Here is a 288,358-nt window from a genome sequence, read left to right on the forward strand (position 1 = left end):
GTCAACATCATAAATCAAGTCGACAATCTACTGCCAAATCCTTTTCAATCCTTGTCATATGAAGATAAATCATGAAGAGAAATGATAGATAGAATGTAGCGGTGCTCATCGGCCATTGGACATAAAATTTAATCCAATCAAATTTTATTGGTCACATACACATGGTTAGCAGATGTTAATGCGAGTGTAGCGAAATGCTTGTGCTTTTAGTTCCGACAGTGCAGTAATATCTAACAAGTAATCTAACAATTTCACAACAACTACCTAATACACACAAATCTAAATGGATGGAATAAGAATATGTACATATAAATATATAGATGAGCGATGACCAAGCGGCATAGGCAAGATGCAATTTATGGTATAAAATACAGTATATACATATGAGAATGTAAGATATGTAAACATTATTAAAGTGGCATTATTAACGTGACTAGTGATCCATTTATTAAAGTGGCCAATGATTTTGAGTCTGTATGTAGGCAGCAGCCTCTCTGTGTTAGTGATGGCTGTTTAACAGTCTGATGGCCTTGAGAGAGAAGCTATTTTTAAGTCTCTCAGTCCCAGCTTTGATGCACCTGTACTGACCTCGACTTCTGGAAGGTAACAGGGTGAACAGGCAGTGGCTCGGGTGGTTGTTGTCCTTGATTATTTTTTTGGCCTTCCTGTGACATCGGGTGCTGTAGGTGTCCTGGAGGGCAGGTAGTTTGCCCCCGGTGATGCGTTGGGCAGACCGCACCACCCTCTGGAGAGCCTTGTGGTTAAGGGCGGTGCAGTTGCCGTACCAGGCTGTGATACAGCCCGACAGGATGCTCTCAATTGTGCATCTGTAAAAGTTTGAGGGTTTTAGGTGACAAGCCAAATTTCTTCAGCCTCCTGAGGTTGAAGAGGCGCTGTTGCGCCTTCTTCACCACACTGTCTGTGCGGGTGGACTATTTCAGTTTGTCCGTGATGTGTACGCCGAGGAACTTAAAACTTTCCACCTTCTCCATTGCTCTCCCTTCGATGTGGGTAGGGGCGTGCTCCCTCTGCTGTTTCCTGAAGTCCATGATCCTCTCCTTTTGTTTTGTTGACGTTGAGGGAGAGGTTGTTTTCCTGACACCACACTCTGAGTGCCCTCACTTCCTCTCTGTAGGCTGTCTTGTCATTGTTGGTAATCAAGCCCACTACTGTTGCGTCATCTGCAAACTTGATGATTGAGTTGGAGGCGTGCATGGCCACGCAGTCATGGGTGAACAGGGAGTGTCAAGTGTATTACCCCCGTGAGTACTACAATCAATATGCTGATAGAATTTAGGTAGCGTTGTTCTCAAATTTGCTTTGTTAAAATCCCCAGTCTTCCCTGTGGCTCAGTTGGTAGAGCATGGTGTGTGCAACGCCAGGGTTGTGGGTTCGATTCCCACGGGAGGCCAGTACAAAAAAAAAAAAAAAAAAATGAAATGTATGAAATGTATGCATTCACTACTGTAAGTCGCTCTGGATAAGAGCGTCTGCTAAATGACTAAAATGTAAATGTAAAATGAGTACAGGAGGGGGCTGAGCACGCACCCTTGTGGGGCCCCAGTGCTGAGGGTTAGGGTTAGGCAATGTGGAGATGTTGTTTCCTACCTTCACCACCTGGGACGGCCTTTCAGAATGTCCAGGACCCAATTGCACAGGGCGGGGTTGAGACCCAGGGCCTCAAGCTTAATGATGAGCTTAGAGGGTACTATGGTGTTGAATGCTGAGCTGTAGTCAATGAACAGCATTCTTACATAGGTATTCCTGTTGTCCAGATTGGATAGGGCAGTGTGATGGTGATTGCATCGTCTGTGGACCTAATGGGGCGGTATGCAAATTGAAGGGGTCTAGGGTGGCAGATAAGGTGGAGGTGATATGATCCTTGCCTTGTCTCTCAAAGCACTTCATGATGACAGAAGTGAGTGCTACGGGGTGATAGTAATTTAGTTATTTTGCCTTCTTTGTCTTCTTGGGTACAGGGACAATGGTGGCCATCTTGAAGCATGTGGGGACAGCAGACTAGGATAGGGAGCAATTGAATATGTCCGTAAACACATCAGCCAGCTGGTCTGCGCATGCTCTGAGGATGTGGCTAGGGATGCCATCTGGGCCAGCAGCCTTGCGAGGGTTAACATGTTTAAATGTTTTACAGAGAAGGAGGGGGGAGGGGCGGCGCGACGGTGGCACTTTATTATCCTCAAAGTGGGGTAAGAAGGTGTTTAGTTTGTCTGGAAGTGTGACGGCGGTGTCCATGACGTGGCTGGTTTTCTTTTTGTAGTCCGTGATTTCCCGTAGACCCTGCCACGTACGTCTCGTGTCTGAGCCCTTTACCGGCATTTTGCTTGTTTGATTGCCTTGCGGAGGGAATAACTACACTGTTTATTTTCAGCCATATTCCCAGACCTCTTTCCATTGTTAAATTCGGTGGTTCGCGCTTTCAGTTTTGCGCGAATGCCGCCATCCATCCACGGTTTCTGGTTAGGGTAGGTTTTAATAGTCACAGTGGGTACAACATCCCCAATGCACTTCCTAATAAACTCACTCACTGAGTCAGTGTATAGGTCAATGTTGTTCTCTGAGGCTGACTGGAACATTTCCCATTCCGCGTGATCAAAACAATCTTGAACGTTGATTCCGATTGGTCAGACCAGTGTTGAATGGTTCTGGTACATCCTGTTTGAGTTTCTGCCTATAAGACAGTAGGAGCGAGATGCCGTCGTGGTCATATTTGCCAAAGGGAGGGCGGGGGAGGGCTTTGTATTCATTGCGGAAGTTAGAGTAGCAGTGATCAAGTGTATTACCCCCGTGAGTACTACAATCAATATGCTGATAGAATTTAGGTAGCGTTGTTCTCAAATTTGCTTTGTTAAAATCCCCAGCTACAATAAATGCAGCTTCAGGATATATGGTTTCCAGTTTACATAGAGTCCAGTGAAGTTCCTTGAGGGCCGTCGTCGTGTCTGCTTGAGGGGGAATGTACACAGCTGTGATGATAACTGACGAGAATTCTCTTGGGAGGTAATATGGCCGGCATTTCATTGTAAGGAATTCTAGGTTGGGTGAGCAGAATATCCTGAGAGAGCAATGTTTCCATGAAACAGAGGATGTTACAATCTCTGATGTCTCTCTGGAAGGCAAACCTTGCTCGAATTTTGCCTACCTTGTTGTCAAGAGACTGGACATTGGTGAGTAGTATACTCTGGAGCGGTGGGGCAATGTGCACATCTATGGAGCCTGACCAGGAGGTCGCTCCATCTGCCCCTTTTGCGGCGCCGTTGTTTTGGGTCGGCTTCTGGGATTAGATCCATTGTTCTGGTTGGTGGTCCAAACAGAGGATCCGCTTCGGGAAAGTCGTATTCCTGGTCGTAATGTTGGTAAGTTGACGTTGCTTTTATATCCAATAGTTCTTCCCGGCTGTATGTAATAACACTTAAGATTTCCTGGGGTAACAATATAAGAAATAATACATAAAAAAACGAAATACTGCATAGTTTCCTAAGGACTCGAAGCGAGGCGACCATCTCTGTCAGCGTCATCCTAGACATGTAAACGTCTGTGATTTATGATAAATGTACCTATGATCCCTCTCATGTAGGCTAGCCTAATGACTATGTGGCTTAAAATTAGTATTACATGACATTACCAGATTTTTATTTAGCCTAGCAAACAGTAGCCTAACCTACCAATAAGCTGATTCTAATGTCAAATCTTAGGCCTTAGCTGCATTCAAAAGGGGTTTACAGTGATCATTCAAATATACGTTTCCTTTTTGTTGTCCTAGAAGCAGATAATAAACACCTTATTTAAGACAGAGCTCCCTAATGCGTGGAGGATTACAGTGTTTCCCCTAAGGCTATTAACTCCTCAGCGTTCACATTGTCATGGTTAGAAGGGATCCAGCTTTTGCCAGAATTGACAATTCGTAGCAGGTTTAGGAGAAGTTATGCAGCAGGTTAGGAGAATAAACGTGGCAGGCTAGGAGAATTAGGTTAAGGTTAGGAAAAGGGTTAGGGTTAGCTAAAACGCAACAAAAAAATAAGATCACCTGTTGATGTAAAATTGACAAAAGCTGGATCCCATCTAGACATGACCCATTCACATGGTATTATATCCCTCTGGAGGAGATAGCCAGGACACATAATCTTATGAGAGACTGACACAGCAGGATGGGCTGCACTGCAGGCCGCTAGAAAGGCTAATGCTAGGCTACTACTCTGTATGAAGGAATGACAGCCAGATTGGGAATATAGCCTTGCGTGCCGGTCTTCTATAGGCTCAGAATACACAAACCTAGAGAATGGTGCTAAGAAAATAGTGGCAGACTGTCTATCACTGACCAGATCAAGAGCAACCAGAACATTTGGAGGAGCTCACACTACATGGAATCTCTTGTACTTCAGGTACTGTACTTGTGTCACTCTGTTTATATTGTCTCATGATAATAGCTAAGGCATAATCATTTATAGTGCTATCATTATCTACTATTGTCTAGTGCTTTACTCTCAAATTATACTGTCCTCAAACATTTTCTATTACTTTTGTTGTTTCCATCTTACTGTTTGTTGTTTTTGACAGATCCCCATGTTGAGTGGTTAGAAGGAGGTGTGATGCCCTCTCTCTTCCCCTGGGGTAGGAACTATGTTTGCAACTAACCGTTATAGAGCCAAAGTAGAGCTACATCATACCGAGCCACGCTGTGTCACCTCCCTGACAGGACAATAAGGACACAGACATACCTATACACTGCCCTCACTTGGACTCTAAAGCAGAGGCGACACTGGTGGTAGAGGGAAAGAGAGAGTGAGAGAGAGAGCAAGCAGACAGAGAGCTGGTCTGGTCTGGGCGGTGACGTGCAGCTTTGACAGGCTTTTTGAACTATGGAGAGGCCTTTATAAATGCTACATAACATGGGTTTGTGAGTCTACATAGGACACACAGACAGAGACTGCTGGCTGCTACCCCCCTGCAGCACTAGACAGCATCAGGCAGGATATGCATGTCACAGGTAAGAAGGGGAGAGGAGGGAGTGTATGTGTTGGGTAAATCACTGAAAGTGAAGTGTGGGGTTTTTATTTTGTAACTTTTGGTACGTGCACGGAAAAGTTTGAACTCACGTGATCAGTAGCCAACAACATGTTAATCAGTTGTTCTAATGTGTGGTTGTTTCCTCCCTTACAGAATCAATCATTAAACACAAAGAGCATTCTGTTCCCAGTGTTCTACTGAGCTGCTTTGCTTTGATAGAGTATGAAAAAATATAAACAGTGACTGTTTTGTTTCAAGGTTGGTGGTAGATGAAATGATTGATAAATGAAAACTGGAAAGTGGAGTGAAAAGTGGATCATAATACTGATATCAACTGTATTCCCTCTGAATGAGGCAAAGGAAAACCGTAGTATTCTATATCATAAATAAAATGTGAGAAATCCTGTTTATATGAATAACACAATATCAATGACATGTGGATTAGTTCGGTCTGTCACTGTCCAGAGTTTGTGTGTGTGTTTTTTATTTGATTTATTTATCCTTTATTTAACAAGTCAGTTAAGAACAAATTCTTATGCACAATGACTGTGTGTGTGTGTGTGTGTGTGTGCGTGTGCGTGTGTGTGTGTGTGTGTGCGCGTACATACGTCACTCACTGGCAGCAGTAGCATAGTATCAGGACTCTGATCTCATATGGCAGGTGTCCACACGTTAACCACTCTTCTCTTCTTCAGATAATAATTGTTTTATTACTTTATGCTCTATGACACAATCAACTTAGCTGTGACATTTAATAGTACTGGCATTAGTTAAAAACAAAGATAGTTGGTGTGGAAATGTGTGTTTTATTGTTCACTAAATCAACAGCCTTCTCCTCTCTACGCTCTTCAAATCAAAAGTAATTTTCCAAAGTGAGTTATAGAGGAAGGAGAGGGCAGGGAAAACAAAATGAAAGTGGGTTCCCAACACTTCTGACCTTTCTGCACCTCAGAAGCCCCTCCAAAAATAGCATATTGATACGAGTTCATCCTATGGTCATTTGAAATTAGGTCTAGAGTGAGGGAAAGCAATGTGTTCTGTAAGTGCTGTATGCAAATTATTGATCAAATGTGTTTGACGCAGCTTGTGACTAAATTCCAAATCTGTCTGTGAATGAACTTTTGTAAAGTTGAATATTCCAACTGCATGTTACATATTATCAGTGAGAAAATCTCTGAGCGCACTGAACAAAAATATAAACGCAACATGTAAGGTGTTGGTCTCTGGTTTCATCAGCTAAAAGATCCCAGAAACATTCCATACGCACAAAAAACGTATTTCTGTTCAATTTTTTCTGACATTCCTGTTAATGAGCATTTCTCCTTTGCCAAGATAATCCATCCACCTGACAGGTGTGGCTTATCAAGAAGCTGATTAAACAACATGATCAATAAAAGGCCACTCTAAAATGTGCAGGTTTGTCACACAACACAATGCCACAGATGTATCATTTTTGAGAGAGAGTGCAATTGGCATGATGACTGCAGGGATGTCCACCAGAGCTGTTGCCAGAGAATTTAATGTTCATTTCTCCAACAGCGTTTTAGAGAATTTGGCAATACATCCAACCGGCCTCACAACCACAGACCACAAGTATTTTTTTAAACATTTTATTACACCTTTATTTAACAAGGCAAGTCAGTTAAGAACAAATTCTTATTTACAATGACAGCTTAGGAACAGTGGGTTAACTGCCTTGTTCAGGGGCAGAACAACAGCTTTGTACCTTGTCAGCTCAGGCATTTGATCTAGCAACCTTTCAGTTACTGGCCAAACGCTCTAACCACTAGGCTACCTGCCGATAGGGGGGAAGTGAGACCTAAGAGGATTTTATAAATAAGTAACAACCAGTGGGTCTTGCGACATGTATACAGAGATGACCAGTTTACAGAAGAGTATAGAGTGCAGTGACGTGTCCTATAAGGAGTATTGGTGGCAAATATGCATCTGTTGGTCACAGATATCTTAAAAAGAAGATAGGGGCGTGGATCAGAAAACCAGTCAGTGACCACCATTTGCCTCATGCAGCGCGACACTTTTCCTTTGCATAGAGTTCATCAGGCTGCTGATTGTGGCCTGTGAAATGTTGTCCCACTCCTCTTCAATGGCTGTGCGAAGTTGCTGGATATTGTCGGGAACTGGAATACGCTGTCGTACACGTCGATCCAGAGCATCCCAAACATGCTCAATGGGTGACATGTCTGGTGAGCATGCAGCCTATGGAAGACCTGGGACATTTTCAGCTTCCAGGAATTGTGTACAGATCCTTGCGACATGGGGCCGTGCATTATGCTGAAACATGAGGTGATGGCGGCGGATAAATGGCACGACAATGGGCCTCAGGATCTCATCAGGGTATCTCTGTGCATTCAACTTGCCATAGATAAAATGCCCATACCATAACCCCACCGGCACCAACGTTGACATCAGCAAACCGCTCGCCCACACGACGCCTTTATCTTGTCCAGGTCGCAGTTGTAAATGAGAACTTGTTCTCAACTGGCCTACCTGGTTAAATAAAGGTTAAATAAAAATCTGAGATATCTACTGCAGCCTTCATCCTCCACATACAACACCCGTTCTGCCAGTCACATTCTGTTAAAGGTCCCTAAAGCACACACATCCCTGGGTCACTCGTCTTTTCAGTTCGCTGCAGCTAATGACTGGAACGAGCTGCAACAAACACTCAAACTGGACACTTTTATCTTAATCTCTTAATTCAAAGACTCAATCATGGACACTCTTACTGACACTTGTGGCTGCTTTGCGTGATGTATTGTTGTCTCTACCTTCTCGCCCTTTGTGCTGTTGTCTGTGCCCAATAATGTTTGTACCATGTTTTATGCTGCTACCATGTTGTGCTGCTGCCATGTTGTGTTGCTGCCATGTTGTTGTTATGTTGGGCTGCTACCATGTTGTGTTGTCATGTGTTGCTGCCATGCTATGTTGTTGTCTTAGATCTCTCTTTATGTAGTGTTGTGTTCTCTCTCTCGTCGTGATGTGTGTTGTGTCCTATATTTATATTTCATTTATTTGTATTTTGAACCCCAGCCCCTGTCCCCGCAGGAGGCCTTTTGCCTTTTGGTAGGCATTGTAAATAAGAATTTGTTCTTAACTGACTTGCCTCGTTAAATAAAGGTTCAATAAAAATATGTAATAAACATATCTGTGTTCCCAGTCATGTGAAATCCATAGATTAGGGCCTAATTTATTATTTCAATTCAGTGATTTCCTTATATGAACTGTAATTAAGTAAAATATTTTAAATTGTTCTATGTTATGTTTATATTTTTGTTCAGTATAAATCAAACAGTATGATTCAAATAAAACACATTTTATTGTACTTGGGGAAATGCAATATCTATTATGGGCCAGCTGAATGCATATTCCCATTAAATCATTTTAGTGTTTTTAAACACAAAATATATACAAGAGTTATAAAACAGTCTCTCATTTAGAAGTTAGTGGTTTGTCACATTCAACTGAGCTGGGTGTTGGTTTCTGTGAATGTTTAATCATGTGTGTTCTCCACAGGAGCAGCGGGACAGCCTCAGTCACAATCAAAGAGAGACTAGCTGCCTGAGCTCAGAGGACCACGCTCAACACGTGGAGCTGAACGAAGAACTTGTTAGTCACAGACTCAATGACACCAGGGACAGAACCCTCTGAAGAAGCATCTGTTGAAGAGCTCTAGAGAGCACATGGAAGACAAGCACTGAAGCCACTGAAGTCACTGTACAGAGCTCCATAGACGACACTGAAGACAGCGAAACCACAACACCTGAGCTCCAAAGGGACCACCACTGCAGGATGGCTTCAACACCGTGACTGACTCTAGACCCTCTGGAGTTCCAACAGCACAGCTGGGAACCAGAGCTAAAGACCAGAATATTAGGATACTAAACTCATGTCTCAAAGCCATTATTGTGTGGTTGTGCGTGTGTCTCTGTGTGTGTTGATTTGTGTGTGCTGTGTGTAGCGTTGTGTAGTTTTGTGTGTGCAGTTGTTCATTAGCGGATGTTCCAGACATGGCCAGCATGGCGGTCCAGCTGCTGGGCTTCTTCCTGGGTCTGCTGGGGCTTGTGGGTAGTGTAGTTGCTACAGTGCTCCCCCACTGGCGGCGGACGGCCTATGTGGGCTCTAACATAATCACAGCCACTGCCTACATGAAGGGGCTCTGGATGGAGTGTGTGTGGCACAGCACGGGCATCTACCAGTGTGAAGTACATCGCTCAATGCTGGCTCTGCCACCTGACCTGCAGGTAGGAATTATTGGTTGTTTGATTTGTTAATTGATTGATTGATTAGATTAATAAGGTGAATGCACCAATTTGTAAGTCGCTCTGGATAAGAGTGTCTGCTAAATGACGTAAATGTAAATGTAATTAATTTGAGCACACGGTAGCTTATTAAATAGGGGGTAGGGTGTAATTTGAGCAACAGCCATTATGATAGCAAACTCTTCTCCTTCCCTAGGCGGCACGGGCGTTGATGTTGCTGTCCTGCCTGACCTCCACCCTGGCAGCCCTCGTGTCCTCTGCAGGGATGAAGTGTACCCGCTGTGCCCGCGGCTCGTCCATCAAGCATGCCCTGGCCATCAGTGGAGGGGTCTGCTTCCTGTCTGCAGGCATGCTCTGCCTAATCACTGTCTGCTGGACAACCAATGATGTCATCCTCGACTTCTACAACCCCATCCTACCTGAAGGTACTATTCAATATATTTAATTCATCTTTTATTTTATAACTCTGATACTAGTTTTTTTTCACTTAAACATGTTTGCAGAAATAACAAAATAACAAGAAATGTTACTTTGTGTTACAGGTATGAAGTATGAGATTGGCATGGCGGTGTATTTGGGCTATGTCTCGGCCTGTCTTAGTCTGATGGGAGGAGCGGTGCTCTGTTGGAACTGTGAGGGGCGGCCCAGGAACCCCCTCCATCTACCTCGTCATCGCCACCCTTGTCCTCCCCTCGTCTTCAACACTATAAACAGCCCCAACACCCCAGCACCCCCCTACTATCCCCCTGCCGCCCTGAAAGGGAACTACGCCCCCTCACGCACCTCACTGTCCAGCAATGGCTACAGACTCAACGACTACGTCTGAGGGATGAAGTACACACTCAATGAATGCTTCTAGTGTGTAAGTGCAAACACTCAATGATTAAGTCTGAGTGTGGCAGATAATAGAGACTGATTGAGGGAAGTTGAAACTCAATGACTACAAAATAAAGACTCAAGTTACTTTTAAGTGAGCAAGTACACACTCATTGACTTTCCAGCAGACCTTCAGAGAGTCAGTGAGGATCAGTGTGGTTTACAGTGTTGATGTTGTTCAGGTTGTGTCCTTCTTCTCTAGGACTGCCCACAGCTAATCCTGTACTACTTATCCTGTACTACTTATCCTGTACTACTTATCCTGTTGACTTTGTATGTTTACTATAAGAGCCCAAAAAAACATTAACAGGACTTATTCCCTGATACAAAAATGAGCTTCCTTCATAAAGGCCTTTAGGAAAAAATGACAGCAGGTATGATAATGGTAAGTCAAGTTTTATTTCACATGTATTATTTGTTCCCGTTTCATTGCTCATAACTTAATGGATGTTGTGAAGCACTTCCTGTCTTTATAGTTTTATAGTCTCATATTTGTAAACTGCTTAATACTTATACTGCTATTTTAAAATACAAAGTCACCATGGTACAACAGACTACGTTTGAGCTTGAGTATGGTGGTCGGATGCTCGCTATGTGCATTAGCCTAACTGGACTAAAGCGCAGAAACCTCTGGGAAATGTGATCTGTGCCAGGCCTACGACGACCACACGGTGTCACCAACAGCCTGTCTAGAAGGTGAGTGGCGTTCACTGTTCAAGAAAGAAAGACTAGCCAATTGCTTGGCAGATATCAAACTTGTTCTTGGTTGAAGACAGGCAGCTTAGAAAACAGTTTCATTTAAACATAGTCAATGTTTAAAGGACACTGCTTTTCAAAAGGTTCCTATAATTTCCATGAATTATGTCCAATACCTAAATCAATATATCCAAGTCAAACTCCCTTTAAAATTGTATACGTCTTTTAAACATTTATTTTGACTGCCATTTTAAGTTAGCTAAAAGCTAGATTTGATCATTTACACGCAGTCTATATCGCAGTCCATGTCAATTCATTATTGTTGTCTCCTGTTGCAGTCCCCTACCTGCGCTATTAGCCACGGCAGGCGAGTGGACATGTTTATGAGTTGTTTGTGTATTCTGAAGCTATCCAATTAGATGTATCCTTTCTCTGGCAGACCGTCAACATAAAGCAAGGTAAATTAGATAGAGCTGTCAGAGGAACAGATAAGTCAGCTGTCTGGTAGACTATTTATTAAATTGGTCAACATGTTCAGTCTAAATATAGAAATGAAAAATGACTTTCCAATCTTCAATGCAAAAAGAGGTCCATTGCTCTTTGAAATTAGACAATGCCTATATGAAATGTGCACTGAAATGAGTAAATTGCGTGAACAGACTGAAAACCGATACACTCAAAAAAAGAGGGGTTCAACAAGGGTTCTTCTAAGATCCTCAAAGTTCTTCGAAGAACCTTAGGGTTCTTGGCACTGAAAATTGTACCCAAAAAGTTATTCCAAGAACCCCATAGAACCCCATAGGAGGTGGGGTTCATCGAGGAACCTCCTTAGTTGGTGGGGGTTCTTGCAGGAATCTAATTGCCCAACAGAAACATTTGGATTTGAATTTGAAAGGACAGCAGGTTCAGTCACTTAACTGAAACATTTAAAGATCTCCTCAATTTAAGGTAAATGTCTCTTGTATGATCTAAATTGATATTGTTATTTTCATATTTGTGCAACTCTTTCCCAAACAGAAAATTGACACAATTCAATGGATATCAACCAACAAAGAGGTAAGAATATGTATACTATAAGAATATGTTGAAGGCTAGCTGTATTGGGTGCAGATGACTGAACTGCTCACTTTTGTGTCTGTGTCTGCAGGTATACAGATGAGGAGGCATACAAAGATATGTCAGTTGGTATTGGTATGTTATGCAGATCACATTTAGCATCCTCCTCCCTTACCTCTTCAATTAATATCCCATAGGCCTCTACATTATGGACAATGTATGTGTATGAAGACCATTATCAAAACAGTTTTTTAAATTCACATTTACCACAAAAACTAGGGTATGAATACTGTTGTGTGCATGTTTTGTTAATCATCTGTATAATGACTATTTTTGGGATTCACACCCTCCCTACACCTCTGATGAATATAACAGGAAACCTGTTCGATCACCATCATTCTGGTTATGGACAGGAAGAACATCAACAGGACAGAGGATATGTCCATGTGACTTGGGGCTCTGCTGGGAGTTTACCTCATGTTTAGATGTTTTAATTCTGCTTTTCCACTGAAACCATAATAAACACTGATAACAAAAATATTGTGTTATTGTTATTGTTCTGCATATTATTAATAATAATAACAGGGGAGGGGGGGTAGTTCAGAAATGTACCCCAAAACGTTCTTCAAAAGGTTCTTTGAGGATCAATTAAAAGGGGTTATTCAAATAACTTCTAGGGTTCCCCCACAGTTTCAATTTGAAGAACCCCTAAAGGATACCCCAGGAATCTTTTCTTTTTACAGTGTAGATTGGATGGAAGTGGTTGTTTCCAAATTTCAGTACCGTGGACAGCAACAATCGGACAATTGCGACTTTATACTCCAAATCCCTGATTAGCTCTCTCCAAATACTTGACGCACACCACGCAGAGCTACTAAATGCACACTGAAAGTAGCACAATGTTGGTGTAGGTCAGGGATCATCAACTAGAGCGGATGGTCGGGGGCCTGAACATAATTCTAAATAATCTGTAGACTGCAAATTGACTGCAAAAAGCCCACACAAATATATTTGACTAAAACATAATCATTTGAAACCTTGCTTACATTTGTATATGATCACGTCTCTCTATAATCCGTGGGAATATTTGGTAACAGATTACCAAAATTAAAATCACGTGGAGATGATTTCCTGGTGTTTTCTTGTCTTTTTATGTCCAACAGTGAAAATCCCCCCAGTCCCCTCCCCGCGGATCGAATCGCCAGTTGGGTAACTGGTGTAGGTGTACATTTTTGGAATCTGACTGATTCTCGTTCCTATTGCCCTCGGCTGTAATGTTAGACACTATCCTGCATCAAATGGCCCATGTTTTACCAGATAAATAAATCATTTAAATGTTACTGGATGTAGCAAGATAAAGGCCATCCATCCAGCATTCTAACCGCCCACGATCTCAATATTCTCCCACGTAAAAAAGCACAGTGCTTTCATTTGCACTCTACAGGCGCCTGTGTGAACGTCAATCACGTCTAAATGTAACCTGGAGAGTTAACGGGGTCCATTCAAGCCGGACGTTTTAGAGGGCATCTCTCCCCTGGGTGTGCGTCATGCCATTCCCAATTAGTTTTTTTCCTGTCCTTTCCTGGAACACCTTCACTGTCTGCCTCTACACAACCTGTCACTCTTATTGATAAACCAAACCCACCACTCCCCTTCAGCTTCTCACGCCCATACCCCCACCCCCCTCTGACGAATATTCCTCTCATAAACCACACCGGGGAATTACACACTGGTGGCGTGGATTACGTTGAGTTCTAAGATTTTTCCTAACAGGATCTTACCCATTATTCTCTGGAAATCCAGTTGGTCGCACTTTTGCAACCACCGCCCGACGTCCATCTAAGAGCCAACCATAAAGGTAGGAGGAACACAGCTGAAATTACGTATAAGTGTGTGTGTGTGAGAGAGAGATCGGCGGGTCTTTGAAAGGAAGTCGATATTACTGCTTTAGCCGCTCCTGAAACCCTGCCGTCAGCAGGAATTAAACATGAAAAGTGCTTTGATTTTGGTGGTGTGGCACGAAAGACCCATCCAGTTAAAATGTCTCAGCACTTTATTTTCCTGGTAGGGCGCGCGCTCCGGGATGGGTAATGCGCCTTTTACGCACATGTGAAACCGCTGTAGAACATAGCCTTTTCTACATCTGATAAAACATGGTTACAATCACAACCCCTGTATAACTTTAAACATTATTGTTAAACCCATAATCATTCGTGGGTGTATTATGTAGCCTACATGATTTTGGTCAACATGTAAATCAAACCGTCCACAAAATCTTCAACAAAGGAGTGGAAAGAGAGAGAGCTCGGATTGTCAAATAATATTATAGCCAATACAAATTCAACTAATTATTATTCAGACAATTAAGTAATAAAACATTTACATCTGTTTGTCTTAAGAAAATACACGTTTGATTGTGCGTCTGATGACCACTTTACCGGGAGTGGCTGAGTGGCTTCTTCCTCTCCATCCCTGGCGCAGGTCTCAATGAAACGCCGTTCCTCGCGCAGAGACTGATCACGGCAGTGGAAGAGGATGGCCGTCCACGCCGAGGGGATCGTGGCTATAGTGATCTTCTACTTGCTTATTCTGGCCGTGGGGATATGGGCCGCGTGGAAGAACAAGAACTCTGGGGTGTCGGAGGGCCAGGACCGCAGTGAAACCATCATGGTCGGCGGGAGGGACATTGGGTTGTTCGTCGGTGGATTCACCATGACGGGTGAGTTGTGGAGACTTCGCGACTTGGAGAAAGATTGTGGCAGGGTTGGGTTGGCTTGGGACCAGGCCAGCTCAGTTTTGAAATCAGTGAAACAACATTTAATTCATGATTTGAAAACCTACCATTGTTTCCTATGAGGATGGTTTACATTTAAATGTAGACTTCTTCCTAAATTGACTGATTTGTTGGAGAGGAATTGCACCTTGCTTTTATTTCCAAATATTTCCTCTGTCAACTTTAGAGACAGTTTAGTGATGGGGAAATTTAAATCAATAATGTTCCTCATGACACAATGGAAACTGACGTAATAAGACAAATGTTTTTCCCGGACCTTTATCAACTGTTGCGATAGGCATCGCGAAAATCAATTACCTAAATTTCAACGACAGCTGTTGTATCGAGTTGGACAACACAGTGTATCGACAGGCTAATGTAAATGCACACCGTCTCATTATCAGAATTATTCCCTTGTTTTAGTGAGAACAACATTAATTGACGCCAGAGTTTATTAAAGACCCAGAGCATTTCCTAACTAATCTCTTTGATGCTATTTTAATAACAGACCCCGGAGGTGCAGGCTTTTATAGGAGCGAAAAGTCATCAATTATTTATTATCCACCAGTTACAGAAATGCTCATGAAAATAATAGTAGCCTAATTGATCTATGTGAACCGTTTCATAACTTAGCACTCCTGACATATTCATTAGCTTTATTAACTGGGAATAACAACTAGGTTATTAACGTTCTGGGATTTATTCGACTAAATATATCAGATTTGACATTGTTTTTATGATTGGATATTAGTTGTGTGATTGATTTAAAGGCTACAATGAGGCTCTAAAATTAAGTCTATGAAAAACATAAAACTATAAAGACATCTCAACAATTTGAAACATTTTTTTTAGACAAGCTTATTAATGTGTGTTAAATCTTTTTTGTATCTTAAACTATGTGATGAACCTCTCCTCCAGCTACATGGGTGGGCGGCGGCTACATCAACGGGACCGCGGAGTATGTCTACCTGCCTGACTACGGCCTGGCCTGGGCACAGGCTCCCTTTGGATACGCCCTTAGTCTCGTAGTAGGTAAGGACACTAACCAATTGTGTTGGGATTCATCATCATCAATGAAGGGTAGTACATAGTACTGTCGTTCCACAAATTAGGTGCCTTTAGAGTATAGTGTAACTTTGAGAGAAAAAAATACGTTTTATTTCACCAGATATTTACATTCTGTTCAACTTCATAAAAAATACTGTAGTAAGTGCCTATTAGCCTAAGTATCAAATATAGTGACAGGGTTGACTGTAACAGTGGTGATTTCATCTTATATCACCCATAAATCCCCTTGCTAAACAGGGAATGTCAGCTTGTTGTGTGCAACAGGGAGGGGCCATTGAATGCCAGCTTTACAAATCATTTAAATTGTGAGAATATTTCTAGCCTGGCTATCTATGGGTAACAGCGTTGACGTGTTATGCTCGACCCTCTCAGTTTTTCACCACAAACACCAGAAAATGGCCAAAAATAGTAGAACCAGCTCACCTGCTTTTACACTAGGATTTGACTATTAGATGTTCATTGTTTCTCACCATATTAAAACAAAATGAAGTGTTACTTCATGTAACAGGGTTGACATTAAAATGAGGCACAGGTTGTTGTTGTTTTTTAACCTTAAAATGAATCACTAATCATTTTGTGGGACAACCCAGTATATCAATGACGATAATTGTTAATGGTGTCTCTCTCGGGCTCCAGGTGGCCTGTTCTTTGCCAAGCCCATGCGCTCCAGGGGTTACGTCACCATGCTGGACCCGTTCCAGCAGATATATGGGAAGCGCATGGGGGGGCTGCTCTTCATTCCCGCACTCATGGGGGAGATCTTCTGGTCTGCCGCCATCTTGTCAGCCCTGGGTAGGCTTGGGAACCATACTATTTTAACTCCATTGTTCAAATGAAAAATCCTTATTGAAAAGGGAGAGATGGGGAAAATGAATACGTTATACATTCTTCAATAATCAGCTGTTAGACTGTAGCACCACATGTTTATTTATTTGACAAATCAGACCTGCCTTCATACCTGCTGCTGATCTGTGTGTGTCCCTGTGTTTTGTCTAGGAGCTACTCTGAGTGTGATCGTGGACATTGACATCAACATGTCGGTGGTGATCTCAGCCCTGATAGCTATCTTCTACACCCTGGTGGGAGGGCTGTACTCTGTGGCCTACACTGACGTGGTGCAGCTCTTCTGTATCTTCCTGGGACTGGTGAGTCCAACACAAAGTGTACTTCCTCCTTTGCCATAAAACTCCAGCAAAAAACGTGCTATGTAGAGCACTGCAGGATGATGTACTCTCCAGCGCTGATCATGGTGCTGAACCCCCCCCTCATCTCTCTTTCTCTCTCTCTCTCTCTCTCTCTCTCTCTCTCTCTCTCTCTCTCTCTCTCTCTCAGTGGGTCAGTGTGCCGTTTGCCCTGTCCAACCCAGCGGTGTCAAGCATCAGTGTGACAGCTAAAGAGGCTGTGTACCAGACACCCTGGCTGGGTAAGATAGACTCAGCAGACACCTGGATGTGGATCGACAACTTCTGTCTTCTGGTATGTCATCAGTCACCATAATCATCAGTCAATTATATTGACTATAATGTAATTATGGTTAGGTTTGGAGTATGTATTCATTATAAAGCTGTGTGTTGGTTTGTTATGTATCGTGTGTATTGACTGTGGTGTTTCTGTCCCTAGATGTTGGGGGGGATTCCGTGGCAGGTGTATTTTCAACGGGTTCTCTCTGCCTCTTCAGCTACGTACGCCCAGGTTCTGTCCTTCATCGCTGCCGCTGGTTGCCTGGTCATGGCTGTCCCTTCCGTCCTCATAGGAGCGATAGGGGCCTCCACAGGTAAACACACACGCACGCACACAGGCACGTGTAACCGATGTGAAATGGCTAGTTAGTTAGCGGTGGTGCGCGCTAATAGCATTTCAATCAATGACGTCACTCGCTCTGAGACTTGAAGTAGGGTTTCCCCTTGCGTTGCAAGGGCCGCGGCTTTTGTGGCGCGATGGGTAATGATGCTTCGTGGGGTGTCAGTTGTTGATGTGTGCAAGGGTCCCTGGTTCGAGCCCACGTTGGGGCGAAGAGAGGGACGGAACCTACACTGTTACACACGCACACACTCACATATACACAGGCACTCACATACACACACACAAACATTTGCCTCACACATATTTTCTCATTCATTACGTTGTTCATATCCATGAATCCACTCCCATTATTATTTACTAATGGGAAGTATGATCAAAAGCCCCATCTTTCTCTATCAGCTTGTTTCTTCAACGTAGCTCAGCTCAGATGTATACACCAGCAGGCAGGATACAGTGGGATGTAAACAACACCAGACGGGTCCTGTCATACAGCACGAAGAGGGATTCATTAGGAGATGTGATTTCTGTCAATATTACATCAGAAGGAAGACTAATTAATTAGGTTGATCTGAAGATTCTTCATCAAAGTCACCGTTAATCAACAGCTGTTTGTTAAAGTCCAGAAGTGAGAAGGAGAGCGAGACTGACTGACTAGGGGTATGACTGACACGGATGAGTGAGGAGAGGGGGAAGGGGGAAGTGGTAGAATGGAGGGGGAGATGAGGTACTCAGATGGCAGATATATGTTCTGATGTTGTGATGATTTATTCCTCTGTTGAGAAGCTGTATCTTGCCTGCTGAGAGACATGCAGTTCCTGTCATCACTGATGAAATGACAACGTTCAGAATAGTGTCGTAATATGGCTTCGAGACTAGAGATATTTTCTAACAGCCAGATTGAATCACATCTGTTGTATGTACGGATTTGATAAACCCTGCCCATATACAGTTGATAAACCCTGCCCATATACATTTGATAAACCCTGCCCATATACATTTGATAAACCCTGCCCATATACATTTGATAAACCCTGCCCATCCCATATACAGTTGATAAACCCTGCCCATATACATTTGATAAACCCTGCCCATATACATTTGATAAACCCTGCCCATCCCATATACAGTTGATAAACCCTGCCCATATACAGTTGATAAACCCTGCCCATTCCATATACAGTTGATAAACCCTGCCCATATACATTTGATAAACCCTGCCCATATACATTTGATAAACCCTGCCCATATACAGTTGATAAACCCTGCCCATTCCATATACAGTTGATAAACCCTGCCCATATACATTTGATAAACCCTGCCCATATACATTTGATAAACCCTGCCCATATACAGTTGATAAACCCTGCCCATATACATTTGATAAACCCTGCCCATATACATTTGATAAACCCTGCCCATATACATTTGATAAACCCTGCCCATATACAGTTGATAAACCCTGCCCATATACATTTGATAAACCCTGCCCATATACATTTGATAAACCCTGCCCATATACATTTGATAAACCCTGCCCATATACATTTGATAAACCCTGCCCATATACAGTTGATAAACCCTGCCCATATACATTTTGGAAAGAAAGTACGTAAACTACTGTGTCTGTTGTATTCCCCAGATTGGAACCAGACTACATACGGGGCAATTCCTCCCAAAGAGAAGGACCAATCAGATATGATCCTGCCCATCGTGCTGCAGCACCTGTGCCCACCCTGGATCTCCTTCTTCGGTCTGGGGGCGGTGTCTGCCGCTGTGATGTCATCAGCGGACTCCTCCATCCTTTCAGCCAGTTCAATGTTCGCCAGAAACATCTACCAGCTGGCCTTCAGACAGTCTGTGAGTACACATACACACGCGAACGCAGGCAGGCACGCACAGTAAACACGCAGGAAACACACAGTAAACACACAGTACACAAACGCACACAGATACAAACATTAAACACTAAAGTCCATATCTAAAGTTTCTGAATAACTTTTTGGCCAAAAACTTCTGGTCCAGTGCTGGGGCCTTCTGGGAATAAATCACTGCCAGATATTCAAATCTAAATATTCAATATGTAGGTTTGTGTCACAAATGAATATCTAACAGAAACTACAATGTTTTATTTATGTATTTAAATGTTCATATAGGTTATTTGCACATATTCAAATACATCAAACAGAAGATAAAGGAACTGAAACAGTCTTGTACCTCTTCCCCCTTTCCTTCTCCTCAACCCCCAAAGGCGACAGACCGTGAGATCGTGTGGGTGATGCGAATCACCATCTTTGTGTTCGGAGCTCTGGCCACCGCCATGGCGTTGCTCACAGGGACAGTATACGGACTGTGGTACCTGAGCTCCGACCTGGTCTATGTTATCATCTTCCCCCAGCTGCTCAGCGTGCTCTTCATCAAGGGAACCAACACGTACGGCTCCGTGGCCGGCTACGTCTTCGGGCTGCTGCTGCGTATCGGGGGAGGGGAACCCTACCTCAAACTACCCCCCTTTATCTACTACCCCGGCTGGGTGCAGCAGGAGAAGATCCACCACCTGACTGGAGACGTGGAGTACTTCATCCAGCAACGCTTCCCATTTAAAACGGTCTCCATGCTGGCCTCGTTCCTGGGTAACGTGGCCTTCTCCTACCTGCTCAAGTACCTGTTTGAGTCTGGCACTCTGTCTCATAAGTATGACTTCATGGATGCTGTGGTGTCCAAACACAGTAAGGAGATCATGGACAAGACCACGCTGGTCAGTAGTGACAACATCATCCTGTCGGAGATGGCGCCGGTCAAAACGCTCCTCAGCACCTCACTGGCCGGGACGTTTACGAACACAGAGGCTCTCAGTGACGACGAGGAGTCCAGCCCCGAGTCCTTAAACAACGACCAGGAGTAGAGACCAGGACCCAGAGACCAGCACCCAGAGCCCAGGACCCAGAGCCAGACCTAGACCCAGAACTGACTAGAACCAGCCCTCCTGGGGACCTACCTTCCTGCAGAATTTTGCTCCAGCCTTGCTCTAACATACCTGACGCTACTAATCAGCTGCTCATCAGGATCTTTAATAGCTCAACCAGGTGTGCTATAGTAGAGCTGGAGCAAAAGCCTGCATACCAATTGCTCTCCAGCAGAAGGGTTAGCCAGCCCTGATGTAGATCCTTGAACCCAGGCCCAGACCAGGTCTGTCCAGCCATCCAGCCCCGTCGTGTTCTCATCATATCAACCACTGACTGACTCTCTGTGAGTCAAACGCCACAGCCATTTTAGTTATCTGTTCTCAGTGCTGCTACAGTAAATGGAGTCATTATAAAGGTAAGGTAATCAAGGTATAAAATATAACTGTCTGTCTGTGTCAATAGGGAGCTCTGAGATGGATGCCAGCCCAGAGGGTGATGAGAATAATGCAATATTTAATTGTGTGTGTGTGTGTGTGTGTGTGTGTGTGTGTGTGTACGTGTGTGTGTGTGTGTGCGTGAACAAATTCATATCCATTAGTTATGTGTCTGAAATCAGCTTTAGATTATTTTATTTATTTATTTATATTATTTCCTAATTTGTTTAGAATGAATTTACTAATAGAGCAATACTGTTTTTAGGGTCCATGCTTTAAATATATATATATATGTCATTACAAATCATTACAAACTGTTGATTGTTTTTAGTCTGTTTTTATGTTGTGTGCTCATAATCTAATTTACACACAATAACCTGGTACAGTTCAGAATACTCAGTGTTAACAGTATTTTAATAGTAACTGGACTTGAACAGAGCTGAGAAGAGAAACTCAAATCCTATTCGATGTTGTCCATGTCCCAAAATCCTCCTCTCTGCAGGTATAGAGGTTCAGTACTGTGCTGTTGTGTTTGAGGGGAACACTTGCTATATTTCACAGTCTTACATCAGATTTTTACTGAGAAACTACCGTGTGTCAGCAATATAGGTGACAAGACATACAAATACTGTATTAATGGCTATACTGGTTGAAAGCGGACCTAGCTGTGGTTTTCATCCATCTGCATCAGAAATTACACCATATTCCCTATATAGTGCACTACTTTTGGCCAGAGCCACATAAGGTTAGGTAGTGTGCAATATAGGAAATAGGGTACCATTTGAGATGGGCCCTATAATCGTTTGTTACCTTCTCTAAACTGTTATTGACTGCAGGGCAGCAGCAGAGCGGCAGAGGGGTTTGGGGAGGCTGAGATTGCTCCTCCAAGGATCGTATCAATAACCCGTTTGCACGAACTATTCGATTCTGCTCCGTTCGTTCTGTCCGTCTGCCCCGAGAACATTTGATTGGTGTTCCAAGCTGGTTATGAGCTGAGACAGGAAAAGAACAGCACTGGTTGTTTTGGTATCGGTGGTTGTAATGATTGGAAGCCGAGCAGGTCCTATGCTGAGTGAATGAGCTACCTTTCTGTTATCACAGTTGTTACAGTTTGATAGGTGAACGCTGACAGGCCCCGGCTCTAGCCTTTTGGGGGGCCTATGTTTTATGTTTTAAACTTCATTTCCTGAAATTCTACACATTTTGCCATGGAGTGTAGAGAAAAGGTTCCAATTTATAACACATTTCATGCAATAGTACATTTTGCTGTGAGGCATATGTTCTGCAATTTTATCAATTTTGCCATGGGGTGGAAAGATATTTTTGCAGTTTTAAAGCAATTTTCCTGCAATTCTACACATTTTGTAATGACTTATGCCATGTTAATATGATATCTGACTGAGAATGCCAAACAAAATTAATGGGGGCCCGCAGGAGGTCAGACCCCCTGGGCATTCGGTATTCGGCCATGATTACTACAAGTTTGGATAGCTGACGAGTTTAACTACCACTCTAAAAATTGTTAGCTGACATGGCTAACTGAGTGGCTGTCAGTAGCTAGGTTTCCATTCAATTTCCATGCACATAATCTAAAATCTGCATAAAACAATATGCTTATTTTTCCACCAGAGATGTGTTTTCCATTAAATGTACTTTTTGCGGATAAAATGCTGTGTGTGACGTAATGCAGATAAAAATAACTTTTGTGGTTAAATTTCCATTTAACGGTACGAATGAAAAATAAAAGTTAGATGGGTTTCCTTCGCATTTTCAGCTCTACTGATGGTTTTGTCACAAAACCTTTTGAGTTATATAGCAAATGTGTCCACTTTGGTCTTGGCACGTGCGCTCTAGCCAACAGCTCGCAGATAGAGTGCAGGTAGGTTACCTATGTTATGAGATTATTATGGATAAGAGTGTGTTTTTCAAATGGCAGCCAGGAATCGATCATGTCACCAGAAGAAGAGCCTCAATATTTATTGGAAAGGAGCATCAAGTTCATCACTGTGCACTTTCACCACCCTGTGAAGTTCATCATAACTTATTTCAACTGCAGCCTAATAAACTGCATGATTTTCTGAGTCGTAGTGGGAGGACCACACAATATATCATTGCGTCACTCTATGTTTACTTCGATAGGATGGTTATTATACCAATATCTGCGCATAAAGGCGCTTCCACTGCCATTTCTCACATAATTCATTTTACAGACACAAAAAGATCACACCATGTCGAACAAACACCTTGTCTGTTGGCATTTATAAAATTGTATCGGTATTTCATGTTTCCATCAGCCCAGTCGTGACTTTTTTTATGCATCAGGTAATTCATGCTCATGAAATGGCTGGATGGAAACGTAGTCAGTGAACTGACATAAGAAGGAAAAACTGCTGACGCACAAGCAAATTTCAAAATTGCACCTGGTGTATTATACTACTCTAACTGTCAATAGTAAGTTGAGACCCTGACTGACTTCCTTTAAAAAAAAAACACATTTGTGGGGGGAGCCCCTAGCAGCCAGGGGCCCTAAGCTTATGTCTCTAATGCCTCAAACCAGCCCTAAACGCTGAGGAAGGTCTGTTGACCAACAGGTTGGTCAGAGAAAACATGTCAAAATGCAGATTTGAGATGATGATGGGAAATGTGGTTGTTGTTTCGATGTTGTTGAGTATTTCTGTTGTCTGCTTCACTCCTCTCAAAAAGTATTTGTTAGTAAACATTTGCTGGTCTTAATATATAGTTTGAATCTGTTTGAATCCGTTTGAATTATGGCCTTAATTTGGGTAGTATTGGGAGCTGCTCTGATGCTATGCAAAGTGTCAGAGTGGGCTTGGATGTCAGGAAGTCTGTTTAGAATGTAATGTGAATGTAAAGTTTCCTCTCCTTCAACCAGGAGACCGGCTTCATGCTGTCTTATGTTCTACAGTATCACTGGAAAATCAAATCAAAATGAAAGAATAAAAAACATAATCATTTGCTCAGCTGGCTATACTAAATGTGCTTCTATGTTGTCAATGGAAATGTATATTTTTGTGTGATACATGTATATACCAACAAAGTCAGTATATGAACAAATGTAATATACGTTTCAATGCAACATTATATATTATTTATCCGTTTAGTGAGGTGAAATTACAGCTACATAATTATTTATTTATTTATGCAGTGTCTATAAAATGATGGTGATTAATATGTGAGGTAAATAAATGACATTATTTAGCACATTGATCATTTGTCTTTCATTGTTTTTGTGTATGACATATAACCAGTGCAGTGTGAGAGCTGTAAACAGCTAGTATAAAGAGAGTGCTGACTGGCTGCTTCTATAGCTCTGGGTAACGCACCACGGTGAGCGAGACTGACTAACAACATGACGGGCCAAGGTCTTCCCTTTACTCTCTAAACAATCTATTCAGCTCCAGTATTTTGTTGGTATTTATGTGTAGCCCTTCCTCTGTGATCTCCAACCAGGGCATCAAACCCACTTTAGTGAACAGTGAAAAGACAGACTGATTTCTCTGCTGATATGCCAATATGGTGTGTGTGTGTGTGTGTGTGTGTGTGTGTGTGTGTGTGTGTGTGTGTGTGTGTGTGTGTGTGTGTGTGTGTGTGTGTGTGTGTGTGTGTGTGTGTGTGTGTGTGTGTGTGTGTGTGTGTGTGTGTGTGTGTGATTGGCAGCTCTGACAGCAGTGATGGTTATTATATTTTGTGGTAGTCTTTGATTGATGCCTTTCTCCAGAACCCCAGAACCCCGCTCTCCCCCAAAACAGACAGACACACACCCTGACGGTCTTCTGTAATGCCAAACAGACAGACACACACCCTGACGGCCTTCTGTAATGCCAAACAGACAGACACACACCCTGACGGTCTTCTGTAATGCCAAACAGACAGACACACACCCTGACGGCCTTCTGTAATGCCAAACAGACAGACACACACCCTGACGGCCTTCTGTAATGCCAAACAGACAGACACACCCTGACGGTCTTCTGTAATGCCAAACAGACAGACACACACCCTGACGGCCTTCTGTAATGCCAAACAGACAGACACACACCCTGACGGCCTTCTGTAATGCCAAACAGACAGACACACACCCTGACAGCCTTCTGTAATGCCAAACAGACAGACACACCCTGACGGCCTTCTGGAATGCCAAACAGACAGACACACCCTGACGGCCTTCTGTAATGCCAAACAGACAGACACACACCCTGACAGCCTTCTGTAATGCCAAACAGACAGACACACACCCTGACGGCCTTCTGTAATGCCAAACAGACAGACACACACCCTGACGGCCTTCTGTAATGCCAAACAGACAGACACACCCTGACGGCCTTCTGTAATGCCAAACAGACAGACACACCCTGACGGCCTTCTGTAATGCCAAACAGACAGACACACCCTGACGGCCTTCTGTAATGGCAAACAGACAGACAGACACACACCCTGACGGCCTTCTGTAATGCCAAACAGACAGACACACCCTGACGGCCTTCTGTAATGCCAAACAGACAGACACACCCTGACGGCTTTCTGTAATGCCAAACAGACAGACACACACCCTGACGGCCTTCTGTAATGCCAAACAGACACACACACCCTGACGGCCTTCTGTAATGCCAAACAGACAGACACACCCTGACGGCCTTCTGTAATGCCAAACAGACAGACACACCCTGACGGCCTTCTGTAATGCCAAACAGACAGACACACACCCTGACAGCCTTCTGTAATGCCAAACAGACAGACACACACCCTGACGGCCTTCTGTAATGCCAAACAGACAGACACACACCCTGACGGCCTTCTGTAATGCCAAACAGACAGACACACCCTGACGGCCTTCTGTAATGCCAAACAGACAGACACACCCTGACGGCCTTCTGTAATGCCAAACAGACAGACAGACACACACCCTGACGGCCTTCTGTAATGCCAAACAGACAGACAGACACCCTGACAGCCTTCTGTAATGCCAAACAGACAGACACACCCTGACGGCCTTCTGTAATGCCAAACAGACAGACACACCCGGACGGCTTTCTGTAATGCCAAACAGACAGACACACACCCTGACGGCCTTCTGTAATGCCAAACAGACACACACACCCTGACGGCCTTCTGTAATGCCAAACAGACAGACACACCCTGACGGCCTTCTGTAATGCCAAACAGACAGACACACACCCTGACGGCCTTCTGTAATGCCAAACAGACAGACACACACCCTGACGGCCTTCTGTAATGCCAAACAGACAGACAGATAAACACCCTGACGGCCTTCTGTAATGCCAAACAGACAGACACACACCCTGACGGCCTTCTGTAATGCCAAACAGACAGACACACCCTGACGGCCTTCTGTAATGCCAAACAGACAGACAAACACCCTGACGGCCTTCTGTAATGCCAAACAGACAGACACACCCTGACGGCCTTCTGTAATGCCAAACAGACAGACACACCCTGACGGCCTTCTGTAATGCCAAACAGACAGACACCCTGACGGCCTTCTGTAATGCCAAACAGACAGACAGACACACACCCTGACGGCCTTCTGTAATGCCAAACAGACAGACAGACACACCCTGACGGCCTTCTGTAATGCCAAACAGACAGACACACACCCTGACGGCCTTCTGTAATGCCAAACAGACAGACAGACACCCTGACGGCCTTCTATAATGCCAACCAGACAGACACACACCCTGACGGCCTTCTGTAATGCCAAACAGACAGACACACACCCTGACGGCCTTCTGTAATGCCAAACAGACAGACAGACACACACCCTGACGGCCTTCTGTAATGCCAAACAGACAGACAGACACACACCCTGACGGCCTTCTGTAATGCCAAACAGACAGACACACCCTGACGGCCTTCTGTAATGCCAAACAGACAGACACACACCCTGACGGCCTTCTGTAATGCCAAACAGACAGACAGACACACACCCTGACGGCCTTCTGTAATGCCAAACAGACAGACACACCCTGACGGCCTTCTGTAATGCCAAACAGACAGACACACACCCTGACGGCCTTCTGTAATGCCAAACAGACAGACAGACACCCTGACAGCCTTCTGTAATGCCAAACAGACAGACACACCCTGACGGCCTTCTGTAATGCCAAACAGACAGACACACACCCTGACGGCCTTCTGTAATGCCAAACAGACAGACAGACAACCTGACAGCCTTCTGTAATGCCAAACAGACAGACACACCCTGACAGTCTTCTGTAATGCCAAACAGACAGACACACCCTGACGGCCTTCTGTAATGCCAAACAGACAGACAGACACCCTGACGGCCTTCTGTAATGCCAAACAGACAGACACACACCCTGACGGCCTTCTGTAATGCCAAACAGACAGACACCCTGACGGCCTTCTGTAATGCCAAACAGACAGACACCCTGACGGCCTTCTGTAATGCCAAACAGACAGACACACACCCTGACAGCCTTCTGTAATGCCAAACAGACAGACAGACACCCTGACGGCCTTCTGTAATGCCAAACAGACAGACACACACCCTGACGGCCTTCTGTAATACCAAACAGACAGACACACACCCTGACGGCCTTCTGTAATGCCAAACAGACAGACAGACACACACCCTGACGGCCTTCTGTAATGCCAAACAGACAGACACACACCCTGACGGCCTTCTGTAATACCAAACAGACAGACACACACCCTGACGGCCTTCTGTAATGCCAAACAGACAGACAGACACCCTGACAGCCTTCTGTAATGCCAAACAGACAGACACACCCTGACGGCCTTCTGTAATGCCAAACAGACAGACACACCCTGACGGCCTTCTGTAATGCCAAACAGACAGACAGACACACACCCTGACGGCCTTCTGTAATGCCAAACAGACAGACACACCCTGACGGCCTTCTGTAATGCCAAACAGACAGACAGACACACACCCTGACGGCCTTCTGTAATGCCAAACAGACAGACAGACACCCTGACAGCCTTCTGTAATGCCAAACAGACAGACACACCCTGACGGCCTTCTGTAATGCCAAACAGACAGACACACCCTGACGGCCTTCTGTAATGCCAAACAGACAGACACACACCCTGACGGCCTTCTGTAATGCCAAACAGACAGACAGACACACACCCTGACGGCTTTCTGTAATGCCAAACAGACAGACACACCCTGACGGCCTTCTGTAATGCCAAACAGACAGACACACACCCTGACGGCCTTCTGTAATGCCAAACAGACAGACCCACCCTGACGGCCTTCTGTAATGCCAAACAGACAGACACACCCTGACGGCCTTCTGTAATGCCAAACAGACAGACACACCCTGACGGCCTTCTGTAATGCCAAACAGACAGACACACCCTGACAGCCTTCTGTAATGCCAAACAGACAGACACACCCTGACGGCCTTCTGTAATGCCAAACAGACACACACCCTGACGGCCTTCTGTAATGCCAAACAGACAGACAGACACACACCTTGACGGCCTTCTGTAATGCCAAACAGACAGACAGACACACCCTGACGGCCTTCTGTAATGCCAAACAGACAGACACACACCCTGACGGCCTTCTGTAATGCCAAACAGACAGACAGACACCCTGACGGCCTTCTATAATGCCAAACAGACAGACACACCCTGACGGCCTTCTGTAATGCCAAACAGACAGACACACACCCTGACAGCCTTCTGTAATGCCAAACAGACAGACAGACACCCTGACGGCCTTCTATAATGCCAAACAGACAGACACACATCCTGACGGCCTTCTGTAATGCCAAACAGACAGACACACACCCTGACGGCCTTCTGTAATGCCAAACAGACAGACAGACACCCTGACGGCCTTCTGTAATGCCAAACAGACAGACACACCCTGACGGCCTTCTGTAATGCCAAACAGACAGACACACACCCTGACGGCCTTCTGTAATGCCAAACAGACAGACAGACACCCTGACGGCCTTCTGTAATGCCAAACAGACAGACAGACACCCTGACAGCCTTCTGTAATGCCAAACAGACAGACACACCCTGACGGCCTTCTGTAATGCCAAACAGACAGACACACACCCTGACGGCCTTCTGTAATGCCAAACAGACAGACAGACACCCTGACAGCCTTCTGTAATGCCAAACAGACAGACACACCCTGACAGTCTTCTGTAAAGCCAAACAGACAGACACACCCTGACGGCCTTCTGTAATGCCAAACAGACAGACACACCCTGACAGCCTTCTGTAATGCCAAACAGACAGACACACCCTGACGGCCTTCTGTAATGCCAAACAGACAGACACACACCCTGACGGCCTTCTGTAATGCCAAACAGACAGACAGACACACACCCTGACGGCCTTCTGTAATGCCAAACAGACAGACACACACCCTGACGGCCTTCTGTAATACCAAACAGACAGACACACACCCTGACGGCCTTCTGTAATGCCAAACAGACAGACACACACCCTGACGGCCTTCTGTAATGCCAAACAGACAGACAGACACCCTGACAGCCTTCTGTAATGCCAAACAGACAGACACACCCTGACGGCCTTCTGTAATGCCAAACAGAAAGACACACACCCTGACGGCCTTCTGTAATGCCAAACAGACAGACACACACCCTGACGGCCTTCTGTAATGCCAAACAGACAGACACACCCTGACGGCCTTCTGTAATGCCAAACAGACAGACAGACACACACCCTGACGGCCTTCTGTAATGCCAAACAGACAGACAGACACCCTGACAGCCTTCTGTAATGCCAAACAGACAGACACACCCTGACGGCCTTCTGTAATGCCAAACAGACAGACACACCCTGACGGCCTTCTGTAATGCCAAACAGACAGACACACACCCTGACGGCCTTCTGTAATGCCAAACAGACAGACAGACACACACCCTGACGGCCTTCTGTAATGCCAAACAGACAGACACACCCTGACGGCCTTCTGTAATGCCAAACAGACAGACACACACCCTGACGGCCTTCTGTAATGCCAAACAGAAAGACACACCCTGACGGCCTTCTGTAATGCCAAACAGACAGACACACCCTGACGGCCTTCTGTAATGCCAAACAGACACACACCCTGACGGCCTTCTGTAATGCCAAACAGACAGACAGACACACACCTTGACGGCCTTCTGTAATGCCAAACAGACAGACAGACACACCCTGACGGCCTTCTGTAATGCCAAACAGACAGACACACACCCTGACGGCCTTCTGTAATGCCAAACAGACAGACAGACACCCTGACGGCCTTCTATAATGCCAAACAGACAGACACACCCTGACGGCCTTCTGTAATGCCAAACAGACAGACACACACCCTGACAGCCTTCTGTAATGCCAAACAGACAGACAGACACCCTGACAGCCTTCTGTAATGCCAAACAGACAGACACACCCTGACAGCCTTCTGTAATGCCAAACAGACAGACACACCCTGACGGCCTTCTATAATGCCAAACAGACAGACACACACCCTGACGGCCTTCTGTAATGCCAAACAGACAGACACACACCCTGACGGCCTTCTGTAATGCCAAACAGACAGACAGACACCCTGACGGCCTTCTGTAATGCCAAACAGACAGACACACCCTGACGGCCTTCTGTAATGCCAAACAGACAGACACACACCCTGACGGCCTTCTGTAATGCCAAACAGACAGACAGACACCCTGACAGCCTTCTGTAATGCTTAACAGACAGACACACCCTGACAGTCTTCTGTAAAGCCAAACAGACAGACACACCCTGACGGCCTTCTGTAATGCCAAACAGACAGACACACCCTGACAGCCTTCTGTAATGCCAAACAGACAGACACACCCTGACGGCCTTCTGTAATGCCAAACAGACAGACACACACCCTGACGGCCTTCTGTAATACCAAACAGACAGACACACACCCTGACGGCCTTCTGTAATGCCAAACAGACAGACAGACACACACCCTGACGGCCTTCTGTAATGCCAAACAGACAGACACACACCCTGACGGCCTTCTGTAATACCAAACAGACAGACACACACCCTGACGGCCTTCTGTAATGCCAAACAGACAGACACACACCCTGACGGCCTTCTGTAATGCCAAACAGACAGACAGACACCCTGACAGCCTTCTGTAATGCCAAACAGACAGACACACCCTGACGGCCTTCTGTAATGCCAAACAGACAGACACACACCCTGACGGCCTTCTGTAATGCCAAACAGACAGACAGACACACACCCTGACGGCCTTCTGTAATGCCAAACAGACAGACAGACACACACCCTGACGGCCTTCTGTAATGCCAAACAGACAGACAGACACCCTGACAGCCTTCTGTAATGCCAAACAGACAGACACACCCTGACGGCCTTCTGTAATGCCAAAAGGACAGACACACCCTGACGGCCTTCTGTAATGCCAAACAGACAGACACACACCCTGACGGCCTTCTGTAATGCCAAACAGACAGACACACCCTGACGGCCTTCTGTAATGCCAAACAGACAGACACACACCCTGACGGCCTTCTGTAATGCCAAACAGACAGACACACACACTGACGGCCTTCTGTAATGCCAAACAGACAGACACACACACGGACGGCCTTCTGTAATTCCAAACAGACAGACAGACACACACCCTGACGGCCTTCTGTAATGCCAAACAGACAGACACACCCTGACGGCCTTCTGTAATGCCAAACAGACAGACACACCCTGACGGCCTTCTGTAATGCCAAACAGACAGACACCCTGACGGCCTTCTGTAATGCCAAACAGACAGACAGACACACACCCTGACGGCCTTCTGTAATGCCAAACAGACAGACAGACACACACCCTGACGGCCTTCTGTAATGCCAAACAGACAGACACACACCCTGACGGCCTTCTGTAATGCCAAACAGACAGACACACCCTGACGGCCTTCTGTAATGCCAAACAGACAGACAGACACCCTGACAGCCTTCTGTAATGCCAAACAGACAGACAGACACCCTGACGGCCTTCTGTAATGCCAAACAGGCAGACAGACACCCTGACAGCCTTCTGTAATGCCAAACAGACAGACACACACCCTGACGGCCTTCTGTAATGCCAAACAGACAGACACACACCCTGACGGCCTTCTGTAATGCCAAACAGACAGACAGACACCCTGACAGCCTTCTGTAATTCCAAACAGACAGACACACCCTGCCGGCCTTCTGTAATGCCAAACAGACAGACACACACCCTGACGGCCTTCTGTAATGCCAAACAGACAGACAGACACCCTGACAGCCTTCTGTAATGCCAAACAGACAGACACACCCTGACGGTCTTCTGTAATGCCAAACAGACAGACACACCCTGACGGCCTTCTGTAATGCCAAACAGACAGAACGACACACACCCTGACGGCCTTCTGTAATGCCAAACAGACAGACACACACCCTGACGGCCTTCTGTAATGCCAAACAGACAGACAGACACACACCCTGACGGCCTTCTGTAATGCCAAACAGACAGACAGACACCCTGACGGCCTTCTGTAATGCCAAACAGACAGACAGACACCCTGACAGCCTTCTGTAATGCCAAACAGACAGACACACACCCTGACGGCCTTCTGTAATGCCAAACAGACAGACACACCCTGACGGCCTTCTGTAATGCCAAACAGACAGACACACACCCTGACGGCCTTCAGTAATGCCAAACAGACAGACACACACCCTGACGGCCTTCTGTAATACCAAACAGACAGACACACACCCTGACGGCCTTCTGTAATGCCAAACAGACAGACAGACACACACCCTGACGGCCTTCTGTAATGCCAAACAGACAGACACACACCCTGACGGCCTTCTGTAATACCAAACAGACAGACACACACCCTGACGGCCTTCTGTAATGCCAAACAGACAGACACACACCCTGACGGCCTTCTGTAATGCCAAACAGACAGACAGACACCCTGACAGCCTTCTGTAATGCCAAACAGACAGACACACCCTGACGGCCTTCTGTAATGCCAAACAGACAGACACACACCCTGACGGCCTTCTGTAATGCCAAACAGACAGACACACACCCTGACGGCCTTCTGTAATGCCAAACAGACAGACACACACCCTGACGGCCTTCTGTAATGCCAAACAGACAGACAGACACACACCCTGACGGCCTTCTGTAATGCCAAACAGACAGACAGACACCCCTGACGGCCTTCTGTAATGCCAAACAGACAGACAGACACCCTGACAGCCTTCTGTAATGCCAAACAGACAGACACACCCTGACGGCCTTCTGTAATGCCAAAAGGACAGACACACCCTGACGGCCTTCTGTAATGCCAAACAGACAGACACACACCCTGACGGCCTTCTGTAATGCCAAACAGACAGACACACCCTGACGGCCTTCTGTAATGCCAAACAGACAGACACACACCCTGACGGCCTTCTGTAATGCCAAACAGACAGACACACACCCTGACGGCCTTCTGTAATGCCAAACAGACAGACACACACCCTGACGGCCTTCTGTAATGCCAAACAGACAGACAGACACACACCCTGACGGCCTTCTGTAATGCCAAACAGACAGACACACCCTGACGGCCTTCTGTAATGCCAAACAGACAGACACACCCTGACGGCCTTCTGTAATGCCAAACAGACAGACACCCTGACGGCCTTCTGTAATGCCAAACAGACAGACAGACACACACCCTGACGGCCTTCTGTAATGCCAAACAGACAGACAGACACACACCCTGACGGCCTTCTGTAATGCCAAACAGACAGACACACACCCTGACGGCCTTCTGTAATGCCAAACAGACAGACACACCCTGACGGCCTTCTGTAATGCCAAACAGACAGACAGACACCCTGACAGCCTTCTGTAATGCCAAACAGACAGACAGACACCCTGACGGCCTTCTGTAATGCCAAACAGACAGACAGACACCCTGACAGCCTTCTGTAATGCCAAACAGACAGACACACCCTGACGGCCTTCTGTAATGCCAAACAGACAGACACACACCCTGACGGCCTTCTGTAATGCCAAACAGACAGACACACACCCTGACGGCCTTCTGTAATGCCAAACAGACAGACAGACACCCTGACAGCCTTCTGTAATGCCAAACAGACAGACACACCCTGCCGGCCTTCTGTAATGCCAAACAGACAGACACACACCCTGACGGCCTTCTGTAATGCCAAACAGACAGACAGACACCCTGACAGCCTTCTGTAATGCCAAACAGACAGACACACCCTGACGGCCTTCTGTAATGCCAAACAGACAGACACACCCTGACGGCCTTCTGTAATGCCAAACAGACAGACAGACAGACACACACCCTGACGGCCTTCTGTAATGCCAAACAGACAGACACACACCCTGACGGCCTTCTGTAATGCCAAACAGACAGACACACCCTGACGGCCTTCTGTAATGCCAAACAGACAGACAGACACACACCCTGACGGCCTTCTGTAATGCCAAACAGACAGACACACACCCTGACGGCCTTCTGTAATGCCAAACAGACAGACAGACACACACCCTGACGGCCTTCTGTAATGCCAAACAGACAGACACACCCTGACGGCCTTCTGTAATGCCAAACAGACAGACACACACCCTGACGGCCTTCTGTAATGCCAAACAGACAGACACACCCTGACGGCCTTCTGTAATGCCAAACAGACAGACACCCTGACGGCCTTCTGTAATGCCAAACAGACAGACAGACACACACCCTGACGGCCTTCTGTAATGCCAAACAGACAGACAGACACACACCCTGACGGCCTTCTGTAATGCCAAACAGACAGACACACACCCTGACGGCCTTCTGTAATGCCAAACAGACAGACACACCCTGACGGCCTTCTGTAATGCCAAACAGACAGACAGACACCCTGACAGCCTTCTGTAATGCCAAACAGACAGACAGACACCCTGACGGCCTTCTGTAATGCCAAACAGACAGACAGACAGACACCCTGACAGCCTTCTGTAATGCCAAACAGACAGACACACCCTGACGGCCTTCTGTAATGCCAAACAGACAGACACACCCTGCCGGCCTTCTGTAATGCCAAACAGACAGACACACACCCTGACGGCCTTCTGTAATGCCAAACAGACAGACACACACCCTGACGGCCTTCTGTAATGCCAAACAGACAGACACACCCTGACGGCCTTCTGTAATGCCAAACAGACAGACACACACCCTGACGGCCTTCTGTAATGCCAAACAGACAGACAGACACCCTGACAGCCTTCTGTAATGCCAAACAGACAGACACACCCTGCCAGCCTTCTGTAATGCCAAACAGACAGACACACACCCTGACAGCCTTCTGTAATGCCAAACAGACAGACACACCCTGACGGTCTTCTGTAATGCCAAACAGACAGACACACCCTGACGGCCTTCTGTAATGCCAAACAGACAGACAGACACACACCCTGACGGCCTTCTGTAATGCCAAACAGACAGACACACACCCTGACGGCCTTCTGTAATGCCAAACAGACAGACACACCCTGACGGCCTTCTGTAATGCCAAACAGACAGACAGACACACACCCTGACGGCCTTCTGTAATGCCAAACAGACAGACAGACACCCTGACGGCCTTCTGTAATGCCAAACAGACAGACACACACCCTGACGGCCTTCTGTAATGCCAAACAGACAGACACACACCCTGACAGCCTTCTGTAATGCCAAACAGACAGACACACCCTGACGGCCTTCTGTAATGCCAAACAGACAGACAGACACCCTGACGGCCTTCTGTAATGCCAAACAGACAGACACACCCTGACGGCCTTCTGTAATGCCAAACAGACAGACACACCCTGACGGCCTTCTGTAATGCCAAACAGACAGACACCCTTACGGCCTTCTGTAATGCCAAACAGACAGACACACACCCTGACGGCCTTCTGTAATGCCAAACAGACAGACACACACCCTGACGGCCTTCTGTAATGCCAAACAGACAGACACACACCCTGACGGTCTTCTGTAATGCCAAACAGACAGACACACCCTGACGGCCTTCTGTAATGCCAAACAGACAGACACACACCCTGACGGCCTTCTGTAATGCCAAACGGACAGACACACACCCTGACGGCCTTCTGTAATGCCAAACAGACAGACACCCTGACGGCCTTCTGTAATGCCAAACAGACAGACACACACCCTGACGGCCTTCTGTAATGCCAAACAGACAGACACACACCCTGACGGCCTTCTGTAATGCCAAACAGACAGACAGACACACACCCCGACGCCCTTCTGTAATGCCAAACAGACAGACACACACCCTGACGGCCTTCTGTAATGCCAAACAGACAGACAGACACCCTGACAGCCTTCTGTAATGCCAAACAGACAGACAGACACCCTGACGGCCTTCTGTAATGCCAAACAGACAGACAGACACCCTGACGGCCTTCTGTAATGCCAAACAGACAGACAGACACCCTGACGGCCTTCTGTAATGCCAAACAGACAGACAGACACCCTGACGGCCTTCTGTAATGCCAAATCAGACCACTGACACGCCTGACCTGATGCTTCACACTGACCTGAATACAAGGCCTCCTCCCATGCCCTGACCCCATCTGGCCCCTGATCCAGTTAGCTCATTCATTTCAACAACCTTGGTTGGGGTGTGAAGTAGCAACAGACAGGGTACTGTTTGTTCTCCCCTCGACCCCTGGGCCATGAACTCATCACAGAGTACTGGGAAAACCAAGGTCACTCCACTCCATCAGGATAATTAAACACAGACACAGTGGGTGGTGTGTCTGATGGTGGGAGTTTATGTGCATGCGTACAGATATAGGATTGCAGGACTGTTCTCCGGCAACAGGGTGATCAAATTATGATGCTACATTTGTACCTGTGGCTCAGTTGGTAGAGCATGGTGTTTGCAATGCCAGCATGGTGTGTGTGCAACGCCAGGGTTGTGCCAGGGTTGTGGGTTCGATTCCCACGGGGGGCCAGTACAACAACAAAAAAATGCGTGAAATGAAATATATGAAATGTATGCATTCACTACTGTAAGTCGCTCTGGATAAGAGCGTCTGCTAAATGACTAAAATGTAAATGTAAATGTACCTGTGTGTGTGAAGATCTCAATAGAATGCTGCTGTTGGCAGCCTTGATAGAAATCACTAGGTGAAATACTGGGGAACATTGGACTCCACTTCTGTTCACACCCCCTTCAGGCTAACATCACAGAGGTATAACTCATGCCCATGCACTTAACGGACTAACACAATTGAATGACATTGGCTATACTGTACAGTTCAAGGCTTTTCTTTATTTTTACTATTTTCTACATTGTAGAATAATAATGAAGACATCAACACTACGAAATAACACATATGGAATCATGTAGTAACCAAAAAAGTGTTAAACAAAGTAGCCACCCTTGGCCTTGATGACAACTTTGCACACTCTTGGTATTCTCTCAACCAGCTTCATGAGGTAGTCACCTGGAATGCATTTCAATTAACAGGTGTGCCTTGTTAAAAGTTAATTTGTGGAATTTCTTTCCTTCTTAATGCATTTGCCAATCAGCCAATCAGTTGTGTTATGACAAGGTAAAGGTGGTATACAGAAGTTAGCTTTATTTGGTAGTGAGGGCAGGTAGCAGTAATGGTAGTTGTAGTAGTAGTAGTAGTAATGGTAGTAGTAGTATTAATGGTAGTAGTAGTTGTAATGGTAGTAGTAGTAATGGTGGTGTGGTGGTAGTAGTAGTAATGGTAGTGGTAGTAGTAGTAGTAACGGTAGTAGTAATGGTGGTAGTAGTAGTAGTAATGGTGGTAGTAGAAGTAGTAGTAATGGTAGTAGTAGTAGTAATGGTAGTAGTAGTAGTAATGGTGGTAGTAGTAGTAGTAATGATAGTAGTAGTAGTAGTAGTAGTGGTAATGGTGGTAGTAGTAATGGTAGTAGTAGTAGTAGTAATGGTAGTAGTAGTAATGGTGGTAGTAGTAGTAGTAGTAGTAGTAGTAGTAGTAATGGTAGTCGTAGTAATGGTAATGGTAGTAATGTGTCACATCCTGACCAGTAAGGGGTCTATTTGTTATTGTAGTTTGGTCAGGACGTGGTAGAGGGTATTTGTTTTCATGGTTTTGTGTATGTGTTTAGATAGAGGGATATTTTGTGTAAAGTGTTTCTGGGGTTTATTGGTGTAAGTGTCGATGTAGAGGGGGTAGTTGATTTAGGTGGTTCGGGGTGTGTGTGTTTTGTAGAGGGGTATTTGATTTATGTGTTCCGGGGTGTTGGGTATGTTCTTGTGTTTGTATTTCTAAGGGGCTGTTCTAGTTTTGTATTTCTGTGTTGGCCTGGTATGGCTCTCAATCAGGAACAGCTGTACATCGTTGTTGCTGATTGAGAGTCATACTTGTCACTTTGTGGGAGGTTATTTCCGTGTTTAGCTTTATGCCTTACAGGACTGTCTATCGTCGTTGTGTTTTTGTATACGTGTTTGTTTTTGTGGTTTCCCTTCTTTATCCTAATAAAAGAAGATGAGTGTACATATACCCGCTGTGTTTTGGTCTCAACCCTACGACATCCGTGACATAATGGTAGTGGTAGTAATGGTAGTAGTAGTAGTAATGGTGGTAGTAGTAGTAGTGGTAGTAATGGTAGTAGTAGTTATGGTAATGGTAGTAATGGTAATAGTAGTAGTAATGGTGGTAGTAGTAGTAGTAGTAGTAATGGTAGTAATGGTAATGGTAGTAGTAGTAATGGTAGTAATAGTAATGGTAGTAGTAATTGTAGTAGTAGTAGTAGTAGTAATGGTAGTAGTAGTAGTAGTAGTAATAGTAGTAGTAGTAATGGTAATGGTAGTAGTACTAATGGTAGTAGTAGTAGTAATGGTGGTAGTAGGAATGGTAGTAGTAGTAATGTAATGGTAGTAGTAATGGTGGTAGTAGTAATGGTAGTAATGGTAATGGTAGTAGTAGTAATGGGTTAGGTATAGTGACCTGGGGTGGTAGTAGTAGTAATGGTAGTGGTAGTAATGGTAGTAGTAGTAGTAATGGTAGTAGTAGTAGTAATGGTGGTAGTAGTAGTAGTAGTAGTAATGGTAGTTTTAGTAATGGTAGTGGTAGTAATGGTAGTGGTAGTAATGGTAGTAGTAGTAGTAATGGTGGTAGTAGTAGTAGTAGTAGTAGTAATGGTAGTGGTAGTAATGGTAGTGGTAGTAATGGTAGTAGAAGTAGTAGTAGTAGTAGTAGTAGTATTAGTAGTAATGGTAGTAGTAGTAGTAATGGTGGTAGTAGGAATGGTAGTAGTAGTAATGTAATGGTAGTAGTAATGGTGGTAGTAGTAATGGTAGTAATGGTAATGGTAGTAGTAGTAATGGGTTAGGTATAGTGACCTGGGGTGGTAGTAGTAGTAATGGTAGTGGTAGTAATGGTAGTAGTAGTAGTAATGGTAGTAGTAGTAGTAATGGTGGTAGTAGTAGTAGTAGTAGTAATGGTAGTTTTAGTAATGGTAGTGGTAGTAATGGTAGTAATGGTAGTAGTAGTAGTAATGGTGGTGGTAGTAGTAGTAGTAGTAATGGTAGTGGTAGTAATGGTAGTGGTAGTAATGGTAGTGGTAGTAATGGTAGTAGTAGTAGTAGTAGTAGTAGTAGTAGTAATGGTAGTAGTAGTAATGGTAGTGGTAGTAGTAGTAGTAGTAGTAGTAATGGTAGTTGTAGTAATGGTAGTGGTAGTAATGGTAGTGGTAGTAATGGTAGTAGTAGTAGTAATGGTGGTAGTAGTAGTAGTGGTAGTAATGGTAGTGGTAGTAATGGTAGTGGTAGTAGTAGTAGTAGTAATGGTAGTAGTAGTAATGGGTTAGGTAGAGTGACCTGGGGTAGTAGTAGGTGTTGAGAGAGAGAGGGTATGCAGTTAAAGGGAAATCGCCCTGCGTAGGGTGCCGTCTTTCGGGTAGATGGGTAGTTAAATGGGTGTCCTTACTCTATGTGGTCACTAAAAATCCAATGGTACTTATCATGAGAGTAGGGGTGTTAACCCCGGTGTCCTGGCTAAATTCCCAACCTGGCCCCATTTTCATCATGGCCACCTAATCATCCCCTTTCATTATCAATTGGCATATATGACCCCTCACCTCTCCACCTGATAGTTGATGTGTGGTGAGCGTTCTGGCACACATGCTTGCCATGCATCATCCAAGAGGGTGCTACACATTGGGGGTGGATGAGGTGAGTTTTCCCCCCTCACAGCGCTTTGAGCATTTGGAAAGGTGCTATATAAATGCAATCAATGAATTATTAATGAATGAATTAAAGAGTGAGAGAAAGAGAGTAAGAGAATGATGTAATTTACAGCAATGCAGCTCCGTTGACGTAGTGCTTTTCCAGCCAAAGCAGTAAGGGTGAGGAGGTCTAGAATTAGCCAGCGGTATTTACATTACTCTAAGTGCTGAGCTCCTCTCCTCAACATGGAGGAATAGGGGGATGGAGGGAGGAAAGGAAAAGGGGCCAGACATTTATTGTGTCTCCATTAGCCGGTATGAGAAATGGGATGGACAGGGAGACTCCACCCACTAGCCGACGCCCTTCTCCTCCTCCTTCTGGATTGGTGTGTGTGCGTGTGTGTATGAGCACAATGTTGTTAGAGATGTACTGGGTTTTCCACAACAGAGGCATACAAATAAGAGGTTTTCTTTTTCAGAGAGATAAAAGCAGCGACAGGCTAGTGGCTACCATCTTCTTTTCAACACCGTGGCAACAGATTCATATAGAGACGATAAGACAGTGTGAGTAACAGGTGCTTTCATCTTGAATTAGGTATGGAGGATGTGGAATTGACTCAGCAGTATGGTTGGTGTCGATATAATCTATTTACATTGAAAGCCATTTGGCACTGTTACAAGTGCCTGTTGGGCTAACTGTTGCCTTGTGGTTGATTCCATTCGAGCTGCAGGTTAGTTACGGCGAGATAACACACACACACAAACAGACACGCACACACACAAACACAAACACACGCACGCACACCCCCACCTACCCCCCACACACACACACACACACACACACACACACACACACACACACACACACACACACACACACACACACACACACACACACACACACACACACACGAGCCTGCCTGCCTCCCTCAGGTGCAGACAGAGTTTATTAACGCCAGTGCTGTCAGACAGGAACATAAATACTAGTAGTTATTACAGCACAGCTATAGCAGGGAATAAACCTGAACTAACGCTTTAGACTGGACATCAATACACCAGTTAATACTGCCAGAAATGCAGTATACTGGAAGGAGAGGAATATGATACATTTATTACATAGACTAATATGATACATTTATTACATAGACTAATATGATACATGTATTTCATAGACTAGGTCTCAGTAGCAGACTCATTTCATCTCCTATCTCTGTGATAATGATGCTGTGCCGATTTTCTTATAATTGTTTTATTCAGTGAAAACCCATTGAGACCAGGATCTCATTCTCAAGGTTGCCCTGATCACGGTAATACAACAATCAATACAATGTGAAACAAAACAACAATCAATACAATGTGAAACAAAACAACAATCAATACAATGTGAAACAAAACAACAATCAATACAATGCAATAAAAATCTAAATACAGCACAACACAAAATATAAGAAAATCAGTTACATTCCTTGGCTACTAGGTCCTCAATCAACACTTTAAATTGCCCGAGCGGCACCAGAACATCCAATTGTAATGAGTTTTGTAAATTATTCCAGCAGTGAGTTGCATTAAAACTTAAAGCAGATTTACCTAATTCGGTGGAGACCCGAGGAACATTGAGTTAACCAACCTTGTGAGCGGGTTTGGTAACTCATGTTTTTATACTTCAACAACGAAGTTAGGTAAGTCGGAAGCTTGTGTAGTAGAGCTTTGTAAAGAAAAAGGGAATAGTGAAGTGATCTAAGGGATGCATGTTAACCCACTATCTCTGTCTAGATGAATAATGTTAATCCTGATTATGTGCAGACAAACACCTCTTGTTAGAATGAGGATGACCAGACCTCTACCTCTGAGCCCAAAGAAAGGAAAGCATTGGTTAAATGTATATGACCACTGGTCTACCTGGACAGGAGAGAGTAGAAGGTAAACAGACAAGACATCCATCCTCATCATGGATGTTACCCTTCAATCACTACAAGATCACTGGTTAAAACTGCCTAAAACACAGCCTCAGAAATGGTTGTACTTGGTTCGTTCGTTCAGTGTCATATTGGCAAGATGAAGCCTGAGGTGTAAAATCAGTTATATTAGCCAGCCAGTCACTGGAGAGCTGGTGTGTGCGTGCTGTGTGTGATGTATCGAAGGCTGTGTTTGTTTCTCCAGGCTGTCTCAGGCTGACAGCTCTCGTGCTAGACTTCAACCCTAAAGGCAGCCTGTCTGTCACAAAGTGAACCAGCCTTTTGTTTTACCATTCATCTGGAGAAAAACTCCATTTGTAAAATTCCCTCTACATTACTAATTTGAAGGCATCATGTCACCAGATATTATGACTTTATATCTTATCCACTACATTACCTTTTCTTACCCAGAACACCCTGTGTATCAGTCTGTCCACTTCCTGTTCGATGTGTCATGACATGTGAAGGCTCAAGGCTAACTGTTTAGCTGTTTGTATTTCCCTCTATGACACATTGATTGACAGTTGGCCTCTTGCCCACTGCACTAATATTAACCACTCATTGATTTCCTATCACTGACTCCCACACTGTGAGCTCCAGACCTGGAGGATGAGACTTACCAACACACACCATGGCAGAGAGAGGTTCTGATGTGTCTGTTTAGCTCAAAACAAATATTTTGGCAAAAGCAACTTCTGACTGCTGGCTTTATGTTGACTCTAAAGGACCTACTAATCATTTTGCATCAACATGTAGGGGGAAAGCTGAAACCTTTTTTTATATGTGATGTATAAGTTATAGTAACTGTAGCAAATTAATTTAAATCTGCCATTATCCACTTGAATGAAAAATGTACAGGTAGCCTAGTGGTTAGAGTGTTGGGCCAGTAACTGAAAGGTTGCTGGATCGAATCCCTGAGCTGACAAGGTACAAATCTGTTGTTCTGCCCCTGAACAAGGCAGTTAACCCACTGTTCCCAGGTAGGCTGTTATTGTAGATATGAATTTGTTCTTAACTGACTGGTTAAATAAAAAATAAAAATAATTGCCAAAATAGAGGAAACACCAACATAAAGTGGAGTGGCTAATAGGTGCCCTGTTTTGCTTAATTATCTGGGTGCTCTGCCATATGTGACAAGGACTTCAAATTAAAATCCCAAGTTCAACAACTTTGAGAAACTCTGGCACTCCAACATTTTTTACAAAAGGACGTCACCTCATTTCACCTTTTTATTTTGGGCCGGGCAGGCTGACGCGTCGGCAGTTACATCAGAGTATCAAGAGGTGTGCCAAAGCCGGTGTTTTTTATGCAAGTGTTTTGGTGATAGTTATAACTGCCCACACCTGTGTGAGGGCAGGGCCTAGTGGTAATACCAATATTTGTCACGGCTGTTTAAAGGATCGAACCAAGGCGCAGCGTGTTTGTAGTTCCACATCTTTATTAAACCGTGAAACTAAATGCAATACACCAAATACTTGAAATAACAAAAACAACAAACCGTGACGCAGAGAGAAAACACACTACTCAAAATTAACAACCCACAAAACCAAATGGCAAAACCCCCTACATAAGTATGATCTCCAATTAGAGACAACGAGAACCGGCTGAAATAGAAACCTAGAAAAACAACATAGAAACAGAAAACACGAAAACCACCCAAAAACACCCCCTGTCACGCCCTGACCACTCTACTATAGAAAATGACATCTTACAAGGGTCAGGACGTGACAATATTAGTCAATAGACAATTGTTACAATATATATACAAATACATAAACAAATATACAAACACCAACATAAAGGGTCTTAATAGGGTGTTGGGCCACCACAAGCCAGAACATCTTCAATGCACTTGGCATAGATTCTACTAGTGTCTGGAACTCAATGGAGGGATGTGACACCGTTCTTCCACGAGAAATTCCATAATTTGGTGTTTTGTTGTTGGTCGTGGAAAAGGCTGTCTCTGGCATAGCTCCAGAATCTCCCAGAAGTGTTAAATTGGGTTGAGATGTGGTGGCTGAGACACACACACTGAGTCACTGAGATCTCTCCAAAATAACGAGCAACTGGGCATCTTTATACGTGACCCCCAGGAACTCAGGAACTACACCTGCGTGGAAGCACCTGCTTCAATATACTTTGTATCCCTCATTTACTCAAGTGTTTCCTTGCAGTTAGCTGTATATGTTCTACTGAGTGTTCATCTGAGTGTCTTCCTAATGAATTCTTTACCGGTTTGTATTACCTTTATATGCATGGATTGTTTTAAGCAGTGGTGGTGTATTGAGCTGCGGTCGATGAGTAATGGACATGGTGTGTGTCCAGCCATGGTCCTACCATTGATCTCATCAACATTAAGTGGCCTGTGGCCTGTTTAGACCTGATAGGGAGAGGGGGAGCAGGGGAGAAGAGGAGAGGAGGGGAGAAAAAGAGGTCCTGCTTATTTCTGACCAAGCTGATTAAGCCCAATGTACTCCACAGCTGGTTGTGTTTAAGTGGGTATGCATGGATTAAAATAGCTCTGTGTGGGGACTAAATATAGAGTCGCCTGCATTGTTAGGCCCACTTAGAGCACCGGACTGGGGAGTACTGGACAGGACAAATGGGTGACGGTCGATGGTTTATAAGAGCCTGTTAGGGACTCAAGGACTCTTCTTCAATGGGTTGAGGTTCTATTTATAATGTAAAAAATAGTCATGTTTTAAACAGCCATTGTGTGTAGACTAATACAATGATACAATGAAAACTGATGTAAATAATTAGCTTTCCTTTCAGTATATTAAACTCCAGCATTGACTCGATAGCAGTGAATCACTGGTTGAAATAAACATCCCTACCCTGAATATTATCAGTCTCTGTTCCAATCTCTCTCTTTAATAGCATCCCGACAATTTAAACTTGTTCTGAAGCTTTCCTGCTTCTCTTCCTGGTTGGTGAGTTGACAGGTGCTGAATCGTCACAGCAACAACAGCAGCCAGCATAATGACTCGCCGCATCGCTGAATCCAGCTGACCTTCAACACACAAATGACATTACGCATGAGAGAGGAGGGGTGGCCATCTTTGAGAGTGATTTAGTTAATGCCCAGAAGGAGCTCCACTGCGAGGAGAGGGGGTAGGGTTTGGGGGAAAGGCATTGGGGCGATGCCTGGGACTTAGTGTTGGGAAGGAGCCTGTAGTAAAGCAGATCCCTCTTCCACCCCACTGGTTCTGAGAAAGCATATAGCTGTTCTGGCAGCAAGGGGAATCAACCTACTACCAGGGAAAAGTTTTCTAAAGAGGGTGTCCATTTCTTCTATCTAACACTACACTATCAACAACAATAACAACACACAGTTGAGTCTCTCACACAGTTGATGCGTCTCGCTACTCCCCTCTCTCTCTCTCTCTCTCTCTCTCTCTCTCTCTCTCTCTCTCCCCCTCCCCCTCTTTGCTCCCCTATACCCCCCCCTCTGTTTCTCTCTACAGTTGCAGGAGAGAACAGAGCACCTGTTGCCCAGATTGCTGTCTGTGTGTTTACCTGCATCTGTAACTGATATCGGCTTCCTGGTCGTTCTGTTCTGGGGAACAGCCTCATCCGTCACACTAACAAACCCCTGGCAACAGCGCATCTCTCTACGCCCGTAATGCTTTACGATGCTGTCATTTAAAGATGACACATGATAGGGCAGGATTTAGCCGGGCAATATCCCTCTACACACACACACACACACACACACACACACACACACACACACACACACACACACACACACACACACACACACACACACACACACACAGCTGGTGCTGTTGAGGAGGCAGAGGCAGGCAGAGATGGATGGGCAGCTGCTGTGTGTGTGTGTGTGTGTGTGTGTGTGTGTGTGTGTGTGTGTGTGTGTGTGTGTGTGTGTGTGTGTGTGTGTGTGTGTGTGTGTGTGTGTGTGTGTGTGTGTGTGTGTGTGTGTTTGTGTGGGTGGGGGGGTCTGGTCTGCTGACCACCACTGGTAATTTATTTGATTATTAACGTTGTCCATGAATCAGGAGGAGGGGCTGTGTGTGACAGCAGGGATGGGCCCTCCTCTCGGTCAGGACTCAGAGAGCGAGATGGAAGGAGAGACAGAGACAGAGACAGAGACATTAACCAGTCCATAGAACTGACAAGAGGTCTGTAAGTCTTTACTGTGCTACCAGAGAGGACATGTTGATTTTAACTAACAGGACATCTGCTCCTCCACCTCTCATCTACATATCTAACCATAAATAAGCTTAAAGAGACAGCAGAGTTACCAGCTGATATCAGCTCTGCTCTGGAGAGGAGGACTGGACTGTTTTCATCTGTCATTGTGGTGTCAGAGGAGACAACTAGGCAACTAGCTGGATTTATGTGGAACAGGAAGTCCCAAGTCAATCTCTGTTTGATGGCTAGGGGCTGTTGTCTAAGGTCCATTCAGGTCCACATACACACACACACACACACACACACACACACACACACACACACACACACACACACACACACACACACACACACACACACACACACACACATAAATATTTACCCCTCCCTCCCTAATATATACACACACACACACACACACACACACACACACACACACACACACACACACACACACACACAGCAGCTGCCCATCCATCTCTGCCTGCCTCTGCCTCCTCAACAGCACCAGCTGTGTGTGTGTGTGTGTGTGTGTGTGTGTGTGTGTGTGTGTGTGTGTGTGTGTGTGTGTGTGTGTGTGTGTGTGTGTGTGTGTGTGTGTGTGTGTGTGTGTGTGTGTGTGTGTATTAGGGAGGGAGGGGTAAATATTTCAGGTTTAGCTGCAGTGAAAGATCTGGTCCCTGAGCTGATCTCTAATTGATTAGATCATTAATTATGGATTAATTAATGAGAAGAAACAGAGTCCAGCAGCACAACACAGTAACACATACTCATTATAAAGCTCAGCTGGAGGGAGACACGCCTCCCTGTGGTATTTCAGACTAAGAGATGTAGATAGATAGATAGATAGATAGATAGATAGATAGATAGATAGATAGATAGATAGATAGATAGATTTTTAGCCTAAATCCAATGATGTTGAATTCACGTTAGTTGACAACTCAATCAAACTGACATCTGTGCCCAGTGGGGTGACAGTGTACTTGTACCATAAACACAGAGTATCTGGTTCAGATATGGTCTTCAAGCATGTTGGTGAAAGCTTTACATTAGCAAAGCTTTTCCAACCCAAATACTTGACCTCACTATAATAGGAAATAGAGTCATGCTACTGTCTTATATAAGGCCCAGTTAGCTTGTGGGTAGAGAGGAGCAGAGTAAGAGGACATTAGGAGTAGCAGTGCATTAATGCCGGCCTGATCTGCTCCACTCAGCCTCTTACTGCGACACTGCCAGGGGGACAGTTCCAGCTATCTAACTGTCCGGGACGGTTCCCCATGTGATGCTCTATTCTAGATCAGAGACCATACAGACTTTACAAACATCATATAGCCCTCTTCAGCCAAAGTTTCTCAATGGCATAACACACAGGGAGAGTGTATTTAAAGTGTTGCAGTAACCATCCATTTTATTACCTTTTCTGCCTGGTATAAAAGCATATTCTCATTCCGAGAAGCGGCCCACGCAGGGATAGAGAGAATATTTATGGTTTCCTTAAGTGATGTTTCCTATAATGTAATTGCATATCTAACACAAAGAGAGAGTGAGAGAGAGAGAGAGAGAGAGAGAGGGCAGAATAGAGAGACGGTGGGTGGGACAGAATAGATTGCACACTCATGCCTTCCACTTCTCTCCGTTCATCCCTCTCTGCTGCCGTTTGTGCCCATACAGGAAGCCATGGATGTTAATCTGATTGCTGGTTCTGAAGACGGAAAGATAATTCAATCTAACAGGAGCTAACCCAGTTACATGCACTGTTACGTATTGGGACAGCCTCTAGTCTGGCAGGTACACACACAAGTACACACACACGTACACTCACATACACACAGACAGACACTCACACAGAGGAATGGCCGTTGTGTGAGTGTGTGCCTGAGGCAAAGGGGAACACAGTAGGGGTGTGTCTATGAGAGAGAAAGAGACATGGAGGAGGGGGGCTGTATTTGGGAGTAGTTCCCTGCTGACATGAAGGGATGTGCTTGGCCCCTGAGGCCCCAAGCCAAGACATCACAGAGCACACACATCTCAGTGAAGTGTCTGGGATGGGTCTGCTCTAGATTTCTGCCCCTGCAAGACTATACTCTGAGTGTTTTTTGGCACACACATCAACCAAAGTAGTCGGTTCACGACTTGTCCAAGCCACACACACGCACACACATACAGTATGTGTTCACAGTCTCTATGGATAGTGTCCCTGATCTGAGAATAGCCCTATAGACCCAGGTAGTTATGACCTATTAAAAAGGACACTGACATCTTTACCCCTGAAACCCACCATATATCACTAGACAGACACATGTTGGACTGACAGGTCTGCTTCTAATAAACAGGTGTTACGATGTCAACAATAAATGTCTTCAAACACACAGAGAACAACTTTTACTGTCTCAAACCTTGTTATGCAAAGGAAGAAGTGGATTAAGCAAAAGGAAAAGGCGCTTGGTTTACAGAAACAGGCCCCTTTGTATCATTGTAGCCCAGGCCAAAGTAACAGACTGGGTTGTGTCACTGAAAACATCAGTATGACAATGATAGTTGACCTCACTCACTCACTCACTCACTCACTCACTCACTCACTCACTCACTCACTCACTCACTCACTCACTCACTCACTCACTCACTCCCTCCCTCCCTCTTTCACCATGCGAAATTAAATGAGTTCCTTGAGAGGCGAAAGGAGCAATTTGTCTCTTAGTCTAACACACACACACACACACACACACACACACACACACACACACACACACACACACACACACACACACACACACACAGGCTATTTATCTCTCAGTCTAAAGAGGCAGAGCAGAACTAGCAGATCAATACAGATATCTTTATGGCTGCTAAGCGGCCTTTAATATATTATGGATGGAGGTTCTCACTGGATTAGATTTGAGCACAGCAGTTTCTCTTGATCACAACACCCTGGGGAGACAGTTGGTTAGGGATACACTGATACAGGACGCCTTGTCTTATGACTCACATACAGCAGAGAGACAGATAGTTATTACAGGTTAGACTGAATGGCATGCCAAGATGATTTATTGCAGATATTATAGAAATACACATTGCGATGACGACTGATTTGTTGAATCGTTCAACGCGAGGGAGCAAGTAGCCTTCCATGAACACAACAGCTGCTCACAGTACAGTAGTGCCACATATGGGGAACTGTATACAACACATCCGCTTTCTATCATCATCTTTACCTGAGTGAAACAGAAGTAATAATTCTATTCAATAGGAGCACATAATGATGTTCCATTAGCCCAGGCAGAGGACAAACACCATACTGTCAGAAAGCAGCCACGTACAGTAAGAGTCTCAGTGAAGGGAGAGCTCTGTTCAGCTGCTGTTTATCGTTAGCTGCTGGCGCTAATTGCTGTTTCTGCTTGAGCACATTCAGACAAACACAATAAGGAGAGGGCATCATTATTTACCCCACGCTAAGGCTCTCTAACTGACATTCACTGGTGCTAAGCAAATTTTCCACATTATGTAATTTCTGGAATTTATCTGTCCAACTATAACAATGGTCACATTGGATTACACAATGAGTTTCCAGATAGACTGAGGATTTTTTTAAGGTGAAATGATTTTCACTCTCTCTCCCTCTACCCCTCCCTCCATCCATCTCTCCCTTCCTCTTTCTTTGTCTCTCTCATCCCTCCCTCTCTCTCTCCCTCCCTCTCCCTCTCGTTCTCTCTCCCTCTCTCTCTCCCTCCGTCTCTCTCAGGGTAATTTCACTAATGGAATGGTTTGTATTCAGGGCAGTTTCCTGCCAGCCAGAGTGAATGACGTTCCCTAAATGCTTAAAGGGATATTGAATCCTTCTCCTGCTGAGGGTAAGTATACAGCTGTAGCAAAGTGGTGCAAGACCTCACCATTACCACTACACCTCAGTGATACGAAAGTGTTACACCCCTGTACTTCTTCCTGGGGGTCATGAAGAGGTTGTGGTGTGTGTGAGAGAGGGAGAGAGAAAAAGAGAGGGAGAGAAAGAAAGAGAGAGAGAAAGAGAGAGATGGAGAGAGAGGGGGAGAAAGAGGGAGAGAGAGGGGGAGAAAGAGAGAGAAAGAGAAAGACAGAGAGAAAGAGAGAGCGAGAAAGAGAGAGAGGGTTCTGAGGAAAGCTGTATTTTACACACCCAGCTCAGGCCTGTCAGGGGCCAATCCAATACTGATGTGTTATCTTCACCCAGGGACCGCCTCCATCTGCAAATCTAATCTGTGTGTGTGTGTGCGTGTGTGTGCGTGTGTGTGTGTGTGTGTGTGTGTGTGTGTGTGTGTGTGTGTGTGTGTGTGTGTGTGTGTGTGTGTGTGTGTGTGTGTGTCAAATCACATTTTATTGGTCACATACACATACAGTGCATTCGGAAGTATTCAGACCCCTTGACTTTTTTCACATTTTGTTACAGCCTAATTCGAAAATGTATTCAATAAAAAATGCTCCTCATCAGTCTACACACAATACCCCATAATGACGAAGCGAAAACAGGTTTTCATTAAATAGTACCCACAAAACACCAGTCTCAACGTCAACAGTGAAGAGGCGACTCCAGGATGCTGGCCTTCTAGGCAGAGTTGCAAAGTAAAAGTCATATCTCAGACTGGCCAATAAAATGAAAAGATTAAGATGGGCAAAAGAACACAGAAGGCCAGCATCCCGGAGTCGCCTCTTCACTGTTGACGTTGAGACTGGTGTTTTGCTGTTACTATTTAATGAAGCTGCCAGTTGAGGACTTGTGAGGTGTCTGTTTCTCAAGCATGACACTCTAATGTACTTGTCCTCTTGCTCAGTTGGGCCTCCCACTCCTTCTATTCTGGTTAGAACCAGTTTGCGCTGTTCTGTGAAGGGAGAAGTACACAGTGTTGTACGAGATCTTCAGTTTCTCGGCAATTTCTTACATGGAATAGCCTTCTTTTCTCAGAACAATAATAGATTGACGAGTTTCAGAAGAATGTTTCTGGCCATTTTGAGCCTGTAATCGAACCCACAAATGCTGATACTCCAGATACTGATCTAGTCTAAAGAAGGCCAGTTTTATTGCTTCTTTAATCAGGACAACAGTTTATCTGTACTAACATAATTGCAAAAGGGTTTTCTAATGATCAATTAGCCTTTTAAAATGATAAACTTGGATTAGCTAACACAACGTGCCTTTGGAACACAGGAGTGATGGTTGCTGATAATGGGCCTCTGTATGCCTATGTAGATATTCCATAAAAAAGTAAAAAGAAGTCAGAAGTTTACATATACTTAGGTTGGCGTCATTAAAACTCGTTTTTCAACCACTCCACAAATGTCTTGTTAACAAACTGTAGTTTTGGCAAGTCGGTTAGGACATCTAATTTTTCCAACAATTGTTTACAGACAGATTATTTAACTTAAAATTCACTATATCACAATTCCAGTGGGTCAGAAGTTTACATAAGTTACACATACACAGTTGACTGTGCCTTTAAACAGCTTGGAAATTTCCAGAAATGATGTCATGGCTTTAGAAGCTTCTGTTAGGCTAATTGACATTATTTTGTCACGTTTGTTTGAAGGAGCGGACCAGAATGCAGCGTGTTTGTAGTTACACATATTTATTGGAATGTGAAACTGAATGCAATACACGTAAACACTTGAAAATACAAAAACAACAAACCGTGACGCAGAGAGGGAAACACACTACTCAAAAGATAATAACCCACAATGGGTTAAACCCCTACTTAAATATGATCTCTAATCAGAGGCAATGAGGATCAGCTGTCTCCAATTAGAGATCAACCCCAAACAATCCCAACATAGAAATAGACAAACTAGAACCTAAACATAGAAATAGAAAACATAGATAAACCAAAAACACCCCCTGTCACGCCCTGCCCTACACTACTATAGAAAATGACATCTTACTAGGGTCAGGACGTGACAGTACCCCCCCCCCACCCCCAAAAGTTGCAGACTCTGAATGCAAACAAAACCCCAACAAAACAACCACATAACACAAAGGGAGGGTAGGGTGGGTGACTAATGTCTATGGCGGCGGCTCTGGTTCCGGGCGTAGTTCCCCCACCGCCCGCTGATCCCCCAGCTTCTGTATGTCTGGAGGAACCAGACCATGGATCTTCGCCGGAGGCTTCGGACCGCCAACCGCCACTGAAGACTCTGGGCTAAAGGCCGCCGCTAAAGACCCTGGGCTGCAGACCGCCGCTGAAGGCTCTGGGTTGTAGACCACCGCTGAAGGCTCTGGGTTGCAGACCACCGCTGAAGGCTCTGGGTTGCAGACCACCGCTGAAGGCTCTGGGTTGCAGACCACCGCTGGAGGCTCTGGGTTGCTGAGCGTCGCTGGAGGCTCTGGGTTGCGGAGCGTCGCGGGAGGCTCTGGGTTGCGGAGCGTCGCTGGAGGCTCCGTGTTGCGGAGCGTCGCTGGAGGCTCCGGGTTGCGGAGAGTCGCTGGAGGCTCCGGGCTGAGGAGCGTTGCTGGAGGCTCCGGGCTGAGGAGCGTCGCTGGAGGCTCCGGGCTGAGGAGCGTCGCTGGAGGCTCAGGGCTGAGGAGCGTCGCTGGAGGATCCGGCCTAGGAGGTGCACTGGAGGGAGAGTGCGAGGAGCAGGAATCGGTCTCACCGGACTGGGGAGACGCACTAAGGGCCGAGTGCTCACAGCAGGCACTGGATGTACCGGGTTATGGCTGCGCACTGGAGGAATAGTGTGAGGAGCAGGAATCAGTCTCACCGGACTGGGGAGACGCACTAAGGGCCGAGTGCTCACAGCAGGCACTCGCTGTACCGGATTATGGATGCGCACTGGAGGGAGAGTGCGAGGAGCAGGAATCGGTCTCACCGGACTGGGGAGACGCACTAAGGGCCGAGTGCTCACAGCAGGCACTGGCTGTACCGGGTTATGGATGCGCTCTGGAGGAAGAGTGCGAGGAGCAGGAACAGGACACCCCGGACTGGGCAGGCGCACTGGAGGCCTGATGCGTGGGACTGGCATAGGAGACGCCAGACTAGTAATACACACCTCAGGGCGAGTGCGGGGAGCAGGAACAGGACATACTGGGCTATGGAGGTGCACTGGAGACCAGGAATGCTAGCCCGACAGCGATGAGGAGCTTGCAACGAGCGCAACGGGCTTTGAATGCGTATAGGCGATACACTGCGCATTTCCGCATAGCTCGGTGCTTTCCTCGTCACCCGCTCCCCACGGTAAGCACGGGGAGTTGGCTCAGGTCTCCATCCTGACTTAGCAAAACTCCCCGTGTGCCCCCCCAAAAAAATGTTTTTGGGGGCTGCCTCTCGCACTTGCCTATTGGTGGATGTAGCGCCTCGTAATATCGCCGGTCCGCTCTTGCTGCCTCGATCTCCTCCTTCGGTCGGCGATACTCCCCAGCCTGCCTCCAGGGTCCTTTCCCGTCTAATATCTCCTCCCAAGTCCACGACTCCAAGGACTTTTCCTGCTGCTCCCTTCCACGCTGCTTGGCCCTTCGGTGGTGGGTTATTCTGTCACGGTTGTTTGAAGGAGCGGACCAAAATGCAGTGTGTTTGTAGTTCCACATATTTATTAAAACGTGAAACTGAATGCAATACATGTAAACACTTGAAAATACAAAAACAACAAACCGTGACGCAGAGAGGGAAACACACTACTCAAAAGATAATAACGCACAACCCACAATGAGAAAAACCCCTACTTAAATAACCCCAAGCATACTTCCAAAGTTGTTGCAAAATGGCTTAAGGACAGGAGGAATGGGCCAAAATTCACCCAACTTATTGTGGAAAGCTTGTGGAAGGCTACCCGAAATGTTTGACCCAAGTTAAACCATTTTTAAAGGCAATGCTACCAAATACTAATTGAGTGAATGTAAACTTCTGGCCCACTGGGAATGTGATGAAAGAAATAAAAGCTGATGTAAATCATTCTTGTCACGACACCTACGGAAGGTGGCGCCCCTCCTCGCCCGGGCGGCGCTCGGCGGTCGTCGTCGCCGGCCTACTAGCTACCATCGATTTATGTTTCACGTTCTGTTAGTTAGGCCTAGGTTAGTTGCGCACCTGTTTTGCGTTAGTTGTTAGTGGAGAAGGGTATTTAGGCTAGCTAGTTAGGTTTGTTGCTTGTGCGGGATTGTTCGTTTGACAGGGTGTGTTTTTGTTATGAGGTTCTGTATTTTGCCTTTTGGAGTTACGCTATTCGTTTTGGGCTGCGTCCCTGGTTACGTTCTTTTAAGAGTGGTGTGTTTCTTTCTGCACACCTTGCACTCCATACCTTTGCTTATTTTCCGTGTGGATATTTTATTAAATTCATTCACGGAATCATTCTGTCTCCTGCGCCTGACTCTCCTGAATCCACAAGCCACCCATTGTGCCAATTCTATCTAATATTATTCTGACATTTCACATTCTTAAAATAAAGTGGTGATCCTAACTGACCTATGACAGGGAATTTTTACTAGGATTAAATGTCAGGAATTGTGAAAAACTGAGTTTAAATGTATTTGGCTAAGCTGTATGTAAACTTCCGACTTCAACTCTATGTACATAGGGCAGCAGCCTCTAAGGCGCTGTGTTGAGTAATCGGGTTTTAGCCGGCTTGTGACTTTGACTACGTTCAGGGCATGTTACTGGGTGGAGGCCGGCTAGTGATGGCTGTTAAACAGTCTGATGGCCTTGAGATAGAGGCTGTTTTTCAGTCTCTCTGTCCCAGCTTTGATGCACCTGTACTGACCTTGCCTTCTGGATGATAGTGGGGTGAACAGGCTGTGGCTCGGGTGGCTGAGGTCCTTGATGACCTTCTTGGCCTTCCTGTGACACCTGGTGCTGTAGATGTCCTGGAGGGCAGGCAGTGTGCCCCCAGTGATGCGTTGGGCAGACCACACCACCCTCTGGAAAGCCCTGCAGTTGCTGTACCAGGCAACTACCACACGTACCTGTGTGTGTGTGTGTGTGTGTGTGTGTGTGTGTGTGTGTGTGTGTGTGTGTGTGTGTGTGTGTGTGTGTGTGTGTGTGTGTGTGTGTGTGTGTGTGTCTGTGTGTGTGTGTGTCTGTGTGTGAGAGTGCGTGGGAGCACACTTGTGTGTAGTTTCAGGGTTCTATCACAGGAGTGACACGTTTATATGTTTACATTAGCATGGTGACTCCAGGGGACTAATGTGAAACATAGGGACATGTCAGGAATGATGAAATGCTGTAAAGGTTCAGGGCACTCCGCATATGAGAACCACAAATAGGAAAATCTATTTTCTATAATCGAATAAGAGGAGGTAAAGTAGGAGAGGAAGGGGGAGAGGAGGAGGAGGAGGAGGAGGAGGAGGAGGAGGAGGAGGGAGGGGGATAGCATTCAGGAAGCAGTAGAGTAATCATTCGTGGTTGTTAAAAACAGACAGAGGTTGTTCTACTGGTGGCTAATTAAGGTGTGTGTGAGTGAGTGAGTGAGTGAGTGAGTGAGTGAGTGAGTGAGTGAGTGAGTGAGTGAGTGAGTGAGTGAGTGAGTGAGAGAGAGAGAGGGAATGTGTGTTTAACACTACAGTAATGTCCTTATCTATTTTGTTTACAAAGGTGTCCTGCAAACCACATGTCACAGTCATGTCCAGCTTTGGCTATATACTGTATAGGTCTAGAGTTGATATAGCTGCTACCTCCCTTCTGGCAAATCGATGACTGCTTCGCGGGTGAAAAAGGGGGGTATTACAATGGTGGTGGATGAGGTTTTCGTCCCAGAGGCCTGAGATGGGGCGAAGGTCAACTCAACACTCAGATCAAAAGGTTAATATCTATTTGTATTTATTTTTTATGCATCAATAATGAGGGGGGCGACAGAGTGGACGTAGCTAAGGGCCAGACCACTGCTCTGGGGAAGGCCTCACCAGTGGTCACTCTTTCTCCCTCCCTCTCTCTCTCTCTTGCTCTCTCGCTCTCCCTCTCTCCCTCCCTCTCCCTCTGCTGACCTATTACTATGACTAAGTGAATGGATCTTCAGAATGAGGATCTATTAGCAGAGCAGAGATGAGAAGCAGATATTTCAGTAGATGATCTCCAGGGAGGGATATGGTGATCATTCATTACAGCAACATTCTCTAAGAGTGGCTATTACGGCACATAAACCGTCTGAGTGGTTCAATTCCCCAGAAATACATTCAAATGTCAGGACATATTGTTTATTAATGGTCCTGCCAGGCGCAGAAAGAAAAATGTCAAACTGAATAAATACAGAAGGCTTCAGAAAGAAAAGCAGACTGAATTGAAGGAAAGTTCAACGTTGTTATACTGGATAAAGGAGTGAAATATGTAGCCTGGTGCCCTTTCAGTCTCATTGACTATCAGTCTCATTTAGATAATGTTGCATTTTGACATGTAAATGACAGATAGGCCTGCTGGTACAATCAACTCAACAGCAACTCAATTAATCCCACTTCAAATTTCAATTAACCTAATTTCTCAAATTCAATTAGGCTAATTTCTTACTATCGTCATGAGAAAATGATATTTAATGTCAAGAATACTAATCTAAGAATATACCCCTGGTTGTCCAGGTTGGTACACACTGACTGATTAACACAACAATCCCAGGATTGTATGTGTTTGTGATTAAGCCCCCTGCTAAGAAGAGTTGTTCCAATCAAACATTGTGGGGTCTTCTTTACCCTCACAGTATGAGGGTGAGTGTGTGGGAGGGGGAGAGGTTATGGGAAGGGAAATGTCAAGCATCAGCCCATCCATAATTACTATAGTCCAGCAGGGGTCTGTTTGTTCTGGGGGGGAGGCCTCCATATGATTGCATTCTGAAACCGTTCGGAACAGGTAGTGCAAATATTAAGACAACATGTTGTGATGTTTTTGTTCCCTTTAGCAAGGGATTTTTCAGCTGTTCGCAGTTCTTAACCTCCTGCCAAATGGATGACTGTATTAGAGACACATATTTCCCTATTACATGACCCACAAAGTATTTGAAAACAAATCCAATTTTGATAAACCAGTGAAGAACAAGCAGTGAACAACAAGCACCATTGTAAATACAACCCATATTTCTGTAGACATAATCACAATATAACATTTCAAATGTCTCTATTCATTTGAAACTTGTGTGAGTGTAATGTTGTACTGTTAATTTCTCATTGTTTATTTCACTTTTGTTTATTATAGTATACAGTATACAGTTTTACTAGAGGTATGTTACTGTCTCAACTGTCAACAGTATAAAACACACTCCTTTACTACTCACAGCAGTGTACTCTCTGTACTGTCTGCCTAAAGGGCTGCTTCTTTATTTCTCAATCAGTCTGAGTCTCTCCACTCAGAGAGGAAGTGTAGCCTTGCTTACTGTGATGTTACACACATAGCTGATTGAAGATACTAAAGTGCATCTCCATCTCCACTACCAGTACTGCTGAGTGAGGAGCAGAGAGATGACTTCACCACTACCAGTACTGCTGAGTGAGGAGCAGAGAGATGACTTCACCACTACCAGTACTGCTGAGTGAGGAGCAGAGAGATGACTTCACCACTACCAGTACTGCTGAGTGAGGAGCAGAGAGATGACTTCACCACTACCAGTACTGCTGAGTGAGGAGCAGAGAGATGACTTCACCACTACCAGTACTGCTGAGTGAGGAGCAGAGAGATGACTTCACCACTACCAGTACTGCTGAGTGAGGAGCAGAGAGATGACTTCACCACTACCAGTACTGCTGAGTGAGGAGCAGAGAGATGACTTCGCCACTACCAGTACTGCTGAGTGAGGAGCAGAGAGATGACTTCACCACTACCAGTACTGCTGAGTGAGGAGCAGAGAGATGACTTCACCACTACCAGTACTGCTGAGTGAGGAGCAGAGAGATGACTTCACCACTACCAGTACTGCTGAGTGAGGAGCAGAGAGAAGCACGTAGAGTGTCTGCTGCTACGGCTCATAGACCCTGGCACTACAGGCAGGGCTATTCATTACACTTTAAAGACACACACTGTCACTTCTATTACAGCCAACCACGGCCTGACTGCCTGACTGAGTGGGGAGAGAAAAATGGCACCAAAACACTGAGTGTCCCCTGGAGATGGTGGAGAGGGGTGAGAGAGAGGGGGCTGTGATGGATGGCTGTGTGACCCAGGCAGACAGGGTGAGGAGGGGGAGGAGGGGTGAGGCAGCCGTGGGTTTTATAGATGAGAGCGTGTGTGTGTGTGTGTTGGGACTGTGGAGTTCCGTAGCCCAGCCGTGGCATGCACGTATGTAAGCAAGCGGGGACACAGACACACACACACACACACACACACACACACACACACACACACACACACACACACACACACACACACACACACACACACACACACACACACACACACACACACACACACACACACACACACACACACACACACACACACACACACACACACACACAGTACGACACCACCCCCTGACCCAACAACCAGAGTGGAGCGAGAATGAACACACACGCAGACAGACCGAGACCACGCAGCCCAGTCGTGTCAGGATGAGAGAGGCTTACTAAGGAGGTTCTGTCAGCAGTTCTTCGGTGTCAAAACAGACAGCCTCCATATTCAACAGATAAAGAAAGCTACCCACACCACGGGAATACACAAGCAGAGACAACCTGTCAATCTACATTAACCCAGCCCCAGCCTCAGCCACAGCCCCAGATATTCCCACCCAAATGCAAATGGAACAATGTTTATCACCTTGCAGCATCTTATTTGAGAAACAAATAGTTTGGCACACAAAAAAACCTTAATCAGCAGAGGGTGGGGGGACATAATCTTGATCTCTGCAGGACAAAAGGAATAAAAAAACAAAACCAATCATTGAAAGTGTCTGCAGTGTTTAATTAAGAAACAGTTTATAATGTAGACTGTTCAAAGCTATGCTTTGTTTCCATCATAAAAATGTATAGTTCCTGGAAGGTGTGGTGATTTATAAGTAAATAATCTGGACAGCACATTGTTCCTGCTGACCGAGTTTGCACTCCGAGCATAGAGATGTACAGAGGACTATAGTGGCGTTTTAGCATGGGCAGTGCCATTGAGGACTTTCACCTTTTTGAAGTAGTCAACTAGGTGGGACTTCCTAAGGATCACATAATTCCATTCAGGTCATCAGGAGTGAACAGCCAATGTATTATACTTGTGAGTAAACATTCCATAACTGCAGGTGGAAGTAAATTGCCAACCTTGGCTTTATACCTGTACAAACAACACACTTCAGGTGGCACTATTACATAATTACATAAAGGTGCCAGAGGGGATGGCTGCGGTTTTACGGCCTCTTAACCAACTGTGCTATTTTGTGTGTTTTTTATATTGTTTGTAACTTATTTTGTACATAATGTTGCTGCGACTGTCCCTTATGACTGAAAATACCTTCTGGATATCAGAACAGCGATTACACACCTCGAACTGGACTAATATTTTTTCTTTATTGAGTCCGACGTGAAGGAGAGAACGGATGCTGCTTCTCCGAGACCAGGCCTAAATCCCCGTCATTTGCGTGAAGAAAAGATGGAAGTACAGGGGATGGAGATCGAGGGGGCCTTGTGAGAATTCGTCGGCAAGTGGGTAACCCGCCTCTACCATCCGTTCTATTGGCCAACATGCAATCACTGGAAAATAAACTGGATGATCTCCTCTCGAGACTATCCTACCAACGGGACATTAAAAACTGTAATATCTTATGTTTCACCGAGTCGTGGCTGAACGACGACAAAGATAACATTCAGCTGGCTGGGTTGTCCATGCATCGGCAGGACAAAACAGCTATGTATGGTAAGACGAGGGGTGGGGTGTGTGTCTATTTGTCAATAACAGCTGGTGTGCGATGTCAAACATTAAGGAGGTCTCAAGGTATTATTCACCTGAGGTAGAGTACCTCATGAAAACTGTAGACCACACTATCTACCAAGAGAGTTTTCATCTATATTTTGCGCAGCCATCTATTTACCGCCAAAAACTGATGCTGGCACTAAGACCGCACTCAACGAGATGTATAAGTCCATAAGCAAAAAAGAAAATGCTCATCCAGAAGCGGCGCTCCTAGTGGCTGGGGACTTTAATGCAGGAAAACTTAAATCAGGTTTACCTAATTTCTACCAGCATGTCACATGTGCAACCAGAGGAAAAAAACTGTAGACCACCTTTACTCCACACACAGAGACACATACAAAGCTCTCCCTTGCCCTCCATTTGGCAAATCTGACCATAATTCTATCCTCCTGATTCCTAATTGCAAGAAAAAACTAAAGCAGGATGCACCATTGACTCGCTCAATATGGAAGTGGTCAATGACGCGACTGCTATGCTACAGGACTGTTTTCCTTGCACAGATGGAATATGTTCTGGGATTCATCCAATGGCATTGAGGAGTATTCCACCTCAGTCACCGGCTTCATCCTATAGGGAGGAGGTCAGAGATCTGTCAGTGTGGTGCCAGGATAACCTCCTCTCCCTCTATGTGAGCAAGACAAAGGAGATGATTGTGGACTACAGGAAAAGGAGGGCCAAACACACCCCGGGGCTGTAGCGGAGCGGGTCGAGTTTTAAGTTCCTTGGTGTCCACATCACCAACAAACAATCATGGTCTAAACACACCAAAACAGTCATGAAGAGGGTACGACAACACCTTTTCCTTCTCAGGAGTTCTACTGCTGCACCATCAAGAGAATCCTGACCGGTTGCTTCACTGCCTGGTATGGCAACTGCTCGGCATCTGACCGTAAGGTGCTACAGAGGTTAGTGGGTATGGCCCAGTACATTACATTTACATTTACGTCATTTAGCAGACTCTCTTATCCAGAGCGACTTACAAATTGGTGCATTCACCTTATGATATCCAGTGGAACAACCACTTTACAATAGTACATATATATATTTTTGGGGGGCGGGGGGAGGGGGTAGAAGGATTACTTTATCCTATCCCAGGTATTCCTTAAAGAGGTGGGGTTTCAGGTGTCTCCGGAAGGTGGTGATTGACTCCGCTGTCCTGGCGTCGTGAGGGAGCTTGTTCCACCATTGGGGTGCCAGAGCAGCAAACAGTTTTGACTGGACTGAGCGGGAACTGTGCCTCCGCAGAGGTAGGGAGGCGAGCAGGCCAGAGGTGGATGAACGCAGTGCCCTTCTTTGGGTGTAGGGCCTGATCAGAGCCTGAAGGTACGGAGGTGCCGTTCCCCTCACAGCTCCGTAGGCAAGCACCATGGTCTTGTAGCAGATGCGAGCTTCAACTGGAAGCCAGTGGAGTGTGCGGAGGAGCGGGGTGACGTGCGAGAACTTGGGAAGGTTGAACACCAGACGGGCTGCGGCGTTCTGGATGAGTTGTAAGGGTTTAATGGCACAGGCAGGGAGCCCCGCCAGCAGCGAGTTGCAGTAATCCAGACGGAGATGACAAGTGCCTGGATTAGGACCTGCGCCGCTTCCTGTGTAAGGCAGGGTTGTACTCTGCGAATGTTGTAGAGCATGAACCTACAGGATCGGGTCACCGCCTTGATGTTAGCTGAGAATGACAGGGTGTTGTCCAGGGTCATGCCATGGCTCTTAGCACTCTGGGAGGAGGACACAATGGAGTTGTCAACCGTACATCAGTACATCATACTAGGCAGTGTCAGAGGAAGGCCCAAAAAATTATCAAAGACTCCAGTTACCAAAGTCATAGACTGTTCTCTCTGCTACTGCACGGCAAGCGGGACTGGAGTGCCAAGTAGACTCCTTAAAACCTGTTAGGGCTAGGGGGCAGTATTGACACGGCTGGATAAAAAACATACCCGATTTAATCTGGTTACCACTCCTACCCAGTAACTAGAATATGCATATACTTATTACATATGCATAGAAAACACCCTAAATTTTCTAAAACTGTTTGAATGGTGTCTGTGAGTATAACAGAACTCAAATGGCAGGTCAAAACCTGAGAGATTCCTTTACAGGAAGTGGCCTGTCTGACCATTTCTTGAACTTCTTTTCCATCTCTATCATTTACTAAGGATCTCTGCTCTAACGTGACACTTCCCACGTCGTCCATAGGCGCTCAGAGCCCGGGAAAAAACAGAATGTCGTCATTCCAGCCCCAGGCTGAAACACATTATCGCCTTTCTCAAGTGGCCGATCAAGGGACACTGGGCTTATGCTCGTGACCCCGACCGCCCCCGCCTTTGGGATTTTTTCCTCTGTTTGCCGAAAAGGAGATTCCCTGTCGGAATATTATCGCTTTTCTTCGAGAAAAATGTCGTAAAAATTGATTTTAAACAGCGGTTGACATGCTTCGAAGTACGGTAATGGAATATTTAGAATTTTATTGTCACGAATTGCGCCATGCGCGCGACACTTCTTTACTATTTCGGATAGTGTCTGGAACGCATCGAACAAAACGCCGCTATTCGGATATAACGATGGATTATTTTGGACCAAACCAACATTTGTTATTGAAGTAGCAGTCCTGGGTGTGCATTCTGACGAAGACAACAAAAGGTAATGAAACTTTTATAATAGTAAATATGATTATGGTGAGTGCTAAACTTGCCGGGTGTCTAAATAGCGAACCCGTGATGCCTGGGCTATGTACTTAGAATATTGCAAAATGTGCTTTCACCAAAAAGCTATTTTAAAATCGGACATATCGAGTGCATAGAGGAGGTCTGTATCTATAATTCTTAAAATAATTGTTATGCTTTTTGTGAACGTTTATCGTGAGTAATTTAGTAAAATGTTAGCGAATTCCCCGGAAGTTTGCTAGTTCTGAACGTCACATGCTAATGTAAAAAGCTGGTTTTTGATATAAATATGAACTTGATTGAACAAAACATGCATGTATTGTATAACATAATGTCCTAGGGTTGTCATCTGATGAAGATCATCAAAGGTGAGTGCTGCATTTAGCTGTCTTCTGGGTTTTGGTGACATTATATGCTGGCTTGAAAAATGGGTGTCTGATTATTTCTGGCTTGGTACTCTGCTGACATAATCTAATGTTTTGCTTTCGTTGTAAAGCCTTTTTGAAATCGGACAGTGTGGTTAGATTAACGAGAGTCGTGTCTTTAAATGGCTGTAAAATAGTCATATGTTTGAGCAATTGAAGTAATAGGATTTTTAAGGTTTTGAAAATCGCGCCACAGGCTGGCAGTGGCTGTAACGTAGGTGGGACGCAAGCGTCCCACCTAGCCCATAGAGGTTAACAGCTTCTACCCCCAAGCCATAAGACTGCTGAACAGTTAATCAAATCAAATCAAACTATTTACATTGACACCCTCTCCCCCCTTTGTTTTTACACTGCTGCTACTCGCTGTTTATTATCTATGCGTAGTCACTTTACCCCTACTTACATGTACAAATTACCTCGACTAACCTGTAACCCCGCACATTGCTACCCATGGCCCGGCTAGCTGTCTGAATCGCCGTGACCACAACCGACCTCACTACTCACTGGACACTTTTGATCACTTGGCTAAGCATGCCTCTCCTTAATGTCAATATGCCTTGTCCATTGCTGTTCTGGTTAGTGTTTATTGGCTTATTTCACTGTAGAGCCTCTAGCCCTGCTGATTATACCTTATCCAACCTCTCAGTTCCACCACCCACACATGCGATGACATCACCTGGTTTCAATGATGTTTCTAGAGACAATATCTCTCTCATCATCACTCAATGCCTAGGTTTACCTCCACTGTATTCACATCCTACCATACCTTTGTCTGTACATTATACCTTGAAGCTATTTTATCGCCCCCAGAAACCTGCTCCTTTTACTCTCTGTTCCGCACGTCCTAGATGACCAATTCTCATAGCAGTACCCTTATCCTACTCCTCCTCTGTTCCTCTGGCGATGTAGAGGTGAATCCAGGCTCTGCAGTGCCTAGCTCCACTCCTATTCCCCAGGTGCTCTCTTCTGATGACGTCTGTAACCGTAATAGCCTTGGTTTCATGCATGTTAACATTAGAAGCCTCCTCCCTAAGTTTGTTTTATTCACTGCTTTAGCACACTCTGCCAACCCGGATGTCCTAGCCGTGTCTGAATCCTGGCTTAGGAAGACCACCAAAAACTCTGAAAGCTCCCCTAACTACAACATTTTCAGACAAGATAGAACGGCCAAAGGGGGTGGTGTTGCAATCTACTGCAGAGATAGCCTGCAGAGTTCTGTCCTACTATCCAGGTCTGTACCCAAACAATTTGAGCTTCTACTTTTAAAAATCCCCCTCTCTAAAAACAAGTCTCTCACCGTTGCCGCCTGCTATAGACCACCCTCTGCCCCCAGCGGTGCCCTGGACACCATATGTGAACTGATTGCCCCCCATCTATCTTCAGAGCTCATGCTGCTAGGTGACCTAAACTGGGACATGCTTAACACCCCAGCCATCCTACAATCTAAGCTTGATGCCCTCAATCTCACACAAATTATCAATGAACCTACCAGGTACCACCCCAATGCCATAAACACGGGCACCCTCATAGATATCATCCTAACCAACTTGCCCTCTAAATAGACCTCTGCTGTTTTCAACCAAGATCTCAGCGATCACTGCCTCATTGCCTGCATCCGTAATGTATCAGCAGTCAAACGACCTCCACTCATTACTGTCAAACGCTCCCTGAAACACTTCAGCGAGCAGGCCTTTCTAATCGACCTGGCCCGGGTATCCTGGAAGGATATTGACCTCATCCCTTCAGTAGAGGATGCCTAGTTATTTTTTTAAATGCCTTCCTCACCATCTTAAATAAGCATGCCCCATTCAAGAAATGTAGAACCAGGAACAGATATAGCCCTTGGTTCTCTCCAGACCTGACTGCCCTTAACCAACACAAAAACATCCTGTGGCATTCTGCATTAGCATCGAACAGCCCCCTTGATATGCAACTTTTCAGGGAAGTTAGAAACCGATATACACAGGCAGTTAGAAAAGCCAAGACTATCTTTTTCAAACAGAAATTTGCTTCCTGCAACACAAACTCAAAAACGTTCTGGGACACTGTAAAGTCCTTGGAGAATAAGAGCACCTCCTCCCAGCTGCCCACTGCACTTAGGATAGGAAACTCTGTCACCACCGATAAATCCACTATAATTGAGAATTTCAATAAGCCTTTTTCTACGGCTGGCCATGCTTTCCACCTGGCTACCTCTACCCCGGTCAACAGCACTGCACCCCCCACAGCAACTCGCCCAAGCCTTCTCCATTTCTCCTTCTCCCAAATCCAGTCAGCTGATGTTCTGAAAGAGCTGCAAAATCTGGACCCCTACAAATCAGCCGGGCTAGACAATCTGGACCCTTTCTTTCTAAAATGATCTGCCGAAATTGTTGCAACCCCTATTACTAGCCCGTTCAACCTCTCTTTCGTGTCGTCTGAGATTCCCAAAGATTGGAAAGCAGCTGCGGGACACTCAGGACCCAAACTGCTACAGACCTATATCTATCCCACCCTGCCTCTCTAAAGTCTTCAAAGCCAGGTCAACAAACAGATTACCGACCATTTTGAATCCCACCGCACCTTCTCCGCTATGCAATCTGGTTTCAGAGCTGGTCATGGATGCACCTCAGCCACGCTCAAGGTCCTAAACGATATCTTAACCGCCATCGATAAGAAACAATACTGTGCAGCCGTATTCATTGACCTGGCCAAGGCTTCTGACTCTGTCAATCACCACATCCTCATCGGCAGACTCAACAGCCTTGGTTTCTCAAATGATTGCCTCGCCTGGTTCACCAACTACTTCTCTGATAGAGTTCAGTGTGTCAAATCGGAGGGCCTGTTGTGGGCCTCTCTATGGGGGTGCCACAGGGTTCAATTCTTGGGCCGAGTCTTTTCTCTGTATACATCAATGACGTCGCTCTTGCTGCTGGTGAGTCTCTGATCCATCTCTACGCAGTCGACACCATTCTGTATACTTCTGGCCCTTCTTTGGACACTGTGTTAACTACCCTCCAGACGAGCTTCAATGCCATACAACTCTCCTTCCGTGGCCTCCAACTGCTCTTAAATACAAGTAAAACTAAATGCATGCTCTTCAACTGATCTCTGCCTGCACCTGCCCGCCCGTCCTGCATCACTACTCTGGACAGTTCTGACTTAGAATATGTGGACAACTACAAATACCTAGGTGTCTGGTTAGACTGTAAACTCTCCTTCCAGACTCACATCAAACATCTCCAATCCAAAGTTAAATCTAGAATCGGCTTCCTATATCGCAACAAAGCATCCTTCACTCATGCTGCCAAACATACCCTCGTAAAACTGACCATCCTACCGATCCTCGACTTCGGCGATGTTATTTACAAAATAGCCTCCAATACCCTACTCAATTAATTGGATGCAGTCTATCACAGTGCCATCCGTTTTGTCACCAAAGCCCCATATACTACCCACCACTGTGACCTGTATGCTCTCGTTTGCTGGTCCTCGCTTCATACTTGTCGCCAAACCCACTGGCTCCAGGTCATCTACAAGACCCTGCTAGGTAAAGTTCCCCCTTATCTCAGCTCGTTGGTCACCATAGCAGCACCCACCTGTAGCACATGCTCCAGCAGGTATATCTCTCTGGTCACCCCCAAAGCCAATTCCTCCTTTGGCCGCCTCTCCTTCCAGTTCTCTGCTGCCAATGACTGGAACGAACTACAAAAATCTCTAAAACTGGAAACACTTATCTCCCTCACTAGCTTTCACCAGCTGTCAGAGCAGCTCACAGATTACTGCACCTGTACATAGCCCATCTATAATTTAGCCCAAACAACTACCTCTTCTACTGTATTCATTTATTTATTTATTTTGCTCCTTTGCACCCCATTATTTCTATTTCTACTTTGCACTTTCTTCCACTGCAAATCTACCATTTCAGTATTTTACTTGCTATATTGTATTTACTTTGCCACCATGGCCTTTTTTGCCTTTACCTCCCTTATCTCACCTCATTTGCTCACTTTGTATATAGTCTTATTTTTCTACTATATTATTGACTGTATGTTTGTTTTACTCCATGTGGAACTCTGTGTTGTTGTATGTGTCAAACTGCTTGCTTTATCTTGGCCAGGTCGCAATTGTAAATGAGAACTTGTTCTCAACTTGCCTACCTGGTTAAATAAAGGTGAAATAAAATAAATAAATAAATAAACATTGACTCGTTACCGGTACCCCCTTTATATAGCCTGGGTATTGTTATTTTATTTTTTACTTAAGTTTATTTAGGAAATATTTTCTTAACTCTATTACTTGAATAGCATTGTTGGTTAAGGGCTTGTAAGTAAGCATTTCACGGTCAGGTCTACACCTGTTGTATTCGGCGCATGTGACAAATACAATTAGATTTGATTTGATTTGAGTATGCACCTTTTCAGTTTGTTTACCAACTCATAGAAGTAGAAATTGACTACTTCGAAATGGAGATGGCCTCAATGGTGCTGCCCATGCGCTTACAGACGCCATTATGGGACAGATACAACATTGCGATCTCTATACATCTCTGACTCTGAGTCATGGGTTGAGTTCCTGCCCGACTAGATGCGCAGACATTGCATTGCGTGCCACGTCATCGACTGTGCAGTCGGCCATCAGGTTGCTATATATTATGATATGGTTGGCAGACATGTTAAATACCTATCCAGGTGTTGAAAGATCTGGCTTCCGTCTGAAATGTAATCGGGCAGGCCCTCAATCTTTATCAGCTTGAAACCCCACCTCCATACTTGGACACCCGCCTCGGAAAGTTGTCTGACTCGTACAACAAAGATGAAGAAAGTCAGGCTGTAAGACTGTCAGGCTTAGAAGAATAGCCAGCGAAAACACCTGGAAGTAGTGAACACTTTCAAAACACCTGGAAGTAGTGAACACTTGCAAAACACCTGGAAGTAGTGAACACTTTTAAAACACCTGGAAGTAGTGAACACTTTCAAAACACCTGGAAGTAGTGAACACTTTCAAAACACCTGGAAGTAGTGAACACTTTCAAAACACCTGGAAGTAGTGAACACTTTCAAAACCATGAGCACATATGTTCTTTAGTTTGTTCATTCATTTGTCAACGCAGGTAAGAAGGTATATCTGTGTAATATTTGTATCAATTATTCCTTATCCCATACAGTAATTGTACAATAACACATTTCATATGCTATTAGCTATGCAGCCAAATCTATTGACTTTTTGCAATGAGGTAAAAAGAGGAGAGTGGGAATTAGGATGTGTTTAGTACCAAACCTTTTCAGGTCAGTCGTTTCAGACCACTGTGAAAATACTCACGGATACAGTCTCATCCCCTTTCAGGTTCAGGATCATATTCTCTGTGTGCTCTTGCAACATACATTGTAGGAGATAAGCCTTTCACTGTGTTTACTGCGGTGTTGATGCGGGACGATATTCAAGACGGTTACTACGATGAAGTTTGTTCACAGGGTACACAATGCCTCAGACAAAATAGAGATGGGGACAGTTCTGGACATTGCTTATGTGTTTGGAAAGGGAAAGGGGGATACCTAGTCAGTTGTACAACTGAATGCATTCAACTGAAATGTGCCTTCCACATTTAACCCAACCCCTCTGAATCAGAGAGGTGAGTGGGGGCTGCCTTAATCGACATCCACGTCTTCGGAGACATGTATTTCGGCATTCCAGCCATTACAATGAGCCTGTCCTCCAATTGCTCCTCCACTGAGTGATATCTATTCCGCTAAGCTTTGTTGTTTTTGTCAGAAAGAGGAGACACACTAGCTCTGAGACATTGTCGCAGCTTGCCAAAGTTGATGCCCAAGTGACTGAGCAAATTAGCCTATCTGCAGATTCTGGGACCTGATATATTTGCTGTTGCCATTAAATTAACTTTCCTCCTACTTGTCCTCATACATGGCCTACCAAACCCATGTCATTTACACAATCACACCTTCATTTTGATGTAACCACAGTCAGACCCTCTTTCTTTACGTACTTATTCTACAAGTGAATCATTTTGTATGCATGATTATAAAGCACATACTGTGTGATATGTATTAATGTTTCTGTATGTCTCTTACAGGTGTGTTCATGTCTGAGAGGAGTGTGTTATTGATATATGTATTGGCAGCCCTTCCTCTCTGCCAGTTTCTGGTCCCTTTTAATCTTCCTTAGTGCTTCATCTCTTCATGGAAACATTGAGGCATTTTTTTACATTTCCATGTATTCTGAAGAGTGGTGTGAGTAGTGTCCATAGTCATACAGGAGAGGCCCGTCTAGGCCATTTGCTCTGTTACACTTACAGTATAATTAACATTTAAATACGTTATTTTTTAAAGCTACCGATACTACTGCCACTGTTAGAATTGGGCCATAGTCCCAGTCGCCTTGCCATGGTTTAAATGCGTTGGTTTGCGCTTTCAGTTTTCCGCAAATGCTGCAATCTATCCACGGTTTCTGTTGGGCTCTCCATAAAGCCAGTTAGCCATAGAAACAGCCATAGAAACAGCCTTCCCTCTCGCTCCCAGACGTCCACATGGTCCTAAAGTCAATGCCACTAAACTGCATTTGCCTTTTAATCGGGATTGGAATGATTTTAACTTAACTACTTTACACCACTGCTGTTACGTTTACTCCTGCTCTCCTTCTACTGTTAGCTCCCGAGTGGCACAGCGGTCTAAGGCACTGCATCTCAGTGCTGGAGCTGTCACTACAGACACCCTGGTTTGAATCCAGGCTGTATCACAACCGGCTGTGATTGGGAGTCCCATAGGGCGGCCAAAATTGGCCCGGTGTAGGCTGTCATTGTAAATAAGAATTTGTTCTTAACTGACTTGCCTAGTAAAATAAAGGTTAAATAAAATTTTAAAAATACACTGTTGTCATGGAATGAGCCTACATTCCTCTCAATGTTACAGCATATATTCATAATTTGTTCTATATTAGTTGTTTTATCAGCAGTAAGATGACCATGGTGACCCTTATGACAGTACAACTTTACTCTAATGACCTTTGGCTATACTGTTAGGCAGTGGTGTAAAAAGTACACAATTGTCATACCCTCATAGATACCTTCATAGAAAATGACTCAAATAAAAGTGAAAGTCACCCAGTAAAATACTACTTCAGTAAAAGTATAAAAGTATTTGGTTTTAAATATACTTAAGTATCAAAAGTAAATGGAAGACCTCCACAAGGTCTACAATTTCCAACACCTGAAGATACCACCTAAACCAACACCTGAAGGTACTACATTCATCTGTACAAACAATAGTACGCAAGTATAAACACCATGGGACCACGCACCCATCATACTGCTCAGGATAGAGACATGTTCTGTCTCCTAGAGATGAACGTACTTTGGTGCGAAAAGTGCCAATCAATCACAGAACAACAGCAAAGGACCTTGGGAAGATGCTGGAGGAAACAGGTACAAAAGTATCTATATCCACAGTAAAACAAGTCCTATATCGACATAACCTGAAAGGCCGCTCAGCAAGGAAGAAGCCATTGCTCCAAAACTGCCATTAAAAAGCCAGACTACAGTTTGCAACTGCACATGTGGACAAAGATTGTACTTTTTGGAGAAATGTCTTCTGGTCTGATGAAACAAAAATAGAACTGTTTGGCCACTATGACCATCGTTATGTTTAGAGGAGGCTTGCAAGGGGGAGACTTGCAAGCCGAAGAACACCATCCCAACCGTGAAGCACGGGGGCAGCAGCATCATGTTGTGGGGGTGCTTTGCTGCAGGAGGGACTGGTGAACTTCACAAAATAGATGGCAACATGAAGCAGGAAAATTGTGTGGATATATTGAAGCAACATCTCTAGACATCAGTCAGGAAGTTAAAGCTTGGTCGCAAATGGGTCTTCCAAATGGACATGACCCCAAGCATACTTCCAAAGTTGTGGCAAAATGGCTTAAGGACAACAAAGTCAAGGTTTTGGAGTGGCCATCACAAAGCCCTGACCTCAATCCTATAAAGAATTTGTGGGCAGAACTGAAAAAGTGTGTGCGAGCAAGGAGGCCTACAAACCTGACTCAGTTACACCAACTCTGTCAGGAGGACTGGGCCAAAATTCACCCAACTTATTGTGGGAAGCTTATGGAAGGCTACCCGAAACGTTTGACCCAAGTTAAACAATTTAAAGGCAATGCTACCAAATACTAATTGAGTGTATGTAAACTTCTGACCCACTGGGAATGTGATGAAAGAAATAAAAGCTGAAATAAATTATTCTCTCTACTATAATTCTGACATTTCACATTCTTAAAATAAAGTGGTGATCCAAACTGACCTAAGACAGGGAATTTTTACTAGGATTAAATGTCAGGAATTGTGAAAAACTGAGTTTAAATGTATTTGGCTAAGGTGTATGTAAACTTCAGACTGTGCATAGACTTGGAATCACTGGCCACTTTAATAATGGAACACTTGTCACTTTAATAATATTTAAATAATGTTTACATACTGCTTTACTCATCTCATATGTATATACTGTATTCTATTCTACTGTATTTTAGTCAATGCCACTCCGACATTGCTCGATCTAATATTTATATATTTCTTTTTTCCATTCTTTTACATTTAGATTTGTGTATTGTTGTGAACTGTTAGATACCACTGCACTGTTGGAGCTAGGAACACGAGTATTTCGCTACAACCGCAATAACATCTGCTAATATATGTGTATGTGACCAATAAAATTTGATTTGACATCGATCAGCAGCAAGGGGGGTGGTTTGTTAGAAGTTAGCAGAGCTCTTTTAAATTTTTTATTTTTTTTGTAGTACAGGATTTGGTAGAAGGGTTTAGATTCTCTCAATGTTGGTTTCTTTATCCATTTAGTCTGTAAACTTTGATTGACTACACACTACTGTAGGTGGCAGCATGCACCTCTAACATTTGTTTGCGGACCACCATAGTATTATAGAAAAAGAAAGCTTGGCTAAGTAACTGCTGTTTGACTTGACATTAAACTAAACTAGAGTTTTAATCCTGGTGCTGAGCTAGTGTGTAGCAGCTTATTCTTGTATGATGTGTTTGTAGAATATTAAGTCTCCTATCGACTGAGGTGAATGAAGTTATAGCAACAAGGTGATAGTAGCTGGTTTTGTTTTTGCTGTTCTCCAAATTGCATTTTAGAGTTTTAAAATTGTGTAGAAGTGCAGTAAATCAGCTTCAATTTGATAAAAATTCCTTAGAGGGAGGAGAAAATATTTCCCTGTTACTTTGCCATACCCTAGGTTTAGCTGAAATCTCTTAAAGCTTTTCTCTGGGAACGGACAACAATGACCTTTTCCTGTATGGGCTGCCCGGTGGTAATAATACCCACGTGTGTGGACTGGATGGAGTGACTTAGTAGCTACAGAAAGTGGGTGGGAACCATTTAGGACCAGGTCCAACTTTTTGGATGGTGAAGGCCTCTAACTCTTTTACAAAATGTAGGAGGCGCACGGTGATGCAGTAAGGAGCTCGATTTGGCCTCTGCAAGCCTCCGGAGCCTCCACAATTGCGTCACACCTTCTGTACTGAGCATCCGGAACACATATTCCGGAGCAAGCATAAATTGGCATTTAGTCTCATCCCACACACACACATTGACTGATTGATGTGCACTAAACTAAAGACTTAAAGTCACTGGTGTATGTAATGTGAATATTTAAGATTAATAAAATTCATATTCAGTTTAGAGTTATTAACACAATTTATTTATATCAAATCAAATCAAATTTATTTATATAGCCCTTCTTACATCAGCTGATATCACAAAGTGCTGTACTGAAACCCAGCCTAAAACCCCAAACAGCAAGCAATGCAGGTGTAGAAGCACGGTGGCTAGGAAAAACTCCCTAGAAAGGCCAAAACCTAGGAAGAAACCTAGAGAGGAACCAGGCTATGAGGGGTGGCCAGTCCTCTTCTGGCTGTGCCGGGTGGAGATTATAACAGCACATGGCCTAGCTGTTCAAATGTTCATAAATGACCAGCATTGTCAAATAATAATAATCATAGTAGTTGTCGAGGGTGCAACAAGTCAGTAAGACAAGAGTAAGTGTCAGTTGGCTTTTTCATAGCCGATCTTTGAGAGTATCTCTACCGCTCCTGCTGTCTCTAGAGAGTTGAAAACAGCAGGTCTGGGACAGGTAGCACGTCCGGTGAATAGGTCAGGGTTCCAGCAGGTCTGGGACAACAGATCTGGGACAGGTAGCACGTCCGGTGAACAGGTCAGGGTTCCATAGCTGCAGGCAGAACAGTTGGAACTGGAGCAGCAACACGGCCAGGTGAACTGGGTAGTCCTTAGGCATGGTCCTAGGGCTCAGGTCCTCCGAGAGAGAGAAAGAAAGAGAAAGAGAGAATTAGAGAGAGCATATTTAAATTCACACAGGACACCGGAAAAGACAAGAGAAATACTCCAGATGTGACAGACTGACCCTAGCCCCCCGACACATAAACTACTGCAGCATAAATACTGGAGGCTGAGACATGAGGGGTCAGGAGACACTGTGGCCCCATCCGATGAAGCCCCCGGACAGGGCCAAACAGGTAGGATATAACCCCGCCCACTTTGCCAAAGCACAGCCTCCACACCACTGGAGGGATATCTCCAACCACCAACATACCATCCCGGGACAAGGCCGAGTATAGCCCACAAAGATCTCCGCCACGGCACAGCCCAAGGGGGGGCGCCAACCCAGACCACCACGTCAGTGACTCAACCCACTCAAGTGACGCACCCCTCCCAGGGACGGCATGGAAGAACACCAGTAAGCCAGTGACTCAGCCCCCGTAATAGGGGTAGAGGCAGAGAATCCCAGTGGATTCTATAATACACATGATTTACAGTGTTCTGTTTGTAACACTTGGGTTGATGGTCGCTAGTCTAGAGGTTGTATGTTATGGATTAAACTCATATCTGTTGATAGTGATTGATGCCAGACTGGAGGTATAAGGACTGAGGACACACTGATTATTACTTCATTCTGTGAAAAACTGTGATTCTGTAGCAGCTGTTATAGTCACTGCCCTTTGTTTTTACTTCCTACAAGCCTCTCTGGCTGGTGTTTACAGTACACTTTGTGCTGTCTGATTAGGATATAACGGGCCTATCTCCAAGAAGCCAGTTAGAGGTCGTCTACGGTTCTGGTTCAGGAAAAAGATGGAGGAAGTGGATGCTGAGTTCGAATCAAGCAAAGTTGGTTAAGATAACTGTTCTGAATGGACAACAGTAGTAGTAAAACCGGAACAAAAAGGAAATGGTCTAAAATTGGAGTGGAGGATCCATGTATGAATGATAATGAATCGCTTCTTGCTGGATGCATTTGTTGAGTAAGGATGCATATGTGGGGAAACCATTTGAGCAGTGACGACCCGTCATTCAGGGCAGGTGGGGCAGAGCTCTACCTGTTTTGAACCCCACTTGTTTAGCAAAAATAATTATGTGTGTATATATATATATATATACACACACACACACACACACACACACACACACACACACACACACACACACACACACACACACATTTTTTTTTGCATGTTATTTTGCCATTAATACATATCACATATCAATTTGCAGACAATGTAAAAATAATAATAATTGAGTTAATAAAGATATGACCCAGATGCAGACACAGGAGGCAGATAGTACAGTTCTCATAATATTTATAATACAAGGGGACAGGCCAGGGCAGGTCGAGGGCAGGCAGAGGTCAGTAATCCAGGGCAGAGTCAAAGAGGTACAGAACGGCAGGCAGGGTCAGGGCAGGCAGAGGTCAGTAATCCAGGGCAGAGTCAAAGAGTTACAGAACGGCAGGCAGGGTCAGGGCAGGCAGAATGGTCTGTAGTCCAGGGCAGAGTCAATGAGGTATTGAACGGCAGGCAGGGCCAGGGCAGGCAGAATGGTCAGAACAGGGAAGACTAGAAAACCTTACAAAAACGGGAAAACACGCTGGTAAGACTTGACGGGACAAGGCGAACTGGCAACAGACAAACAGAAAACACTGATATAAATACACAGGGGATAAGGGGGGAAATTGGGAGACACCTAGTAGGGGGTGGAGACAAGCACAATACAGGTGAAACTGATCAGGACGTGACAGCCGCATACAAACATGGCCTCTTTTTTGCTTTCTTGAGTAAGGCAGCTCCAAAATGCAGGTGGCGGAAAATACGGAGCGTAGGGGTTGGTAATGTTTTCTAGTTGCGCCGTGATTGGCTCAGTGTTCTGTCACTCATGGGGACACTACGTCACCGCAAAATCTACAGGAAGAGCTTGAAAATCCAAGCCCCTTGGGTGCTGCCATAGATTCTACATTAGAAGTGCCCATCCAAGAAAGCTCAAGGTCATTGGTTACAGATAAAATGACGTCAAATCACGTTATATCTACTGTAGCTTTGATTGGACTGATCATGTTAATATCATACTTTAAAAATCTTAGTTAGCAAGGTAGACAAGCAATCATCATCATGAATCACATTGAAAATAATTTGCCAGTAGATTGTCAATCCTTTTCATATGAAGAGAAATGATAGATAAAACGAATCGGTGCTCATCGGCCATTGGACATAAACATTACACTACAAGTTCAAAAATCGCTAATTCAACAATGAGTCATTTGGAAGGAATCAGTGACTAACTGCAAATGTTTCAAAAATAATCCCTAGCCTGCTATTCAGTGGAGTGGGTGTGTGGTCCAAGTCTGGGTTTAAGGTTCTCTTTTCCAAGTTTAAAAGGATAAACATTCAACACCATGGGTCAGAGGTTGAATACATTGGCCATGCTGTCAATCCAGCATGACTTCTGCCGCATTCAAAACAACTGGAAACTTGGAACTGGGAAATCTCAGACTTCAGTTAGTTCAAGACAACTGGGAACTCTGAAAAAAACAAGCTCCGACTGGGAAAATACTTTTTGAACGGTCATCTAATTCGGAATTCCAAGTCGGAAATTCAGGCCTCTTTCTAGAGTTCTGACCTGAAAATCACTGATGTCATGATTCAACCTTGTTTTTTTCGGAGTTCCCTCTTGAAACCCTTATTGATCCAGAGAATGCCAGACTTTGATGACAAAATTTGCCCACAAGGACCACCTTCCTGTTCAAGTGAGCACAGCACAACAAGGCGAGTCCAAAAATATATTGTATGCTGCTGCATAAATACCAGGGAGATATGTATACTGTAGCTAAGAAAGTAATACTAAGTTTATGTTGTGTAGTAAGCTGTTAGTAGCCCATGTGCCTCACCCTAATAATTTGGTCCCTTTCCCCCTCATAACTTAGCCTACTGTTCTGACTTGGTGGTGCACATACAGCCTATGGCCTGTTTTAGAAAAATGTAATCATTGAATATTGTAAGAGCTTTCATTGTCTGCTTATATGCCCCCTGTATTTATCCTATGGTTATGACTTGGTGTATAGGGAAAATACTGTAGAACGGCCCATGTTATGAATTCTGTCGCTGTAGATTTCAAAAGTGTTGAACAAATAGTTTTATTGACTATATCCGTCCTAGCTCACTCATTAATGTCTAAATCGAAATGATGGATTGCCTCTTATCTGCTCGTCATCCCCTTATGCCATAGTTTGTACATCTCAATTGTCAGTAGAAACCACATTTGTTTAAGCAAGTCAGCCATATCAGCTATGTTTAGTTTTGTTATCCGTAAATGAGGCTGGATTAACTGATTCGCCCACCAAGATTGACATGCTAAAATTGCCACATTGTTTGAAGTTTCTAAAATGGTGAAGTAGGCACTAGGAGTCTGTCAGAGTGACCAGGAGTGGCCTCATTTGGATTAATTGTATTTCTGAAGAACAGAGGAAGATTGCAGTAAGCCTCAAAAGAATCCAAACAACAGAAGTTTTGTGTTTTGTACTTTGGAATAGAGCACCCGTCAAAGGAGTCATCTCAGGGGGGACAACGGATGTTCTTCTTGAATACCTGAAGAGAATTCCTGGTCTGGTTGGTGCCCTTCTGATCCGCTGGGTGAATGGAGAAAAATAAGAAAGTATGTCGGTCCTGTTGTTTTTTGATAAAGAGCAAATACCTACATGTGAATCTTGGTAATGTAAGATACGCTGTAAGAGCTTTTGTCCCAAAACCATTGCAGCTTAATAATTGTAAAAGATTTGACCATGTTTCAAGTATGTGCAGACGGACAGAGTATATTGAAGAACCCCAGCCTGTAGTAAATGTTTGCTGCCAGTCAAAAGATACCCTGTGTTAAAAAGGTGGATATTGTGGCGTTTATTGCCAGTTACAAACTGTATGGCACAAGTCTCAAAGAAGTCTAAGAAACTGGACATTATTGTGGCTGCGGCAGAAAAGTTTTTGGGGGGGTTATTTTGTTCCATTTTTGGGAATCCTGTTTCCATCCTGCAAAGTAGTTGGATGCACATTAAATTGTGTGATCGCCAATATACCATAGAAGAGATGATGGAACCCAAAAAGGCCAGGTTCTAACTTAACGTGTGGAAAGCAAGATCGATTGCCGTGCTCATTTCAAACCTGCAGCAGTAAAAAACAGCGATTTTCTGGAAAGATGGCGAAAGCGGATGATGAGGTGGATTCTGAATCAAATTTTTGGTATTTTATTGGAATCCCCTTTAGCTGTTGCAAAAGCAGCAGCTACTCTTCCTGGGGTCCACACAGAACATGAATCATTACATAATACAGAACATCGATAGACAAGAACAGCTCAAGGACAGAACTACATTTTTTTTTTTTTTAAAGGCACACATAGCCTACATATCAATACATACACACAAACTATCTAGGTCAAATAGGGGAGAGACGTTGTGCCGTGAGGTGTTGCTTTGGCGGTAGAATCAAGGAGAATTGGAATATTGTCCAAAAGAATGGAAAACGGAGCAAAGTAGAGTACAGTGATGAAAATGTCACTTCGTATCTTGTAGGAGTACGGTTTGTAAATGAGGAGCAGCTGATCAAATTACCCATGTTGAGGAATCCATTTGAGATATTCAAACTGGTGGAGAGAGTGCTGGGTAGAGTGAAGGCTGTGAGGATCAGGAGATGTGGGCTGGTTTTGATTTTGTGTGGTTCTGAGGATCAGAAGAAACGTGTGTTGCGTATGTGTCTCTTAGGAAAAGGGTATGGAGTCTCTCCCTACTCTAGTATATTAACTACAGAGTCAGAGCATTTATCCCAAGACCAAAGCAGTGTGATCATTGAAAAGCTTTTGGTCATGTTTTCAGAAGGGAGAAGCCAAGATGTCCAAGTTGTGGAAAAGATAATGTTATGTGTTATAAAAGTGATGAAAATGTGACATGTTGCAATTGTGGTGGGAACCATGAAGCCACGTCATTCGAATGCCCCACAAGGGTGAAAGAGAATGAGGTGGCCAAAGTCAGGGCTGTCCAGAGCATTTCATATGCAGCAACTGTTAAAAGGGTTGAGGGTTGGAATGGTTAACCTGAAGAGTCCATGGTGGTGGATAGGCCTTCACTGCAGGCTGCAGGGGTTGCCTTTCACCAGCAGGATCCTTACATTTTAAAGGTTAAGAAGGTGGACTTGGTGGCCTTTATAGCTATGGTGATAAATGGAACTGCCAAGGTGGAGAGAAGGTCCAGGAAGATAGAAATCATTGTGGAAGCGGCAAAGGAGTTACATGGAATATTATCACAAGCCATACCACCCTCTTAGGCCCTAGAACCTGAGAAGAGAGATATGGAGAATTGGGAGTTCTGTTTTGTCAATGTACTATTTGTATTTGGGTGGAATAAGTTAATTTCCATCAGGTATGGATTTTCTTTTTTACCTGGTTTTGGTTTCTTTTTCCTTTTTTAAATGAACAACAAATGAATACAGAGACCTTCATAAAAGTGTTCAATTATAAATCTACTGATGTCTTGCCACAGTTTTCTTACATGAATACAATGCCATAAAAAGATGCAACACTGTTTCTGGGTGGTCATTACAAAAGGAGCAATTTGAGTTGATGTTTTCATTAAACTTCTTCATATAGTGTGGTTGGCACCTTATTTTGGTTTCAATGAGTCCAGTTGATGGTGGCAATACACCTTTCTGGGTTATTGTCCGCCAGAAAGCCCACAGAAGAAGAAAAAAAACAGCTAGACGTTTTCTCTGCGTCTGTGTTGGAGGTTGCCTCTTGTAATGAACCCCATTGAGTTATAATTGACTATCTGCGACTGCTCTTCTCTTTTGTTCACCTGGAAATTCCTAGTGCAGTGTATAAATAATTAATGTTACTTTGAAACAACAACAAAAATCTGCCGTTTTTACTGTTAGACGATCTGAAGTCTGACGATCTGAAGTCTGACAGGCACTATCGATGACGTTCGCTGTGACGTACGTACGTACGGACGTTGTTTGACGAAGTCGGAAATGAATTGAAGCTTAGCGTTGGAGATCATCAAAATAGTGAAATGCTTTAGTTTTCAAATCGTACAATTCAGTAACATATAGCAGATATTCAGCTACACAGACTACCGATTCCGTTAACGATTGGTTAGTTACATTGCTTCGATCATGATGGAGGTAAGTTTGGTCGACATGTAACGTTAAGTGATTGTTGTTAGCACGTCTGGCTGGCTAGTAGCAGGTTTAGCTAACGTTAGTGTAGCTAGCTAGCTAACATAATATTAATGACAACTAAATCGCCATTTAAAATAATATGCGATACTACACAACTGCTAACATGACATGATAGTTAAGTCATAGACCTTGGCCACGTTACTGGTCTAACTAGCTATAAGGGCAATGTTAGCCATGGACAGCTAGCCAACTGTTTCCTTATCCAGAAGTATTCACATGCTTCGGTATCACCAAAGGCAAAGATGGCTATCTAGATGAGATTAGCTACGTGATACCTACTCATCGCTTTTGTAGTGTTTGCCTAGGCTGCAAATGTGAGATTGGTGTGTGTGCGCGTCATACCGGTATTTCCTGTTTTATGTAATTGTTTGTTTTCCACAACAGCAGGACACTGGCCCAGAGTCTGTGGCCTCACCACCTTCAGGTGCAGCAAAATCAAAGGTGCAGCACTACCGAGTTCTCAGAAATACTATCCTACCCACCACCACCCCATTCTTCCTTTATCAGTCTTACAGTATTTTGAAATGTCATGTACACATGAATTGATTGGGCTTTGTGCTCATACTTTTGACAACTTTATAATATCGAAAGACTAGTACTGAGACCCTAAAATAATGCATTCTATGTCTCACTGTTTGCTACATCTATGTCTCACTGTTTGCTACATCTATGTCTCACTGTTTGCTACATCTATGTCTCACTGTTTGCCACATCTATGTCTCACTGTTTGGTACCTCTGTCTCACTGTTTGGTACCTCTATGAAGTTGGACACATTGTCCAAGGATGACCTCATCAAGTTTGCCAAGAAGCAGATGGCTGCCATCCAGAAGATGAAGTCCAAATGTGCAGGTACATGATGCACCTGTCATACACTGTTTAGATTCAAGGTGTAATTTGATGTGCACAAGTACAGTGAAATGCCTTTCTTACCAGCTCTAAACCCAACAATTTCATAATCAATATCAATGTAGCACTAACAATAACATAAGGTAGAACAAAAACACACAAGAAAGATAAATAAAAAGAACACAAGAAAGTAAGAAGCTATATACAGGGTCAGTTCCAGTACCATATTTACAAGGTGCAGGGATACTGGAGTGATAGAGGTAGATATGTATAGGGGTAAGGTGACTAGGCATCAGGATATATAATAAACACTAGCAGCAGTGTAAATTATGATTGTATATGTGTGTATAGAGTCAGTATAAATGTGTGTGCATGTTATTTGTGAGTTGGGAGTGTCAGTGTGTGTAGAGTCCTGTGGAGTGTGCATGGAGACCATGATAAGGGTCAACCATTGGTTTACTATTCAATGTTGTGATTGTTTATAATATCAATAAAGTAGTAGGATTTCTTTTTTAATATTTTTTGTCCTTTCTACTTCCCAACATTTCTTTCAGATTTGGAGAAGGAAGTTGACACCCTCAAGTCTCAACCAACAGGCAATTCAGACGACTCCGTCATACAGGTTTGTGGTCTTAAATTGTTACATGAGAAAATGAATAAGCTGCTGCTGAAGTGCTTTGGGAGTGTTTGTATGTAATGTGTTTTCCATTCTATTCTGTTGAATTCTGTCGTATTCTGTTCTCCCAGGAGCTGACTGAGAGGATGAGTGCCTTGCTGCTGGAGAAGGCTGAGACCCAGCAGAGTGCAGTGTTACTGCGGAAGGAGAATGAGAAGGTCACGCAGCGGGAACAGGTGAACTGTAGTAGACCATGTTATCTGTCTGTGTAGGCCAGACCAGTGGTCACCTACCCTAGTCCTGGATAGCTGCATGGTGTTCAGTCTTTTGTTCCAGTTCTAACTTTATGTTTTCTGTTGAATATGACCAGGATGCAGTAAGAAAACTGGCCACCCTGCAGGGAGAGTTGAACCAGGCCAAGGAAGACCACCAGAAAAAGATGGCCACTTTTGAGAAGACCATGCACGTATCCCAGGCCAAACATAAAGAAGAAGTCGAATTCTTTCAGAGGCTTCTGAGAGAGAAAGACGAGAAGGAGAGTGAAAGAGAGAAAGAAAAGCATAGGGAAAGAGAAAAGGAAGATACAAATGACAATGTAGAAGCTGTTAGTCACAGCCTGGAGTCGCAGATCCTGAGTCTGCAGACGGAGCTAGCTGCAGTGGTGGAGCGAAGCGCCCTGGAGGCTGCAGCACTGCAGGAGGACCACCAGAGGGCGCAGACAGAGGTTAGTTGAAAAGCAGTGTCCGAAACATTTCACAAAAGAAATACCTTCACAGGGTTATAAGCCGACAGCTGACAAAGACCTTCTGGTCTAAGTGTTGCAATACACTGTGTGTTTCTTTTTCTTTTAGGCTCAGCAGGAAGTAGAGAACCTACGAGAAGAGTTGGCCCAGCATAGCATGCAACATGAAGAGGAGCTGAGATCTCTGGAGGAAGACTTTGAGATGGAGAGAGAGAGACTGCTACTCCTCCAAGAGGAGCTCAGTGAGCAGCTCGCTCTCAAAGACAGGTGGGTCCTACTGCTATACATTGGTGTTGGACAAGGTATTGGTGTTGGATGAGATGAGTCACATACTGTACAGTAAAACGCTTTGAGCTACTTTAAAAAGTGCTTAATTAATCTAATTTTCTTCCTCTTCTTGTTATAACAGCTTCCTGCAGGATGTGCAGGAGGAAGAGGAGGAGCCTAGCGGCCGCAGCTCAGGAATAGCCAGGATGTTGGAGCTGTCTGGTTTAAGTCAGATTGATGCCAGTGATGGAGAGACAGAGACTGGACAACTCCGATCCGCCTTGGAGGACCTGCAATCCCAGAATACAATGCTGCAAGACGAACTGACCTTCTTGGGCAATGTGAAGACTCAACTGGAGGTGGAGCTTGAGAGGATGAGGGAGGAGTTTCAGACAGAGAAGGAGGAGCTAGAGTTTAAGATCGATGAGTTGCTGATGACCCGGGAGGGTGTGACCCCTGACCTGAATATGACCCCTTACCGAGACCCTCTGATCCCGGCAACCCCCAAGTGTGATCTTCAGGAGGTTCCAGCCCTCACTCAGCTCCAGCAGAGTGGGCCACAGAGAGAACCAGAGTACAGCATGCCTGCCCGCTCTGCTAGCCCCTCCAGTCCCAGACAGAGCTTGTCCAGCCCTTTCCCTGACACAGACCACCAAAGTTTTACCCTGGAAGAACAGCAGAGATTGATCCTAGAGGTCCAGACGCTGAGGACCCAGTGTGAGACCTTAGCTAGAGAGAATACCCAGGCGGTGGGTGAATTTGAGTCTCTAGCCAAAGAGAGGCGCCAGGCAGTGGATGAATGTGAGTACCTAGCCAGGGAGAGGGGTCAGGCGGTGGCTGAGTGTGAACACACCAGAGACATCCTGAGAGGCCTGGAGACTGAGCTAGGCCAGAGGACCGGGGACTTCGTCAGACAATATGAAGCTATGAAGGAACAGGGGGCGTCAGCGATCCAGGAGCTACAGGAGAGAGTCAGAGGGCTAACTGAGGAGAGAGAGAGTCTGGTGGAGAAGTTAAGAGTGCTGAATGAAGACAGAGACAGCCTGTTGGAGAAGGTCCAGGGCCTGGAGAAGAGACTGGAGAGCTTCCTGGAGCAGACACAGGCAGCCGAGGGGCTGAAGGAGCAGCTGCAGACATCTCTGCAGGAGAAGACAGAATTAGCTCTCGAGTTTAATACCTCTCTGGAGGAGAAGACTGTGTTAGCCTCTGAGCTAAAGGCCTCTCTTGAGGAGCAGACAGCGTTAGCCCTCGAGCTAAAGGCTTCAGTGGAGGATCTGAGCAAGCAGAACGGGGAGATCCTCTCTCAGCTACAGATGAAGGAGAGTGCTGTTCAGGAGTTGGAGGATTCACTCAATGTGGTGAGCACAGAGAGAGACCAAACACTGTCAGCACTGCAGGAGAGAGAGATGGAGGTGGTGAGGCTGAGGGAGGAGAGGGAGGTGGAGGGGAGGCAAGGCCAAAGAGAAAAGGTGGCTGAGCTACAGGCTCGTATAGTGGAGCTGGAGAAGGAGAGGAGCCTGCTGAAGAGCAGCCTAGGGGAGGTGCAGGGGAGCCCAGGGGAAGAGGTGAAGGAGCTGCAGGCTTGTGTAGAGGAGCTGGAGAAGGAGAGGAACCTCCTGAAGTTTAATCTGGGGGAGCTGGTGGGAGATACTGAAGCTCTACAGAGAGACCTGGGAGAGATGAAACTGGCCAATGAGAAGATGAGAACAGAGAACCAGGAATTATTGGCCCAGGTCAGCAACGCTACAGAGACACTGGCAGACAAAGAGAGGGAGCAGAAGGTGGGAGGAGAGACGGAGAGAGAGGAGGAGGAAAAACAAGAGGGGAGGAGAGCGCTACAACAGCAGCTAACAGAAAAGGACAAGGTCATATCCCAGCTGAAGAGTGAGATGGCTGTCCTACAGGTGAGTGCTTCTTCTGTCGGTGTCTTCAACTTTAATGGATAAAAAAATATATATATTTTTTTGCCTCGAGCTATAGTTTGTTACAGTGAGTGCTGAGGTATTTTTCATTAGTTCTACAGACTGACTTTTCCTCTCCCTCCACCTCCCTGTCTCTCCCTCCCTCTCTCTCCCCCCACCAGTCTACAGCCTCCGCTGTCTCAGAGGAGAACACAGCCAGTGAGTTCACTGAGAAAATCGGTACGTTCCTAATTACTACTGTAATGGAGAGGTCCAGAACAGGGAACTAGGATACTATGACCAGTAAACACAGATCAGCAGTACTAACAGTGACATGCTTGTTTTTTGTTTTTTTCTAGATGATTTATTAAGCTCATATAAGAATGACAGATACAAAGTGCCAATCCTTAAGGGATTCTGATACTGCCAATGATCTGTGTGTGATGAAGTCTCTGTGTCCTCTTGATTCCATCCCTTCATCGCAGCCCTGCTGGAGAAGGAAAGCAAAGAGAAGGATGAGAGGATGAATAAGATCAAGGCTGTGGCTGTGAAAGCCAGGAAGGAGCTGGACACCAGCAGGAAAGAGGCTGTGTCTCTGAAGGAGGAAGTGGAGGTGTTGAAGGCTGAGAGAGAGAGAGTGACCAGCTCAATGAAAGACATCATCCATGGAGCAGAGGGATACAAGGTACTACTCCCCCTGACCCCTATGTATTGGTAGGGAAACACCGCCCCTGATACCTAGCCCTGACCCCTATGTATTGGTAGGGAAACACCGCCCCTGATACCTAGCCCTGACCCCTATGTATTGGTAGGGAAACACCGCCCCTGATACCTAGCCCTGACCCCTATGTATTGGTAGGGAAACATCGCCCCTGATACCTAGCCCTGACCCCTATGTATTGGTAGGGAAACATCGCCCCTGATACCTAGCCCTGACCCCTATGTATTGGTAGGGAAACATCGCCCCTGATACCTAGCCTTGACCCCTCACTGCGTCTCTACCTCATACGGAATGAATAACACAGAAATCAATAGTGAATTGCTTATTAATAAGCTGTTGGTACAAATCTGAAGAGATTGTTTATGCAAATAATGAAGTGGCATTTTCCCTAGATTGTTGGCCAGTGCTGTTGTTGCTAAGTGTGTGTGCTCAATAAGGAGCTTTCTGTTTGTTTCAGTTAGTAATGCACAACAGCCACATTAAATGGGCTCAGACGGTTGTCTTTATGAATTGGCTTTGTAAGCCATTAGAGATCAAATCACTCTGCCCAGTTTAATGAGAGTTTTGTTCCAGACCTGAATGGATGGATACCCTGTCACTGTGTAGAACAGGAAGCTTGATGTAGTAGGTGTTATTCTGCATTAAACCCGAATGCCTCGATGCCTACTCAATAATGAATGTGTTTAATATTACATTTGTGTGTGTGTGTTACAGAACTTACAGCTGGACTACGACAGGCAGACAGAGCAGCTGGATAAGGAGAGAGAGAAGGTGGAGGGAGCTGAGAAACAGATCTCAGAGCTGACCAAACAACTCAACACCGCTGTACAACAGGTAACACACACAGTCCCACACCATGCTCAGTCTTCCAGCATGCTCAACCAGACCGACAATTTCCCCCTCAGTACAAATATAAACTGTCCATTTGTGAATTATTTCCATTCCACTTGTAATGATTATCATCTCCTAATAGTTTTTCTAGTGGAGTAATGGAGTGTGTGTAAATAAACCAGCGTCTGGTTCCATCTGCTGTTGTGTCTACTGAGGAAGATGCTGGTCATGGCTCTATGAGCTGACAGCTCCCCTGGGACAATGCAGACTGGAAGTACAGACAGAGAAACTCGCGTGTCTGAACAGTGTCTGAGACTTGCCTGGATGTCTTTGTTAGATATGTTGAAGAGTATTCTATGTCCCTTGCTGGCTGATTATATGGCCAAAGGGACTGGTGATTGTCAAGAACAGTGAAGTTTTCTTAAATGTGTGTTTTTCTGTGTGTTCAGCATGAGCGGCTGTGGTCGGAGAGAGAGGACCTGATGACTGGGATGGAGACTCTGAGGAGCACGGTGAGACAGATGGAAGGACAGACAGCAGAGCTACACAGGCAGACAGACGCCCTGAACAGAGACCATCAGGCTGAGAGACTACTGAAGGAACAAAAGACAAAGGTAGGTGTGTGTGTGTGTGTGTGTGTGTGTGTGTGTGTGTGTGTGTGTGTGTGTGTGTGTGTGTGTGTGTGTGTGTGTGTGTGTGTGTGTGTGTGTGTGTGTGTGTGTGTGTGTGTGTGTGTGTGTGTGTGTGTGTGTGTGTGTGTGTGTGTGCGCGCGCGCGCGCTATGTTAACTGTGTTTGTCTCTCCAGGAGCTGTGGTCGTTGCAGAAGGAGGTAGAGGAGTTGAACGTGCAGCTCCGCAGACAGAAGCAGCAGTCTCAGCAGACTGCACAGGAGCTGGAGCAGCTACGCAAGGTACACACACACACACACACACACACACATATATATATATACATATACATACTGCTCAAAAAATAAAGGGAACACTTAAACAACACAATGTAACTCCAAGTCAATCACACTTCTGTGAAATCAAACTGTCCACTTAGGAAGCAACACTGATTGACAATAAATTTCACATGCTGTTGTGCTAATGGAATAGACAACAGGTGGAAATTATAGGCAATTAGCAAGACACCCCCAATAAAGGAGTGGTTCTGCAGGTGGTAACCACAGACCACTTCTCAGTTCCTATGCTTCCTGGCTGATGTTGTGGTCACTTTTGAATGCTGGCGGTGCTTTCACTCTAGTGGTAGCATGAGACGGAGTCTACAACCCACACAAGTGGCTCAGGTAGTGCAGCTCATCCAGGATGGCACATCAATGCGAGCTGTGGCAAGAAGGTTTGCTGTGTCTGTCAGCGTAGTGTCCAGAGCATGGAGGCGCTACCAGGAGACAGGCCAGTACATCAGGAGACGTGGAGGAGGCCGTAGGAGGGCAACAACCCAGCAGCAGGACCGCTACCTCTGCCTTTGTGCAAGGAGGAGCAGGAGAAGCACTGCCAGAGCCCTGCAAGATGACCTCCAGCAGGCCACAAATGTGCATGTGTCTGCTCAAACGGTCAGAAACAGACTCCATGAGGGTGGTATGAGGGCCCGACGTCCACAGGTGGGGGTTGTGCTTACAGCCCAACACCGTGCAGGACGTTTGGCATTTGCCAGAGAGCACCAAGATTGGCAAATTCGCCACTGGCGCCCTGTGCTCTTCACAGTTGAAAGCAGGTTCACACTGAGCACATGTGACAGACGTGACAGAGTCTGGAGATGCCGTGGAGAACGTTCTTCTGCCCGCAACATCCTCCAGCATGACCGGTTTGGCGGTGGTTCAGTCATGGTGTGGGGTGGCATTTCTTTGGGGGGCCGCACACCTCCATGTGCTCGCCAGAGGTAGCCTGACTGCCATTAGGTACCGAGATGAGATCCTCAGACCCCTTGTGAGACCATATGCTGGTGCGGTTGGCCCTGGGTTCCTCCTAATGCAAGACAATGCTAGACTTCATGTGGCTGGAGTGTGTCAGCAGTTCCTGCAAGAGGAAGGCATTGATGCTATGGACTGGCCGCCCGTTCCCCAGACCTGAATCCAATTGAGCACATCTGGGACATCATGTCTCGCTCCATCCACCAACGCCACGTTGCACCACAGACTGTCCAGGAGTTGGCGGATGCTTTAGTCCAGGTCTGGGAGGAGATCCCTCAGGAGACCATCCGCCACCTCATCAGGAGCATGCCCAGGCGTTGTAGGGAGGTCATACAGGCACGTGGAGGCCACACACACTACTGAGCCTCATTTTGACTTGTTTTAAGGACATTACATCAAAGTTGGATCAGCCTGTAGTGTGGTTTTCCACTTTAATTTTGAGTGTGACTCCAAATCCAGACCTCCATGGGTTGATAAATTGGATATCCATTGATTATTTTTGTGTGATTTTGTTGTCAGCACATTCAACTATGTAAAGAAAAAAGTATTTAATCAGATTATTTCTTTCATTCAGATCTAGGATGTGTTATTTTAGTGTTCCCTTTATTTTTTTGAGCTATATATATATATATATATATATATATATATATATATATATATATATACACACACACACACAGACAGCATGGCCACTCAAATAAAGAGCTGGTGAAGCCCTTCCTTCTAACCCTCACTGAGAGTTGTGTTGCCTCTAGTCCTACAAAACAACGCTGACTCTAGAACGATGTCAAAATAACATTGTCCCCTCAAGCACTGGAAGCTGCTTTTCCATTACTCATACTAAGATGTGTGTAGAAACATGATTCAGTGTGTGTGTGGTGCGGTGTGTATCTGTTGTGAATGGGTGTGTTTTTGTCCAGGAGGCCCAGCAGAGCACGTTGTTGGACATGGAGATGGCAGACTATGAACGCCTGGTCAAAGAACTCAACACCAAACTGTCAGAGAAAGATGTGTGTGTGGAGGAGCTGAAAACACAGATACACACACACACTCAGAAAGAAGAAACACTCAACCAGGAGATCGGTACGCAGACATGTCTACATTTTTACATTCGAGTCATTTAGCAGAAGCTCTTATCCAGAGCGACTTAGTGAGTGTGTGCATTTGAATACTTTTTTTTTCATACTGGTCCCCTGTGGGAATCGAACCCACAACCCCGGAGCTGCCATGCTCTACCAACTGAGCTACACAGGACACTTATCACACCAATCACTACCGTTGCATTCCGTGTAGCTCAGTTGGTAGAGCATGGTGTTTGCAGCGCCAGGGTTGTGGGTTCGATTCCCACGGGGGGCCTGCACAGAAATAAAATGTATGAAATGTATGCATTCACTACTGTAAGTCGCTCTGGATAAGAGCATCTGCTAAATGACTAAAAATGTTTTTTTTTTAAGTCAAATGTAACTGACATAGTTCTCTTACAACTAACCTACTAAAACGGAACTAAATCAGGTTACAGTAGATCAAAATCCTTTGTTTCTAGAATGGGTTTCATTCATTATAATGATGTCCTTCAATGCATTTCTGTATTATTTCATTCCTGAAACCTGTGTGATCCTCCAGAGGGTCTGAAGTCCCAGCTGGACCAGGGGCAGGACAAGAGCGCCAAGATGAAACAACTGCTGGTGAAAACCAAGAAAGACCTGGCAGATGCCAAGCGCCAGGTCAGACTCCAGGGATCACAGTGTTGTGTTCCCCTTACTGCTTTCCCCTGTGTGTGACCTCACTACTGTATTATTATTATGAGTGTTGACAGTGTTAGGTTACGTTAATACATTGTAGTAGTCTAGTTGGTGTTGCCTTAGAAACATTTACATTGTAGTGTGTGTGTGTTTGTGCAGGAAGCCTCTCAGATGATGACCCTGGCCTCTCTGAAGGGAGACCTGGAGACCCACCAACAGCAGCTAGAGAACAGTAAGATCCAGTGCTGTGACCTGTCTGGGGAGTGCCACCGGCTGCAGGAGCAGCTGAGGACTCTGACAGAACAACAGCAGAGAACAAGCAGCTCCCTGCAACACAGACTGACCTCACTGCAGCAGGAGGCCAACACTGCCAAGGTATATACACACACACACACACACACACACACACACACACACACACACACACACACACACACACGAACATGCACACATTTGGTTTTTCTCTCTCTCATCTCATCCTCTCTCTCCATTCTACCTCTCTCTCCCCCCTCTCTACCCTCAACCCCATCTCTCTCTCTCCACCTCTGTCTGGACCTAGCTCAACCCATCTCCCTCTCTCCACCTCTGTCTGGACCTAGCTCAACCCATCTCCCTCTCTCCCTCTCTCCACCTCTGTCTGGACCTAGCTCAACCATTCCCCTCTCTCCCTCTCTCCACCTCTGTCTGGACCTAGCTCAACCATTCCCCTCTCTCCCTCTCTCCACCTCTGTCTGGACCTAGCTCAACCCATCTCCCTCTCTCCACCTCTGTCTGGACCTAGCTCAACCCATCTCCCTCTCTCCACCTCTGTCTGGACCTAGCTCAACCCATCTCCCTCTCTCCACCTCTGTCTGGACCTAGCTCAACCCCTCTCCCTCTCTCCACCTATGTCTGGACCTAGCTCAACCCCTCTCCCTCTCCACCTATGTCTGGACCTAGCTCAACCCCTCTCCCTCTCTCCCTCTCTCCACCTATGTCTGGACCTAGCTCAACCCCTCTCCCTCTCTCCCTCTCTCCACCTATGTCTGGACCTAGCTCAACCCATCTCCCTCTCTCCACCTCTGTCTGGACCTAGCTCAACCCATCTCCCTCTCTCCACCTCTGTCTGGACCTAGCTCAACCCATCTCCCTCTCTCCACCTCTGTCTGGACCTAGCTCAACCTCTCTCCCTCTCTCCACCTCTGTCTGGACCTAGCTCAACCCATCTCCCTCTCTCCACCTCTGTCTGGACCTAGCTCAACCTCTCTCCCTCTCTCCACCTCTGTCTGGACCTAGCTCAACCCCTCTCCCACTCTCCCTCTCTCCACCTCTGTCTGGACCTAGCTCAACCCCTCTCCCACTCTCCCTCTCTCCACCTCTGTCTGGACCTAGCTCAACCTCTCTCCCTCTCTCCACCTCTCTCCCTCTCTCCACCTCTGTCTGGACCTAGCTCAACCTCTCTCCCTCTCTCCACCTCTGTCTGGACCTAGCTCAACCCATCTCCCTCTCTCCACCTCTGTCTGGACCTAGCTCAACCCCTCTCCCTCTCTCCACCTATGTCTGGACCTAGCTCAACCCATCTCCCTCTCTCCACCTCTGTCTGGACCTAGCTCAACCCATCTCCCTCTCTCCACCTCTGTCTGGACCTAGCTCAACCTCTCTCCCTCTCTCCACCTCTCTCCCTCTCTCTACCTCTGTCTGGACCTAGCTCAACCTCTCTCCCTCTCTCCACCTCTGTCTGGACCTAGCTCAACCCATCTCCCTCTCTCCACCTCTGTCTGGACCTAGCTCAACCCATCTCCCTCTCTCCACCTCTGTCTGGACCTAGCTCAACCTCTCTCCCTCTCTCCACCTCTCTCCCTCTCTCTACCTCTGTCTGGACCTAGCTCAACCTCTCTCCCTCTCTCCACCTCTGTCTGGACCTAGCTCAACCCCTCTCCCTCTCCACCTATGTCTGGACCTAGCTCAACCCCTCTCCCTCTCTCCCTCTCTCCACCTATGTCTGGACCTAGCTCAACCCCTCTCCCTCTCTCCCTCTCTCCACCTATGTCTGGACCTAGCTCAACCCATCTCCCTCTCTCCACCTCTGTCTGGACCTAGCTCAACCCATCTCCCTCTCTCCACCTCTGTCTGGACCTAGCTCAACCCATCTCCCTCTCTCCACCTCTGTCTGGACCTAGCTCAACCTCTCTCCCTCTCTCCACCTCTGTCTGGACCTAGCTCAACCCATCTCCCTCTCTCCACCTCTGTCTGGACCTAGCTCAACCTCTCTCCCTCTCTCCACCTCTGTCTGGACCTAGCTCAACCCCTCTCCCACTCTCCCTCTCTCCACCTCTGTCTGGACCTAGCTCAACCCCTCTCCCACTCTCCCTCTCTCCACCTCTGTCTGGACCTAGCTCAACCTCTCTCCCTCTCTCCACCTCTCTCCCTCTCTCCACCTCTGTCTGGACCTAGCTCAACCTCTCTCCCTCTCTCCACCTCTGTCTGGACCTAGCTCAACCCATCTCCCTCTCTCCACCTCTGTCTGGACCTAGCTCAACCCCTCTCCCTCTCTCCACCTATGTCTGGACCTAGCTCAACCCATCTCCCTCTCTCCACCTCTGTCTGGACCTAGCTCAACCCATCTCCCTCTCTCCACCTCTGTCTGGACCTAGCTCAACCTCTCTCCCTCTCTCCACCTCTGTCTGGACCTAGCTCAACCTCTCTCCCTCTCTCCACCTCTCTCCCTCTCTCTACCTCTGTCTGGACCTAGCTCAACCTCTCTCCCTCTCTCCACCTCTGTCTGGACCTAGCTCAACCCATCTCCCTCTCTCCACCTCTGTCTGGACCTAGCTCAACCCATCTCCCTCTCTCCACCTCTGTCTGGACCTAGCTCAACCCCTCTCCCTCTCCATACCCTCTTTTAGCCCAGCTCAGTCAGTAGAAATAACTTCATGGATTTCCCATCAGTAGAGTTTGAGTGTGCAGCTTTTCTAAATGGTTGAAACCAAATGTTATTATTTCCCTGGGGTCTAGTGGGTGATAATGAACGGTACGGTCTGGCTTCACGGTAGAGGAAATGCTGCTGGGTTGTCTACCTCTGGGACCTACACACTAACACTGTATTATTCATTACAGTATATAATCATTCACTCACACACACACATACAGTATACAGCAGGGGTTGGCAATAGGCAGGCCCAAAATGTTTTGGGGGGGTTTTGTTTGCGGGAGGGAAAAAAAGACTGTAAAATCACCAGGAATTCAGCAAAAAAATAACAAAAATCTATTGACGTGATCTCAATGCAATCAAGATATGAAATTATTTTATCTATTTTTTTTATTTTTATACAATCTCTTTTTGGACTTAGTTGCGGTCAATTTGCAGTGTACACATTATTTTTTAAATCTTATTTCACCTTTATTTAACCAGGTAGGCTAGTTGAGAACAAGTTCTCATTTACAACTGCGACCTGGCCAAGATAAAGCAAAGCAGTGCGACACATACAACAACACAGAGTTACACATGGAATAAACAAAACATACAGTCAATAATACAATAGAAAAGTCTATAAACAGTGTGTGCAAATGAGGTAAGATTAGGGAGGTAAGGCAATAAATAGGACATAGTGGCGAAATAATTACAATTTAGCAATTAAACACTGGAGTGATAGATGTGCAGAAGATGAATGTGCAAGTAGAGCTACTGGGGTGCAAAGGAGCAAAAAAATAAATAACAATATGGGGATGAGGTAGTTGGATGGGCTATTTACAGAGGGGCTATGTACAGGTACAATGATCTATCTGTAAGCTGCTCTGACAGCTGGTGCTTAAAGCTAGTGAGGGAGATATGAGTCTCCAGCTTCAGAGATTTTTGTAGTTCATTCCAGTCATTGGCAGCAGAGAACTGGAAGAAAAGGCGGCCGAAAAAGGAATTGGCTTTGGGGGTGACCAGTGAAATATACCTGCTGGAGTGCGTGCTACGAGTGTGCTGCTATGGTGACCAGTGAGCTGAGTTAAGGCGGGGCTTTACCTAGCAGAGACTTATGAATGACCTGGAGCCAGTGGGTTTGGCGACGAATATGAAGCGAGGGCCAGCCAACGAGAGCATACAGGTCACAGTGGTGGGTACTATATGGGGCTTTGGACTGCATCCACTTTGCTGAGTAGAGTGTTGGAGGCTATTTTGTAAATGACATTGCCGAAGTCAAGGATCGGTAGGATAGTCAGTTTTACGAGGGTAAGTTTGGCAGCATGAGTGAAGGATGCTTTGTTGCGAAATAGGAAGTTGATTCTAGATATAACTTTGGATTGGAGATGCTTAATGTGAGTCTGGAAGGAGAGTTTACAGTCTAACCAGACACCTAGGTATTTGTAGTTGTCTACATATTCTAAGTCAGAAGCATCCAGAGTAGTGATGCTAGACAGGCGGGCAGGTGCGGGCAGCAATCGGTTGAAGAGCATGCATTTGGTTTTACTTGCATTTAAGAGCATTTGGAGGCCACGGAAGGAGAGTTGTATGGCATTGAAGCCAAAGAAGGGCCAGAAGTATACAAAATGGTGTCGTCTGAGAATCACCAGCAGCTAGAGCGACATCATTGATGTGTACAGAGTAAAGAGTCAGCCCGAGAATTGAACCCTGTGGCACCCCCATAGAGGTTATGATGTCGTTTAGGACCTTGATCGTGGCTGAGGTGCACCCATGACCAGCTCAGAAACCAGATTGCATAGCGGAGAAGGTACGGTGGGATTCGAAATGGTCGGTGATCTGTTTAACTTGGTTTTCGAAGACCTTAGAAAGGTAGGGTGGGATAGATACAGGTCTGTAGCAGTTTGGGTCTAGAGTGTCTCCCCCTTTGAAGAGGGTGATGACCGCGGCAGCTTTCCAATCTTTAGGGATCTCAGACGATGCGAAAGAGAGGTTGAACAGACTAGTAATAGGGGTTGCAACAATTGCGGCGGATAATTTTAGCGAGGGTCCAGATTGTCTAACCCGGCTGATTTGTAGGGGTCCAGATTTTGCAGCTCTTTCAGAACATCAGCTGTCTGGATTTGGGTGAAGGAGAAATGGGGAGGCTTGGGTGAGTAGCTGTGGGGGGTGCAGTGCTGTTGACCGGGGTAGGGGTAGCCAGGTGGAAAGCATGGTCAGCCGTAGAAAAATGCGTATTGAAATTCTCAATTATAGTGGATTTTTCGGTAGTGACAGTGTTTCCTAGCCTCAGTGCAGTGGGCAGCTGGGAGGAGGTGCTCTAATTCTCCATGGACTTTAGTGTCCCAGAACTTTTTGGAGTTTGTGCTACAGGATGCAAATTTCTGTTAGGAAAGCAAAGGCTAGCTTTTTCAAACTGCCTGTGTATATTGGTTCCTAACTTCCCTGAAAAGTTGCATATCGCGGGGGCTATTCGATGCTAATGCAGAACGCCACAGGATGTTTTTGTGCTGGTCAAGGGCAGACAGGTCTGGAGTGAAGTAAGGGCTATTTCTGTTCCTGGTTCTACATTTTTTGAATGGGGCATGCTTATTTAAGATGGTGAGGAGAGCACTTTTAAAGAACAACCAGGCATCCTCTACTGACGGAATGAGATCAATATCCTTCCAGGATATAATTACAGTGCCTGCAGAAAGTATTTATACTCCTTGACTTATTCCACATTTTGTTGCCTGAATTCAAAATGACTTAAATATGTTTTTTTCTCTCATCTATCTACAGACAAAACCCAATAATGTTAAAGTGAAAACATGTTTTTAGACATTTTTGTTAATTTTTTGAAAATTAAATACAGAAATATCTAATTTACATAAGTATTCACACCCCTGAGTCAATACTTTGTAGATGCACCTTTGGCAGCGATTACAGCTGTGAGTCTTTCTGGGTAAGTCTCTAAGAGTTTTCCACACCTGGATTATGCAACATTTGCCCATTTTTATTATTTTCTAAATAATTCAAGCTCTGTCAAATTGGTTGTTGATCACGTCTTGCCATAGATTTTCAAGTAGATTTAAGTCACACCTGTAACTCGGCCACTGAGGAGTATTCACTGTCTTCTTGGTAAGCAACTCCAGTGTAGATTTAGGTTTTAGGTTATTGTCCTGCTGAAAGTTGAATTCATCTCCCAGGATTTCCTGCTGAAAGGTGAATTCATCTCCCATTTTTCCTCTCTGATTTTGCCTCCATTCTGTTTCTTTTTATCCTGAAAAATTACCCTGTCCTTAACTATTACAAGCATACCCATAACATTATGCAGCCACCACTTTGCTTGAAAATATGGAGAGTGATACTCTGTAATGTGTTTGTATTGGATTTGCCCCAAATATAACACTTTGTATTCAGGACAAAAAGTGAATTGCTTTGCCACATTTTTTGCAGTATTACTTTAGTGCCATGTTGCAAACAGGATGTATGTTTTAGAATATTTTTTTATTCTGTTGAGGCTTCCTTTTCACTCTGTCATTTAGGTTAGTATTGTGGAGTAACTACAATATTGTTGAGCCATCTTCAGTTTTCTCCTATTACAGCCATTAAACTCTGTAACTGTTTTAAAGTCACCATTGGCCTCATGGTGAAATCCTTCAGTGGTTTCCTTCCTCCAACAACTGAGTTAGGAAGGACGCCTGTATCTTTCTAGTGATTGGGTGTGTTGATAAGCCATCCAAAGTGTCATTAATAACTTCACCATGCTCAAAGAGATATATTTGATGCCTGCTTTTTAAATGTTTGCTTATCTACCAATAGGTGCCCTTTGTGAGACGTTGGAAAACCTCCCTGGTCTTTATGGTTGAATCTGTGTTTGAAATTCACTACTCAGCTCAGGGTCCTTACAGATAATTGTATATGTGGGGTACAGAGATGAGGTAGTCATTCAAAAATCATGTTAAACATTATTGCACACAGAGTGAGTCCATGCAACTTATTGTGAGTTGTTAAGCACATTTTTACTCCTGAACTTATTTAGGCTTGCCATAACAAAGGGTTTGAATACTTATTGACTCAAGACATTTCAGCTTTTCATTTGTTATTAATTTGTAAACATAATTCCACTTTGGCACTGTATGTTCCAGCCCCGCGACCATTTGCTCTGACATAAATTGTCTCGCTGCTGAATGTAGTTGCCTACCCCTGCTATACACCGTCATATTTATAGCTGCTGATCTGCAGAAACACACCTAATTACACTTCAGGGTGAAAATAGAGAGACCGGTACCACGTAATATGTGTGCTTACAAACAGTTTAAGGATTTTAATTAATTACAACTTACAATCAATGTGTGGTGTGTATTCTGTTTCCAGGCTGAGCTGTCATTTGTCACTACTGAGTTTGACAGCTATAAGGTCAGAGTTCACAATGTCCTCAAACAGCAGAAGAACAAGAGTTCGGCCCAGAGTGACGGACACACCACCAAACAGGAGAGGTATAGCTACAGATACTGTGTGTGTGTGTGTGTGTGTGTGTGTGTGTGTGTGTGTGTGTTATATGGTGACACATTTGATGTGTGTTATATGATGATAATGTGTGTGACAGAGAGCAGATGGAGTCCATGGTGGACCAGTATAAAGCCAAACTGCAGGACAGTCAGCAGAGTCTGGCGGTGAGCACTGCAGAGTTCCAACAGCTCCAGATGGAACACGACACGCTGCTGGAACGACACAACAAGATACTGCAGGAGACCATCGCTAAAGAGGCTGAACTCAGAGAGCGGTGTGTGGAGGAGGAGTAGCCTTGCCTGAAGACTAGTATTAGCTCCCAGAGCTCATGTCTTTAGCTCAGCGGGCTAACGTTTCCCATCTCTCCTTTATCTTCCTCCAGACTCCTGTCTCTCCAGGCAGAGAGTATGTCGCTGCGGACAGAGCTGGCCCAGACGGTGGGTCAACTTACCTCCCAGGCCGACGCCCAACGCTCAGGGTTCCGGGAGCAGATCCGCCACCTTCAGGACGAACACAGAACTACAGTAGAGACCCTGCAGAACCAGATGACCAGGCTGGAGAACCAACTGTTCACATTGCAGAGCCAGACCGGTAAGACCAGAGAGGCTGAGGATTGGGTTGAGAGTGGGAAAGAATGGAGTGCGGTTCTGGAGAGGAAAAGAGAGGAGGGGGGTGAGTGTTGGGTTAGAGAGCCAGCGGAGAGTGAGAAGGGGATGGAGACCAGGGGAAGAGTAGAGAGAGGGGTTGTGAGTTGAGCATGAGAGAGCAGAGCTTATAGACCTTATACAGTGAGCACCATAATTCATTGGACAGTGACCATTTTTTGGTTATTCTGGTTCTGCACTCTAGCACTTTTTGAGTTTGAAAGAATACAATGACAATGAGGGTGAAGTGCAGACTGTCAGCTTTAATTTGAGGGTATTTTCATACATATCGGATGAACCGTTTAGAAATGACAGCACCTTTTGTACATGGTCCCCCCATTTTTAAGGTACTACAAGTATTTGTTGAATTGTCTTCACAGATGTGTGTCATTAGGCAGGTGTATTCATTTGTGTCGTTAGTGAATGCAGGAGAGTTGTTGATGAATAGTATTGATTCTAGACTTGTTGTTGGGGTGTGACAACATGAGGAAGACAGCAGTGTCGATGCAAATGAAGCTGGCCGTCATAAGGCTCAGAAATGAAAATCAATCAATCAGGAACATTGCAAAAACCCTGGGCACGCCAACAGTTTGGTTCATCATTAACAAGAACAAAACAACCGGTGAATTCAATTATGTCAAAAGACCTGGTAGACTGAGGAAGACCACTGTAGTGGATGACCGGAGAATACTCTCTATGGTGAAGAAAACCCCCTGACAACAGCCCATCAGATCAAAAACACTCTCCTGGATGCAGGTGGAGATGTGTCAAAGTCTACCATACGTAGAAGACTACACCAGCAGGACTACAGAGGGTACACTACAAGATACAAACCACTGATAAGCCTGAAGAACAGAAAGGCGAGATTATAGTTTTCTAAAAAGCACCTAAAAGAGCCCCAAGAGTTCTGGAAAAAAGTATTGTGGACAGATGAGACAAAGATTAACATGTACCAGAGTGATGGAAAGAGGAAAGTGTGGAGAAAAAAAAGACATGCCCATAATCCAAAGCATACCACCTCATCCGTGAAACATGGTGGAGGGGGTGTTATGGCTTGGGCCTGTATGGCTGCCAGTGGAACAGGCTCACTTGTCTTCATCGATGATGTGACTGCAGACAGAAGTAGAACAATGAATTCTGAAGTCTACAGAAATATTTTATCTGCTCAAATAAAACCAAATGCCTCCAAACTCATTGGATGGCATTTCATCATGCAACAAGACAATGACCCTAAACATTAGGGCAACGAAGGGGTTTTTGACGGCCAAAAAGTGGAAAATCCTTGACTGGCCGAGTCAATCACCGGATCTGAATCCAATTGAACATGCATTTTCCATGCTGAAGAGGAGACTGAAGGCAATAAGTCCCCGAAACAAGCAGGAACTGAAGATGGCTGCAGTACAAGCCTGGCAGAGCATCACCAGGGAAGATACCCAGCGTCTGGGGATGTCGATGCATCGCAGACTGAAGATGGCTGCAGTACAGGCCTGGCAGAGCATCACCAGGGAAGATACCCAGCGTCTGGTGATGTCGATGCATCGCAGACTGAAGATGGCTGCACTACAGGCCTGGCAGAGCATCACCAGGGAAGATACCCAGTGTCTGGTGATGTCGATGCATCGCAGACTGAAGATGGCTGCAGTACAACGCCTGGCAGAGCATCACCAGGGAAGATACCCAGCGTCTGGTGATGTCGATGCATCGCAGACTGAAGATGGCTGCAGTACAGGCCCTGCAGAGCATCACCAGGGAAGATACCCAGCGTCTGGTGATGTCGATGCATTGCAGACTGAAGATGGCTGCAGTACAGGCCTGGCAGAGCATCACCAGGGAAGATACCCAGCGTCTTGTGATGTCGATGCATCGCAGACGTCAAGCAGTCATTGCATGCAAAGGATATGCGACCAAATATTAACAATGATTACTTTATTCTACATTATGTTAAACTGTCCAATGTTTTTTGATGCCTGAAAATGGGGGGGACTATGTACAACAGCTTCTATCATTTCTAAACGGTTCTTCCGATATGTATGAAAATACCCTCAAAGTAAAGCTGACAGTCTGCACTTCACCCTCATTGTCATTGTATCCTTTCAAACTCAAAGTGCTAGAGTGCAGAACCAAATTTACAAAGAAATGGTCACTGTCCAATGAATTATGGTGCTCACTGTATATCACCTCCCACACAGGTGTTTACGCCACTCGGCGTAAACACACACTCCATCTATCTCTCTATCTTTTCATCTTCCTCATCTAGTGTGGTAGTGCAGCTGTTTAAAGATGGGAGAGAGAGCTGAGTGAGAGGGGACTTCCTTCATCTCAGCCTGGCCAGGTGTTAGTTAGTGTGAAGGCTACAAAGAGCCCATCCAGCCTTAACCAGGCCTGGTCTGCCTGCCCCTCTGGGTAGCACCAGCACACTGACATCTGGAGAGCCTGGTCGTTAGTGCCACCCTAACACACAATTTGGGCGCAGTTGCACTTCTGGAGACAGCAAGGCTGGATCCCTTCTTATAATCAGAAATAACTTCTGCTTCTTGTCTCTCTTCCTTCATCTGCACTGAACCTTAAACGCTTTAAGACTTGATTGAATCTTAAAGTGAAAATGATGTTAACTTCAAGTGCAAGTTAGGGTCAAGAGGTTCCAGAGAGACTCCACCACTGTGGGTGTTCTCTAGGGTGTGAAGAGCAGGGCAGGCTGCAGGTGGTTCTACCCACACGTCTCTCACTCTCTCTGTCCATCAATCAGACACCCGCCCTATTTCTTTCTCTACCTCTGTCTCTCTCTCTCACACAGATACACACACACACACACACACACACCTACCAATATGAAGTCTGCTCTTTTTCAGCACAGTTATTTTTATCATCCTCTGTTCATGAACTTATCTCACATCAGCACCCTCTCATGGTGAAGTAGGGAATTACATTGTTGCACTCTGCCCGACGAGATATGTGTTGTCTTACTCTCTCTCCACTGTCCCCTCCCCCCGGTCTCTCTCCACCGTCCAGCTCCAGTCCAGACCAGTCGTAAGCCAGTGGTGGACCGCCGGACTGTAGACCAGGGGGCGATGGGGGGGCTGGGCCTGGGCCTCAGTGACCTCCAGTCCATGGCTAGAGAAGAGGGGGAGGGCATGGAGACCACTGAGACAGAATCCCTGTCCCCCCCACACACACCCCTACCCTCACTGGAGCATCTACTCACCTCCCCAGACCCCAAACAGGGTATGAGTTTGTGTCCATGCATGAGTTCAATGGCTACATACTGTACTTGGTTTTATTCCGACAAGAGACATGTATTCGAGATGCTGTGTCTGTGAATACGCCTGTCTGCTAAAGGAGCATTTGTTTGTGTGATTGGTTTCAGAGCCGTTTGTGTGGCAGGTGGAGCCGACTAAAGAGGAGTTAAGTCAGAAGTTGACCACAGCTACACGCAGTATGGAACACATGAACAGGCTACTGCATGAGACGGAGGCTACCAACGCTGTTCTGATGGAACAGGTCAATGTATGTACTCTCTCTCTCTCTCACACACACACACACACACACACACACACACACACACACACACACAGTCATACTTGTGTCGGTATTCGTTCTTCTGTAGCTGTTGAAGTCTGAGGTGCGTCGTCTGGAACGAAACCATGAGAGAGAGAAGAGTGTAGCCAACCTGGAGTATCTGAAGAATGTCCTCCTGCAGTTTATCTTCCTGCGGTCAGGCAGCGAGAGACAGGCTCTGCTCCCCGTCATACACACCATGTTACAACTCAGCCCTGAGGAGAAGAATAAACTGGCTGCTATCGCAATGGGTAGGTACACACACACTGTATAAACAGACACACCCACACACACGCTGTACATACACACATACTCTCTCTCACACACACACCTATCAATCTCTTAGTGTGAGTAGTACGTTGAGTGAAGTTGCAGTTGCAATATTTCCTGGAGGTTAACATTGGGATGTTTAGTGCTGGGCACCCCAACTGGTGGCCTGCGGACTGAATTTAGCCCACGGTTGATTTTATTTGCTGAGAAATGTTTGAATTGTTGGACATAAGACTGTAAAAACCCAGCAAATTAGCTCCAAGTGATTTGTTCCAAAGTGTACAAAACATTGATATAGACTGACCAGGTGAAAGCTATGACCTCTTATTGACTTCAATCAAATCAAAGTTTATTTGTCACATGCGCCGAATACAACAGGTGTAGTCCTTACAGTGAAATGCTTACTTACAGGTTCTAACGAACAGTGCAATTTTTAAGTAAAAAATAGGTATTAGGTGAACAATATATAAGTAAAGAAATAAAAACTGTGACAATAACAATAGCGAGGCTATATACAGGTGGTACCGGTACAGAGTCAATGTGCGGGGGCACCGGTTAGTCGGGCTAATTGAGTTAATATGTACATATAGGTATAGTTAAAGTGACTATGCATAGATGATAAACAGAGAGTAGAAGCAGCGTAAAAAAGGGGTTGGGGGGGCTGGGTGGGACGCAATGCAAATAGTCCGGGTAGCCATTTGATTACCTGTTATTGTGGCTTGGGGGTAAAAACTGTTGAGAAGCCTTTTGGTCCTAGACTTGGCGCTCCGGTACCGCTTGCCGTGTTGTAGCAGTGTAGATGAAGAGGAGACGGGTTAAATAATGATTTTTAAGCCTTGAGTGTCATTCAGGGGGTGAAAGGGAAAGACAAAAGATTTAAGTGCCTTTGAAACGGGGTATGATAGTATGTTCCATGCGCACCGGTTTGAGTGTGTCAAGAACTGCAACGCTGCTGGGTTTTCACGCTCATCAGTTTCCCATGTGTATCAAGAATGGTCCACCACCCAAGGACATCCAGCCAACTTGACGCAACTGTGGGAAGCATTGAAGTCAACATGTGCCAGCATCCTTGTGGAGTGCTTTCGAGACCTTGTAGTCCATGCCCCGATGAATTGAAGCTGTTCTGAGGACAAAAGCGGGTGCAAACTCAATATTAGGAAGGTATTCCTAATGTTTTGTGCACTCAGTGTATGTGATTGTATACCAATGTAAGCAAGGTTTGAAATTATTATGTTTTAGTCAAATATTATACGGAGTGGCTACAGATAAGGAGTTTATGTATCCTAATTTGCTCAGGCAAAAAATATGGATATTTCTGCACATTTTACATAGTTGAGTGCCCACTCCGCTGCCGCTCCCCCCTCTCCTCCTAGACTGCCTTTGTTTTTTCATCATCATTGAAACAGTTCCTAAGCTGTGCAAGAGGCAGACAGGCTGTCAAGTGGGCTTCTTTTTTTCAGGAACTACGATATGGCAGCCTCTATAAAGATTAGCCTACATCACACAAAATGCTAATAGTTTTTTATCCAAAGTGTAGGGACTGAGTCCTGCTTGTGCAATTGCAATATCCATTGCAACAGACAGACCGAGAAGGTTGTAGCCTTTATAATATGTTTTGGAAGGTACGTTCAAATGGCTGCAGGGTTTTTATTTAAACTGTTCAGAAATGAGACATGGGCTATATCATCATGGTTCAGAAGAGTGAAGAGTGAAACGTGAAGGGGGGGGCAGCAGCAACCTTAGAAAAATGTATGTGTGCAGAAAGTCACACATGTGCAGAATGTGATCTGGATCCTTAGCTTAAAGAAAGAGGTTTCCAGAAGGGGCAGGCAGGGGCGAAAACTCCTTATCCACGGCCAATATTATATCTGTCTGGGCATCTTGCAATCAATTTGCTTTCTACTAATTATTTGTAATTATGTTACGGCCCCCTGACCATCCGCTCAAGAAAACGTTGTCCCGTGGCTGGATCTAGTTGATGATCCCTGGTATAGTGTATAGTAAATACTGTGTGTGTTGGTACTGTAGTGTCCTACCTGTGTCTCTGAACCAGTCTCTTTCTGCTTCAGGTGAGGAGGAAGTGGGAGGAGCAAAAGGCTCAGGATGGACCTCCTACCTTCACAGCTGGTCTGGCATCAGATAAAGACACATCAGCTACTGCCATCTCTACCTGCCTTCACTTTCATCTGATCAATATGTCTGATCAACTGGAGTTATTGAAAAGTATTCAAATATAATTTATGATCATTAATCTACTTGAAATGAAGCAAGTGCTGACAGCAGCAAAACAAGCCAGTGCTCTTTCAACTGTTTAGTTACTGGACCGGTGATGGTGTGATGATTCCTCAATGCCTCACATTCAATACTTTGATTTGTTTTTTACGACTGAATTTGTAGCTTCGTAATAATCCGCTCCATGCGGATTAAATGGTTAAAATGATTAATGAAGTGAACTATGACTGTGATAACACATTTCACTTAAGATCTAATGTAGAGTTGTCAATCGACAATTATAACAATTCACACCTGTTTCGATGTATCAAGATTACATACCAAAGAATGCTCTGGTAATATCTAGGTATGTAGTCTGTAATTGGTCCGTGTGTGTGTGTGTGTATATAGTAATTATGTACTTGCTGTGAAATTACAATGTTATTGCAATGTGGGACTGCTTTTGTTCAAGTTAACCAAACATGCTGAAAGGGTACAGGATATCAATGACTGGGTCAAATTGAAGCCTCCTGCTCTGTAGTCCTATGGTTGTATTTCATATCACGTCATCATTTACAAACCGCTATCTTTGCACTTGAATTTACAAATTTAGTGGACTAGCACCAACTGTGACATGAGGTATAGGAGTCACATTAGGCTCTCATTTACTATGACCAAGGCTGTGCCTGAAATTGTACTCTTATTTCCCATATATTGCACTATATTGGGATAAAGTGCCGGTTCAGATTTGGCTCATCTCTTACCCAGGGTTATATGCTAATGTCATTGTTCTGTGTTATTCCTAAGGCATATTAATGAATGAGGCCAGATGGGGACAAGTAATACATGGGAATAACTGAATGTACTCTTAATGAATAATTGTATATTTAAACTGGGAAAGTATATTGTTAGGCTATAAAATATGAATGATTACTGATGTTGTAAACTGGTGAGGGTTTCCAGTCCTCACAGTTTGGTTGAAGTTGATATCCGCTCTGGGTTAAGACATGATTTAGAAAAGGACAAATAAATCAAAGTTAAGCATACATTTTAGGTCAACCATTTTATATAAAAAGGAGACCTGCAATCAGTAGCAAAACCACCATCCTTTTTCCTACGAGATTATTTAACTGTGAATAAACATGACAATATATATACTATTTATTTATTATAATTTTTTTACTTTCTTGGCCTGCCGCTACTCTTGTTCATCTAAAAATGTAATGTCTCATCTCAACTTTTTAAGTCACCCCAATGAAATGATTTTGAGGTAAATTGATGTAATATTTGGTCATTTAGAAAAAGTTCTATCATCTAAATAAGTTACAGTATATCTATAAAAGTTGTTATATTTACCAATAGGGAAGCCTAAAGAGCAATAATCCACACATTTAGAGAGAAAAAATGTAAAGGCATGCTCCAGTCTCCTTTTCACCTCATGTATCACCTGATTTACTTAATAAAGGTAAATCTCGATTGGTGATCCAGGTGTCCTCTGACATGGTGGGGGGTGGGCCTTTCCTTTTAGTTCTCTATTACTCCTCTATTGTTCCTCAAGCAAGGTGGGAGACCGATCGATCGGAGCGCACCATCCGGCCTACTCCACGAAGTTTGCACATCACTCTTAAAAAATAGCATTTTGCTACCCCTAAAAAAAATTGTACCTTTAAGTGTGTACATTACTATATTTATACGTGGGATATTGTTTTTCAACAGGAAAAGTAAAGAAATAGCTGACGTCACCAGTCTTTTCAAACAACTTTTACACTAAAGGGGCATCATTATTTTCACAATTGCACAGTATTGTTCCAATCTCAGTATTTTAGGTACACCCCCTTGTGCACGAAAATGGTTCGCTCTTACAGTGAGTCACGTGGCCGTGGATTGCTATATAAAGCAAGCAGACAGGCATTCAGTTACTGTTCGATTGAATGTTAGAATGGGCAAAACGAGTGACCTAAGCGACTGACTGTGGTATAATAGTCGGTGCCAGGCACACCGGTTCCAGTATCTCAGAAACAGCCGGCCTCCTTTGCTTTTCACACACAACAGTGTCTAGGGTTTACCTAGAATGGTGCGACAAACAAAAAACATCCAGTCAGCGGCAGTCCTGTGGGTGAAAACAGCACGTTAATCAAATGTTATTTGTCACATGCGCCGAATACAACAGTGAAATGCTTACGTACAAGCCCTTAACCAACAATGCTTTAAGAAGTACATTTTATTTTGAAAATATAAAATAAAAGTAACAAATAATTAAACAGCAGCAGTAAAATATCAAGCAGGACTATATACAGGGGTACCGGTATAGAGTCAATGTGTGGGGGCACCAGTTGAGGTAATTGAGGTAATATGTACATGTAGGTAGAGTTAAAGTGATTATGCGTAGATTATAAACAGAGCAGCAGCAGCGTAAAAGAGGGGTCTGGGTAGCCCTTTGATTAGCTGTTCAGGAGTCTTATGACTTAGGGGTAGAAGCTGTCTCGACTTGGCTCTCCAGTACCGCTTGCCATGCGGTAGCAGAGAGAACAGTCTATGACTAGGGTGGCTGGAGTCTGACAATGTTTAGGGCCTTCCTCTGACACCGCCTGATATAGAGGTTCTGAATGGCGGGAAGCTTGGCCCCAGTGATGTACTGGGCCGTATGCTGTACTGGCCTTCCCTGTAGCTCAGTTGGTAGAGCATGGTGTTTGCAACACCAGGGTTGTGGGTTCGATTCCCACGGGGGGCCAGCACAGGAAAAAAAATGTATGAAATTAAATGTATGCATTCACTACTGTAAGTCGCTCTGGATAAGAGCGTCTGCTAAATGACTAAAAATGTAAATGTAAAAATGTATGCACTACCCTCTGTAGTGCCTTGCGGTCAGAGGCCGAGCAGTTTCCATACCAGGCAGGGATGCAGCTGTAGAACCTTTTGAGGATCTGAGGACCCATGCCAAATGTTTTCAGTCTCCTGAGGGGGAATAGGCTTTGTTGTGCCCTCTTCACGACTGTCTTAGTGTGTTTGGACAATGATAGTTTGTTGGGGATGTGGACACCAAAGAACTTGAAGCTCTCAACCTGTTCCACTACAGCCCGTCGTTGTCGGTGATCAGGCCTACCACTGTTGTGTCATTGGCGAACTTGATGATGGTGTTGGAGTCGTGCCTGGCCATGCAGTCATGAGTGAACAGGGAGTACAGGATGGGACTGAGCACGCACCCCTGAGGGGCCTCCGTGTTGAGGATCAGCGTGGCGGATGTGTTGTTCCCTACCCTTACCACCTGGGGGCGGCCCGTCAGGAAGTCCAGGATCCAGTTGCAGAGGGAGGTGTTAAGTCCCAGGGTCCTTGGCTTAGTGATGAGCTTTGAGGGCACTATGGTGTTGAACGCTGAGCTGTAGTCAATTAATAGCATTCTCACATAGGTGTTCCTTTTGTCCAGATGGGAAAGGGCAGTGTTGAGCGCAATAAAAATTGCATCATCTATGGATCTGTTGGGGCGGTATGCAAATTGGAGTGGGTCTAGGGTTTCTGGGATAATGGTGTTGATGTGAGCCATGACCAGCCTTTCAAAGCACTTCATGGCTACAGGCGTGAGTGCTATGGGTCGGTAGTCATTTAGGCAGGTTACCTAAGTGTTCTTGGGCACAGGGACTACGGTGGTTTGCTTGAAACATGCTTTATTACAGACTCAGTCAGGGACAGGTTGGAAATGTCAGTGAAGACACTTGCCAGTTGGTCAGCGCATGCTCGGAGTACACATCCTGTTAATCCGTCTGTCCCTGCGGCCTTGTGAATGTTGACCTGTTTAAAGGTCTTACTAACATCGGCTACGGAGAGCGTGATCACACAGTCATCCGGGAACAACTGGTGCTCTCATACATGTTTCAGTGTTACTTGCCTCGAAGCGAGCATAGAAGTAATTTAACTCGTCTGGTAGGTTTGTGTCACCGGGCAGCTCGTGGCTGTGCTTCCCTTTGTAGTTTGTAATAGTTTGCCAGCCCTGCCACATCCAACGAGCGTCGGAGCCAGTGTAGTACGATTCGATCTTAGTCCTGTATTGATGCTTTGCCTGTTTGATGGTTTGTCAGAGGGCATAGCGGGATTTCTTACAAGCTTCTCGGTTAGAGTCCCACTCCTTAAAAACGGCAGCTCTACCCTGTAGCTCAGTGCGGATGTTGCCTGAAATCCATGGCTTCTTATTGGGGTATGTACGTACGGTCACTGTGAGGATGACGTCATTGATGAAACCAGTGACTGATGTGGTGTACTCCTCAATGCCATCGGAAGAATCCGTTATAGACCTATATCCATCCTGCCCTGCCTCTCTAAAGTCTTTGAACGCCAAGTTAATAAACAGATCACTGACCATTTTGAATCCCACCGTACCTTCTCCGCTGTGCAATCCGGTTTCCGAGCTGGTCACGGGTGCACCTCAGCCACGCTCAAGGTATTAAACGATATCATAACCGCCACCGATAAAAAAACAGTACTGTGCAGCCGTCTTCATAGACCTGGCCAAGGCTTTCGACTCTCAATCACCGTATTCTTATCGGCAGACTCAATTGCCTTGGTTTTCTCAAATGACTGCCTCACCTGGTTCACCAACTACTTTACAGACAGAGTTCAGTGTGTCAAATCGGAGGGCCTGTTGTCCGGAACTCTGGCAGTCTCTATGGGGGTACCACAGGGTTCAATTCTCGGGCCGACTCTTTTCTCTGTATATATCAATTATGTCGCTCTTGCTGCGGGCGATTCCCTGATCCACCTCTACGCAGACGACACCATTCTGTATACATCTGGCCCTTCTTTGGACACTGTGTTAACTAACCTCCAAATGAGCTTCAATACCATACAACACTCCTTTTGTGGCCTCCAACTGCTCTTAAACGCTAGTAAAACCAAATACATGCTTTTCAACCATTCGCTGCCGCACTTGCCCGCCCGACTAGCATCACTATCCTGGACGGTTCTGACCTAGAATATGTGGACAACTACAAATACCTAGGTGTCTGGCTAGACTGTAAACTCTCCTTCCAGAGTCATATTAAGCATCTCCAATCCAAAATCAAATCTAGAATCGGCTTTCTATTTCACAACAAAGCCTCCTTCACTCACGCCGCCAAACTTACCCTAGTAAAACTGACTATCCTACCGATCCTTGACTTCGGCGATGTCATCTACAAAATAGCTTCCAATACTCTACTCAGCAAACTGGATGCAGTCTATCACAGTGCCATCCGTTTTGTTACCAAATCCCCTTATACCACCCACCACTGCGACTTGTATGCTTTAGTCGGCTGGCCCTCGCTACATATTCGTCGCTAGACCCACTGGCTCCAGGTCACCTATAAGTCTATGCTAGGTAAAGCGCCGCCTTATCTCAGCTCAATGGTCACGATAAAAACACCCAACTGTAGCACGTGCTCCAGCAGGTATATCTCACTGGTCATCCCCAAAGCCAATTCCTCCTTTGGCTGCCTTTCCTTCCAGTTCTCTGCTGCCAGTGACTGAAACTAATTGCAAAAATTGCTGAAGCTGGAGACTTATATTTCCCTCACTAACTTTAAACATCAGCTATCTGAGCAGCTAACCGATCGCTGCAGCTGTACATAGTCCATCTGTAAATAGCCCACCCAATCTACCTACCTCATCCCCATACTGTTTTTATTTACTTTTCTGCTCTTTTGCACACCAGTATTTCTACTTGCACATCATCATCTGCTCATTTATCACTCCAGTGTTAATCTGCTAAATTGTAATTACTTCGCTACTATGGCCTATTTATTGCCTTACCCCCTGCCATACACACTGTATATAGACTTTCTTTTTTCTATTGTGTTATTAATTTTACGCTTGTTTATTCCATGTGTAACTCTGTGTTGTTGTTTGTGTCGCACTGCTTTGCTTTATCTTGGCCAGGTCGCAGTTGTAAATGACAACTTGTTCTCAACTAGCCTACCTGGTTAAATAAAGGTGAAATAATAAAAATAAAAATCCCGGAACATATTCCAGTCTGTGCTATCAAAATAGTCCTGTTGCTTAGCATCTGATTCATCTGACCACTTTCTTATTGACCGAGTCACTGGTGCTTCCTGCTTTAGTTTTTAGCTTGTAAGCAGGAATCAGGAGGATAGAATTATGGTCAGATTTGCCAAATGGAGGGTGAGGCAGAGCTTTCTATGCATCTTTGTGTGTGGAGTAAAGGTGGTCCAGAGTTTTTTCCCTCTGGTTGCACATTTAACATGCTGATAGAAATGAGGTAAAACCAATTTGAGTTTCCCTGAATTAAAGTCCCCGGCCACTAGGAGCGCCGCCTCTGGATGAGAATTTTCCTGTTTGCTTATGGCCGTAAACAGCTCATTGTGTGCGGTCTTATTGCCAGCATCTGTCTGCGGTGGTATATAGACAGCTACGAAAAATATAGATACTCTACCTCAGGCGAGCAAAACCTCGAGACTTCCTTAGCTTTCATGCACCAGCTGTTGTTTACAAATATGCATAGACTGCCGCCCCTTGTTTTACCAGAGGCCGCTGTTCTATCCTGCCAAAAAAGCCTAAAACCTGCCAGCTGTATGTTAATCATGTTGTCGTTCAGCCACGACTCGGTGAAACATAGGATATTACAGTTTTTAATGTCCCGTTGGTAGGATATACTTGCTCATAGTTCGTCTATTTTATTATCAATTGATTGTACATTGGCTAATAGGACCGATGGTAAAGGTAGATTACCCTCTCAGCGACGATCCTTACAAGGCACCCGGACCGTCGTCCATGATATCTCCATCTTTTCCCCTGCGAATGACAGGGATCATGGCCTTGTCGGGTGTCTGGAGTAAATCCTTCCCGTCAGACTCGTTGAAGAAGAAGAATTCCTCCAGTACGGGGTGAGTAATCGCTGCCCTGATATCAAGAAGCTCTTTTCGGTCATAAGACATGGTGTCAGAAACATTATATACAAAATAAGTTACAAATAACGCAAAAAAAACCACACAATAGCACAATTGGTAACGGGATCGTAAAACGGCGGCCATCTCCTTCGGCGCCATTATCTGTAATAACAAGAATTGTGCAAGCTAACACAGGCAGGCCACAAACAGGCAAATAACGGCGCAGTACAACAGTGTGCAGAACGGCATCTCGGAACGCACAACTCTTCGGTCCTTGTCATGGATGGGCTATTGCAGCAGACAATCACACCGGGTTCCACTCCTATCAGCTAAAAACAAGAAGCGGCTCCAGTGTGATCGCCTGGTCCGACGAATCCCGGTTCCTTTTGCATTATCCTGATGTCAGAGTCAGAATTTGGCATAAGCAGCATGAGTCTATGGCCCCATCCTGCCTGGTGTCAACAGTACAGGCTGGTTAGTTGATGGTGTATTGGTGTGGGAAACCTTTTCCTGGCACACGTTAGGTCCCTTGATACTAATTGAGCAACGTTTGTACTCCACAGCGTATCGGTAGTTGTTCTGGAGGCAAAGGGGGGTCCAACCTGGTACTAGATGGGTGTACCTAATAAACTGTTTATTGGGTGTATATAAAACACTGGATAATTACGCTTTTAACTGCACTGGGCCTTTAAAGGAAAATTCCTCCCAAAAACTTTGGGTATTTGTTTCATTAGTCCATTGTTGATATAGTTCCAAAATGTTTTGCATGTCAGCAATCAAGTTTTCAAGATATATATAACTTTCAAAATACATAATTACAGCAGGTATGATACATTTCGCTTTTAAGAGTTAATTACTCCAAATAAAATTGATTTTAACACACTAATCTTCAGGGGACAAATGCCCACTTTCAAAGTTTCTGTTTTTATCAAATAACACACATAAACTATTAATTCTGCCCACTTGCCTAAGGATGGCCAGTTTGCACATATCTACATTTTACCAAATGTATACTTTTTTTGTGTCTGAAAATGGACATGTTCATTAAGGGAGGCGTTTCCCCCCAACATAACCTCTACGGGTCTGGAGAGGCTACAGCATTGATAGACCTTCCAGATATTTTCCTCTCGTCTTATTCGAGAAATATACTGTATGTTCCAATTACATGACCTAAGCTCACTGAGCACTAGTAGGTCTTTAACGTTTACATTCTTATGGTTAAATCTCGTTTTGTTAATTTGACCTAATGTTAATACATCAAATAGTCTACAGTAGACTACAACATTTTCGAGCAGCGCCCTACTGCGCCTAGTTATTTTCTCCAGTAGCATGTAAGAAGTAGGCTATACGACTTAGAGCTCACATTTGTGTGTAATAGTTTGCCAAATATCACACATTTTTCACTGTGGGAAATCGATGCTGCTCGGGTAGATTTCCTCAAACATCCGTCCATGTTAAACGAAGAAATATGTTGGAAATACACAGTGCAATATAATACCAACATTTAGCTAGTGCATGAAGTTTAAAGTTGAAGTTTTATATTTAACCTGCTGTCCATATATGCATCTGGTATTTACAGTAAAGACTAGTCTACTGTAAGCTATCGTGATCCTACATGGATGACTTGACTAGAATAAGAAGCTTAGAGGGCGGGTCTAGTCCGGTTAAATTACATTTTAAAGCAGTAGCCAGACATCGACAGAGAAAGAAATAGGCGAGGCTCATTCGCCATTAGTAAGAAAGTATCGCTTGTAAACAATAGCCTATACAAAAAAAGACATCCACTCGAGTCCCAAACATCTCGAAAAAAGTGCCGTTGGAGACGAAGTACCCCTGCAGCCAAGAAGAAGTTGGGGGTGGCCGAAGAAATGACCAATGGCAACGGGTGAGTACTGAAAAGAAAACACGTGTTATGATCGCCCAAATGTGCTTCTTAAAAGTGTTGGTAGTCTGTGTGTTGACTCAGGACAAACAAAGCTGCAGCCTGTTGCATTCAATGATCCTGCACAGCGCTGTCTGTCTGCGGGGTGTAGTTGCGCACAGATGAATTGATGCAGTGCTTAACTATCATCTATCCATACTTGATTTACATTAGACCAGTCAGGGTGTGATCACTACTGCAACAATGTAACAATCACTTTATGGCCTACTTGAGTTCTACTGTATTAGGCTACTGAACAGCTGGGGAAGTGATGATCACTCTGGTTAGGCCTATTCACAATGAGATATGGGCAAAAGTTGTCTTTGTTTGCTGCTCTGCACTACTGCTGAGATTTAAAGCCTGAATTAGACTGTGTATAGTTGTAGGCCTACTTTACAGTTATTGACCTACTTGTTGCAAACTTGATGAAAGTACAGCCTGGGACCATCTGAAACCTTGTGGTCACTACGGGACAACAGTGCTATACCGTCTGTGTTCGTGATTCCTCACGAAACCCAGACAAAAAAAGACCATGTGTACAAAACATTAGGAGCACCTGCTCTTTCCATGACATACGCAGACAAGGTGAATCCAGGTGAAATGCCACTTTCAAAACAACTGGGAACTCTGAAAAATGCAAGGTCAAATCATGACATCAGTGACCTTCAGGTCGGAAAGTCGGAGCTCTAGAAAGAGGCCAGAGTTCCCAAGCTGGAATTCCAAATTGGATGACTGTTCAAATCGATTTTTCCAAGTCTGAGCTCGTTTTTTTTCAGAGTTCCCAGTTGTTTTGCACGCACTCTGGTCGGAAGTCGGAGATTTTCAAGTTCGGAGATCCGAGCTCCCAGTTGTTTTGAACTCGGCAAAAGCTATGATCCCTTATCGATGTCACCTGTTAAATCCACTTCAATCAGTGTAGATGAAGGGAGACAGGTTAAACATTAAGAAGGATTTTTAAGCCTTGAGATAGTTGAGACATGGATTGTGTATATGTGCCATTCAGAGGGTGAATGGGCAAGACAAAAGATTTAAGTGCCTTTGAACGGGGTGTGGTAGTATGTGCCGGGGGCTCCTGTTTGAGTGTGTCAAGAACTGCAATGCTGCTGGGTTTTTCATGCTCAACAGTTTCCCATGTGTATCAAAAATGGTCCGCCACCCAAAGGACATCCAGCCAACTTGAAGCTACTGTGGGGAAGAATTAGAGTCAACATGGGCTAGTATCCCTGTGGAATGTTTGACACTTTGTGGAGCCCATGCCCTGACGAATTGAGGCTGTTCTGAAGGCAAAAGGGGTGCAACTTAATATTAGGAAGGTGTTACTAATGTTTTGTACACTCAGTGTATATTTTACTTTTGTATCTAAAAGCATAACATTATACTTCGCCAAAAATGCTAACCTCCCCTGTTATTGTAATGGTGGGAGGTTAGCATGTCTTGTGAGTATGATATTTCTGCGTCTGTAACTTTCTCACTCCTCATTATTCACGATTCATTCAGGACTAGCCGTAATCATGGTAGCATCCACATTAATGTAAGTGTTTAGAAACATAGTCTATTCTTATTTACAATAAAAGGGACTCCAACATGACACAATACATTTTTTACCATTAATTTCTATTGGGCAAAAAATTATCAGAAACAACCAAAACAAACAGCAAATGCATCCAACAAGTTTGTAGGATCACAAGCTTGATGTAATCAGTGTGTGCTAAGAATATGGGACCAAATACGAAGTGTTTGACTACTTTAATAGTCATAAGGGAATTTGGGGGGACTATGTACAAAAAGTGTTGTAATTTCCAAACTGTTCACCAGATATGGATGAAAAACCCCTCAAATGATCGAATTTCAAAACCAAAGTGCTGCTGTACAGAGCCAAAACAAAAATGTCCTGGTACACATTTTTGTTGTTTTGGCTCTGTACCCCAGCACTTTGGACATGCTAACCTCGCACCATTACAACAACTGGGGTTAGCATTTTTGGTGAGGTATGATATTATGTTTTTAGATACAAATGTAAAATATACATGTCCCAATATTCTTGGAGCTTACTGTATAAATTGAATTTAAAATGTTATATTTTGTGGGATGATATAAAAAAAAGAGCTCTGGCCTCGCACACCAGTGGTGGGTTTGGCGTTTAAATGAGAATGCATAAGCAGAAAAGAACCCCATGCATACTGTAAAATATTGATGTTATGGGGCTATTTTGCTTCAACTGGTCCTGGGGCCTTTGTTAAGGTCAATGGCATCATGAACTTTACCTTTATGAACTTTAACTTTTTTAATGGTTAATTTGCCACAAAAATCAACATTGTGCAATGGCCATCTCAGTCTCCGAACTTGAAACCAATTGAAAACTATAGTTTGAATTGAAGAGGGCAGTGCATAAGCACAGATTATCATGACATAAGGCGAGACCCAGATGCAGACACAGGAGGCAGATGGTTGGAGTCTTACAATATTTATTAATCCAATAGTATAAGGCAAGAGAATGGTCGTGGACAGGCAAAAGGGTCAAAACCAGTTCAGAGTCCAAAAGATACCGAAGGGCAGGCAGAATTAAGGTCAGGGCAGGCAGGATGATCAGACAGGTGGGAAAGTAGTCCAGAGTCAGGCAGGGGTCAAAACCGAGAGGAATATCAAAAAGAGAATAGCAAAAGGAGTACGGGAAAAACACACTGGTTGACTTGACTAAACATACAAGACAAACTGGCACAGAGAGACAGGAAACACAGGGAAAAACACACTGGTTGACTTGACTAACATACAAGACGAACTGGCACAGAGAGACAGGAAACACAGGGAAAAACACACTGGTTGACTTGACTAACATACAAGATGAACTGGCACAGAAAGACAGGAAACACAGGGATAAATACACTGGTTGACTTGACTAAACATACAAGACGAACTGGCACCGAGAGACAGGAAACACAGGGATAAATACACTGGGGAAAATAAGCGACACCTGGAGGGGTGGAGACAATCACAGGAACAGGTGAAACAGATCAGGGCGTGACACAGATGAAGGACATCAAGGATCTAGAAGGATTCTGTATGGCGCAATGGTCTAAGATCCCTCCCAATGTGTTCTCCAACTCATAAAACATTTTAGAAAAATACTCAGTGCTGTTAAGGCACCGATAGAGACGGCAGCCGTGCTTCTAGCCCCTAGGCAACTTTGCAGTATTTCGTTTTTTTATGTGTTATTTCTTACATTATTAGCCCAGGAATTTTTTTGTGTTATTACATACAGCTGGGAAGAACTTTTGGATATCAGAACGGCAGTGACTCACCAGCATTACGATCAAGAATACGACTTTCCCGAATCGGATCCTTTGTTTGTACCCCCCAGGGCAATTGAATTGATTCCAGAAGCTGATCCAAAACATCGCTGGCGGAGAAGAGGTACTTGGAGTGGACTTCTAGTCCGACTCAGGAGGCGCGCACACCACCCACCGCTTCCAAGTATATTACTCACTAATGTTCAGTCTTTGGATAATAAAGTTGACAAGCTCATGGCGATGATTTCCTTCCAGAGAGACACCATGGATTTTAACATACTGTGTTTCACGGAAACATGGCTCTCTCGGTATATACTGTCTGAGTCCGTACAGCCAGTTGGGTTCTCAGTTTATTGCGCAGACCGTACTAAATACCTCTCCGGGAAGAATAGCGGGGGTGTATGTTTCATGATTAACTACTCATGGTGTGATTGTGATAACATACAGGAACTCAAGTCCTTTTGTTCACCCGACCTAGAATACCTCACAATCAAATGCCGACCATATTACCTCCCAAGAGAATTCTCTTCGGTTATAGTCACAGACGATTTTATTACCCCTCAAGCCGATACCACGACGCTCAAAGAACTTCACTGGACTTTATGCAAACTGGAAACAACATATCCTGAGGCCACATTTATTGTAGCTGGAGATTTTAACAAAGCAAATTGAGGAAAATGCTACCGATGTTCTATCAACACATTGACTGTAGTACTCGCGCTGCTAAAACACTCGACCACTGCTACTCCAACTTCCGGGATGTCTACAAGGCCCTCCCCTGCCCTCCCTTCGGCAAATCTGATCACAACTCCATTTTGCTCTTCCCTTCCTATAGGCAGAAACTCAAACAGGAAGTACCCCTGTTAAGGACTATTCAACGCTGGTCTGACCAATCTGAAGCCACGCTTCAAGATGGTTTTGATCACGTGGACTAGGTTATGTTCCGGGTAGCCTCAGAGAATAACATTGACGAATACACAGATACGGTGACTGAGTTTATCAGGAAGTATATAGGATGTTGTACCCACTGTGTCTATTAAAACCTACCCTAATCAGAAATGTGGATAGATGGCAGCATTCACGCAAAACTGAAAGCACGAACCATGGCATTTGACCATGGCAAGGTGATTGGGAATATGGCTGAATACAAACAGTGTAGTTATTCCCTCCGTAAGGCAATCAAACACGCAAAACATCAGTATAGAGACAAAGTGGAGTCGCAATTCAACAGCTCAGACACGAGATGTATGTGGCAGGGTCTACAGACAATCATGGACTACAAAAGGAAAACTAGCCATGTCGTGGATACCGACGTCTTGCTCCGGACAAGCTAAAAACCTTTTTCGCCCGCATTGAGGATAACACAGTGCCACCGACGTGGCCCGAACCAAGGACTGTGGACTCCTTCTCCATGACCAACGTGAGTAAGACATTTAAGCATGTTAACCCTCGCAAGGCTGCCTGCCCAGACAGCATCCCTAGCCATGTCCTCAGAGCATGCACAGACCAGCTGGCTGGAGTGTTTACGCACATATTCAATCTCTCCCTATCTCACTTTGTCATCATGAAGTGCTTTGAGAGACTAGTCAAGGATCATATCACCTCAACCTTACCTGACACCCTAGACCCACTTCAATTTGCTTACCGCACCAATAGATCGACAGATAATGCAATCGCCATCGCACTGCACACTGCCCTATCCCGTCTGGAGAACAGGAATACCTATGTAAGAATGCTGTTCATTGACTATAGCTCAGCCTTCAACATCATAGTACCCTCCAAGCTCATCATTAAGCTCGAGGCCCTAGTCTGAACACCGCCCTATGCAACTGGGTCCTGGACTTCCTGACGGGCTACCCCCAGGTGGTGAAGGACACCTCCACTTTGCTGATCCTCAACACTGGGGCCCCACATTCTCAGCCGCCTCCTGTACTCCCTGTTCACCCATGACTGCGTGGCCATGCACGCCTCCAACTCAATAATCAAGTTTGCAGACGACACAGAGGTAGTAGGCTTGATTATCAACAATGACGAGACAGCCAAAAGGGAGGAGGTGAGGGCCCTGGGAGAGTGGTGCTTGAAAAATAACCTCTCACTCAACTTCAACAAAACAAAGGAGCTGATCGTGGACTTCAGGAAACAGCAGAGGGAGCACCCCTCTATCCACATCGACGGGACCGCAGTGGAGAAGGTGTAAATCTTCAAGTTCCTCGGCTTACACATTACTGACAAACTGAAATTATCCACACAGACAGTGTGGTGAAGAAGGTGCAACAGCACCTCTGTAATCTCAGGAGACTTGACACCTAAAATCCTCACAAACCTTTACAGATGCACAAATGAGAGCATCCTATCGGGCTGTATCACCGCCTGGTACTGCAACTGCACCACCCGCAACTACAGGGCTCTCCAGAGGGTGGTGCGGTCTGCCCAACGCATTACTGGGGGCAAACTATCTGCCCTCCAGGACACCCACAGCACCCGATATCACAGGAAGGCCAAAAAGATAGTCAAGGACAACAACCAATCGAGCCACTGCCTGTTGACCCCGCTATCATCCAGAAGGTGATGTCAGTACAGGTGCATCAAAGCTGGGCCCGAAAGACTGAAAAACAGCTTCTATTTCAAGTCCATCAGACTGTTAAATAGCCATCACTAGCACCTTAGAGGTTGCTGCTGTCACATCCTGACCATAGAGAGTCCTTATTTTCTATGGTGGAGTAGGTCAGGGCGTGATTGGGGGGTTAGTCTAGTTTATATTTTCTATGTGGCGTTGTAGTTTATTATTTTCTATGTTGGTGATTTGTATGATTCCCAATTAGAGGCAGCTGGGAATCGTTGTCTCTAATTGGGGATCATATTTAGGTAGCATTTTTCCCACCTGTGTTTATGGGATATTGTTTTCAGATAGTGTACGTAGCACCTCTGTAGTCACGGTTCGTTGTTTCTTTATTTGTTTTGTTCTAAGTTTTCACTTGAATAAATAATGTGGAACGCTACTCACGCTGCGCCTTGGTCCAATTATTACGACGAACCTGACAGCTGCCCTATATACATAGACTTGAAATCACTGGCTACTTTAATAATGTTTACATATTTTGCATTACTCATCTCATATGTATATACTGTATTCTATTCTATTCTATGGTATCTTAGTCTATGCCGCTCTGAGATTGCTCGCCCAAATATTTATACACTGCTCAAAAAAATAAAGGGAACACTTAAACAACACAATGTAACTCCAAGTTAATCACACTTCTGTGAAATCAAACTGTCCACTTAGGAAGCAACACTGATTGACAATACATTTCACATGCTGTTGTGCAAATGGAATAGACAACAGGTGGAAATTATAGGCAATTAGCAAGACACCCCCAATAAAGGAGTGGTTCAGCAGGTGGGGACCACAGACCACTTCTCAGTTCCTATGCTTCCTGGCTGATGTTTTGGTCACTTTTGAATGCTGGCGGTGCTTTCACTCTAGTGGTAGCATGAGACGGAGTCTACAACCCACACAAGTGGCTCAGGTAGTGCAGCTCATCCAGGATGGCACATCAATGGGAGCTGTGGCAAGAAGGTTTGCTGTGTCTGTCAGCGTAGTTTCCAGAGCATGGAGGCGCTACCAGGAGACAGGCCAGTACATCAGGAGACGTGGAGGAGGCCGTAGAAGGGCAACAACCCAGCAGCAGGACCGCTACCTCCGCCTTTGTGCAAGGAGGAGCAGGAGGAGCACTGCCAGAGCCCTGCAAAATAACCTCCAGCAGGCCACAAATGTGCATGTGTCTGCTCAAACGGTCAGAAACAGACTCCATGAGGGTGGTATGAGGGCCCGGCGTCCACAGGTGGGGGTTGTGCTTACAGCCCAACACTGTGCAGGACGTTTGGCATTTGCCAGAGAACACCAAGATTGGCAAATTCGCCACTGGCGCCCTGTGCTCTTCACAGATGAAAGCAGGTTCACACTGAGCACGTGACAGACGTGACCGAGTCTGAAGACGCCGTGGAGAACGTTCTGCTGCCTGCAACATCCTCCAGCATGACCGGTTTGGCGGTGGGTCAGTCATGGTGTGGGGTGGCATTTCTTTGGGGGGCCGCACAGCCCTCCATGTGCTCGCCAGAGGTAGCCTGACTGCCATTAGGTACCGAGATGAGATCCTCAGACCCCTTGTGAGACCATATGCTGGTGCGGTTGGCCCTGGGTTCCTCCTAATGCAAGACAATGCTAGACCTCATGTGGCTGGAGTGTGTCAGCAAGTTCCTGCAAGAGGAAGGCATTGATGCTATGGACTGGCCCGCCCGTTCCCCAGACCTGAATCCAATTGAGCACATCTGGGACATCATGTCTCGCTCCATCCACCAACGCCACGTTGCACCACAGACTGTCCAGGAGTTGGCGGATGCTTTAGTCCAGGTCTGGGAGGAGATCCCTCAGGAAACCCTCCACCACCTCATCAGGAGCATGCCCAGGCGTTGTAGGGAGGTCATACAGGCACGTGGAGGCCACACACACTACTGAGCCTCATTTTGACTTGTTTTAAGGACATTACATCAAAGTTGGATCAGCCTGTAGTGTGGTTTTCCACTTTAATTTTGAGTGTGACTCCAAATCCAGACCTCCATGGGTTGATAAATTGGATTTCCATTGATTATTTTTGTGTGATTTTGTTGTCAGCACATTCAACTATGTAAAGAAAAAATATTTTATGAGATTATTTCTTTCATTCAGATCTAGGATGTGTTGTTTAAGTGTTCCCTTTATTTTTTGAGCAGTATATATTCTTAATTCCATTCCTTCACTTAGATGTGTGTGTATTGTTAGATATTACTTGTTAGATATTACTGCCCTGTTCTTAGGCACGACGCAACCAATCCAGAGGTGCCTTATTGCTATTATAAACGTATTACCGACGTAATTAGAACAGTACATAAGTAATTTTGCTTAATACCCATGGTATATTGTCTGATATACCACAGCATTCAGCCAATCAGCATTCACAGCTCTAACTACCCAGTTTATAATGACATACAGTACTGGCCAGAAGCTGCATATCCATGCTGTCCAGGTCTGACGCAGTGAATGTGATGACGCTATCTCTCTCCATCAGTCCTTAGTTGTTAGTCGTTACTGTAGTTCCATTCTACCCCCTGAGACATGTTTCAGCAGATCCGCTTCCTGCCTGTTAATTACCCCCCCTGTGTGCGTGTGTGTGTTACTTTATTTAGATGCAGGGATCTCTGCTCCAGTCAGGAAGGAAACTGTTTTATCATGTACTGGCTCACTGGGGCACATTCACCCGACCAGTATGAAAAGTACTCAAATGTATCCACTCACTACTGTAAGTCGCTCTGGATAAGAGCGTCTGATAAATGACTCAAAAGTAAAAATGTTATTCACACACTTTGCTGAGTTGTTTACAGTTGGGGGAAAGGAGGGGGAATGGGGATGGTGGGTGGAGGGAAAGAGAGAGGGGTCTTTGTCATGGCTGAGACGCAGAGAGAAGTTGCTTTGGCAATGTAAATATATGTTTCCCATGCCAATAAAGCTCATTGAATTGAAAGGTCATGATGTGGAGAGCGGATGTCTTTCTAGTCTCCTGAGTCTCTCTCTCTCTGTCTACATCTCTCTCTCTCTCTGCTCTACCCTGAGCAGGAATGTTCTCTCTCTCTCTGCCTCTCTCTGCTCCACTCCACCCTGAGCAGGAATGTTCTCTCTCTCTCTCTCTCTCTCTCTCTCTCTCTCTCTCTCTCTCTCTCTCTCTGCTCCACCCTGAGCAGGAATGTTCTCTCTCTCTCTGCCTCTCTCTGCTCCACTCCACCCTGAGCAGGAATGTTCTCTCTCTCTCTCTCTCTCTCTCTCTCTCTGCTCCACCCTGAGCAGGAATGTTCTCTCTCTCTCTCTCTCTCTCTCTCTGCACCACCCTGAGCAGGAATGTTCTCTCTCTCCCTCTCTCTCTGTCTCTCTCTCTCTCTCTCTCTCTCTCTCTCTCTCTTGCTCCACCCTGAGCAGGAATGTTCTCTCTCTCTCTGCTCCACCCCCCACCCTGTGCAGGAATGTTCTCTCTCTCTGCTCCACCCCCACCCTGAGCAGGAATGTTCTCTCTCTCTGCTCCACCCCCACCCTGAGCAGGAATGTTCTCTCTCTCTGCTCCACCCCCACCCTGAGCAGGAATGTTCTCTCTCTCTCTGCTCCACCCCCACCCTGAGCAGGAATGTTCTCTCTCTCTCTGCTCCACCCCCACCCTGAGCAGGAATGTTCTCTCTCTCTCTGCTCCACCCCCACCCTGAGCAGGAATGTTCTCTCTCTCTCTGCTCCACCCCCACCCTGAGCAGGAATGTTCTCTCTCTCTGCTCCACCCCCACTCTGAGCAGGAATGTTCTCTCTCTCTGCTCCACCCCCACCCTGAGCAGGAATGTTCTCTCTCTCTGCTCCACCCCCACCCTGAGCAGGAATGTTCTCTCTCTCTGCTCCACCCCCACCCTGAGCAGGAATGTTCTCTCTCTCTGCTCCACCCCCACCCCTGAGCAGGAATGTTCTCTCTCTCTCTGCTCCACCCCCACCCTGAGCAGGAATGTTCTCTCTCTCTGCTCCACCCCCACCCTGAGCAGGAATGTTCTCTCTCTCTGCTCCACCCCCACCCTGAGCAGGAATGTTCTCTCTCTCTGCTCCACCCCCACCCTGAGCAGGAATGTTCTCTCTCTCTGCTCCACCCCCACCCTGAGCAGGAATGTTCTCTCTCTCTGCTCCACCCCCACCCTGAGCAGGAATGTTCTCTCTCTCTGCTCCACCCCCACCCTGAGCAGGAATGAGCTCAGTGGGAACATTGGACATCAGAGCTACTGTCAGTCAGATAACTTCTGTAGCTGTCACATATTTACAAATGTTTTAATACCTTGGTTTTTCTTCCTGTCCCCATAGCAGAACGCCTTTGAAGAACCCCCTTTGGTTCCAGGTAAAACCCTTTTGTGTTCCATATAGAACCCTTTCCACAGAGGGATCTACATTGAACCTAAAATAGTTCTACCTGGAACCAAAAATATTTCTACCTGGAACCAAAAAGGGTTCTCCTATGGGGACAGCCGCAGAACCATTTTGGAACCCTTTTTTGAAAGAGTGTACAATCCCTCCCCTGATTGTAAACTTCTGCTCATATGTACTGTACATGTAGTTAAATAATTTCCTCTTCCTGCAAGTTCTGGATTTCCCCCCACAGTGGCCAATCCACCATTCATTCTGATCTTAACTCCAACCCTCCTATGTCCACAGGTTAACCCATCTTTCCCAGTATAATTCCATTTAACAATTTCCTTTTGCAATACATCCCTGTATTTTACTGCGATGTCTTATAAGTGTCTTGAACCTCCCCATTTGTAAAATGTCTACCGATATTGCCCTAAAATAGAGTATAATGATGTTTCCCATTGACTGATTGTGGTTCTTCAGATCCCCTAACAACACATTTGCAGGTCTATCTGAACCCTGATATTATGACATAACATCCATTCCTGGATTGAAATTGAAATTAACAAATTTATGTGTCAATTGTTGGTTTATATGTCAGTTCATAGACCCGATGCCAAGGTATTGGTAAATCAAAAACATGTTCCCAACTGACTTGAATTTCATACAGCATTGCTGTCAAACCTTTTGACTTTAAGTGAAACTGCTACATTTTTTTATTTATACTAATCATTTCAAGCCATGTATGATATTTAATGGGTGGCAGACAGACTAATTCTTTCATTTCTTCTTTAAGTAAATGTTTCTGCCAATTTTCTGGTAGAGCCGCGATGAGTTGGTTATAATTTTGTTTAGAGCCGTAATGAGTTGGTTCTAATTTTGTTTAGAGCCGTAATGAGTTGGTTCTAATTTTGTTTAGAGCCGTAATGAGTTGGTTCTAATTTTGTTTAGAGCCGTAATGAGTTGGTTCTAATTTTGTTTAGAGCCGTAATGAGTTGGTTCTAATTTTGTTTAGAGCCGTAATGAGTTGGTTATAATTTTGTTTAGAGCCGTAATGAGTTGGTTCTAATTTTGTTTAGAGCCGTAATGAGTTGGTTCTAATTTTGTTTAGAGCCGTAATGAGTTGGTTCTAATTTTGTTTAGAGCCGTAATGAGTTGGTTCTAATTTTGTTTTGAGCCGTAATGAGTTGGTTCTAATTTTGTTTAGAGCCGTAATGAGTTGGTTCTAATTTTGTTTAGAGCCGTAATGAGTTGGTTCTAATTTTGTTTAGAGCCGTAATGAGTTGGTTCTAATTTTGTTTAGAGCCGTAATGAGTTGGTTATAATTTTGTTTAGAGCCGTAATGAGTTGGTTCTAATTTTGTTTAGAGCCGTAATGAGTTGGTTATAATTTTGTTTAGAGCCGTAATGAGTTGGTTATAATTTTGTTTAGAGCCGTAATGAGTTGGTTCTAATTTTGTTTTGAGCCGTAATGAGTTGGTTCTAATTTTGTTTAGAGCCGTAATGAGTTGGTTCTAATTTTGTTTTGAGCCGTAATGAGTTGGTTCTAATTTTGTTTAGAGCCGTAATGAGTTGGTTCTAATTTTGTTTAGAGCCGTAATGAGTTGGTTCTAATTTTGTTTAGAGCCGTAATGAGTTGGTTATAATTTTGTTTAGAGCCGTAATGAGTTGGTTCTAATTTTGTTTAGAGCCGTAATGAGTTGGTTATAATTTTGTTTAGAGCCGTAATGAGTTGGTTATAATTTTGTTTAGAGCCGTAATGAGTTGGTTCTAATTTTGTTTTGAGCCGTAATGAGTTGGTTCTAATTTTGTTTAGAGCCGTAATGAGTTGGTTCTAATTTTGTTTTTTAGCCGTAATGAGTTGGTTCTAATTTTGTTTAGAGCCGTAATGAGTTGGTTCTAATTTTGTTTAGAGCCGTAATGAGTTGGTTCTAATTTTGTTTAGAGCCGTAATGAGTTGGTTATAATTTTGTTTAGAGCCGTAATGAGTTGGTTATAATTTTGTTTAGAGCCGTAATGAGTTGGTTCTAATTTTGTTTAGAGCCGCGATGAGTTGGTTCTAATTTTGTTTAGAGCATACACCTCCATGCACTGTTGTTAGTTGCTTGTGTGACATCATTTTACCGTCCTTGTTTACAATGTTCTTCATTAATATTATACCCTTTCTTGTACATTTCTTCCAATATATTTTTTTCTCTATCTCAGTACATTGGAGTTTAGCCATATTATTTGCTGTAATATTAGATCTGCCTTTTTTTTGGAGGAGGAAATTGAAATTGTAGCCAACTCTGTATGACTTCCTTTAAAAAAAGGATGATACTTTCAACAGAGATCCATTGTCAATCCACTGAAAATGTGAGGTTTTAATCTGCAAAAAGGAAAAGGGCCCACTTTTTAACATAGGATGGGCCTCATAGTATCTTGCTAGAAAACCAGTTTGGATTCTCCTGGAGTCGGTAGGGCCATGAATAATATGTAAACTGCGATATAACTAGATAATTAATTGGGGTAATCTTCCTGTATATTGATAGGTGTTTCCCTCTCCACGGTTTCAAGATTCTATCTATTTTGCAAAGTTTTGCGAGATCGCTAAACTTTTCCGGGATATGTACACCAAGCAGGGGCGCCGTATGGGGGGGAAAAGTTAGGACGATTCTAAGGGCCTGTGACTGATAGGGGCCTTAAAAAATTATTAGAACATTAGGTTAAACAAAATCTATATTAAATTATTAACCTATCATCATTGTTATATTATTTTATTTACAATGTACTAATAAAACTAACAGTTTATTTTTCTTATTTTTGGCAAAAAAGTTAACATCCTGATTCTCCAGTCAGGAAAAATCTCAGTTGACACAGAGGCAGCCAATATCAGAGCCTTAAACGAAGAGATGCAGGTTCTTTGAGATGGATGGGAGTCTCTCCTGTCTGAGGCAACACCGATTGCTACGCAAATGGATGTTGCACCTCAATTTAGCAATTTAGAAGAAAAATAAGAGATTCCCTGATGAGACAGTGTTTTTTACTGCTATGGACAACATAAGAGGCTTGGATATTAGGTTCCACACCACCGCAAAAATTGTAGAATCATTTTCTGCTGTTCTGAAAGTTGGGCAGATTAGTGAGGATAAAGTCCCTTCTGTGTGCCAACCACTGATCATGAAGTATTCCAGAGATCTTACACCTGAGTTTCAAACTGTATATGCTGCCACTTTCCCCCCTAACTTGTCCCCTCTTGGTCTCCTGAATGCAATTTGTAAGATGCAGCTGCAAAGCATTTTTGGAGAAGTGTGCATTTCTTTACGTATATTTTTCACACTGCCTGTGACCGTTGCTGGTGGCGAGAGAGCTTTCAGTAAGCTAAAACTGCTAAAAAACTATTTGAGGTCCACTATGTCCCAGGACAGGCTTTGCAGTCTTGGCATGCTGTCCATTGAAAGTCAGTTAGCTAGAAAGCTGGACTTCAAAGACTTGATCAGTGACTTTGCTCGCAAGAAGGCTCGGCGCTGGGCTCTTGGTGAGTAAGGCTGAGCAAGGGCCAGTAATAACTGTTAAATGGCATGGCTATGGATATTGGATCATAACACACATGATGCCCACGGGCTGAGAACAGACTGAGAACAAGATATATCTCAAAGTAGTGGCTGGATTGCATTAAAATTTGTTGTGCACAATCAAGACCCCAAGTGGAAGAAACCTATTGATTTGGTGACCACTTGACCTTTCCTCTAGCGCCACCATCAGGCCTTTTCATTTCCATTTCCACTTTTACAGCTGCATATCAAATCAAACTTAATTTGTCACATGCGTCGAATACAACAAGTGTAGACTTTACCATGAAATTCTAACTTACAAGCCCATAACCAACAGTGAAGTTCAAGAAGAGTTAAAAAAATATTTACCAAGTAGACTAAAGTAAAAAGTAATAATAAAGAAGAACAATAACGAGGCTATATACAGGGGACCCCGGTACCGAGTCAGTGTGCGGGGCTACAGCTTAGTTAAGGTAATCTGTACATGTTGGTGGGGGTGACGTGACTATGCATGTTTTCTTACATTTACATTTACTTCATTTAGCAGACGCTCTTATCCAGAGCGACTTACAAATGAGTGCATTCACCTTATGATATCCAGTGGAACAACCACTTTACAATAGTACATCTCTATCTTTTTTTTGGGGGGGGGTGGGGGGGGGGTTAGAAGGATTACTTGATCCTATCCCAGGTATTCCTTAAAGAGGTGGGGTTTCAGGTGTCTACGGAAGGTGGTGATTGACTTCGCTGTCCTGGCGTCGTGTGGGAGCTTGTTCCACCATTGGGGTGCCAGAGCAGTGAACAGTTTTGACTGGGCTGAGCGGGAACTGTGCTTCCGCAGAGGTAGAGGGGCCAGCAGGCCAGAGGTGGATGAACGCAGTGCCCTTCGGGTGTAGGGCCTGATCAGAGCCTGAAGGTACGGAGGTGCCGTTCCCCTCACAGCTCCGTAGGCAAGCACCATGGTCTTGTTGGTATGAATACTTAGTTAAACAATCTGCTGCTGATTTGATGATTTTGTTTGTTAAATTATTCAATAGATGATAATGTTCATTTATTTTAATTGACGAGGTTAATGTATATTTAAGTTATATTTATTTTAAGTTATTCATTAATGTTAAGATTCAAGAATTTTACCATTCAATTTTCATTTAGACTGTAAAAGATGGCCTTTAGCACATTTCTTATAGAGGGTATCAGTCTTGCATCAAATAGTGAATTCTGTATGCAGAATGTTGCATGCATGTCTGCACAGTGTTATATTTTCACAGCTCACTGTCAGTAAATATCGTACAGTAAATTTTGGACTACAAGAGACTTGCAAGCCTGCAAAGGTAGAGTTATTTAAAGCTTTGAATGGGTCGATTGGGTTTTGGAGGTGTGTGGTTACAGCAATCAGTAAATATAAGTTAACATCCTGATTCTCAGGATGTTAACGCAAGGTTGGTGTGGCCTGTTGTGGTGGGGCCCAATGTGATATATTTTCATGGGGCCCAAAATCCCTGGCGGCACCCCTAACACCAAGCACATCGACTTCACCATCCGCCCATTTAATTGGGAGACCACATTGAAATTTAAAGTTTGTATCTTTTGGAGACCCAATCCGTAATATAGTACACTTATAATAGTTGGGTTTTAGTCCAGAGAAACTGGAGAAATTATCCAGGTCCTCAGTAAGGCCCTTCAAGGTTGAAGATTGAGGACTCAAGAGAATGCTTTAATCATTGGTGTACATTGATACTTTTGTCTCTAATCTATTCCTTTTTAGCCCCTTGAAGTTATTGTTTATCTGATTTTTAAAGCTAACAGTTCAATGGCCATATTAAATAGGTATGGTGACAAAGAGCAACCTTGTTTTACACCTCTTGGCAGTTCAAAGAGAAGTAACTGTTATTTATTATTTGTCATAGAATATTGTTGTACATACATTTTACCCATCTTATGAGAGATTCTCCAAAGTTGAAAAAATCCAAACACATACATTGCATTCAGAAAGTATTCAGACCCCTTCCCTTTTTCCACATTTTGTTACGTTACAGCCTTATTCTAAAATTGATTCAATAAAAAAATTCCTCATCAATCTACATACAATACCCCATAATGCCAAAGCAAAAACCAGCATAAAAAAAATACAAAACAGAAATACCCCATTTACATAAGTATTCAGACCCTTTGCTATGTGACTCGAAAATTGAGTTCAGGTGCATCCTGTTTCCATTGATCATCCTTGATGTTTCTACTACTTGGAGTCCACCTGTGGTAAATTCAATTAATTGGACATGATTTGGAATGGCACACCCCTGTCTATATAACGTCCCACAGTTGACAGTGCATGTCAGAGGATTAACCAAGCCATGATGTCGAAGGAAGAGTCCATATAGCTCTGAGACAGGTTTGTGTCTAGGCACAGATCTGGGGAAGGGTACCAAAAAATGTCTGCACCATTGAAGGTCCCCAAGAACACAGTGGCCTCCATCATTCTTAAATGGAAGAAGTTTGGAACCACCAAGACTTTTCCTAGAGCTGGCCGCCCGGCCCAACTGATCAATCGGGGGAGAAGGTCCTTGGTCAGGGAGTTGACCCCAATTTCGATGGTCACTTTGACAGAGCTCCAGAGTTCCTCTGTGGAGATGGGAGAACCTTCCAGAAAGACAACCATCTCTGCAGCACTCCACCAATCAGGCCTTTATGGTAGAGTGGCCAGACGGAAGCCACTCCTCAGTCTAAGGTTGGTAACTTACACATGCATACAGCCCCCTCTGGTGGTCACAGTAGACAACAGCAGTGGTTAAGTGAATTGAGAAGAGCAGTGGTTCTGCTTCCCAAACTTCTCTGTGACTGTCAGTCAGTCTAGGGATGTGAGTGATCCAACACCAAAACCTCTTCCTGGTATCTTCCTGTGACCCACACAATAAACAAAGATGATATGTTGTAATACACACAGTTTACTCTTTCCCTAGCCCTGTCCCTACTCTAGCCCTGTCCCTACCCTAGCCCTGTCCCTACCCTAGCCCTGGCCCTACCCTAGCCCTGTCCCTACCCTAGCCCTGTCCCTACTCTAGCCCTGTCCCTACTCTAGCCCTGTCCCTACCCTAGCCCTGTCCCTACCCTAGCCCTGTCCCTACCCTAGCCCTGTACCTACTCTAGCCCTGTCCCTACCCTAGCACTGTCCCTACCCTAGCCCTGTCCCTGCCCTAGCCCTGTCCCTACCCTAGCCCTGTCCCTACTCTAGCCCTGTCCCTACCCTAGCCCTGTCCCTACTCTAGCCCTGTCCCTATCCTAGCCCTGTCCCTACCCTAGCCCTGTCCCTACTCTAGCCCTGTCCCTACCCTAGCCCTGTCCCTACCCTAGCCCTGTCCCTACCCTAGCCCTGTCCCTACTCTAGCCCTATCGCTACCCTAGCCCTGTCCCTACCCTAGCCCTGTCCCTACCCTAGCCCTGTCCCTACTCTAGCCCTGTCCCTACTCTAGCCCTGTCCCTACCCTAGCCCTGTCCCTACCCTAGCCCTGTCCCTACTCTAGCCCTGTCCCTACGCTAGCCCTGTCCCTACCCTAGCCCTGTCCCTACTCTAGCCCTGTCCCTACCCTAGCCCTGTCCCTACCCTAGCCCTGTCCCTACCCTAGCCCTGTCCCTACTCTAGCCCTGTCCCTACCCTAGCCCTGTCCCTACTCTAGCCCTGTCTCTACCCTAGCCCTGTCCCTACCCTAGCCCTGTCCCTACTCTAGCCCTGTCCCTACTCTAGCCCTGTCCCTACCCTAGCCCTGTCCCTACCCTAGCCCTGTCCCTACCCTAGCCCTGTCCCTACTCTAGCCCTGTCCCTACCCTAGCCCTGTCCCTACCCTAGCCCTGTCCCTACTCTAGCCCTGTCCCTACCCTAGCCCTGTCCCTACCCTAGCCCTGTCCCTACCCTAGCCCTCTCCCTAGCCCTGTCCCTACCCTGTCCCTACCCTAGCCCTGTCCCTACTCTAGCCCTGTCCCTACCCTAGCCCTGTCCCTACCCTAGCCCTGTCCCTACTCTAGCCCTGTCCCTACCCTAGCCCTGTCCCTACCCTAGCCCTGTCCCTACCCTAGCCCTGTCCCTACCCTAGCCCTGTCCCTACTCTAGCCCTGTCCCTACTCTAGCCCTGTCCCTACCCGAGCCCTGTCCCTACTCTAGCCCTGTCCCTACCCTAGCCCTGTCCCTACCCTAGCCCTGTCCCTACTCTAGCCCTGTCCCTACCCTAGCCCTGTCCCTACTCTAGCCCTGTCCCTACCCTAGCCCTGTCCCTACTCTAGCCCTGTCTCTACCCTAGCCCTGTCCCTACCCTAGCCCTGTCCCTACTCTAGCCCTGTCCCTACTCTAGCCCTGTCCCTACCCTAGCCCTGTCCCTACCCTAGCCCTGTCCCTACTCTAGCCCTGTCCCTACCCTAGCCCTGTCCCTACCCTAGCCCTGTCCCTACTCTAGCCCTGTCCCTACCCTAGCCCTGTCCCTACCCTAGCCCTGTCCCTACCCTAGCCCTCTCCCTAGCCCTGTCCCTACCCTGTCCCTACCCTAGCCCTGTCCCTACTCTAGCCCTGTCCCTACCCTAGCCCTGTCCCTACCCTAGCCCTGTCCCTACTCTAGCCCTGTCCCTACCCTAGCCCTGTCCCTACCCTAGCCCTGTCCCTACCCTAGCCCTGTCCCTACCCTAGCCCTGTCCCTACTCTAGCCCTGTCCCTACCCTAGCCCTGTCCCTACCCTAGCCCTGTCCCTACTCTAGCCCTGTCCCTACTCTAGCCCTGTCCCTACCCTAGCCCTGTCCCTACCCTAGCCCTGTCCCTACCCTAGCCCTGTCCCTACTCTAGCCCTGTCCCTACTCTAGCCCTTACTATGACCACAGGACTGCACCTTGAGTCAGTCAGCCACTAACACACACACACACACACACACACACACACACACACACACACACACACACACACACACACACACACACACACACACACACACACACACACTTCTCATGCCTGCCAGGTGCCAGCATATTTCGCTTTGCATAACAAACTCTCCCCACACTAAAATAGTCCAGGGTCTCTGAGCCACTGTCTACTACCACACCATGACACAAAAACACACACACAGGCAGGCCTTCCAGGCAGCCAAAGAGGAAGTGATATGGCTGAGCAGAGAGACATGGCAACAGACACATTAGGGACACTAGTAGTGACAACACAAACAGCAACAACCACACAGCAGCCTAACAAAATACTTTGGTAACACATACTATGTTATAGTATTCTGTTTCTTCTACATGCAACCTACACAATCTGCAGCATCAGATCTTGATTGTAGAGAAAACAATGTATTAGTGGGTTTTTTGCTCGTCTTAGTTATATTGATTCAATGTCTCTTTGAAAGAAATGTCTACAAATATTTTAAACTAGATGGCGGTAAGACCAGAGTCGACTGTAGTATTTGTCTATAAGACTGCAGTACCTGTTAAGTCCAGAAAGTGGCAGTATCTTCATGTTCTGTTGGATTTGGACATCATGTTACTTGGCTTTCCTCCACTGGCTGATATCACTCTTGTATTTCTTTTGGCAAAATCTATTCTCAACTTACTGCTGAGAGTTAGAATAGTAGAATACACAAAGTGCATTTTTTCTACATTTGGTTATGCATTAGGAGTTTTTCTCTTATTATGTCAGTCCCTGACAGCCACTCAATTTGCCCATGTCAGCTAAGCATTTTTAGATTGGTAAGTTAGTCTAGCCAGCTATCTAAACTTGTAGTAATCATGGTCAAATTACCGACTGGGGGAGGGGTCCACATTGATTTTGTTAGTAACTCTCACTCAGATATCATATTAAAAACTGTTAAATCTTCTCTCCACCCCATGACAAAATATGTAGAATTGCAAGAAATTAACTTTAAAACTTCAATTGTTTCTCTCCGCTGTCAAGAGGGAGGCCACTAAAATATTTTGCTTGCAAAGTGGGGGAGCGGGGAGGCCAGCAAAATTCCACTTAGGGCCCCCAAAAGGCTAGGGCCATCTCTGACTGCATGTATGGATGTGGGTACACAGACTCATGAGCCACTGCGGCCCCTCATGAGTTCAGATTTTCTGTGGCCCCCACCCCCATCAAAGTTGCCCATCCTTGTGTCAAATCGGAGGGCCTGTTGTCCGGACCTCTGGCAGTCTCTATGGGTGTGCCACAGGGTTCAATTCTTGGGCCGACTCTCTTCTCTGTATACATCAATGATGTTGCTCTTGCTGCTGGTGATTCTCTGATCCACCTCTACGCAGACGACACCATTCTGTATACTTCTGGCCCCTCTTTGGACACTGTGTTAACAAACCTCCAGACGAGCTTCAATGTCATACAACTCTCCTTCCGTGGCCTCCAACTGCTCTTAAACGCAAGTAAAACTAAATGCATGCTATTCAATCGATCACTGCCCGCACCTGCCCGCCTGTCCAGCATCACTACTCTGGACGGCTCTGACTTCGAATACGTGGATAACTACAAATACCTGGGTGTTTGTTAGACTGTAAACTCTCCTTCCAGACTCACATTAAACATCTCCAATCCAAAATCTTAATCTAGAATCTGCTTCCTATATCGCAACAAAGCATCCTTCACTCATGCTGCCAAACATACCCTCGTAAAACTGACCATCCTACCGATCCTCGACTTCGGTGATGTCATCTATAAAATAGCCTCCAACACTCTACTCAACAAACTGGATGCAGTCTATCACAGTGCCATCTGTTTTGTCACCAAAGCCCCATATACTACCCACCACTGCGACCTGTACGCTCTCGTTGGTTGGCCCTCGCTTCATACTCGTCGCCAAACCCACTGGATACAGGTTATCTACAAGTCTCTGCTAGGTAAAGCTCCGCCTTATCTCAGCTCACTGGTCACCATAGCAGCACCCACTCGTAGCACGCGCTCCAGCAGGTATAACTCACTGGTCACCCCCAAAGCCAATTCCTCCTTTGGTCGTCTTTCCTTCCAGTTCTCTGCTGCCAATGACTGGAATGAACTGCAAAAATCTCTGAAGCTGGAGACTCATATCTCCCTCACTAGCTTTAAGCACCAGCTGTCAGAGCAGCTCACAGATCACTGCACCTGTACATAGCCCATCTGTAAACAGCCCATCTATTTACCTACCTCATCCCCATACTGTATTTATTTATTTATCTTGCTCCTTTGCACCCCAGTATCTCTACTTGCACATTCATCTTCTGCACATCTACCATTCCAATGTTTAATTGCTATATTGTAATTACTTCGCCACCATGGCCTATTTAATTGCCTTAACTTACCTCATTTGCACTCACTGTATATAGACTTTTTGTCTTATTTTGTTCTACTGTATTATTGACTGTATGTTTTGTTTATTCCATGTGTAACTCTGTGGTGTTGTATGTGTCGAATTGCTATGCTTTATCTTGGCCAGGTCGCAGTTGCAAATGAGAACTTGTTCTCAACTAGCCTACCTGGTTAAATAAAGGGGATTTTTTTTTTTTTAAGAGGAACCTGAGGGGAGGTTTGTGTGTGTGTGTGTGTGTGTGTGTGTGTGTGTGTGTGTGTGTGTGTGTGTGTGTGTGTGTGTGTGTGTGTGTGTGTGTGTGTGTGTGTGTGTGTGTGTGTGTGTGTGTGTGTGTGTGTGTGTGTGTGTGTGTGTGTCTTTCAGCCAGTCATCACATTCCTGCTGAACAGGAATTCATTATTGTACCCAGCTGATCTCTCTCTCTCTCTCTCTCTCTCTGAGAGTTGTGTTTATGGCTTCTCAACTCTGTGTCTCTACACACTTCTCATCACTAACTATGAATGTAATTTTGGGCATTAGCCAACTCACTAATAACAGTCATAAGACACACTTTTATTATGATCAAATTACAGCAATCATCTCCACCATCTTCCTCCTACAGGTTAGATCTTTATAGAAAACCTGTAGGAGCTAGTATGTCATATATATGTAATAGTTGCATTCATCCTGCATTTTGTGTGTGTGTGTGAGTGGGGAGTGGAATGTACTGCAGGTTAAGGGGGGGGGGTGGAATGTACTGCAGGTTAAGGGGGGGTGGTGGAATGTACTGCAGGTTAAGGCAGGCTAGTGAAGGTGAAAGCTGCTGGGCATGTTGACTCTAGAGACAGAACTAGCCTTATGGCATGAATATCACACACACACACACACACACACACACACACACACACACACACACACACACACACACACACACACACACACACACACACACACACACATACACACAAACTTCCCCCTCTAACTGTATTAGCCAATAACATCCTCTGAGTAAGAGGAACAATATCAGGTTATAGCATATTCTCATAATATTCTGTAGGCAGACTCAACACACCTCAACACTGAGTAAAAGGTAAGTATACCACTTCATTACATTACAATCTTCTTCCTTTTGGACAGTTGTGTTTTCCCTGTGTCTGTGTGGATCATTGTTTAGTTGCTGTAGGCCTATACCTTCACATGTTTTAGCCAGTCTAGTAGTCTGCTTCACCAGGACCTGCCTGTGTCTCTGGTTCTCTCTTTGCTCCTCTCTCTGTTTGTGTGTTTGTTTGTCTGTAGTTTGTGATGACTCTTATTTTCTGTAATGTCACAGGTCCTTGTGACATCACCTTCTCTCTGATCTTCTGCAGATGTTTGATTGGGTTGCTCTCATGTTGGTGTAGAGATTGACATCGGTCTGATATGGGTGGGGTTAGGGATTGTGATATTGTCTGCAGTAGCCCGCATGCACACAAGCATGTACACACACACACACAACAAAGTCCCAACAAAGCTAGCACATTTTGTTCCTTGGAAGTTGTGAGAACTAAAGTTTTTGGTTTCCCATTGGTTTTGGGAACGAAAACCTGACCGGTAAAACTGAACGTTTTTTTAAACATTCAGAGAACAGAAGTGAACATTTTGCCTGTTCTAGGAACGTTCATTTTTAGGTTGCAGGGAGGTTCTGAGAATGTTTTACTATGGTTCCTTTAAAGTTTTCCTGGCAGGTTATATTAACGTTCTGAGAACGGAAATTATAGTTTATTTGAAGGTAATTAAATAACATTCTGGGAACATGTTTCAATAAGACTTTGAATAACAGTGCTAGCTTAGCTTAACTGTTTTGAACTCCAAGCACAGATAGGACCCATGGAAATGCTTAGGCATTAATCATTCTGTGGCATGGTGTCAGTGAGATTCGTACCTATGATCTTCTGTTCTCTAGCCATAGAATAAGTCCACTGTGCCACCAGGACGGAGCTAGCACGCCATGTTATTTTAACTCAAACAAAGCTGTTCATTTTAGTCTATTCAAACAGACCCCATTTCTCAGGAAACAAGCACTCATTAAGATCAGGTGTGGCCAATGAGTAGATGCAGCCATCACTCCTGAACACACTTAACAAAATAGAGGATAGAGAGAGTTTTGTTGATGCTGAGAACGGAATGTATATGTTTTTAAATAACATTCTTTGAACCTTCTTTGAACATTACTAAAGTTGTCTTGTGGTTTTTATGGAAAGTTTTCTTAACGTTCTCTGATCAATTTGAGACCAGGACTTTAAATAGAACCATGAGGAAACCTGTAGGCAATGTTACTCTGATGTACTGTAATTCCCACAGAAGAACGTTGTTTCTTAACATTCTCAATGATTTGAGAACATTCCCAATGTCAAACCAGTTGGAGAACATTGCTAGAACATTCCTAAAATTGAAATTAAATGTAGCCATGTTTGAACTTTTTAGAAACTTTCTGTTGGAAAAACACGAGATGAACTGCTACAATAAAGACCCGCTAAAGCTAAAGAACACTCCGTAATGTTCACAAACCACATATACTTTGAACTCGCGAAAAGTGGGAGATGCGGTAAAGAAACACTGGTATATTTTATCATCGGACCCAGTTTTGCCGGCTGAATTTAAAAATCCACCACTTGTTGTGTATAGGAGAGGTCGCAATTTACGCGATAAATTGGTTGATGCCAACTGCCAGCCACAAAAGAAAATCAGCCAGGATCTTTTACGCCCTCTTCCAAATGGTAGCTATAAAGGCAGAGGATGCGCACCGTGCAACAATATGATGAAGTGTGAATATTTCTGCCACCCACACACAGGAAAACGGTTCCAAATAAATTACATTATTACGTGTTCCACCACCCATGTTAGTTACATTATTAAATGTCCATATGGGCTCTCAAACAGAGAATCAGTGAACATAAAAATTCAATCAGGAGAAACGACAGGGATTATCCAGTCGCAGTACATTTTAATGACCTAAAGCATGACATTTCTACCTTTAGATTTTGTGGCATAGAGAAAGTTAAGATATCAGACAGGGGAGGTGATGTTAATAATACTCTGAGTAAAAGAGAATGTTTTTGGATTTTCACCCTCCAGACATTATTTCCTGAAGGTCTTAATGATGAAATGCCTATGTATGTTATGCTGTGAATTTGAACATGAATTATGCCCCTATTTAAGATGACTCTGTTTTTCGTACGATGTACACAAAATGTAATGAAAACTTGCTCGGTAGGTCTATGTCCTCATTGTGGTTTTACAAACGTGTTTAATACGTCTTATTTACACACTTTATTTGAATATTTATGAAATGCATATTGTTATATTTGGTAGCACTTATGTTTTTCCTTCGCCGCCAAACCCCTTTCGATGCGTGGAATGGATGTGGGTGGGGCTAAGTCTACATAAGGGTGCTAATTTAAAAAACCTCACAAAAGCTCTGACGAAGGCTGTGAGGCCGATACGTAAACGTATTAATGATCAGTGATACTATCAAGAGCAGTGTGCGGTTTCCTTTCTCCTTCATGTTCAACTGTTACCATGCACCTGCAAAAATGATTGCTCAGATGTGCGAGTGCCTTTTGAATTTAGGAAACATTCTGTTAAAGTAATGAAATACCAAGAAAATAACGTTATTTTGTCAAATTCTTTAAATGTGCTGAGAATGTTCCAAAACCAAGCAACTATCCTGCACCATTCCCAGAACGTTGTGGGAAGGTTGTATGCAAAATAACCATAGGACAACCACACTCTAAGTAACATGTGGTTAGCTGGGAAACTGGAAAACAGGAACAGGAAATGGTGTTCATGGGGGATCAGAGTGGCCATCACTTTGTCACCACATCATGGTGACAATGTAAACTCTGAACTCTTCTGGCTCTTTCTCTGACCCTGTGTGTGTGTGTGTGTGTGTGTGTGTGTGTGTTTCCTATGTGAAGAGTTCAGTGTAAAGAAAAAATGTGCTATGAGGGTGTGAAGTACATAGGGAGCAGAGTACATACACACACTACACACGCTGAGTACACACATACTTACACTACACACACTAAGTACACACACTGAGTACATACACTACACACGCTGAGTACACACATACACTACACACACTGAGTACATTCATACATACACTACACACACTGAGTACATACATACACACACTACACACACTGAGTACATACATACACTACACACAGTGAGTACATAAACACACTACACACGCTGAGTACACACATACACTGCTCAAAAAAATAAAGGGAACACTAAAATAACACATCCTAGATCTGAATGAATGAAATAATCTTATTAAATACTTTTTTCTTTACATAGTTGAATGTGCTGACAACAAAATCACACAAAAATAATCAATGGAAATCCAATTTATCAACCCATGAAGGTCTGGATTTGGAGTCACACTCAAAATTAAAGTGGAAAACCACACTACAGGCTGATCCAACTTTGATGTAATGTCCTTAAAACAAGTCAAAATGAGGCTCAGTAGTGTGTGTGGCCTCCACGTGCCTGTATGACCTCCCTACAACGCCTGGGCATGCTCCTGATGAGGTGGCAGATGGTCTCCTGAGGGATCTCCTCCCAGACCTGGACTAAAGCATCCGCCAACTCCTGGACAGTCTGTGGTGCAACGTGGCGTTGGTGGATGGAGCGAGACATGATGTCCCAGATGTGCTCAATTGGATTCAGGTCAGTCCATAGCATCAATACCTTCCTCTTGCAGGAACTGCTGACACACTCCAGCCACATGAGGTCTAGCATTGTCTTGCATTAGGAGGAACCCAGGGCCAACCGCACCAGCATATGGTCTCACAAGGGGTCTGAGGATCTCATCTCGGTACCTAATGGCAGTCAGGCTACCTCTGGCGAGCACATAGAGGGCTGTGCGGCCCCCCAAAGAAATGCCACCCCTCACCATGACTGACCCACCGCCAAACCGGTCATGCTGGAGGATGTTGCAGACAGCAGAACGTTCTCCACGGCGTCACCAGACTGTCACGTCTGTCACATGTGCTCAGTGTGAACCTGCTTTCATCTGTGAAGAGCACAGGGCGCCAGTGGCGAATTTGCCAATCTTGGTGTTCTCTGGCAAATGCCAAACGTCCTGCACGGTGTTGGGCTGTAAGCACAACCCCCACCTGTGGACGTCGGGCCCTCATACCACCCTCATGGAGTCTGTTTCTGACCGTTTGAGCAGACACATGCACATTTGTGGCCTGCTGGAGGTCATTTTGCAGGGCTCTGGCAGTGCTCCTCCTGCTCCTCCTTGCACAAAGGCAGAGGTAGCGGTCCTGCTGCTGGGTTGTTGCCCTTCTACGGCCTCCTCCACGTCTCCTGATGTATTGGCCTGTCTCTTGGTAGCGCCTCCATGCTCTGGACACTACGCTGACAGACACAGCAAACCTTCTTGCCACAGCTCCCATTGATGTGCCATCCTGGATGAGCTGCACTACCTGAGCCACTTGTGTGGGTTGTAGACTCCGTCTCATGCTACCACTAGAGTGAAAGCACCGCCAGCATTCAAAAGTGACCAAAACATCAGCCAGGAAGCATAGGAACTGAGAAGTGGTCTGTGGTCTCCACCTGCAGAACCACTCCTTTATTGGGGGTGTCTTGCTAATTGCCTATAATTTCCACCTGTTGTCTATTCCATTTGCACAACAGCATGTGAAATTTATGGTCAATCAGTGTTGCTTCCTAAGTGGACAGTTTGATTTCACAGAAGTGTGATTAACTTGGAGTTACATTGTGTTGTTTAAGTGTTCCCTTTATTTTTTTGAGCAGTATACTTACACTACACACACTAAGTACACACAGTGAGTACATACATACACTACACACAGTGAGTACATACATACACTACACACAGTGAGTACATACATACACACACTGAGTACATACATACACTACACACAGTGAGTACATAAACACACTACACACACTGAGTACATACACACACTACACACAGTGAGTACATACACACACTACACACAGTGAGTACATACACACATTACACACAGTGAGTACATACACACACTACACACAGTGAGTACATACACACACTACACACAGTGAGTACATAAACACACTACACACACTGAGTACATACATACACTACACACGCTGAGTACACACATACTTACACGACACACACACTAAGTACACACACTGAGTACATACACTACACACGCTGAGTACATACATACACTACACACACTGAGTACATACATACACTACACACAGTGAGTACATAAACACACTACACATGCTGAGTACACACATACTTACACTACACACACTAAGTACACCCACTGAGTACATACATACACTACACACACTGAGTACATACATACACTACACACAGTGAGTACATACATACACACACTACACATACTGAGTACATACATACACTACACACAGTGAGTACATAAACACACTACAAACACTGAGTACATACATACTTACACTACACACACTAAGTACACATACTGAGTACATACACTACACACACTGAGTACATACATACACTACACACACTGAGTACATACATACACTACACACAGTGAGTACATACATACACACACTACACACACTGAGTACATACATACACTACACACAGTGAGTACATACACACACTACACACAGTGAGTACATACACACACTACACACAGTGAGTACATACACACACTACACACACTGAGTACATACATACACTACACACACTGAGTACATACATACACTACACACACTGAGTACATACATACACACACTACACACACTGAGTACATACATACACACACTACACACACTGAGTACATACATACACACACTACACACACTGAGTACATACACACACTACACACAGTGAGTACATACACACACTACACACAGTGAGTACATACACACACTACACACAGTGAGTACATACACACACTACACACACTGAGTACATACATACACTACACACACTGAGTACATACATACACACACTACACACACTGAGTACATACATACACACACTACACACACTGAGTACATACATACACACACTACACACACTGAGTACATACATACACACACTACACACACTGAGTACATACACACACTACACACACTGAGTACATACACACACTACACACAGTGAGTACATACACACACTACACACAGTGAGTACATACACACACTACACACAGTGAGTACATACACACACTACACACAGTGAGTACATACACACACTACACACAGTGAGTACATAAACACACTACACACACTGAGTACATACATACACTACACACGCTGAGTACACACATACTTACACGACACACACACTAAGTACACACACTGAGTACATACACTACACACGCTGAGTACATACATACACTACACACACTGAGTACATACATACACTACACACAGTGAGTACATAAACACACTACACATGCTGAGTACACACATACTTACACTACACACACTAAGTACACCCACTGAGTACATACATACACTACACACACTGAGTACATACATACACTACACACAGTGAGTACATACATACACACACTACACACACTGAGTACATACATACACTACACACAGTGAGTACATAAACACACTACACACACTGAGTACATACATACTTACACTACACACACTAAGTACACATACTGAGTACATACACTACACACACTGAGTACATACATACACTACACACACTGAGTACATACATACACTACACACAGTGAGTACATACATACACACACTACACACACTGAGTACATACATACACTACACACAGTGAGTACATACACACACTACACACAGTGAGTACATACACACACTACACACAGTGAGTACATACACACACTACACACACTGAGTACATACATACACTACACACACTGAGTACATACATACACACACTACACACACTGAGTACATACATACACACACTACACACACTGAGTACATACATACACACACTACACACACTGAGTACATACATACACACACTACACACACTGAGTACATACACACACTACACACAGTGAGTACATACACACACTACACACAGTGAGTACATACACACACTACACACAGTGAGTACATACACACACTACACACACTGAGTACATACATACACTACACACACTGAGTACATACATACACTACACACACTGAGTACATACATACACACACTACACACACTGAGTACATACATACACACACTACACACACTGAGTACATACATACACACACTACACACACTGAGTACATACATACACACACTACACACACTGAGTACATACACACACTACACACACTGAGTGCATACACACACTACACACAGTGAGTACATACACACACTACACACAGTGAGTACATACACACACTACACACAGTGAGTACATACACACACTACACACAGTGAGTACATAAACACACTACACACACTGAGTACATACATACACTACACACACTGAGTACATACATACACTACACACGCTGAGTACACACATACTTACACTACACACACTAAGTACACACACTGAGTACATACACTACACACGCTGAGTACATACATACACTACACACACTGAGTACATACATACACACACTACACACACTGAGTACATACATACACTACACACAGTGAGTACATAAACACACTACACACACTGAGTACACACATACTTACACTACACACACTAAGTACACAAACTGAGTACATACACTACACACACTGAGTACATACATACACTACACACTGAGTACATACATACACTACACACACTGAGTACATACATACACTACACACAGTGAGTACATACATACACTACACACAGTGAGTACATACACACACTACACACACTGAGTACATACATACACTACACACAGTGAGTACATACACACACTACACACAGTGAGTACATAAACACACTACACACACTGAGTGCACACATAAACACAGGGCCGGCTCCAGGCATAGGCGACATAGGTGGTTGGTTAGGGCCTCCAGACGCTAGGGAGCCCCTGACCCACAAAATGAATATATATTAATATATTAAAACATTTTGGAACTTAGTTAGTCTCAACTTACTGTAGTAGGGTAGTAGAATACACAAGGTGCAATTTTTTTTAATTTAGTTGTGCATCAACAGTTTTCCTCATGTTATGTCAGTTACTGACAGTCACTCAATTAGCCATGTCAACTAACAATTTTTTGTTCGGCTGGCCAGCTATAAAAACTTGTAGTAGTCATGGCCAAATACCGACTGGCACGTAGGGCATGTGCCTAGGGGCCCTGACCTCCAGGGGGCCCCCATTGATTTTGTTAGCCACTTTCACTCGGATATTATTAAGTGGCATAAGTCTTGGCAAAATGTGTGCAATTGAAAGAAATTTGCTTTAAAACTGCAAAAGAGATTTGGTTGGGCAAGCTCGCATAGGGCCCTCAAAAGGCTAGGGCCGGCTATGGAGGGGACACTGGCATCCTATCAGAATGGGAGTGTCATTGGATAGCTTGGCAAGATGACAAGCATAAAGAGGGCAAGAGAGGGGGAGGGAGCAAGAGGGAGAGGGGGGAGAAAGAGAGGGGAAGACAATAGAGGATAGAACAGGCTACTGCAGTACAACTGCATCTTACCCTTTTTACCTTTCTTCCTCCTTATCCCTCCTCCTCCCCCTCTATCTCTACCTGCCCTGAGGCTGAGGAGGGGGGCAGAGCGAGGAGCTGATAGGTGGTGTGTTGGATCAGAGCCACACCCCTGATAGGTTATTCCTTTGGGTGTGTGCCTGGAGGTGTGTGTATGTCAGAGATAGAGGGAGTGTGTAATGTAGTAGCCTACTGTTCCATGAGAGAGGGGACTGATCTGCTAAGGGCTTCCCAGGGGTGAGCTGACGTTCTGGGCTTGGAGAGGAGACTGGTGGGGGTCAGTGGTGGTTGTTGGCTGTCGAGCCTTGGAGCTTACTGATCACATACACGAGGAGGATTACTGTGAGTGTTTATCTACACCCTGGTGGACAGAGGGAAGGAAAGGAAGGAGGGATGAACTCTCTGCGGTTGAAGGAGTTGTCTAACTCAGACCTGTACAGACGCAGACAGGAGAGACCTGACAGCTATGGAAGCATAGCTACTGACAGCCTCAGGTGAGAACCTTTTCTCTCTACCCCCCACCCCCTCGCTTTGATTTCTCTCTATTTGACCATTCTGCAGAGTAAACAGACAGCAGGTCAGAAAGTGTACTGTACTGGGGGATGATTAGGGTTAATGCTTGGGAACATTTGATGAGTCACCATCTGTTGGTAAACTTTGTGTTGAAGAGATGCAGAGAACCTGGTCTGTGTGGCCTTTGTGTACTGTATGAGTGTGAAGTAAAGTGTATCGTGTATACATATATAAAACCATTTACCATTTTAAGAACCAAATGGAAGCAAACAGAGCAAACAAAACGGGGAGGGACCTACCTGATTTTGTCCAGTAGAAACTCTGTTTTTTGTTGCAAAACATTTTCTGTTTGGAGTCAACGGTTTCTGTTGCTCTCTTTCTCTCTCCCTCTCCCGCCTTCTTCCTCCCTCTCTCTCTCTTCACCTCCCTCTATCTCCCTCTCTCTCCACCCCTGATCATGCAGTGATTAGACGTCTGTAATGTCAGGAATGCCGACGAAGCTCTTTTTAGAGGTGACCTGAGAACAACAAAATCCAGCTGCAGAGACGATAGAAGGAGAGAGAGAATACACTGCATCTCTCCCAAGGGACAGCCATATTATATCATATCACACAGTAGTGGTGATTGTTCACCTGCACCCACTCGCAATTACTAATAACCGATCCGCAACCACCCGACTTTATGTGATATTGTGATATATCCAACCCTAACCCGCTAATATAGATAATGTGATATTGTGATATATCCAACCCTAACCCGCTAATATAGATAATGTGATATTGTGATATATCCAACCCTAACCCGCTAATATAGATAATGTGATATTGTGATATATCCTACCCTAACCCGCTAATATAGAAAATGTGATATTGTGATATATCCAACCCTAACCCGCTAATATAGATAATGTGATATTGTGATATATCCAACCCTAACCCGCTAATATAGAAAATGTGATATTGTGATATATCCAACCCTAACCCGCTAATATAGATAATGTGATATTGTGATATATCCAACCCTAACCCGCTAATATAGAAAATGTGATATTGTGATATATCCAATCCTAACCCGCTAATATAGATAATGTGATATTGTGATATATCCAACCCTAACCCGCTAATATAGAAAATGTGATATTGTGATATATCCAACCCTAACCCGCTAATATAGAAAATGTGATATTGTGATATATCCAACCCTAACCCGCTAATATAGAAAATGTGATATTGTGATATATCCAACCCTAACCCGCTAATATAGAAAATGTGATATTGTGATATATCCAACCCTAACCCGCTAATATAGAAAATGTGATATTGTGATATATCCAACCCTAACCCCCTAATATAGAAAATGTGATATTGTGATATATCCAACCCTAACCCGCTAATATAGAAAATGTGATATTGTGATATATCCAACCCTAACCCGCTAATATAGAAAATGTGATATTGTGATATATCCAACCCTAACCCGCTAATATAGAAAATGTGCTATAGCTTTTTTTGACAGAGAGTGCAGGATTTTTTTTGCCTAATTTAGATATGTTTCTGCTTCTAATTTCCAACATTTTGATAGGCTATTTGTTAGTCAACTATGTTTATAATTTGCCGTGCGTACAGTTAGGCCCTAGCTTAGGCTTACGCAGTAATGACAGTCAGCCTAAAATAATGAAAGAAAAACCTCAATGTAGCCATAGATATAAATTGCATGAGAATTATACATTTATGGATTTTTTGAGGTAGTGTTTTCTCTTTATTCAACCCGCCCGCCTCGAGGATATAACCACGGGGACTGCAGGTTATGAGTCAACCCGCGCATCACTATCACACACACACACACACACACCAGCCTTCACTGCTAAACATGATGCACTGAAGTGCTTGGTCGGCAGAATTGAGCTAGTGACAGAACAGACCATAAAGTCACCTGGTCTCTCTGCTGTGACGTCTTTGGTTGTAGTGGTGTGTCCTTCACATGACCACATGACTCATGACCACGTAGCTTGCTTCCCAGGTTGTCACACATACTCCCAAACCCTCCCCTGTCCTCCTCCTCTCACTGCCCTCAGCAGGAAATGGAACAGTGGAGTCATGCCAGTAGGGCAGAGGGGCAGAGGGGCAGGGCGGAGGTTTTAGGGATGTTGGGGAAACAGGGAAGAACTATCTGCTAATGTTTGAGATACAGTACACTTAGCACAAAGGGAATGAACATGTCTACAGATAACACCTAGAGTATTCTTTCTTCCACTTTTCTGAGCGTTGGTTTGAGGTGCACAGCCACAGGTTTTCCCCTAGTTGTTGTCCTAACACAGCCCTTATATTTCTCCATTACCATGGCTACTGTTGACACAGTGCAGCGGGAGAAGGGGGTTTGTTTGGTTAGCATTCTCCTTAGTGCTAGCAGCCTAGCAGCCTTAGCCAGTAGGTCCAGTCTGATCTGTGTACCTAGCCCTCGCTGAGACCATAACCGCCTCAGCATTATCCAGGATACTTGTCAGAACTCATTCCTCACCTCTGGCAGGGAGGGCAAATGCACAGCTACTGTGGTGTTGGACTGTTAGATGGCTATCACAACTAAACAATGACTGGTTTTAGAAATACTTAGCCTGGAAGCTTGGAAGATTCTTGGGGAGCCAAGGTTAGCCAGGATGACCTGAGGCCCTGGGCAAACATTTGGAAGGTATAGGAGGCCTGGGGAGATCATTTTTGAGCCTGTGGTTAGGTTAGTTTGAGACGGTCTGGCCTGGCGTTGCTTGGAAGAATGTGGAAGGATATTGCAGAACCCTGCCTCTGGGCCCTGACGAAGGCGTGGTGTACTCTGGCTGAGCAATGACACCTTGCAGCTGTGCTGTTGCACCACTTTCTCACCAACAGGAAATATTGTACCATCGCCATAGTGATTTATACTGCTATTCCGTTTGACTTTGTATTACCATGCCTGTTACTCTGACAACACATCTGTCAAATAGCTAATTTAGTTCTCACCAGTGCCGTGTGTGTTGTTGCAGTTTGTAGTGTGTTATTGTGTGTTGTAATACAGGTCTTGGCAGTCTATGTATTTACTCTAGAACATGCACGAGACAAACTAACCCCAGAGTGACTGTTTGTAATGGCTTACCCTCCCAATAGGCCTAGCTAAGCATCTGTCTAAACAGTTATTCATCATGTCATGTATCCACAGACAGAGTTGGATATAGCCCAGGGGAGAAACCTTTATACTGGCTCAAAGATGATTTTGTCTGTCTTCGGTCACAGCAAAGTCTTCCTTTGGCATTATCAGATGTTTTTATTATCTCTGTATTGATGTCGAATCCATCTAAAGCTGCTTTTTGTCATCATCATCATAACAACACCTCACTTTTCTCTCAGTGCAGTCTAAACTCCTGCATCCTGGAATGTTTCCTGTCACCTCTATGTGTACTGCAGACCCCCAGGTGGCAGGGTTTCTCTCTGTACTGCAGACCCCCAGGTGGAAGGGTTTCTCTCTGTACTTCAGACCCCCAGGTGGCAGGGTTTCTCTCTGTACTGCAGACCCCCAGGTGGAAGGGTTTCTCTCTGTACTGCAGACCCCCAGGTGGAAGGGTTTCTCTCTGTACTTCAGACCCCCAGATGGCAGGGTTTCTCTCTGTACTGCAGACCCCCAGGTGGCAGGGTTTCTCTCTGTACTTCAGACCCCCAGGTGGCAGGGTTTCTCTCTGTACTGCAGACCCCCAGGTGGAAGGGTTTCTCTCTGTACTTCAGACCCCCAGGTGGCAGGGTTTCTCTCTGTACTTCAGACCCCCAGATGGCAGGGTTTCTCTCTGTACTGCAGACCCCCAGGTGGAAGGGTTTCTCTCTGTACTGCAGACCCCCAGGTGGAAGGGTTTCTCTCTGTACTTCCGACCCCCAGATGGCAGGGTTTCTCTCTGTACTGCAGACCCCCAGGTGGAAGGGTTTCTCTCTGTACTGCAGACCCCCAGGTGGAAGGGTTTCTCTCTGTACTGCAGACCCCCAGGTGGCAGGGTTTCTCTCTGTACTGCAGACCCCCAGGTGGAAGGGTTTCTCTCTGTACTGCAGACCCCCAGGTGGCAGGGTTTCTCTCTGTACTGCAGACCCCCAGGTGGAAGGGTTTCTCTCTGTACTGCAGACCCCCAGGTGGCAGGGTTTCTCTCTGTACTTCAGACCCCCAGGTGGCAGGGTTTCTCTCTGTACTGCAGACCCCCAGGTGGAAGGGTTTCTCTCTGTACTGCAGACCCCCAGGTGGCAGGGTTTCTCTCTGTACTGCAGACCCCCAGGTGGAAGGGTTTCTCTCTGTACTTCAGACCCCCAGGTGGCAGGGTTTCTCTCTGTACTGCAGACCCCCAGGTGGAAGGGTTTCTCTCTGTACTGCAGACCCCCAGGTGGCAGGGTTTCTCTCTGTACTGCAGACCCCCAGGTGGAAGGGTTTCTCTCTGTACTGCAGACCCCCAGGTGGCAGGGTTTCTCTCTGTACTGCAGACCCCCAGGTGGAAGGGTTTCTCTCTGTACTGCAGACCCCCAGGTGGCAGGGTTTCTCTCTGTACTGCAGACCCCCAGGTGGAAGGGTTTCTCTCTGTACTGCAGACCCCCAGGTGGAAGGGTTTCTCTCTGTACTGCAGACCCCCAGGTGGCAGGGTTTCTCTCTGTACTGCAGACCCCCAGGTGGCAGGGTTTCTCTCTGTACTGCAGACCCCCAGGTGGAAGGGTTTCTCTCTGTACTGCAGACCCCCAGGTGGCAGGGTTTCTCTCTGTAGTTGGCCCTGTACTGAGTACTTTTAACTGGATCCTCCTTTGTCTGCATGTTGTTGGGGATAACCCTGGATTTAACCTGCAGGAGAGATACACATTACCACAGACATGAACACATTAACAGAGACATGACCACATGAACAGAGACATGACCACATGACCACATGAACAGAGACATGACCACATGAACAGAGACATGACCACATGAACAGAGACATGACCACATGAACAGTGACATGACCACATGAACAGTGACATGACCACATGAACAGTGACATGACCACATGAACAGTGACATGACCACATGAACAGTGACATGACCACATGAACAGAGACATGACCACATGAACAGAGACATGACCACATGAACAGAGACATGAACAGAGACATGACCACATGAACAGTGACATGACCACATGAACAGAGACATGAACAGAGACATGACCACATGAACAGAGACATGATCACATGAACAGAGACATGACCACATGAACAGAGACATGAACACATGAACAGAGACATGAACAGAGACATGACCACATGAACAGAGACATGACCACATGAACAGAGACATGAACAGAGACATGACCACATGAACAGAGACATGACCACATGAACAGAGACATGACCACATGAACAGAGACATGACCACATGAACAGAGACATGACCACATGAACAGAGACATGAACAGAGACATGACCACATGAACAGAGACATGACCACATGAACAGAGACATGAACAGAGACATGACCACATGAACAGAGACATGACCACATGAACAGAGACATGACCACATGAACAGAGACATGACCACATGAACAGAGACATGACCACATGAACAGTGACATGACCACATGAACAGAGACATGACCACATGAACAGAGACATGCCCACATGAACAGAGACATGACCACATGAACAGAGACATGAACAGAGACATGACCACATGAACAGAGACATGACCACATGAACAGAGACATGACCACATGAACAGAGACATGAACAGAGACATGACCACATGAACAGAGACATGACCACATGAACAGAGACATGACCACATGAACAGTGACATGACCACATGAACAGTGACATGACCACATGAACAGAGACATGAACAGAGACATGACCACATGAACAGAGACATGACCACATGAACAGAGACATGACCACATGAACAGAGACATGAACAGAGACATGCCCACATGAACAGAGACATGAACACATGAACAGAGACATGACCACATGAACAGAGACATGAACAGAGACATGACCACATGAACAGAGACATGACCACATGAACAGAGACATGAACAGAGACATGACCACATGAACAGAGACATGAACAGAGACATGACCACATGAACAGAGACATGACCACATGAACAGAGACATGACCACATGAACAGTGACATGACCACATGAACAGAGACATGACCACATGAACAGAGACATGAACAGAGACATGCCCACATGAACAGAGACATGCCCACATGAACAGAGACATGACCACATGAACAGAGACATGAACAGAGACATGACCACATGAACAGAGACATGACCACATGAACAGAGACATGACCACATGAACAGAGACATGAACAGAGACATGACCACATGAACAGAGACATGACCACATGAACAGAGACATGACCACATGAACAGAGACATGAACAGAGACAAGACCACATGAACAGAGACATGACCACATGAACAGAGACATGAACAGAGACATGACCACATGAACAGAGACATGACCACATGAACAGTGACATGACCACATGAACAGAGACATGAACAGAGACATGACCACATGAACAGAGACATGAACAGAGACATGACCACATGAACAGAGACATAACCACATGAACAGAGACATGACCACATGAACAGAGACATGAACAGAGACATGCCCACATGAACAGAGACATGAACACATGAACAGAGACATGACCACATGAACAGAGACATGAACAGAGACATGACCACATGAACAGAGACATGACCACATGAACAGAGACATGACCACATGAACAGAGACATGACCACATGAACAGAGACATGAACAGAGACATGACCACATGAACAGAGACATGAACAGAGACATGACCACATGAACAGAGACATGACCACATGAACAGAGACATGACCACATGAACAGAGACATGACCACATGAACAGAGACATGACCACATGAACAGAGACATGAACAGAGATATGACCACATGAACAGAGACATGACCACATGAACAGAGACATGACCACATGAACAGAGACATGACCACATGAACAGTGACATGACCACATGAACAGAGACATGACCACATGAACAGAGACATGAACAGAGACATGCCCACATGAACAGAGACATGACCACATGAACAGAGACATGAACAGAGACATGACCACATGAACAGAGACATGAACAGAGACATGACCACATGAACAGAGACATGAACAGAGACATGACCACATGAACAGAGACATGACCACATGAACAGAGACATGACCACATGAACAGAGACATCACCACATGAACAGAGACATGAACAGAGACATGACCACATGAAGAGAGACATGAACAGAGACATGACCACATGAACAGAGACATGACCACATGAACAGAGACATGACCACATGAACAGAGACATGAACAGAGACATGACCACATGAACAGAGACATGACCACATGAACAGAGACATGACCACATGAACAGAGACATGAACAGAGACATGACCACATGAACAGAGACATGATCACAAGAACAGAGACATGACCACATGAACAGAGACATGACCACATGAACAGAGACATGACCACATGAACAGAGACATGAACAGAGACATGCCCACATGAACAGAGACATGACCACATGAACAGAGACATGACCACATGAACAGAGACATGAACACATGAACAGAGACATGACCACATGAACAGAGACCTGAACAGAGACATGACCACATGAACAGAGACATGAACAGAGACATGACCACATGAACAGAGACATGAACAGAGACATGACCACATGAACAGAGACATGACCACATGAACAGAGACATGACCACATGAACAGAGACATGAACAGAGACATGACCACATGAACAGAGACATGACCACATGAACAGTTACATGACCACGTGAACAGAGACATGACCACATGAACAGAGACATGAACAGAGACATGCCCACATGAACAGAGACATGACCACATGAACAGAGACATGACCACATGAACAGAGACATGAACAGAGACATGACCACATGAACAGAGACATGACCACATGAACAGAGACATGAACAGAGACATGACCACATGAACAGAGACATGACCACATGAACAGAGACATGAACAGAGATATGACCACATGAACAGAGACATGACCACATGAACAGAGACATGACCACATGAACAGAGACATGACCACATGAACAGTGACATGACCACATGAACAGAGACATTACCACATGAACAGAGACATGAACAGAGACATGCCCACATGAACAGAGACATGACCACATGAACAGAGACATGAACACATGAACAGAGACATGACCACATGAACAGAGACATGAACAGAGACATGACCACATGAACAGAGACATGAACAGAGACATGACCACATGAACAGAGACATGACCACATGAACAGAGACATGACCACATGAACAGAGACATGAACAGAGACATGACCACATGAACAGAGACATGAACAGAGACATGACCACATGAACAGAGACATGAACAGAGACATGACCACATGAACAGAGACATGACCACATGAACAGAGACATGACCACATGAACAGAGACATGAACAGAGACATGACCACATGAACAGAGACATGACCACATGAACAGAGACATGACCACATGAACAGAGACATGAACAGAGATATGACCACATGAACAGAAACATGACCACATGAACAGAGACATGACCACATGAACAGAGACATGAACAGAGACATGACCACATGAACAGAGACATGACCACATGAACAGTGACATGACCACATGAACAGAGACATGACCACATGAACAGAGACATGAACAGAGACATGCCCACATGAACAGAGACATGACCACATGAACAGAGACATGACCACATGAACAGAGACATGAACAGAGACATGACCACATGAACAGAGACATGAACAGAGACATGACCACATGAACAGAGACATGACCACATGAACAGAGACATGACCACATGAACAGAGACATGAACAGAGACATGACCACATGAACAGAGACATGACCACATGAACAGAGACATGAACAGAGACATGACCACATGAACAGAGACATGACCACATGAACAGAGACATGAACAGAGACATGACCACATGAACAGAGACATGATCACATGAACAGAGACATGACCACATGAACAGAGACATGAACAGAGACATGACCACATGAACAGAGACATGACCACATGAACAGAGACATGAACAGAGACATGACCACATGAACAGAGACATGACCACATGAACAGAGACATGACCACATGAACAGAGACATGAACAGAGACATGACCACATGAACAGAGACATGACCACATGAACAGAGACATGAACAGAGATATGACCACATGAACAGAGACATGACCACATGAACAGAGACATGACCACATGAACAGTGACATGACCACATGAACAGAGACATGACCACATGAACAGAGACATGACCACATGAACAGTGACATGACCACATGAACAGAGACATGACCACATGAACAGAGACATGAACAGAGACATGCCCACATGAACAGAGACATGACCACATGAACAGAGACATGAACAGAGACATGACCACATGAACAGAGACATGAACAGAGACATGACCACATGAACAGAGACATGACCACATGAACAGAGACATGAACAGAGACATGACCACATGAACAGAGACATGAACAGAGACATGACCACATGAACAGAGACATGACCACATGAACAGAGACATGAACAGAGACATGACCACATGAACAGAGACATGATCACTTGAACAGAGACATGACCACATGAACAGAGACATGACCACATGAACAGAGACATGACCACATGAACAGAGACATGAACAGAGACATGCCCACATGAACAGAGACATGACCACATGAACAGAGACATGACCACATGAACAGAGACATGAACACATGAACAGAGACATGACCACATGAACAGAGACATGAACAGAGAGATGACCACATGAACAGAGACATGAACAGAGACATGACCACATGAACAGAGACATGAACAGAGACATGACCACATGAACAGAGACATGACCACATGAATAGAGACATGACCACATGAACAGAGACATGAACAGAGACATGACCACATGAACAGAGACATGACCACATGAACAGTTACATGACCACGTGAACAGAGACATGACCACATGAACAGAGACATGAACAGAGACATGCCCACATGAACAGAGACATGACCACATCAACAGAGACATGACCACATGAACAGAGACATGAACAGAGACATGACCACATGAACAGAGACTTGAACAGAGACATGACCACATGAACAGAGACATGACCACATGAACAGAGACATGACCACATGAACAGAGACATGAACAGAGATATGACCACATGAACAGAGACATGACCACATGAACAGAGACATGACCACATGAACAGAGACATGACCACATGAACAGAGACATGAACAGAGACATGACCACATGAACAGAGACATGAACAGAGACATGACCACATGAACAGAGACATGACCACATGAACAGAGACATGACCACATGAACAGACATGAACAGACACATGACCACATGAACAGAGACATGAACAGAGACATGACCACATGAACAGAGACATGAACAGAGACATGACCACATGAACAGAGACATGATCACATGAACAGAGACATGAACAGAGACATGACCACATGAACAGAGACATGACCACATGAACAGAGACATGAACAGAGATATGACCACATGAACAGAAACATGACCACATGAACAGAGACATGACCACATGAACAGAGACATGACCACATGAACAGAGACATGACCACATGAACAGACACATGAACAGAGACATGCCCACATGAACAGAGACATGACCACATGAACAGAGACATGAACACATGAACAGAGACATGAACAGAGACATGACCACATGAACAGAGACATGAACAGAGACATGACCACATGAACAGAGACATGACCACATGAACAGAGACATGAACAGAGACATGATCACATGAACAGAGACATGACCACGTGAACAGAGACATGACCACATGAACAGAGACATGAACAGAGACATGATCACATGAACAGAGACATGACCACGTGAACAGAGACATGACCACATGATTAGAGACATGACCACATGAACAGAGACATGAACAGAGACATGACCACATGAACAGAGACATGACCACATGAACAGAGACATGAACAGAGACATGATCACATGAACAGAGACATGATCACATGAACAGAGACATGATCACATGAACAGAGACATGACCACATGAACAGAGACATGACCACATGAACAGAGACATGAACAGAGACATCACCACATGAACAGAGACATGATCACATGAACAGAGACATGATCACATGAACAGAGACATGACCACATGAACAGAGACATGACCACATGAACAGAGACATGATCAAATGAACAGAGACATGACCACATGAACAGAGACATGACCACATGAACAGAGACATGACCACATGAACAGAGACATGAACAGAGACATCACCACATGAACAGAGACATGACCACATGAACAGAGACATGAACAGAGACATGATCACATGAACAGAGACATGATCACATGAACAGAGACATGATCACATGAACAGAGACATGAACAGAGACATGATCACATGAACAGAGACATGAACAGAGACATGACCACATGAACAGAGACATGACCACATGAACAGAGACATGACCACATGAACAGAGACATGACCACATGAACAGAGACATGAACAGAGACATGATCACATGAACAGAGACATGATCACATGAACAGAGACATGATCACATGAACAGAGACATGACCACATGAACAGTGACATGACCACATGAACAGAGACATGAACAGAGACATGACCACATGAACAGAGACATGACCACATGAACAGAGACATGACCACATGAACAGAGACATGAACAGAGACATGACCACATAAACAGAGACATGACCACATGAACAGAGACATGAACAGAGACATGATCACATGAACAGAGACATGAACAGAGACATGACCACATGAACAGAGACATGACCACATGAACAGAGACATGACCACATGAACAGTGACATGACCACATGAACAGAGACATGACCACATGAACAGAGACATGAACAGAGACATGCCCACATGAACAGAGACATGCCCACATGAACAGAGACATGACCACATGAACAGAGACATGAACAGAGACATGACCACATGAACAGAGACATGACCACATGAACAGAGACATGACCACATGAACAGAGACATGAACAGAGACATGACCACATGAACAGAGACATGACCACATGAACAGAGACATGACCACATGAACAGAGACATGAACAGAGACAAGACCACATGAACAGAGACATGACCACATGAACAGAGACATGACCACATGAACAGAGACATGACCACATGAACAGTGACATGACCACATGAACAGAGACATGAACAGAGACATGACCACATGAACAGAGACATAACCACATGAACAGAGACATGACCACATGAACAGAGACATGAACAGAGACATGCCCACATGAACAGAGACATGAACACATGAACAGAGACATGACCACATGAACAGAGACATGAACAGAGACATGACCACATGAACAGAGACATGACCACATGAACAGAGACATGACCACATGAACAGAGACATGAACAGAGACATGACCACATGAACAGAGACATGACCACATGAACAGAGACATGACCACATGAACAGAGACATGACCACATGAACAGAGACATGACCACATGAACAGAGACATGACCACATGAACAGAGACATGAACAGAGATATGACCACATGAACAGAGACATGACCACATGAACAGAGACATGACCACATGAACAGAGACATGACCACATGAACAGTGACATGACCACATGAACAGAGACATGACCACATGAACAGAGACATGAACAGAGACATGCCCACATGAACAGAGACATGACCACATGAACAGAGACATGAACAGAGACATGACCACATGAACAGAGACATGAACAGAGACATGACCACATGAACAGAGACATGAACAGAGACATGACCACATGAACAGAGACATGACCACATGAACAGAGACATGACCACATGAACAGAGACATGAACAGAGACATGACCACATGAAGAGAGACATGAACAGAGACATGACCACATGAACAGAGACATGACCACATGAACAGAGACATGACCACATGAACAGAGACATGAACAGAGACATGACCACATGAACAGAGACATGACCACATGAACAGAGACATGACCACATGAACAGAGACATGAACAGAGACATGACCACATGAACAGAGACATGATCACAAGAACAGAGACATGACCACATGAACAGAGACATGACCACATGAACAGAGACATGACCACATGAACAGAGACATGAACAGAGACATGCCCACATGAACAGAGACATGACCACATGAACAGAGACATGACCACATGAACAGAGACATGAACACATGAACAGAGACATGACCACATGAACAGAGACCTGAACAGAGACATGACCACATGAACAGAGACATGAACAGAGACATGACCACATGAACAGAGACATGAACAGAGACATGACCACATGAACAGAGACATGACCACATGAACAGAGACATGACCACATGAACAGAGACATGAACAGAGACATGACCACATGAACAGAGACATGACCACATGAACAGTTACATGACCACGTGAACAGAGACATGACCACATGAACAGAGACATGAACAGAGACATGCCCACATGAACAGAGACATGACCACATGAACAGAGACATGACCACATGAACAGAGACATGAACAGAGACATGACCACATGAACAGAGACATGACCACATGAACAGAGACATGAACAGAGACATGACCACATGAACAGAGACATGACCACATGAACAGAGACATGAACAGAGATATGACCACATGAACAGAGACATGACCACATGAACAGAGACATGACCACATGAACAGAGACATGACCACATGAACAGTGACATGACCACATGAACAGAGACATTACCACATGAACAGAGACATGAACAGAGACATGCCCACATGAACAGAGACATGACCACATGAACAGAGACATGAACACATGAACAGAGACATGACCACATGAACAGAGACATGAACAGAGACATGACCACATGAACAGAGACATGAACAGAGACATGACCACATGAACAGAGACATGACCACATGAACAGAGACATGAACAGAGACATGACCACATGAACAGAGACATGAACAGAGACATGACCACATGAACAGAGACATGAACAGAGACATGACCACATGAACAGAGACATGACCACATGAACAGAGACATGACCACATGAACAGAGACATGAACAGAGACATGACCACATGAACAGAGACATGACCACATGAACAGAGACATGACCACATGAACAGAGACATGAACAGAGACATGACCACATGAACAGAGACATGACCACATGAACAGAGACATGACCACATGAACAGAGACATGAACAGAGATATGACCACATGAACAGAAACATGACCACATGAACAGAGACATGACCACATGAACAGTGACATGACCACATGAACAGAGACATGACCACATGAACAGAGACATGAACAGAGACATGCCCACATGAACAGAGACATGACCACATGAACAGAGACATGACCACATGAACAGAGACATGAACAGAGACATGACCACATGAACAGAGACATGAACAGAGACATGACCACATGAACAGAGACATGACCACATGAACAGAGACATGACCACATGAACAGAGACATGAACAGAGACATGACCACATGAACAGAGACATGACCACATGAACAGAGACATGAACAGAGACATGACCACATGAACAGAGACATGACCACATGAACAGAGACATGAACAGAGACATGACCACATGAACAGAGACATGATCACATGAACAGAGACATGACCACATGAACAGAGACATGAACAGAGACATGACCACATGAACAGAGACATGACCACATGAACAGAGACATGACCACATGAACAGAGACATGAACAGAGACATGACCACATGAACAGAGACATGACCACATGAACAGAGACATGAACAGAGATATGACCACATGAACAGAGACATGACCACATGAACAGAGACATGACCACATGAACAGAGACATGACCACATGAACAGTGACATGACCACATGAACAGAGACATGACCACATGAACAGAGACATGAACAGAGACATGCCCACATGAACAGAGACATGACCACATGAACAGAGACATGAACAGAGACATGACCACATGAACAGAGACATGAACAGAGACATGACCACATGAACAGAGACATGACCACATGAACAGAGACATGAACAGAGACATGACCACATGAACAGAGACATGAACAGAGACATGACCACATGAACAGAGACATGACCACATGAACAGAGACATGAACAGAGACATGACCACATGAACAGAGACATGATCACTTGAACAGAGACATGACCACATGAACAGAGACATGACCACATGAACAGAGACATGACCACATGAACAGAGACATGAACAGAGACATGCCCACATGAACAGAGACATGACCACATGAACAGAGACATGACCACATGAACAGAGACATGAACACATGAACAGAGACATGACCACATGAACAGAGACATGAACAGAGAGATGACCACATGAACAGAGACATGAACAGAGACATGACCACATGAACAGAGACATGACCACATGAACAGAGACATGACCACATGAATAGAGACATGACCACATGAACAGAGACATGAACAGAGACATGACCACATGAACAGAGACATGACCACATGAACAGTTACATGACCACGTGAACAGAGACATGACCACATGAACAGAGACATGAACAGAGACATGCCCACATGAACAGAGACATGACCACATCAACAGAGACATGACCACATGAACAGAGACATGAACAGAGACATGACCACATGAACAGAGACATGACCACATGAACAGAGACATGACCACATGAACAGAGACATGAACAGAGATATGACCACATGAACAGAGACATGACCACATGAACAGAGACATGACCACATGAACAGAGACATGACCACATGAACAGTGACATGACCACATGAACAGAGACATGACCACATGAACAGAGACATGAACAGAGACATGCCCACATGAACAGAGACATGACCACATGAACAGAGACATGAACACATGAACAGAGACATGACCACATGAACAGAGACATGAACAGAGACATGACCACATGAACAGAGACATGAACAGAGACATGACCACATGAACAGAGACATGACCACATGAACAGAGACATGACCACATGAACAGACATGAACAGACACATGACCACATGAACAGAGACATGAACAGAGACATGACCACATGAACAGAGACATGAACAGAGACATGACCACATGAACAGAGACATGACCACATGAACAGAGACATGACCACATGAACAGAGACATGAACAGAGACATGACCACATGAACAGAGACATGACCACATGAACAGAGACATGAACAGAGATATGACCACATGAACAGAAACATGACCACATGAACAGAGACATGACCACATGAACAGAGACATGACCACATGAACAGAGACATGACCACATGAACAGACACATGAACAGAGACATGCCCACATGAACAGAGACATGACCACATGAACAGAGACATGAACACATGAACAGAGACATGAACAGAGACATGACCACATGAACAGAGACATGAACAGAGACATGACCACATGAACAGAGACATGAACAGAGACATGACCACATGAACAGAGACATGAACAGAGACATGATCACATGAACAGAGACATGACCACGTGAACAGAGACATGACCACATGAACAGAGACATGAACAGAGACATGATCACATGAACAGAGACATGACCACGTGAAGAGAGACATGACCACATGAACAGAGACATGACCACATGAACAGAGACATGAACAGAGACATGACCACATGAACAGAGACATGACCACATGAACAGAGACATGAACAGAGACATGATCACATGAACAGAGACATGATCACATGAACAGAGACATGATCACATGAACAGAGACATGACCACATGAACAGAGACATGACCACATGAACAGAGACATGAACAGAGACATCACCACATGAACAGAGACATGATCACATGAACAGAGACATGATCACATGAACAGAGACATGACCACATGAACAGAGACATGACCACATGAACAGAGACATGATCAAATGAACAGAGACATGACCACATGAACAGAGACATGACCACATGAACAGAGACATGACCACATGAACAGAGACATGAACAGAGACATCACCACATGAACAGAGACATGACCACATGAACAGAGACATGAACAGAGACATGATCACATGAACAGAGACATGATCACATGAACAGAGACATGATCACATGAACAGAGACATGAACAGAGACATGATCACATGAACAGAGACATGAACAGAGACATGACCACATGAACAGAGACATGACCACATGAACAGAGACATGACCACATGAACAGAGACATGACCACATGAACAGAGACATGAACAGAGACATGATCACATGAACAGAGACATGATCACATGAACAGAGACATGATCACATGAACAGAGACATGACCACATGAACAGTGACATGACCACATGAACAGAGACATGAACAGAGACATGACCACATGAACAGAGACATGACCACATGAACAGAGACATGACCACATGAACAGAGACATGAACAGAGACATGACCACATAAACAGAGACATGACCACATGAACAGAGACATGACCACATGAACAGAGACATGACCACATGAACAGAGACATGACCACATGAACAGAGACATGAACAGAGACATGACCACATGAACAGAGACATGAACAGAGACATGACCACATGAACAGAGACATGACCACATGAACAGAGACATGACCACATGAACAGAGACATGACCACATGAACAGAGACATGAACAGAGACATGACCACATGAACAGAGACATGACCACATGAACAGAGACATGAACAGAGATATGACTACATGAACAGAAACATGACCACATGAACAGAGACATGACCACATGAACAGTGACATGACCACATGAACAGAGACATGAACACATGAACAGAGACATGACCACATGAACAGAGACATGAACACATGAACAGAGACATGAACAGAGACATGACCACATGAACATAGACATGAACAGAGACATGACCACATGAACAGAGACATGACCACATGAACAGAGACATGACCACATGAACAGAGACATGACCACATGAACAGAGACATGAACAGAGACATGAACAGAGACATGAACAGAGACATGATCACATGAACAGAGACATGATCACATGAACAGAGACATGACCACATGAACAGAGACATGAACAGAGACATGATCAAATGACCAGAGACATGATCACATGAACAGAGACATGACCACATGAACAGAGACATGAACAGAGACATGATCACATGACCAGAGACATGATCACATGAACAGAGACATGATCACATGAACAGAGACATGACAACATGAACAGAGACATGAACAGAGACATGACCACATGAACAGAGACATGACCACATGAACAGAGACATGAACAGAGATATGACCACATGAACAGAGAGATGAACAGAGACATGAACAGAGACATGATCACATGAACAGAGACATGATCACATGAACAGAGACATGGTCACATGAACAGAGACATGAACAGAGACATGATCACATGAACAGAGACATGACCACATGAACAGAGACATGATCACATGAACAGAGACATGAACAGAGACATGACCACATGAACAGAGACATGATCACATGAACAGAGACATGATCACATGAACAGAGACATGAACAGAGACATGACCACATGAACAGAGACATGACCACATGAACAGAGACATGACCACATGAACAGAGACATGACCACATGAACAGAGACATGAACAGAGACATGACCACATGAACAGAGACATGACCACATGAACAGAGACATGAACAGAGACATGACCACATGAACAGAGACATGAACAGAGACATGACCACATGAACAGAGACATGAACAGAGACATGACCACATGAACAGAGACATGACCACATGAACAGAGACATGACCACATGAACAGAGACATGAACAGAGACATGACCACATGAACAGAAACATGACCACATGAACAGAGACATGACCACATGAACAGTGACAAGACCACATGAACAGAGACATGACCACATGAACAGAGACATGAACAGAGACATGCCCACATGAACAGAGACATGACCACATGAACAGAGACATGACCACATGAACAGTGACATGACCACATGAACAGAGACATGATCACATGAACAGAGACATGATCACATGAACAGAGACATGAACAGAGACATGACCACATGAACAGAGACATGAACAGAGACATAACCACATGAACAGAGACATGAACAGAGACATGCCCACATGAACAGAGACATGACCACATGAACAGAGACATGACCACATGAACAGAGACATGAACAGAGACATGATCACATGAACAGAGACATGACCACATGAACAGAGACATGACCACATGAACAGAGACATGAACAGAGACATGACCACATGAACAGATACATGAACAGAGACATGACCACATGAACAGAGACATGAACAGAGACATGACCACATGAACAGAGACATGATCACATGAACAGAGACATGAACAGAGACATGACCACATGAACAGAGACATGAACAGAGACATGACCACATGAACAGAGACATGACCACATGAACAGAGACATGACCACATGAACAGCGACATGAACAGAGACATGACCACATGAACAGAGACATGACCACATGAACAGAGACATGACCACATGAACAGAGACATGACCACATGAACAGAGACATGAACAGAGACATGACCACATGAACAGAGACATGACCACATGACCAGAGACATGACCACATGAACAGAGACATGAACAGAGACATGAACAGAGACATGAACAGAGACATGACCACATGAACAGAGACATGAACAGAGACATGACCACATGAACAGAGACATGACCACATGACCAGAGACATGATCACATGAACAGAGACATGATCACATGAACAGAGACATGACCACATGAACAGAGACAAGAACAGAGAGATGAACAGAGACATGACCACATGAACAGAGACATGATCACATGAACAGAGACATGATCACATGAACAGAGACATGAACAGAGACATGACCACATGAACAGAGACATGATCACATGAACAGAGACATGATCACATGAACAGAGACATGAACAGAGACATGACCACATGAACAGAGACATGACCACATGAACAGAGACATGACCACATGAACAGAGACATGAACAGAGACATGACCACATGAACAGAGACATGACCACATGAACAGAGACATGAACAGAGACATGACCACATGAACAGAGACATGAACAGAGACATGACCACATGAACAGAGACATGAACAGAGACATGACCACATGAACAGAGACATGACCACATGAAAAGAGACATGACCACATGAACAGAGACATGAACAGAGACATGACCACATGAACAGAAACATGACCACATGAACAGAGACATGACCACATGAACAGTGACAAGACCACATGAACAGAGACATGACCACATGAACAGAGACATGAACAGAGACATGCCCACATGAACAGAGACATGACCACATGAACAGAGACATGACCACATGAACAGTGACATGACCACATGAACAGAGACATGATCACATGAACAGAGACATGATCACATGAACAGAGACATGAACAGAGACATGACCACATGAACAGAGACATGAACAGAGACATAACCACATGAACAGAGACATGAACAGAGACATGCCCACATGAACAGAGACATGACCACATGAACAGAGACATGACCACATGAACAGAGACATGAACAGAGACATGATCACATGAACAGAGACATGACCACATGAACAGAGACATGACCACATGAACAGAGACATGAACAGAGACATGACCACATGAACAGATACATGAACAGAGACACGACCACATGAACAGAGACATGAACAGAGACATGACCACATGAACAGAGACATGATCACATGAACAGAGACATGAACAGAGACATGACCACATGAACAGAGACATGAACAGAGACATGACCACATGAACAGAGACATGACCACATGAACAGAGACATGACCACATGAACAGCGACATGAACAGAGACATGACCACATGAACAGAGACATGACCACATGAACAGAGACATGACCACATGAACAGAGACATGACCACATGAACAGAGACATGAACAGAGACATGACCACATGAACAGAGACATGACCACATGACCAGAGACATGACCACATGAACAGAGACATGAACAGAGACATGAACAGAGACATGAACAGAGACATGACCACATGAACAGAGACATGAACAGAGACATGACCACATGAACAGAGACATGACCACATGACCAGAGACATGATCACATGAACAGAGACATGATCACATGAACAGAGACATGACCACATGAACAGAGACAAGAACAGAGAGATGAACAGAGACATGACCACATGAACAGAGACATGATCACATGAACAGAGACATGATCACATGAACAGAGACATGACCACATGAACAGAGACATGAACAGAGACATGACCACATGAACAGAGACATGAACAGAGACATGACCACATGAACAGAGACATGATCACATGAACAGAGACATGATCACATGAACAGAGACATGACCACATGAACAGAGACATGAACAGAGACATGACCACATGAACAGAGACATGAACAGAGACATGACCACATGAACAGAGACATGATCACATGAACAGAGACATGATCACATGAACAGAGACATGACCACATGAACAGAGACATGATCACATGAACAGAGACATGATCACATGAACAGAGACATGATCACATGAACAGAGACATGAACAGAGACATGACCACATGAACAGAGACATGACCACATGAACAGAGACATGACCACATGAACAGCGACATGAACAGAGACATGACCACATGAACAGAGACATGACCACATGAACAGAGACATGACCACATGAACAGAGACATGAACAGAGACATGACCACATGAACAGAGACATGACCACATGACCAGAGACATGACCACATGAACAGAGACATGAACAGAGACATGAACAGAGACATGAACAGAGACATGACCACATGAACAGAGACATGAACAGAGACATGACCACATGAACAGAGACATGACCACATGACCAGAGACATGATCACATGCACAGAGACATGATCACAGACATGAACAGAGACATGACCACATGAACAGAGACATGAACAGAGACATGACCACATGAACAGAGACATGACCACATGACCAGAGACATGATCACATGCACAGAGACATGATCACATGAACAGAGACATGACCACATGAACAGAGACAAGAACAGAGAGATGAACAGAGACATGACCACATGAACAGAGACATGATCACATGAACAGAGACATGACCACATGAACAGAGACATGAACAGAGACATGACCACATGAACAGAGACATGACCACATGACCAGAGACATGACCACATGAACAGAGACATGAACAGAGACATGAACAGAGACATGAACAGAGACATGACCACATGAACAGAGACATGAACAGAGACATGACCACATGAACAGAGACATGACCACATGACCAGAGACATGATCACATGAACAGAGACATGATCACATGAACAGAGACATGACCACATGAACAGAGACAAGAACAGAGAGATGAACAGAGACATGACCACATGAACAGAGACATGATCACATGAACAGAGACATGATCACATGAACAGAGACATGACCACATGAACAGAGACATGAACAGAGACATGACCACATGAACAGAGACATGAACAGAGACATGACCACATGAACAGAGACATGATCACATGAACAGAGACATGATCACATGAACAGAGACATGACCACATGAACAGAGACATGAACAGAGACATGACCACATGAACAGAGACATGAACAGAGACATGACCACATGAACAGAGACATGATCACATGAACAGAGACATGATCACATGAACAGAGACATGACCACATGAACAGAGACATGATCACATGAACAGAGACATGATCACATGAACAGAGACATGATCACATGAACAGAGACATGAACAGAGACATGACCACATGAACAGAGACATGACCACATGAACAGAGACATGACCACATGAACAGCGACATGAACAGAGACATGACCACATGAACAGAGACATGACCACATGAACAGAGACATGACCACATGAACAGAGACATGAACAGAGACATGACCACATGAACAGAGACATGACCACATGACCAGAGACATGACCACATGAACAGAGACATGAACAGAGACATGAACAGAGACATGAACAGAGACATGACCACATGAACAGAGACATGAACAGAGACATGACCACATGAACAGAGACATGACCACATGACCAGAGACATGATCACATGCACAGAGACATGATCACAGACATGAACAGAGACATGACCACATGAACAGAGACATGAACAGAGACATGACCACATGAACAGAGACATGACCACATGACCAGAGACATGATCACATGCACAGAGACATGATCACATGAACAGAGACATGACCACATGAACAGAGACAAGAACAGAGAGATGAACAGAGACATGACCACATGAACAGAGACATGATCACATGAACAGAGACATGATCACATGAACAGAGACATGACCACATGAACAGAGACATGAACAGAGACATGACCACATGAACAGAGACATGAACAGAGACATGACCACATGAACAGAGACATGATCACATGAACAGAGACATGATCACATGAACAGAGACATGATCACATGAACAGAGACATGACCACATGAACAGAGACATGATCACATGAACAGAGACATGATCACATGAACAGAGACATGATCACATGAACAGAGACATGAACAGAGACATGACCACATGAACAGAGACATGACCACATGAACAGAGACATGATCACATGAACAGAGACATGATCACATGAACAGAGACATGATCACATGAACAGAGACATGAACAGAGACATCACCACATGAACAGAGACATGACCACATGAACAGAGACATGAACAGAGACATGATCACATGAACAGAGACATGATCACATGAACAGAGACATGATCACATGAACAGAGACATGAACAGAGACATGATCACATGAACAGAGACATGAACAGAGACATGACCACATGAACAGAGACATGACCACATGAACAGAGACATGACCACATGAACAAAGACATGACCACATGAACAGAGACATGAACAGAGACATGATCACATGAACAGAGACATGATCACATGAACAGAGACATGATCACATGAACAGAGACACGACCACATGAACAGTGACATGACCACATGAACAGAGACATGAACAGAGACATGACCACATGAACAGAGACATGACCACATGAACAGAGACATGACCACATGAACAGAGACATGAACAGAGACATGACCACATAAACAGAGACATGAACAGAGACATGACCACATGAACAGAGACATGAACAGAGACATGACCACATGAACAGAGACATGACCACATGAACAGAGACATGACCACATGAACAGAGACATTAACAGAGATATGACCACATGAACAGAGACATGACCACATGAACAGAGACATGACCACATGAACAGAGACATGACCACATGAACAGAGACATTAACAGAGATATGACCACATGAACAGAGACATGACCACATGAACAGAGACATGACCACATGAACAGTGACATGACCAAATGAACAGAGACATGACCGAGACATGACCACATGAACAGAGACATGAACAGAGACATGACCACATGAACAGAGACATGAACAAAGACATGCCCACATGAACAGAGACATGACCACATGAACAGAGACATGAACACATGAACAGAGACATGACCACATGAACAGAGACATGAACAGAGACATGACCACATGAACAGAGACATGAACAGAGACATGACCACATGAACAGAGACATGACCACATGAACAGAGACATGACCACGTGAACAGAGACATGACCACATGAACAGACATGAACAGACACATGAACAGAGACATGCCCACATGAACAGAGACATGACCACATGAACAGAGACATGACCACATGAACAGAGACATGAACAGAGACATGACCACATGAACAGAGACATGACCACATGAACAGAGACATGACCACATGAACAGAGACATGACCACATGAACAGAGACATGAACAGAGACATGACCACATGAACAGAGACATGACCACATGAACAGAGATATGACTACATGAACAGAAACATGACCACATGAACAGAGACATGACCACATGAACAGTGACATGACCACATGAACAGAGACATGAACACATGAACAGAGACATGACCACATGAACAGAGACATGAACACATGAACAGAGACATGAACAGAGACATGACCACATGAACATAGACATGAACAGAGACATGACCACATGAACAGAGACATGACCACATGAACAGAGACATGACCACATGAACAGAGACATGACCACATGAACAGAGACATGACCACATGAACAGAGACATGACCACATGAACAGAGACATGAACAGAGACATGAACAGAGACATGAACAGAGACATGATCACATGAACAGAGACATGATCACATGAACAGAGACATGACCACATGAACAGAGACATGAACAGAGACATGATCAAATGACCAGAGACATGATCACATGAACAGAGACATGACCACATGAACAGAGACATGAACAGAGACATGATCACATGACCAGAGACATGATCACATGAACAGAGACATGATCACATGAACAGAGACATGACAACATGAACAGAGACATGAACAGAGACATGACCACATGAACAGAGACATGACCACATGAACAGAGACATGAACAGAGATATGACCACATGAACAGAGAGATGAACAGAGACATGAACAGAGACATGATCACATGAACAGAGACATGATCACATGAACAGAGACATGGTCACATGAACAGAGACATGAACAGAGACATGATCACATGAACAGAGACATGAACAGAGACATGACCACATGAACAGAGACATGACCACATGAACAGAGACATGACCACATGAACAGAGACATGAACAGAGACATGACCACATAAACAGAGACATGATCACATGAACAGAGACATGATCACATGAACAGAGACATGAACAGAGACATGACCACATGAACAGAGACATGACCACATGAACAGAGACATGACCACATGAACAGAGACATGAACAGAGACATGACCACATGAACAGAGACATGAACAGAGACATGACCACATGAACAGAGACATGATCACATGAACAGAGACATGATCACATGAACAGAGACATGAACAGAGACATGACCACATGAACAGAGACATGACCACATGAACAGAGACATGAACAGAGACATGACCACATGAACAGAGACATGACCACATGAACAGAGACATGAACAGAGACATGACCACATGAACAGAGACATGACCACATGAACAGTGACAAGACCACATGAACAGAGACATGACCACATGAACAGAGACATGAACAGAGACATGCCCACATGAACAGAGACATGACCACATGAACAGAGACATGACCACATGAACAGTGACATGACCACATGAACAGAGACATGATCACATGAACAGAGACATGATCACATGAACAGAGACATGAACAGAGACATGACCACATGAACAGAGACATGAACAGAGACATAACCACATGAACAGAGACATGAACAGAGACATGCCCACATGAACAGAGACATGACCACATGAACAGAGACATGACCACATGAACAGAGACATGAACAGAGACATGATCACATGAACAGAGACATGACCACATGAACAGAGACATGACCACATGAACAGAGACATGAACAGAGACATGACCACATGAACAGATACATGAACAGAGACACGACCACATGAACAGAGACATGAACAGAGACATGACCACATGAACAGAGACATGATCACATGAACAGAGACATGAACAGAGACATGACCACATGAACAGAGACATGAACAGAGACATGACCACATGAACAGAGACATGACCACATGAACAGAGACATGACCACATGAACAGCGACATGAACAGAGACATGACCACATGAACAGAGACATGACCACATGAACAGAGACATGACCACATGAACAGAGACATGACCACATGAACAGAGACATGAACAGAGACATGACCACATGAACAGAGACATGACCACATGACCAGAGACATGACCACATGAACAGAGACATGAACAGAGACATGAACAGAGACATGAACAGAGACATGACCACATGAACAGAGACATGAACAGAGACATGACCACATGAACAGAGACATGACCACATGACCAGAGACATGATCACATGAACAGAGACATGATCACATGAACAGAGACATGACCACATGAACAGAGACAAGAACAGAGAGATGAACAGAGACATGACCACATGAACAGAGACATGATCACATGAACAGAGACATGATCACATGAACAGAGACATGACCACATGAACAGAGACATGAACAGAGACATGACCACATGAACAGAGACATGAACAGAGACATGACCACATGAACAGAGACATGATCACATGAACAGAGACATGATCACATGAACAGAGACATGACCACATGAACAGAGACATGAACAGAGACATGACCACATGAACAGAGACATGAACAGAGACATGACCACATGAACAGAGACATGATCACATGAACAGAGACATGATCACATGAACAGAGACATGACCACATGAACAGAGACATGATCACATGAACAGAGACATGATCACATGAACAGAGACATGATCACATGAACAGAGACATGAACAGAGACATGACCACATGAACAGAGACATGACCACATGAACAGAGACATGACCACATGAACAGCGACATGAACAGAGACATGACCACATGAACAGAGACATGACCACATGAACAGAGACATGACCACATGAACAGAGACATGAACAGAGACATGACCACATGAACAGAGACATGACCACATGACCAGAGACATGACCACATGAACAGAGACATGAACAGAGACATGAACAGAGACATGAACAGAGACATGACCACATGAACAGAGACATGAACAGAGACATGACCACATGAACAGAGACATGACCACATGACCAGAGACATGATCACATGCACAGAGACATGATCACAGACATGAACAGAGACATGACCACATGAACAGAGACATGAACAGAGACATGACCACATGAACAGAGACATGACCACATGACCAGAGACATGATCACATGCACAGAGACATGATCACATGAACAGAGACATGACCACATGAACAGAGACAAGAACAGAGAGATGAACAGAGACATGACCACATGAACAGAGACATGATCACATGAACAGAGACATGATCACATGAACAGAGACATGACCACATGAACAGAGACATGAACAGAGACATGACCACATGAACAGAGACATGAACAGAGACATGACCACATGAACAGAGACATGATCACATGAACAGAGACATGATCACATGAACAGAGACATGATCACATGAACAGAGACATGACCACATGAACAGAGACATGATCACATGAACAGAGACATGATCACATGAACAGAGACATGATCACATGAACAGAGACATGAACAGAGACATGACCACATGAACAGAGACATGACCACATGAACAGAGACATGATCACATGAACAGAGACATGATCACATGAACAGAGACATGATCACATGAACAGAGACATGAACAGAGACATCACCACATGAACAGAGACATGACCACATGAACAGAGACATGAACAGAGACATGATCACATGAACAGAGACATGATCACATGAACAGAGACATGATCACATGAACAGAGACATGAACAGAGACATGATCACATGAACAGAGACATGAACAGAGACATGACCACATGAACAGAGACATGACCACATGAACAGAGACATGACCACATGAACAAAGACATGACCACATGAACAGAGACATGAACAGAGACATGATCACATGAACAGAGACATGATCACATGAACAGAGACATGATCACATGAACAGAGACACGACCACATGAACAGTGACATGACCACATGAACAGAGACATGAACAGAGACATGACCACATGAACAGAGACATGACCACATGAACAGAGACATGACCACATGAACAGAGACATGAACAGAGACATGACCACATAAACAGAGACATGAACAGAGACATGACCACATGAACAGAGACATGAACAGAGACATGACCACATGAACAGAGACATGACCACATGAACAGAGACATGACCACATGAACAGAGACATTAACAGAGATATGACCACATGAACAGAGACATGACCACATGAACAGAGACATGACCACATGAACAGAGACATGACCACATGAACAGAGACATTAACAGAGATATGACCACATGAACAGAGACATGACCACATGAACAGAGACATGACCACATGAACAGTGACATGACCAAATGAACAGAGACATGACCGAGACATGACCACATGAACAGAGACATGAACAGAGACATGACCACATGAACAGAGACATGAACAAAGACATGCCCACATGAACAGAGACATGACCACATGAACAGAGACATGAACACATGAACAGAGACATGACCACATGAACAGAGACATGAACAGAGACATGACCACATGAACAGAGACATGAACAGAGACATGACCACATGAACAGAGACATGACCACATGAACAGAGACATGACCACGTGAACAGAGACATGACCACATGAACAGACATGAACAGACACATGAACAGAGACATGCCCACATGAACAGAGACATGACCACATGAACAGAGACATGACCACATGAACAGAGACATGAACAGAGACATGACCACATGAACAGAGACATGACCACATGAACAGAGACATGACCACATGAACAGAGACATGACCACATGAACAGAGACATGAACAGAGACATGACCACATGAACAGAGACATGACCACATGAACAGAGATATGACTACATGAACAGAAACATGACCACATGAACAGAGACATGACCACATGAACAGTGACATGACCACATGAACAGAGACATGAACACATGAACAGAGACATGACCACATGAACAGAGACATGAACACATGAACAGAGACATGAACAGAGACATGACCACATGAACATAGACATGAACAGAGACATGACCACATGAACAGAGACATGACCACATGAACAGAGACATGACCACATGAACAGAGACATGACCACATGAACAGAGACATGACCACATGAACAGAGACATGACCACATGAACAGAGACATGAACAGAGACATGAACAGAGACATGAACAGAGACATGATCACATGAACAGAGACATGATCACATGAACAGAGACATGACCACATGAACAGAGACATGAACAGAGACATGATCAAATGACCAGAGACATGATCACATGAACAGAGACATGACCACATGAACAGAGACATGAACAGAGACATGATCACATGACCAGAGACATGATCACATGAACAGAGACATGATCACATGAACAGAGACATGACAACATGAACAGAGACATGAACAGAGACATGACCACATGAACAGAGACATGACCACATGAACAGAGACATGAACAGAGATATGACCACATGAACAGAGAGATGAACAGAGACATGAACAGAGACATGATCACATGAACAGAGACATGATCACATGAACAGAGACATGGTCACATGAACAGAGACATGAACAGAGACATGATCACATGAACAGAGACATGAACAGAGACATGACCACATGAACAGAGACATGACCACATGAACAGAGACATGACCACATGAACAGAGACATGAACAGAGACATGACCACATAAACAGAGACATGATCACATGAACAGAGACATGATCACATGAACAGAGACATGAACAGAGACATGACCACATGAACAGAGACATGACCACATGAACAGAGACATGACCACATGAACAGAGACATGAACAGAGACATGACCACATGAACAGAGACATGAACAGAGACATGACCACATGAACAGAGACATGATCACATGAACAGAGACATGATCACATGAACAGAGACATGAACAGAGACATGACCACATGAACAGAGACATGACCACATGAACAGAGACATGAACAGAGACATGACCACATGAACAGAGACATGACCACATGAACAGAGACATGAACAGAGACATGACCACATGAACAGAGACATGACCACATGAACAGAGACATGAACAGAGACATGACCACATGAACAGAGACATGAACAGAGACATGACCACATGAACAGAGACATGAACAGAGACATGACCACATGAACAGAGACATGAACAGAGACATGACCACATGAACAGAGACATGACCACATGAACAGAGACATGAACAGAGACATGACCACATGAACAGAGACATGAACAGAGACATGACCACATGAACAGAGACATGACCATATGAACAGAGACATGAACAGAGACATGACCACATGAACAGAGACATGACCACATGAACAGAGACATGAACAGAGACATGACCACATGAACAGAGACATGACCATATGAACAGAGACATGAACAGAGACATGACCACATGAACAGAGACATGACCACATGAACAGAGACATGAACAGAGACATGACCACATGAACAGAGACATGACCATATGAACAGAGACATGAACAGAGACATGACCACATGAACAGAAACATGACCACATGAACAGAGACATGATCACATGAACAGAGACATGACCACATGAACAGAGACATGAACAGAGACATGCCCACATGAACAGAGACATGACCACATGAACAGAGACATGACCACATGAACAGTGACATGACCACATGAACAGAGACATGATCACATGAACAGAGACATGATCACATGAACAGAGACATGAACAGAGACATGACCACATGAACAGAGACATGACCACATGAACAGTGACATGACCACATGAACAGAGACATGATCACATGAACAGAGACATGACCACATGAACAGAGACATGAACAGAGACATGACCACATGAACAGAGACATGAACAGAGACATGAACAGAGACATCACCACATGAACAGAGACATGAACAGAGACATGAACAGAGACATGACCACATGAACAGAGACATGAACAGAGACATGAACAGAGACATGAACAGAGACATGATCACATGAACAGAGACATGACCACATGAACAGAGACATGACCACATGAACAGAGACATGAACAGAGACATGACCACATGAACAGATACATGAACAGAGACATGACCACATGAACAGAGACATGAACAGAGACATGACCACATGAACAGAGACATGATCACATGAACAGAGACATGAACAGAGACATGACCACATGAACAGAGACATGAACAGAGACATGACCACATGAACAGAGACATGACCACATGAACAGAGACATGACCACATGAACAGCGACATGAACAGAGACATGACCACATGAACAGAGACATGACCACATGAACAGAGACATGACCACATGAACAGAGACATGAACAGAGACATGACCACATGAACAGAGACATGACCACATGACCAGAGACATGACCACATGAACAGAGACATGAACAGAGACATGAACAGAGACATGAACAGAGACATGACCACATGAACAGAGACATGAACAGAGACATGACCACATGAACAGAGACATGAACAGAGACATGACCACATGAACAGAGACATGACCACATGAACAGAGACATGACCACATGAACAGAGACATGATCACATGAACAGAGACATGACCACATGAACAGAGACATGAACAGAGACATGACCACATGAACAGAGACATGAACAGAGACATGACCACATGAACAGAGACATGATCACATGAACAGAGACATGATCACATGAACAGAGACATGACCACATGAACAGAGACATGAACAGAGACATGACCACATGAACAGAGACATGAACAGAGACATGACCACATGAACAGAGACATGATCACATGAACAGAGACATGATCACATGAACAGAGACATGACCACATGAACAGAGACATGATCACATGAACAGAGACATGATCACATGAACAGAGACATGATCACATGAACAGAGACATGAACAGAGACATGACCACATGAACAGAGACATGACCACATGAACAGAGACATGATCACATGAACAGAGACATGATCACATGAACAGAGACATGATCACATGAACCGAGACATGAACAGAGACATGATCACATGAACAGAGACATGATCACATGAACAGAGACATGAACAGAGACATGATCACATGAACAGAGACATGAACAGAGACATGACCACATGAACAGTGACATGACCACATGAACAGAGACATGAACAGAGACATGACCACATGAACAGAGACATGAACAGAGACATGATCACATGAACAGAGACATGATCACATGAACAGAGACATGACCACATGAACAGAGACATGAACAGAGACATGATCACATTAACAGAGACATGATCACATGAACAGAGACATGACCACATGAACAGAGACATGACCACATGAACAGAGACATGACCACATGAACAGAGACATGAACAGAGACATCACCACATGAACAGAGACATGATCACATGAACAGAGACATGACCACATGAACAGAGACATGACCACATGAACAGAGACATGAACAGAGACATCACCACATGACCAGAGACATGACCACATGAACAGAGACATGAACAGAGACATGACCACATGAACAGAGACATGAACAGAGACATCACCACATGAACAGAGACATGAACAGAGACATGACCACATGAACAGAGACATGATCACATGAACAGAGACATGAACAGAGACATGATCACATGAACAGAGACATGAACAGAGACATGACCACATGAACAGAGACATGACCACATGAACAGAGACATGAACAGAGACATGACCACATGAACAGAGACATGACCACATGAACAGAGACATGACCACATGAACAGAGACATGAACAGAGACATCACCACATGACCAGAGACATGACCACATGAACAGAGACATGAACAGAGACATGATCACATGAACAGAGACATGATCACATGAACAGAGACGTGATCACATGAACAGAGACATGAACAGAGACATGATCACATGAACAGAGACATGACCACATGAACAGAGACATGACCACATGAACAGAGACATGACCACATGAACAGAGACATGAACAGAGACATGACCACATGAACAGAGACATGAACAGAGACATGATCACATGACCAGAGACATGACCAGAGACATGATCACATGACCAGAGACATGACCAGAGACATGAACAGAGACATGATCACATGAACAGAGACATGAACAGAGACATGACCACATGAACAGAGACATGATCACATGACCAGAGACATGACCAGAGACATGAACAGAGACATGATCACATGAACAGAGACATGAACAGAGACATGACCACATGAACAGAGACATGATCACATGACCAGAGACATGACCAGAGACATGAACAGAGACATGATCACATGAACAGAGACATGAACAGAGACATGACCAGAGACATGACCAGAGACATGACCACATGGACATGCTCCTCCTCTCCTCAGTATAATCAGTATGCTGTAATTAGGAAGGCAGCTCAGAGTGTTTCCTGTTTTGGTCCCGCCTTCCGTCCCATTGTCCTGTCAGTTAACACCAGTGTTTCCCAGTCTGTTTTAGGGATTTGTTTTCCCGTGAGCCCTTCTTTCTCCTAGTAGTTGTAATGGGAGTAAAATGTGAATGTGCACCTAGCAGTAGTTCACACACCAGGGACAGGAAGGAGGGAAAAGCTGCCCCCCCATACACACACACACACACACACACACACACACACACACACACACACACACACACACACACACACACACACACACACACACACACACACACACACACACACACACACACACACACACACACACACACACACGGGCTGGCGTCAGCTGCCAGCGCCTAGTTTGGACATGATACTTTCCTGGGCGTCTATTTGTGGAATGATGGAAACAGGCTGAATAGCAGAGAGAGGAATGTCTGTACACTCCTGGTTTATAGTCTCTGGTAGAGACACACATGTCCACAGTACTCCACTCTAGAGAGACACACATGTCCACAGTACTCCACTCTAGAGAGACACACATGTCCACAGTACTCCACTCTAGAGAGACACACATGTCCACAGTACTCCACTCTAGAGAGCCACACGTGTCCACAGTACTCCACTCTAGAGAGACACACATGTCCACAGTACTCCACTCTAGAGAGACACACATGTCCACAGTACTCCACTCTAGAGAGCCACACATGTCCACAGTACTCCACTCTAGAGAGACACACATGTCCACAGTACTCCACTCTAGAGAGACACACATGTCCACAGTACTCCACTCTAGAGAGACACACAGGCTGCCATACAGCATTGAGATTTGGAGCAGGAACACTGCCCTAGTTTTCATCCAGATGAATAGTTTTTGTTACAGAGGAGGAATATGTTCCCACTGAATCAGAGTTATTTGAATGTCTCCTGTAGATTTATGCTCCTGGCCTTTTGGTGGTGTAGAAGTGTCATTTATTTAAGGAGGTCAGAGCAGGAAGATGTAGGGGCGCAACTTTTTTTCTAGAAGTGGGGGGGACATATATATTTATTTATATATACATATAAATTTTTTTATCCTGTCGGATAAACACTCCAAACAGCCTACCCGACCACTAGAAGGCATCTGCATGGTCCTAAAGCACACCGTTGCCTTGTTTTGTATCACATTCCAATGATAAAACTGGAGGGGACAAAAATGCAATTTCTGAATGTGGGGGACACTCCCTGTCCCAAGTGACAGTTTCGCCCCTGGTAAGATGTGATGAGTTTAGCCACATAAACAACTATCAGTCACTTTGATTTGTAAATGTTTGTGAAGTTTTTATTCAGTAGATTAAAATGGCATAATATGGGTGAGAATACTTCATATGGGGCGGCATGTAGCCTAGTGGTTAGAGTGTAGGGGAGGCATGTAGCCTAGTGGTTAGAGTGTAGGGGCGGCATGTAGCCTGGTGGTTAGAGTGTAGGGGCGGCATGTAGCCTAGTGGTTAGAGTGTAGGGGCGGCATGTAGCCTAGTGGTTAGAGTGTAGGGGCGGCATGTAGCCTAGTGGTTAGAGTGTAGGGGCGGCATGTAGCCTGGTGGTTAGAGTGTAGGGGAGGCATGTAGCCTAGTGGTTAGAGTGTAGGGGCGGCATGTAGCCTGGTGGTTAGAGTGTAGGGGCGGCATGTAGCCTGGTGGTTAGAATGTAGGGGCGGCATGTAACCTGGTGGTTAGAGTGTAGGGGCGGCATGTAGCCTGGTGGTTAGAGTGTAGGGGCGGCATGTAGCCTGGTGGTTAGAGTGTAGGGGCGGCATGTAGCCTAGTGGTTAGAGTGTACGGGCGGTATGTAGCCTAGTGGTTAGAGTGTAGGGGCGGCATGTAGCCTGGTGGTTAGAGTGTAGGGGCGGCACGTAGCCTAGTGGTTAGAGTGTAGGGGCGGCATGTAGCCTGGTGGTTAGAGTGTAGGGGCGGCATGTAGCCTGGTGGTTAGAGTGTAGGGGCGGCATGTAGCCTAGTGGTTAGAGTGTAGGGGCGGCATGTAGCCTAGTGGTTAGAGTGTAGGGGCGGCATGTAGCCTAGTGGTTAGAGTGTAGGGGCGGCATGTAGCCTAGTGGTTAGAGTGTAGGGGCGGCATGTAGCCTAGTGGTTAGAGTGTAGGGGCGGCATGTAGCCTAGTGGTTAGAGTGTAGGGGCGGCATGTAGCCTAGTGGTTAGAGTGTAGGGGCGGCATGTAGCCTAGTGGTTAGAGTGTAGGGGTGGCATGTAGCCTAGTGGTTAGAGTGTAGGGGCGGCATGTAGCCTAGTGGTTAGAGTGTAGGGGCGGCATGTAGCCTAGTGGTTAGAGTGTAGGGGCGGCATGTAGCCTGGTGGTTAGAGTGTAGGGGCGGCATGTAGCCTAGTGGTTAGAGTGTAGGGGCGGCAGGTAGCCTAGTGGTTAGAGTGTAGGGGCGGCATGTAGCCTAGTGGTTAGAGTGTAGGGGCGGCATGTAGCCTAGTGGTTAGAGTGTAGGGGCGGCAGGTAGCCTAGTGGTTAGAGTGTAGGGGCGGCATGTAGCCTAGTGGTTAGAGTGTTGGACTAGTAACTGAAAGGTTGCAAGATTGAATCCCCAAGCTGACAAGGTAAAAATCTGTTGTTCTGCCCCTGAACAAGACAGTTAACCCACTGTTCCTAGGCTGTCATTGTAAATAAGAATTTGTTCTTAACTCACTTGCCTAGTTAAATAAAGGTACAAAATATTTATGTTTTCAGAGTGCATGTTTCATTCCTTAATCTCCCTTGAGCAAAACACTGAGTTGCTCAACTCAGCCTGTAGCGTTTCTGACTTGGATCCATGTGGTGGATCTCCCTGAGCGTGCGCACACACATACACACACACACACACACACACAGACACACACACACACACACACGCACAGACACACACACCCACACACACACACACACACACACACACACACACACACACACACACACACACACACACACACACACACACACACACACACACACACACACAGCTATGACTTTAGCCAAACCATCTGTTTCTCTCCTGGAAGTGAGAAATCACAACATATCTCCATGAGTGATGATGTAGAAGTGTGCGCGTGTGTGTGTGTCAGTGGGGGCTGCTGAGGGGAGGACGGCTCATAGTAATGGCTGGAATGGAGTCAATGGAATGGCATCAAACACATTAAAGATGTGGTTTCCATGTGGTTAATGCCATTCCATTGACTCCATTCCAGACATTATTATGAGCCGTCCTCCCCTCAGCAGCCCCCATTGGTGTGTGTGTGTGTCCAGTGGCACAGTGACCTCTGTCCGTTAGATGGGCCAGTTGCAAAGTCAAAATGTATTATATTGCAAAAATGACCTTTTTGTCCTTAATTGAAGGTTAGGGTTAGGCATTAGGGTTAGCATTGTGGTTAAGGTTAGGTTTAAAATCTGATTGTATGACTTTGTGGCTGTGGCAGCTAGTGACCACTCTGCAGAGCTGCCTGCAGGGCAAAATTCATTACCATATATGCCAACCTGCGTGTGAGAGAGAGAGTTGAGGGAGGGTGAAATGGAACGAGAGAGTATGAGCAAGGGAGATAAAAAGAGAGAGAGAGGGAGGGAGGTACATCAGGGATCTGTGTGAAGTCAGGGCAGTCAGACAGTCTTCTTCTCTGTCTCAGTGCTGCTCAGGCCATCTCTTTCTACATTACTCCTCCTTTTTGGATTGGATTGTTCTAGGACTGAGTGTTTGGGAAAGAGCCTGTATTTGAATAGGGCCGGGGAAGAGTGTGTTGGACTGGGAGCTTGTACTAACTAGTATTTGGACGACCGAGTCGTGTCCTATGGAGGTACAGGTTCAGAGTCAGCCACAGCCCCCCACCATCCTGGAGAATGGGGCGGCCCAGGACCCTGAACCACACCCTGCGGAGTTCAACGGTCATCGTCATGCCAACGGTGGGGAGGCAGAGCTGCCCGTCTCCAAGTCTCAGAGGAGACACAGCGATGTCAAAGTCTACAAGGAGTTCTGTGACTTCTACGCACGCTTGTAAGTCTGGGAGCCATGATACACACACACTGAGGGAGGAAGTGTGTGTGACAGGATTGAGTGGATTGTTGGTGTGGATCTCTGAAATCACCTGTGTGATCCATGGCATTACAGATCTGTATAACTTCTGAGTAGTATACATTAATTATCTGGGGGATTAAACCCACTCAGTTGATTAAGGGTTTAGAGTTATCACAATTGACTGTGGTTGACCTTTGTTTGTATTGCTTGCTGTTTGGGGTTTTAGGCTGGGTTTCTGTACAGCACTTTGTGACATCTGCTGATGTAAAAAGGGCTTTATAAATACATTTGATTGATTGATAAATGCTTATTGGAAATGTGAAGAATTTGAAGAATTCTGGTATTAGAAACAGTTTGATGAATGGGAACAATTCTGGTATTAGGAACAGTTTGATGATTAGGAACAGTTTAATAATTAGGAACAGTTTGATGATTAGGAACAGTTTGATGATTAGGAACAGTTTGATGATTAGGAACAGTTTAATAATTAGGAACAGTTTGATGATTAGGAACAATTTAATAATTAGGAACAGTTTGATGATTAGGAACAGTTTAATAATTAGGAACAGTTTGATAATTAGGAACAGTTTGATGATTAGGAACAGTTTGATGATTAGGAACAGTTTAATAATTAGGAACAGTTTAATAATTAGGAACAGTTTGATGATTAGGAACAGTTTGATGATTAGGAACAGTTCTGGTATTAGGAACAGTTTGATGATTAGGAACAGTTTGATGATTAGGAACAGTTTGATGATTAGGAACAGTTTGATGATTAGGAACAGTTTAATAATTAGGAACAGTTCTGGTATTAGGAACAGTTTGATGATTAGGAACAGTTTAATAATTAGGAACAGTTTGATGATTAGGAACAGTTTGATGATTAGGAACAGTTTAATAATTAGGAACAGTTTGATGATTAGGAACAGTTTGATGATTAGGAACAGTTTGATGATTAGGAACAGTTTGATGATTAGGAACAGTTTAATAATTAGGAACAGTTTAATAATTAGGAACAGTTTAATAATTAGGAACAGTTTGATGATTAGGAACAGTTTGATGATTAGGAACAGTTTGAGGATTAGGAACAGTTTAATAATTAGGAACAGTTTAATAATTAGGAACAGTTTGATGATTAGGAACAGTTTGATGATTAGGAACAGTTTGATGATTAGGAACAGTTTGATGATTAGGAACAGTTTAATAATTAGGAACAGTTTAATAATTAGGAACAGTTTGATGATTAGGAACAGTTTAATAATTAGGAACAGTTTGATTAGGAACAGTTTGATGATTAGGAACAGTTTGATGATTAGGAACAGTTTGATGATTAGGAACAGTTTAATAATTAGGAACAGTTTGATGATTAGGAACAGTTCTGGTATTAGGAACAGTTTGATGATTAGGAACAGTTCTGGTATTAGGAACAGTTTGATGATTAGGAACAGTTTAATAATTAGGAACAGTTTGATGATTAGGAACAGTTCTGGTATTAGGAACAGTTTGATGATTAGGAACAGTTCTGGTATTAGGAACAGTTTGATGATTAGGAACAGTTTGATGATTAGGAACAGTTTGATGATTAGGAACAGTTTAATGATTAGGAACAGTTTGATGATTAGGAACAGTTTGATGATTAGGAACAGTTTGATGATTAGGAACAGTTTAATAATTAGGAACAGTTTGATGATTAGGAACCGTTTGATGATTAGGAACAGTTTGATGATTAGGAACAGTTTAATAATTAGGAACAGTTTGATGATTAGGAACAGTTTGATGATTAGGAACAGTTTGATGATTAGGAACAGTTTGATGATTAGGAACAGTTCTGGTATTAGGAACAGTTTGATGATTAGGAACAGTTTGATGATTAGGAACAGTTTGATGATTAGGAACAGTTTAATAATTAGGAACAGTTTGATGATTAGGAACAGTTCTGATATTAGGAACAGTTTAATAATTAGGAACAGTTTGATGATTAGGAACAGTTCTGGTATTAGGAACAGTTTAATAATTAGAAACAGTTTGATGATTAGGAACAGTTTGATGATTAGGAACAGTTTAATAATTAGGAACAGTTTGATGATTAGGAACAGTTCTGGTATTAGGAACAGTTTGATGATTAGGAACAGTTTGATAATTAGGAACAGTTTAATAATTAGGAACAGTTTGATGATTAGGAACAGTTCTGGTATTAGGAACAGTTTGATGATTAGGAACAGTTTGATGATTAGGAACAGTTTGATGATTAGGAACAGTTTGATGATTAGGAACAGTTTAATAATTAGGAACAGTTTGATGATTAGGAACAGTTTGATGATTAGGAACAGTTTAATAATTAGGAACAGTTTAATAATTAGGAACAGTTTGATGATTAGGAACCGTTTGATGATTAGGAACAGTTTGATGATTAGGAACAGTTTAATAATTAGGAACAGTTTGATGATTAGGAACAGTTTGATGATTAGGAACAGTTTAATAATTAGGAACAGTTTAATAATTAGGAACAGTTTGATGATTAGGAACAGTTTGATGATTAGGAACAGTTTGATAATTAGGAACAGTTTAATAATTAGGAACAGTTTGATGATTAGGAACAGTTTGATGATTAGGAACAGTTTGATGATTAGGAACAGTTTAATAATTAGGAACAGTTTGATGATTAGGAACAGTTTAATAATTAGGAACAGTTTGATGATTAGGAACAGTTTGATGATTAGGAACAGTTTAATAATTAGGAACAGTTTGATGATTAGGAACAGTTTAATAATTAGGAACAGTTTGATGATTAGGAACAGTTTAATAATTAGGAACAGTTTAATAATTAGGAACAGTTTGATGATTAGGAACAGTTTGATGATTAGGAACAGTTTGATGATTAGGAACAGTTTAATAATTAGGAACAGTTTGATGATTAGGAACAGTTTGATGATTAGGAACAGTTTAATAATTAGGAACAGTTTGATGATTAGGAACAGTTTAATAATTAGGAACAGTTTGATGATTAGGAACAGTTTGATGATTAGGAACAGTTTAATAATTAGGAACAGTTTGATGATTAGGAACAGTTTGATGATTAGGAACAGTTTGATGATTAGGAACAGTTTAATAATTAGGAACAGTTTGATGATCTGAACTATATAGAGTTTTTTGACATGAATAGACTATTGGCTGGTTTCTTGCTACAGTGCATGCTGTGGTAGTAGACAGTGGCTCAGAGACCCTGGACTATTTTAGTTTGGGGGAAGTGTGTTATGCAAAGTGAAATATGCTGGCAGGCATGAGAACTCTGTGACATGAAGGGATCTATGGGATGAGGGCAGGCTAAATATATGTGAGCTTTATGTTGTGGCCCTGTGGATAGTTAGAATGGATGTTACTCATATTATGGGGGTCATTGGGGGTAATGTTATCAGCATTATAAGTATAGTCACTGAAAACATGTCACATTTGAAGTCTCCAGTCTCAATGAAAATGTCTGGAATGCTAATCATTAGCAAGGCAAGAAGGAGAGTCACACAGTTTGAGACTTTGACTTATTCAGAGAGGTTAAGTCCAATCCTTAGATGCCTCAGGTACACTAGCACAGACCATGCTGTTTCTTTCAACCCTTGAGGCAGAACTAAAACTCCAGTAGGTAAATAAAGCAGAAGCCCTGACTTCAGTCAGTCGCTCAGATATGTGATGACAACCTGGTCCTTTTATAGACATCCCTCCTCTCTCTGTCTCTGCCTCCCTCTCTCTGTCTCCCTCTCTCTGCCTCTCCCTCCCTCTCTCTGCCTCTCCCTCTCTCTCCCCCTCCCTCTCTCTGTCTCTCCCTCCCTCCCTCCCTCCCTCTCTCTGCCTCTCCCTCTCTCTCTCTGTCTCTCGCTCCCTCTCTCTGTCTCTCCCTCTCTCTCCCTCACTCTCTCTGTCTCCCTCCCTCTCTCTGTCTCTCCCTCCCTCTCTCTTTCCCTGTGAAACAAACTCACTAAGTTGTTATTATGAACAGTGTTGGAGGAAACGACCAATCACCTCACACTGGAAGTTAAGCAACACTAAAGCTACCCTTAACAAAAAGTATAGTTTACTGAAATGAAGATACTTTCAAAGGAAGTTCACTACATCCAAACTACTTTGTGAAAAAAATGTCATAGACTATAAATTGCAAAAACAGATCACTCTGGAGTCAGATGTGTAATGTAGCCTATTAAACAAAAACTGTTTCAAGTATGAATTGTGCAAGTTTGATGTCAAAAAAAGAGTTCTTGTCTACTTCACCCATATTTTATTAAAATGTTTGCTAAAATAGTAGTATGTAGTTCCAGTAGTTAGCTACACCACTACATGGTAAAAAAGTAATTAACTACAGAAAACACTACCAAGATTTGAATATAGTTCAACTACCACCAAGCTACTACTGCAAAATGGAATTAAATGACTAGCTGAACTACATGTAGTTAACTACTCCCCAACACTGATCATGGAATATTTACCAACCAGCTCAGCACCTCCTTCATAGTCTTTCTGTCTTCCTGTCTCTGGGGGGGAAATGCTTGAGGCTTGTGTCATTTCCTACTAGCAGAGCCAGAAAAGGGCTTCTGAATCCTTCCTTTTGTCTGATGTCACACCAGGGTCCTGACAACATGGCCCCTATATGTTCATACATTACATCAGACAGTGTGATGATAGCTGTAGAATATCTTGATGGAACCTCTGCATTGATTCCACATCTTGTGCCAATACGTTCTATGTGCTCTGGAATGTAGTGAGTTACTGTAAATCAATTCAAATCAAACTTTATTTGTCACATGCGCCGAATACAACAGGTGTAGACCTTACCGTGAAATGCTTACTTATAAGCCCTTAACCAACAATGCAGTTCAAGAAGAGTTAAGAAAATATTTACCAAGTAGACTAAAGTAAAAAATAATAAAAAGTAACACAATAAAATAACAATAACGAGGCTATTTACAGGGGGTACCGGTACCGAGTCAATGTGCAAGTGTCACATCCTGACCAGTAAAAGGGGTTATTTGTTATTGTAGTTTGGTCAGGGCGTGGCAGGGGGTGTTTGTTTTGTGTGTTTCGGGGGTTTTGGTTTATGTTCTATGTTATCTATTTCTATGTGTTTATCTAGTTGTCTATTTCTATGTTGGGTTTTTGGCAATGACCTCCAATTAGAGGCAGCTGGTTGTCGTTGTCTCTAATTGGAGGCCATATTTAGTTGGGTTTGTTTCACTTGTGTTTTGTGGGTGGTTATTTTCTGTATAGCCTGTGTGCCTTATGGAACTGTTTTTCGTCGTACGTTTATTTTGTTTAAGTGTTTTCATCAAATAAATTAAGTATGAGCACTTTACCCGCTGCGCCTTGGTCCTATCCTTACGACGACTATGACAGAACCAACCACCTACAAGGACCAAGCAGCGGGGATTGGAGCACCAAGCAAGGACCAAGCAGCGGGGATTGGAGCACCAAACAAGGACCAAGCAGCAGGGATTGGAGCACCGAAGAGAAGGATAGACGTGGGAGGCAGAACGACGTTTCTGGGAGAGGACACTAAGGGAACTAGAGGAGGTGTTGTCGTGCCCTCTCCATGACTGTTTTGGTGTGTTTGGACCATGATAGTTTGTTGGTGGTCTGTAGTGTTGATCCTGCTCTAGGATGTACAGCTACTAGGCTGTATGATGAGAGAGGGAGGAAGGTTACACTAGATAGACACCTCACCTTTTTCTGCCATCCTTCTGTCTCTCTATCTGAGGGGGAGAGCAGTGCCGTGTGTGTGCGTGCATGTGTGTGTGTGCGTGTGCATGTCTGCGTGTGTTTGTCTCCTGGGCACACATTGGAATTCTGACCTTTTAAAATAGCAGCCCGCTTCCCTCCCTTCTCCACCTCCTCCCTCTTTTTCTCTCTCTTCATTACATCAGGTCTGACTAATAAACAACACACTGTTTAGAGAGACCGCTCCCTTACTGTCATTGAAAAAACATTGGTATCCATTGACATGAACGTGGGCTTGAGTTTGTGTGGGACAGGGAGTAGCAGCCCTCCCTGTAGCTCTGAGATTGGATAGCGAGATGCCCTTATTTGAACTAACTTTCTCTCCTCTCCTCCTAGCACACACATACTGTACACACAGAGTGTCTCTCACATGCCCTTCACTATGGCTGCAAGTTGTCAGGAACACCATGTTCATAAGGGGGGGGACAGGCTAGAGCTGCCGCTTTCAAGGAGCGGGACTCTAATCCAGACGCTTATAAGTAAAAAGTATGCCCACCGACAAACCATCAAACAGGCAAAGCGTCAATACAGGACTAAGACTGAATCCTACTACACCTGCTCTGACGCTCGTCGGATGTGGCAGGGCTTGCAAACTATTACGGACTACAAAGGGAAACCCAGCCACGAGCTGCCCAGTGATGCGAGCCAACCAGACGGGCTAAATGTCTTTTTATGCTCGCTTTCGAGGCAAGCAACACTGAAGCATGCATGAGAGCATCAGCTGTTCTGGACGACTGTGTGATCACGCTCTCCGTAGCCAATGTGGGCAAGACATTTAAACAAGTCAACATTCACAAGGCCGCGGGGGCAGACGGATTACCAGGACATGTACTCAGAGCATGCGCTGACCAAATGGCAAGTGTCTTCACTGATATTTTCAACCTTTCCCTGAATGAGTCTGTAATACCTACATGTTTCAAGCAGACCACCATAGTCCCTGTGCCCAAGAAAGCTAAGGTAACCTGCCTAAATGACTACCGCCCATAGCACTTACGTCAGTAGCCTTGAAGTGCTATGAAAGGCTGGTCATGGCTCACATCAACACCATCATCCCGGACACCCTAGACCCACTCCATTTCACATACCGCCCCAACGCAATCTCAATTGTACTCTACACTTCCCTTTCCCACCTGGACTTAAAGAACACCTATGTGAGAATGCTATTCATTGACTACAGCTCAGTTCAACACTATAGTGCCCACTAAACTCATCACTAAGCTAAGGACCCTGGGACTAAACACCTCCCTCTGCAACTGGATCCTGGACTTGCTGACGGGCCGCCCCAAGGTGGTAAGGGTAGGTAACAACACATCCGCCACACTGATCTTCTACACGGGGGCCCCTCAAGGGTGCGTGCTTAGTCCCCTCTTGTACTCCCTGCTCACCCACGACTGCGTGGCCACAACGGGGGTAGGTCTGATCACCGACAACAATGAGACAGCCTATAGGGAGGAGGTCAGAGATCTGGCAGTGTGGTGCCAGGACAACAACCTCTCCCTCAACGTGAGCAAGACAAAGGAGATGATCGTGGACTACAGGAAAAGGAGAGCCAAATACTCCCCCATTCTCATCGACGTGGTAGTGGAGCAGGTCGAACCTACTGCTACTCACTGTTTATTATTATGCAAAGTCACTTTACCCCTACCTACATGTAAAAATTACCTTGACTAACCTGTACCCCCGCACATTGACTCGGTACCGGTACCCCCTGGATATTAAGGGATCCTGAGTAACGCAGCAGTCTAAGGCAGTGCATCGCCGTGCTAGAGGCATCACTACAGACCCAGGTTCGATCCCGGACTATATCACAACCGACCGTGATCGGGAATCCCATAGGGCGACGCACAATTGGCCCTGCGTCGTCCGGGTTAGGGTAAGTTTGGCTGGGGCAGGCCATCATTGTAAATAAGAATTTGTTCTTAACTGACTTGTCTAGTTAAATAAAGGTTAAATGAAAAAAATATAGCCTCTTATTGTTAGTTTGTGTTACTTTAAAAAAAATAAGTAACTCTATTTTCTTAAAACTGCATTGTTGGTTAGGGCTTGTAAGTAAGCATTTCACGGTAAGGTTTCCCAGATTTCCTTTCTGTGTCTGAAGCTATGATAGGCCGGGTTGGACCAAAGCCCACACTAGAAGGTTTAGTGGGAGCTGGCCTGAGAATCCTTATGTGTGTACGTGCCTGTATGTCTATGAAGGAATGTGTCAGCTCTCCTCACTCATTTACCCACCCTGATCTCCAAACACTGAATACAACCTCCAGCTGGGTGTGTTGTGTAAAGAGAGACACTATTACTTCTGTGCGTTGGGTGATGAATGTGCTTCAGTTGTGGTGTGGCTAGCCAATAGGGTTCTACACTGTGTTCATTGTGACGTTACTCACTCTATGACCTGTTCTTTCCCTTTTTAGAAAAAATAAAAAGAATACTGAATGTAAACTCTCGTCTTCCTTCCTTCCTTCTCTCTCTCTTTCTCTCTTTCTCTCTCTCTCTCTCTCTCTCTCTCTCTCAGCAACATGGCCAGTGCCCTGGCCAATGCGATGTGTGAGCGCTGTAAGAGTGGCTTTGCCCCGGCGGAGAAGATCGTCAACAGTAACGGGGAGCTGTACCATGAGGGATGCTTTGTCTGTGCTCAGTGCTTCCAACAGTTCTCTGAGGGTCTCTTCTATGAGGTGACATTCACTTACTGTACCCCTCTTACCATCAGAAACACTCTCCTCTCTCCCACTCTACCAATTCAATGGGCTTTATTGGCATGGGAAACGTATGTTTACATTGCCAAAGAAAACGGAATAGACAATAAACAAAATAAACAATACCATCAGACCCTCTCTCCTCTCTCCCATCAGACCCTCTCTCCTCTCTACCATCAGACCCTCTCTCCTCTCTCCCATCAGACCCTCTCTCCTCTCTCCCATCAGACCCTCTCTCCTCTCTCCCATCAGACCCTCTCTCCTCTCTACCATCAGACCCTCTCTCCTCTCTCCCATCAGACCCTCTCTCCTCTCTCCCATCAGACCCTCTCTCCTCTCTACCATCAGACCCTCTCTCCTCTCTACCATCAGACCCTCTTTCCTCTCTACCATCAGACCCTCTCTCCTCTCTACCATCAGACCCTCTCTCCTCTCTCCCATCAGACCCTCTCTCCTCTCTACCATCAGACCCTCTCTCCTCTCTCCCATCAGACCCTCTCTCCTCTCTACCATCAGACCCTCTCTCCTCTCTCCCATCAGACCCTCTCTCCTCTCTACCATCAGACCCTCTCTCCTCTCTCCCATCAGACCCTCTCTCCTCTCTACCATCAGACCCTCTCTCCTCTCTACCATCAGACCCTCTTTCCTCTCTACCATCAGACCCTCTCTCCTCTCTACCATCAGACCCTCTCTCCTCTCTCCCATCAGACCCTCTCTCCTCTCTACCATCAGACCCTCTCTCCTCTCTCCCATCAGACCCTCTCTCCTCTCTCCTCTCTACCATCAGACCCTCTCTCCTCTCTCCCATCAGACCCTCTCTCCTCTCTACCATCAGACCCTCTCTCCTCTCTACCATCAGACCCTCTCCCCTCTCTCTCCCATCAGACCCTCTCTCCTCTCTACCATCAGACCCTCTCTCCTCTCTCCCATCAGACCCTCTCTCCTCTCTCCCATCAGACCCTCTCTCCTCTCTACCATCAGACCCTCTCTCCTCTCTCCCATCAGACCCTCTCTCCTCTCTACCATCAGACCCTCTCTCCTCTCTACCATCAGACCCTCTCTCCTCTCTACCATCAGACCCTCTCTCCTCTCTACCATCAGACCCTCTCTCCTCTCTACCATCAGACCCTCTCTCCTCTCTCCCATCAGACCCTCTCTCCTCTCTCCTCTCTACCATCAGACCCTCTCTCCTCTCTCCCATCAGACCCTCTCTCCTCTCTACCATCAGACCCTCTCTCCTCTCTCCCTCTCTACCATCAGACCCTCTCTCCTCTCTACCATCAGACCCTCTCTCCTCTCTACCATCAGACCCTCTTCTCCTCTCTACCATCAGACCCTCTCTCCTCTCTACCATCAGACCCTCTCTCCTCTCTACCATCAGACCCTCTCTACCATCAGACCCTCTCTCCTCTCTACCATCAGACCCTCTCTCCTCTCTACCATCAGACCCTCTCTCCTCTCTCCCATCAGACCCTCTCTTCCTCACTACCATCAGACCCTCTCCTCTCTCCCATCAGACCCTCTCTCCTCTCTCCTCTCTACCATCAGACCCTCTCTATCTCTCCCTCTCTACCATCAGACCCTCTCTCCTCTCTCTCCCATCAGACCCTCTCTCCCATCAGACCCTCTCTCCTCTCTCCCATCAGACCCTCTCTCCTCTCTCCTCTCTCCCATCAGACCCTCTCTCCTCTCTACCATCAGACCCTCTCTCCTCTCTACCATCAGACCCTCTCTCCTCTCTCCCTCTCTACCATCAGACCCTCTCTCCTCTCTACCATCAGACCCTCTCTCCTCTCTACCATCAGACCCTCTTCTCCTCTCTACCATCAGACCCTCTCTCCTCTCTACCATCAGACCCTCTCTCCTCTCTACCATCAGACCCTCTCTACCATCAGACCCTCTCTCCTCTCTACCATCAGACCCTCTCTCCTCTCTACCATCAGACCCTCTCTCCTCTCTCCCATCAGACCCTCTCTTCCTCACTACCATCAGACCCTCTCCTCTCTCCCCTCAGACCCTCTCTCCTCTCTCCTCTCTACCATCAGACCCTCTCTATCTCTCCCTCTCTACCATCAGACCCTCTCTCCTCTCTCTCCCATCAGACCCTCTCTCCTCTCTCCCATCAGACCCTCTCTCCTCTCTCCCATCAGACCCTCTCTCCTCTCTCCTCTCTCCCATCAGACCCTCTCTCCTCTCTACCATCAGACCCTCTCTCCTCTCTACCATCAGACCCTCTCTCCTCTCTCCCATCAGACCCTCTCTCCTCTCTACCATCAGACCCTCTCTCCTCTCTACCATCAGACCCTCTCTCCTCTCTCCCATCAGACCCTCTCTCCTCTCTACCATCAGACCCTCTCTCCTCTCTCCCATCAGACCCTCTCTCCTCTCTCCCATCAGACCCTCTCTCCTCTCTCCCATCAGACCCTCTCTCCTCTCTCCTCTCTCCCATCAGACCCTCTCTCCTCTCTCCCATCAGACCCTCTCTCCTCTCTACCATCAGACCCTCTCTCCTCTCTACCATCAGACCCTCTCTCCTCTCTCCCATCAGACCCTCTCTCCTCTCTACCATCAGACCCTCTCTCCTCTCTACCATCAGACCCTCTCTCCTCTCTACCATCAGACCCTCTCTCCTCTCTACCATCAGACCCTCTCTCCTCTCTACCATCAGACCCTCTCTCCTCTCTACCATCAGACCCTCTCTCCTCTCTACCATCAGACCCTCTCTTCCTCTCTACCATCAGACCCTCTCTACCATCAGACCCTCTCTCCTCTCTACCATCAGACCCTCTCTCCTCTCTACCATCAGACCCTCTCTTCCTCACTACCATCAGACCCTCTCCTCTCTCCCATCAGACCCTCTCTCCTCTCTCCTCTCTACCATCAGACCCTCTCTATCTCTCCCTCTCTACCATCAGACCCTCTCTCCTCTCTCTCCCATCAGACCCTCTCTCCTCTCTCCCATCAGACCCTCTCTCCTCTCTCCCATCAGACCCTCTCTCCTCTCTCCCTCTCTACCATCAGACCCTCTCTCCTCTCTACCATCAGACCCTCTCTCCCCTCTCCCTCTCTACCATCAGACCCTCTCTCCTCTCTACCATCAGACCCTCTTTCCTCTCTCCTCTCTCCCATCAGACCCTCTCTCCTCTCTACCATCAGACCCTCTCTCCTCTCTACCATCAGACCCTCTCTCCTCTCTACCATCAGACCCTCTCTCCTCTCTCCCATCAGACCCTCTCTCCTCTCTCCCATCAGACCCTCTCTCCTCTCTCCCATCAGACCCTCTCTCCTCTCTCCCATCAGACCCTCTCTCCTCTCTCCCATCAGACCCTCTCTCCTCTCTACCATCAGACCCTCTCTCCTCTCTACCATCAGACCCTCTCTCCTCTCTACCATCAGACCCTCTCTCCTCTCTCCTCTCTCCCATCAGACCCTCTCTCCTCACTACCATCAGAACCTCTCTCCTCTCTCCCATCAGACCCTCTCTCCTCTCTCCCATCAGACCCTCTCTCCTCTCTCCCTCTCTACCATCAGACCCTCTCTCCCTCTCTACCATCAGACCCTCTCTCCTCTCTACCATCAGACCCTCTCTACCATCAGACCCTCTCTCCTCTCTACCATCAGACCCTCTCTCCTCTCTCCTCTCTACCATCAGACCCTATCTCCTCTCTCCCATCAGACCCTCTCTCCTCTCTCCCATCAGACCCTCTCTCCTCTCTCCCATCAGACCCTCTCTCCTCTCTCCCTCTCTACCATCAGACCCTCTCTCCTCTCTACCATCAGACCCTCTCTCCCCTCTCCCTCTCTACCATCAGACCCTCTCTCCTCTCTACCATCAGACCCTCTTTCCTCTCTCCTCTCTCCCATCAGACCCTCTCTCCTCTCAACCATCAGACCCTCTCTCCTCTCTCCCTCTCTACCATCAGACCCTCTCTCCTCTCTACCATCAGACCCTCTCTACCATCAGACCCTCTCCTCTCTCCTCTCTACCATCAGACCCTCTCTATCTCTCCCTCTCTACCATCAGACCCTCTCTCCTCTCTCTCCCATCAGACCCTCTCTCCTCTCTACCATCAGACCCTCTCTCCTCTCTCCCATCAGACCCTCTCTCCTCTCTCCCATCAGACCCTCTCTCCTCTCTCCCATCAGACCCTCTCTCCTCTCTACCATCAGACCCTCTCTCCTCTCTCCCATCAGACCCTCTCTCCTCTCTCCCATCAGACCCTCTTTCCTCTCTACCATCAGACCCTCTCTCCTCTCTCCCATCAGACCCTCTCTCCTCTCTACCATCAGACCCTCTCTCCTCTCTCCCATCAGACCCTCTCTCCTCTCTACCATCAGACCCTCTCTCCTCTCTACCATCAGACCCTCTCTCCTCTCTCCTCTCTACCATCAGACCCTCTCTCCTCTCTACCATCAGACCCTCTCTCCTCTCTACCATCAGACCCTCTCTCCTCTCTCCTTACCATCAGACCCTCTCTCCTCTCTACCATCAGACCCTCTCTCCTCTCTACCATCAGACCCTCTCTCCTCTCTACCATCAGACCCTCTCTCCTCTCTACCATCAGACCCTCTCTTCAGCCTCTCTACCATCAGACCCTCTCTCCTCTCTACCATCAGACCCTCTCTCCTCTCTACCATCAGACCCTCTCTTCCTCACTACCATCAGACCCTCTCCTCTCTCCCATCAGACCCTCTCTCCTCTCTCCTCTCTACCATCAGACCCTCTCTATCTCTCCCTCTCTACCATCAGACCCTCTCTCCTCTCTCTCCCATCAGACCCTCTCTCCTCTCTCCCATCAGACCCTCTCTCCTCTCTCCCATCAGACCCTCTCTCCTCTCTCCTCTCTCCCATCAGACCCTCTCTCCTCTCTACCATCAGACCCTCTCTCCTCTCTACCATCAGACCCTCTCTCCTCTCTCCCATCAGACCCTCTCTCCTCTCTCCCATCAGACCCTCTCTCCTCTCTCCCATCAGACCCTCTCTCCTCTCTCCCATCAGACCCTCTCTCCTCTCTCCCATCAGACCCTCTCTCCTCTCTACCATCAGACCCTCTCTCCTCTCTACCATCAGACCCTCTCTCCTCTCTACCATCAGACCCTCTCTCCTCTCTCCTCTCTCCCATCAGACCCTCTCTCCTCACTACCATCAGAACCTCTCTCCTCTCTCCCATCAGACCCTCTCTCCTCTCTCCTCTCTCCCATCAGACCCTCTCTCCCTCTCTACCATCAGACCCTCTCTCCTCTCTCCTCTCTACCATCAGACCCTCTCTCCTCTCTCCCATCAGACCCTCTCTCCTCTCTCCCATCAGACCCTCTCTCCTCTCTACCATCAGACCCTCTCTCCTCTCTCCCATCAGACCCTCTCTCCTCTCTCCCTCTCTACCATCAGACCCTCTCTCCCTCTCTACCATCAGACCCTCTCTCCTCTCTACCATCAGACCCTCTCTACCATCAGACCCTCTCTCCTCTATACCATCAGACCCTCTCTCCTCTCTCCTCTCTACCATCAGACCCTATCTCCTCTCTCCCATCAGACCCTCTCTCCTCTCTCCCATCAGACCCTCTCTCCTCTCTCCCATCAGACCCTCTCTCCTCTCTCCCTCTCTACCATCAGACCCTCTCTCCTCTCTACCATCAGACCCTCTCTCCCCTCTCCCTCTCTACCATCAGACCCTCTCTCCTCTCTACCATCAGACCCTCTTTCCTCTCTCCTCTCTCCCATCAGACCCTCTCTCCTCTCTACCATCAGACCCTCTCTCCTCTCTCCCTCTCTACCATCAGACCCTCTCTCCTCTCTACCATCAGACCCTCTCTACCATCAGACCCTCTCCTCTCTCCTCTCTACCATCAGACCCTCTCTATCTCTCCCTCTCTACCATCAGACCCTCTCTCCTCTCTCTCCCATCAGACCCTCTCTCCTCTCTACCATCAGACCCTCTCTCCTCTCTCCCATCAGACCCTCTCTCCTCTCTCCCATCAGACCCTCTCTCCTCTCTCCCATCAGACCCTCTCTCCTCTCTACCATCAGACCCTCTCTCCTCTCTCCCATCAGACCCTCTCTCCTCTCTCCCATCAGACCCTCTTTCCTCTCTACCATCAGACCCTCTCTCCTCTCTCCCATCAGACCCTCTCTCCTCTCTACCATCAGACCCTCTCTCCTCTCTCCCATCAGACCCTCTCTCCTCTCTACCATCAGACCCTCTCTCCTCTCTACCATCAGACCCTCTCTCCTCTCTCCTCTCTACCATCAGACCCTCTCTCCTCACTACCATCAGACCCTCTCCCCTCTCTACCATCAGACCCTCTCTCCTCTCTCCTCTCTACCATCAGACCCTCTCTCCTCACTACCATCAGACCCTCTCTACCATCAGACCCTCTCTCCTCTCTACCATCAGACCCTCTCTCCTCTCTCCTCTCTACCATCAGACCCTCTCTCCTCTCTCCTCTCTCCCATCAGACCCTCTCTCCTCTCTCCCATCAGACCCTCTCTCCTCTCTCCCATCAGACCCTCTCTCCTCTCTACCATCAGACCCTCTCTCCTCTCTCCCTCTCTACCATCAGACCCTCTCTCCCTCTCTACCATCAGACCCTCTCTCCTCTCTACCATCAGACCCTCTCTCCTCTCTCCCTCTCTACCATCAGACCCTCTCTCCTCTCTACCATCAGACCCTCTCTCCTCTCTCCCATCAGACCCTCTCTCCTCTCTCCCATCAGACCCTCTCTCCTCTCTACCATCAGACCCTCTCTCCTCTCTACCATCAGACCCTCTCTCCTCTCTCCTCTCTACCATCAGACCCTCTCTCCTCTCTCCCATCAGACCCTCTCTCCTCACTACCATCAGACCCTCTCTCCTCTCTACCATCAGACCCTCTCTCCTCTCTCCCATCAGACCCTCTCTCCTCACTACCATCAGACCCTCTCTCCTCTCTCCCATCAGACCCTCTCTCCTCTCTACCATCAGACCCTCTCTCCTCTCTACCATCAGACCCTCTCTCCTCTCTACCATCAGACCCTCTCTCCTCTCTACCATCAGACCCTCTCTCCTCTCTCCCATCAGACCCTCTCTCCTCTCTCCCATCAGACCCTCTCTCCTCTCTACCATCAGACCCTCTCTCCTCTCTACCATCAGACCCTCTCTCCTCTCTACCATCAGACCCTCTCTCCTCTCTACCATCAGACCCTCTCTCCTCTCTACCATCAGACCCTCTCTCCTCTCTCCCATCAGACCCTCTCCTCTCTCCCATCAGACCCTCTCTCCTCTCTCCTCACTACCATCAGACCCTCTCCTCTCTCCCATCAGACCCTCTCTCCTCTCTCCTCTCTACCATCAGACCCTCTCTCCTCTCTCTCCCATCAGACCCTCTCTCCTCTCTCCAATCAGACCCTCTCTCCTCTCTCCCATCAGACCCTCTCTCCTCTCTCCCATCAGACCCTCTCTACTCTCTCCTCTCTCCCATCAGACCCTCTCTCCTCTCTACCATCAGACCCTCTCTCCTCTCTCCCATCAGACCCTCTCTCCTCTCTCCTCTCTCCCATCAGACCCTCTCTCCTCTCTACCATCAGACCCTCTCTCCTCTCTCCCATCAGACCCTCTCTCCTCTCTCCCATCAGACCCTCTCTCCTCTCTCCCATCAGACCCTCTCTCCTCTCTACCATCAGACCCTCTCTCCTCTCTACCATCAGACCCTCTCTCCTCTCTCCCTCACTACCATCAGACCCTCTCTCCTCTCTACCATCAGACCCTCTCTCCTCTCTCCCTCTCTACCATCAGACCCTCTCTCCTCTCTCCCTCACTACCATCAGACCCTCTCTCCTCTCTCCCATCAGACCCTCTCTCCTCTCTCCCATCAGACCCTCTCTCCTCTCTACCATCAGACCCTCTCTCCTCTCTCCCATCAGACCTTCTCTCCTCTCTCCCTCTCTACCATCAGACCCTCTCTCCTCTCTACCATCAGACCCTCTCTCCTCTCTACCATCAGACCCTCTCTCCTCTCTCCCTCTCTACCATCAGACCCTCTCTCCTCTCTCCCTCACTACCATCAGACCCTCTCTCCTCTCTACCATCAGACCCTCTCTCCTCTCTCCCTCTCTACCATCAGACCCTCTCTCCTCTCTCCCTCACTACCATCAGACCCTCTCTCCTCTCTCCCTCTCTACCATCAGACCCTCTCTCCTCTCTACCATCAGACCCTCTCTCCTCTCTACCATCAGACCCTCTCTCCTCTCTCCCTCTCTATCATCAGACCTTCTCTCCCTCTCTACCATCAGACCCTCTCTCCTCTTTCCCTCTCTATCATCAGACCTTCTCTCCCTCTCTACCATCAGACCCTCTCTCCTCTCTACCATCAGACCCTCTCTACAATCAGACCCTCTCTCCTCTCTACCATCAGACCCTCTCTCCTCTCTCCCCCTCTACCATCAGACCCTCTCTCCTCTCTCCCTCTCTACCATCAGACCCTGTCTCCTCTCTCCCTCTCTACCATCAGACCCTCTCTCCTCTCTCCCTCTCTACCATCAGACCCTCTCTCCTCTCTCCCTCTCTACCATCAGACCCTCTCTCCTCTCTCCCTCTCTACCATCAGACCCTCTCTCCTCTCTCCCTCTCTACCATCAGACCCTCTCTCCTCTCTCCCCCCTCTACCATCAGACCATCTCTCCTCTCTCCCTCACTACCATCAGACCCTCTCTCCCTCTACCATCAGACCCTCTCTCCCTCTACCATCAGACCCTCTCTCCTCTCTCCCTCTCTACCATCAGAGCCTCTCTCCTCTCTCCCTCACTACCATCAGACCCTCTCCCTCACTACCATCAGACCCTCTCCCTCACTACCATCAGACCCTCTCTCCTCTCTCCCTCTCTACCATCAGACCCTCTCCTCTCTCCCTCTCTACCATCAGACCCTCTCTCCTCTCTCCCTCTCTACCATCAGACCCTCTCTCCTCTCTCCCTCACTACCATCAGACCCTCTCCCTCTCTACCATCAGACCCTCTCTCCTCTCTCCCTCTCTACCATCAGACCCTCTCTCCCCTCTCCCTCTCTACCATCAGACCCTCTCTCCTCTCTCCCTCTCTACCATCAGACCCTCTCTCCCTCTCTACCATCAGACCCTCTCTCCCTCTACCATCAGACCCTCTCTCCTCTCTCCCTCTCTACCATCAGACCCTCTCTCCTCTCTCCCTCACTACCATCAGACCCTCTCCCTCACTACCATCAGACCCTCTCCCTCACTACCATCAGACCCTCTCTCCTCTCTCCCTCTCTACCATCAGACCCTCTCCTCTCTCCCTCTCTACCATCAGACCCTCTCTCCTCTCTCCCTCTCTACCATCAGACCCTCTCTCCTCTCTCCCTCACTACCATCAGACCCTCTCCCTCTCTACCATCAGACCCTCTCTCCTCTCTCCCTCTCTACCATCAGACCCTCTCTCCCCTCTCCCTCTCTACCATCAGACCCTCTCTCCTCTCTCCCTCTCTACCATCAGACCCTCTCTCCCTCTCTACCATCAGACCCTCTCTCCTCTCTCCCTCTCTACCATCAGACCTTCTCTCCCTCTCTACTATCAGCTTTCTTTTCAGCACCATGGAGTGAATCCTTACCACTGCTACACCTGGCTATCAGGGGAGCCTTGTCTGGCAGCGAAACAGTTCATTCAGCCTCATTTACTCTCTTTTTAAAAGAATAGCTGATATGGCTGACTTGCTTAAACAAATGTGGTTCCTGCTGACAATTGAGCAGTACAAACTATAGCATAAGGGAACGATGAGCGGATAAGAGGCAATCCGTAATTTCGATAAAGATATTAATAAGCGAGCTAGGGTGGACGTAGTCAATATAACTATTTGTTCAGCACCTTTGAAATGTACAGAGACAGAATTCAGAACATGGGCCATTCTTACAGTATTCTCCATGTACACCAAGTCAGAACCGTAGGATAAATAAAGGGGGCATATAAGCAGACAATGAAAGCTCTTAAAATATTTAATGATTACATTTCTCTAAAACAGGCTATATGCAACATGTGCACCACCAAGTCAGAACAGTAGGCTAAGTTATAAGGGGGAAAGGGACCAAATTATTTGGGTGAAGCACATGGGCTACTAACAGCTTACTACACAACATAAACTTAGTATTAATTTCTTAGCTACCGTATAAATATCTCCCTGGCATATTACATCATTATGCAGTAGCATACAATACATTTTTGGACTCACCTTGTTCTGTGCTCACTTGAAATGGAAGGTGTGGCAGTGGTCCTTCTTGTGGACAAATTTTGTCATCAAACTTTGTCATCAAAGTCTGGCATTCTCTGGATTTATGTTGCTTTCAAGACAACTTGGAACTCGGGGAAAAAACAAGGTTGAATCCTGACGTCAGTGATCTTCAGGTCGGAGCTCTAGAAAGAAGCCTGAGTTCTTGGAGTTCTGAGTTGGATGACCGTTCAAAACGTTATTTTCCCAGTCGTCGCTAGTTTTCTTCAGTTCCCAGTTGTCTTGAGCTCACTGAAGTCTGAGATATCCCAGTTCTGAGTTTCCAGTTGTTTTGAATGCGGCAGAAGTCATGCTGGATTGACAGCATGACCAATGTATTCAACCTTTTCTGGCCCATGGTGTGTTACTAGTGAATGTTTATCCTTTTAAGCTTAGAAAAGAGACCCGTAAACCCAGACTTGGACCACACACCCTCTCCACTGAATAGCAGGCTAGTGATTGCTTTTGTTAGGCTAACATCTTTTAGAGTAAATAACTCACGGACACTAGACAAGCTTAACCAAGTTTAATTCTTCCCAAAGGGTCATTACAGCTGTAATTCAGACAAAAACATTTCACACAAGCACTGATATTTAACCCTTTCTCCTAGGCTGAGTCTCCTCCTCCACATCCGAACAGCAAATGCATCTCTGTTGCTAGACAGAACCTTAGTGATATCTCTTCTTCCTCACTTCATCTAACCTGACCTCTGCCCCAAAGTGCTCACTCCTCCCCAACTCAAGGCTGTCATGGTTATTGATACCAGACTGTGTGTCTTCTCCTCCCAGAGGATCTCTGATGGCTAACAATAACATACCCTGACATAATGTAAATGTTATACATTACCCTCTCTCCCTCAGTGACATTGTTAGTTTCTAAGATCTCCACCCGTCTCTCCTTATCAATGCCTGCCACATGTAATCGCTTCCCTGCACTCAACACATTCCAAGCTTAGTTGCACCCACTATCTACCTTCCTCCTATAACCCTTAACTTCTGGTGTAGACCCTCAACCTTAGCCCTCCATTAGTGACATGAAAAGGTAACATTCCATATTCTTAGAACCCAACACTTTGCAAAGCTTTCAGTTAGCCACTGATTCCTTCCAAACCACTCATTGTTGAATTTGCAATTTCCAACTTGTATAATGTTTGTGTCCGATACGTTTTATTTATAATTTTTCTTCATATGACAAGGATTGAAAACTATTTGCCAGTAGATTGGCAACTTGATTCATGATGATGACTGCTTGCTAGCTAAGATTTTGAAAGTATGATCTTGACCTTATCAAAGCCACTGTAGATATAACATGATTTGACATAATTTTATCTGTGGCCAATGACACTGAGCCTCCCTGGTTAGGCACTTCTAATGTAAATCTATGGCAGCACGCAAGGGCCTTGAATTTTCGAGCTCTCCCCATAGATTTTGCGGTGATGTAGTGTCCCCATGAGTGACACTGAGCCAATCACGGTGCAATTAGAGAACATTACAAACACCTACGCTCCGTATTTTCCGCTGGCTGCCCCAACACCACAGAAAGCACTGAGCTAGGCTGAAAAACCTGCATTTTGTAGCTGCCTTAAGAAAGCAAAAAAGAGACCATGTTTGTATGCGGCTTTATTACCCCAATGATTGGTCGGCACTGGCCGGGGTAGCCCACGAGCGGTCTTTCAATCACCCGTGAGTGAATGCACTTTTCAGATCAGAGCGTGGGTAGGTCAGCAATGGGGAGTTCCTGCTTCCTACAAGAGCACAAAACCTGTAGGCTACATTTCAAGCAGTCTTTGAAAAGCCAGTCAGGTAAAAAGCTTGTCTTAATTAAATGGGCAGTGTTGAATTTTGAGACAGGCTTGAATATGCAAATAAGCCAATAAGCAGAGGGTTAGCCTACATTATCTAATTCTCTGTATGGTAATAATAACACATTTTATTTTGTAAAGTGGTTTCTTGCATCATACAACACAAGGCAAAGCAATTTACAGTCACCTATTTGGCCCATGGTGTTAAAGACCCAAGTAAAAAATAATTCATTAATGTCAAGCCCTTCATCATGTAAAAACATTTTTAAAAGTCTCATGCAATGTAGGCCTGCGTTAACACCACATATATGCTACTGTAGGCTATATCATAGAAATGAAAAGCTATTTCCATTTGCTCCACTGGTTTTGTTGGTAGGCCTACATTATGCTGAAAAAGCTGTACAGGGTACAGCCTCAGTGTTCACTGTAAACGTGTGCCAGAAGTTGCACAACATTCTCACAACGTTCAAGTTTCCGCACAGTGCCCCAACAAATTAGAAGGAACATGACTTAGACTGTGTTTACACAGGCAGCCCAATTCTGATCTTTTCTTTTTTACTAATTGGTCTTTAGACCAATCAGATCAGCTCTTTTGCCCATAATTGTGCAAAGGATCAGAATTGACTGCCTGTGTAAATATAGCTCTCACCCATCTCATTCTATACAACAGTGTCTAGCCTGAAGTAAACCCAAGCCCCTTGTCCTAGAGACATTTATTGTGTTAGCCTCCTGGAATCCATAGCGGTGGAACTGCCACGTCTGTTTGCGATATAACAACAAACTCAGTTTTTTCCCCTCGGACATCATTGGACGTGCGATAGAACAGCAGACTGTAGTACTCCTCTCCTCCTTTCATAAACAAAAACAATAACAAGTGCACCTAGAACGACCAGTGGCACTATTTCACCAAATGCGGATTCCAGCTTTAAATTAGATGTATTACAAACTTTGCTTACATGGCCCTCATGCTGAAAACAACAAAATATGATATTATATGTATTTGGTACGGGTGGTAATATAAGAAGCTAAGGACGGAGACACCTTCACCTCCTGTCACAAATTTGATATTGGGTAAAGTGTATTAACTGGATGGACTCCCAACCTCACAGCACTCAGCCTAATGCATTACTGGCCCATTAGAAGCTTCCCACTGGTCAGAAACTGGTAGAATCAATGTTGTTTTCACGTGATTTACAGCAACAAAAACATTTGATGGCGTTGAATCAACGTAGAAAAATGATTGGATTTGCAAAAAGTCGTCCATGTATTATTTTTCACTCAACTTTGAATCTAAATACAATGACGTGGTGACATTTGTTATTGATTTCAGGTTGAATTCAAGTTAGATGACAACTCAACCAAATGTAAATCAAAACTAGATGTAGAAATGATGTCGGTACCCAGTGGGTTGTCTCTGAGTTATCCCACTCTCTCTCTCGTTCTGTCTCTGTCTGGCTGGCTTTTTAGGGGCAGCAGAACAGACAGGAGGCCAGACATCTCCAGCTGACCCTAGGGACCCCAGAGCTGTTCCCCGAAAGGGAGATCAGAGCCACAGACAGATCTGTAGACGTACAGGTCTATCTATGGCTACGGTATGTTCTAATCATTGACTGATTCTGATGCTTGTTCTCTTCTTCTGCAGTTTGAGGGCAGGAAGTACTGCGAGCACGACTTCCAGATGCTGTTTGCTCCCTGCTGCCACCAGTGTGGTGAGTACAGGAACTGCACCTACACAGTAGAATTATTAACACTGGTGGTGTTGTCTGAAGCTTAAGGTCATATTTGGTCTCCTTTAATCCTGCTTCCCTCACCTTGAGCCCTAGACACAACTGGGTAGACTCCTATCGCTAATTGCTTTCTTGGGCCAAGAGTTTTCTTTAGTTATTTCTCTCTATATTAACAGGTGGATATGTGTGTGCACCTGTTATATTCTATCTCCTCCTCCCAGGGGAGTTTATCATTGGTCGTGTGATCAAGGCGATGAACAACAGCTGGCACCCTGACTGTTTCTGCTGTGACCTCTGCCAGGCCGTGCTGGCTGACGTGGGCTTCGTCAAGAACGCCGGCAGGTCAGTCCAGAGACGTGGACTAGATCACTGATCAGCCATTACTGATTTAACACCATGGGATAGGGGACAGCAACTTTTCCGCTGCATAGCTTTTATAAAGCAAGGAGAAATCCCACACACTGTTAACACCCTCCTGTAGTTTTAATGTAGCAACATTATTTCAGCCTCTGGGTCAGGCTGAGCTCTCTTTACCAACATGTATATCACTCTCTATCTCTCTCCCTCCCTCAGACACCTGTGTCGCCCGTGTCATAACCGTGAGAAAGCCCGTGGTCTGGGGAAGTACATCTGTCAGAAGTGCCACGCCATCATCGAGGAGCAGCCGCTGCTGTTCAAGAACGACCCCTACCACCCGGACCACTTCAACTGCAACAACTGCGGGTACTCATGCTAGCAATATAAAAACAACTCCACAAACCCTACATACAAGTACTACTCAACCAAAACACAATATTTATACAACCTGCATTCAACCTAAACCCAAACACTGCTAAATCACCACACAAACGTCACACACCCTCTACATAAACCTAGTGGTATGAATACAACCCCTGCCAAATCTTTACTCAACTTCTACACAACCTGTATGCAACCTATACATGTACTGTAGCCTACAGTTCAGGTGGGCCTTCGCTTCAGCAAACAAAGGAAAGGAGGGGTGCTCAACAACAATGACAAAAATCATGAGAAAGGCTTACCAAGAAAAACTTCAAAAAATACTCATTTGTGGTAGAAAGGAGTTGGAGCACTCAACAAAAAAAGCAGAGATTGATATATTTTAGCTCACCTTAGTCCATTGATCAGGATGGAACAAGTGACTGACATTTCTACGTCAAGCTGACGTCTTCCTCGGAGTGACCTGACCATTGCACTTAGCTCCAATTTATAGCCTAGTTGCCCATTGAGACACAACAAGGTAAGAAAATAATAATGATGATGTGTTTCAAGGTAAATGGCAAATTATAACAGAAAATAATACTAATAATAGTATTATTATTATTATTACAAGACCGCAGGGCCAGACGGATTACCAGGACGTGTACTGCGAGCATGCGCTGACTAACTGGAAAGTGTCTTCACTGACATTTTCAACCTCTCCCTGCTCGAGTCTGTAATACCAACATGTTTTAAGCAGACCACCATAGTGCCTGTGCCCAAGTACAGTAAGTAACCTGCCTAAATGACTACCGACCTGTAGCACTCATGTCTGTAGCCATGAAGTGCTTTGAAAGGCTGGTCATAGCTCACATCAACACCATTATCCCAGAAACCCTAGACCCACTCCAATTTGCATACCGCCCTAACAGATCCACAGATGATGCAATCTCTATTGCACTCCACACTGCCCCTTCCCACCTGGACAAAAGGAACACCTATGTGAGAATGCTGTTCATTGACTACAGCTCAGCGTTCAACACCATAGTGCCCTCAAAGCTCATCACTAAGCTAAGGACCCTGGGACTAAACACCTCCCTCTGCAACTGGATCCTGGACATCCTGATGGGCTGCCCCCAGGTGGTAAGGTTAGGCAACAACACATCCGCCACGCTGATCCTCAACACGGAGGCCCCTCAGGGGTGCGTGCTCAGTCCCCTCCTGTACTCCCTGTTCACTCATGACTGCATGGCCGGGCACGACTCCAACACCATCATCAAGTTTGCAGATGACACAACAGTGGTAGGCCTGATCACCGACAATGACAAAACAGCCTATAGGGAGGAGGTCAGAGACCTGGCCGTGTGGTGCCAGGACAACAACCTCTCCCTCAACGTGATCAAGACAAAAGAGATGATCCCTGGACTACAGTAAAAAGAGGACCGAGCATGCCCCATTCTCATCGACGGGGCTGTAGTGGAGCAGGTTGAGAGCTTCAAGTTCCTTGGTGTCCATATCACCAACAAACTAACATGGTCCAAGCACACCAAGACAGTCGTGAAGAGGGCACGGCAAAACCTATTCCCCATCAGGAGACTGAAAAGATTTGGCATGGGTCCTCAGATCCTCAAAATGTTCTACAGCTGCACCATCGAGAGCATCCTGACTGGTTGCATCACTTCCTGGTATGGCAACTGCTCGGCCACCGTCCGCAAGGCACTACAGAGGGTAGTGCGTACAGCCCAGAAGCCAACCATGGTTCACCTTCCTAGTCTTTGTAGCCATAAACACTTCCACATTTCACCAAGAGGAGGTGACATTGTACGTAAACTAAAACAGAGGCATTCTGGCAGTACTCAGACACTGTGGATCCTAAGGGTCTAAGATGATTTTTCACTGTCATCGTTTCTATAATGTTGTTGCCTTGATTTTTTGGGGTCTCTGTATCTCTGGATTTACGGATACCCAAATATCATCTATATTGAACTGGCCTATTGATTAACGAGACACACTATTCCTGTTATTATTAGTATTATTTTGTGTTATAATTTGCCATTTACCTTGAAACATATCATCATTATTATTTTCTTACATTGTTGTCTCAGTGGGCCACTAGGCTATAAATTTGAGTTAAATGCAATGGACAGGTCACTCTTGAGGTGATGTCAGCTTGATGTCAAAACATCAGTCACTTGTTTGCATCCTGTACAATGGATTAGTGAGCTAAAATAAATACATCTCTGCTCCAAGTCCTTTCTACCTCAAATTAATCCTTTTGGAAGTTTTTCTTGGTAAGCCCTTCTCATGTACTATCCCTGTCAGTGGTAGACACTGAAATTCTGAAATACAATCAAATCAAGTCAAATCAAAGTATATTTGTCACATGCGCTGAATACAACAGGTGTAGACCTTACAGTGAAATGCTTACTTACAGGCTCTAACCAATAGTGCAACAAAGGTATTAGGTGAACAATAGGTAGGTAAATAAATAAAAACAACAGTAAAAAGACAGGCTATATACAGTAGCGAGGCTATAAAAGTAGCGAGGCTACATACAGACACCGGTTAGTCAGGCTGATTGAGGTAGTATGTACGTGTAGTTATGGTCTCTCCACAGAGCTGCTATAGGCAGGGTATGTTTTCTGTAGCAGGATAGGACTTCTCAATTTTGGGTTTAGTAGAGTTTACCCCTGTACAAGTCAGCCAAAGGAGAGAAGAGAGGGAGGAGGAGGAAGAGAGTTGGGAGAGAGGGACTGATGATAGAAGAATGATTTAGATGACAGTTAAAAGCAGTTGAGAGGCACCTCCAACCTAACCAAACCTTTCCCGTAAGACTGCCTGTCCTTAAACAAACCTACAGTTGTCAGCTTGTCCTTGACGTAGAAGTTGTGATGGTGAATATTCATTCAGGAAGTCTGCAGACGACTAATTCCTCTATGCAACACCGCCACTTGGTTTGTGTTGTGAATTCAGAACACAATAACCACCAGCCCACTAACATCTGTTGTTGATGCTCATAAGGTTTGTCCCTCCTCTCCCCCTGTAGTAAGGAACTGACAGCTGATGCCAGGGAGCTGAAGGGAGAGCTGTACTGCCTGCCCTGCCATGACAAGATGGGCGTTCCCATATGTGGAGCCTGCAGGAGACCCATCGAGGGCCGCGTGGTCAATGCCATGGGCAAGCAGTGGCACGTCGAGGTAGTTAAATAAAGTTTAAATCAAATATTATTTAAAAAATCAAATTAAATTATGACATCACTCTTACAATATGGACCTGTTCAGGAGGTTGCAATGTTATGGTATTATGGTATTTTGTAGCCATGAGGTGATTACTACAATATTATTATTATTATTATTATTATCTTTGGTAAGTACTGCTTTGTCTGTCTTTGTCGCTGAACAACTATTATTTCCTATTATACAACAGCTGGTTTGGAATTCCCATTGTTAGAGTTAGTTCTATCATTCCTGAGAACATCACAGTAGAAATGTATTCAAGGGAGTTTGTATATGGTTCTGTTTCTACCCTGTTTCATTTCATCTCTGTGGCCGTGTCTGGACTATCTCAGAATGGAGGATATCCTTCCTCTTTCTTTCCCTCTGACAAGCCTCTGTTCATATATCTGCTGCCTTCTTTCCTCTCTACTTTTCTCCTCTTCCCCCCTCCTGTAGCACCATGTATGTGCTCTGTGTGAGCGTCCGTTTCATGGCTCCCCGTATTACGAGCGTGGGGACCACACCTACTGTGAAAAACACTTTAACATGGTGAGGGGTTAGTTAGGGTGACTGATGGGAGACCCTTCCTGGCTGCATTCTGTCCTGCTCTCTGTCTGGTCTGTGCTGCATTCTGCCCCCGGGGGGACCTCCCAGACAAACCAGGCTCCTGTGTCTGTCTGTCTGTAGAGGTGAGTGCTTCCACGGGGGGCACTCCTACCCTGCTGCTGCCCTCTGAACCCACTAATCTCAGACGGGACGGGACTGGTCTGGTCTGACTCCTAATAGGTCTGAACTAAACTAGACTGATATGGATTAAACTGACCTGTGCTGGTCTGTCTGTACTAACCTGTTGTGTGGGGCCATGTTGTATGTGTTTGCAGCATTTTGTGTGTGCTAAGTGTGAGAAGCCCTTCCTGGGCCATCGCCACTACGAACGCAAAGGACTGGCCTACTGTGAGACTCACTACAACCAGGTAATGTAGGAGAAGGCTGCACACACAGTCCAAGGTCTCTACTTAGTAACTCAATCCAATCCAGGCACTGTATTTTATTTATCTTTAAGCAAGCCTTTAAGTGATTGCATCTTGCTGTATATAATTTGAATGTGACCTCCAGTCTTGGCTAGTTTTATGGGACCATCTAGTGGTGGAAGTACAAATGTAGCAATGCAACAAATGAAGACTGTGAAGTGAATTGCATTGCTCTTGTCTTGAAGAATACAGTAAAGAGTAAAGACATTGTAATATGTAAAGGGAATTGCGTGCCTGGCTATTGACTTTCTCCTCTCCTACAGCTCTTTGGAGATGTCTGCTACCACTGCAACCGTGTCATTGAGGGTGATGGTAAGATATTATCACCAAACATCATATACAGTCAAACAAATATTGAATGGAATATGTCATATTCGTTTTATAAACTACTTGTAGCCTGGAAACCAGAGTATCTCTGCTTTCGCCATGTTGTCATTGTCTTGTCAGGTACACAGGCTAATGTATTTGACGTGTTTGTGTTGTGTGTTCCAGTGGTTTCAGCCCTGAACAAGGCATGGTGTGTCAACTGCTTCGCCTGTTCCACCTGCAACACCAAGCTCACCCTCAAGTAAGTCTGACTGAGTTAACACAGCAACACCATCCTGTGTGCTGACACATTGAAATGAGGTTAGACTCTCTTTGGGACTGTAGATTTCAATTCAATTGAAACCTTTCTTTCTGCTCTGTGCCCACCTGAAGCAATATCTCTGTCCTCTTCTGTCTCTCATATGTCTCTACTGCTCTACCTGTTCCACTGCACCTGTGACTACCTGATCTATTTCCCAGCTTTTCCATCTGCCTGTGTCATCCCTTTCTCTCTGTCCCTCTCTTTCACTTGTCCCTGTTTGTCTGTCCATATCCTCCCCTCTCCTCTTTCTTCCTCACTTCCTCCTCCTCCTCTTTCCTGGTTGTACCAGGAATAAGTTTGTAGACGTGGATCTGAAGCCTGTGTGTAAACACTGCTACGAGCGCCTGCCAGACGACATGAAGCGGCGTCTTGCCAAACGAGAAAAAGAAAAGAAGAAGAAAGTGCCCATGTGTCTATAAACCTCTCTCCTTCCTTTCTCCTCACTTCCACTTTCCATTCATTGGTTAGTTTTCATCTCCTATCCCTCTCTTTTTCTTGTGTTGTGCTTTCACTATCTATCTTTCATCCATCCACCCTGACTAGTCAGTTAAAAAAGGGTTTTAGACACAGAGATCAAATATCTGTTAAACATAAACTATGAACCATGCATTTTTTATCACCTCACATTCAACATCATTGTACTTTATCAGTTTTAGAGTATGAGCAATCAACGGAAGTAGAGATTAGACACAGATCATAAATAATGATTAATAACCGGTACAGATAGATAATTGGCCTAAGCTGTTATTTGCATCAGTACCGGTGTTTCCCACCAATGTTGACCATATTTAGGATCTCCGCAGGAAATGGTTAGTCCATATGGCCATTCCTCAACCAGACACACTTAGGGGATTAACAAAATAATTCAGCTCTGTAATAATGCTGCAATAATCAGACTGGAAGTCCTTTTCTCTCTGATCAGATGGTTGAGGCTAGAGGCATGTACAGTACGGTAGTGTGTATTTTGTCAGATCAGTCAGAGTGTAAAGAGAAGTCTTTGTTCACCAGATCCTGGTTTGTTTATGGGTAAAACACCAATTGTTTCCTGCCTCTGTGTACTGGCTGGACTGGATGTCTGATTTTTAAAGGCCTCAATGGGGAAGAGAGGAAGCAGATGGGTGAGAGAGGGAGCAGAAGTGGGAGAGAGGGAGCATGAAGGGGAGAGAGGGAGCAGGAGTGGAAGAGAGGGAGCAGGAAGGGGAGAGAGGGAGCAGGAGTGGAAGAGAGGGAGCAGGAGTGGAAGAGAGGGAGCAGGAAGGGGAGAGAGGGAGCAGAAGTGGGAGAGAGGGAGCAGGAAGGGGAGAGAGGGAGCAGGAGTGGAAGAGAGGGAGCAGGAGTGGAAGAGAGGGAGCAGGAAGGGGAGAGAGGGAGCAGAAGTGGGAGAGAGGGAGCAGGAAGGGGAGAGAGGGAGCAGGAGTGGAAGAGAGGGAGCAGGAGTGGAAGAGAGGGAGCAGGAAGGGAAGAGAGGGAGCAGGAAGGGGAGAGAGGGAGAAGAAGTGGGAGAGAGGGAGCAGGAGTGGAAGAGAGGGAGCAGGAAGGGGAGAGAGGGAGGGGAGAGAGAGAGCAGGAGGGGGAGAGAGAGAGAAGGACGGGGAGAGAGGGAGCAGGAGGGGAAGAGAGGGAGCAGAAGGGGGAGAGAGGGAGCAGGAGGGGGAGAGAGGGAGCAGGTGGGGGAGAGAGGGAGCGTGAGCGAGTAAGCAGAAGGGGGAGAGAAGGTGCAGGTGGGGAGAGAGGGAGCAGGAGGGAGCAGAAGGGGGAGAGGGAGCAGGAGGGGAAGAGGGGAAGCAGAAGGAGATAGAGGGATCAGGAGGGGGAGAGATGGAGCAGGAGGGGTCAGAAGGGAAGAGAGGGCGCAGGAGTGGGAGAGAGGGCGCAGGAGTGGGAGAGAGGAAGCAGGAAGGGTTTAGAGGAAGCAGGAGGGGGAGAGAAAGCAGGAGGGAGCAGAAGGGTAGAGAGGAAGCAGGAGGGAGCAGAAGGGTAGAGAGGGAGCAGGCGGACCAGAAGGGGAAGAGAGGGAGCTAGGGGCTAGCAGAAGGGGGAGAGAGGGAGCTGGGGGGGAGCAGAAGGGGGAAAGAGGGAGCAAGAGGGATCAGAAGGGGGAGAGAGCCAGCAGGTGGGAGAAGAAGGGGAAGAGAGGGAGCAGGAGGGAGAAGAAGGTAAAGAGAGGGAGCTAGAAGGAGCCGAAGGGAAAGTAGTGCTAGAGTTTAAGACTTGTGATATATAGATAGATAAATGAAAGATAAATAAAATCAGAACCCTGCTCATAATGATTGTGTTTTTGTCTCTCCCTTACAGGAACAAGTTTGTGGAGTTTGACATGAAGCCAGTGTGTAAGAAGTGTTACGAGAAGTTTCCTCTGGAACTCAAGAAGAGGCTCAAGAAGCTGGCAGAGACTGTGGGCCGGAAGTAGACAGACACATGCTAGAACAGACGAAAGTGATATCGGAGTGTTTGAGCAAGCACATGACCTTTGTTCTTGGCGTAAATTTAGGGATTAAAAACCACTCTACCCAACCCCTCATAGGTTGATGAAAATCAGATTTGCAATATCCTTCCGTCCTTTCATGCCTGGTTAAATAGTGACATCCCATGAGCAGCGAGAGAGACTGTACACAAGAAAGGGTCATCCCCAAATTAGTGCTTTTGTCTGAATACATATTCATATTATATTCATATATATCATTGATATACTTATCTCATATAATTCATCATTCTTTTAGCTTAAAATTTCCCTTCATAACCCAACTTGCATATTTAAGTATGCATCAATGGTCTTGGTATTTTGTCAGGTGAATAAAGAGTATTGATAAGGTTGTTTCTGCCTTAGCCAACTACTTTATCATTGTCATGCCATACAAGTAGAAACAGAAAGACACCTAGGCTATGTTACTGATGCTACACATAATCACATTACTGTGCAGCAGAACTGGATCCAATATAAATATATATATATATATATATATATACAGCACCAGTCAAAAGTTTGGACACACCTTTCATTCAAGGATTTTCCTTTATTTTTACTATTTTCTACATTGTAGAAAAATAGTAAAGACATCACAATTATGAAATAACACATATGAAATCATGTTGGAACCAAAAATCCCAAATTTGGACTCATCAGACCAAAGAACAGATTTCCACCAGTCTAATGTCCATTGCTCGTGTTTCTTGGCCCAAGCAAGTCTCTTCTTCTTACTGGTGTCCTTTAGTAGTGGTTTCTTTGCAGCAATTCGACCATGAAGAACTGAGTCACGCAGTCTCCTCTGAACAGTTGATGTTAAGATGTGTCTGTTTCTTGAACTTTTATTTGGGCTGCAATTTCTGAGGCTGGTAACTCTAATGAACTTATCTTCTGCAGCAGAGGTAACTCTGGGTCTTCCTTTCCTGTGGCGGTCCTCACGAGAGCCAGTTTCATCATAGCGCTTGACGGTTTTTGCGACTGCACTTGAAGAAACTTTTAGTTGTTGAAATTCTCCGAATTGACTGACCTTCATGTCTTACAGTAAAGATGGACTGTCGTTTCTCTTTGCTCATTTGAGCTGTTCTTGCCATAATATAGACTTGGTATTTTACCAAATAGGTCTATCTTCTGTATACCACCCCTACCTTGTCACAACAACTGATTGGCTCAAATGCATTAAGAAGAAAATAAATTCCACAAATTAACTTTTAACAAGGCACACCTGTTAAGTGAAGTGCATTCCAGGTGACTACCTCATGAAGCTGGTTGAGAGAATGCCAAGCGTGTGCAAAGCTGTCATCAAGGCAAAGGGTGTCTAAATTTAAGAAGGATGGAGGCCACTCTGTTCTTGGGGACCTTCAATGCTGCAGAAATGTTTTGGTACCCTTCCCCAGATCTGTGCCTCGACACAATCCCTTGGTTTTTGCTCTGACATGCACTGTCAACTGTGTCCAAATCATGTCCAATCAATTTAATTTACCACAGGTGGACTCCAATCTAGTTGTAGAAACATCTCAAGGATGATCAATGGAAACAGGATGCACCTGAGCTCAATTTCGAGTGTCATAGCAAAGGGTCTGAATACTTATTTAAATAAGGTATTTCTGTTATTGCTTTTCCATTATGGGGTATTGTGTGTAGATTGATGAGGAAAACATTTGTTGAATCCATTTTAGAACAAGTCTGTCATGTAGGGGGGTCTGAATACTTTCTGAATGCTGTGTGTATGTATATATATATATATATATATATATATATATATATATATATAATGTTTAAATCTATTTCAAATACTTGAAGATCACTTGATTTAGCTTGCTTATTATAATGGAACCATTGGAATTGTGCCAAAATTACAAACTCTGCCCACCCTGTATATCAGTAAGCTAAATCAAGAGCATGTCAAGTACTTGAAGTATCTGATGTTTGAACAGTACTATTTGACCCAGATCTGCTGGGAAGCTTCTTGAGAAAGTAGCCTCCATCCCCGCAGTGCAGGTCATATAGAAACAGAAGAGTCATATTCATACAAGAGGATTGTGTACATTTTTCAGGATGTATTGAAATATTATCCAAAGATAATATTGAATGAGGTGACACGTGTATGCGTATCTCATATAGAGATATTTGGGCGTCCACAACATTGTACATGGCGTTATATTTATATGAATGTACAATTTTCATATAAATATGTAAGATCTATTGTCACTGAAGGGCGTTTTTTACACTGTTGGATGACAGATGTTTGTTTTTGTGTTTCACAGTCAATATGCTCAGAATAAACAACACACTTTTATATGATAGTAATGGAATCAAACAATATCTGGCAATAATTTTCTTCATGCTTTACATGTCATGCATTATTTTGTCTTTTGAAATGGAAAAATAAACATTGCGGACACAAACAATTCCATTGATATATGGATTTTCTTATAATTGCAATGTCCATTTTTCCTTTTGGTGTGTATTAAAGTGGATGTATGAGTACTGTAAGATGTGGGAATGCAACCGGTCTGGTAATAAAAAAATAAGTATACCCACTCCCAGGAATGTCATAAATGATGGATAATTAGCTTCCCTACAGAAAAGACACTGCCTCTGTTGTGACATGTAGCAATATTGATGTTACTCATATTGATGTTACACAGGAAATGGAAACCAAGTGTTACTTACCGTCATCATGCACTGGATGTGCTGGTTGACAACATGCATTGTAAAGTTTGCTTAAGGATCGGACCCTTTTTTTCAATTTTCACCTAAAATGACATACCCATATCTAACTGCCTATAGCTCAGGACCTGAAGCAAGGATATGCTTATTCTTGATAACATTTGAAAGGAAACACTAATTTCACAAAATGTGAAATAAATGCAGGAGACTAACACATTAGATCTAGTAAAAGATAATACAAAGGAAAAAAAATGTTTTCTTTGTTGTTTTTTTCCCATCACCTTTGAAATGCAAGAGAAAGGCCATTATACCACTTAGGAGTCTAGGCACAATTTAGATTTTGGCCACTAGATGGCAGCAGTGTATGTGCAAAGTTTTAGACTGATCCAATGAACCATTGTATTGCTATTCAAAATGTATCAAGTCTGCCCAAATGTGCCGAATTGGTCAATTGATACATTTATGTACATAAAAAAATTATATGGTAATAAAAAATGTAGGTTTACCCACTCATAAATGATGGATAATTAGCTCCCCTACAGAAAAGACACTAACCTTCACACATCTAGATCAGGGGCAGCAGGGGTTCAAACTGTAGAACCCAGCTCCTACATTTGAATATAAAAATGTATTTTAACAAACAAAACTATGCTACATTTTATCTCTGGGACCCTCAGGATGACAAATCAGAGCAAGATTTCTGAATGTAAGTACATTATGATAGTGTAATGTTAGCTAGCTAGCTACATAGTTGTCTTTGCATCAAGGATAAAGGTGTAGGTGTAGCTTTGAGAAACTAACAAGGTTAGCTAGCCAGCTGTATTCGTTCGTTCATTCGCGCTGTTTTCCAAACGGCGTCAACACCACAACCACTGCTAGTTAGCCAACTTTACCAACTAGCAGTACTGTAGAAACTAAATACATTACAACGGAACGATTTGATTAGTGCAATGTTAGCTAGCAACATAGTTGTCTCTGTATCAAAGATAAAATATAAAGGTAAACGCAGCCACTGCTAGCTAGCCAACTCTACAGCTAGCAGTACTGTATCATTTTTAGTCAATAAGATTTTTGCAACGTAAGCTTAACTTTCTGAACTTTCGAGTTGTGTAGTCCCCTTGTGTAGCTAGCAGGACTGACTTTGTGTTAGCTAGCCAACGTTTAATTACTTCTGCGTTATGAAAGGAACTAGACACGGACACGTATGATCCATTGGTAGTTTGTTGTAACCAAGTATTGGTGCTAACTGTGTGTTATTGGATGCTAGCATGCTAGTTAGCTATGGCGTCATAGGACACGGTGCACTGGGTGGGTTTCACGGAAGAATACTGTACCAAGTTATCTAGCTGAATAAACTAAGTTTGAGCCTATTCCTGGAAACATTGAACCACTGTAGTTTACATCAATTATAATTTCTAAAGTGGAAGTTGGAAAAGTTATATTTGAGTGTTTCAGTGAATGGTTAGTGAGGGAGGCCCTGCGCTCTCGCTTCCCCAGTTGTTTAGTTAATTTTCATTCCAATCTCCTTTGCATTAGCGTAGCCTCTCCTGTAGCCTGTCAACTATGTGTCTGTCTATCCCTGTTCTCTCCTCTCTGCACAGGCCACACAAACGCTTCACACCGCATGGCCGCTGCCACTCTAACCTGGTGGTCCCAGCGCGCATGACCCACGTGGAGTTCCAGGTCTCCGGCAGCCTCTGGAACTGCCGGTCTGCGGCCAACAAGGCAGAGTTCATCTCAGCCTATGTTACCCTCCAGTCCCTCGACTTCTTGGCGCTGACGGAAACATGGATTACCACAGAAAACACTGCTACTCCTACTGCTCTCTCCTCGTCTGACCACGTGTTCTCGCATACCCTGAGAGCATCTGGTCAGCGGGGTGGTGGCACTGGAATCCTCATCTCTCCCAAGTGGACATTCTCTGTTTCTCCCCTGACCCATCTGTCTATCTCCTCCTTTGAATTCCATGCTGTCACAGTCACTAGCCCATTCAAGCTTAACATCCTTATCATTTATCGCCCTCCAGGTTCCCTTGGAGAGTTCATCAATGAGCTTGACGCCTTGATAAGTTGCTTTCCTGAGGATGGCTCACCCCTCACAATTCTGGGTGACTTTAACCTCCCTACGTCTACCTTTGACTCATTTCTCTCAGCCTCCTTCTTTCCACTCCTCTCCTCTTTTGACCTCACCCTCTCACCGTCCCCCCCTACTCACAAGGCAGGCAATACGCTTGACCTCATCTTTACTGGATGCTGTTCTACTAATCTCACTGCAACTCCCCTCCAAGTCTCCGACCACTACCTTGTATCCTATTCCCTCTGGCTCTCCTCCAACACTACTCACTCTGCCCCTACTCAGATGGTACTGCGCCGTCGCAACCTTCGCTCTCTCTCTCCTGCTACTCTCTCCTCTTCCATCCTATCATCTCTTCCCTCTGCTCAAGCCTTCTCCAACCAATCTCCTGATTCTGCCTCCTCAACCCTCCTCTCCTCCCTTTCTGCATCCTTTGAATCTCTATGTCCCCTATCCCCCCGGCCGGCTCGGTCCTCCCCTCCTGCTCCGTGGCTTGACGACTCACTGCGAGCTCACAGAACAGGGCTCCGGGCAGCCAAGCGGAAATGGAGGAAAACTAGCCTCCCTGCGGACCTGGCATCTTTTCACTCCCTCCTCTCCACATTTTCTTCCTCTGTTTCTGCTGCTAAAGCCACTTTCTACCACTCTAAATTCCAAGCATCTGCCTCTAACCCTAGGAAGCTCTTTGCCACCTTCTCCTCCCTCCTGAATCCTCCTCCCCCCCGCCCCTCCTCCCTCTCTGCGGATGACTTTGTCAACCATTTTGAAAAGAAGGTTGACGACATCCGATCCTCGTTTGTTAAGTCAAACGACACCGCTGGTCCTGCTCACATTGCCCTACCCTATGCTTTGACCTCTTTCTCCCATCTCTCTCCAGATGAAATCTTGCGACTTGTGACATCCGGCCGCCCAACAACCTGCCCGCTTGACCCTATCCCCTCCTCTCTTCTCCAGACCATTTCCGGAGACCTTCTCCCTTACCTCACCTCGCTCATCAACTCATCCTTGACCGCTGGCTACGTCCCTTCCGTCTTCAAGAGAGCGAGAGTTGCACCCCTCCTCAAAAAACCTACACTCGATCCCTCCGATGTCAACAACTACAGACCAGTATCCCTTCTTTCTTTTCTCTCCAAAACTCTTGAGCGTGGCGTCCTTGGCCAGCTCTCTTGCTATCTCTCTCAGAATGACCTTCTTGATCCAAATCAGTCAGGTTTCAAGACTGGTCATTCAACTGAGACTGCTCTTCTCTGTGTCACGGAGGCTTTCCGCACTGCTAAAGCTAACTCTCTCTCCTCTGCTCTCATCCTTCTAGACCTATCTGCTGCCTTTGACACTGTGAACCATCAGATCCTCCTCTCCACCCTCTCCGAGTTGGGCATCTCCGGCGCGGCTCACTCTTGGATTGCGTCCTACCTGACAGGTCGCTCCTACCAGGTGGCGTGGCGAGAATCCGTCTCCGCACCACGTGCTCTCACCACTGGTGTCCCCCACGGCTCAGTTCTAGGCCCTCTCCTATTCTCGCTATACACCAAGTCACTTGGCTCTGTCATATCCTCACATGGTCTCTCCTATCATTGCTACGCAGACGACACACAATTAATCTTCTCCTTTCCCACTTCTGATAACCAGGTGGCGAATCGCATCTCTGCATGTCTGGCAGACATATCAGTGTGGATGACGGATCACCACCTCAAGCTGAACCTCGGCAAGACGGAGCTGCTCTTCCTCCCGGGGAAGGACTGCCCGTTCCATGATCTCGCCATCACGGTTGAGAACTCCATTGTGTCCTCCTTAGAGTGCTAAGAGCCTTGGCGTGACCCTGGACAACACCCTGTCGTTCTCCGCTAACATCAAGGCGGTGACCCGATCCTGTAGGTTCATGCTCTACAACATTCGCAGAGTACGACCCTGCCTCACACAGGAAGCGGCGCAGGTCCTAATCCAGGCACTTGTCATCTCCCGTCTGGATTACTGCAACTCGCTGTTGGCGGGGCTCCCTGCCTGTGCCATTAAACCCCTACAACTCATCCAGAACGCCGCAGCCCGTCTGGTGTTCAACCTTCCCAAGTTCTCTCACATCACCCCGCTCCTCCGCACACTCCACTGGCTTCCAGTTGAAGCTCGCATCTGCTACAAGACCATGGTGCTTGCCTACGGAGCTGTGAGGGGAACGGCACCTCCGTAACTTCAGGCTCTGATCAGTCCCTACACCCAAAGAAGGGCACTGCGTTCATCCAGCTCTGGTCTGCTCGCCTCCCTACCTCTGCGGAAGCACAGTTCCCGCTCAGCCCAGTCAAAACTGTTCGCTGCTCTGGCACCCCAATGGTGGAACAAGCTCCCTCACAACGCCAGGACAGCGGAGTCAATCACCACCTTCCGGAGACACCTGAAACCCCACCTCTTTAAGGAATACCTGGGATAGGATTAAGTAATCCTTCTAACCCTCCCCCCCTACCCTCCCCCCTCTAAAAAGATATAGATGTACTATTGTAAAGTGGTTGTTCCACTGGATATCATAAGGTGAATGCACCAATTTGTAAGTCGCTCTGGATAAGAGCGTCTGCTAAATGACGTAAATGTAAATGTAAATGTATTATTTACCTTCAGAGGTGACTGTATCAAACCAGTTGCCGTGATAAAAGGTTTTTGTTGTTGTGCACTCTCCTCAAACAATAGCATGGTATTTTTTCAATGTAATAGCTACTGTAAATTGGACAGTGCAGTTAGATTAACAAGAATTTGAGCTTTCTGCCCATATAAGACATCTCTATGTCCTGGGAAATGTTCTAATCACATTAGCTCAACCGTCCCTCGGACACCGATCCTGTAGAGTTTAACTATATAGCTTTGTCTGTCGTGACTACAACACAAAGCATATTGAAACACCCACCAATATCCAGAAACTTTGCACAGCTTTGAAGAGGAGTGAGACAACATTCTATAGGCCACAATCAACAGCCTGATCAACTCTATGCGAAGGAGATGTGTTGCGCTGCATGAGGCAAACGGTGGTCACACCAGACACTGAATCATTTTCTGATCCATGCCGTTACCTTTTTGTGACCAACAGATGCATATCTGTATTCAAAACCATGCGAAATCCAAAGATTAGGGCCTAATGAATTCATTTCAATTGACTGATTTCCTTATTTGAACTGTAACTCAGTAAAATCTTTGAAATTGTTACATGTGTTTATATTTTTGTTCAGTGTAGTATTTTTATTCAATATATTGATATGGGGCCATATAGCTGAACCAGCCTTTGGCTATACATTTAGACTCTGTTTAGACAGTTCTGATCTTTTTTCTCAGTAATTTGTCTTTAGACGGATCCGATCAGCTCTGAAAAAGAGCTGAAAGGAAAAGATCTGATGTGATTGGTCAAAAGACCAATTAGTGCATAGCTGACTTAAATTGTAAATATAGCAAAAATGAGTTGCCTGGTAATGTGCATGTATCTTTCTTGGAATGTTCTCAAACCATTACTGTCCATGATACCGGTAAGGAGGGTAATGTGGCACGGACTCCACATTTGGACCATTGGGGTGATGCAAAAGGCCGCCCTCCAGATTGCAAGACATTATTCTGAAATACTTATGCATGGGGTATGCCATTTTGATTACCAGTTACATCGTTTTTTACATTTTTGCACCAAATAAAAATTGTTGAAGCAATAATAGGACCAAAGCGTAGTTTACATTGTTTAAGGGATATATCAGTGAAGACCACCTCGTCCAGGGCAATAGGATAAACAATATCTTTCTATAGAAGAGAGAATCATGTCTAAACCAATTTACGATGGGACGAAATGCTAGTGCCTGAAAATACAAATTTAAAGTTTGGTACGGATAGTCCTCCTACGTTTTTCACTATTTGTAAATGTATCAATTTTATCCGGGATCATTTACCTTGCCATATACATTTTGAAACAGCACTTATCCCAATAGCCAGAAGGGGGAGCCATGGGAAGCATTGAACTACAGACATTTAGCCGTGGCAAAATATTCATTTTGAAAATAGATATCCGGCCAGTTAAAGCAACAGCGATATTATTCCAATTATTGAGGTCGGGTTGAATTGGTTTGAGTGTTCTAGCAATGGTTTTATCTAAAGAAGGAAATACAGTTGAAGTCGGAAGTTAACATACACCTTAGCCAAATACATTTAAACTCAGTTTTTCACAATTCCTGACATTTAATCAGAGTAAAAATTCCCCGTCTTAAGTCAGTTAGGATAATCACTTTATTTTAAGAATGTGAAATGTCAGAATAATAGTAGAGAAAATGATTTACTTCAGCTTTTATTTCTTTCATCACATTCCCAGTGGGTCAGAAGTTTACATACACTCAATTAGTATTTGGTAGCATTGCCTTTAAATTGTTTACCTTGGGTCAAACGCGTCGGGTAGCCTTCCACAAGCGTCCCACAATAAATTGGGTGAATTTTGGCCTATTCCACCTGACAGAGCTGGTGTAACTGAGTCAGGTTTGTAGGCCTCCTTGGTCGCACACACTTTTTCAGTTCTGCCCACAAATGTTCTATAGGATTGAGGTCAGGGCTTTGGAAGTATGCTTGGGGTCATTGTCCATTTGGAAGACCCATTTGCGACTAAGCTTTAACTTCCTGGCTGATGTCTTGAGATGTAGCTTCGATATATCCACATAATTTGCCATCCTCATGATGCAATCTATTTTGTGAAGTACACTAGTCCCTCCTTCAACAAAGCACCCCCACAACATGATGCTGCCACCCCCGTGCTTCACAGTTGGGATGGTGTTTTTCCGCTTGCAAGCCTCCCCCTTTTTCCTCCAAACATAACGATGGTCATAGTGGCCAAACAGTTCTATTTTTGTTTCATCAGACCAGAGGACATTTCTCCAAAAAGTACGATCTTAGTCCCCATGTGCAGTTGCAAACCGTAGTCTGGCTTTTTTATGACAGTTTTGGAGCAGTGGCTTCTTCCTTGCTGAGCGGCCTTTCAGGTTATGTTGATATAGGACTTGTTTTACTGTGGATATAGATACTTTTGTATCTGTTTCCTCCAGCATCTTCACATGGTCCTTTGCTGTTGTTCTGGGATTGATTTGCACTTTTCGCACCAATGTACGTTCATCACTAGGAGACAGAACGCGTCTCCTTCCTGAGCAGTATGATGGCTGCATGGTACCATGGTGTTTACACTTGCATACTATTGTTTGTACAGATGAATGTGGTACCTTCAGGCATTTGGAAATTGCTCCCAAGGATGAACCAGACTTGTGGAGGTCTACAATTTTTTTCTGAGGTCTTGGCTGAGTTTGAAGGTAGGCCTTGAAATACATCCACAGGTACACCTCCAATTGTCTCAAATTATGTCAATTAGCCTATCAGAAGCTTCTAAAGCCATGACATAATTTCCTGAAATTTTCCAAGCTGTTTAAAGGCACAGTCAACTTAGTGTACGTAAACTTCTGACCCACTGGAATTGCGATACAGTGAAATATAAGTGAAATAATCTGTCTGTAAACAATTGTTGGAAAAATTACTTGTGTCATGCACAAAGCAGATGTCCTAACCAACTTGCCAAAACTATAGTTTGTTAACAAGAAATGTGTGGAGTGGTTGAAAAACAAGTTTTAATGAATCCAACCTAAGTGTATGTAAACTTCCGACTTCAACTGTATATCTACTCCCAAATATTTAAAATGGGAAACTATTGGGATTACATAAGTAGAGATGGAGTCCTCCCTCGAGGTATTGAGAGGCAGTAGGGCTGATTTGGTTGTATTAAGTTTATAATTTGAGATGAAGCTGAATTTATCTATTTACTTCAATGTGTTTGGGAGCGATTGAGGTACGTTGTCTAAATATAGCAGTGTTGTAGTGAATCCGGTCTCGAGACCACATATTGAGTGTCTAGGTATTGTCTTAGTGTCAGATACATTTGTTCTCAGACTTGACTGCATATCGGACAGTGAGGACTCGTAATTTCTTACCGAGACCAGTGGAGTAGAAAATTCATAATTCTCATATTGTCACGACTACTGACGAGGGTGGTTCCTCTCCCTGTTCGGGTGGCGCTCGGCGGTCGTCGTCACCGGCCTACTAGCTGCCATCGATTCCCTTTTCATTTTTCTGTTAGTTATGTCTTTATTAGTTGCACCTGTGTTCTATTAGGTAATTAGTGGTGTTATTTAAGCCCGCCTCTCCACCTGTTCTGTGTGCGGGCTTGTTACGTGTTTTCACTGTGTTTGTGTAGTGAATCGTGTTGTTGGACTTTGGGTTTTGGTTCGCCCTTTTGTGTTTGGGCATATTTTCTCTTTTGTGGTACTTATTAAATATATTGTACCAAACATTTTTCTGCCTCCTGCGCCTGACTCCACACCCACGACGTCCAAGCGTTACACATATTCCTTTCAGTCAGCCACAAAACAGCTTCGTCAGGTCAAATGTATACACTCCGTTCTTGAAGCATTTATATCTTGACAGCATTTATATACAGTACCAGTCAAGAGTATGGACACACCGACTCATTCATGGGTTTTTCTTTATTTGTACTATTTTCTACAATGTAGAATAATAGTGAAGACATTAAAACTACGAAATAACACATATGAAATCATGTAGTAACCAAAAAAGTATTAAAGAAATCCAAAAATATTTTATATTTCAGATTCTTCAAAGTAGCCACCCTTTGCCTTGATGACAGCTTTGCACCCTCTTGGCATTCATACCTCTCTCAACCAGCTTCGTGAGGTAGGCACATGGAATGCATTTCAATTAACAGGTGTTCCTTGTTAAAAGTTAATTTGTGGAATTTCTTTACTTCTTAATGTTTTTTAACCAATCAGTTGTGTTGTGACAAGGTAGGGTTGGTATACAAAAAGGGTTGGTATAGGGTTAGTATAGGGTTGGTATACAAAAAGCCAAGTTAACAAACAGATCACCGACCATTTCGAATCCCACCATACCTTCTCCACTATGCAATCTGGTTTCCGAGCTGGTCACGGGTGCACCTCAGCCACGCTCAAGGTCCTAAACGACCGCCATCGATAAAAGACAATACTGTGCAGCCGTATTCATTGACCTGGCCAAGGCCTTCGACTCTGTCAATCACCACATTCTTATCGGCAGACTCAACAGCCTTGGTTTCTCAAATGACTGCCTCGCCTGGTTCACCAACTACTTCTCAGACAGAGTTCAGTGTGTCAAATCGGAGGGCCTGTTGTCCGGACCTCTGGTAGTCTCTATGGGGGTGCCACAGGGTTCAATTCTTGGGCCAACTCATTTCTCTGTATACATCAATGATGTCGCTCTTGCTGCTGGTGAGTCTCTGATCCACCTCTACGCAGATGACACCATTCTGTATACTTCTGGCACCTCTTTGGACACTGTGTTAACTTCCCTGGGCAAGGTGGGACAGTCAACAGCCAGTGGAATCGCGTGGCGCGAAATACAAATACCTCAAACATGCTATAACTTCAATTTCTCAAACATATGACTATTTTACACCATTTTAAAGACAAGACTCGTTAATCTAACCACATTGTCTGATTTTAAAAAGGCTTTACAGCGAAAGCAAAACATTAGATTATGTCAGGAGAGTACCCTGCCAAAAGTAATCACACAGCCATTTTCATATATGTCACAAAAATCAAAACCACAGCTAAATGCAGCACTAACCTTTGATGATCTTCATCAGATGACACTCCTAGGACATTATGTTATACAATACATGCATGTTTTGTTCAATCAAGTTCATATTCATATCAAAAACCAGCTTTTTACATTAGCATGTGATATTCAGAACTAGCATACCCACCGCAAACTTCTGGTGAATTTACTAAATTACTCATGATTAACGTTCACAAAATACATAACAATTACTTTAAGAATTACAGATACAGAACTCCTTTATGCAATCGCGGTGTCAGATTTTAAAATAGCTTTTTGGCGAAAGCACATTTTGCAATATTCTGAGTACATAGCCCGGCCATCACGGCTAGCTATTTTGACACCCACCAAGTTTGGCCCTCACCAAACTCAGAATTACTATTAGAAAAATTGGATTACCTTTGCTGTTCTTCGTCAGAATGCACTCCCAGGACTTCTACTTCAACAACAAATGTTGTTTTGGTTCCAAATAATCTATAGTTATGTTCAAATACCTCAGTTTTGTTCGTGCGTTCAGGTCACTATCTAAAGGGTGACGCGCGAGCGCATTTCGTGACAAATAAATTCCAAATATTCCATTACCGTACTTCGAAGCATGTCAAACGCTGTTTAAAATCAAATTTTATGCTATTTTTCTCGTAAAATAGTGATAATATTCCAACCGGGCAACGTTGTGTTCATTCAAAGGCTGAAAGAAAAAAAAATTGAATTCTCCAGTGTCACTGTTCCCAGGCTGACCACTCACAAATTCTCCTGCTGTTCTTTGCCCAGAGACAGCAGACACCCCATTACAATTTCTAGCGCCTTCTGAGAGCCAATGGAAGCCTTAGAAAATGTCATGTTACAGCAGAGTTGCTGTATTTTCGATAGAGATGCAACTGAAGGACAACAAATTGTTAGACAGTGTCACGTCCTGACCAGTATAAGGGTTAATTGTTATTGTAGTTTGGTCAGGACGTGGCAGAGGGTATTTGTTTTATGTGGTTCGGGGTGGTGGTTTTTGTAGAAGGGCATTTGATTTATGTATTCCGGGGTTTTTTGGGCACTGTGTCATATTCATGTATTTCTATGTTTTGTCTAGTAAATCTGTTTCTATGTTTAGTTAATTGGGGTTGGGACTCTCAATTGAAGGCAGGTGTTGTCTCTTTGCCTTTGATTGAGAGTCCTATATATTAGGGTGTGTTTTGGTTTGTATTTTGTGGGAGATTGTTTCTTGTTTTGCCTGTTTCTTGTTTAGCGTGAGTAAGCCTTTCAAGACTGTTTCGTTGATCGTGAGTTCGTTCTTTTGTTATTTTGGTGTTCACTTCGTTATTTTAATAAATGTAAAGATGAGCATCCACATTCCTGCTGCATTTTGGTCCTCCTTTCCCAACGACATCCGTGACAGAATCTCCCACCACAAACGGACCAAGCAGTAGAGGAAGGAGCAACAGGTGGACTGGAAGGAGCAGAGGGAATTCGAGTTGGACCAACGAGAGAAATGAACATGGGAACAGGTTATGGCCGGAGAGGGCCCATGGAAAAAGTGGAGCAAAGACCGGGAACGCTACCGAGGAACACGACTGGCGATTAAGCCCGAGAGGCAGCCCCAATCATTTGTTTTTGGGGGGGGGGGGCATATGGGTAGTTTGGCGGGGCAAGTTTGGAGCCCCAGGCCAAATCCCCGTACCTTTTCTGGGAAGCCAGTTAATGGACAGGTCTTGTGCTTCGGGGTAATGGGTACTATGGCAAGGCCAAGTATTTTTAGGCCGGTACGCGCTATACCAGCACCCCGCATTTACCAGGGGGTAGTGGGCATCCAGCCAGAAAAGGCGATGCCAAGTTTGAGCTCGAGATCGCCAGTAAGCCTCCACGGTCCAATACATCCTGTTCCCGCTCCACGCACTAGCCTGGAGGTGCGGTTTCCCAGTCTGGCACGTCCAGTACCAGCACCACGCACCAGGCTTCCAGTGCGTCAGCCCAGTCCGACTCGTCCTGTTCCCGCTCCCCGCACTAGCCTGGAGGTGCGTGTTCCCAGGCTGATACCCCCAGTACCAGCACCACGCACCAAGCTTCCAGTGCGTCAGCCCAGTCCGACTCGTCCTGTTCCCGCTCCCCGCACTAGCCTGGAGGTGCGTGTTCCCAGGCTGATAACCCCAGTACCAGCACCACGCACCAGGCTTCCAGTGCGTCGGCTCAGTCAGGAGTCGCCAGAGCTGCCCGCCAGTCAAGAGTCACCAGAGCTGCCCGCCAGTCAAGAGTCGCCAGAGCTGCCCGCCAGTCAAGAGTCGCCAGAGCTGCCCGCCAGTCAAGAGTCGCCAGAGCTGCCCGCCAGTCAAGAGTCGCCAGAGCTGCCCGCCAGTCAAGAGTCGCCAGAGCTGCCCGCCAGTCAAGAGTCACCAGAGCTGCCCGCCAGTCAAGAGTCGCCAGAGCTGCCCGCCAGTCAAGAGTCGCCAGAGCTGCCCGCCAGTCAAGAGTCGCAGAGCCGCCCGCCAGTCAAGAGTCGCCAGAGCCGCCCACTTGTCAGGAGCCGCCAGAGCGGTCCGACTGCCCGGAGATGCCAGAGCCGCCCACTAGTCAGGAGCCGCCAGAGCGGTCCGTCTGCCCAGAGATGCCAGAGCGGCCAGTCTGCCCGGAGATGCCAGAGCGGCCAGTCTGCCCGGAGATGCCAGAGCGGCCCGACTGCCCGGAGCTGCCAGAGCGGCCCGACTGCCCGGAGCTGCCAGAGCGGCCCGACTGCCCGGAGCTGCCAGAGCGGCCCGACTGCCCAGAGCTGCCAGAGCAGCGGCCCGACTGCCCGGAGCTGCCAGAGCGGCCCGACTGCCCGGAGCGGCCCGACTGCCCGGAGCTGCCAGAGCGGCCCGACAGCCCGGAGCTGCCAGAGCGGCCCGACAGCCCGGAGCTGCCGGAGCGGCCCGACTGCCCGGAGCTGCCGGAGCGGCCCGACTGCCCGGAGCTGCCGGAGCGGCCCGACTGCCCGGATCAGCCGGAGCGGCCCGACTGCCCGGATCAGCCGGAGCGGCCCGACTGCCCGGATCAGCCGGAGCGGCCCGTATGCCAGGATCAGCCAGAGCGGCCCGTATGCCAGGATCAGCCAGAGTGGCCCGATGACCCGAAACCAAGGGAGTCTAGCAACAACCTGGAACTGAGTAAGCCTGACAATATAGGACTAATAATAATGAACTGTCTAATGATTGAGTCTGCCTACAGTGTGGAAAGGAGGAGGTCAGCTTACGATCCAGAACGAGGGATGTCTGCCTACGGCCCGAGGCTGATCGGGTCGGTCTGCATTTTGGAGGACAGTAGGCCGGAGCCTGAACCACCACCTGCATAGGTGAGTTGGGGAGGGGGGGTGTAGCACAAGTACCGTCGGTGACGGCAGCCACCCTCCCTTCCCTCCCTTTAGTTTAGGGGGAATTTTTGTTGTTGTTTTGGGTCTGGTTTATTTAGGAGGTGCGTCCAGGGTCTGCACCTTTAGGAGGGGGGTACTGTCACGTCCTGACCAGTATAAGGGTTAATTGTTATTGTAGTTTGGTCAGGACGTGGCAGAGGGTATTTGTTTTATGTCGTTCGGGGTGGTGGTTTTTGTAGAAGGGCATTTGATTTATGTATTCCGGGGTTTTTTGGGCACTGTGTCATATTCATGTATTTCTATGTTTTGTCTAGTAAATCTGTTTCTATGTTTAGTTAATTGGGGTTGGGACTCTCAATTGAAGGCAGGTGTTGTCTCTTTGCCTTTGATTGAGAGTCCTATATATTAGGGTGTGTTTTGGTTTGTATTTTGTGGGAGATTGTTTCTTGTTTTGCCTGTTTCTTGTTTAGCGTGAGTAAGCCTTTCAAGACTGTTTCGTTGATCGTGAGTTCGTTCTTTTGTTATTTTGGTGTTCACTTCGTTATTTTAATAAACGTAAAGATGAGCATCCACATTCCTGCTGCATTTTGGTCCTCCTTTCCCAACGACAACCGTGACAGACAGGGCACTTCCTATATGGAATCTTCTCAGGTTTTGGCCTGCCATATGAGTTCTGTTATACTCACAGACACCATTCAAACAGTTTTAGAAACTTTAGAGTGTTTTCCATCAAAATCTATTAATTATATGCATATTCTCATTTCTCGGCAATTTAAATCGGGTACGTTTTTTATCCGGCCGTGCAAATACTGCCCCCTAGCCCCAACAGGTTAACAACCATCCAGACGAGCTTCAATGCCATTCAACTCTCCTCCCGTGGCCTCCAACTGCTCTTAAATACAAGTAAAACTAAATGCATGCTCTTCAACCGATCGCTGCCTGCACCTGCCTGCCCGTCCAGCATCACTACTCTGGACGGTTCTGACTTAGAATATGTGGACAACTACAAATACCTAGGTGTCTGGTTAGACTGTAAGCTCTCCTTCCAGACTCACATCAAACATCTCCAATCCAAAGTTAAATCTAGAATTGGCTTCCTATTTCGCAACAAAGCATCTTCCACTCATGCTGCCAAACATACCCCCGTAAAACTGACCATCCTACCGATCCTCGACTTCGGCGATGTCATTTACAAAATAGCCTCCAATACCTTACTCAATAAACTGGATGCAGTCTATCGCAGTGCCATCCGTTTTGTCACCAAGCTCACCGGTCACCATAGCAGCACCCACCTGTAGCACACGCTCCAGCAGGTATATCTCTCTGGTCACCCCCAAAGCCAATTCCTCCTTTGGCCGCTTCTCCTTCCAGTTCTCTGCTGCCAATGACTGGAACGAACTGCAAAAATCTCTGAAGCTGGAGTCTCCCTCACTAGCTTTAAGCACAAGCTGTCAGAGCAGCTCACAGATCACTGCACCTGTACATAGCCCATCTATAATTTAGCCCATCCAACTACCTCTTCCCCTACTGTATTCATTTATTTATTTATTTTGCTCCTTTGCACCCCATTATTTATATTTCTACTTTGCACTTTCTTCCACTGCAAATCTACCATTCCAGTGTTTTACTTGCTATATTGGATTTACTTTGCCACCATGGCCTTTTTTGCCTTTACCTCCCTCATCTCATCTCATTTGCTCACATTGTATATAGACTTATTTTTCTACTGTATTATTGACTGTATGTTTGTTTTACTCCATGTGTAACTCTGTGTTGTTGTATGTGTCAAACTGCTTTGCTTTATCTTGGCCAGGTCGCAATTGTAAATGAGAACTTGTTCTCAACTTGCCTACCTGGTTAAATAAAGGTGAAATAAAAATAAATAAAAAAATAAAACATTTACAAAATAGCCTCCAACACTCTACTCAGCATATTGGATGCAGTCTATCACAGTGCCTTCCGTTTTGTCACCAAAGCCCCATATACTACCCACCACTGCGACCTGTACGCTCTTGTTGGCTGGCCCTCGCTTCATATTCGTCGCCAAACCCACTGGCTCCAGGCCATCTACAAGTCTCTGCTATATAAAGCCCTGCCTTATCTCAGCTCACTAGTCACCATTACAGCACCCACCCGTAGCACGCGCTCCAGCAGGTATATCTCTCTGGCCACCCCCAAAGCCAATTCTTCCTTTGACCGCCGTTCCTTCAAGTTCTCAGCTGCCAATGACTGGAACGAACTGCAAAAATCACTGAAGCTGGAGACTCATATCTCCCTCACTAGCTTTAAGCACAAGCTGTCAGAGCAGCTCATAGATCACTGCACCTGTACATAGCCTACCTGTAATTAGCCCATCCAACTACCTCATCCCCATACTTTTATTTATTTTGCTCCTTTGCACCCAAGTATCTCTACTTGTACATTCATCTCCTGCACATCTATCACTCCAGTGTTTAATTGCTATATTGTAATTATTTCGCCACTATGGCCTATTTATTGCCTTTCCTCCGTTATCCTACCTGATTTGCACACACTGTATATAGACTTTTTCTATATTATTATTGACTGAATGTTTGTTTATTCCATGTGTAACTCTGTGTTGTTGTTTGTGTTGCAGTTGTAAATGAGAACTTGTTCTCAACTAGCTTACCTGGTTAAATAAAAGTAAGAAAATAAATAAATAAAAAACACTGTTTCCCATGCTTGTTCATTGAACCATAAACAATTAATGAACATGCACCTGTGGAACGGTCGTTAAGACACTAACAGTTTACAGACGGTAGGCAATTAAGGTCAGAGTTATGAAAACTAAGGATACTAAAGAGGCCTTTCTACTGACTCTGAAAAACACCAAAAGAAAGATGCCTAGGGTCTCTTCTCATCTGCGTGAACGTGCCTTAGGCATGCTGCAAGGAGGCATGAGGACTGCAAATATGGCCAGGGCAATAAATTGCAATGTCCGTACTGTGAGACACCTAAAAGAGCCCTACAGGGAGACAGGACGGACAGCTGATTGTCCTCGCAGTGGCAGACCACGAGTAACAACACCTGTACAGGATCGGTACATCCAACAATTACACCTGCGGGACAGGTACAGAATGGCAACAACAACTGCCCGAGTTACACCAGGAACACACAATCCCTCCATCAGTGCTCAGACTGTCCGCAATAGGCTGAGAGAGGCTGGACTGAGGGCTTGTAGGCCTGTTGTAAGGCAGGTCCTCACCAGACATCACCGGCAACAACGTCGCCTATGGGCACAAACCCACCGTCGCTGGACCAGACAGGACCGGCAAAAAGAGCTCTTCACTAACGAGTCGCGGTTTTGTCTCACCAGGGGTGATGGTCGGATTTGCGTTTATCGTCGAAGGAATGAACGTTACACCGAGGCCTGTACTCTGGAGCGGGATCGATTTGGAGGTGGAGGGTCCGTCATGGTCTGGGGCGGTGTGTCACAGCATCATCGGACTGAACTTGTTGTCATTGCAGGCAATCTCAACGCTGTGCATTACAGGGAAGACATCCTCCTCACTCATGTGGTACCCTTCCTGCAGGCTCATCCTGACATGACCCTCCATCATGACAATGCCACCAGCCATACTGCTCGTTCTGTGCGTGATTTCCTGCAAGACAGGAATGTCAGTGTTCTGCCATGGCCAGCGAAGAGCCCGGATCTTAATCCCATTGAGCACATCTGGGACCTGTTGGATCGGAGGGTGAGGGCTAGGGCCATTCCCCCCAGAAATGTCCGGGAACTTGCAGGTGTCTTGGTGGAAGAGTGGGGTAACATCTCACAGCAAGAACTGGCACATCTGGTGCAGTCCATGAGGAGGAGATGCACTGCAGTACTTAATGCAGCTGGTGGCCACACCAGATACTGACTGTTACTTTTGACCCCTTTGTTCAGGGAAACATTATTCCATTTCTGTTAGTCACATGTCTGTGGAACTTGTTCACTTTATGTCTCAGTTGTTGAATCTTGTTATGGTCATACATGTTAAGTTTTCTGAAAATAAACGCAGTTCACAGTGAGAGGACGTTTCTTTTTTTTGCTGAGTGTATGTGCGTTAAACCTGATTTTCAACACGTATGGGCTAAGTATCGACCAATCACACGTCATGGTTCACCTACGTTTTGTACCACGTGACGTCCTCGCGGCAGAAGCGGGGAGAAAGTGCTGATTAGCTAAGCAGTGGGGGTAATAATTACGATTCCTGCTTTTTCGGATGAGTTTTGTCACTCTATGCAATTTTAGTTTTGAATTATAAGAAAATACGCTTTACACAGCCATGCGGCGAAATAAGGCCGAAGTGGACGAATATATTTATTCAGTAGAGAGTTCTTCTCCTTCACTCAAAGAGGTGAGTCAAACCCGGCTTTTCAGCCTGCGTATACTACCTAGCTAGCTAGGCTAACTGCTACTGCCATCTTGGCCTGGCAATTAGCTACACCTAGCTGGTAGTTATTACAGCTAATAGTACATTAAGCATTGAACGTAGCTATCAATATTATTAATAGACTAAGTTTGAAACAATAAGTAGCTAACGGATCATTTTGTCTAACTATTGTGCCTAACTAAAATGGGAGCTGGGACATCTCAAGTTAATCCATTGCAAGGAACACTTCTTCGTTCAAAATGCGGGCAGCAGGGCTGGCTAGCTTTTGAAACCTGTCCATCAGCTTGCTTTATGCCGGCTAACTAGTTAACGTTATGGCTGTGTCACTCTTCCTACGATTCGTTGGAAAACAGCCATCATTACCTTTCTTACATGATTTGTACATGGCTAACAATTTATATTTAATGGATCCAGCTAGCTAACTAGCTACCCATTTTAGCTAACGAAAAATGTATGTAATCTGTAACGTTAGCTAGTTAGCGATCTAGTTGTTATAACAAAGAGTGTAACCTTACTTTAAATTAGGCCTATGTGATCTTTCCGCAGAAACCAATTAAAGGATTTTTGTTTGCTAAATTATACTTCGAGGCTAAAGAGTATGAACTTGCTAAAAGGTAAGCCCTGAACACAACCAACGCAGACATTGTTGACATTGAAGTGGGTAATGATGCCGTTTTTGTGTGTATTGTGGTTCTATTCTGAATGCCTGGTCCCCTCTGTTAGACATGTATCAGCATATCTGAAGGTGTCGGAAAGAGATCCCAAAGCACACAAGTTCCTGGGCACACTTTATGAGAGGGAAGGAGATATCAACAAGGCCATAGGATGTTACAAGGTAAGATCCTTCTCAGTTGCTCAATTACATACTACTGCTATAGTATCTTATTACCCTGTCCTTTAGGCTTTGGCAGTCATCCAGTTTGATATGATTGATTTGTTTTTGAAGAAACAACTATGCCAGTTGTGTATGCAATTAGTGCTGGGGAATAAATGTAATGTTTTAGCGTGATATTCCAAATGCCTGTTTTGCAAGCTTTTTTTAAAAATCTCGTTTTTATGAGTGTTTATGTCCGCTTGTTCTCATGTTTTTTTGGTCTTGGCTCCTTCTGTGCTGTGTGCACCTTCCCATTTTAAACCAGGGATCTGTATATAATGACAACATGCTCATGTCTCTTCCCTAACAGTGGGAGTCATTGTCCCAAAGGAGGGAAGGCAGTGTAGGTCCAAAATAAGCCCATAGAAAACACAATGAGCTTATTTTGGACAGATTTTGGCGAGAGTGAAACCTCTCGCTTTGCCTCTTTCTCTCTGTTTACACACACCAAGCCCCTGCCACTCACAACAACAAATATGAGAGATCACTTCTTCCTCTCTGACAAGCGGTTTGGTCCAACAGAAACAGTCATATGGACACTGAAACAGAGACATTCTTTTACTGTAATAGAGAAGTTAACATTTCTAATGATACCCTTTTTATGTCTCAACTCCTCAAATTGCTCAACTTCTCAAATTGCTCAACTTCTCAAATTGCTCACAGAACAGACACTACTAAAACAGAAGTATTAATGAACATTCATTCTGGAAAATGAATGCTGTTTGTCGTGCATGGCATTGCAATACTGCTAGCAGCATTTTAGCCAAAGACTATTATACTAACTATCTAGTCTATGTTTTAGAAATGTACAATAAGCATAGAACACAATTATATAAGAAATTGGCAACTCATTCTGATGCAGTTTTATTCCATACCGCCCAGCCCTATATGCAATGGAGGATCACAGCTATCTGACGATGCTTTCTGGTCTTTAATTGTATGTGTGTGTCCGTCCAGCGCTCTGTGGACCTGAACCCAGCCCAGAGGGACCTGGTTTTGAAGGTGGCTGAGCTGCTGGTCAGTAAGACCGAGAGAGACAGCAGAGCAGAGTTCTGGGTGGAGAAAGCTGCCAAGCTGCTGCCTGGACACCCTGCTGTCTTCAACCTCAAGGTAAGAGCTCTAACACAGTATTGATTTCCTGTATTAAAATTATTTTTTGATTGTTTAAAATGGTTTGCCTAACCTAAAATAGTGGGTCAAGGCTAAAGACTGACTGCATTGTGGCTGGAGGATTGTTTACAAACTGTGGCACTGGGTTGACCCATGATCACTACCCGCACCCCCTCGCCAGGAGTGCCTGTTGAGTTGGCAGCTGTTTAATGCATATGCCCTCCTCACTCTCTCTCCCCTTAGGAGCAGTTGTTTAGCAGCAGATGGGCACGGGGGCTAGAAACAGCTGTTTTTAAAATCCTTACTTTACTTAACTAACTCTCCCTCTAGGAGCACCTACTGAATCAACAGGGCCAGCGGGGATGGAACCAGTTGTTTGACCTACTGCAGGCAGAGCTGGCTGTGAGGCCTGGCGATGCCCATATCAACATCAAGCTGGTTCAGTTGTTCTCCTCCGATGGCAGGCTGGAGGAGGCTGTCAAACACTGTCTGGCCACAGAGAAGAGAGGCCTGCTTAGATCCAGCTTGGGCTGGTACTCTACTGTAGTACACACTCTACAGGTCAGCAGGATGCTCACAAAATACAATTATGTTCTTATGGAATTACATGTACGATGGTAAAGTGGTGAATTGTGTGTTTCTCAGGAATCCCTAGCCCAGCCAAGTGTTTCGTCCAATGAGAAGATGAGTCAACATCAGCAGAGAGAGCTACTTTTGGCCCACTGCAGCCTGCTGAGACTGACTCTGCAAGGGAAAGGACTGCAGCCTAGCATCCAGGCCCTCTGGAGGTGTTTGTCACATCCAGGCTAGGCAGGGACATGTGAATGCTGTACTACTCTACCAACAGAGCTCCTTCATTAGAGCACCACTCTGTAGAGTCCTATTAGATTGTAGCACTGTGTGTGTGTGTGAGTATTTAACCCCATTTCTCTCTCTCTCTGTGTAGTTTTGACTGTGCGATGCAGGGCCTGAAGAAGGCAGAGGGCAGTGTAACAGATGATCTCTCTGGGGTCTATGTGGAGATGAGGGGACATCTGTACCTGCATGCTGGCACTCTGCTGCTGAAGATGGCTCAGGAGAGAGAACAGCAGTGGCGGGCTGTCATTGATCTGGCTGCTCTCTGCTATCTACTGGCCTACCAGGTAACACACACACAAGCTAGAGGCTTTGTAGCAAATAATTGTCCCCGTCTATCCAACTTCTTATTTTCATTCTTCCTACTTGTCATATTTAGGTCCCCAGGCCGAGGAGCAAGGTGTCTAAAGGGGACCAGTCTCCTCCTCAGCCTCTGGAGCTGCTGGCCAGTGACAGAAAGAGCCAGGCTGGACACATGCTGCTCAACCTCAAGCCCGAGACGCACACCTTTGTCAGAGAGGTGGTGGAGGCGTTTGGGAACCGTAGTGGTCAGGGAGCTTTGTTTGAGCTTTTGTTTGGGCCTCTGGCTCCGGCCGGGACTTCCTTCATTGGCAACGATGACATCCGCACCATCAACACACAGGCTCCAGAGATATCTGACCTCACCAAATGGGATAACGGTATGATGCGTGTGTGTGGCTCTACACAACAGGAGCCCAGCTGATCTCACACATAAGATCTCTAACATTTTTGTCTCCAGGCTCCATCCAGCTCCATGGTGGGGACCTCCAGCAGCTGTGTTGGCTGGGCCTCCAATGGTCTCTCTTGGCCCAGAGGCCTGCTCTGAGGGACTGGCTCAAACAGCTGTTCCCCAGGCTCAACCTGGAGACCTCCAAACTGGACACCAATACACCAGAGTCCATCTGCCTGCTAGACCTGGAGGTGGGCGTTGTCGGCGTGGCTCTACAGTATCTAGTGCTGAGCGATTTTAGTGCACTTTGGGGTTGTTTCGGTTAGATTATTACAAAATAATTATACATTTCGATTTCGGGTTCAATTATTTTTAACATTAAATGCACTGGTGCATTATAAATGCATTATGTGAGTTGAATTCAGTATCACAGAATAAAACAATTTATAAAAGTCCCATGATGGTAGTGACTGCCCATGTCTGCTTATCACTTATTAACCATCATTTATTCACATTACTTTAATCAAATATTTCAGTTGTGTATATTACGTTTGTTTTATTTGATTACTTTATTATCAAGACATCTCATCTCTAGAGCTGATGTCTGACAAAATCACTATTTTTAGTAGTTCTTCGAAGTAAATAAGGCATACTTTTATGACTGCTGAATACCAACAATGAATCACTTAGATCATGTATTTTCAGGTACTCCCTCATGAAGAAACTGCTCTCTTGGAGTTACTTCTTGATCGCGCATTCTTCTTTTCCTTACGTAGCAGGCGTAAAAGAAAGACTGACAACTAGCTGCACGATGGATTATGGTTATTGTAGTTAATTATCATGTTTTCTGCACTAAACTATGTAGAACATTGGCCTGTTGGAAACTACAACTCCCTACTACATTGCATATTTCGGGCTAGATTTGATTTATCTCTAGAGAAACTGCAGCGCAATGTGCGTATTGAGCTCAGGAAAAAAACGGAACGAAATGGAATTCAAATAATTGAACGACGTCGGTCAATTAGTTGTTTAAAAACAGGAAAATAACAAATATTGGTTATTCACTCAGCACTAACAATATCTAAGCTGTTCAGTTACGGCCTTATAACAATCCTAATACTGTCCTTCGTATCATATCAGTGATGGTTTCCTTTTGCTTAATTTTTTATTCATACAACGACCTGTAATGCACTAAGAACTAATACAATGAACGTGTTTGTGTTCTTCTTCTAACAATACACTGGGGTGATTCCCTCCTCTCTCCTGTCTAGGTGTTCCTGTGTGGGGTGGTGTGGTGCAGTCACACCCAGCTCCAGGAAAGGGCCAAGCTCAGTTCTACTGGTCAACACGAGCCCCGCTGCCTGCCCCTGCCCCTCCTCCACCTCCTCTTCACAGACAGACAGAGGGACTGGTGGGATGCAGTCTACAGGCTCATACACAAACGAGCTGCGTGAGTCGCGATGGGTTATAATCTCTGTAGTTATGTGATAGTTGTCTGAAATCAAGTGTTTTACTACATTTTACATTATAGTAATTTAGCAGACACACTTTTCCAGAGTGACTTACAGTAGTGAGTGCATATATTTTCAGCTTTTTTTTTTTTTTCATACTGCCATGCTCTACCAACTGAGCCACACGGGACTACACAAACAAGCTCTGTAAACGTTACCCAGGCACCCCCCTTCCCTACCTCCTTCCTTCACTTGAACTGATCACTGATATATGTCGGTAACACTTTACTTGACACCCAGCGTCATATCACTGTCATGACATATACAGTACCAGTCAAAAGTTTGAACACACCTACTCATTCAAGGGTTTTTAATTTTTTTCTATGTTGTAGGTTAATAGCGAAGACATCAAAACTATGAAGTAACACATATGGAATCATGTAGTAACAAAAAAAGTGGTTTGAGATTTTTCAAAGTTGCCACCCTTTGCCTTGATTACAGCTTTGTACTCTCTTGGCATTCTCTCAACCAGCTTCACCTGGAATGCTTTTCCAACAGTCTTGAAGGAGTTTCACATATGCTGAGCACTTGTTGGCCGCTTTTCCTTCACTCTGCGATCCAACTCATCCCACATCATCTCAATTGGGTTGAGGTTGAGTAATTGTGGAGGCAAGGTCATCTGATGCAGCACCCCATCACTCTCCTTGGTCAAATAGCCCTTACACAGCCTGGAGGTATGTTGGGTCATTGTCCTGTTGAAAAACAAATGATAGTCCCACCCAATAAGTGCAAACCAGATGGGATGGCATATCGCTGCAGGATGCTGTGGTAGCCATGCTGGTTAAGTGTGCCTTGAATTCTAAATAAATCACTGACCGTGTCACCAGCACTATCACACCACCACCTCCATGCTTCACAGCGGGAACCACACATGCGGATATCATCCATTCACCTACTCTGCGTCACAAAGACATGGCAGTTGGAACCAAAAATCTCATATTTGAACTCATCTGACCAAAGAACAGATTTCCACCAGTCTAATGTCCATTGCTCGTGTTTCTTGACCCAAGCAAGTCTCTTCTTCTTACTGGTGTCCTTTAGTAGTGGTTTCTTTGCAGAAATTGACCATGAAGGCCTGATTTACACTGTCTCCTCTTAACAGTTGATGTTGAGATGTCTGTTACTTGAATTGAAGCATTTATTTGGGCTGCAATTTCTGAGGCTGCTAACTCTAATGAACTTATCCTCTGCAGCAGAAGTAACTCTGGGTCATCCTTTCCTGTGTCGGTCCTTATGAGAGCTTGTTTCATCATAGCGCTTGACGGTTTTTGCGACTGCACTTGAAGAAACATTCAAAGTTGTTGACATTTTCCAGATTGACTGACCTTCATGTCTTAAAGTAATGATGGACTGTTTCTCTTTGCTTATTTCTTGTCATAATATGGACTTGGTCTTTTACCAAATAGGGCTGTCTTCTGTATACCACCCCTACCTTGTCACAACACAACTGATTGGTTAAAAAGCATGAAGAAGGAAAGAAATTCCACAAATTAACTTTTAACAAGGCACACCTGTTAATTGAAATGAATTCCAAGTGACTACCTCATGGAGCTGTTTGAGAGAATGGCAAGAGTGTGCAATGCTGTCATCAAGGCAAAGAGTGGCTACTTTGAAGAATCTGAAATCTAAAATATATTTTGAATTGTTTACCACTGTGTTCCATACAGTGAGGGGGAAAAAGTATTTGATCCCCTGCTGATTTTGTACGTTTGCCCACTGACAAAGAAATGATCGTCTATAATTTTAATGGTAGGTTTTTGAACAATGATAGACAGAATAACAACAAAAAAATCCTGAAAAACGCATGTCAAAAATGTTACAAATTGATTTGCATTTTAATGAGGGAAATAAGTATTTTACCCCTCTGCAAAACATGACTTAGTACTTGGTGGCAAAACCCTTGTTGGCAATCAGAGGTCAGACGTTTCTTGTTGTTGGCTACCAGGTTTACACACATCTCAGGAGGGATTTTGTCCCACTCCTCTTTGCAGATCTTCTCCAAGTCATTAAGGTTACGAGGCTGACTTTTGGCAACTCGAACCAGCTCCCTCCACAGATTGTCTATGGGATTAAGGTCTGGAGACTGGTTAGGCCACTCCAGGACCTTAATGTGCTTCTTCTTGAGCCACTCCTTTGTTGCCTTGGCTGTGTGTTTTGGGTCATTGTCATACTGGAATACCCATCCACGACCCATTTTCAATGCCCTGGCTGAGGGAAGGAGGTTCTCACCCAAGATTTGACGGTACATGGCCCCGTCCATCGTCCCTTTGATGCGGTGAAGTTGTCCTGTCCCCTTAACAGAAAAACACCCCCAAAGCATAATGTATCCACCTTCATAGTTGACGGTGGAGATGATGTTCTTGGCGTCATAGGCAGCATTCCTCCTCCTCCAAACACGTTGAGTTGATGCCAAAGAGCTCCATTTTGGTCTCCTCTGACCACAACACTTTCACCCAGTTGTCCTCTGAATCATTCAGATGTTCATTGGCAAACTTCAGACGGGCATGTATATGTGCTTTCTTGAGCAGGGGGACCTTGCGGAAGCTGCAGGATTTCAGTCCTTCACGGCGTAGTGTGTTACCAATTGGTTTCTTGGTGACTATGGTCCCAGCTGCCTTGAGATCATTGACAAGATCCTCCCGTGTAGTTCTGGGCTGATTCCTCACCGTTCTCATGATCATTGCAACTCCACGAGGTGAGATCTTGCATGGAGCCCCAGGGCGAGGGAGATCAACATTTATTTTGTGTTTCTTCCATTTGCGAATAATCACACCAACTGTTGTCACCTTCTCACCTGCTTGACGATGGTCTTGTAGCCCATTCCAGCCTTGTGTAGGTCTACAATCTTGTCCCTGACATCCTTGGAGAGCTCTTTGGTCTTGGCCATGGTGGAGAGTTTGGAATCTGATTGATTGCTTCTGTGAACAGGTGTCTTTTATACAGGTACCGAGCTGAGATTAGGAGCACTCCTTTTAAGAGTGTGCTCCTAATCTCAGCTCGTTACCTGTATAAAACACCTGGGAGCTAGAAATGTTTCTCATTGAGAGGGGGTCAAATACTTATTTCCCTCATTAAAATGCAAATCATTTTATAACATTTTTGAGATGCGTTTTTCTGGATTGTTTTATTGTTATTCTGTCTCTCACTGTTCAAATAAACCTACCATTAAAATTATAGACTGATCATTTCTTTGTCAGTGGGCAAACGTACAAAATCAGCAGGGGATCAAATACTTTTTCCCCTCACTGTATGTGTTATTTTATAGTTTTTTTGTCTTCACTATTATTCTACAATATAGAAAATAGTCAAAATAAAGAAAAACCCTTGAATAAGGAGGTGTCCAAACGTTTGACTGGTACTATATATCTCTCTGTCCTGAACAAAAATAGAAGCGCAACATGTAAAGTGTTGGTTTCATAAGCTGAAATTAAAGATCCCCGAAATCGTATTTCTCTCCAATTTTGTACAATAATCTGTTTACATCCCTGTTAGTGAGCATTTCTCCTTTGCCAAGATAATCAATCCACCTGAAGGGTGTGGCATATCAAGAAGCTGATTAAACAGCATGATCATTACGCAGGTGCACCTTCTGCTGTGGAAAATAAAAGGCCACTCAAAAATGTGCAGTTTGGTCACACAACACAATGTCACAGATGTCTCAAGTTTTGATGGCGCATGCAATTGGCATGCTGACTGCAGGAATTTCCACCAGAGTTGTTGCCAGAGAATTTAATGTTCATTTCTCTACCGTAAGTCACCTCCAACGTTGTTTTAGAGAACGTCTAAACGATCTCACTACTGCAGACTACGTGTAACCACGCCAGCCCAGGCCCTCCACATCCGGCTTCTTCACTTCTGAGACCAGTCACCCAGACAGCTGATGAAACTGAGTTTTTCTGTCTGTAATAAAGCCCTTTTGTGGGGGAAAACTCATTGTGATTGGATGGGCCTATGCTCACCCATGGCTACACCCCTGCCCAGTCATGTGAAATCAAGAGATTAGGGCCTAATGAATTTATGAATTCTCAACCTTCCACACAAGGCAAAACATTCCATTACACTATAGCCAACTTGTCAACGGTATGAAATTCACCATATTAAATTATTTTAATTGTGCACATCTACCCCAATGCTCTGTTTCTGATGACTGGGATAAATGCAGGAGCAGATTTCAGGAGCAGGACAAGACTCCCTCTTTTTGACTGACATCTGATGTAAGGGCATGTACGTGATAGGCCTATCTGGCTTATATGATTATGATGGTCATAATGCTTCATGACAGTGTCCGTGCATTTCCTTAGTCCAAGTAATGTGACACAGGATGGTCACAATGCTTTATGACGGTGTCATAAAGTGTATTTTGTAGAAGTTATTTAAAATTTGATGGGGGGGGGAACATGACTGTAAAGAATTAATTTCAACAACAAAGGACTTTTAAAAAAAACTTTCAAACGAAAGGAAACTTCTTGGCAGGGAAAAAACACATTTGCATAAATGTGGGTTTTGACACTCCTATGTAGGTGTCATAACAGCCATAAAATAATGTAATATGTCACAACAGGTCTAAATGTATGGGTCATGACAGTGTTATGACAGGTTATGACAATTTGCCAGCTATTATGACATGGTTATGAAGTAAAGTGTTACTATAAGGTCAGTGTTAAAATGAAAAGGCCCAGGATGGAGAAGTCAAGCTGACTGATGGCTCTGTGGTTAACATGACTATGGTTCTGGTTCTGTCTGCGGGCCTAGTATGTATAATACTCTCTGTGTATCTGTGTTTGTAGGCCTGGCATGTCAGCCAAACTGAGGATGACGGTTCAACATGGACTAAGCACCTTGCGAGCCAGAGAGAAACATGGCCTTCAACCAGCCCTGTCCATACACTGGGCCCAGCACCTCAGCTCAGCGGTAACACCCTCAGCCAGATGAGACACCTGCCCTTTTCTGTCACACACTACATTAGTGAACATATGTGCTAGGTGTCTGTCTGACATGATTACCTCTGCATTTACTCAATAGTATTTATAACTTCGTATGATTATTATTTATAACTCTCGGACTAGCGAGAATATTCTACTAAATCCCTTTGGTAAAGTAAATTATGAATATATAAAACGAAATAACTGTGAGAATGTGACACTGAACGAGGTGTCCTTAGTAAAAATGATTTTGAAGGAATTACATTTCTGCATTCGGATTAAACATCTGTTCTGATGTAATTCCCAGGGGTTTGGTGTGAACTCATACTACGACCACGAGTACATAAGGCGGAGTGTCCACTACTGGAACGTGGTGCTCCCCCTGCTGGACAAAATCAAGAGGAGCCGTGGCATCCCTGGACCACTGGACCCCCTGTTCATACACTTCCCCTCTAGAGACATAGAGGTGAGCTACCACTACAGCTGATTCTCTGACCAACTGGGTTTGAACCCATCCTGCCACAACACTGTTAGTCTGCTGAGTTAAAGCATTGGCATGTGTGTAGACTTTTGATATCAAATTGAATTTTATTGGTCACATGCGCCGAATCCAACAGGTGTAGACTTTACAGTGAAATGCTGACTTACGAGCCCATTCACAACAATGCAGTGTTAGCCTTCCCTGTAGCTCAGTTGGTAGAGCATGGTGTTTGCAACACCAGGGTTGTGGGTTCGATTCCCACGGGGGGCCAGCACAGAAAATAATGTATGAAATTGTATGAAATGTATGCATTCACTACTGTAAGTCGCTCTGGATAAGAGCGTCTGCTAAATGACTAAAATGTAAATGTAAAAATGTAAAAAGTAAGACAAAAAAAGGGAAATAGTAACCCAATAACGAGGCTATGTACAAGGAGTATCAGTACCGAGTCAATGAGCAGGGGTACGAGGTAATTGAGGTAATACACTATGTACACAGTACATGTGGGTAGGGTTAAAAGTGACTTGGCAATCAAGATATATATTTGTATTTATTATTGGTCCCGGCAGCAGCTACTCTTCCTGGGGTCCAGCGAAATTAAGGCAGTTTATACAATTTTAAAAACATTACAATACATTCAGACTGTGTGCCCTCAGGCCCCTACTCCACCACTACCACATATATACAGTACAAAATCCATGTGTACGTGTGTGTATGCTATCATGTGTGTATGCATGTCTGCCTATGTTTGTGTTGCTTTACAGTCCCTGCTGTTCCATAAGGTGTTTTTTTAAATCTAATTTTACTGCTTGCATGAGTTACTTGATGTGGAATAGAGTTCCATGTAGTCATGGCTCTATTTAGTATTGTGCTCCTTCCATAGTCTGTTTTGGACTTGGGGACTGTGAAGAGACCTCTTGTGGCATGTCTTGTGGGGTATGCATGGGTGTCTGAGCTGTGCTCCAGTAGTTCAAACAGACAGCCCGGTGCATTCAACATGTCAATACCTCTCATAAATACAAGCAGTGATGAAGTCAATCTCTCCTCCTCTTTCATACATATAGAAACTCAGCAAAAAAGAAACGTCCCTTTTTCAGGACCCTGTCTTTCAAAGATAATTCATAAAATCCAAATAACTTCACAGATCTTCATTGTAAAGGATTTTAAACACTGTTTCCCATGCTTGTTCACTGAACCATAAACAGTTAATGAACATGCACCTGTGGAACGGTCGTTAACTTCTTGGGGCTATGTGGGACGCTAGCGTGCCACCCGTGGTGCACCCTATCAACAGCAGGTGCATTTCAAGAGCGGCAAATTTGAAACCAAATAAATGTCAAAATTCTAATTTTTCAAACATACAACTATCTTACACCCTTTGAAAGATAAACATCTCCTTAATCTAACCACGTTGTCCGATTTCAAAAAGGTTTTACGGCGAAAGCATAAAGTTAGATTATGTTAGGAGAGTACATTGACAATAGCTGTGTAATGTTTTGTCAATTCAAAGACAGGCGTCACCAAAACCATAAAACCAGCTAAAATGATGCACTAACCTTTAACAATCTCCATCAGATGACACTCCTAGGACATTATGTTAGACAATAAATGCATTTTTAGTTCTATCAAGTTCATATTTATATCCAAAAACAGCGGTTTACTATGGCATTGATGTTCAGGAAATCGTTTCCCTCCAATAACCGGCAGTCAAGTCAGCACCACAAATTAAATAATTAAAATTAGAAAACATTGGTAAAATATTATATTGTCATTTAAAGAATTATAGATTTACATCTCTTGAACGCAATCAACTTGCCAGATTTAAAAATAACCTTACTGGGAAATCACACTTTGCAATAATCTGAGCACTGCGCCCAGAAAAATACGCGTTGCGATACAGACTAGCCGCCATGTTGGGGAGATCTAAAATCGAAAATACTATGTAAATAATCCATTACCTTTGATTCTCTTCATCAGATGTCACTTCCAGGAATCCCAGGTCCATAACGAATGTAGTTTTGTTCAAAAAAGCTCATCATTTATATCCAAAAAGCTCCGTGTTGTTAGCACATGATCTAAGCCAGCCGGACTTCTCGTCATGAACGAGGGGGAAAAATATATTTACGTTCGTTCAAACATGTCAAACGTTGTATAGCATAAATCATTAGTGCCTTTTTTAACCAGAACATGAATAATATTCAAGGTGGACGAATGCATTCTCTTTTATAACGTATTGGAACGAGGGTACCCAACATGAACTCGTGCGCCAGAGTCTAATCGGCCATCACCGTTCCAAGGCTCTTGTTCGGTCAGATCTCACAGTAAAAGACTCAAAACACTTTGTAAAGGCTGGTGACATCTAGTGGAAGCAATAGGAAGTGCCAAAACATTAATCAACCCCTGTGTTTCAATGGCATAGGCTTAAAGGTAATTCAACACATCAGGTATCCACTTCCTGTCAGAAAATGTCTCAGGGTTTTGCCTGCCAAATGAGTTCTGTTATACTCACAGACACCATTCAAACAGTTTTAGAAACTTTAGGGTGTTTTCTATCCATATATAATAAGTATATGCATATTCTAGTTACTGGGTAGGATTAGTAACCAGATTAAATCGGGTACGTTTTTTTATCCCTCCGTGAAAATACTGCCCCCTAGCCCCAACAGGTTAAGACACTAACAGCTTACAGATGGTAGGCAATTAAGGTCACAGTTATGAAAACTTAGGACACTAAAGAGGCCTTTCTACTGACTCTGAAAAAGACCAAAAGAAAGATGCCCAGGGTCCCTGCTCATCTGCGTGAACGTGCCTTAGGCATGCTGCAAGGAGGCATGAGGACTGTAGATGTAGCCAGGGAAATAAATTGCGATGTCCTTACTGTGAGACGCCTAAGACAGCACTACAGGGAGACAGGACGGACAGCTGATCGTCCACGCAGTGGCAGACCACATGTCACAACACCTGCACAGGATCGGTACATCCGAACATCACACCTGCGGGACAGGTACAGGATGGCAACAACAACTGCCCAAGTTACACCAGGAACGCACAATCCCTCCATCAGTGCTCAGACTGTCCGCAATAGGCTGAGAGAGGCTGGACTGAGGGCTTGTAGGCCTGTTGTAAGGCAGGTCCTCACCAGACATATCCGACAACAATGACGCCTATGGGCACAAACCCACCGTCGCTGGACCAGACAGGACTGGCAAAAGTGCTCTTCACTGACGAGTCGCGGTTTTGTCTCACCAGGGGTGATGGTCGGATTCGCGTTTATCGTCGAAGGAATGAGCGTTACACCGAGGTCTGTACTCTGGAGCGAGATCGATTTGGAGGTGGGGGGTCTGTCATAGTCAGGGGCGGTGTGTCACAGCATCATCGGACTGAGCTTGTTGTCATTGCCTGCAATCTCCAAGCTGTGCATTACAGGGAAGACATCCTCCTCCCTCATGTGGTACCCTTCCTGCAGGCTCATCCTGACATGACCCTCCAGCATGACAATGCCACCAGCCATACTGCTCGTTCTGTGCGTGATTTCCTGCAAGACAGGAATGTCAGTGTTCTGCCATGGCCAGCGAAGAGCCCCAATCTCAATCCCTTTGAGCACGTCTGGGACCTGTTGGATCGAAGGGTGAGGTCTAGGGCCATTTCACCCCAGAAATGTCCGGGAACTTGCAGGTACCTTGGTGCCAGCAAGAACTGGCAAATCTGGTGCAGTTCATGAGATGTTTTTGCTGAGTATTGTAGATTTGTAGTGGTATAATAATGTTATGATGTACTGTTTTATTTTTTGTTTTACATGTAATGTAATTGACTTAATGTGTTTGGACCCCAGGGAGTGTAGCTGCTGCCTTGGCATCAGCTAATGGGGATCCCTAATAGATACAGATGTGAGTGCTACGGGGTGGTAGTCATTGAGATAGGTTACAGCTTGTCAGTGCATGCTCTGAGTATACATCCTGGTAATCTGTCTGGCCTTGTGAATGTTAACCTGTTTAAAAGTCTTACTCACATCGGCTACGGAGAGAGTGATCATAGTCTTCTGGAACAGCTGGTTCTCTCACACATGGACAGTGTTGCTTGCCTCAACGCGAGCATAGATGGCTTTTAGCTCATTTGGTAGGCTGGCGTCTCTGGGCAGCTCTCGGCTGGGTTTCCCGTTGTATTCCGTGATAGTTTGCAAGCCCTGCCACATCAGACAAGTGTCAGAGCTGGTGTAATAGCATTTGATCATAGTCCTGTATTGACACTTTGCCTGTTTGATGGTTCGTCGCAGGGCCCAGCGTCGTCCGGTTTAGGGCAGGGTTTGGCTGGTCGGGATTTCCTTGTCCCATTGCGCTCTAGCGACTTCTTGAGGTGGGCCGGGCTCCTGCCAGCTGACTTCGGTCGCCAGTTGGACGGCGTTTCCTCCGACACAGTGGTGCGGCTGGCTTCTGGGTTAAGCGAGCAGTGCGTCAAGAAGCAGTGCGGCTTGGCAGGGATGTGTTTTTCCAAGGACGCATGGCTCTCAACCTTCGCCTCTCACAAGTCCGTAGGGTAGTTGCAGCAATGGGACAAGACTGTAACTACCGATATCACGAAAAAGGAGTAAAAATAATCACCGGCCACTAGGAACGCCGCCTCTGGATGAGCATTTTCTTGTTTGCTTCTGGCCTTATACAGCTTGTTGAGTGCGGTCTTAGTGCCAGCATCGGTTTGTGGCGGTAAATACAGATGAATACTCTTGATAAATAGTATGGTCTACAGCTTATCATGAGTTACAGTAACTCAGGCGAGCAGAACATTGATACTTCCTTAATATTTGAGATTGCGCACCAGCTGTTGTTAATAAAGAGACCCACCACCCTGGATCTGCCGTTCTGTACTGTCGATGCATTGAAAAACCAGGTAGCTTTATATTATCCATATCCTTGTTCAGCTGTGACTCCAAGAAGCATAGTATTTTACAGTTCTTAATGTCCTGTTGATAGGATAGTCTCGAACAGAGCTCATCCAATTTTTTTTCTCCAGCGACTGCACATTCGCAAATAGAACCGAGGGTAGAAACAGTCTCACCAGGGTGCTCGCGTGCCGACCTCTATACGAGTGTCGTGGATCAGGGCCTGGTCCGGGATAATCCGTATGTCTTTTGCCTCCGACTCATTGAAGTAGAAGTACTCGTCCAAATGGAGGTTAGTGATAGCTGTTCTCATGTTCAGAAGCTTTTTTCGGTCATAGGAAACAATGGTGGAAACACTATGTACAAAAAAAGTTCAGATTAGGACAAAACAAGACACTAAATAGCACAATTGGTCAGGAGCCTGTAAAACGGCGGCTATTCACTCCGGTGCGATGTAATCACTGTTGCCAAGCAAAAAAATTGACAAGACCAGTTTTAATGTGTGCATTGCTCTATTTTTATTGGTTAGTGTGTTTGTGTTCATCGCAGATCCCATCAGTGAAGGGCTTTGAGGAGGAGGCCAAGATAGCATTTGCAATCCTCCTGGACATCGAGGGGAAGACCGAGGAGGCTATCGCTACCCTGGAGACCATCAACAACATCTCGTCTAACTGGCACCTAGCTAGGGTATGTAGTGAGGGGTTCACTGCTCTACCTTGGTCTTGGAGTCTGTCACCTGCACTTCATCACCATGCTTTTAAGTGCAGCTCCCAGTAAAAAATTCTGCCAGCGTTTTTCTCTGTTTTACCATGCAAAATGTGTTTGTTATGAATTGTGTCTTTTGATATATCTCTGTGTGTTTTGTAGATCTTCCAGCGTCTGTCCGAGGAGGCCGGTAGCGGTGTGGAGGAGACACAGGATAGGTGCATCATGTTCCTCAGGAAGTTCAGAACTTACCTGTCCAAGATCTACAATGCCAACGCTGACGACATGGATAAGGTTAGACACCCACACTAGTGGTGCGCGGGTCAGCTATTTGTTCACTTGCCTGCAATTGCTAAAGCTAAGGCCCGCACCTAACCCACAAATATAGAATATGTGCTATAGGCTATAGTCAAAGACCGCAGAACCATTCTTTGATAGGGGTGCATGATTTCTTTTGTTGCATGATTTTGATGCGTTTCTACTAATAATTTCTGACATTTTGGTAGGCTATTTGTTAGTCATCTTCTCTATAATTAGATACATGCAGCTTCTCTTCTGTCATTAAATGTTGCCCTAGAAGACTAAGTTAACCCTTGCTCTCCAGAATAAATCGATAGAATGAATGCTTCAAACTAGTTGACATCTGAGAAAATGCAATAACTCAACAACAACAAAAAGATAGATGGCACCTCTACTGATGTTATCTGAGCATTCGCATTCTCAAGATGCTGAAAGAAAGAAATAATACTTCTCCACTCCTGTTCCTGAGTAAAAATGTTGCCCACATTTTGTGTATAATTTTACTGCAAGAAATGCTTAATTCTGCTGCAGTTAATATTAAGGCTATGTGAGAGGTTATAGGCCTACAGTCAGTGTCCAGATTTGAGTTTCCATTTAACCCATCTGAACAGTAGGCTACAGTTACCTTCATATAATCAAAAGTTTAAGAGTTGGAAGCATGAGATGACATTCAACCATATTCACTGTGTTATGTCCCAGCTGCCCGTTTCGATGGAGGAGGTGATGGATCTCCTGAATGATGTGAAACAGCAGCTGGAGGAGAGTGGAGAAGCGATGGATGAAGAGGAGGACGGACCGGTCCACTCCAGCCTTCAGTTTACTAAGCCTGCTGCTTCAATCTCTTGTGTCAAATTCGCCCCATTAACCCCCTCCCCCAGCAAGAGCTTGGCCTCTCCCTCCAAAAGACACCTGGTACGTTTAATTATAAATGTTGACTTATAAACATATGTGAGACAGTTGTTCTTCCTATTTTTCAAACATGGACATACATGCACTCAAACAACCTGTACAGTAAATCTTTCTCGCATAAATAATCGAAATATCTTTATGGGGGGGGGGGGGGGAATTATCCTCCATTTCCAGATTTCCCCAAAGAAGCCACCTCATTGGGCGGAGGACCAGAAGTCCCTCCTGCAGATGCTCTGCCAGCAGGTGGAGAGCCTCAAGGTCAGCCCCTGGCTTCATTGTTTTTGAGGATCTGGGAGATGGATGTTAGCCATGTCAAGTGTGCCTATTAAATTATAGATGTTAATGTATGGTTTCTGTGTTGATAAGTGCTGTGTGGTTGGGGTTGCAGAATGAGGTCCATGACCTGAGGCATCACTCGTCAGACAGCATGGCGTCACCCCACCAAAGAATGTATGGAGATGGGTACGGGGCTGAGAGCATGCAGGAGGGCTACCCCCCAGCACAGACCTTCCATGGAGCACCCCTCACTGGTAGGAACACAGTACACAGCTGAGTTGTGTAGTTTGACTGTGTGTTATACTGAAATAGCAATGTTTCTAGGATATTCAATTATGAATGTTGATTATACCCTCTTTCCTCTTTTTGTTTACAGTTGCCACCACACAGGCACCCTCTATGTATTACAATCAATCCCCTGCTTATAACGCCGGACAGTATCTCCTTCGTACGGCAGCCAATGTTACTCCAACAAAGGTATGTGTTTATACCTTGGGATTCTTTAAGAATTGAGAATGGTTTAGTTATTTAAAGTGGGATAGTATTTTCAGTAGGGCTGGGCGATATGGCCTAAAACTTCATATCTTGATTTTTTTCAAAGAGTGGTACAGTACCAGTCAAAAGTTGGGACACATCTACTCATTCAAGGTTTTTTATGTTGGTGAGGGACTATTTTCTACATTGTAGAATAATAGTGAAGACATCAAAACTATGAAATAACACATATGGAATCATGTAGTAACCAAAAAAGGGGTTTGAGATTCTTCAAAGTAGCCACCCTTTGCCTTGATGACAGCTTTGCACACTTGGCATTCTCTCAACCAACTTCACCTGGAATGCTTTTCCAACAGTCTTGAAGGAGTTCCCACATATGCTGAGCACTTGTTGACTGCTTTTCCTTCACTCTGCGGTCCAGCTCATCCCAAACCATCAATTGGGTTGAGGTTGGGTGGTTGTGGAGGCCAGGTCATCTGATGCATCACTCATCACTCTCCTTCTTGGTCAAATAGCCCTTACACTGTCTGAAGGTGTGTTGGGTCATTGTCTTGTTGTAAAACAAATGATTGTCACCATAAGCGCAAACCAGATGGGATGGTGTATCGCTGCAGAATGCTGTGGTAGCCATGCTGCAGCAGAGGTAACTTTGGTTCTTCCCTTCCTGTGACGGTGCTCATGAGAGACAGTTTCATTATAGCGCTTGATGGTTTTTGCGACCGCACTTGAAGAAACTTTTAATGTTCCTGACATTTTACGAATAACTGACCTTCATGTCTTAAAGTAATGATGGACTGTTGTTTCTCGTTGCTTATTTGACCTGTTCTTGCCATAATATGGACATGGTCTTCTGTATACCACCCCTACCTTGTCACAACACAACTGATTGGCTCAAACTCATTAAACTTCTTATGGCTTGAATCCCGTTAGCGGGATCGATATGACGACAGCCAGTGAAAGTGCACGGCAGCAAATTCAAAACAACAAAAATCTCATAATAAAAATGTCTCAAACATACAAGTATTATACTGCATTTTAAAGATAAGATTCTCCTTAATCTAACCACAGTGTTCGATTTCAAAAAGGCTTTATGGCGAAAGCAAAACATTAGATTATGTTAGGACAGCACCTAAACAAGAAAAACCACAGAGACATTTTCCAAGCAAGGAGAGGTGTCACAAAAACCAGAAATACAGCTCAAATTAATGACTAACCTTTGATGATCTTCATCAGATGACACTCCCAGGACTCAATGTTACAAAATAAAGTTCAAAATAAAGTTCATAAAGTTCATATTTATATCCATAAACCCCATTTTTACATTGGCGCGTGATGTTCAGAAAATGTATTCCCACCAAAACCTCCGGTGAATGAGGACATCAATTTACAAAAATACTCATCATAAACGTTGATAAACTTTACAACAGTTATTGAAAGAATTCTAGATATACTACTCCTTAATGCAACCGCTGTCAGATTTTAAAATAGCTTTACAGCGAAAGCACATTTTTCAATATTCTGAGTACAGAGCTCAGCCATCAAAGCAAGCTATACAGTTACCCGCCAAGTTCTGGAGTCAACTAAACTCAGAATTAGTATTATAAATCTTCCCTTACCTTTGCTGATCTTCATCGGAATGCACTCCCAGGACTTCCACTTCCACAAGAAATGTTATTTTTGTTCGAAATACTCCATATTTATGTCCAAATACCTCCGTTTTGTTCGCGCGTTCAGATCACTATCCAAAGGCATAACGCGTGAGCGTAGAACCAGAGCCAAAAAGTTCCATTACCATTCGTAGAAACATGTCAAACGATGTTTACAATCAATCCTTAGGGTCTTTTTTTAACATAAAACGTCAATAATATTCCAACCGGACAATACCGTATTCATTACAGAAGAAAAAGGAGCGGGGCTCCAAGCGAGCCGCGCAGTAAACAACTCACTGGTCCCAGGCAGTCCACTGATTGACTGAGCTCCTATTTTCTGCCCAGTAACAGTAGACGGATGAAACAAGTTTCTAAAGGCTGTTGACAGCCAATGGAAGCCTTAGGAAGTGCAAAATGACCCCACAGACACTATAGTTTGAACAGGGATTAGATAGAAAAACTACAAGTCACATCCTGGTTGGATCTTTTCTCAGGTTTTTGCCTGCCGTATGAGTTCTGTTATACTCACAGACATCATTCAAACAGTTTTAGAAACTTCAGAGTGTTTTCTATCCAAAGCTACTAATAATATGCATATCTTAGTTTCTGAGAGTGAGTAGCAGGCAATTTACTTTGGGCATGTCAGTCATCCAAGCGACTCAATACTGCCACCATCCATAAGAAGTTAAGAAGGACAGAAATTCCACAAATTAACAAGGCACACCTGTTAATTGAAATGCATTCCATGTGACTACCTCATGAAGCTGGTTGAGAGAATGTCAAGCGTGTGCAAAGCTGTCATCTAGGCAAAGGTTGGCTACTTTGAAGAACCTTAAATATAAAATATTATTCTAAAATGTAGAAAATATTAAAAATAAAGACAAACCCTGGAATGAGTACGTGTCCAAACATTTGACTACTACGTATATCAAAAAAAATAAACTTCTCTAAATAACCTTTGTACAGTTAAAGGGTCAGTCAGAAATAATCTAATGAATTCAAGGCTTGTGAAGTTATACCTCGGCTAAATATAGGGCTTCCACAATCATAAGTGCGAAGCGGTCTTAGGCACTGCATCTCAGTGCTTGAGGCATCACTACAGTCCCTAGTTCGAATCCAGGCTGCATCACAACTATCCGTGATTGGGAGTCCCATAGGGCGGCGCACATTTGACCCAGTGTCGTCTGGGTTTGGCCAGTGTAGGCCGTCATTGTAAGTAAGAATTTGGTCTTAACTGACTTGCCTAGTTAAATAAATAAAAAATAAGACCCACTAATAATGTAATATTTTTATCAAAATGATTTACCCTGCCTTTTTGTTATCACGGATCTGTCTAACCAGAACCATGCATAATGCACATTTACTAATAATGACTAACTTCTTGTAGCAGGCATTAGGCTATAGAAAATTAATAAAGGTCTCATAATTAATCTCAAGCACAAGCCCATGTGCTAGTGACTAGCTAGCTAATCTTTATATTTACATTTTAGCTAACCTGGATCTAGCTAAGAAGGAAGAACAGTTTAATTGTTATGAACACAGCCTTCTGTCCGTCTTCAACTGTTTGAACAGCATGTTAGCTTGTCCACTTTGTTCAGATATTGAAATTGAGTGGCCTACCTAAATTCTCAGAATGAGAACAAGTTGAAATTTCTTTATACAATTGTGTTTTATGCTTATTGCACATTTATAAAACACAGACTAGACAGCTAGTATAAAGGTATTTGGCTAAAATGCTGCTAGTGGTACTTGATACCGCAATGCCACATGCGACAAACTGAGCATTCATTTTCCAGAATCAATGGTCATGGCTACTCTCGTTTTAACATCTCTATTACGGTAAAATAATTTCTTAATGTGTTTCGGTGTCCATATGATAGTGAGTTAAAACTGCTCATCAGAGAGGAAGACGTGATCTCTCATCTTTGTTTTCGTGAGGGGCTTGGTGTGTGTCTGATTCTGTGTAAACCAGAGGAAGAGGCGAAGTCTGTTCAAAATCAGCCAAATGCGTTTCTATGGCCTTATTTTGGACCTAAGCTTGTCGTATTCCTTCCTGCCTTGGTGACAACAACTACCATTGTTAGGGTGGAGTCGTACATCTTGTCATTATATACAGATCTCTGGTGTAAATGGGAAGGTGCACAGAAGGAGCAAAGGAGACGAGACCAAAAAGACATTAACGTTTATTAAAAAGGAAACACAAAAAAACTTGGTTCTTGCAATACAGGCAGTTTGGAATATCGCGCAAAAATATATATTTGGAATTAATTGACTTAATTTGATATCGCCCAGCCCTACTTTTCAGTGGCAAATATGAAATGCATAGGTTTTAGTTTGAATGCATTTTTCTTTCTCTTGTGTCTCAGGCTCCTGTGTATGGAATCAACCGCCTGCCACCCCAGCAGCACATGTATGCCTACCAGCAGCCCACAAACACACCTCCCCTGCAGTCAACACCAGCCTGCATCTACCCTCCTCAAGATCAGGTCTTCAGCGCCCCTCTCCGCTTTGAGTCACCAGCAACCAGTCTCCTATCCCCATACAGTGAGGAATACTACGGCCACTCTCAGCCCACCACAAACCCTCCCCTCCCAGAGCCTGGCTACTTCACCAAGCCCTCCATTGTACCTGTCCAACCACCAAAGAGCATCGAGGGGAAGCCTGTGGGCTTTGGGAAGATCTCTTTTGGCCAGCCGATCCCTGCTGAGCCTCCTAAGTTGCCCAGCTTTGGTGCTGGAATAGTCGCCCAGTCCACTCCATCATCCGCTGCCTTTAAATTCAACTCCAACTTTAAATCCAATGATGGGGACTTCACCTTCAAGTCCAAAAACAATGAGAGCCTGTTGGGTCTTCTGACATCAGACATTCCCACCAAATCTGAGGGTCCCTCAGAGGGGAAGCCCCAAGAGCCTCGTAGCCAGGGAGGGATTTTTACCTTTGGCACTAAAAGCGCTCCTGGGTTCTCCTTTGCTGACACAATCCAGATCCAGGACAAACCAAACCTGTTTGGAAAAATTGACCAGCCATTTAGTTTCACTGATGTAACCACGCCGGTATTTGGGCTGGCAAACACAGCGGAGGAGGAGAAGGGAGCAGAGAGCAATAACGACAGCACTCATGTGGAGGAGGACGAGGATGGGCCTCACTTTGAGCCTATTGTGCCCCTCCCTGACAAAGTAGACGTGAAGACTGGAGAGGAGGAAGAGGAGGAGATGTTCTGTAACAGGGCCAAGCTGTTCAGATTCGATGCGGAGACAAAAGAGTGGAAAGAGAGAGGTATCGGCTTAGTCAAAATCCTAAAGCACAATAGATCAGGAAAAGTGCGTCTACTGATGAGGAGGGAGCAGGTTCTGAAGATCTGCGCTAACCACTACATCACGCCAGATATGCTCCTGAAACCAAATGCTGGATCTGACAAGTCCTGGGTCTGGAATGCCGTTGATTATGCAGATGAGGAACCAAGGCCTGAGCAACTGGCCATCCGGTACAAAACGCAAGACGAGGCATTGCTCTTCAAGACAAAGTTTGAAGAGGCTCAGAAGATCGTTCCCAAATCTCCAGAAAAGCAGCAAGATCAGTCATATACGAAAAATAATTTTCCTAAATCCTCTGATCCATTGGCGACAAACTTTGCTGCCCAGTTTGCAAAGAAGTACGAGGAGTGGGACTGCAATGTGTGCTGTGTAAGAAATGCAGCTAAAGTTATGCAGTGTGTTTCCTGCCAGACTGCCAACCCTAATGTCCCATCGAAGCCGGCCCGCACACCCAATACTGACATCAAAGGCTTTACTAGTGGGGCAGCTTCAGTGGGAGGATTTACTTTTGGATTTGGAGCCGACTCGTCAAAAGACACCAGCAGCTCAGGATCTATTGGAATAGGATTTGGGTCTTTTGGAGCTCAGATACCCTCCTCCTTTACGTTTGGAACCAGTGGCACCACTTATATACCTGCTGCTGGTTTTGGTGCCCAGTTTGGAAAGAGGCAAGAAACCACAAAAGTAGCAGCAGAATCAAAGCCCTCAACCAAGCCATTTGACTCTGGATTTGGTGTGCAGTTCGGCAAAAAGCCAGGACAGTGGGACTGTGATACATGCGCTGTAAGAAATGAGGCATCTGCAAACAGTTGTCTCTCTTGTCAAACTCCTAACCCTTCAGGAAAAGCTGCTGCTGGTGCCCCAGCTTTGGCAACCCTCTCAATTGGGTCTGGATTTGGTACACAGTTTGGCAAAAAAACAGGGCAGTGGGAGTGTGATGTTAGAAATGATGAGTCTACTAGCAGTTGTGTTTCTTGTCAAACTCCAAACCCTGTAGCCAAAACAGATGTAGATGGAGCAGCACAATCAAAGTTCTCAACCATGCCATTTGGTGCCCCAGCTTTGGCAACCCTCTCAACTGGGTCTGGATTTGGTGCCCAATTCAGCAAAAAGCTAGGGCAATGGGACTGTGATACATGCGTTGTAAGAAACGAGGCTTCTTCAAGCAGTTGTGTTTCTTGTCAAACTCCTAACCCTTCAGCAAAATCAACAGTAGAGGTAGCACCAACAACAAAGCCAACAGTGTCAGGCTTTGCTGCTCCTTTTTCAAAGAAAGATGGACAATGGGACTGTGACACCTGTCTAGTGAGGAATGATGCATCTGCCTCTAAGTGTGTTTCCTGCCAGACACCCAACCCCAATGCTAGCAGCTCCTCTTTTGGGGCCATGTTTGCCAGGCAGGGGGGACAGTGGGACTGTGACGCATGTCTAGTCAGAAACAACAACTCTGCTAGTCAATGTGTCTCCTGTGAGATGCCCAACCCCAATGTTAAGAGCACAGCCACAGCCGCCACTTCCAGCTCATCTTTCAGCTTTAACTTTGGGCGTCAGAGTTCCTCTACTCAACCCACAGGCGCTGGGTTTAAAGCAAACTTCAACAGTGACAGCTCTTTGCAGTTTGGCACAGGCAACATTGATAAAAGTTCCCCTGCATCCTTCAAGTTTGAGACCCCTCCTCAGGCTGAAAGCAGTACCCCCAGTGCTGCAGGCTTCTCTTTCACCATGCCCATCCCAGCAGGTGGCTTTAAGTTTGGCACTCAGGAAACTGCAAAGGAAACCCTACCAGCTGAAATTCAGACCCCTGCTTCAGGGTCTACGTCAATGTTCCCGAAGAGTATCGCAGAGCAGCACAAAGAGAAAGAGAAGGAATCTGGTGTCAGTGTATATGCATCAGCGCTGTCAGTGGACAAGACAGGTCAGGATGAAAATCCCCTCTTCACTGGCAAACCCAACGACTTCAGTTTTGCAGACTTGGCTAAAAACTCACAAGGAGACTTCCAGTTTGGCCAGACTGACTCCAATTTCAAAGGCTTCACCCGTGCTGGTGAGCAGCTGTTCACATCCCTTCAGTCAAACCAGATGGCAGACACCTCAGCTGACCAGGATGAAGAGGACGTATACAAGACGGAGGAGAATGACGATATCCAGTTTGAGCCTGTGGTCCAGATGCCAGAGAAAGTGGACCTGGTCACAGGAGAGGAGGACGAACAGGCCCTCTACTCCCAGAGAGTGAAGCTCTTCAGGTTTGACGGAGACATCAGCCAGTGGAAGGAGAGGGGCGTTGGGGTCCTCAAGATCCTGAAGAACGCCACCAATGGCAGGCTTAGGGTTCTGATGAGGAGAGAGCAGGTCCTGAAGGTGTGTGCCAACCACTGGATTACCACCACCATGAACCTGAAGCCCTTGGCTGGCTCCGACAAGGCCTGGATGTGGCTGGCTAATGACTTCTCTGATGGAGATGCCAGACTGGAGCAACTCGCTGCCAAGTTTAAAACCCCTGAGCTGGCTGAGGAGTTCAAGCTAAAGTTTGAGGAGTGTCAGAGGCTCCTGTTAGACATCCCACTGCAGACTCCTCACAAGCTTGTTGACACGGGCAGAACTGCCCATCTCATCCAGAAGGCAGAGGAGATGAAGTCCGGCCTGAAAGATCTTAAATCTTTCCTGACCGATGACAGAACCAAGATCAAGGAGGACGACCGCCAAGCTAACATCACGACAGCCAGTAACACCTCTGGTCTGATTATCAAGCCCCACGCGGAGAGCACTGGCCCTACCTTAGAATGGGACAACTATGACCTGAGAGAAGAGGCTCTGGACGACAGTGCTGACACCTCTGTCTACGCCTCACCCCTGGCAAGCAGCCCAATCAGGAAGAACCTCTTCTGCTTTGGAGAATCCACAGCTGGCTTTAACTTCAGCTTCCAGCCTGTCGTCAGTCCCGCCAAGTCGCTGGCCAAGATGAACCAGAGCGGGGTGTCAGTGGACGAGGAGCAGGACATTAGCCAGGAGGAGGAGCGGGACGGCCTGTACTTTGAGCCTGTGGTTCCCCTGCCAGACCTGGTAGAGATCTCCACTGGAGAGGAGAATGAAAATGTGTGTTTCAGCCACAGGGCAAAGCTGTATCGCTATGACAAAGACCTGAACCAGTGGAAGGAGAGGGGCATCGGAGACCTCAAGATACTGCAGAACTACAACACCAAACGAGTCAGACTCATCATGAGGAGAGACCAAGTCCTGAAAATCTGCGCCAACCACTGGGTCACATCTTCTATGAAGTTGGAGCCCATGAAGGGTGCTGAGAAGGCCTGGGTCTGGAGCGCTATTGACTTTGCCGAGGTAGCTAAGGGAAATGTTGAGCAGTTAGCTGTGAGATTCAAACTGAAGGATGTGGCTAACTCCTTCAGAGATGTCTTTGACCAGGCTAAAACTGCCCAGGAGAATGAGATTCTGGTCACTCCAATAGCCTCCAGTGAGACCCTTCCTCAGAAGGAAGCAATAGCGACGGGGACAACAGTGCTTGGACAAACTGCTGTGGCCATCCTGGAGGAGACCACCACAGAACGGACGGAGCAGTATCATGAGACTTTACACACCCCTGACTGCAAGTCCTCCACCACCATACCACATAGCCCTCTCAACCTCTCCAGGATGGTGATGTCCCCACCCAAGTTCCTCTTTGGAACAGACTCTCTCCAGAAGTTCTTTGGAAGCAGCCCCCCGTCGTCCAAGGAGGATGGTTCTTCAGAGAGCTCCAAGGTTAAAGACAGCGGTCGGACCTCCCAGCCTTTAACTGCATTCAAAATCTCAGAAAAAGGTAAGCCTTTTGTTATCCTTTCTTGATTGTTTTTGTTGAGCTTGTGGTTCAGTGTAAACCTCTTGTTTTTAAATGGTGAAGGCCATTTCGGAGTTTTCACATAATTTGACCCCATTGTGTTGTGATTCCATTCATGTCCCATTGGTTTATTGCATTGCTCCTCCCACCAGCCCACACTCTTGCGTTAGTAGGACAGAACATAACCGTCACTCCCATTAGCCTAACTTACATCCACTCTTCCTCACATTTGGTATTTGGATATAGGTTGTTTGATATGATAGCTGATGTAATTGATTATATACTTCATTACATTTAGTATATTATACAAAATAATGCAGTCACAAGATTTATTGCAGGCTTCGTCTTCATGAAGGCAGAAATGGGGACAGGACATAGTTGGAGGACTCTAGATTAGGCCTGGGCAATTCCAGTCCTCGGGGGCCTGATTGTTGTCACACTTTTCTCCTCTAACTATGTCCTGTCCCCACCATTCTTAAAGTAGTCAACTGGGTGGGACTTCCCATGGGTTACAGAAGGATCACATGATTCCATCCGAGTCATCTGCCAGTAAATTATACTTCTGAGCAAACACTAGGTGGCAGTATGCACCCTTTCAGTTTGTTTGCCAACTAGGAGGAGAAGGAGGAGGTAATAATAATGGAGATTGACTCAATGGCGCTGCCCGTGAGTTTACAGACACCATAATGGAAATTAGGTAAAGATGATATCTCTATCATTCTCTATGGGACAGGACTGAAATAATGAAAGATTGATATTGGCTTAATCCATTACGCTTACTTAATGCAATGATGTTCAGCAACTTGAAGCTAACCAAAGATGCATTAACATATTTTATTTTCTTAATCCAACCACCCACAATTCTAGTTTGTCTCACATGCCAACCATTATTTTGTAGGATTGGATTTTAGGCTTTTCAAAGATAACCCAAAGACTTTTTGGACCAGCACCTCATCCACCCAATTTGAGCCCCCAGGTACTCTGTCACTACACTGTGTGTGCTGTGACACGTCACCTACACAGCTGTCACCTGTCTGGCCTTGCCTGGTAGCCGGTCTTAACCCGCACGCAACGAGTGGAACATGCAGTGCATTTGGAAAGTATTCAGAGCCGTTGATGTTTTTCCCACATTTTGTTACGTTGGTCTTATTCTAAAATTGATGAAATTGTTGTTCCCCTCAATCTACACACAATGACAAAGCAAAAACAGGTTTAGACATTTTTGCAAAAAATAAACAAATATTACGTTTACATAAGTTTTCAGACCCTTTACTCACTACTTTGTTGAAAGTGAACCTACCCTCCAGTCCTGAGCGCTCTGGAGCAGGTTTTCATCAAGGATCTTTATGTACTTCACTCTGTTCATCTTTCCCTCGATCCTGACTAGTCTCCCAGTCCCTTCCGCTGAAAAACTTCCCACCGCCTTAATGCTGCCACTACCATGCTTCACTGTAGGGATGGTGCCAGATTTCCTCCAGACGTGAACCTTGGTATTCAGGTCAAAGAGTTCAATCTTGGTTTCATCAGACCAGAGAATCTTGTTTCTAATGGTCAGTCCTTTAGATCCTTTTTGGCAATCTCCAAGGGGGCTGTCATGTGCCTTTTACTGAGCAGTGGCTTTCGTCTGGCCACTCTACCATAAAGGCCTGATTGGTGGAGTGCTACAGTGATGGTTGTCTTTCTGGAAGGTTCTCCAATCTCCACAGAGGAACTCTGGAGCTCTGTCAGAGTGACCATTGGGTTCTTGGTCACCTCCCTGACCAAGGCCCTTCTCCCCCAATTGCTCAGTTTGGCCAGGGGTGCCAGCTCTAGGAAGAGTATTGGTGGTTCTAAACTTTTTCAATTGAAGATTGATTGAGGCCACTGTGTTCTAGGGGACCATCAACCCTGACACGGTCACCAGTTGCAGTGTTTCCTCTGACACATTGGTGCGGCTGGCTTCCGGGTTAATCGAGCAGTGTGTCAAGAAATAGTGCGGCTTGACAGGATCGTGTTTTGGAGGACACATGGCTCTCGGCCTTGGCCTTTCCCGAGTCTGTACGGGAGTTAAAGCGATGGGACAAGACTAAATATAAATTGGATATCACGAAATTGTGGAGAAAGAGGGGGTTAAAAAAAAGAATGAAAATTGTTTTATCTATTTTTATTCAAAAAATGTTTTTGCTTGTTATTATGGGGTATTGTGTGTAGATTGAGGAGGAATTTTTAACATTGATTTAATCCATTTTAGAATAAGGCTGTAACTTAACAAAATGTGGAAAAGGGGGAGGGGTCTGAATACTTTCCGAATGCACTGTACAAAACATTAGTACAACAACCTAATGAGCTGCATGCCTATGTTTGATACTCAACAGTAACTCTTACTCTAGTGAAATATAGATTTCTGCAGATGAAAGTTAGGGTGTGTTTAGCTAATGGAGGGGTGAAATGACTGAGTACCTGGTAGCATCCAGTTGTGTTGACGGCGATTCAGAGTACTTCTCCCTCTGTTTAAACGGAGACACGGGGAGATTCCAGCCATGCTTCCTGTCAGAAATGTGCTGTCACACACATTTTTAGTTCAGGATGTGTAGCAACAGTGTGAAATCAAATCCCGTTCTGGTTTGTTCCAGTGAAAGAGCCAGAGTTGAAACTCCGGTAGCATGTTCTGTATGTCACAAGCAAAACTTGTTCTACCACTGGACAGCAATCTATGGATTGGTTTTAGAGCAGCAGGAAGAAATGGTAAAACTGCTATCCTCTATGGTTGGCCTCATGTACAGTACACTGTAGATCCATGGTTCTAATGTTTATAATGCTTTTGAGATTGACTTACTCAGTAGTAATAGCATTGTCAGAGATATAGGAGCCTGCTCGCTCGGTGTGGTGAAATGCATGGTGTCAGTCTTTTTAGATGCATGTGTTTTGAAGAGGAACTAACCCTAGACATGCACCTACCTGCTCAGTGAACTGGTTTTGTGACTTTCTAGTAAATAAAATGTTAGCCTGCCTTTTTAGTACCAAACAATAACCTTGGAGCATAATTACGTCAAGTCATATTACAGTTTCTGTAGATCCAATTTTCAATAATAATTCAAATTCACCTTGGAGATGAATATAGTTGTATTATGGTTCCTGCTCTCAATGTCTCTCTGTTCTGTACACTGTTCTGTTGGAAGGGGGCCTCCTGACTGAGTTCTCAACATTTGTGTTGTGTTATAGCACCCTCCCAGGCGGAGGCCGACGGTGAGGTGGAAGTGGTGTATGTGAGGCAGCCAACAGTTGAGCAGGCTCTTCTGGCCAGGGAACTCATGCTGCCTCTCACCTTCTTCTGCTACCAGAACGAACCAGGATATACCAGCGACGACCAGACAGATGGTGAGAAACATTCTCTCTTAAACGTTTTCTACCTGCATGAGCAACCGTTTAGTAATTGTAGTTGACAGTGTTGCTAAGGTTAATTTGTGCTGTGAATATTGCAGATGAGGACTTTGAGACAGCAGTTAAAGCCCTGAATGGAAAACTGTACCAGGATCCTCCTGAGAGAGAGGCTGCAAGTGCAGGTTCTGGTAAGTTTCATGGCCAAAGCAGCTATAGAGATGGGTATGAATAGGACAGGTTGGGGTGAAATTTCTCCTCAAAAGTTACTTCACCAATAACCTGCTCCACTCGTCTCCTCTCAGCAGGCCAGGCCGAGGCAGGTGTTGAGGGTCTGGACCCGGAGGTTGAGGTGGTATGGGAGAAGAGGCCTACTCCAGAGGAAGAACAGAAAGCCAGGAACCTGCAGCTACCTTCAACCTTCTTCTGTGGTGAAGGCAGCGACAGCGAGGCAGAGAAGGACAAGCCTGAGGACTTTGAGACAGAGGTCCGCAAAGCACAGGAGGCCCTGGTGAGATTATATGATATGCATTTGTTTGCACATAGGTAAACAACTTATGTGGCATTGGGTTATAAGAAATTGAAAGTGGTTCTCTCAAGCAAATGTTAACCGTTTTAGTTATTGTGTTTTAGGATGCTGAGAGAAGCTCAGACCCTGTTTCATCTGAGGCTGTGTCCTCCAGCACCGGCGAAGTCCAGTCCACTACAGCAGAAAAACAGGTCCCATTTCAGTCCTTAGCCATCCAGAAGGTTGAAGTCTCAGCCTCAGGTAGCCAGGAACAGGCCACAGAACAGTTGGTTACCATCCAGGAGGCAAAAGTCCAGTCCTCTACAGCAGAGGAACATCTCCCAGATCAGTCCTTAACAATACAGGAGGCTGAAATCCCAACCCCAGGTAGCCAGGAACAGGCCACAGAACAGTTGGTTACCATCCAGGATGCTGACATCCAGTCTTCTACAGCAGAGGAACAGGTCCCAGTTCAATCAGTAACCATTCAGGAGGCAGAAGAACAGGTCTCAGTTCAGTCATTAACCATTCAGGAGGCAGACGTCCAGTCCTCTACTGCAGAAGAACAGGTCTCAGTTCAGTCATTAACCATTCAGGAGGCAGACGTCCAGTCCTCTACAGCAGAAGGACAGGTCTCAGTTCAGTCATTAACCATTCAGGAGGCAGAGGTCCAGTCCACTACAGAGGGGCAGCAGACTCCAGATCAGTCAGACTCCCCTTCAACACCATCTCAGACTGCGGTCTCCCGCAGCAGGGAACAGGCTACCACTCCAAACTCTTCAGAAAAACCTGCTGCTAGTGCCCCAGCTTTGGTAACCCCCTCATTTGGTTTTGGATTTGGTGCACAGTTTGGCAAAAAGCCAGGGCAGTGGGAGTGTGACACGTGTCTTGTTAGAAATGAGGAGTCTGCAAGCAGTTGTGTTTCTTGTCAAACTCTAAACCCTGCTGCCAGCAGCGGGGAGCAGGCTCCAGATCAGTCAGACTCTACTCCAGCAGCTACCAGCAGCAGCCCTATAGACCTGTCTGCCAAGAAGACCTCTGAGCCTGACTCTACTACTACATTTACTACAACCACTACTCAGGGTATGAGACATTTATCACTGCAAAGCCTTTTGAATTCTACCCTCACTTAACTCTTGGCAATGCCTTCTATTTTCTCCCAGCAACACAATCCCACTTCTGACACCAATGCAGCAAGCTGAGCTGTCTTCTCTTCCTTACTTTCTCTTTTACAGATGATCCTAACTCATTTGGCTCATTGGGCTTCAGTGCTCTAGGAGGGGAAGGGTTCTCCTTTGCTGATCTGGCACAGAACACTGGGGGGGAATTTGCCTTTGGAAAACAAGGTTGGCACTTCTAAGTTTTCTCTGTACGATTGACCGAAGAAAATTCTATATGATGTGTGTTCTTAAGATTTCTATTAGTCGCCATGACAACTGAGTTATGTTTCAGTGGAAACATTTCAGTGAACTTTTTTCTGTTTCATTGTTAGATTCCAACTTCTCGTGGGCGAACGCCGGGGCTACGTTGTTTGGAGCTGCAGCCCCAGCCAAAGCTGAGGGAGGGGAGGAGGGGAGTGATGAAGAGGACACTAATAATGTGGGCATTGACTTTGAACCCATAGTCTCTCTACCAGAGGTACTTATCAATGCACTGCTTCTCATCTGTCTCCACTTACCCTTACTGGGAATGTCATCGTTATGAAGTAAAGTAAGTAGCCTTGGTGTGTGCGAGCAAGAATGGCTCATAGGAGCAGACCGGTTTCTGTAGTGAGGCAGCTTGTTTTACAAGTACACTGCCTGGACAGGACACTAGTCTGACGCAGGGCCTTCCCCCAATCTATCTGTTTAAAGGAAAAGTCCACAAAACCAGTCATTCTTTCATTTACAGGGTTAAATAACACTATGTGGGAAAAAGTGTGATTTAACAAAAATATATAATTTACATTCATTTTGGCGTCATAATAACGTTTGTAGCAACATGGAAAGTTGTTATGGAAATCTGTTGCATCTCAAGTCGTCTACAAAATCCACAATGCAATGCTCTCTCTACGGGCAAACGTAGCTACACACAATAATATAGAAGATAATATCAGCATGTTAGTTTGTTCCATGTTCTACTCAATACATTTCTGTATGAGTTCTGTAATCTTACACCCTCTTGATGTATAAGCTCTTGGTCTGGTCACTAACCTGCGTGTAACTGTGTTGTCCAGGTGGAGACTAAGTCAGGGGAGGAGGATGAGGAGATCCTGTTTAAGGAGCGTACCAAGCTGTACCGCTGGGAGAGAGACCTGGGCCAGTGGAAGGAGAGGGGTGTGGGAGACATCAAGATCCTCTTCCACCCCGATAAGAGGTTCTACCGGGTGCTGATGAGGAGGGAGCAGGTTCTGAAGGTCTGTGCCAATCACACCATCTGTCAGAGCATGGAGCTCAAACCCATGAACACCTCTAACCAAGCCCTAGTCTGGACAGCTACTGACTTTTCAGGTAGGTCTATACATAGCTCGGAAACACTCACACAAAGCTACGTAAATATATTGATTCCTATATCATTTATGAATTGATCTTTTTTTTTATCAACACAAAATTCCAGAGGGTGAGGGTAAGGTGGAACAGTTGGCAGCCAAGTTTAAGACAGCGGAGCTGGCCGAGTGTTTCAGGAAGACCTTCTGTGAGTGTCAGAGTCGTATGAGCCAATCAGAGGCCTCATCCCTCTCCTCCCCCAACTGTCCAGGGTACAGGAACATTCCAGAGACGCCAATCCCCAGGTCAGTGTTTCCCCTGTCTGCTAATGTATAGGTGGGTTGCCTAGCCTACCACTTTTGTCCCCTCCACCTAAAATAATGTTTAATAACATTTCTAAAGAGTCCATGAATGCCTGTAAAAGAATCAATATGAAACTCTGCCCCCAGGTGTACCTCTCTATCTCCGCTGACGACGAGCCCCTGGGAACGGTCACCATAGAACTGTTCTCTCACATCGTCCCCAAGACAGCTGAGAATTTCAGAGCGCTGTGTACAGGACAGAAAGGCTTCGGGCTGCGCAACTCTGTCTTCCACAGGGTCGTACCGGACTTCATGTGTCAGGTGAGAAGCTGGGAGTGCAGTTGTGGGGTTAGCCTCAAACCAGACAATAATCAGAGCCAAAGTGCTTTCATAACCTTCAATACCATGTTTCCCAAAACATAGGTCACAGTTAGTGCCTCTTGGAACACAAAACATTTTGTAAACCACTGCAAGAATGTATAACTCTGCTTGGTCCTGTCTCTGTATTGTCCTCTTTCCTCAGGGTGGAGACATCACCAACCAGGATGGGACGGGAGGGAAATCCATCTACGGGCACAAGTTTGAGGATGAGAATTTTGACGTGCGCCACACAGGCCCGGGGCTGCTGTCCATGGCCAACCACGGCCGAGACACCAATAACTCCCAGTTCTTCATCACTTTGAAGAAGGCTGAGCACTTGGACTTCAAACACGTGGCCTTTGGCTTCGTCAGAGAGGGCATGGACGTGGTTCGCAGCATGGGAGAGCTGGGCACCAAGACTGGCAAACCCAGCAAGAAGATTGTCATCACCGAATGTGGACAACTGTAGAGCTTCGCTCTGTTCACTGACTGTTGACAACTCAACTGTAGGGCTGAGATCTGGTCACTGACTGGACGGCTATCGTCATTCGCTCGGCTCATGGACTGGACAGTGATAAGCTTTCAAACTGTGGAGCGGACAACTATAGTAGGCAAATCTCAAATGAGACCCTATATCCCATGTAATGTAAAACATGTTTTTTGTGTTTTTGTTTCTTCCAGAGCCCATGTGGAGTGCACTAAGGGTTCTGGCAGTGCACTACGGTGGGAATAGGGTGTCATTTGAGACATAGATGGTCTCCTTTTCATAAGTGTTGCCAGACCCTGAGGGCAGCATGTGACTGTGTGAGTCCCCAGACTTAATTTTTGTGTATAATGTACATTACCTTCTTTTTGGGGGGGTGGGGGTTCTTTTCATGTGTTCCAATAAGAGTTGAAAGCGCTGGTTACTTCATAAGCTCCCTAACTTGATTGTTTTGTATAATTAAGCCTTAATTGAGATTAAGAAACCTTGTTTAAAAACCAACCTCTGTTCATTTTGAACTATGTTCCTCTCTCCTGCTCCCTGTGAATACTTTTAGCTGTGTTTTTGTGTATACATTGATTTCATAATGTGCATTGAGGCGACCCTTGTTCGTGTTAAACTCTGAAGGTAGGAATATGACGAACTATAACCTGCTGTGTGACACTTTGGGAGAGGGATGACATAATATATTATGGTACTGAAAGACACTTCTATGGTGTTCTGTTGACAAAAATTCTTATTTTCAATAAATAAATGATTCAGGAGAATGTCTTTAGAAATAAAGTTGCTTTATACTGATAATTATGAGGATGCCCTTTACGATTTCAAACATACTTTTAGTCATGTAGTGTATGTGGACACCTGCTCATTGAACATCTCATTACAAAATCATGAGCAGTAATATGGAGTAGGTCCCCCCCCCCTTTGCTGCTATAACAGCCTCCACTCTTCTGGGAAGGCTTTCCACTAGATGTTGGAACATTGCTGCAGGGACTTGCTTCCATTCCGCCACAAGAGCATTAGTGAGGTTGTGTACTGATGGACGATTATCCCAGGCTCGCAGTCGGTGTTCAAATTCATCCCAAAGCCCAAAGCTTTCAATGATGTTGAGATCAGGGCTCTGTGCAGGCCAGTCAAGTTCTTCCACACCTATCTCGACAAACCATTTCTGTATGGACCTCGCTTTGTGCACAGGGGCATTGACATGCTGAAACAGGGAAGGGCCTTACCAAAACTTGCCACAAAGTTGGAAGCACAGAATTGTCTAGAATGTCATTGTTTGCTGTAGCTTTAAGATTTCCCTTCACTGGAACTAAGGAGCCTAGCCCAACCCATGAAAGAGACCCAGACCATTATTCCTCCTCCACCAAACTTTCCAGTTGGCACTATGCATTGGGGCAGGTAGAGTTCTCCTGGCATCCGCCAAACTCAGATTAATCCGTCGGACTGCCAGATGGTGAAGCATGACTCATGACTCCAGAGAACGTGTTTCCACTGCTCCAGAGTCCAATGGTGGCCAGCTTTGCACCACTCCAGCCGACACTTGGCATTGCTCATGGTGATCTTAGGCTTGCCTGGCCATGGAAACCCATTTCATGATGCTCCCAACAAACGGTTCTTCTGCTGATGTTTTAATTCAAATCAAAATCTAATTTTATTTGTCACATGCCCCGAATACAGGTGTAAACCTTATCGTGCTTAATTACAAGCCCTTAACCAACAATGCAGTTAAGAAAATATTTACTAAATAAACTAAGTAACAAAATGAGATTATATACAGGGGGTACTGGTACGGAGTAAATGTGCGGGGGTAATTGAGGTAATATGTACCTGTAGGTAGGGGTAAAGTGACTATGTATAGATAATAAACAGTGGGTTGTAGCAGAGAGGACAGTCTATGACTTGGGTGACTGGAGTCTTTGACAATTTTTTGGGCCTTCCTCTGGTACTGCCTAGTATAGAGGTCCTGGATGGCAGGAAGCTTGGCCCCAGTGATGTACTGGGCCGTACGCACTACCCTCTGTAGCGCCTTATGGATGGATACCGAGCAGTTGCCATACAAGGCAGTGATGCAACCGGTCAGGATGCTCTCGATGGTGCAGCTGTAGAACTTTGAGGTTCTGGGGACTCATGCCAAATCTTTTCAGTCTCCTGAGGGGGAATAGGCGTTGTCTTCATGACTGTCTTCGTTTGTTTGGACCATGACAGTTTGTTGGTGATGTGTACACTAAGGAACTTGAAGCTCTCTGCCCGCTCCACTACAGCCCTGGCGATGTGAATGGGAGCGTGTTCGGCCCACCTCGTTCTGTAGTCCACGATCAGCTCCTTTGTCTTGCTCACATTGAGGGAGAGGTTGTTGTCCTGGCACCACACTGCCAGGTCTCTGACCTCCCTATAGGCTGTCTCGTTGTTGGTGATAAGGCCTACCACCGTTGTCAGCTAATTTAATGATGGTCTTGGAGTCGTGCTTGGCCACGCAGTCGTGGGTGAACAGGCAGTACATGAGGGGACTAAGCACAAACCCCTGAGGGGCACCTGTGTTGAGGATCAGCGTGGCAGATGTGTTGTTGCCTACCATCACCACCTGGGGGTGGACCATCAGGAAGTCCAGGATCCAGTTGCAGAGGGAGGTGTTTAGTCCTAGGGTCCTTAGCTTAGTGATGAGCTTTTGGGCACTGTGGTGTTGAATGCTGAGCTGAAGTAAATTAACATTCTCACATGTATTTGCTCTAGTAACTAGGTTTCCATGCAATTGGCGAGAGCTTTTCATATGAATATTCTGAAATAGGCCTACGCATAAAGAAAAAATGCAAATATCCCCACCAGTGGTGTTTCCACTAAACAGACTTTTTGGTGATAAAAATCGGTGCTGGGTGACGTTGTCGGGACACAAAATGTACATTTTTCGCCTATGTTTTCACCTATTAAAAATCTAATGGGCAGTGTTGATGATTAGTTATTTGAGAAGGAGACCAAGTCAAGACGTTGGACCGGGTGATTCAGTTTATAGTAAGGCAGTTTATTATGAGACAAAGATATTTGGCAAAGCATGCACGGACTCCTTCGTTTAGCTCATAGGGAACTAGCAGAAGAGAGCCCCGAAACATAGTATACATCCAATTTATACAATGAAATAAGTGTGTTGACGTTGAGTCTAGTAGGTCCGCTCTCCTGACTGGTCGATGAGTGGAGGGACGGTCCACTCTCCAGGTGGTGTCGACTTCCCATTGGCCCTTGGCAGTGTCCTTTGTCCTCGGAGTCCAACACACCTAAGTGTGTGTGTGTGTGTGTGTGTGTGTGTGTGTGTGTATTTCTGGTAATTCGTGTCTGGGTGCTTGCGATATTCATGGAATGTTGTTCTTTACACCAGTGGTCAGTTCGTGTGGCTAGGGCTTAAGTCAGCCATCTGTCTCTGGGTGTGGTCGTGATTGGTATCAGTTGGTCGCTCAATATGTCTCTGGAATTTTGTTGTGTGCTGTTGTGAAACATGTTGTGCAAATGCCCTCCTTATATATCATTAGGTAAAACGTTAGATTATCTTTATTACAGGAGTGTGTTTCCATCACATTTTCAACTCTACCGATAGTTTTGTCACAAAAACTGTTGCGTTAAATAGCAAATGTGCCTATTCTGGTTTTGGTACACGCACTCTAGACAACAGCTCGCAGATACAGTCTAGCCAAGAATGTGCAGATACAGTGCTGGTAGGCTAGTCTAAGATTATTATGGATAAGAGTGAGAATATTTCATTTGTCAAATGTTCACTGCCCTGTGAAGTTCATAACTCATTTCATCTGTAGCCTAATAAACTGCATGGTTTCCCGTATCATAGTAGGAAGACCTCACACCATGTGACTCCAAGTTTACTTCAATATGGTGATTATTATATCAATATTTGTGCATAAAGGTGTTTCCACCGCCATTTCTGGCATAATTAATTTTACCGACACAAAAACACCCCACCATGTCGAACTAACAAATTATCCGATTTTTTTTCTACGGTATGACTCGCATAAACTTTTGATGGAAACGTGCTTATGGGAATTCCGAGTCTTTTCGGTGAGCCTGCTTAATTGGCTCTGTAACGGCTCTTCGGATCTTCGTTTAAAATGCTTAAAAATCTACCTAGAACCATGAACAAATTAGCAATCTCCAATATATAGCGCAAACGCTAGGCTACCATTTGAAATGCGTTTTCAAATCATTCTTTACATGTCCAAACTATTAGATGACCTGCATTTTTATTTAAACTTTTTTGCACAGAAAAAATTGCGTGGACCATATTGACCTGCTCTCCCCACTATTTGTTGTTTCTGCAGTGAGGATTCACCCTCTTCAGTTAATTACTTTGTAACTCATCTGCAGAAAAACTTTACTTTGCGCTCGAAAAGCTAAATTGCTGTCGTGTTTGAGTTCGAAGGGGCAACATGAATGAACATAACAGAATCTATGCTATCAACTAACTTTTTTCTATCTGCAAATACAGGTATGAAAAATGCACGTTTTGTTTATTTAATCTGTTAATTAAGGTGTGGATACATTTGATCAGCTTTAACTTTCCATCACTTACGTTTCCTAAAAGAGACAGAGACCTGTTTTAACAATCCTAGCCTGGCCTCTGTCCAACACCACACACCCTTTGTCCAACACCACACCCCCTACAGACAGAGTACAGCACAAACAACACCCACCGAATCAGGAAACGTTCCCACTCTCCCACACAACAAGCATTTCCAGAGAAATGAAACTGATCTGTGATACTTTGCTGCTCAGCCCGTTGATGTGTTTACTATAATGGCAGATGCAATGGACTTGATAAATTGTTCAATTTGCCTGGATCTACTGAAGGATCCTGTGGCTATTCCCTGTGGACACAACTACTGTATGGGCTGTATTGAGGACTGCTGGAATCAGGGTGATCTGAACGGTGTCTACAACTGTCCACAGTGTAGAAAGACCTTTTCCCCGAGGCCTGTTTTGAACAAAAATACTCTACTGATTGAATTGGTGGAGAAACTGAAGAACACAGGACTCCATGCTGCTTCTCCTGCTCACTGTTTTGCTGGACCTGGAGATGTGGAGTGTGATTTCTGCACTGGGAGAAAACTAAAATCTGTGAAATCCTGTCTGGTGTGTCTGGCCTCTTACTGTGAGACTCATCTACAGCCTCATTATGAAGTAGCTCCATTAAAGAAGCACAAGCTGGTCAAAGCATCCACACAACTACATGAGAAGATCTGCTCTCATCATGATAAACTGCTGGAGGTTTACTGTCGTACCGATCAGCAGTGTATCTGTTATCTTTGTACAGTGGATGAACATAAAGGCCATGATACAGTGTCAGCTGCAGCAGAAAGAGCTGAAAAGCAGGTAAGGACATGAGCTTTGTATTTCACTCTCATGTCTATTACCACAGTTGATTACTAAGGAAGTGTTCTAAGGGCTCAAACAGGAAAAAGCACGATGCACCATAACATATCCAGTGCCTCTTACAAGTCTTATTGTCTTATTAAGTCTACTCTACATTCTAAATCTATTCTACATTTCAATTATGCTTTTCTAATTAGTATTACCTCGTGGTTTTGATTTACGTTGGGTTTTTAAAATATTAAAATATATCAACATTTGATCTTGTACATAGCACAATACTTTCTTTGATTTGGTGTTTTTGTGATGTATTTAATATTTATTCTGATTTATTTTTGTACAGAAACAGTTGGATGAGAAACAGCAGATATTAAAGCAGAGAATCCAGAAGACAGAGATGGGGGTGTTGGGGGCGAGACAGTCTATACAGTTTGTCAAGGTAAGTCTTGAAGAGGTCATTTGGCTGATGGCCTTCTCAAAAAATGACTTTATTTTTGTCTAAGAAACTGTAATCCCACTGAGCCCCACTGTGGGGAACAAGCTTACTAGGGTCCTGATGAGAGCTGAGTGAATGGAATGGTTGAAGTGGGCCCTGTCCTCTCTGTGTGTCCTAACAGAGCTCTGCACAGGCAGCAGTGGAGGACAGTGAGAGGATCTTTCCTGAGCTTATCCGCTCCATTGAGAGAAGGAGCTCTATGGTGAAGCAACTGATCAAAGCCAAGGAGATGGCTGAAGTGAGTAGAACTGAAGGACACCTGAAGCAGCTGGAGCAGGAGGTTGTTGAGCTGAGGAGGAAAGACGCTGAGCTGGAGCAGCTCTCACACACAGAGGATCACATCCATTTCCTCAAGGTGACATCACTCATTCTGTTAACAGAGGAAACAGCCTCTCTAGACTTTTGTAGTATGACCCAAAAAATCTGCTTTCTGTGGTTATGTGACTTTACCTTGGTTCCTGATCTCTCATAGAGTTTCCAGTCTTTCTCTGTCCCGCCGGGAATTGAGGGCTTACCTAGCACTTTTAACCCTCATGTCTCCGTTGAAGATGTCAAGAAGTCACTCTCTGAACTACAAGACCGAATGGAGAATGTATTCAATGAGGAAATGGTAAAGATATCTAGAAAAGGTAAAGCTTATGTCTTATGCATACAGAACAATGAATACTATATTTTAGTGATATATATATACTTGTTATATGCTCTGTCCAATTAAAAGTCCAATCTGCAATATTTATTGATATATTGATATATTGATTGATATACATACCCATTGATTCTTCCCTCAGGAGCTTAGTACACACGTATTACCTCAGCATAACCCAAAAGATTCACAAACAAGTGTCTATAGTTAAAAATGATGTTTAAATCTATCTTTTGATCTTGTCCTTGCATCATTTCAGTTATTTATTTGAAAGTTTGCATTACTCCAGGCCCATCCCTCTGCTTTAGAACAAACCATGTGGCTGGCTGCTGTTTGGCTAGTGAAAAATAATAACAATTGTGCCTTTTAAAAATGTATTTATCTAACTTTTTTCCTTTTGAAGTTGGATATGCCTTTCATTTAGCCAGTAGCCCAATGAGGAAAATCCTCTTCTGCTTTGGAGAATGCACCTCTGGCTTCAGCTTCCAACCAGTTATCAGTCCCTCCAAGTCCCCGGCCAAGCTGAACCAGATCAGAGTGTCTGTGGACGAGGACCAGGACGTGACCCAAGAGAATGACAAACAGGCTACTAAAACTAAAGTCTTTACTGGTGGGTCAGCTTCAGTGGGAGGATTCACTTTTAGATTTGGGGCCGACTCTCAGCCCGCCACCAACCCTCCCCTCCCAGAGCCTGGCTACTTCACCAAGCCCTCCATTGTACCTGTCCAACCACCAAAGAGCGTCGAGGGGAAGCCTGTGGGATTTGGGAAGATCTCTTTTGGCCAGCCGATCCCTGCTGAGCCTCCTAAGTTGCCCAGCTTTGGTGCTGGAATAGTCGCCCAGTCCACTCCATCATCCGCTGCCTTTAAATTCAACTCCAACTTTAAATCCAATGATGGGGACTTCACCTTCAAGTCCAAAAACAATGAGAGCCTGTTGGGTCTTCTGACATCAGACATTCCCACCAAATCTGAGGGTCCCTCAGAGGGGAAGCCCCAAGAGCCTCGTAGCCAGGGAGGGATTTTTACCTTTGGCACTAAAAGCACTCATGGGTTCTCCTTTGCTGACACAATCCAGATCCAGGACAAACCAAACCTGTTTGGAAAAATTGACCAGCCATTTAGTTTCACTGATGTAACCATGCCAGTATTTGGGCTGGCAAACACAGCGGAGGAGGAGGAGAAGGGAGCAGAGAGCAATAACGACAGCACTCATGTGGAGGAGGACGAGGATGGGCCTCACTTTGAGCCTATTGTGCCCCTCCCTGACAAAGTAGACGTGAAGACTGGAGAGGAGGAAGAGGAGGAGATGTTCTGTAACAGGGCCAAGCTGTTCAGATTCGATGCGGAGACAAAAGAGTGGAAAGAGAGAGGTATCGGCTTAGTCAAAATCCTAAAGCACAGTAGATCAGGAAAAGTGCGTCTACTGATGAGGGAGCAGGTTCTGAAGATCTGCGCTAACCACTACATCACGCCAGATATGCTCCTGAAACCAAATGCTGGATCTGACAAGTCCTGGGTCTGGAATGCCGTTGATTATGCGGATGAGGAACCAAGACCTGAGCAACTGGCCATCCGGTACAAAACGCAAGACGAGGCATTGCTCTTCAAGACAAAGTTTGAAGAGGCTCAGAAGATCGTTCCCAAATCTCCAGAAAAGCAGCAAGATCAGTCAGATAGGAAACCCTCTGATCCATTGGCGACAAACTTTACTGCCCAGTTTGCAAAGAAGTACGAGGAGTGGGACTGCAATGTGTGCTGTGTAAGAAATGCAGCAAAAGTTATGCAGTGTGTTTCCTGCCAGACTGCCAACCCTAATGTCCCATCGAAGCCGGCCCACACACTGACTACTGACATCAAAGGCTTTACTAGTGGGGCAGCTTCAGTGGGAGGATTTACTTTTAGATTTGGAGCTGACTCGTCAAAAGACACCAGCAGCTCAGGATCTATTGGAAAAGGATTTGGGTCTTTTGGAGCTCAGATACCCTCCTCCTTTACGTTTGGAACCAGTGGCACCACTTATATACCTGCTGCTGGTTTTGTTGCCCAGTTTGGAAAGAGGCAAGAAACCACAAAAGTAGCAGCAGAATCAAAGCCCTCAACCATGCCATTTGACTCTGGATTTGGTGTGCAGTTCGGCAAAAAGCCAGGACAGTGGGACTGTGATACATGCGCTGTAAGAAATGAGGCATCTGCAAACAGTTGTCTCTCTTGTCAAACTCCTAACCCTTCAGGAAAAGCTGCTGCTGGTGCCCCAGCTTTGGCAACCCTCTCAACTAGGTCTGGATTTGGTGCCCAATTCAGCAACAAACTAGGGCAATGGGACTGTGATACATGCGTTGTAAGAAACGAGGCTTCTTCAAGCAGTTGTGTTTCTTGTCAAACTCCTAACCCTTCAGCAAAATCAACAGTAGAGGTAGCACCAACAACAAAGCCAACAGTGTCAGGCTTTGCTGCTCTTTTTTCAAAGAAGGATGGACAATGGGACTGTGACACCTGTCTAGTGAGGAATGATGCATCTGCCTCTAAGTGTGTTTCCTGCCAGACACCCAACCCCAATGCTAGCAGCTCCTCTTTTGGGGCCATGTTTGCCAGGCAGGGGGGACAGTGGGACTGTGACGCATGTCTAGTCAGAAACAACAACTCTGCTAATCAATGTGTCTCCTGTGAGATGCCCAACCCCAATGTTAAGAGCACAGCAACAGCCGCCACTTCCAGCTCATCTTTCAGCTTTAACTTCGGGCGTCGGAGTGCCTCTACTCAACCCACAGGCACTGGGTTTAAAGCAAACTTCAACAGTGACAGCTCTTTGCAGTTTGGTACAGGCAAAGTTGATAAACGTTCCCCTGCATCCTTCAAGTTTGAGACCCCTCCTCAGGCTGAAAGCAGTACCCCCAGTGCTGCAGGCTTCTCTTTCACCATGCCCATCCCAGCAGGTGGCTTTAAGTTTGGCACTCAGGAAACTGCAAAGGAAACCCTACCAGCTGAAACTCAGACTCCTGCTTCAGGGTCTGCATCAATGTTCCTGAAGAATATCGCAGAGCAGCACAAAGAGAAAGAGAAGGAATCTGGTGTCAGTGTATATGCATCAGCGCTGTCAGTGGACAAGACAGGTCAGGATGAAAATCCCCTCTTCACTAGCAAACCCAACGACTACAGTTTTGCAGACTTGGCTAAAAACTCACAAGGAGACTTCCAGTTTGGCCAGACTGACTCCATTTTCAAAGGCTTCACCCACGCTGGTGAGCAGCTGTTCACATCCCTTCAGTCAAACCAGAAGGCAGACACCTCAGCTGACCAGGATGAGGAGGACATATACAAGACAAAGGAGAATGACAATATCCAGTTTGAGCCTGTGGTCCAGATGCCAGAGAAGGTGGACCTGGTCACAGGAGAGGAGGACGAATTGGCCCTCTACTCCCAGAGAGTGAAGCTCTTCAGGTTTGACGGAGACATCAGCCAGTGGAAGGAGAGGGGCGTTGGGGTCCTCAAGTTCCTGAAGAACGCCACCAATGGCAGGCTTAGGGTTCTGATGAGGAGAGAGCAGGTCCTGAAGGTATGTGCCAACCACTGGATTACCACCACCATGAACCTGAAGCCCTTGGCTGGCTCCGACAAGGCCTGGATGTGGCTGGCTAATGACTTCTCTGATGGAGATGCCAGACTGGAGCAACTCGCTGCCAAGTTTAAAACCCCTGAGCTGGCTGAGGGGTTCAAGCTAAAGTTTGAGGAGTGTCAGAGGCTCCTGTTAGACATCCCACTGCAGACTCCTCACAAGCTTGTTGACATGGGCAGAACTGCACATCTCATCCAGAAGGCAGAGGAGATGAAGTCCGGCCTGAAAGATCTTAAATCTTTCCTGACCGATGACAGAACCAAGATCAAGGAGGACGACAGCCAAGCTAACATCACGACAGCCAGTAACACCTCTGGTCTGATTATCAAGCCCCACGCGGAGAGCACTGGCCCTACCTTAGAATGGGACAGCTATGACCTGAGAGAAGAGGCTCTGGACGACAGTGCTGACACCTCTGTCTACGCCTCACCCCTGGCAAGCAGCCCAATCAGGAAGAACCTCTTCTGCTTTGGAGAATCCACAGCTGGCTTTAACTTCAGCTTCCAGCCTGTCGTCAGTCCCGCCAAGTCGCTGGCCAAGATGAACCAGAGCGGGGTGTCAATGAACGAGGAGCAGGACATTAGCCAGGAGGAGGAGCGGGATGGCCTGTACTTTAAGCCTGTGGTTTCCCTGCCAGACCTGGTAGAGATCTCCACTGGAGAGGAGAATGAAAATGTGTGTTTCAGCCACAGGGCAAAGCTGTATCGCTATGACAAAGACCTGAACCAGTGGAAGGAGAGGGGCATCGGCGACCTCAAGATACTGCAGAACTACAACACCAAACGAGTCAGACTCATCATGAGGAGAGACCAAGTCCTGAAAATCTGCGCCAACCACTGGGTCACATCTTCTATGAAGTTGGAGCCCATGAAGGGTGCTGAGAAGGCCTGGGTCTGGAGCGCTATTGACTTTGCCGAGGTAGCTAAGGGAAATGTTGAGCAGTTAGCTGTGAGATTCAAACTGAAGGATGTGGCTAACTCCTTCAGAGATGTCTTTGACCAGGCTAAAACTGCCCAGGAGAATGAGATTCTGGTCACTCCAATAGCCTCCAGTGAGACCCTTCCTCAGAAGGAAGCAATAGCGATGGGGACAACAGTGCTTGGACAAGCTAGCCTTCTCAACCTCTCCAGGATGGTGATGTCCCCACCCAAGTTCCTCTTTAGAACAGACTCTCTCCAGAAGTTCTTTGGAAGCAGCCCCCCATCGTCCAAGAAGGATGGTTCTTCAGAGAGCTCCAAGGTTAAAGACAGCGGTCGGACCTCCCAGCCTTTAACTGCATTCAAAATCTCAGAAAAAGGTAAGCCTTTTGTTATCCTTTCTTGATTGTTTTTGTTGAGCTTGTGGTTCAGTGTAAACCACTTGTTTTTGAATGGTGATGCCCATTATGGAGTTTTCACATAATTTGACCCCATTGTGTTGTGATTCCATTCATGTCCCATTGGTTTATCGCATTGCTCCTCCCACCAGCCCACACTCTTGCGTTAGTAGGACAGAACATAACCGTCGGTCCCATTAGCCTAACTTACATCCACTCTTCCTCACATTTGGTATTTTTATATAAGTTGTTTGATATGATAGCCGATGTAATTGATTATATGATCCATTACATTTAGTATATTATACAAAATAATGCAGTCACAAGATTTATTGCAGGCTTCGTCTTCATGAAGGCAGAAATGGGGACAGGACATAGTTGGGATCTGTACGGGAGTTGCAGCGATGGGACAAGACTGTAAATATAAATTGGATATCACAATTTTGTGGTCAAAGAAGGGGTTAAAAAAATAATGAAACGTTTTTTATTTATTTTTATAAAAAAAATGTTTTAGCTTTGTCATTATGGGGTATTGTGTGTAGATTGAGGAGGATTTTTTAAAATGTATTTAATCCATTTTAGAATAAGGCTGTAACTTAACAAAATGTGGAAAAGGGGAAGGGGTCTGAATACTTTCCGAGATTTACAATATGTCCCAGTGAAAGAGCCAGAGTTGAAACTCCGGTAGCATGTTCTGTATGTCACAAGCAAAACTTGTTCTACCACTGGACAGCAATCTATGGATTGGTTTTAGAGCAGCAGGAAGAAATGGTAAAACTGCTATCCTCTATGGTTGGCCTCATGTACAGTACACTGTAGATCCATGGTTCTAATGTTTATAATGCTTTTGAGATTGATTTACTCAGTAGTAATAGCATTGTCAGAGATATAGGAGCCTGCTCGCTCGGTGTGGTGAAATGCATGGTGTCAGTCTTTTTAGATGCATGTGTTTTGATGAGGAACTAACCCTAGACATGCACCTACCTGCTTAGTGAACTGGTTTTGTGACTTTCTAGTAAATAAAATGTTAGCCTGCCTTTTTAGTACCAAACAATAACCTTGGAGCATAATTACGTCAAGTCATATTACAGTTTCTGTAGATCCAATTTTCAATAATAATTCAAATTCACCTTGGAGATGAATATAGTTGTATTATGGTTCCTGCTCTCAATGTCTCTCTGTTCTGTACACTGTTCTGTTGGAAGGGGGCCTCCTGACTGAGTTCTCAACATTTGTGTTGTGTTATAGCACCCTCCCAGGCGGAGGCCGACGGTGAGGTGGAAGTGGTGTATGTGAGGCAGCCAACAGTTGAGCAGGCTCTTCTGGCCAGGGAACTCATGCTGCCTCTCACCTTCTTCTGCTACCAGAACGAACCAGGATATACCAGCGACGACCAGACAGATGGTGAGAAACATTCTCTCTTAAACGTTTTCTACCTGCATGAGCAACCGTTTAGTAATTGTAGTTGACAGTGTTGCTAAGGTTAATTTGTGCTGTGAATATTGCAGATGAGGACTTTGAGACAGCAGTTAAAGCCCTGAATGGAAAACTGTACCAGGATCCTCCTGAGAGAGAGGCTGCAAGTGCAGGTTCTGGTAAGTTTCATGGCCAAAGCAGCTATAGAGATGGGTATGAATAGGACAGGTTGGGGTGAAATTTCTCCTCAAAAGTTACTTCACCAATAACCTGCTCCACTCGTCTCCTCTCAGCAGGCCAGGCCGAGGCAGGTGTTGAGGGTCTGGACCCGGAGGTTGAGGTGGTATGGGAGAAGAGGCCTACTCCAGAGGAAGAACAGAAAGCCAGGAACCTGCAGCTACCTTCAACCTTCTTCTGTGGTGAAGGCAGCGACAGCGAGGCAGAGAAGGACAAGCCTGAGGACTTTGAGACAGAGGTCCGCAAAGCACAGGAGGCCCTGGTGAGATTATATGATATGCATTTGTTTGCACATAGGTAAACAACTTATGTGGCATTGGGTTATAAGAAATTGAAAGTGGTTCTCTCAAGCAAATGTTAACCGTTTTAGTTATTGTGTTTTAGGATGCTGAGAGAAGCTCAGACCCTGTTTCATCTGAGGCTGTGTCCTCCAGCACCGGCGAAGTCCAGTCCACTACAGCAGAAAAACAGGTCCCATTTCAGTCCTTAGCCATCCAGAAGGTTGAAGTCTCAGCCCCAGGTAGCCAGGAATAGGCCACAGAACAGTCGGTTACCATCCAGGAGGCAAAAGTCCAGTCCTCTACAGCAGAGGAACATGTCCCAGATCAGTCCTTAACAATACAGGAGGCTGAAATCCCAACCCCAGGTAGCCAGGAACAGGCCACAGAACAGTTGGTTACATCCAGGATGCTGACATCCAGTCTTCTACAGCAGAGGATCAGGTCTCAGTTCAATCAGTAACCATTCAGGAGGCAGACGTCCAGTCCGCTACAGCAGAAGAACAGGTCTCAGTTCAGTCATTAACCATTCAGGAGGCAGACGTCCAGTCCTCTACTGCAGAAGAACAGGTCTCAGTTCAGTCATTAACCATTCAGGAGGCAGACGTCCAGTCCTCTACAGCAGAAGGACAGGTCTCAGTTCAGTCATTAACCATTCAGGAGGCAGAGTTTCATTGTTAGATTCCAACTTCTCGTGGGCGAACGCCGGGGCTACGTTGTTTGGAGCTGCAGCCCCAGCCAAAGCTGAGGGAGGGGAGGAGGGGAGTGATGAAGAGGACACTAATAATGTGGGCATTGACTTTGAACCCATAGTCTCTCTACCAGAGGTACTTATCATTGCACTGCTTCTCATCTGTCTCCACTTACCCTTACTGGGAATGTCATCGTTATGAAGTAAAGTAAGTAGCCTTGGTGTGTGTGAGCAAGAATGGCTCATAGGAGCAGACCGGTTTCTGTAGTGAGGCAGCTTGTTTTACAAGTACACTGCCTGGACAGGACACTAGTCTGACGCAGGGCCTTCCCCCAATCTATCTGTTTAAAGGAAAAGTCCACAAAACCAGTCATTCTTTCATTTACAGGGTTAAATAACACTATGTGGGAAAAAGTGTGATTTAACAAAAGTATATAATTTACATTCATTTTGGCGTCATAATAACGTTTGTAGCAACATGGAAAGTTGTTATGGAAATCTGTTGCATCTCAAGTCGTCTACAAAATCCACAATGCAATGCTCTCTCTACGGGCAAACGTAGCTACACACAATAATATAGAAGATAATATCAGCATGTTAGTTTGTTCCATGTTCTACTCAATACATTTCTGTATGAGTTCTGTAATCTTACACCCTCTTGATGTATAAGCTCTTGGTCTGGTCACTAACCTGCGTGTAACTGTGTTGTCCAGGTGGAGACTAAGTCAGGGGAGGAGGATGAGGAGATCCTGTTTAAGGAGCGTACCAAGCTGTACCGCTGGGAGAGAGACCTGGGCCAGTGGAAGGAGAGGGGTGTGGGAGACATCAAGATCCTCTTCCACCCCGATAAGAGGTTCTACCGGGTGCTGATGAGGAGGGAGCAGGTTCTGAAGGTCTGTGCCAATCACACCATCTGTCAGAGCATGGAGCTCAAACCCATGAACACTTCTAACCAAGCCCTATTCTGGACAGCTACTGACTTTTCAGGTAGGTCTATACATAGCTCGGCAACACTCACACAAAGCTACGTAAATATATTGATTCCTATATCATTTATGAATTGATCTTTTTTTTTATCAACACAAAATTCCAGAGGGTGAGGGTAAGGTGGAACAGTTGGCAGCCAAGTTTAAGACAGCGGAGCTGGCCGAGTGTTTCAGGAAGACCTTCTGTGAGTGTCAGAGTCGTATGAGCCAATCAGAGGCCTCATCCCTCTCCTCCCCCCAACTGTCCAGGGTACAGGAACATTCCAGAGACGCCAATCCCCAGGTCAGTGTTTCCCCTGTCTGCTAATGTATAGGTGGGTTGCCTAGCCTACCACTTTTGTCCCCTCCACCTAAAATAATGTTTAATAACATTTCTAAAGAGTCCATGAATGCCTGTAAAAGAATCAATATGAAACTCTGCCCCCAGGTGTACCTCTCTATCTCCGCTGATGACGAGCCCCTGGGAACGGTCACCATAGAACTGTTCTCTCACATCGTCCCCAAGACAGCTGAGAATTTCAGAGCGCTGTGTACAGGACAGAAAGGCTTCGGGCTGCGCAACTCTGTCTTCCACAGGGTCGTACCGGACTTCATGTGTCAGGTGAGAAGCTGGGAGTGCAGTTGTGGGGTTAGCCTCAAACCAGACAATAATCAGAGCCAAAGTGCTTTCATAACCTTCAATACCATGTTTCCCAAAACATAGGTCACAGTTAGTGCCTCTTGGAACACAAAACATTTTGTAAACCACTGCAAGAATGTATAACTCTGCTTGGTCCTGTCTCTGTATTGTCCTCTTTCCTCAGGGTGGAGACATCACCAACCAGGATGGGACGGGAGGGAAATCCATCTACGGGGACAAGTTTGAGGATGAGAATTTTGACGTGCGCCACACAGGCCCGGGGCTGCTGTCCATGGCCAACCACGGCCGAGACACCAATAACTCCCAGTTCTTCATCACTTTGAAGAAGGCTGAGCACTTGGACTTCAAACACGTGGCCTTTGGCTTCGTCAGAGAGGGCATGGACGTGGTTCGCAGCATGGGAGAGCTGGGCACCAAGACTGGCAAACCCAGCAAGAAGATTGTCATCACCGAATGTGGACAACTGTAGAGCTTCGCTCTGTTCACTGACTGTTGACAACTCAACTGTAGGGCTGAGATCTGGTCACTGACTGGACGGCTATCGTCATTCGCTCGGCTCATGGACTGGACAGTGATAAGCTTTCAAACTGTGGAGCGGACAACTATAGTAGGCAAATCTCAAATGAGACCCTATATCCCATGTAATGTAAAACATGTTTTTTGTGTTTTTGTTTCTTCCAGAGCCCATGTGGAGTGCACTAAGGGTTCTGGCAGTGCACTACGGTGGGAATAGGGTGTCATTTGAGACATAGATGGTCTCCTTTTCATAAGTGTTGCCAGACCCTGAGGGCAGCATGTGACTGTGTGAGTCCTCAGACTTAGTTTTTGTGTATAATGTACATTACCTTCTTTTTGGGGGGTGGGGTTCTTTTCATGTGTTCCAATAAGAGTTGAAAGCGCTGGTTACTTCATAAGCTCCCTAACTTGATTGTTTTTGTATAATTAAGCCTTAATTGAGATTAAGAAACCTTGTTTAAAAACCAACCTCTGTTCATTTTGAACTATGTTCCTCTCTCCTGCTCCCTGTGAATACTTTTAGCTGTGTTTTTGTGTATACATTGATTTCATAATGTGCATTGAGGCGACCCTTGTTCGTGTTAAACTCTGAAGGTAGGAATATGACGAACTATAACCTGCTGTGTGACACTTTGGGAGAGGGATGACATAATATATTATGGTACTGAAAGACACTTCTATGGTGTTCTGTTGACAAAAATTCTTATTTTCAATAAATAAATGATATCTCGACAAACCATTTCTGTATGGACCTCGTTTTGTGCACAGGGGCATTGTCATACTTAAACAGGAAAGGGCCTTCCCCAAACTGTTGGCACAAAGTTGGAAGCACAGAACTGTCTAGAATGCCATTGTATGCTGTAGCTTTAAATTTTCCCTTCACTAGAACTAAGGGGCCTAGCCCCAGTGATGGCCCCAGTTAATTACTAGGCCGTACACACTACCCTCTGTAGTGCCTAAATGTCGGATGCCGTGCAGATGCCACACAAGGTGGTGATGCAACTTGTCAGGATGCTCTCGATGGTGCAGCTGTAGAACTTTTTGAAGATTTGGGGACCAATGCCAAATCTTTTCAGTCTTCTGAGGGGAATAGGCCTTGTCGTGCCCTCTTCACTACTGTGTTGGTGTGTTTGGACCCTGATATTTTGTTGGTGGTATAGACACCAAGGAACTTGAAGCACTCGACCCACTCCACTACAGCCCTGTCGATGTGAATGGGGGCGTGTTCAGCCATCCTTTTCCTGTAGCCCACAATCACCACACTGCCAGGTCTCTGACCTCCTCCCTATATGCTATGCCATTGTTGTTGGTGATCAGGCCTACTACCGTTGTGCCGTCAGCAAACTTAATGATGGTGTTGGAGCCGTGCTTGGCCACGCAGTCGTGGGTGAATAGGCAGTCCAGGAGGGGACTAAGCACACACCCCTGAGGGGCCTCCGTGTTGAGGATCAGCATGTCTGATGTGCTGTTGTCTACCCTTACCACCTGGGAGCGGCTCATCAGGAAGTCCAGGATCCAGTTGCAGAGGGAGGTGTTTAGTCCCAGGGTTCTTAGCTTAATGATGAGCTTTGTGGGCACGATGGTGTTGAATGCTGAGCTGTAGTCAATGAACAACAGTCTCACATTTGTTTGCGCTAGTAGCTAGGTTTCAACCCAATTTGCGACAGCTTTTCATATGACTATTCTGAAAGAGGCCTACGCATAAAGAAAATATGCACATTTTCCCACCAGTAGTGTGTTTCCACCAAACAGATTTGTTGCCGATAAATGTTGTTGAGTGATGACATTGTGGACAAAAAATGTACACTTTTTGCTTAAGTTTTCATGTGCCTATTAAATATCTACAGTTCAATATGTTTCCATTGCATTTTGTCAAATGGCACTCAAACATCGCTCATGTCATCAGAATAAGACCCTCAATATTTATTGGAAAGGAGCATCGAAATCGTGCATTTTCACTACCCTGTGAAGTTCATCATAATTGATTTAATCTTTAGCCTAATAAACTGTATGGTTTCCCGTGTTGTATTGGGAAGACCTCACACCATATCATTGCGTGACTACAAGTTTACTTCGATATAACGGTTATTATATCAATATTTGTGCATAAAGGCATTTCCACTGCATCCTCTCGCCTAATTTATTTTCCGACACAAATAGATCCCACCATGTCAAACGAACAAATTATCTGTAACAGTGGAGGCTCCTCAGAGGAGGAAGGGGAGGACCATCCTCCTCAGTGAATTTCATAAAATGTCAAATTATAAAACATTTAAAAACGTATCCTTTTTAGATAAAACTATACAAAATATATTCACGTCACCAAATAATAGATTAAAACACACTGTTTTGCAATGAAGGTCTACAGTAGCCTCAACAGCCCTTTGTAGGGTAGCACCATGGTGTAGCAGGAGGGCAGCTAGCTTCCGTCCTCCTTTTGGTACATTGACTTCAATACAAAACCTAGGAGGCTCTTGGTTTTCACCCCCTTCCATAGACTTACAAAGTAATTATGGCAATTTCAAAGAGGTTGTTCTCCAACCTATTGGAGCTCTTGCAGCATGAACTGACATGGTGTCACCCAATCAAAGGATCAGAGAATTAATCTAGTACTGAAAGCATAAGCTACTGATAGCTAGCACTGCAGTGCATATCATGTGGTGAGTAGTTGACTCAAAGAGAGAGAAAGACAATAGTTTAACAGTTTTCAACTAATTCATTTATTAAAAAATGTTGGAGAAGCCAGAGATCATTGCGCCGACAGAGATGGCCACCTCGCTTCAGGTCCTTACAAAACTATGCAGTTATTTGTTTTCTTTATGTACTATTTATTACATTGTTAGCCCAGAAAATCTCAAGTGTTATTACATACAGCCGGAAAGAACTATTGGATATAAAAGCAACGTCAACTTACCATCATTATGACCAGGAATACGTCTTTCCCGAAGCGGATTCTTTGTTCGGTCCTCCACCCTGGACATGCGATCTTATCTCTGAGGCCGACCCAAAACAACGTAGTCGCCGCAGGAGAGGCGGACGGAGCAGCCTAGTGGTCAGACTCAGAAGGCGAGCACACCATCCACCACTTCCTAGCATATTACTCGCCAATGTCCAATCTCTAGATAACAAGGTGGATGAAATCAGGGCACGAGTTGCCTTCCAGAGAGACATCAGAGATTGTAACGTTCTCTGTTTCATGGAAACATGGCTCACTCAGGATATGTTGTCAGAGTCAGTACAGCCACCCGGTTTCTTTACGCATCGCGCCGACAGAAACAAACATCTCTCTGGTAAGAAGAAGGAAGTGGTGTATGCCTTAACGACTCATGGTGTAATCACAACAACATATAGGAACTCAAGTCCTTTTGTTCATCTGACCTAGAATTCCTTACAATCAAATGCCAACCGCATTATCTTCCAAGAGAATTCTCTTCGATTATAGTCACAGCCGTGTATTGCACTCACTTCTGTCATCATAAAGTGCTTTGAGAGACTAGTCAAGGATCATATCACCACCACCCAACCTGATACCCTAGACCCTCTCCAATTTGCTTACCGCCCCAATAGGTCCACTGACGATGCAGTCGTCATCACACTGTCCTATCCCATCTGCACAAGAGGAATACCTATGTAAGAATGATGTTCATTGACTACAGCTCAGCATTTAACACCATAGTATCCTCCAAACTCGTCATTAAGCTCGAGACCCTGGTTCTCGACCCTGCCCTGTGCAACTGGGTCCTGGACTTTCTGACGGGCCGCCCCCAGGTGGTGAAGGTAGGAAACAACATCTCTACCCCGCTGATCCTCAACACTGGGGCCCCACAAGGGTGCATTCTCAGCCCTCTCCTGTACTCCCTGTTCACCCATGACTGCGTGGCCATGCACACTTCCAACACAATCATCAAGTTTGCAGACGACACAACAGCGGTAGGCTTGATTACCAACAAAGACGAGACGGCCTACAGGAAGGAGGTGAGGGCCCTTGGAGTGTGGTGTCAGGAAAATAACCTCTCACTCAACGTCAACAAAACAAAGGAGATGATTGTGGACTACAGGAAACAGCAGAGGGAGCAAGGTCAGTACAGGTGCATCAAAGCTGGGACTGAGAGACTGAAAAACAGCTTCTTTCTCAAGGCCATCAGACTGTTAAACAGTCACCACTAACATAGAGAGGCTGCTGCCAACATACTGACTCAAATCTCTGGCCACTTACATAAATGGAATTAATAAAGGCATCACTAGTCACTTTGAATAACACCACTTTAATAATGTTTACATATCATACATTACTCATCTCATATGTATATACTGTATTCTATACCATCTATTGCATCTTGCCTATGCCACACGCCATCGCTCATCCATATATTTATATGTACATATTCTATTCATCCCTTTGTATTTGTGTGTGTAAGGTAGTTGTGAATTTGTTAGATTACGTGTTAGATATTACTGCATAGTCGGAACTAGAAGCACAAGCATTTCGCTACACTCGCATTAACATCTGCTAACCATGTGTATGTGACCAATACATTTTGATTTGACTTGAGAGATTTTGTCTTTTTTTTTCATTTTCAGTTTCAGTTACTTAGCTAGCAAATGCAGCTGGCTAGTTTAACCTACTCAAACGCCCGGCTCAAATAGAGGGATAGTATGTTAGCTAGCTGGCTATGACTTTCCAACACAACACTGGAACTCTTCCAAGTCAAGATAAGCTTTTGGTTGTATTCATTTATTGCCGCCGGAGCTGCCGGTGTAACTGCTAAACTGCTTACTGACTATACAATTTAACGTTACTGCATGATTGTAGCAGGTTAACTAACACATTAGTTCTATTAGCTATGTAGACTAGGACGTTACTTTACCTAATATGGGGACGACAATGTAGGCTGTGTGTAGCAGTTATGATCCCCTGGTCACATTCAGTTGAAGTCGGAAGTTTACATACACTTAGGTTGGAGTCATTAAAACTCGTTTTTCAACCACTCCACAAATTTCTTGTTAACAAACAAAAAAAATAGCTTTGGCAGGTCGGTTAGGACATCTACTTTGTGCATGACACAAGTAATTTTTCCAACAATTGTTTACAGACAGATTATTTCACTTATAATTCACTGTATTGCAATTCCAG

At 45.0% G+C, this 288,358-nt stretch overlaps 6 protein-coding genes across 13 annotated transcripts; all 6 read left to right on the plus strand.

Moving 5' to 3' along the window:
- Positions 1–8,589: 8,589 nt before the first annotated feature.
- cld14 (Claudin-14) lies at positions 8,590–10,735 on the plus strand (the record flags this gene model as incomplete). Its single annotated transcript, NM_001140323.1, is given in 3 exon segments — positions 8,590–9,287; positions 9,502–9,730; positions 9,848–10,735. Coding segments are annotated over 3 exon segments (747 nt in total). The 3' UTR covers positions 10,132–10,735.
- A 2,891-nt stretch (positions 10,736–13,626) lies between these two features.
- On the plus strand, positions 13,627–24,142 carry LOC106582209 (high-affinity choline transporter 1). 2 transcript variants are annotated; one of them, XM_014165048.2, is made up of 9 exons: positions 13,627–13,791; positions 14,415–14,652; positions 15,625–15,738; positions 16,411–16,566; positions 16,771–16,919; positions 17,107–17,250; positions 17,395–17,548; positions 19,217–19,434; positions 19,826–24,142. In XM_014165048.2, exons 2-9 carry the CDS (start codon positions 14,469–14,471, stop codon positions 20,477–20,479), a joined length of 1,773 nt encoding a protein of 590 aa, XP_014020523.1. In that variant the 5' UTR covers positions 13,627–13,791; positions 14,415–14,468; the 3' UTR covers positions 20,480–24,142. The 2 variants fall into 2 exon arrangements, with proteins under 2 accessions (XP_014020523.1, XP_045560635.1); XM_045704679.1 differs by lacking the exons at positions 13,627–13,791; positions 14,415–14,652 and adding an exon at positions 15,013–15,084.
- Positions 24,143–79,531: 55,389 nt separating this feature from the next.
- On the plus strand, positions 79,532–104,588 carry LOC106582185 (GRIP and coiled-coil domain-containing protein 2). 2 transcript variants are annotated; one of them, XM_014165010.2, is made up of 23 exons: positions 79,532–79,727; positions 80,169–80,225; positions 80,550–80,634; positions 81,186–81,253; positions 81,379–81,483; positions 81,618–81,971; positions 82,099–82,256; positions 82,399–84,160; positions 84,340–84,397; positions 84,643–84,842; positions 85,593–85,712; positions 86,159–86,323; positions 86,516–86,620; positions 88,546–88,708; positions 89,249–89,349; positions 89,527–89,742; positions 96,614–96,735; positions 96,846–97,022; positions 97,131–97,339; positions 100,402–100,614; positions 100,757–100,896; positions 100,997–101,198; positions 103,287–104,588. In XM_014165010.2, the coding sequence occupies exons 1-23, from the start codon at positions 79,719–79,721 to the stop codon at positions 103,358–103,360; spliced, it is 4,863 nt and encodes a 1,620-aa protein (XP_014020485.2). In that variant the 5' UTR covers positions 79,532–79,718; the 3' UTR covers positions 103,361–104,588. The 2 variants fall into 2 exon arrangements, with proteins under 2 accessions (XP_014020485.2, XP_014020486.2); XM_014165011.2 differs by having other exon boundaries at positions 79,539–79,727; positions 80,172–80,225.
- Positions 104,589–111,959: 7,371 nt separating this feature from the next.
- LOC106582212 (LIM and senescent cell antigen-like-containing domain protein 1) lies at positions 111,960–212,974 on the plus strand. Of its 6 annotated transcripts, none has more exons than XM_045704681.1 (11): positions 111,960–112,185; positions 190,612–190,771; positions 204,485–204,551; positions 204,791–204,911; positions 205,143–205,292; positions 208,333–208,483; positions 209,383–209,475; positions 209,796–209,844; positions 210,025–210,100; positions 210,450–210,623; positions 212,456–212,974. In XM_045704681.1, the coding sequence occupies exons 1-10, from the start codon at positions 112,169–112,171 to the stop codon at positions 210,577–210,579; spliced, it is 1,014 nt and encodes a 337-aa protein (XP_045560637.1). In that variant the 5' UTR covers positions 111,960–112,168; the 3' UTR covers positions 210,580–210,623; positions 212,456–212,974. The 6 variants fall into 6 exon arrangements, with proteins under 6 accessions (XP_045560637.1, XP_045560638.1, XP_045560636.1 ...); XM_045704682.1 differs by lacking the exon at positions 111,960–112,185 and adding an exon at positions 134,225–134,365; XM_045704680.1 differs by lacking the exon at positions 111,960–112,185 and adding an exon at positions 143,076–143,445.
- A 19,524-nt stretch (positions 212,975–232,498) lies between these two features.
- Positions 232,499–267,825, plus strand: LOC106582213 (E3 SUMO-protein ligase RanBP2). The gene is given in 31 exon segments (XM_045704683.1): positions 232,499–232,712; positions 233,295–233,362; positions 233,472–233,583; positions 234,580–234,732; positions 235,063–235,293; positions 235,378–235,520; positions 235,679–235,874; positions 235,967–236,267; positions 236,348–236,529; positions 237,550–237,728; positions 242,577–242,700; positions 243,019–243,177; positions 248,618–248,755; positions 248,936–249,067; positions 249,773–249,985; positions 250,157–250,240; positions 250,371–250,512; positions 250,635–250,735; positions 254,769–259,530; positions 260,447–260,524; positions 262,750–262,905; positions 263,010–263,096; positions 263,211–263,416; positions 263,539–264,496; positions 264,649–264,759; positions 264,906–265,051; positions 265,629–265,902; positions 266,009–266,124; positions 266,127–266,183; positions 266,328–266,501; positions 266,704–267,825. Coding segments are annotated over 31 exon segments (10,161 nt in total). The 5' UTR covers positions 232,499–232,640; the 3' UTR covers positions 267,010–267,825.
- A 3,744-nt stretch (positions 267,826–271,569) lies between these two features.
- LOC106582157 (E3 SUMO-protein ligase RanBP2) lies at positions 271,570–283,963 on the plus strand. The gene is made up of 13 exons (XM_014164956.2): positions 271,570–272,394; positions 272,735–272,830; positions 273,009–273,242; positions 273,360–273,516; positions 273,934–278,442; positions 279,709–279,864; positions 279,969–280,055; positions 280,170–280,375; positions 280,498–280,584; positions 281,796–282,069; positions 282,176–282,351; positions 282,496–282,669; positions 282,872–283,963. Exons 1-13 carry the CDS (start codon positions 271,819–271,821, stop codon positions 283,175–283,177), a joined length of 7,038 nt encoding a protein of 2,345 aa, XP_014020431.2. The 5' UTR covers positions 271,570–271,818; the 3' UTR covers positions 283,178–283,963.
- Positions 283,964–288,358: the final 4,395 nt, after the last annotated feature.

Source organism: Salmo salar, chromosome ssa21 (assembly GCF_905237065.1).
Source record: "Salmo salar chromosome ssa21, Ssal_v3.1, whole genome shotgun sequence".
In the NCBI taxonomy this organism is placed as follows: domain Eukaryota; kingdom Metazoa; phylum Chordata; class Actinopteri; order Salmoniformes; family Salmonidae; genus Salmo; species Salmo salar.

What these genes read in the sequence shown, in the direction of transcription:
- LOC106582212 (XM_014165056.2), top strand. Translation starts at nt 182,119, where the DNA reads ATGGAGGTACAGGTTCAGAGTCAGCCACAGCCCCCCACCATCCTGGAG. An exon ending in TCCCTGCTGCCACCAGTGTG is followed by an intron (nt 204,552 to 204,790) that starts GTGAGTACAGGA and finishes TCCTCCTCCCAG; the next exon opens with GGGAGTTTATCATTGGTCGT. An exon ending in TTCAACTGCAACAACTGCGG is followed by an intron (nt 205,293 to 208,332) that starts GTACTCATGCTA and finishes CTCCCCCTGTAG; the next exon opens with TAAGGAACTGACAGCTGATG.
- LOC106582209 (XM_014165048.2), top strand. Translation starts at nt 14,469, where the DNA reads ATGGCCGTCCACGCCGAGGGGATCGTGGCTATAGTGATCTTCTACTTG. An exon ending in CGCCCTTAGTCTCGTAGTAG is followed by an intron (nt 15,739 to 16,410) that starts GTAAGGACACTA and finishes CTCGGGCTCCAG; the next exon opens with GTGGCCTGTTCTTTGCCAAG. An exon ending in AGCGATAGGGGCCTCCACAG is followed by an intron (nt 17,549 to 19,216) that starts GTAAACACACAC and finishes TGTATTCCCCAG; the next exon opens with ATTGGAACCAGACTACATAC.
- LOC106582185 (XM_014165010.2), top strand. An exon ending in GATGAAGTCCAAATGTGCAG is followed by an intron (nt 80,635 to 81,185) that starts GTACATGATGCA and finishes CATTTCTTTCAG; the next exon opens with ATTTGGAGAAGGAAGTTGAC. An exon ending in AACACTCAACCAGGAGATCG is followed by an intron (nt 88,709 to 89,248) that starts GTACGCAGACAT and finishes GTGATCCTCCAG; the next exon opens with AGGGTCTGAAGTCCCAGCTG.
- LOC106582157 (XM_014164956.2), top strand. Translation starts at nt 271,819, where the DNA reads ATGGCAGATGCAATGGACTTGATAAATTGTTCAATTTGCCTGGATCTA. An exon ending in GCAAAGCACAGGAGGCCCTG is followed by an intron (nt 280,376 to 280,497) that starts GTGAGATTATAT and finishes ATTGTGTTTTAG; the next exon opens with GATGCTGAGAGAAGCTCAGA. An exon ending in GACAGCTACTGACTTTTCAG is followed by an intron (nt 282,070 to 282,175) that starts GTAGGTCTATAC and finishes ACAAAATTCCAG; the next exon opens with AGGGTGAGGGTAAGGTGGAA.